Consider the following 288,358-nt stretch of genomic DNA (forward strand, 5'->3'; position numbering starts at 1 on the left):
AATTGCTTAAGGAACTTTTCTAAGCAGGAAACACAAGAGAGGGAAAAGACCTACAGAAACAAACCCAAAACAATTAAGAAAATGTTAATAGGAACATACATGTCAATAATCACCTTCAATGTAAAGGGATTAAATGCTCCAACCAAAAGACACAGACTGGCTGAATGGATACAAAAACAAGGCCCTTCTATATGCTGTCTACAAGAAACCCACTTCAGACCAAGGGACACATATAGACTGAAAGTAAAGGGATGGAAAAAGATATTCCATGCAAATGGAAGTCAAAAGAAAGCTGGAGTAGCAATACTCATATCAGACAAATTAGACTTTAAAGACTATTACAAGAGACAAGGAAGGACAATCCATAATGATCAAGGCATCCATCCAAGAAGAACATATAACAATTGTAAATATCTATGCACCCAACATAGGAGCACCTCAATACATAAGGCAAATGCTAACAGCCATAAAAGAAGACATCGACAGTAACACAATAATAGTAGCAGACTTTCACACTCCACTTACAACAATGGACAGATCATCCAAACAGAAAATAAATAAAGACACACAAGCTTTAAATGACACATTAGACCATCTCGACTTAATTGATATTTATAGGACATTCCATCCAAAAACTACAGAATACACTTTTTTCTCAAGTGCACATGGAACATTTTCCAGGATAGATCACATCTTGGGTCACAAATCAAGCCATGGTAAATTCAAAAAAACTGAAATCATATCAAGCATTTTCTCTGACCAAAATGCCATGAGACTAGATATCAATTACAGGAAAAAATCAGTAAAAAATACAACCACATGGAGACTAAACAATACACTATTAAACAACCAAGAAATCACTAAAGAAATCAAAGAGGAAATCAAAAAATATCTAGAAACATATGACAATGAAAACACAGCAACCCAAAACCTATGGGATGCAGCAAAAGCAGTCTTAAGAGTGAAGTTTATAGCAATACAATCCTATCTCAAGAAACAAGAAAAATATCAAATAAACAACCTAACCTTACACTTAAAATAATTAGAGAAAGAAGAACAAAAAAACCCCGTAAAGCAGAAGGAAAGAAATCATAAAGATCAGATCAGAAATAAATGAAAAAGAAATGAAGGAAACAATAGCAAAGATCAATAAAACTAAAAGCTGGTTCTTTGAGAAGATAAACAAAATTGATAAACCATCAGCCAAACTTATCAGAAAAAAAAGGGAGAAGATGCAAATCAACAGAATTAGAAATGAAAAAGGAGAAGAAACAACAGACACTGCAGAAATACAAAAGATCATGAGAGAATACTACAAGCAACTGTATGCCAATAAATATGATAACCTGGAAGAAATGGATACATTCTTAGAAAAGTACAATCTTCCAAAACTGAACCAGGAAGAAATAGAACATATGAACAGACCAATTACAAGTACGGATATTGAAACTGTGATTAAAAATCTCCCAATAAACAAAAGCCCAGGGCCAGATGGCTTCACAGGTGAATCCCATCAAACATTTAGAGACGAGCTAACACCTATCCTTCTCAAACTCTTCCAAATTATAGCAGAAGGAGGAACACTCCCAAACTCATTCTACAAGGCCACCATCGCCCTGATACCAAAACCAGGCAAAGATGTCACAAAAAAAGAAAATTACAAGCCAATATCCCTCATGAATATAGAAGCAAAAATCCTCAACAGAATACTAGCTAACAGAATCCAATAGCACATTAAAAAGATCATACACCATGATCAAGTGGGGTTTATCCCTGGGATGCAAGGATTCTTCAATATACACAAATCAATCAATGTGATACACCATATTAACAAATTGAAAGCTAAAAACCATACGATAATCTCAATACACGCAGAAAAAGCTTTTGACAAAATTCAACATCCATTTATGATAAAAAAATCTCCAGAAAATGGGCATAGAAGGAAATTACCTCAACATAATAAAAGCCATATATGACAAACCAAGAGCCAACATCCTTCTAAGTGGGGAAAAACTGAAAACATTCCCTCTAAGGTCAGGAACAAGACAGGGGTGTCCACTCTCACCATTGTTATTCAATATAGTTTTGGAAGTGTTAGCCACAGCAATCAGGGAAGAAAATGAAATAAAAGGAATCCACATTGGAAAAGAAGTAAAACTGTCACTTTTTGCAGATTACACGATATTATACATAGAAAACCCTAAAGACTCTACCAGAAAACTGCTAGCACTAATCGATGAATTTAGTAAAGTAGCAGGATACAAAATTAATGCACAGAAATCTCTTGCATTCCTATACACTAACAATGAAAGAACAGAAAGAGAAATTAAGGAAACTCTCCCATTTACCATTGCAACAAAAAGAATAAAATACCTAGGAATAAATCTGCCTAAGGAGTCAAAAGACCTGTATGCAGAAAACTATAAGACACTGATGAAAGAAATCAAAGACGATACAAACAGATGGAGGGACATACCATGTTCCTGGATTGGAAGAATCAATATTGTGAAAATGACTATCTTACCCAAAGCAATTTACAGATTCAATGCAATCCCTATGAAATTACCAATGGCATTTTTCACAGAACTAGAACAAGAAATCTTATGATTTGTATGGAAACACAAAAGACCCCGAATAGCCAAAGTAATCTTGAGAAGGAAAGATGGAGTTGGTGGAATTAGGCTTCCTGACTTCAAACTATGTTATAAGGCCATAGTGATCAAGACAGTATGGTACTGGCACAAAAATAGAAAGGAAGATCAATGGAACAGAATAGACAACTCAGAGATAAACCCAAGCACATATGGACAGCTTATCTTTGACAAAGCAGGCAAGAAGATACAATGGAAAAAAGACAGCCTCTTCAATAAGTGGTGCTGGGAAAATTGGACAGCAACATGTAAAAGAATGAAATTAGAACACTTCCTAACACCATACACAAAAATAAACTCCAAATGGATTAAAGACCTACATGGAAGGCCAGACACTATCAAACTCCTCGAGGAAAACATAGGCAGAACACTCTATGACATACATCAAAGCAAGATCCGTTGTGACCCACCTTTTAGAATAATGGAAATAAAATAAAAAATAAACAAATGGGACCTTATGAAACTTAAAAGCTTTTGCACAGTGAAAGAATCCATAAACAAGACAAGAAGACAACCCTCAGAATGGGAGAAAATACTTGCCAATGAAGCAACAGACAAAGGATTAATCTCCAAGATATACAAGCAGCTCATACAGCTTAATACCCAAAAAGCAAATAACCCAATCCCCAAATGGGCGGAAGACCTAAATAGACATTTCTCCAAAGAAGACATACAGAAGGCCAACAAACACATGAAAAGATTTTCAAGATCACTAATTATTAGAGAAATGCAGGTCAAAGCCACAATGAGGTATCACCTCACACTGGTCAGAATGGCCATCATCAAAAAATCTAGAAACAATAAATGTTGGAGAGGGTGTGGAAAAAAGGGAACTCTCCTGCACTGTTGGTGGGATTGTAAGCTGGTACAGCCACTATGGAAAACAGTTTGGAGGTTCCTTAAAAAACTACAAATAGAACTACCATATGATCCAGTAATCCCACTCCTGGGCATATACCCAGAGAAAACCATGATCCAAAAAGAAACAAGTAGCATAATGTTCATTGCAGCACTATTTACAATAGCCAGGACATGGAAACAACCTAGATGCCCATCAACAGATGAATGGATAAAGAAGATGTGGCACATATATACAATGGAATATTACTCAGCCATAAAAAAGGAATGAAATTGAACTATATGTCATGAGGTGGATAGACCTAGAGTCTGTCATACAGAGTGAAGTAAGCCAGAAAGAGAAAAACAAATACTGTATGCTAACACATATATATGGAATCTGAAGAAATGGTACTGATGAAACCAGTGACAGGCAAGAGTGGAGATACAGAAGTAGAGAATGGACTTGAGGACACGGGGCTGGGGTGAGGGGCAAAGGGGAAGTTGGGATGAGGTGAGAGAGTAGCATAAACATATTTACACTACCAGCTGTAAAACAGATAGCTAGTGCGAAGTTGCTGTATAACAAAAGGAAGTCAACTTCATGGGAGATGCCTTGGAGCGCCAGGATGGGGAGGGTGGGGGGGAGTCACGGGAGGGAGGGGATATGGGGATCTGTGTGTAGATGCAGCTGATTCACTTTGGTGTACCTCAGAGACGCGTACAAGAGTGTAAAGCAAATATATTCCAATAAAGAGTTTAAAAATAAATAAATAAATAAAAGAGACCTGTAAAAAAAAAAGAGAGAGAGATAATGGTCCTTATTCACCTTAATGAACAGATCCATGAGTGAGAATAGTGGAAGAGAAAACATGCTACAGGACCTCTGATGAAGGAAATCTTCCTTAGAAACAGCAGAGAACACTGCAAGCTCAGCGTGTGGGCAAGAAGAGCAGCACACAATAGTGTTAGCACCTTGAACTTCAGAACAGGGTTTGAAATCTGCTTCTGTTTTGAAATCTGCTTCTGTTTTGGTGGCAGCTGGTTGGGAGAGCTGGTTGGTCAAGTTACTTAATTTTTCTGAACTTTAGTTCTATATATAAATATAAAATGCTTAGCTCTTTCCCTTAAATAAAAGAATAAAGGCATTGCTTTTTGTCATTTTTTGATTAGAGGATTGGAAGGGGTATTAGATAATAATTTCTGAGACACTACATTTCACGCAATTTTGGGGGTATATTTGGCAGTATAAGTTAGAATATGAGAGTGTAGGGCTAGAGACACCTTTATTAAGGTTTGTATTGTTGAAGCCATGGTCCAACAGAGCAAAATACCTTGTTTCAATACCATTCAAGGTCACTACACTAAGGAGGAATCAATTGAGATGAGACAGAATGCTAATTTACTACTTTTAGGAGTATAGTTTGGTGTACTTGCCAAAAAATAATAAATCTACTAATAATCATCACTGTCATCTTTACACAAATACCATACAAATTTGCATCTTGTTTTCTTTCTCACACTTGATCTTCTCTTTCTTCTCTTATTTCCCAAGTTCAATTTTGAGGCAAATATTACTATCTAACCTAATTTTTATATGCAGTTTTCTGAGTGGCTTCTCTGACTCCATTACCTAAGACTTTTAGTCTTTTTTTTTTTTTTTTCACAGCAGAAGCAATGTTTAGGATTATGGTGGATCTTACAAAGATCAAAGAGAGTATATGCAAATCTGCATTTTTATTGTCCTCATTTTGAAACACAAAGAGCCTAAGGATACAAATACGGGAAAGTCATGGCAAATGAGAAGAAAATATTCAACATTAGATGCAAACGAAATTTAATTTGCATTAATTGTACATCTCTGGCTCAAAAGTTGTGAAATGTCATAGCTGCGGTCTCATTTAAAGGGGATATTAAGCTTTAAAAAACACATAGGGCAATTGCCAGAGAATGTGTGGTTTTTATCTTTAAGTCTAATTATATTTTTATAAAATTTAAACTGTTATTTAATTATGTTCTTTATGCAATGTCCCATAAGAACTAATTGAGGCCAGGCGTGGTAGAATTGACATTTATTTTTATCTTATCACTATTTTTATCACTATCATTACTCTTTTCCTATGGGAAGGCATTGGCTCTTCAGATCCTTCTGAGGACACGGACTTAAACAGCCAGCTAAATGGGAAGAGATCAGGTCTCACTTTAAGTGAATGCTGATGAATTATAAATGACTGCCCACGACCATGATTAGACTCAGGTTATCAATTTTTGGAAATCCAATTAAATTAATGATAACTTTAATGTTTACAACACACATTTGAGGAAACACCTGTTCTGAAAATTTGACTTAACAATGATAAATTCCCGCTTTGATGTTTACTGTTTTTTACAACTTTGCTCGCTACAAGAAAAAGTAGAATCTGGATTTGCTCAACCAAATAGATTCTTGCAGAATAATAACAATCACAGCAACAAATTTCTTTAACAGACACTGTGTTAATCTAAGTATTTTACTTGTAATGTTATTTCATTTTAACCACTATTAAGATTTTCAGTATATAAATAAGGAATATGTGGCTCAAAAAGCTTAAATAATTTACCTATGCACATTCAGTTAATAAATGCACTGTTCTGATACAAAACTAGTTATCTGTTCATTCCTTCAAACTTTGTGAGCCAGTGCCGCTGGTATCCATATTATCCAGATGTGAATATCTATGTCTAAAGAGTAAAGTAATTTGCTCAAAATCAACATGGAGTATCAATGGTTGAACTCAAAATAACATATCAAAATGGAAAATCAAAGAAGTAAACATCACTGAGTTAAGGGTTACGGAATAAAAGTCTAAAAATTTTTATGTGCAATATCAACATGATTGACAATGTGCATTAACTATTAACACATTCATTGGTTCATGTTTTTAAATAATTAGGTAACCAAATATTGGTTGACTCAGTTTTCAAAAGTCCAAAATGTTGCACTATTAAACGAACAAAGTGAAATAAAGAAAACGTATTTTGTAGCACTTAGGAGGTGGAGACACTCAACTGCAATATGTCTTACAAATAAAGGGTGTGATCCTAGTTGCAGGATGCATGAACTGAATCTACCTCTTCAGTTAACTCCTCTGTTACGTATATCATCAAATCTTGTCCCCCACTCGATACATGACCTACAAAAATGCTTAAGGCATCCCATTTAAAAAATTAAAAATCCCCGGGTTCTATAAATTCTAACTGCCACAAGAGCCAGCATAGCACTGCTGTTCCCATTAGGAAATTTAATTGATAACAAAAAACAAGATAGAATTTTGTTGGAGAAGATTCATTGCTGCCAATGTTCTAGAGATGACTGTAAACATTTGGTTCAGAAATCACAGAAGTATGCTATTTGTGCGCCTCATAAAATCTTGGTAAACTTTTCCTACAATCTTGTAATTTTGTAGGATCTTTTCAGACCAATTTGCTTAAAGAGCTAAGGTTGACGTCTAATGTTTTTAATCAAAGTGCTCCAACTCTTACAGAAATTATCACAAAACTTCCCTGAAGTGACATACACTTAGAACTGGTTATCTGAGATGATGCAAATGGTAGTGACATTCATATTACAGAATGGGAAAGTATGTGACAGAGACCTTTTTTTGCCTTAGGTCATCTGAGGTCATGAATTCACTGAGAACAGGGCACTAGAGATTGATGAGCTATAAAACTATGTATTGAGTTAGCATCAGAAAGCTAGAGAAAAAAAAAAAAGAAAGCTAGAGAAAAACAAATTCAATCTCTACATTATTTCCTTAGGTTATTAAAATACACACACACACATACACCCACATACACTTGAAATCTTTCTGTGACCATTCTGCAAGACTATAACTTCATTTGTAGCCAAGACTATATCATTAATTGTAACCTGAGGAAAATCAAAATTTTGGTTTAAAGTTGCTGAGTTATAATGGCAACAGAATTATAATGTCACCAGGTCTTGTACATGCAGTAGGTCACTTATAGGGGAAAAACTACAATCTCAAAATTCAGAAAGATGACACTTGGAAGTAACTAGAAGACCTAGAAATTCCAAAAGTCTTCTGAAATCCTCCTTCAGAAAACACTGCCTCAGGCATAGGAGAAAAATAACAACACCCTCACTCCCTACCCCTCATTATAACTAATCCAGAAATCAGGGATCAATCAAACAGAGATCAAAGTAGAAGGATAAAATAAATAAGAAAGACCAGTCTGTATCTGCCTTGTACAGTAGACCCTAGGTGAGCAGTTCAGATGAGAAACGTCACTCTTATGGAAGCTCCATCCCCTGGGCCTTTTGGTGGATTTCTTTCTGGTACAACTGACCAGAGGCCACTTAGTGACACACACCACGACTCCCACCACTGCAGCTGGTTCTAAGACCACCACAACTAATACTCATCATCTTCCTCCTCTACAATTCATTTATATTTTCCTTACTCTCAACCAGCATCTCTGCTGGCTTTGTGGGATCTCCCAGGCCCTCACTGCTGAGAGGTCTAAGCCCTGGTCATTATGCCATTATCATGCTGTGCTTCTTACTGTGATGTCCTTCTACTGTAAAAACTGAGCAAGCAAGTACCAAGTGAGGTCCCCCTGGATAACTGGGTACCAAACACACATTTCTCCATTGGTTAGCAGCAGCCCTACAATATCCTAGTGATCATGTCAAATTTCTTTCTTGTTTGTTATTCTCTGGGTTAACAATGAACTAAGTAAACAGATAGACCTTGAAACGTAATGAGATTTTTCTCTACCACCCCTATTAAAAGCATTTTTCCTCTGGAAGCCCTTTAAACTTGCAGAGTTCAGAGTAACACAAATTTATCCAAGTAAGCCTCTGGGAGTGACATTAAGTTGGGCCCTTTCCACTTACTCCTTTAAGTTCTCTTATCCAAGTATTCTATCCCTAAGTCCACAGACCATGTAAAATCAACAAAACAAAACAGGGATTGTTCATTTAGAGTATACACTTATTATGAGGGATGACACTCCATCATTGCAAAGGCAAAATCATAAGGACAGAGAACATTTCAGCAGCTGACAAGATTTAACTGGGGTGAAGATGGTTGGGCTACAAAGGGATGGACAATATGAGGGAGTTTCTTTATAATGATGGGTTAGGGTTAGGGTTACAGTTAGGGTTAAGGTATCTTGATTATGCTTCAGGTAACATGACTCTATGCATTTGTCAAAACACATAATACACATCAAAAAGAGTTAATTTGACTATCTCCAAGTTAGAAAGTAAAAATTAACAATGAACAAATAATTAAAATTTTAGGACATAGAGATGGATTCTTCTTTGTAAAGAGATAGAATCCCCCAAAAATCATGACACAGCTCATCACCTTAATGCTGATTACTGCTCCTATTTAAAGAAATAGAATTTTGAGCTATTAATAATATCAGCTTAGAGAATGTAAACACTTAAATCTCTTTTCTATTCAGCATTTTTTAAATTGGTGGATCATCAGTGAATAAAGCAAACTACTCACGCTGCTCTGTAATGATCCTTTTTTAATTACTTCGACTATTTTCTACATGGCACTATTTCCTAAAATCTAAAAGATCACCAATATTTTTTGAACTGGAGACACTAAAAAGGAGAATTATCTTTATAGCTCAGCTTTTATTCCTTTATGTTCATGCCTTCTTCCCAGAAATCGCTTAATACCTAGCCAATCTTCTACTTCTAATTAACCAATTATCACTACTTGTTTTTAAGGTAACTTCATGTTCTGCTAAAACAGCTAAATGTCTTTATAGACTATCTCTCTTCCTATTTTTAAGCTTTTGTTTTTTTAACTCTTTGTAAACTTTGAGGCAAGAAATAGGGACTATGTGTAGATTCCTCCCAAATCACTATCACAGATCACAGCACTTGAATTCTGACATTGCGCATCATTTCCTATCAGCCTCTGTGGTCTGATGATATGAAAAGTAATAGATATTAAAGAGCAAAGGCCAAGAAAAGGAAAAGATACTGGGAAGAGAACATGTGATAAATAATCAGCAGAGTTGTTTATTCCTGTTCAAGTCACTTAAGAAAGAATCAGGGACTGATTGGAGTTTGACTTTTGCTGCCAGAATTACTGATCTCTCCAAGGAATTTAATTTTAAAAAGTCATTTTATTCTTATTCTTCTCTAAGCAATGCCTGGGGAAAACATTTTATTTTCAGATATTGGCTTCACCACACAAACTGCTTATTTGTAAAATAAACATATTATACAAGACATCCTGTGCAGGTGAGCATCAAACACCAAGACTCATATATACAAGTGAGAAATGGAGGATTTGGAGGATTTGGATTTGTTTTCTGACATCCTCTGGCTTTAAGAACACAGCCATAAATAGTTTGCCAGTTTTTATCTACTGAATTCCGGGAGAAAGTTACTGAAGTAGTACCTTCAGCCGTGGTCTTCAGATCCATCCTACCAAGGGCCCAAACTAAACAGGCACTTTGACCACCTGTTGATTTTGGAAGAAAAGAGAGTGGGTGGGGAGAGAAGAGTCACAGAAGCAAAAAGAGGAAAGAAAAAGCCTGAAAAGCACTGCAGCAGAGTCTACACTGATAAAGAAAAGGACATTGACTGAGATGAAAATATGACACTTATTTTCATAAAACTTCATTTAAAAAATATATATTCACATTAATTATTTTATGTGATGCCTAGGGATTTTTCTAAAGCAAAGAGACAAAATAAAATTACTGGGTTTTGTTTACAATGCAACTGAGTCTCAGAGCAATATATCCACTTGGTTGGACAGATGCTACTGGAATCTATATTCCATCTTTTCAGCCCAGTTCTCTCTTCACAATACTCAGTTGCCTATAAACAAACATGAACTACAAATTCATTTATCATTTTCTATCCATATTTCAGTTGTTTCTCATTTCCTTCTTTATTCTTAAAATAATACCAGTGTTCTTAACAATATCAGCAAGTATGGTGTGAGGGGACTCCTTCAAGATCCTTTCTATGCTGCTGATCGCCTACAACAAAGGCTAAGGTATAACAGCTACTGTTACATATTCTCTCCTTCTCTTCATTTTTGCTATTCTTCTTCTTCCTAAGTCTTTATTGTTAAAATCCTCAGTCATTTTTATATCCTATCACATTCAGCAATTCTGTTTAAGATGAGGACTGATACGTATAATTATTCTTAATATTCTTCTTGAACCTTATTGGTAAAGTCAATATTGACTTTCTTTTCTGATGATGTAATGAGAGCTTAGTGGAATAAAACAATAATGATAAAATGCCTGAACTCCCCATTATGTTAGAAGAAATCAGCTCCTATTTTAAAATGAGTCATTATGGTTCACCATGAGCAGATTTCTCTGTAGTTAGTATTCCATTGGTTCAGTTTCATGAGGCCCTTTGCTGATGACTGGGTGGTCTTGATTCCTGGATGGCATGTCGGACCTTTATGTGAAATAATGAAAACGTAGTTCTGCTACCTGGGCGAATGAAAGTGTAAAGAGTTTCTCCATTGCATCATTCTTCTGAGGAACTATCACTATTGATTACTATGTAATCTGTCTTCAGAGAGCATTAAAAATGATGGATTGTTTTGCCTTGCTTGTACCCCAGAAATCTTGACATTACCAGTTCTAAATTGCAGAATTGGCTCAGTGATGCCATTTGCTTCAACAATTTTGAGCAAAATACACATAAAGGAAATATAAAAATAGAGGCTTTCTCATGATGTCCCTGGTTAGTTAGTCTTACTGCAGATAGTTTTAAAAAATCATGTGTATGTAATTTTTCTGTAACAAAAACTATTGCTAAACCAGGATATATTGGTATGTAAAGTGGCTTTTCCATAATTCAAAGCTCAGCGCAAGGAACAAATAGTTTAAACCTTTCTCCCTGGCTTCAGCTAGTGGCTCTCTGGTGTTTTTACCATAGCTCTTTGTATATATTTTTATTTGGGCACATATATATATATATTTGGGGACGGGCTAATAAAAAATATTTTTAAGTTATTTATATATTTTTATAAAAAATCATTCAAGGACTCTGAACTCCTGAGCATGCTATATTATTTTAGTAGTAATAGATAATATAGTACCTACTATGTACAGGCACATAATAAATTACTTTGAAAGAATTCATGAATGAATATAAATTATAAATAATTTGCCTGTAAAAAATTCAACAAATTTAAATTAGAATCAATAGGATCTTGTAAAAAGGTACTTTTCATAGATTATAGTATAAACGTCAGAGGTGACTATAAGTACAATAACTCTTAGTTTCAGAGCCCAGGACTCAAACCAAAGTATCTGTCTGCCTTCCTGTATGTCTATCAATCTAACTGTCGACATATATGCACCATACATACATAATACACACATATATTACACATTTGAAAAAACCAGGTAATGTTATGCTTTTCTTTTTTTTCTAACTAGTAATGAGATTCATCAAAACAATTGCTATAACTTGTACCTTTCTTACGTTTATAGCATGCATTTTAAAGCTAAATTTAGTCTAACTGTGGAAAATAAAAGGAATTAAAATATACACATTTCTATTTAAAGCTGTAATAATGTAAGTGAAAATACACTACTAGCAGTCACTTCTCACCACAGTTAGTAAATAAAAGCAAATGAGGAATAAGGATTTGATTTTTCTTGTAATAAATAGTTAATTTTTAAGTGAGTCTTTTTTTCCAAGTTTGATTCACACTTTATTCATGTGTTAAATGCATTTACACACTGTTCTCAATAAAATAATGCATATTGATTAATCCTTGGGCTTCTTTTAAAGTCCCCCCCCATCAGATGTCTATAGACACTAATGACACTCTTTTCTAATAATAGAAGAATAGGACCTTATAGAATAATTTAATTTCTTAATATCACAAGCCCAGATGTACTTTTTTCTATATCATTTCTTAAGTACAGTTTAAATTCTTCTTCTTAGATAGTAATTGCTTATATCAAAAGATGGAATCTGTATTTTAAGATAACAAAATGAAAACTGAAAAAAAAACCTATAATGTTCAGTTATACAGTATTTAATGTGACAACGTACCCACAGTGATTCTATGAATCACACTTCTAATGTGTGACCTTTAATACTAAAAGTAGGAATGAACTTTTAGTTACATTGTGAAATGTAGTAAAATTGCATAATGAATCAAAATCACTTTCTAACTGTGCTCACAAAAACCTCCAAAATTTATCCATGGTAGAGTTATATATCATAGCCACAAAACAAGCATAATATCATCTCATAAGAGATTCTTAAATAAGCCAGGAGGGTTTGTTTTAAACCTTGAAAACATATATATCATGCCCTAAATTTTTAAGTAATTATTTTTATATTAAAATGTATTAATGCTCAGATCTATAAAATGCAATATGCTGTGCACGTACTTATTTAACAAGACAGTTCGGCTTGTCAAGAACCTGGTACTTAAGCAGGAGGAGTTAGTTGCCCTCCTTCAGAAGCCTTCTCTCCCCAAACACAACCACTGGGATTTGGGACTAGGAGGCTACATGATGAGATATCTTTCTCTCCCCCATTAGAGGACTAAATGTAGAGTGAAATAAATTGATATTCAAACATGTCCTTACTTAAACTTGTCTGACACATTCTCAGTCAGATATAGAAAGGAATGATGAATAACAGTAGTTCCCAAGGGAAACTCGCCATATGGAAAATGGGTCTCTACAGGTAATCAATTTTAACTTCAGAGCCTAGGATACAGAAATTAAGTGTTGATTCTCTGATCAGCATGCGGTTGATGCAGGAAAAGATTCCCGTCCCCCAAACAAAGAAGAAGAAAAATCGCCTCTGAGTATTAGTGCCACAATGAGGACTTGAGGAAGGTTAACTGTAAAAAGCTGTATCACAAGGGACATTTCTGTGACGCTCACTAAACATTATACTGAAAAGAGCGTAATTCCTCATAGCAAAAGGATCCATCTTAATCTGCACAAATAAGCACAAAGAAGTGGCCGTCATGAGGAAACCATGATGGGCTTTCTTCGTCTGCCCTGAGAATGAGGCCAGAATGATGAAGAGATGTGAAACCAGCCTAATCAGGGCATGCGATTTCCTGGAAGGTTATCTCAGGTGAACATGGCAAGGACTGATTCAATGACAAGTATAAGTTACCCTGGAGTCCCTCAGGATTATATCTGGAATGAAATCTTAGAAAAAGACTGAATTCCATACTAATTTAATGGTTAGATTTTTATAGACATTCAATTAATAACAGTTATTATATGTAATCCTAGCAGTTAACTCTAATTATATGCCAGCTATTCTTTTTGAATTCTTTGCATTTAATGTGCCTTTCAATCCTCAAAGCCATTCCGTTTAATAGACGGGATAACTAGGGTCCTGAGATATCAAGTAATTGGCCCAAGTACACATATTCAGTAATAGGTAGAATCACTGTTAGAACCCAAGAAATCTGATTCCCAAATTTCCTTTTAAAATCACTGCTCTAACACTGGATATGTTAGGAAATGGAAATTTACTTTGGGGATGAGGCTAACAGGTCCTGGGATGTTTAGGTTTCAGTGGATCCCCTCTTATTTACTTATATGTTTGTTTCAAGATCATTTAACTTATGAGACATAACTTCTTGTATCTTCCCAACTAAAAGTTTAGTCGTTTCTACCAATGGAGCTTGAAAAACAAATCTATTTTTTGATGAATAACCATCTTGCTCTCAGCATCTAAAACTTATTACCAAAAACATACTTTTGGCCAGACAGACAAATGGTATTGTTTCTCATCCCAGTGCCTTAGGGTATGATAGGCATTTTGATTGTTATTATTTTTTATTGTGTTTATTTCTGGAATTTTCTGCTTCTTTGAGGTTAACATCCTTGTCATTAGCTAGAAGCTACAATATGAATTTTGCATTCAAATCTCTGTGCTTTTTCCTTTGCATGCAAATATTATACGGCTTTCAAATGATAATATAATCTGTTCACCTTTTTATTGGAAGGCCTCAAATTCTAACACTTTATTCTCTTTGAAGAGGGTGATCTAAGTTTTATAGAGTAAACATTTCAATTAAATTATTGGTTTGAGAGGAAATATCAGAATTGTGATGAAAGATACTTGACAACGCTATTGTCAGATTAACGAGAGCTTTGTTTCTCATTGCTTTTATTTTGATACATGGACACATAGCATTGCTTCGATTCATGGGTAAAGTATTTTTAAGAATAGAAGAACCTCTAAATTTCAGGTTTATATTTAAGATGAGTATAAATATGCTGAGATTATTTCAAGACAGTCACTATCTTTAAGTGAAGATTTGGATTTAAAAGTTGCTCTATTCTTTTTAATGCAACTAAAATTCAGAGTATGAGTGATTACATAGAAAACCTTTACAAAAAGCTAAAAAAAACCAACACGATACACAGAACAAAAACTTATGCTCACAGCACTTAATGAAAGTAAAACTGGCAATTCATAAGATATATAAAACCACCATTTGTAGAGCAGATGCAACCAATTACTACTGTAACAAAGAAAATTCACTCAACCCGGTTCAAGAGAATTAACCAAGATCTTTATAAACACTGCCTCCTCATTAACAAACCAGCTGAAAGATTATCAAATGTACTGACTGTTTTGGTGACATTTAAAATCTCCCACATTAATGGCTCAGGAATTACGAAGGGATTTTAAAAAACAAAATCTTTTGAAAATTTCTATAATGGGTGCCTCTGAAGTCTGACACCTGTATATGAATAGGATTTGTTTGATATTCTCCATATTCTCCACTGCCCTTTTAAGATTGGCTAAGAGGGGAACATATAGTATTAAATCAGACACTATCTCTTACATGATGTATTTTAGGATGGTCAAGAAAGGAACACTACTTTTGCTTACATTCCCCTTTACATTTCACAAATTTTGCCTCTCATCCTTAAGAGGCATTCATCAATAACAATAAGATTTTGTTTCAGTAAAAGGCTGTGATTTACACTAAACCTCCTGCTAAGAACAATTAAAAAAACTTAGGCACAAACACCTACTTGAAGGCACAAAAGAAATAATAAGATTGTGAAGAATAACTAGCCAGGATCTGTGGGAGGATGAAAACCTATGCAGAAGGAAGTGTAGAGTTTCTTTTAAGAATTTTCTGACTCAGGAGGAAGTAGCAGAGAGGCTGAAAACACTTTTGTCAGTTCTGCTATGCTAGGGGGCAGAAACTGGAGTTCAGAGATGGTAACCTGTTGAACTCATGCTGACTTGAGCTAATTATGATCGGTAAGTAGACAGAACTCACAAGAATTGAGGCTCAGATTTAAATCTACTCAATCCCTGAAATGTGATTAAGTTGATCCTGGATTGTTAGCATCTCAAAGTGCCTGGTAGAAACAAAAAGGTAGTATTTTGAGAGAGGATGACTTCATATAAGGCCATGGTATTTCTATAAACAATTTTGTTGATACAACGTGTAGCACACAATGTTAAAAAAAAAAGGAATATACCTGAGAGAAGACGATATAATACAATAATACAAATCAAAAGAATGAATAGACATAAATATAAACTCAGGGGTAAAGGTGTCATAGCAAATATAATAGATGACATCTTGCTAGATTTGAATTTCAGATAAACAGTGAATATCCCATGCAATATTTGGGACATACTTATACCAAAACATTTTTCATTGTTGACCTAAAATTCCATTTAATGTTTATCTGAAATTCAAATTCAGCTAGGCGTTCTGTGTTTTATCTGGCCACCCTACCCATTGGGAACCCAATGATTAGACTTCCCAGAACCAGATTTTAAAATAATTATGCCAACAATGTTCAAGGAGTTAAAATACAAGCAAGAGAAAAAGGACCCCATGGTCACCAGCTACAGGTTTTAGCATCAGTTGCCAGCAGGATATGCAATTATTGGGCAGGCAAGCTACACTATCACTGCAGAAGCCTATGCACAATGGCTTCAGTAGGTTCAAGGCACCCCTCCCTCACCACAAGAACCCAGGAAGAAATACTCTTCAGACACCTTGGTCCCATCTCTAAATGTGCTGAGCTTTTACTTAAAGTGAAGAAGTCATTAACCCTGTGTGGTTAATTTTAGAGTAGATTGAATATAGAAAGTGAAATGAGACCATTTAAAACAGAAGACATTTGCACAAATGGAAGTTTCCTTATTCCTCAGCAGGGTGGGAAACTGTGAGGAAGAATAATGAGCCATAGGTGTAATTATGTCTCCCAGATACACTTAAAACAAAAACATTGTTAGCTCCACTCTTATTTATCATAATTTTACTCTTGTTCCTTATCTTGTAATTCACCTCTGTGAAGATATTTCTTGCTTCCTCTACATTTTTGCAGTGGTGTATGTGAACTGATCTGTGAGCTACCATGCCTCTGTTTATAAACGATCAGTGGGACTTCCTACATGGTGTGGTAGTTAAGAATCTGCCTGCCAATGCAGGGGACACAGGTTCGAGCCCTGCTCTGGGAAGATTCCACATGCCACAGAGCAACTAAGCCCACGCACCACAACTACTGAGCCTGCACTCTAGAGCCCGCAAGCCACAACTATTGAGCCCGTTTGCCACAACTATTGAGCCTGTGTGCTGCAACAACTGACGCCCATGTGCCTAGAGCCTGTGCTCTGCAACAAGAGAAGCCACTACAATGAGGAGCCCGCGCACCACAATGAAGAGTAGCTCCCGCTCTTAGCAACTAGAGAAAGCCCCTGTGCAGCAACGAAGACCCAATGCAGCCAATAAATAGATAAAATAAATAAATTAATTAATTAAAAAAAAAGATTAGTGGAGTCTACTTTTTTTAATACTCTTATTTTTTTCTCCGTTAATCAGAATTAATATCTAAAATTAAGACTTACATTGAAGTCATCTCAAAAAAAATTCCAAATAATTTTCTTCAAATGAATATACTGGCACCTTTTTCTTGCCAAGATTTCCAGCAATCCTTATGAAAAAGGCAGATAGCCAATTCAGAAGCCCTGCCCAGAAAGAAAATTTCCTTTATTCAGAAATATCTGAATATTTTCTATTCTTCTCTCCCAGAGAACTTAGCTGAAGAATTAAGTAAAAGTTATATTTATTCAAAGAACCACCACTGACATTTCACATATAGTGTAAGACATTATCTACAAAATCTTTATAAGAAGCTACCAACAAGATTATAAATACACAAGAAAAGCATTATTTATCCTGTGTATTTTCCCTTTAAATAGTTCATTCTTTGGGGATCTTCTATTGACAACAATACAAGCCCCAAACATTTGTAAAGACAGTCAGAAAATCAATGAAATTTCATTAGAAATTAATGTATAAAGCATCATAAGAAATTAATATACAAATATGTAATATACAAAAAAGGTAATTTTCTTACAGAATTCTTCAGCAATTTTTACTCAGTTATGCATTTCAATCAGTTATCATTTACTAATCTAATAGTTTGTTTACAATCCCCACTACTCAGGAATAGATAAGAATTAAATATTTCAATTTAACAATAATTTATAATAATGATATTACATTTACTCAAGTGTAAGTCTATTTAATAAAAGCAACTTCACATTTACAAGTTTCTTTTACCCTAACAGTCCTTTAGGAAGTAGATAGGCATATATCACAATTGACATTTCACAGATAAGGAGACAGAAGCCAGAAGAGTTCAAGTTACTAGCTCAAAATCATAGTCAAATTTAGAACTGGGGGCAGGATTTAGACAGAAATCTTTTGAGATAAGCACAGTACTTTTTTTGGCACAGTACTCTTCTGACTTCTCTGAAAATTTTATATTTCATATGTTTGTAGTTCTCTGGTGTCATCTGAGAGTTGCATTTTGCTATGCTTTACATTTATTTTTTAAAAGGAAAGAAAATAAAATTGGAACATGCTTTGTTTATCAACAGCTTACAGTATTCCATAACTGTTTTAAGTGCTTTACACCCATTAACTCATTTAATGATCCCAAAATGCTACGAAGAGGACACTATTACTAAAACCCCTTTCCAGATCGAGATACTGAGACTTGCAAAGTTTCAGGGCCAGTAAGCAGAGGACTGACCAGACACTGAATATAGACTTACTTGGTCAGAACAACTGGTCTCCAACAGAGACCACATTCCTCAGGCTTATTTGCTCCATGCCCCCAGCTGCCATAGGATCCATCTCTGTGACAAATACCTATGGATCAAGGGACACATTTGGCTCCACTTCTAATCAAAGCACATTTATTCCTGGCTTCAGACGTATTCTGTAAAGTTCAAGTGGCCATGATTCTCCAAAAGAATACTGGAGAGGAAATTAATGATGCAGATCAACATGCTTGTCTTCCTTGGTCAGTGCTTAAAGAATAGGTCCCTGCCATGTGCTGTCATCATTGCAGGGCTCTGAGCTTCTTCGTCTTTGACTCACAGGTCAATATTTCGTTGCCCACAAAAATCTAAACACTGTGGCCTCTCTAATTTCCACATCATTATAAAGGGACCCCTGAACCCCATATATTGTCATGCCTCAGCATTATTTCTCAATATTCCTGAAACCTGAGTTTTCCTTAAAACACCATTTCCTATGCATCCATTTAAGTGAAATGGATATTTTCAGAAAATATACAACCCAGGGTCAACATTCTTGATCATCACCTCTACCCCTCTAAAATTAAGCATTCACGGCATTTTAAGAAATACTAATAGCTAACATTTAATGAGCACTTACCACGTGCCCAGTCTCTTTTAAGCAGTTTTTATGTATTTGCACATAAACTCTCAAAATACCTATGAGACAGGATTATTGCTATCATTGTCTAACAGATTTTACATCTTAAACCAAGAAGTGATCATTTTAACCCTGATCATTAACTTCTATGCTATACTGCTTCTCTGTGTTTACTCTCTTAAACAATACTTCAAAAAATCAACAATTTTTTTTGTTTCAATAATAATTTACTTCCTTATCCCCATTAAGTAAATACTTCATTATTTTCTCTTCTCTTCCTTCAGTTATTTTCTACCGTGCATTACTTGTGTTTTTAATGAAGAAGAATCTTCTTCATTCCCTGTCATTTATTTCTTTAAAGAGAGATTCAAATCAAATTTGGGTGAGTACAATGCTGTCATAACTTTTGATTTATATGGTTACTTAGTTTCTTTTTGCTGGATCTATTATACTTTTCTTACGAAGGAAATAAAATACAGATGATGGAATATAAGCCCTATTCTTAAAAACTTATATAAGAGCCTTAAAAGAGGAAGAAATTACCAGAAGTCCAGTTGTAACTAGTCCCCATCCTCTGATTGTAGTAAATATGGTGTGGCTGCTCACTAGGTCACGTGCATTAACCGATTTTGAAATCAAATCTACAGGCCATGCCATGACTCACTATGGCTGTAATAATTGCTGCATTTCAGATATTGAACCTACTTTTAATGTCAGAGATAATTTTTAACACACGTATGCTTAGGTTTTGCTCTTCTCTACAATACAAGCTACATAATTTGTGGAATGTGTTAGTATCTATCATCTACATAAGCAATGACTTTGTAGCTAGGTTGCAGAAACATAAGTTGTTATATCAATACACTACAAAATTATTTATGAAGAAATAACCATTGGAAATATGCACATAAACTTAGGGAAAGCATCTAGTAGGAAAGAACACTTGGGACTTTTCTTAAAAAGCTTGTTTATATTTTCAGTATAAAATATTAAGCACTTGCCACCAATTTCATGTACCAACACTGTTGACGGCAGTAAATATGACTGAACTTTTTTTTTAAGGCACATAACATAAAACAAGTGCCACAGACCCCACACAACATTTTCACTACATGCTATTGCATTCTCTCTCTCCTTTAAAACATACTATTTTCACTAGCAAAAAAACTTAGCTGAAAATCAAAGAAAGGCTTGAAAAGTCATTCATATTTTATGAAAATTATTGAAAGAAACTTTGAAATTGACATTGTGGAGTTCATATTCTGGAGATATTTGACATCCAACTTAGTAAGAAAATTAGATTGACCACTATGTAACACAACTTATAAGAAGCTTCATTGATTGAAAAATATGCTACAAGGGCTGATGTACTTGGTTCTTTTTTTTTTTTACTGTTGTTTACTTTTCTTTGCCTTTTGTTATTATAATTTTTACAAGATTTTTTCAAGTATCAGTAGTTTACACTGCTTATGTAATATTTGAAATCTTTTCACCCAATTTATCAGTATCGTTCCCTTCTTATTACTCTATTTCCACCTACTGGATAATTATTTATTGAAAACTTACTATGCGTGAGGCATGATTTTAGATTCTGGAAATTCATTTATGAACAAAATAGCCACCCATAGCTTATGTTGGTTTTTTTAAATTACTTACTTACTTACTTAATTAATTGGCTGTGTTGGGTCTTCATTGCTGCACATGGGCTTTCTCTAGTTGCTGTGAGTGGGGGCTACTCTTCATTATGGAGCGCGGGCTCCTCATTGTAGTGGCTTCTCTTGTTGGGGAGCACAGGCTCTAGGCATGTGGGCTTCAATAGCTGCGGCACACAGGCTCAACAGTTGTGGCTCATGGGCTCTAGAGCACAGGCTCAATAGTTGCAGTGCACAGGCTTCGTTGTTCCATGGCATGTGGAATCTTCCCAGAACAGGGCTCGAACCTGTGTCTCCTGCATTGGCAAGTGGATTCTTAACCACTGTGCCACCTAGGAAGTTTTAGCTTATTTTTTTTTAAGAACTTTTATTGAGATACAGTTAACAGACAATAAACAGCATATATTTAGAGTGTACAATTTGCTATCCCAATCACCCAGTTCATTCCCCCTCAACCCTCCCTGCTTTCCCCACTTGGTGTCCATATGTTTGTTCTCTACATCTGTTTCTCTATTTCTGCCTTGCATTTCCTCTTTCACAGCTGTTAGCATTTGCCTTATGTATTGAGGTGATTCTATATTGGGTGCATATGTATTTATAATTGTTATCTCCTCTTCTTGGATGGATCCCCTGATCTTTATGTAGTGTCCTTTCTGATCTCTTGTAACAGTTTTTATTTTAAAGTCTATTTTATCTGATATGAGTATTGCTACTCCAGCTTTCTTTTGATTTTCATTTGCATGGAATATCTTTTTCCATCCCCTCACTTTCCGTCTGCATGTGTCCCTAGGTCTGAAGTGGGTCTCTTGTAGGCAACATATATATGGGTCTTGTTTTTGTATCCATTCAGCCAGTCTGTGTCTTTTGGTTGGGGCATTTAGTCCATTTACATTCAAGGTCATTATCGAGATGTATGTTCCTATTACCATTTTCTGAATTGTTTTGTTTTTGTTTTTGTAGGTCCTTTTCTTTTCTTATGTTTCCCACTTAGAGAAGTTCCTTTAGCATTTGTTGTAGGGCTGGTTTGGTGGTGCTGAATTCTCTTAGCTGTTGCTTGTCTGGAAAGCTTTTGATTTCTCCCTCAAATCTGAATGAGATCCTTGCTGGGTAGAGTATTCTTGGTTGTAGGTTCTTCCCTGTCATCACTTGAAATATATCTTGCCACTCCCTTCTGGCTTGCAGAGTTTCTGCTGAGAAATCAGCTGTTAACCGTATGGGAGTTCCCTTGTATGTTATTTGTCGTTTTTCCCTTGTTGCTTTTAATAACATTTCTCTGTCTTTAATTTTTGTCAATTTGACTAATATATGTCTTGGCGTGTTTCTCCTTGGGTTTATCCTGCCTGGAACTCTCTGCGCCTCCTGGACTTGGGTAGCTGTTTCCTTTCCTATGTTAGGGAAGTTTTCCACTATAATCTCTTCCAATATTTTCTCGGGTCCTTTCTCTCTCTCTTCTCCTTCTGGGACCCCTATAATGCGAATGTTGGTGCATTTAACATTGTCCCAGAGGCCTCTTAGGCTGTCTTCAGTTCTTTTCCTTCTTTTTTCTTTATTCTTTTCCACATCAGTGATTATCACCATTCTGTCTTCTAGGTCACTTATTCACCCTTCTGCCTCAGTTAATCTGCTATGGGTTCCTTCTAGTGTATTTTTCATTTCAGTTATTGTGTTGTATATCTCTGTTTGTTTGCTCTTTAATTCTTCTAAGTCTTTGGTAAACTTTTTGATCTTTGCATCCAGTCTTTTTTCAAAGTCCTGGATCATCTTCACTATCATTATTCTGACTTCTTTTTCTGTAAGGTGCCTATCTCCTCTTCATTTAGTTGTTTTTCTGGGGTTTTATCCTGTCCCTTCATGTGGTACAAAGTCCTCTGCTTTTTCATTTTCTGTATCTTTCTGTGGCTGTGGTTTTCAGTTCCACAAGAGGAAATACTGCTGATACTGCTTGATACTGCTGTCTGCTCTCTTGTGGAGGAAGCTCCCTAGCTTATATTTTAATGAAGAGAGACTAGTAGTAAACAAACAGCAAATATAAAAATAAAATTAAAAAAAAGATTATAAATGCTATGCAGAAAATGAAAATGAGTGATGTATTAAAAACTAGCTGAATGGCAACTATATCTTTTGTTGTCAGAAATTTCTCTGAGAAAGTGACCTAATAGCCATTTCTCTGACACTTCCTCTCGCTTAAGAGAGCATTCATTGTATTCATCTACTCACTCTTGAAAATGATACTTGGATTAGTTGAAAGCCTCATCACCTTGAAAAGACAGTAAAGAGAATGAGCAGAGAAACTGACAAGTGCCTTGATATCCCTGTACTTCTTCATTAACTAGCCTTGTAACAGTCCTCCTTCCAGAATTCTTGTAAGTGAAATAATTAAACCCAGTATAAAATTACTCTTGGGTACATCTTTCATTTATTTCAGTATCAACATTCTAAAGGATATAAAAGTAGCATTTAAATTGAGGCACAAATGACAAAAAAAGAGCCCAGCTATAACAAGGTCAGAGAGAAGTATCTTCTAGAGAAAACAACTGGTTCAAAGACTGTATGGCTGGAATGAGCCTTCGAAAAAGAATGCCATGTGTCTGGGGCTTAATGGGAAGGATGAGAGTAAACAAAGATGAGGTCAGAGTTGTAGCAGGATCAAACTGAGTAGGGTTTTGTTAGTCAGGATAAGGTAGGTGTTTGATTCTAAAAGTACAGCAGCCATTCCAGTGTTCTAATGTAGGGAGCGGCATTCTCTGATTTACATTTTAAAGAAATCCCTCTAGTTCTTACCTGTGGGGATAGTAAAGAAGCAAAAGTTGAAAACAGGGCGACCCATTAATACAGAATTGCAGAAATCTAGGTAAGAGACAATGATGCTATGGATTTGATAACAACAGTGGAGAAGAACAGAAGTGAACAGATTTGATATTTATTCTGCTGGATCTGTGAGACCTAATAATGGATTGGATAGATGAGTGAATAAAGAATGACTCTTTAGCTGTTTGGTTGGCTTTTTATCTAACATGGGATCAAATATTGGGTTAGCCAAAAAGTTTGTTCATCGTTAAATAAAATAAAAGACACATTTTTCATTTTAACCAAGAATTTTATTGAACAATGTATTCCCTAATGGAACAAACTTTTTGGCCAACCCAATATTTATCTACAAGAAGAGTAAATAAATATTGCATAAAAATGTATATTTATCATGAAAGAAATTAAACCTCTTTTCATAGAATTCCAATCTTTTGCTCATATAAAGGAACTATTACTAAGTATCTACTATAAATTAGATTTGGTGCCACTGATTAGGGATTACAATATGTAAATTTTCATGTAAATAACTACCTTAAAACTTAACGAATGTTCTAAAAGGAGTATCTCTATGACTTTATAGGTACTCAACATAGTAACTGCATAACTGTAGGTGTCTTTTCCTCAACAAGTAGGTTGGAAACTTCCTTAGAGTAGGACATGTTTCTTTTATTCCTCTGTTGCCCCCATGGTACCAAGAATAGTGCAAGGAATATAATGAGTTCAAAATACACAGAAATCCAGAAGTTCAGATCCGTATAGCTAACCACCATGCATTTTCCAGTAGAGGTATAAAGGCAAATTCTGAGTAAAAACTCCTTTGGAAAAAAAATTTTATTCTTTTGCAAAGACCAAAATAAACACCTAGAGAAGAGTGCCCCTCTTTAGCAATAACCACCACGATACAGTACATGTAGTCAGACACAATTCCTCCATCAATAAAGCAAGGTAAATGTCTGATGATCAAAGACTATTAAGTTAAAGGTTTGTTTCAGGTATATGGGTAAAATAATGTTTATTTTAGCTCTTACACATCTGAATTATAACATTTTTCCTTGAAAGAGTTCTATATTCTAGTTTAACTCTTCGTTTAAAATGGGTTAAAGTAAAGCTGTTCAAGACAGAGCCTCTGCATCCCACTGAGATCAGAATCACCAGAGCATCTGTCCTTCAAAACAAGAATGGAGCCAAGTATGCAAATACCCTCTATGTGCTGAGGGAGGACAGTGCAAGTGACCTGATCCTCTGACCAACTGGCAATTGCCATGTTGGTGGGTTTAGTGACTGTTTTTTAAACTTTTGCTGGAAGGGAAGATAAGAATATCCTTGCTTGTTTGAAAAGATATTCTTGTTTTATATATATAAAACAAAATATATATTTTGCTGGGTAACTTGTTTGCTGATTTTAGTGAGAGAAAGGCCTAAAGTTAATCAGCTCTGCCCTCATTACTGCAGTCAGTGGAAATCATTACAGTTGGCTGCAGGGGACACAAGGATAATTTGTCCATCCAAGAAAAGAAATTAAATGTTGCAAAAACAAAAATCATAACACTGCAGTATGGTATGAAGAGGCCAACCTTCTTAAATTGCACACAAATATTTTATTTCTAAGCAAAAAATGCACAAAATAACATATTCCTAAATTAAATTATAAACTTTTTTGGTCTTTCAAAACTCGGGTTTGCTGTTTGTTAAGAATGATGTCATCTGTTATGAGATTAAATTTGTGGCTGTATTATTCTCCACATGCCTTTCCTTCTTTTGTCTTAACATCTTAACTCACCCTTTCATATATTACTATAAAAAACACTTACAAAACTCTTTGCAGGACTTTTATATAAGCTCAAACGCCAGAAGCACTGAACTCCATTTGGTAGATATATAATGGGATGTTTTAATTTCTAACCTGAAGCAGCTCACCCAAAGATTTAAAATGCCAAGGGGATCAATCTATTGTTGAAATGTGCTTTTCAGACAGACCCATTTAAAAATAGCCCTGACAAATAAATAAAAAGATTTTTGTTGGGTCAACTTGGTGAAGCAAAGTGCTATCTTTGCATTTGACCCAACTCTGGCTGAGAATCAGCATTAACCAAACTCCAGTCTTCCTCTACTTAAAATTATTCTTTCTCTACTTAAATATAACATTACCTGAGTGCCCTCAACAAATACATTTCTCTCAAATTCATCAGGGCCCCTAACAGAATAACATGAATGTAACCAAATAAATATGTTCTGCAATACTATCATGATAAAGAAATTAGATGGGAGCTATAAATATGAGTATCAAAATCATATATAGACTCTCATACATGAATCTTAGGTTAGGCCTATCTCAATGGACTTGGCGTTAAACCTTGGTTCTGTGTCTACTTAGTGTGATAACTTCAGCTAGTTGAGTTTCCTCTAAGCCTTGGTTTTCTCATTTTTATTTTCTTTCTTCTCTTTTCTCCTTCTTTCCCTCATTTACTCCCTCCCTTCTTCCCTACACATCTAGTGTAGATAGTTGGACAGTGAGACATATGACATATCTGATGATACAGTGCTTTGGAGAAAAAAAAGACAGCAGGGCAAGAGAATTGACAGTGCTGGGAAGGAACACTTGCTATTTTATACAGGGTGATCAAGGAGGTCTTATTAAAAAGGTGACAGTTGAGAAGACCTGAAGGTGTGGAGGAATGAGTCTTAATAGGCTCTCTGGCAAAAGGTCATTCGAAGAAAAAGGAACAGTACAAAAATCTTGGAGGTTAGAGGATGTTTGATGTGTTCAACATAGAGAAAGCAAGTCAGCGAGGTCAGAGCTGAGTAGGCTGGGGAAGAGGATGATGATGATGGGCAACAAGCAAAGGGATATAGAATCACGGAGTGTGCAATCATATCTGGTCTTGTAGGTTGCTGTGACAACTTTAGGCTACCCAACTCTGAGTTAAAATCCATAAAAGACTCTGCAAAAAGGAGCAACATGTTTTAAATGGATCACTCTGGCCTCCAAGGTGAAAAACGGTGATGATCTAGGCTAAGGTGGCAGCAGCAGAGGTGGTGAAAATTGATTGGGTCCTGTTTTTGTTCTGAAAGTATTTTTTTAATGAATAGATTTTATTTTTGGAACAATTTTATATTTTAAAAAAATTGAGCAGAAAATATAGTCAGAAATACTATAGCTATTACCACTTAGAGCTTAACTTCTACAACATTATGAACTAAATATCAAGAAAGTTGAACACAGTTACCATATAAAAATCAGATGCATCCGCCATCATATGTGACAGTCGATCGGGGCTTTGTGCACACAGCTCCTATCTCAGTGGTTTCCTGTGGACTCTAAATCTGACTCAGGGTGTAATAGTAGCTTTAAGAATCTGGGTTGTATAGTACTTCACTCATCATCCTCCAGAGCAGTGGACTGGATGCTGAGTTAAGTCAATCTTTGCTTCCTACCGCAAGTCAGAAGAAAGGTATGGCATCAAACACTATTCAGACTTTCAAAGTAAGTGCCACGAGATCATAGATTAATGACTGAAATAAGGTGGACTAAGAAATATCAAAATAATAATTTAAGATGCATTATCTCATTTATGTGCTCTGAAGTTTCCTAGGTTGTTGGTATAAACTCCACCTATGTATTTATTAAATTTGAATTCTTCTATTTCTATGTACTTACCAGCTCACCTAAAAGCCCTCACATCTGCAATGCTTTCCATGATATTTCTGGAAGTTTTTTCAGAGTTTAAAAAAACTTATGTCACTTATTGCTCCCATTTTCCTCAATCTGCCCTTCTGCTACTACCTTCTCCCTCCTGAAAAATGAAGATTGCTGACCCCAACCCATGGGTACATAATATTCCTGTGCCCCAAGAGCACAGCAGTCTCTTTCAAACTCAAAAGACTAGCTCTATCCCAGATGCTTTACACTCCAATTTTGGTCAGTTTTAATATTATTTCTGGAACTGTTAAAGTCTTGAAGAGATCTGTAAAATGATTTTTTAAAATGTAATCTGTTTCTCCTCGGAAATCACACATATCTGTGTGGGGATGAACTCAGAGAGAATTTTCTACTCCATTCTGAGGAGAGAGATGCTCCAGCTCAGTTAATGAATTCAGCTTATTTACTTCTAATTTCCTACTTTATAAAGAATTTCCTCCTGGACACATCAAACTCCTCTTCCAAGCTAGTGTCCATCAACTTCCTCCTGTTGCACCCACCACTCCCCCAGCCATAGCAGCCTACGCCTAAATCACAAATGCAGACACAGATAAGCTTTTACCAGCTGATTCCTTAGACGTCAGGTAAATACATTTCTTAAAAGAGGATCACCAGATGTGTTCTAATCTGGATTCTGACTCCGAAGTTTTCCTTATCTAAACTGGTTTTGGCCACATTCTTCCAATGGTTTCTGTCCTATACAGAGGTACTACAGATGAAAAAGATCTATTCATTTAAGCACTTAATAATATTAATTTAAGTAATTAATTAGTATTTACTGAGCATCTTGTATATGTCTAGCATACATTCCTATCACTTCAATTCAAAATGCAATCTCTAAATGCTCTGGATTGCTTCATTTTTCTTGTCATATTATTTTTCTGGCTCATTTCCTTTTTGAGACTAACCTAGTTAAAAACTAATACTAGTCCTAATAATACTTATGATCACTTTTTAGGTACCAAGCACTGGTCCGGTCTTAGGAGACCTATTGGGATTTGAAGGCAAACCTAGGAGGGATGAAAGAAAATTAGAACCTTGTTCAGTCAAAGGGAAAAAACAAAAACAAAAACAAACAGGAAGGAATAAATTGGTTTCCATAACTACTCAATGATAGACTATTTGAAAGGTATACTCAAAGGCCTGCATTACATTTGTTTTTAAAATAAATGATTGTTTTCTCTCTAGTTACAAAGACGAAATAGTGGTGTAATTTAATTCCTCAAAGTTTTCCAAAATCATTTATTCTTTCTTTACTTCCTTTCTGTATTATTTCCTGTGACTGGCTAATTTAAGAATCACCTTGTTGATGGTCTATAAAGTTGTCAGTAACAACAATGGTTGTTACCTTGAGTTATTTAACAGAAAAAAAAAGTTGAGGATTTCTTTTTTGCCATTTGTTTATTTTAAATACCTTCTAAAGATTTTCATTCAGCAGGTCTGGGTAGGGGCCAAGTATCGATATATTTTTTAACTTTCCATGGAAAATGCTGGTGCATGCACCCTCCTTCCAGTGATATCTACCAGCTTCTAGCAAATGGAAGGGGAAAAAAATAAAAGCATCCAGGGTCTTCTCAACGTACATAGTTTATGCACATTCTCTTACTATATTAAAACAGAAACACCCCATTACTTTTATTAAACTGAGAAGAAGCTATATTCCACAAATACTTTCTCAAATGAACATTAAATTCCTACTTAATTACTGTTTTTCAATAATAAGTATCTTGGCATCCCTCTTCTTTACTTTTGCTTAACTTTGCAATTCTTGAGTTTTTAAATGCCCTTCATTCCAGCTGTCCTTGAAGACAACAGGAAAAGCCAAATGAAGTGATCCATCTTAAGATGGGCACTGTCTTCAAAGACAAGCTGGTCTCTGGAACAGGAAAAAGCCCATGTGTTTTTTTATCTCTTTGTCCTTAGTTGTTTTAACTATTAATTATAGCTGAAATGTTCTCTTTGGGTATTTGAGATACACTAGAAGTGAGTTCTTCCAGCAACACTCTGTTAAGAATTACTCAAATAATAATTTTATAAATATTTAATGACTAAGTATTCTCTTCCTATTACTTTTGAGTTATCCATAGGCATATATGTAAGTCTATATATCACATAGACAGATGGATAGACTTTCACATTTTATTTATATATATATATATACATACACCTATCCATCTATATTTTCACAGGAGCATATGATAGGTGGCAGTACACATATATATACCACACAAATGAGTGTACACACACACACACATCTCTGTGTATCCACAGTGGATGCCAAGACACCAGACTCATAGAAGTGCTCAATTAACAGTTACTGAATAGATACATTAATAGATAAATTAATGGCTAAATTGTCTTAGAACGTGCTGAGTTCCAAAAGGACACACACACACACACACACACACACACACACACACACACACAGTGCCTGCTGTATCTGATATGCACATGCCCTATTTTAGGTCCCATCCCAGGCAACAACAAAGGGATAAGAAAAGACCTCATGTATATGTGCAGCTTCAGATCATAGTAACATTTGGGCCTTTGGGTTATTTTGTTTTGTTTCTAATTAATAGACTTTATTTTCTAGAAGAGTCTTAATTTTATAGACTATTGAGCAGACAGTACAGAGAGTTCTCATATGCCTCCTCACCCCCTCTCATAATTAACCCAATTATTAATATCTTGCATTAGTGTGATACATTAATTACAATCGCTGCTTAAATATTGAGTCATTATTATTAGCTAAAGCCCACAGTTTGCATTAGGGTTCACTCTTTGTGTTGTACATTCTATGAGTTTTGATGTATGTGTAATGACCTGTATCCATCATTACATTATCATTCAGATCAGTTTTACTGCCTTAAAAAAACCATGGTGCTTCACCTGTTCATCCCTTTCACCAACTAATCTTTTCATGGTTTCCATAGTTTTGCCTTTTCCAGAATGCAGTATAGTTGCAATCATATAGGATGCAGTCTTTTTTTTTCACTTTAGCTTCTTTCACAAATCAGTATGTACTTCAGGTCCCTCCATGTTTTTTCATGGCTGGAGAGCTCATTTCTTTTTATTGCTGAAAACTATCACATTGTATGGTTATACCATGGATTGTTTATCCATTCTTCCATCGAGGGACATATTTGTTGCTTTTAAATTTTAGCAATCATGAAAAAAGCTACTATAAACATTTGTGTTCAGGTTTCTGCATGGGCACAAATGTCTGAAAAGACATTCCACCAAAGCAGATATATAAATAGCAAGTAAGGGTATGGAAAGATGTTCCACCTCGAGTGTCATAAGCAAACTGCAAATTAAAACAACAAAAGGATATCACTACACAGCTATTAGAATAGCTACAATCCCAAACACAGTCAATATCAAATGCTGGCTGGGATGCAGAACAACAGGAACTCTCATCCATCACTGGTAGGAAAGCAAAATGGTACAGCTACTTTGGAAGGTGATTTGGTGATTTCTTACAAAATTAAATATAAGCCTTACCATATGACCCAGCAGTTGTGCTCTTTGGTATTTACCCAAATGAGCTGAAAACTTATGTCCATACAAAAACCTGCACACAGATGTTTATAGCAGATTTATTCATAATTGCCAAAACTTGGAAGCAACCAAGATGTCCTTCAGTAGGTGAATGAATAAGTAAACTGCAGTACATCCAGACAATAGAATTTATTCAGCAGTAAAAGGAAATGATCTATATAGATATAAAAAGACATAAAGGAACCTTAAATGCTATTACTAAGTGAAAGAAGCCAGTCTGAAAAAGCTACATGCTGTGTGATTCCAACTATATGACATTCTGGAAAAGCAAAAACTATGGAGGCAATAAAAAGAGCCCTGGTTGTTAGGGGTTGAGGGAGGAGGAAGGAAGAATAGGCAGAATGTAGAGGATTTTTAGGCAGTCAAAATACTCTGCATGATACTGTAATGAAGAATACATGTCATTATACATTCGTTGACACTCACCGAATTACACCACCAAGAGTGAACCATAATGTAAACTAAGCCCTTTGGGTGATTATGATGTGTCAATGTAGGTTCATCAATTATAAGAAATGTATCTCTCTGGTGAGGGACGTTGATAATGAGGGAGGTGATGCACATCTAGGGCAGAGGGTCTCTGGGAAATCTCTATGTTTTCTTTTTAATTTCACTGTGAACATAAAACTGCACCAAATAAAACTGTCTTTAAAAAGGGGAGGGGGGTAGGATCCAAGATGGTAATCACTACATAATAGAAGATTTGGATACAGCTGGGTAATTGTGTCACCAAAGAGTTACACCCAGAGAACAAGTTTAATGAGCTATAAGTGTACCAACCGGAAAGTGACAATTAGGAATTTGGAAGTCTAGGAAGAAAGAGAAAAATGAATTATATTCTGAGAAAATGACTTGCAAACCTGTATTCAAACAATTATTTCAAACCACCAGTGTGGTACAAAAAAACCTTAAGGAGAAAATTTAATCTAAAATGGCTTCAGGTTGGTTGGACCCCTTACGACTGGCATAAGCAAACTCAGATTATCTCTGGACAAATGTAAATTGAATCCAGGCCAGCAGGGTCTACAAAATGCCTTGGATTGTAAAAGGCCATTTCAGAGATGTTAAAATGTTTTAAAAAGCTACTTTTCAGAATTATGGAATTTGGTATATCTGTTTGTTACAACTCAGTCTTTGCTCCTCTGAGAGAGCTGTTTACGTATCTCTTAGATTAACATGCTAAGTATGTGTGCATTATTTTCCAAGAATGATCATCAGGTTACACAATGACAACCTGTTTGCCTAACTTAATGGATACTTCTCTAACGCTTCATCTTCACGTGGCATTTAAAATGTTTTCCATTCCATCTGTCTTAAAAGTCGTTTCCTTCTTTGGCTTCTTTAACATTCTTCTCTTGTGGATGCCCTCTATTTGCTTGACTACTTCTGATTTTCTTTAACTCAGAACCCTTCTCTATCAGCTGGTCTTTAAATATTCTTGTTCCTTAGAATTCTAGCCTTAGCCATTCTCACTCCCACTCCACATTAGTCAAACTCATTAGTTCAAATGTTAATAGAATTAATTGCTAATCATCAGGGAAATGCATATCAAAGGCACCATGAGCTATCCCCTCACACCTGTCAGAATGGCTATCATCAAAAAGAACACAAATATCAAATGTTGGCAAGAATGTGGAGAAAAGGGAACACTAGTACACTTCCGGTGGAAATGTAAATTGGTGCAAGCCACTATGGAAAACAGTATGCAGTTTCTCAAAAAACTAAAAACAGAACTACCATATAACCCAGCAACTCGACTCCTGGGTATGTATATGAAAAAACACCCCGGTGTTCAGAGCAGCATTATTTACAACTGCCAAGATATGAAAGCAACCTAAGTGCCCATCAACAGACAAACGGATAAAGAAGATGATATATATATACACACACACACATACATATATCACAGTGGAATACCACATAGCCATAAAAAAGAATGACATTTTGCCATTTGTAGTAACATGGATGGATTTGGGGGGCATTATGCTAAGTGACGTATGTCAGACGAAGAAAGACAAATATCGTATGATATCAATTATATGTAGACTCTAAAAAATAAAACAAACTAGCAAATATAACAAAAAGAAGCAAACTGACATATAGAGAACAAGCTAGTGGTTACCAGTGGGGAGAGGCAAAGGGGAAGGGGCAGCATAGGGGTAGGGGATTAAAAGGTATAAATTATTAGGTATGAAATAAGCTACAAGGATGTATTGTACAACACAGGGAATATAGCCAATATTTTATAATAATTATAAATGGAATATAACCTTTAAAAACTATGAATCTTTATATTGTACATCTGTAACATATGATATTGTATGTTAACTATACTTCAATATAATAAAAACACTTAAAAAAATTAATGGAACTCAAATCTCTGTCCACTCAAGACCTTTTTTTTCAAGTTTTCTTTTAAAACAACAAACTGAATATTTTAGAGTAACTTCAAATTCCAACACTTCTAAAACAACATCCATTCTTCCAGTTCAAGCTGTTTTTTTTTCTTGGATGTCTCACCTTTGTCACCTTTTCAACATTGAACTGAATGGATCAAATTAGAAATCCAGAAGTCATTTTTATTCTTCCTTTCCTTTGCCTCTCATACAGTTAACTTACTGAGAATCCTAATATTTTTTATTAAAATGTCTCTCATACATGGACCAACTTTTCCATTCTTAAATCTTGTGATATCATCACTCACTCCTAAACTAATTCAATTACTTCACTGCTTTTTTTGCCTCTAGTTTCAGTCCCTTACATCCATAATCCACAGTACAGCTGTATTAATTTCATGAAGATGCAAAAACAACATAAATTAATATTGTCTCATAGTTCTGGAGGCTGGAAGTTCAAAATTAAGGTGTCAGTAAGACTGATTTCCTTTCAAGGGCTGTGAGGGAATATCTGTCCCGTGAGTCTCTGATAGCCTCAGGCATTTCTTGGCTTGTAGATGGTATTCTCTTTGTATCTTCATATCATCTTCTCCTTGTATTGAATAAGTGTCTGTTTCTGCCCAAATTTCCCCTTTTTATAAGGACACCAGTCATACTGGATTTGGGTCTACCCTAAAGACTTCATCCTACCTTGATTATCTGCAAAGGCCCTATTTCCAAATAAGGTCATATTTATAGATACTGAGGATTAGAAACTTAATGTGTTTTTTTGGGGGAAACAATTCATTCCATAACAGTTGCTAAAACGTATCATTATAAAAGAGGCCACAGCATATTCATCCCTTTCTTAGTCCCTCACGACTATTTAATAAAGACTACTTAGGATAAATTAAGTAAGGCGGTTCCCATTCTACTCTCAGCATATGCCTATTCTTTGACTCTTGGGCTTTGCTGAAATCATACTCTACCTGAAATCTTTTTCCCTGCTGGTTGAAATTTTACTTAATTTTCATAACCCAAACTCAAATGATGTATTCGCTAAAGAGCCTCACTTATTCTCTGAGTCCCAATTAATCATCTGCTGTCCCCTTTCCCATGGCATTTATTTTAACCTCTTAGAATTAAGATTCACTAAGCCTGATTTCTTGAGTTCTCTTATGAGTCTTTTTTTCTCATTCTTAGATAGGTTCTATTGTATTCCTTTTAACACGCCAATGGCACGTGAACAATAGATATTCAAGAATATCTGGTTTAATCGATCTATGTTTAAAAGTAGATAAATCTGGGCCTCCTCAGACTTTCATACCTGACAGAATTGCATTGTCATTGATGACAATGGGAAAGCTAGAGCAGCCTCTTAGTCAAATTATTGGTTTGATTGATATTGGGTATCTGTTGAATATGTCATGGAAGAATTTATACCGTCTCTGTAAATGTCAGAGAGTCTAATTCATCATATAAAATCTCCAAGGGGAGAATATAAAGAGAGTAACTGGGACTACTCAGCTTTGGGAAACTCTATGTGGTAGAAGAAGAAATAATTGCCAAAACTAGATAAAGTGAATAAATGATGATCAAAAGAAAGCTAGGATATAAATTTGATAATTGTTTTATATCTTAGTTCTAGTCTATAGAACATAGATACCTCAACATTGGAAATATAGGCTAATATATTTACAAAGATAGGTAGATAACTTATTTGCATAGGAAATGTTCTAAAAGGTTTCAATGAAAATACATGTACAGATGTATTATCTTTTTAACTAAGGAACATTGTTTTTCCAACTCTCTGCCTTAGAAACTGAAGTAGTAACAAGGAGAGTATTCTCCTCACGATCTTGGCCTATTTTTTCATTTTGTCTATTTTAGTTCTCATGTTAAATCATAACATGTAGCTGAGTTTTAATGTTCACACTTAAGGTGAAAACTTAAAATGCACATTTAATGGGAATGAAATTCTTAAATCATACTACTTTATGATGCATGATTTAAAAGTTTCATTCCAATTAAGTATATGTATAAAGCTATAATTACTGCCACTCTGCCTTTCTATTTATACTTTTACCCATCCTCAAAAGGCTTAATGAGTTTATTGGATAATTTGGGGAGATGAAACCTAAATCTTACAGCTTCTTTATTTCATTTGAAATTCTAAATGCAATGTTTCACCTTTGGCATTTGGTTACATAACAGATAACACAGTTACTCCATCTTTCTCTGATGATAATTCTGGCCTTTACTTAAAAGATATCATAATTTAAATGCTATAAATCTAACCAGTAGATGATAAATTTTTCTACTAGGATTATGGCAAGGCAGCTTGAGAGTAACTGATGAGTTTCCATCATCATCTGCCAGGAGCAGAGGCGCATTCCTCTGTGGTTCTCTTCTTAATGGGAAAATGAGCACGTTTATGTACATCTCTGGCTAATTTGGGGCCAAATACATCTCTTAAGAATCTTTGCTTCCTTTTAGAGAGTGTTAATTCTGAGGCAATTATTGAATGACAGGTGGAAAGCACAAGTGAAACCACAGCTGCAGTCCCTTAAATGATGCCTATAAACAACTGGAAATAACCAAGGATATTTCCATGATCTCACAAGAAGAGGTTGTCGGCAAGTCACTGCTGCTGTATCCTAGTGGGAATGCCCTGAAGGCAGCAAGTGATGTTTTACATGTTGCCAAACTATAAAATGCACTGTGGTCTTGTTTGCTGTTCCCAATGACCTGCCAGTGTGGAATTCTCATTTGCTTCTTTTGGGAATTCTGGTCAGCAGTTTTACTTTTGAAATACGTCACCTTCTCTATTATGCACAGAATCTCATGATTCAGTGTATTTTAGAGAAAATAGTGTTCAAAAATTCAGAGAGGTATACAATTTGAAAATAAAAAATAAACATTACTTTAAAAGAGAAATAGTTCTTTATGATCTGATGAAAATAGATCACAAAATTCTGAAAAACATCAAAATTATATATCAGTCTGTAAATTATTAAACACATTTAATAGAGTTCTAAGTATCTTGTTTAATGACAAAGAGAAATATAAACTTGAAGATTAGAGAATCTCAAAATATTTGTGTTAACACTCGTATTTGAGATAAGAGAAAAATGACAGATTCTGTGAGTAATTCGAAAATCTGATTTGTCAGTTAAGGGATAAAGTCTTTAATATCTTGGTAAGTTATTCAAGAACCCATGGCCTTTTTGGATGTATAATAATATTTATCAATACAAGCAGTAGTTGAAATTCTCTGAAAGGATGGAAAGAAAACTGTTGCAATATGGCCATTAGAATCTTATGCTTGGTGTTAAACATTAATAATCCTCATTAATTACATTAATAAGATGCTAAACTTCTGTCCTGATTGTTTCTATATCCTGACTGTGAGTAACTTACTTATACCATATCCAAGATGAGGACTACGTACCAGACCACTCACCTGTCATCAAGTAATGAGCAACTCAAGTTAATGAGATGCAGCTACAAAGAGCTAGTCACATGTATGTAAAGGGACTGCAAGAGCAGTCATGCCAGTCACAGTGGGGTCTGTGACTAGTTAGATATAAAAGTTAAGACTTTTAGAGATACTGGTTTCCTCGATCTGAAGTAGTTTACACACTCTCAGGGAAGCCTATGTGAATTATGCATTTGATTGTAACTCATATTCCAAACCAGTGCTGCCAGTGGCACACAATACTTTAAGATACGACTTCTTATCTTAGAAAGAATTCCTCCACTTTACAAAAACTGTTCTGTTATGTAGTTATTAGAAATTAAAGATACAAAGATGAAAAACAGAATCCTTGCCCTCAAAATAATTTCTAGTGGACAGATAAGGGAATTAACTGCAGCTTAAAAAATGTGAATAATAGAAACAAGCAGAGCATATTTGGTGGCAATGCATTTGGGCTTCACGTATCATCAGAACGGGGAAAAGAGATGTGGTCGAATGCTGCTCCTCCCCAAAACTGCACTGACTCCAGGTGTTGAAGGAACAGGATACATCCAGGAGAAGCATGAAGATAGCTCTGCCGGTTGTGAGAATTAGACTGTTCAAAGCACTTAGGTACACATGCTTGGTTCAAAGAACTGCAATTGAGGATTAAGGAATTAAAAAGAAGAAGAATTAGGAGCTCTAGGCAGCTATATCTTGGAGGATATTTTCCACAAGTTACAGAAATTGCACACTGCCATGTAACCCATTGAGAGATATTAAATAACTTTAATTAGGTAACTCTGACATCATATCTGGAGAAGCTAGAGAAAAATAAAGAAAAAGCCACCTTTGTTATGAGGAATCCATGATAGGAAATCCCATTGTAAACCTACTGCATAGAAGAATTATTTTAAAACAGCTTTTATCAAACTAAAGAGCTATTTTACTAATTTCTAAACATCTAATATGACATGTTTGTGTAGGAAAATAATGATGGCAGTTTTAGAGCACACAAGATAAAATAAAAATTGTTATTTCTCAGAAATAATACTTTTTAACTTCTATACATAAATATGTTACATACCACTTCTATCTATAAATAGGTACCTTTTTTTGTTCCTAGTCATACCTTGCAGGATATTCATAACTCAAGAGGCACAGGAACAAAAAAGTTTGATGGTGCTCTGCTGTTTTGGAGACTTTAATTGTTCCTTTTACAAGAAATAGAACTCAAGTGTAAAAACAAAGAAAATTTGACAAAGTTTGAAAAACTATATAACACAGGAACACTAAGCAAAGTTGTTTAACTGTATGTATCAGACACAATTGACTTTAAGACAATAAGCATTATTTGAGATAAAATGGGACATTTAAAAATAAGAAGTATTTGCTCACCAAGAATATATAACAATTCTAAATTTGGAGACATTCATGTTAATTATCAGAACTAAAACAGGAGCTAGAAATACCCACAACAAGAGAAACTCAGAATTCTCAAGATGTCAAGGCATCTGATCAAACAAGATGTTTCTGTACGCTATCGGAAAATTGAACAAAATGATTAAGAAACATGATCTAATTGGCAAATATAGAACAACACAGTAACTTAAGAATATATACTATTCTCAAATCCATGTGGGAAATTACCAAAGTTAGCCATATACTGTGTCATAAGGCTAGTCTCAACAAATCTCAAGATTGAAATTAAGCCAAATCAATAATAAAAATCTGTCTAAAAATGTCACCAAATCTTTAGAAGGTAAGCAATACACTTCTAAATAATCCATGGATCCAAAACAAACAAAAAAAACCCACATTGATTTTAACTGACTGATAAAGTATGACATATCAAAACTTACAGGGTGTCACCTTACCCATAATTAGAAGGAAATGCTTCGCCTTAAATATATATATATGAAATGAGCAAAGACTAAATAAACATAAGTATCCATCTCAAAATGTTAGAAAAAGGAGAGCAAATGAAGCCCAAGAAAAATAGGATGAAATGGATAATAAAGATGAGAGCAGAAATTAATAACATTAAAAAATCAAATTGCAATAGAGACAATAAATTAAGCTAAAAGTTGTTTCTTCCAAAAGACCCAATATATTTTATTTTTGGAGGCCACTCTAACTTTGATACAAACACCAAACAAAGAATATTGCAAGATAAAAAAAAAAAAAAAAAACTAAGAAGAAAAATCCTCTCAAGAACATAAATGCAAATATCCTAAAAAATGTTTTGACAATTAAAATCCAGGGACTGTTATGACCAAGTTATGTTTATCTCAGGTATATATTGAGATCTGACATTTCAAAATCAATGTGTGAAATTCACAACACATGACAGAATAAGAAGAAAAATCACCTAATCTCATAAGCATTTCATAAAATTCAGCATCCTTTATTTATAAATAAATGTAAAAAAATTAATGGTGAGAGGAAAACTTCCTTAATCTTATAAAGTCCAACACTTTGTTTACTGTTAATGACCAGATAAGTAAAGAGCATGGAATTGTGGACACATCCTTCCTTATATGAAGTCAACAAAAGTTACCTTTCCTAAATGAGGTTGAAGTAGGCCACATGTGAATTTCTGTATTTTACTGAATGATTTATTGTTGAATAATAGGGTTGAAAGCTGCTAAATCAAGTGTTCTTTCATATACTGCCTGCAGTTGATTAATTGGCACAAACTTCAAGAAACCAGCGTGGTTATGTTCATTTTTTTCTTATGAGTTTATAAAGAAGAGACAACAAGAGATGTATAAATGGCTAAACGCACAAAGATGTTCACTATAAAAGTGTATAATGTAATATATATAAAAAATTAAATGTCCAACAATGGTAAATGAGTAAATAATTTATAGTAAATAACTATGAAGGAAAAGTTTATCATTGCTAAGATGACATTAACAAATTAGCTTTAATGGCATGGAGAGTGCAAACACTGCAATGTTAAGTGAAACCACACAATAAAAACGTCAGTTACAGTATGATGGTTACATTAATATAGATACATATTGTATATATACAGAGGGAAAAATATTGTTTTCAGTAAGTGAACAAAAATCAAAATAAAGATATTCAAATATTAGCTTTCATTTTCTTTGGGTAATAACTTTATAGAGAAGTACATGCATTCTTTATATTAAAAATTTTCATTAAGAAATATAATTTCCTAGTTTTAAAATCAGGAAAAATATTTTCAAACTACAAACAACATATAGATTTCTATTTATTATTTTCCGGTAAATATTTTAAAGTATAACTAACTATGTTTTAATATGGCACTCATTATTCAGAAGTCCCACTTGCTAGTAGCTCATACAGGCTACAGAACATGAGGGAGAATCCCCATGAAATCAAGTATAGTTATGTACTTTATAGAAGATCAGAGGACAGTCAGGACCTTGCAAATGCTGCCATGATGCATTTTTTAAAAGTATACCTCTAGACATACATTTTCTGAAATATAACAAATGCCCCAAATTATGCAATTTGAACAAAATAAGTGGGAATCAAAAATTGGACAATAAACTCCCCTGATACTGGGGGCAGATATCTGTAGAGACCATTTTCATGTAATGCAATGTAAAATCTGAGCATCTTATGTTTTGCTCTCTAGCACCTGCTGTTTCATTTCCTCCAGGGAGGCATCTTACAGCATGTACTCTTATAGCTCTTTCATCTACTGTAGATGAGACCTCAGCACAGAACTTAACATCGGGAAACATGACTTGGATTTGTGATGGTTTCTAAGATTAAGGACTCTATAAAACAAAAAATATAATATTACTTCTCCATTACTCATTTTGCGAGTGACGGACATTGTTAATATGGTTTATACGCTATTGTTTAAATGGAAGCCAATATTCTCACGTTTAAAAAGTCACAATACAGACCAGCTAAAATTTTACAACTAAACTGAGAAAAGTTAAAAATTCCTGCCAGGGGAAAACAGATTTGGTTTGTTTACTGAAGCAAAAGCAGATAGAATTTCTGTTTCCAGGATAATATTATTTAATAGCAAGACCCCGTATGTATCAGTTTATATGCCTTACATACACATATAAACCACCAATTTTTACTTTTATAGTTTACTGTCAGAATACATTCAAGTTGAAATGCATAGGGAAAAATAAAATATAACCAAAATTTTTGAAATGTAATGTCCATGGCCAAAATGCAATAGTAAAAATCATTAGCTACTCTCCTGTAATACTATTTTTGTTTTCTCTTTCATTTCTTACTTCTTGATTTCTTTGCACTAATTCAGTGCGCTTGATTCAGATACCTGAAGCACTGACCTGGAAGAGTAACTTAGAGACTGAGATTTTTTTTTAAGTGGAAAGTACTATAGACGCAATACGGGAGCAAATAATCAGAGGAAGTTCTAGGTCGCTAACATTTCTATGTATATAATCCCCTGGAGGAGGCTTAGAGAAGAACACTGGCACTCTAGAATGGCATAATACTCCTTACATGTTCTGCCTCCTAGCCATCTAGTCATATGTAACACCATATCTTTTTCATATCATGCTCCAGTCAAGGCAAAATTGTCCTTTTTCTACCAACACGCTACACATATTTCATCCTTACATTTTGATTAGACTCTACACAGAATGTTGCGCAACCTGTGTTGTTCCTTCCTTGGTTCACAGTTCGGTGTAGCGAACCCATTAAAATCAGCTCAGCCTTTGTTTGAAAGTATTGCATAACTACTACTGTAGCCAGTAGTTGAGGGGTCAGATCTTGGGAAACTAGGGAAGCATACTGGGGTAACGACAACTTATTGCATACCGCTTTGCCCTTGGGATGCCTCCCAAGCCTTGGGGTAAGGCAAGTGGCCAAGAAATGCTACGAAGGATTTCTGTTAACAGGTGGAAAATTCAGTGGAACTTGAAGCAGTCTCTGAGAAATTCACAAATACTGAGTTTGGGACAGCCAAGGTATCCAGAAATTGATGAACTGAGATCGCCAAGAAAGGGGTAACACAGAGAAGTGAAACAGACACTCTACACTGGTATTTCCTTTAAGACATTTCCCAAGTGTAAGGGGCTAAGAAACCAAACAGAAGTATCTGAAACACAGAGGAGCGATTTTTGGATAGCTCACTGTATTGGGAATATAAAATTTGGGGTCCAGAAATCACTAACTAGGAGAAAACCTGTACAAATTCGAGAGTGCACATTTGCAATTAATAGAGGGCTAAAAAACAGAAATGAGGCCAAATCCAAGGAGAGACAACAACAAAAAAAGAAACAAGAAAAGACAGAGAGAGAGAGAGACTAGAAGGGAGGGAGGGAGGGAGACAGAAAGTGAGAGAAAGAGGAGGAGAGGAGGAAGAAGTGAAGAAGGGAAGAAAAAGAGGAAAGAAGGAAGGAAAAAGGAAGAAAGGAAGAAAGGAAGAGAGAGATAGAAAGAGAAGAAAGAGAGGAAGGAAGAAAGGGGGGCAGGGGGGATGGAGAGAGAGAGAGAGTCCAAAACCAGCAATCAGCCAAATCTGTCTTTAACTGAACTGGGGTGATCTGCTCCTCTGAGTCTGGCAAATGATGATGTAAATTATCTTTGGAGAAAAACAGAAGAAACATACTGAAATATCTAATACAGTGTAGTGTCCTAGGCTGAAGAAGAGAGAGAAAGGGAAAGAAAAAATACTTGAAGAATTTATGGTCGAGAACTTTCTAAATGTACGAAAGGCATAAAGCCACAGATTAAGGAAATTCTACAAAACTCAAGTAAATAAATAAGAAAACTACACCAAAACACATCATAGCAAAATTGCTGCAAACCATGGACAAAGATAAAAATATCTTAAAAGCAGTCATAGGCAAGAAAATCATATGCTTTCTTCTAAGGTATGTAATTAAACTAGCAGCTGATAAAATAACATCTTTAAAATGTTGAAACTATTGCTAACCTAGATTTCTAGACCTAGTGAAAATTTCCTTCAAAGCTAAAGAAAATAATAAATCCTTTTTTCAAAATAAGATAAAGTAAGTAAAATAGTTTTTAGCCAATAGATCAATATTAACAAAATTTTAAGCATACAACACAGTGTTATTACCTATAAGCACAATGTTGTACAGCAGATTTCCAGAACATATTCACGCTTAACTGAAACTTTATACCCATTTATTACCAGCTCCCCACTTCCCCATCTCCCCAGCGCCAGAAATCACTCAGTATTAAGAAACTACTAAAATGAGTTCTCAAGCAAAAGAAAAATGATCGTAGAAAGCAAACACATGGAAATTCAGAAAAGAATAAGGTAATCAGAAAAGATAAATACTAGGGTAAATATATATGAATATTTACTGTACAAAATAATAACAGTAATTTTTGAGGGGTTAAATATATATAGCATATATATTCCACACACACAAAAACCTGTACACAATTGTTCACAGCACCCTCAATTTGCAAGTCAAAAACAAGATCAACCCAGATGTCTTTCAGCAGGTGAATGGTTAAAAAAAAAAGGTTGTTGTCTTTTTTAACTCAGAAATGGGTGAATTGTTTTTGTTTGTTTAAATAAGTTGAATATTTAAAAACCTGTCGTGCATCCATACCATGGAATACTATGCAGCAATAAAAAAAGAATGAACTACTGATATACGCAACAACCTGGTTGAATTTCTCAAATATTATACTGAGTGAAAAAAGCCAATAGCAGAAGGTTACATAATATATGATTTCATTTATATAATATTCTCTCAGGGAAAAATCTTAGAAACAGTGAGCTGATTCACATTTCCTGGAGTTAAAGTATGGGGAGAGGTGCAGGGACAGGGAGGAAAGTGGGTGCGTAACCTGGGAGATGCTTGTGGTGACAGACCTGTTCCTTATCTTGATTGTATCAATGTCAATATCTTGCTGTTAGATACTGTACTACAGTTTTGCCAAATGTCACCTTGGGGACCATTGGGTAAGGGATGCATGGGCTCTCTTGGTATTATTTCTTCCAATTGCTTCTGAATCTACAATTATCTTAAAATTAAAAGTTTAATTTAAAAGAGAAAAAGCATGTAGATTAAAAAAAACCTCCCTGAAGCCTGGAGAGATAGATGGAACAATAACTGGAGATCACACACAGGGCCAGAATAATTCCTGTTCTCATTAGCCAGTGTGTGAAAACGTGAGGCTTGAATAGAGCACTGAGTGTTTTGTGTCACTAGGGAGACAAAATTAGCCCTAAACTAAATGCTAACAAAGCTTAAAATCAAGACATAAAATTATCAAACTGTTCCCAAAAAACTTAACTGCCTCCCAGAACAAAGCTCAAGAATATTTTTAGGAATGCAGAATATCCAGCATTCAATAAGCTAAAATATCTCACATACAATCAAAAATCACCAGGCATTGGTTTCTTCTATTCTTTCAGCTTTTTGTCTTCCTCGAATTTTTTGATATCTTTAAGTTACTAATGACTTCCTCTGTCTTTCTTTTTTATCTTTTCTATACTTGCTTTAATGAGCTCTTTCTATTCAGATTAGCCCATTGAGGTAGAAATCCCCAAGGAAATACCTTCCCTGCTCCATACTGGTATATTTATTTTTGTCATCCAAGTAACATATCCTCCACCTTCTTCAACTTGTATGAATCACAAATGTGATCAGGTGATAGACTTGAGAAATTTAATTAGTAATGTATTAACTGGAGAATCAGTACAAATATAATTGACAAATAATATCAATTCTAATCTTTTTTAAACTGTGGCCCAGATGCTGCTCATAATTATTAACTGCACATTAAATTTTTGATCCATAGTTTATAACATTTACATTTTTTTGTTCTAACTCTAATCTCTGCAGTTGTAAGTTTCAAAATTGAGAGAGATTTGCACTTTTGAGAAGATAAACATCCTCTATATTGCTCATAGGTAGCACCCAAGAGTGAAAAATTTCTTAAATGAACACAGTTGGAAGGGTAAATAAATAGAGCCTGCCTAATAATGAAAACTTCCTAGTGAACAATATTAACTTTAACTTTATCCCAAAATTAATAAATAGACATTGGAAAGAGGTGATCAGATTTTCAGATTACTCTGAGGGGTATACAGGATATACATTGGATAACTGAAGATTCCAAGTAGGAGTGTTGGTGAAAAGGTTATTTGCAACTGGTATATAGTATTAGTATTATATACTATAGATATTACTACAATATAAGATAGTGGAAATGGGTATAAATAGAAGTAAAAAGAGTTGAGAAGTTTGTAGGATATAGAATCATATGAGTTTATATGAAGAAGAGAGATACTACCAATATATCTTGTCCAGGCTAAGGGGTGGCTTTGCAAGACAGAATTAAGAGAGAATATCACAGAGTGGATATTGAGATGGGCTTTGCAGATACTGATTTGAGATGCCTGTGAGACATCTAGGTGGAGATGGTTCCTGCATTTAAATGTCTATAGCATGTGTTATCAGGCTACTTATGAGAAAATCAAAGGAAACCCTGCAGCCCTGGACAGCATCATATACCCATCATTACTTCCTTGCCTTCTGTCTTCTGCCATCTGGATCACTGCTTTAACTTGCTTAACATTTCCCTGTACTTCTAGAAAACAATGTACAAACTTTGTCTTTAGAAAATCTTGCCCAAGCTCCTAGTGAACTTGCTCTGTTTTTAATGAATCTGCAGCTGGAAATGTTAACTCACATTCAAACATACATATATATATACACACACAGATAAAGACACAGTTATGAGTACTTATTGGGCAAAATCGTTTAGATAGTTCATAATTTTCCTGGACATAATTAAACTATTTTTGAAAAAATAAGTACAAATAATACTTTTCAGCTTTATTTGTATTTTGTTGAAATATTATTAAAATATTAAACTAATAAATTAGTTTGTAAATTAGTAAAATATTAAAATATTAAGCAGTTAAACAGTTAATGAAATTCATAACAGAGTTTAATGGCATCTCTACTAAAATGCTCCTTTTTTGTTGATGCTGACAGATAATTATACACATTTTTGGCACGTTTATTCCATTAGTTAGGAAGGCACCAGATTATACTAAATTCAGCACATATGTCTCAATTTTGCTTACAAGGATAGCATGAAATATTTGTTAAAAGCCTTGTTAGTATCCAAAAACATAATGTTGCTTCCATTACTGCATGTTGAATAACATTATTGAAAAGATAAAGAGAAATTTGAACTGAGTTGGTCTTATAGTATTTTTTATATATAACTTTAATAGAGCACATTGATTTGGGTCCTGTGAAGGTCTTCATCACACATTATTACTCTAAACCCACATTTTTATTCCAGAAACATACTTATATTTTAAACTGGTAACTAAAACTTTATTCTGGCTACTTTTGAAATGGGTACAGCAGAATCTAATTTTCAATTTTTCTAACATTAGAGTAATGGCGACAAAGAAAAACAGCAAAATGTACAATGCAAGTAAGTAATTTCCTACAATGTAAATAAAGGTTATAATAATGTAACTGAGTGAAGATATTGTATAAAGCATGAGACATAACAACAGGCTCCCTGCCAGAAAGGCAAACCCTCCTGGTCTTTAAGTCTCATGAAAGCATCACACTGTGAATGAAATCAGCCCATAGGGGTGAGGATTCCAAAGTCCTTTCTTTCCTCTCTACACTCTCCCCGTTTCATAGTTCCAAGATAAATAGCTCTAAGCCAAGCCCACTCTTCAGAGCTAAAACCTCTGCGCATCAAATGTGCCTAATTCAGATTTCTTCTTGGGAGTCGCGTAGTCATATATATTTTAAGTGTCCTAGAAAATAGCTTCCCATCCCTCCAAACCCCAATCTTTCACATATCAGTAAAAGCAACACCATTCTCACCCAATTGTTTAAGTTATTAACTCAAGAATCCTCTTTACATTCACCTTCCTCTCTAACTGTATGTGTGATTTATTACTCTCCATTTCTCTCCTTAAATCCCAGTCCAGTCCACCATCATCACTTACCCAGAACATGGCAACAGTGTCATTCTACTCACATTTCCCTCAGAAATATTACCTCACAGCAGCAAGAATATTATTCTTGAAAAATTTTACATCAATCTCTTCCTCATAACCCTTTAAAAAATAACCCAAGTTCTCTGATTGTCTTTAGAAAAAATATAATGCTGTCTCTTGTCCTAAGTTTTCTCTGTTATCTGTTTATTCCTACTCCATTTGATATCACTCAACAGCCAGAATGCTAGACCTCAAATCTAAGGAAGACTGTTCCATCCTCTTGTTTAAAATCATTGTTCTTAACTTTAGTATAATTTCCTCCCCAACACAGCACTTATAATTTTTGTTAGATGAAAGAACAAATCTATCTTAATTGTTGAGGGGATTAAACAAAATGAAATAAACATATTGCTTGGTATGATGCTTGGCCTATTGTAGATGATCAATGCTAGCTAGCAATTTTGTATATCCTATTATTATAAGCTCCATGACTGCTTTTTTTCTGTAAATATAAATATATGAGATGTTATACTTGCCCTCATAAAGATGGAAGTCAATGGTACTAGATACATTTTAAATAAATGATAATCTACAAAGAGTAAATGTTCTTTTAATTTACAAAAAAGTGTATTGATACACGCAGCATCTTAACCTCTTATAAATTGCAGAAAGTTGATATATTGAAGGAGATTTAAGGGGGAATCTCTTTAAGACTAAAAAAGCAAAACCCAGTAACAGTCTTCCTTTCCATGATATCCTAAATAGAGGGATGTGAATACTGATATAAAAATCAAATTAGACAAATGTTTCCAGGATTCTCAGTGTGTTCTTAGCTCATACATTAAACCTGGAAACGTATATCAGCTATCAAACAAGAAGCAAATATTGAACATTGCACAGTGATCAAAGGGAGAGAGAAAAAGAAGATACTCTAAGATAATTTATTATAATTAGAGATGTTTAAAAATCACTTTTCATAATTATTAAACACTTTCATATGACTGAGCTCTTTTCTATCTATACCCACTCTACTCTGAAACCAGCTGGAATAAAAGTGAATGAGAAGCAGAAAAAAAAATTATATTTTTAAGAGACTAGAAAATACCTGTAACCCTATGCGCCATGTGAAAAGGACAAGCCAGGGTACTAGGTGAACAGGGCCACCACAGAGCACACAGAACCAGCAGACCTTTCAGATCAGGTAGATCAAAGAGCCTCTAAAGTAGGGGCAAGACCAAAGATTTCATGCTTGGAATTCCAAGATTGTGCTGCATGAACTTGCTGTGATAGCATCCTTGAAACTTATTTAGCAGTACTGAGAGAGAGGTTGGCTGGGGGTATCTGTATAAACACATGCACAAACTACTTCTGTGAAAAGCAGACTGCTGAAGTTGTAAAGGGAAGAAGACACCGAGTAGCAAAATGCCCTGGACCTACCAATCTTTGTCATCTGAAAAGCATTAACAGCTAAATCAGACTAGAAAAAAGTCTAGACACAAACATGTAGACATGCACACACAGGCGAACACTCACTGCCCCTCCCCCCCAGCAAATGAACCACAACAGCTGTCACGGCTTCAGCGTGAACTATACAGACTTCCTACTTACAAGGAGCAGAAGAACCACATCTAAGAATAGAGGCTGGTGAGGATGCATTTTTTTAATGCTCTAAAAATTATCTACTAACTCTGGTTTTACAATATTAGCTACATGTTAGCATCACGAGGAATTTTATAAATAGTAATTCACAAGCTCTAACCTAGACAATCAGAATTTTGTTATATTTTAAAAGACCTTCCTCCCATCCTATCCTTGAAATTCTAATGTGAAGCCAGACTTAAATACTGTGATGAAAGAAATATAAAACACAACAGGTCCAACTAAAACTTGATGCAGGATGGGAAGGAGGAGAAAATCAGAAGGGAAACATGTAAGAAACACAAGACAAACACAATGCAAATCAAACAAAGATTTTAAAGGAAGATTAAAAGAAAGAAATATTGCAAAAGTAATGTAAAAAAAAGGTGAATATACACACATGTGTGCACCTGGACATGCACACACGTATACATACATGTTCATAATCAGCAGTTTAAAGGGAAAAAAACAACCATTTGTTAAACATGAGACAAAGCTAAAACTGAAACAAGAAGTCTGAAAGTAACAGTATGGTTAAACATATATCCAGAAAATGCAAACAAAAAGAAAATAAGAAGCATAATCTTATATCAACAGTTTGAACTTAAGGAGGAAAAATAAACTTTTCTCAAGAAAAAGAAGGGCACTCTAAAAACAAAGTGTAAACTGAATCATGAAAATCTATCATAAGTATTTTTCTTTCAAATATCCCAATAACAATATTAATACAAGCTAATTTGAAACAATTAGGGAAAACCTAAAAGTTGAGGTAGAATTATGATAGTTGTAATGAGGAAACTTGATTAATGACTTTAAAGTCAAACAGTAGAGCTTCAATATTCATAAATAAAACTACAAGAAATGTAAGAAGAAGCACAGAAAGAAAGTTTGATTAGAAGACATTAATTTATTTCCATCAGCACTAAAAAGCAAATTAAAAAAATTAAATATAAAAAAATCAAATTAATGTTTTTAGAATTCAGACTATAAAAATAGAAAGCAAACTTTCTTTTCAGGGGTACAAAAACCATCTTAATTAATTGACTACAAATGAAATTAAAATATTTTATAAAAAATGAAATTATATATTCTGATCATAGTGCAGTAAAACCAGAAATTCATAATAAAAATGGGAGCAAAACAATTGAAAATTTTAAAGCTAAGAAATAGCCTTAAAATTTTTAAATAAAAGAAATCAATACCACAATTTGGGAATATCTGGGAATATTGATACTGAAAATATTATGTACTAGAATCAATGGATTGCACTCTTGAAAGGGAAATATATAGCTTTAAATATTTACAATATAAACTAAGAAAAGATGCAAATTTATTGACCATTAAACCCAAGAAATTAGAAAAAAATACAGAAAAACAAAACAAAGAAAGCTGGAGGAAGAAACTAAGTAATATAAAAGCTGAAATTAATGAACTAGAAAACAGAAAATCAGAACTAATAAATCAATCAATCATGTTGTTCTTTGAAAATGCAAATGGGAAAAAATAAAATAGATAAACCACCAGCTAAGCTAATTCAGTGGAAATGAAGAAAATAAAGGAGAATGGAAAAATACATCTACAGACTATGTTAGAAAAAAATCATAAGGAATTATTTTGCTAAATATGATATAAATAAATTTTTAACCTTGGCATAAATGAAACTACCAACATAAACAGACTAGAAAACTTCAATACAATTTAATCCACTCCAAAGAGCAGAATGAGAATAAAGCTTCAAAATCTTTTTGCAAAGACAGCATGTTATTTTAAAAATCTGAGATAGAAACTACATTACACATAGACTAAAAATTTTTTTCATTATAAAAACATACCAAATACATTTACAATATGAATAACAATGGGTTAATTTTTATTGTAAAAAGACTATTATGAACCTCTAAGTAAATACTAACATGAGATGTTCAAATGATTGGGGGAGGAACTGCCTAGCTATAGGTTTTGTGTATTGTCATATTAATTAGATACTAGCAAATAGATATCTGAAGTGCTTATAATACTTTACCTGAAGAGTATGTGATTTACACATCGCTCCCTATATAAATGACTATTGGTATTGTCAGACTCAGTGTTTTCTAGTCTGGTACTTATGAAATAATATCTCATCGTGGCTTTAATTTTAACTCACTGATTTAACTGGAATTGTATACTTTGGTTGAGTTCCTTTTCAATGAATTACCAGTTTGTAATGTTTGCTCATGTTTTATTTTGTATTGTGTGTAGATTACTGTAAATCCCTTCTAAAAGTCTGGAACATATCTTTTCAATTTTTATAGCATTTTTTGATGCACACTGTTTCATTTATTATATTGAATTTCGTCAATCATTTTTTTAGGGACTGCAATTTTTGTATTTTATATAAGAAAATGTTAACTACCCTGAAACAATACAATAGTCTTTTATCTTCTAAAAATTTAAATTCTTAGTTTTCATATATTGATACTTAATCTACCTGGAATTGATTCTGTGTATTTTATATTTATGTTTTGTACTATGGATAACTTATAGCCTCAACATATTTCCAAAGAGTCCACTGATTTGACATGCTAGCTATTCTGTAGCCCAATTTTCCAAGTATGCATGGATGTGTTTCCAAGATACTTATTCTATCTAGTCCATCTTTTTGGCCTTGTTTCAATACAATACTGCATTTAATTTAATATACTCTTGTCATATTTTAGATTGCATAGGACACATTCTCCAACTTTATACTTCTTCAGGAGCGTCTGATGTATTTGGGCCTTGGTGCTTTCATATAAATTTTATAACTAGCCTTTCAAGTTTCATTAAAAACCTGGTTGGTATTTTGATCAGAATTACATAGAACATATAATTTAGGGAAAACTAACATATTTATCATATTGACTAATTATGTAAAAACATGTATATCTCTCCATGTATTTACGTTTTCTCAAATTGCTTAAAAAAAAGTTTAATATTTTTTCTCATGATTGTCTTACAGATTTATTTTCACTTCAGTATATTTTTATAGTTATTATTAGGGTAGTATGTATGTTTTATTGCATGGTAAATATTATTTTCAAAATTATATTTTCTGGTTTTGCTAGTACTCAAAATCATACAATTAATTATACTTTAAAACTTTTATTCTAAAATAATTACAGACTTCAGAACTTGTAAAAATAGTGCAGAAAGTTCCCATGTACCCATCATTTAGTGTTCCATAATGGTAACATCTTGTATTACTATCGTACGCACATTATCAAAACCAGGAAATTGACACTGATGAAATACAATTAATTACACTACAGACTTTATTCCACTTTCATCAGTTTTTGTACAAATTCCTCTTTTTGGTATGTCTTTGTGCATAGCTTTATGTATTTTTATTATGTTTAGATTCACATAACCACCATCCTAATCAAGATATAGAACTGTTCTGTCGCCATAAAGAAACCATTTTAAAGTCACACCCTCCTCCTTCCCTAACCACTGATCTGCCCTCCATTTCTTTAACTCTGTCTTTTCAAGAACGATGCATAAATTGAAATATATGTTATGTAACTTTTTGAGATTTTTTTTTCTCACTCACCATAATGCCCTGCGATCCATCCAAGTTATCACATGTATCAATAGTCTTTTTTTTTAATTTAATTTAATTTTTTACCTGAACAATATTCTATTGTAGGGACATACTGCAGTTTAACCATTTACTTGTTGAAGGACATATGGGCTGTTTCCAAATTTTGGTTATTACAATTAAAGATGCTATAAACATTGTGTATAGGTGGTTTTTTCAGCTTTGTTGAGCTATAATTGATATACAGAAAACTTCACCTATTTAATGTTTATAATCTGATGAGTTTGAATATACACAGACAGCCATGACACCATTATCATAATTGAGGTAATAAACGTATCCATCCACGTGAAAAACCTTTGGGTTTTTTCTGCTTGTTTTATTCAGTTTGGTTTTGTTTTGTTTTGTTCTGTTGTAAGACACAAAAGATCTACCCTTTTAACATATTTTTAAGTGTACAATGCTGTATTAACTATAGGCAAAATATCATACAACAGATCTCTAAAACTTACGCATCTTGTATAACTATAACTTTATACCCACAGAACAACAATCTTAACATCAACAAACTTTATTAACTGTCCTATTAATCTAAGAATTAATCTGAAGATTTCCTTGGATTTTCTTGGATTTTTCCTTAAAGGTTCATAACAAGGGTTTTGGGTTTTTTTTGCTATAGTCAATCTTCAATATTGTCAACTATCAAAATTAATCTTACTTTTTTAATCTAAAAAATGATAGTTCACTGAAAAAATAATAAGAAATCACAACATACCTTGGAAAGATCTCTTCAATTTGAACAGACTCAAATCTTTGAAGTTCTTTTTGATTTCCATCAGTTGCCAGCAAAGTCATCCCTTCACTGAGTCTTTAATATATTTATCCTTTGAATCCTCCTGAAAAGCAAGCATCTCAACTTGTAAATATTAAATCACCCACAGCAACTACAATAGTATGAGAATAAAAACTCAATTAGAAAATGTTTCAAAATATGGAAAAAAAGGTATACTCAGCCACCAACTAAAAAAAAACCTTTGCATGAAGAGTTCATTGCTATAGGAATTTCCCTCCCATCACAGACACTTAGAAAAATGGACAAATATCTAAAACAACTACATTTAGTCTTAGACAAAAGTCAGTGCAAGCATATGACAATGAGCTGAACCCACAACTGCTCCAGTGTACTGCCTAGATGCCACTTCCAAGGCCCTGCAGAGGGAGAGAAGCACAAATAAAGTCCAGTAGTCAACAAGCTAGGTAGACAGAGGCTGGCATATGGGAAAGGGGATCTGAATAGAGCCATGGAGCAGAATACCAGAGAAAAGAGAGTTGCATTGAGAGAGACAGAGCTCTGGAACTCTGCAAAGAAGGTACCCTTAAATGTTTGTCTAAGTGCCGATCTCGGCAAACTTGAAGTGAAACTCTGTAAGTTCCAAAAGGTACCACTGAAAAGAAGCAGACCAAGGAACTTTTGCGGAATACTTATGAATAGTTTGTTTTTCAGCAGCCAGAGTAGAGAGACCTTATAAATCATGGGACATTGGATAGAATATTCAGAAAAAAATTTTCTCAGAAGTGATACCTAATTAGCTCTAAACTAAAGGCTACTGGACAGAACTAACAAAGCTTAAAAATAAGTTTTCACTGGATCCAAACCATTTCAATACTTTAACTACCTGCGAGAACAAAGCCCAACACTCTTTAAGAAATACAGCAAAATCCAACAAAGTAAAATTTATAAGATACAGCATCCAATAATTAGTTATCAGGGGTGCAAAGCAATAGGAAAATAGGGTTCATTACCAGAGAAAAATTTGTGAATAGAAATAGATCCAGAAGTGATATAGATGATGAACTTAGTAGACAAAAGCTTTTAAAAATCTATTGTGAAAATGATATATATGATACTCAAGAATATACATAAAAACATAAATATGATGTGGATGGAAATGGGAAGTACTAAAAAGCCCGTCAATCAGAGATGAAAATTACAATATTTGAAATGACAACTATAGTAGATGGGATAAACAACATAATAGAGAGTGTAGAACAAGGGGTCAATTCAAGATAAAGAAATAGAAAGTTTCCAAACTGAAGCATAATTTTTTTAAAAGACTTAAACAGGCGGTATATTAATCTAAGCTGTCTAACATGTGTAGTTGGAATTCTTGAAAGAGGACAATGGAAAAAAATTGAAGTAAAAATATCCAAAAACTTTCCAAATTTGATAAAAACTATGAACCCATAGATCTAAGACTTCAGATTCAAGAATCTCAATGAAACTTAAGCCACATAAACATAAAGAGATCTGAACAAAGCACAACATAACTAATTGCTAAAAACCGGTGATGAGAAAGCCTTAAAAGGTGCCAGAGAAAAGAAGACACATCATGTGCACAGGAACACATATGAGAAAGACAATAGTCTTTTCCTAAGATATTTTGTGAGCCATAAATGTAGCATCATCTTTAAAATGTTGATGGGAAAAACAAAAAACCTGTCAATTTAGGATTAATAATCAGGGACTAGCTTTCAAAACTAAAGTAAGATTTCTATGCCTTCCAGTGCAGCACAAAGTTTTCCTGGGACAAGAAAGGAATTTAGAAAAGTTCCATTAGCTCAGTCAGGCTAAGGACACCCTCATTGCATCTCAAGTTTTGGCAGAAGCTCCAGGCTCTAAGGTGAGATGGAAAATTTTAAGGACACTCAGATGGGGGTAACGCTTTCTCCAACTTTTTCAGGAAGGCAAAAATGGTTCCTGGGCCCCCAAGTAGACTTAGAGACTTTTTTAAGTAGCTCTGGTGGTGCAAGACGCACTCTCTGGGTCTTCCAGCCCAGCACAGAAGTTGTTTGGGCCCTGGAAGGGACTTACTTGAAATTTTACCAGAAGCTTGGCCAGGTAGCTGGCATCATCACTGAGGCTCAATTTTCGGCAAAGTTGGTGCTGGGGTTCTGAGATAAGGCAGAAAATCCTGAAATCACTCAGAGAGAGGTAACTTTCCACTGCTTTCAGAAAGCAAAAGAGGTTCTGAGCTCTTGCATTGGCTCTGGCAGCCCAAAGAGCCCTCTCTGGGGCTTCCAAGTCAGCACAAGCATGTGCTGGGTCCCCTGAGGAAACTTACATGATTTTCTATGGGCTGAAGCGTGCTCAGAGCTTCACCTCTGTGACTGCCCTGCTAGCACAACTACTTCCAAGCTTCTGGAAAAGGATTTGGAACATTTCGGGATTCTCGAATGAACTCTTCCAAATTGAGTGTCTTAACTTCTTTTCAGTTCTCATGAGTGTGCAGGTGGGCTGGGTGTTTCTTTTGATCTTGTTGGGTTCGGGTGATCTCGCCCAGGCTCACTCATACAATTGCCCATCTGGTGGTGAGGATGAGGCCTAGCTGTTCTACAATGTCCTTGATAGATTTAGTTAGTTTCAGGGTGTTACAGAAACGGTCAGGAAATGAAAAAAGAGTGAAAAGAGAGAAAACACTTTCAGAGTCATACCACATTAAGGATTCAACTTAGGAAATCCTCTCTTTTTTTTTTTTAAGAATTTTTATTGAGATACAGTTGACATACATCTGCATATATTTAGTGTACAATTTGGTATTTTTATTATTAGTAGTAATGTATATATGGCAATCCCGATCTCCCAATTCATCCCCCCCCAGTCTTGACTGACCTCCCTATGATTTATATCTTCATCATTTCATTGTTATTTAAATATTCTTTTATTACAAGAGACGTCTAACAGCTATCTTATACGGATGTCTAAACCATTAGCTACCGGACTTCATTTTCTAAAAACAAACAAGAAGAAACAAAAATCATTCTTTTCAGAACCAGTGAGACATGAAATCTCCCTCTCTCTCTCTCCCTCTCTCTCTCTCACACACACACACACTTTTCATTTTTTGACCACTGTATGTTACTAGTAATTTTATAATCTAGTAGATTCATTTTTTCCTATTCATTGATAATCAGTTTCTAGCTAACAGTCTTAGACTAACAAATGTTCTAAATTACTGACTGGCTCAGGAATAGCATGTCACCTTCTTATTCGGGGGGACTGTTCCTCCCCTGACCCCAACTACATTGTTGTAGAGGGAATTACCAATCATTGTACCCAAGAACTCTAACACTATTTTTGGACACTTGAGCAAAATCAGACTAATAATTAATTTATCCCTCTACAACTTTAAAAATCTGAGGACTAGTGTATTTCAGCTGTGCCTTGCCCAGCACAACTGAAATACACTAGCCTGGGAGCTGCCACTGCCATGGAACATTAGCTCGTCAGCTGTAAAAAGCCTGAGTGATGAGAGAAAATACTGAGGTGACGATGCAGAGCATGAGGAACAGCTGATGTCTTTCAAATCCCTGCTCTCAGTCATTTCCAAGAATAGCGAATGCTTTGTGATTCTTAAAGTCTGTGTAGGTAACCCATAAATTCCACTCTCTGAGTAACTGTGTTCCAGTTGGATTTGGATTTCTGCCATGCGCAGCTGAATATTCTGATGAAGGCCCTATTTTTTTCTAGGACTGATTTTTCTCTCACCTGTGTACTAGATTCAGTAGCTGCATAGTCTGAGACTGGATTAATGCTCATCATAGAGAGAGAATGAGGTTTCAAAAGCAGAACTTGTCACCCTTCTAGATTTTAACAACTTCTTTTAGATTATAGAAAGAGTCAAACATATTCTCAGCCTCTATTGATGGGCTAATGTTTTGGTAACAAAAAGTATATAAATATGAATTATAAATCTAAATAAAAATTAAATCATTGCTCAGGAATTTAAATATATTCCTACTTGTCCAAAAAATAATGGTCTTTCTTTTTTACTAGTCCTTCATTTTTATTACATCAATACAGTCATTTGCACATTCATTCAGAAAATATTTGCTAAAAACCCAGTATGTTTCAGGTGCACAATAAGAATACACTATTATACAAACTTTATAATATGATAGAAAATCTGTGTTCATTACTGTGCTTTCAAGTTGAATTTGTTAGCCACATTTATTTTCCTTGGAAAATAAAATGTTCTAAAACACTAATAGTCTTTATGTGATGGTCAATTTTCTGTGTCAACTTGACTGAGCTAAGGGATGCCTAGATAGCTGGTAAACATTATTTCTAGATGTGTTTGTGAGGGTATTTCTGAAAGAGATTAGCATTTGAATCGGTAAACTGAGTGAAAAAGCGTGTCCTCACCAATGCCGGTGGGCATCATCCACTCCAAAGTGGGCCCAAACATAACAAAAAGGTGGCGGAAGAGTGAATTTACTTTCTGTTTGAGCTGAATGTCCATCTTCTCCAGCTCATGGACATCGGCAGACTTTTCAGCCACCATCATTTGCATGAGCCAATCCCTCATAATAAATCTCTTTCTCTGTGTGTGTGTGTGTGTGTGTGTGTGTGTGTGTGTGTGTGTGTGTGTGTATGTGTGTGTGGCCTATTAATTCTGTTTCTCTGGAGCGTCTTGACTAATACATCCTTTAGAATAGTTGAGTTCGTCAAAACTAGATGAATGAGGTCAGAATCAGCAAGTTACTTACCACAGATGTGGTGAGAAATGAGATTCATATGCCAAACAAAGCTTATCACTTTGAATGAACAGATTCCCATAATTCTAAAAGTTGTTCTTTCCTAAAACAAATATGTAAATCTCAAGGTTACAAGTTTATTGTCCTTAGAACTATTCAAATTTGTAAATATTATGGAAAAGATCTTTCCCTCTTTTTAGAAAAAATTATTCTTAACAAGCAAGATACAGAATAAGTATAGATTTCACTTAATTTTCTTGGTAACTGCCATGTAAATATTTGCTATTATCTTTCTTTGTAAATGAAAGTAATGGATAAATCTATCAGTTTGATCAAAAGGAACTGTGTGAACAGGTTCTTAAATATTATCATTAAAGTTTTATCACCAAATATTAGCTTGACATTTGTGGCCTCAGGAATCAACTCCAACTTTAATGAAAATTGGATGAAAAATGTCTGGGGCTTAGAACATATATTTAACCCACAAAAGAATCAGAGTTCAGAGTAGAGGCCACCAGACAAACGTCTAAAAATATTACAAAGTAATTAGTTTGGACAAAGAGTGTTTTAAAAATATAGTGAAAGTACAGGGGCCAGAGAAATGTAGTATCCATGTATTGGCTGAGTCCGAAAAGGCTCCAGAGAAGGAATGAAATTTGATCAGGATCTAAAATAAATGACATTTTTCAAGAGGAAAAAAAAAAGTAGGCAGCAGCTATTTATTCTCTCACAGTTTAGGTCTAGAGGTCCTAAATCAAGGTGTTGGCAGGACCATGCTCCCTCTGATGTCTCTAGGGGAAGATCCTTCCTTGCCTCCTCCAGATTCTGGTAGCCCCAGGAGTTCCTTGGTTTGTGACAGCATAACTCCAATCTCTGCCCTCATAGTCACAAGGCCACCTTCCCCCATGTCTCTTCTTCTCTTCCTATAAGGACACTTAGTCACACTGGACAAAAAGCCCATCCTCCTCCAGTATGACCTCATCTTAACTAATTATATTTGCAATGACTTATCCCAAATCAGGTCACTTTCTTAGGTATTGGGGGTTTGGACTTCAATATATATTTTTTTAATTATTTATTTTTATTGAAGTATAGTTGATCTATAAGGTTGTGTTAGTTTCAGGTGTACAGCAAAGTTATGCATACACATTATACATTCATATATTTTTTTTCAGATTCTTTTCCCTTACAGGTTATTACAAAATATTGAGTATAGTTCCTTGCGCTATACAGTAGGTCCTTGTGTGGTATATTTATACAGTGGAATATTAGCCATAAAAAAGAATGAAATAATGCCATTTGCAGCAACATGGATTGACTTAGAGATTATTATACGAAATGAAGTAAGCTAGACAGAAAGAGAAAATATCATATGATGTTGCTTTTATGTGAAATCTAAAAAAAAAATGACACAAATGAACTTACATACAAAACAGAAACAGATCCACAGACATAGAAAACAAACTTATGGTTACCAAAGAGGAAGAGGGGGAGGAATAAATTAGGAGTTTGGGATTAACATACACATACTACTATATATAAAATAGACAACTAACATATCCTTTTGAGGGAGACAATTTAGCCATCTAAGGGCACTCTAAGCAGAAGAAACAACTTGAAAAAAGCTCATAAATTTCACAATTAATCTTTAGATTTAAAGAAAATTTTTGTTTTCATCAACTTCTCTATATTGCTCCAAATTTCTAGCATACAATAATCTTTAGATAAGATTCAGTAAAAACCACTTTGCTATATTTCAAGCCTCTTACCTGGCTTATTTTTAATATTTTAAAACTTCCTTCAATATTAGTTGTTATTTTCAAAAAACTTGCTAAAAATGCTTTTATTGTACCATAAAGAAATAGCAGTTGTTCAAGACCGGCTTTTATGAGAAATGGAGCAGGTTTTCAAACTCAGTTAAGAGATGGAGGGAAGTTGGGTAAAATCAAGACTTCTTTAGTTAAGATTTCTTTCCCAGGATAATGCACTGTGATGCCTCTCTTTCTGTCATCCAATTCCTTTATCCACTTAGCAGAACATCCTGGTAATTATCATCAGTCCCTTTTGCTTAAAATATGCTGTCACTACCTTTCTATTTAATGGGAAATTTTTATACTCATAAAACTTTAAGGTTTAACATTGTTATGGATTTAGTTTTGTCCTCCGCTCCCCCCCCCCCAAAAAAAAGATACATTGAAGTTCTAACCCCCAGGTCCTCAGTGACCTTTTTTGGAGATAGGGTCTTGACAAAGATAATCAAGTTAAAATGATGTCATTAGGGAGGGCCCTAACCCGATATGACTGGTATCTCTATAGAAAGGGGAGATTTGGACAAAGAGACACACCCATCGGGAGAACACTAGATGAAGATGAAGCCAGAGACTGGGGTGATGCATCTATAGGCTAAAGAATGTCAGAGATTGCTAGCAGACCATCAGAAGCCAGAAGAGAGGCATGGAACAGAATTTCCCTTACAACACTCAGACAGAACCAACTCTGCTGACACCTTGATCTTGGACTTCTAACCTCTAGAACTGAGACAATAAATTGCAGTTTTTTAAGCTACCTAGTTTGTGGTACTTTGTTATGGCGGCCCTAGAAACTAATACAAACATGCAGGAAACACAAATACTAAGATGTTTTAGATATGAATTACAAGTAGTAAAGAATTTACACAAAAATAGCAGATAACGGAGATGAGGCAAATATCTCTTTATTGGGTCACGCTCCCACCTCTCCATGCTCATCTAGTTCTGCTCTCATCCTTGTCCCCAGATTTCTACGCTGCAGAAGAAGTGGCCTTATTTCACATTCTCTAATGTGCCATGGTCCCTGACTCCTCACACACTCTGTTCCTTCCAGTTGTGTAACCCTTTCCCCTATCATTCCTACAGCAACTAAATGTCACTTTCATTCAGCTGACTTCTAGACCCCCAAGAATAGGTTAAATCCCCAAAGCCCTATTTTTCTCTGCCACTGTTCAAGATAATATTTATAATTTTTATAAATAAAAATGTCTATCTAGGCATCCTGTTAGAGCAAAGACTAAATATGTTGGTAACTATTTTATTCCTAGAACCTGGTTGATTTCTTGGCACAAACCTGTGCACTCAAAACATTTTCCTGTTGACCATGTGATTATCCTACATCCTGACAACACATGATAATAATTAAAACAATGTTAGAAGCAGGGCTTGTTCAAAATGGCAATAACTGGCACCTAGCTGAAATTGTTCACATCTTTAGTTTCTATACTACTTAGTGAAAGAACATGGCAATGCTAAAATTTCTTGAGATTATCTGATCCAAACCAGTCTCTATTTCCCTTCTGCATTTCTCTAGGACCAAAAATACTATCACTACTCTTCAAGGAATTCTAGTAGAAACTCAAGTTTCTTACTAAAGTGCTTTGCACTGTAATGCAAAGATAGTCCTATGCATGTATGTTGCTGCAGCTATAGCTGTAGTAATTTAGGTTATACCTTACTTTCAAAAATAAAGTACTATTTTGTCAAAGACTTGATTGCTAGTTTAATGCTACTCAAACTCACATGTTCTTGAAATTAGGGTGGAAGTCTATTAAAAAGACATCTGACTAGTAATAGGCAGAATATTTTCCCAGTAGCCTGTTATAAATATTTAACCTTATAATCTACTATATACACTTTTTAGAACAACTGAACACAGTTGCATTTGAATATAGTCTATTCTCTAATATGAGCCAACCTATGTTTTAAATGTGTGTTTTAAGATACACAAACAAATTAGAAATTTCACTTGTATTCACCTGAGAGACTCTTAGGCTCTTTTTTTAAATTTATATATATATATATATGTATATATATATATATATATGTAGATAATATTTTGAAATTATTGAAATTATTTAATTATAAAAAGTGTACATACTTATATATATACATGCATACATATAAATGTTCACAAGAGTATAAAAAATAGACTGAATCTCCCTCCTTCCAAGATCCAACCTGCACTCAGTTTACTGTCAGCAATAGTTTATTTTCCTTCCAGAAACGGCAAATTACTGGATATATACACATATCTGCATTTATTTTATTGACAAATGGAAAAATTTATATGCACAATTTTGTATTTTACCACTTAAAAATGTACTTTAAATATCTTTACATAGTAGCAAATACAAAATTGTTTCAGGTTCATTAAAATCTGCATTATATCCCATTATAGAAATATATAACAATTTACTTAGCCTATCTCTCCATTATGGTCCTTAGGTTGTTTGTATATTTTTCTATTAAAATTGATGGTATAGAAAGCATTTGCTATATACAGCTATATACAGACATGAAAGTATATGTTTAGGATCAGTTGCTACTTGTATATTTTAAATTTTGCCAAATTTCCTTTCAAACATTTTGTATCAATTTATACTCCCACAAAGATATATAATAATACTCATTTCTTCAGACCCTAGTAAGTCCTGGGAATTACCTCTGTTTTTGGTTCATTTGTGATCTGATGATACGAATGAGAATACCAGTTAACCCATATATAGCACCTACTATGCACGAGAAACTATATACTAATGTATGTTTATGTGTGTATATATACACACACACACCTATATATGGACATTGAAAGACGGACAGAGAGTTATCTTAAAGGAAGTTGCTTTAGTCAACAAACAATGCACTGTTAAATTATTCCAGGCACGTGTCTATGTGCTGGAGTTTCGTCAGTGAACAAAACAGGTAAAATTTCCTGCTTTCAGGAAGCTTTTATTCTGGTGCAACCTGCATGAAGCTACCAATAGATTTAAATGTGGAATTACTATAATCAGATTTTCATTTCTGCAGCATGAATCTGGTTGAATGAAACACAGAGATACAGACCAAGCACAAGACCACTGCAATTACTGGCCCCCTAATTACCAGTCAATAAAAGATCGTATCGGGTGTCCTATGGATAGTTTCACCTAAATATGTATTCTTCCTCTCCTCTCTTATGTCATATTGGAATCAATTAAGTTAACTTAACTGGTGGTCAATTTTGTTATGAAACATTTCTTAAAGTGAAATATCTCCTGATTCCAGCTTTACATGGCACAAGGCACAAACCAGTTGATGAGGTTTTTGTTAGTGATTTGAATGCAGGTGATATGAGGGGAATATATAAAGGATTAAGATAAATAACTATACGTTATGTCCCCAATCCAATCTTTGCTCCCTGGGTGTCATTTGCCCAGGCCCTCTCCTGCTCTGTGTAATTTTGAAAGAAAGAATTTGATTTGTAAAACTTTGAGAGGGCCTGTGGTGAATGGTGAGGGGAGGTGGAACAGTTAAGGCACAGCTAAATGTACACACTGCAAGACCTTCAGAGTGTTATCTAGTGAGCAGGCTTTCTGCACAAAGAATAGAAGAAAGGGAAAAGAAAATAACAGAAAATAGTCGAGGAGGAAGAAAGCAATTTTTGTTGCATTCCTACCATATACAGGTAATTGAAATCTATCCCTATGTAACAAACATCACTTTCTTTAATCTTTGAAATGCCCTTAGACATTAGTCTCTCATTAGAGGAAACAGGAAGCTTAAATTAAAGTTCACATAGATAAAGTCACTGAATTCACATTTGCCTGATTACAAAGCTTTGAGCTCATGGAATTCTGGAATTCACAAGTAAGTAATATTTTAGTAACCCTTAGAGATCTGGAAACATGTTCAAGCTCTGATTTCACCTTAAAAAACAGACAAAAAACCCACAAACTTTTGTTAGTAAAAATAACATTGTTATTAATTTTCATTAAATATTGACATATTCTATTTTTAGAAAGGTTACTAAATCCTGTTCTTTATAGATATTAGTATGCTACTCTTGGAAAAAGTAAAATTGTATTCTACTTACAGAAAAAAGTGAAATAGACCCTATTTAAAGAGTATAATACTCTCTTAATATTTAATTCATCTTACAAACTACTGTACTTCTGTCATCTACTTATTAGAGAAATCAAATCCACACTAGGATATATCATGTATAATTTTATATATTTAACTTGAAAGGAAAGTTTGTATATATATTGCAGTTTTACAGTTTTATTTTGTATAAAATAGTCATGGTAAGTGATGAGCTGTTTTTAGAGTCAAAGAAATATTTAAGAGGTAAAAACATGCTGATATATATGAAGGCAATCATAAAGTCACAGTTAGGGCAGAGTGGGTACTACTTCCTGACATTTTTTTTTTCTTGTTTGAATTTCTTCTTTTCTGTTAATTGCCAATTCCTTTGCCCTGGCCCCAGTCCTCTTTGGCGTATCTGAGGAGAAAGAGTGCATGCAGGCAGGACAGCGGAAGAGGAGGCATCAACAATTAGTACTCCTTAGATACAAGAAGAGATGTCAGAATGGTAGGGGATCCACGGGGGTGGGACAGGGGATCTGGGGGAGAGTCTGTGTAGAATCTGGAGATCATATCACATCCCCTAAAACAGAAAAAATGCTCTTCTTGAAGAGGACCTCTAAGAATGATTATCAAGTCATCTGAGTCATCCTGTTACCCAAGGATTGCTTTCTTTTTTTTAAAGATTGATGCAGACTTGGTAAGACAATAGCTGGGGTTTTGGAGTCAGTTCAATTTGCAGCTCTGTCACATAAAAACAGAATTATTTCAGGTTATTAACCATTTGACAGCTTGGCTTCCCCATTTGAAACCGGGTGGACAATGCCCCATACGATGCTGTAAGTACTGAAATGCAGAGTGCACAATAAGCCTAGTGCAGTGACAAGCATGTGGCAAGAATGTTGTAAAGGCTACAATCTTTTCTTCAGCTAGATATTTTATGAGTGACTGGAAATGGTATTATTCTGGAGATATTTTTAAATTTAATTTATTCCTCCTATCAGAATTACGAACAAGAACTACGATTGCATATGAAAATATAAACAGCTGCAGTTATTGCCTGATTCAAACTGACAAAGTTAAGCTTAAAAAAATTAAGCCAAAGTCAACTAAAAGTTAGAATACTTTCCAGGAAATCAAAGAACACTGTTTGGTATTTTTGAAGAATCTTAAATGACATGGGAAAATGTCCATGACATAATTTTATACAAGAAAAAAAAAACTATATAACTTTACATAAACTAGGATTACAATATAATAGATATTAAGCAAACACAGAAAGTTTAGGACTAGATGGAAATGCATTTTAACATAATGTTTACTTGGAGGTGATGAGATTATGGGAGCTTTCCATTTCCTGTAATGTACGTGTCAACTCATGTATGTATAGGTAGGTGTGTTTGTGTGAGAGAGACAGAGGCAGAGGCAGAGACAGAGGGAAATATAGCTTCTCCAGAAATATTAGCTTGAACATAGGAAACTTGAAATATCTAACAGTTTTTAGAGAAAAACACAGACAATTATATTTGAATTTCAGTTAAATTACCAATAATACAATTATAAAACCTGACGTTCATATAGGACAGTGTTATAGGTGTAATGTGCAGTTATTTTATTTTTTTAATGAATTTTTCTCAATATGTGTTCTTCAATACTTGAATTGTAACATAATAAAGTTAAACGATGATGGGCACATTCAAAAAACAAAATGTAATGAAAAGAATTGTCTTACATCAGAAAGTCTCTAGATAGTAAAGCTTTCAGACATCTTGTCTATGTCCTTTAAAGAACATGAAATGAAGATTTGGGAGTCCTAAACAGATTTCTCCTAACAGTCAGTTTTTAGAATTTCCAGGACCAGAATCAGATTTAAAAAATTTCAAATTTTAAAAATATAGAGTGTATAACTGCACATATTTTTTTCAAACTTTACATCATATTATATATTCTAGAATTCATTGTTCCAAAAATTATACCATATAATATACATTACCCCCAAGAATACTTTGTGCACTTTTAGCACAGTTGGTCTCGTTAAAAGAAAGTTTGACTGAGACATATTTTGCAGCATAATTGACTTTTCCCATAAACATAATTGCTTTGCATATACTGGAAAATACACTACAGCTACATAAGAAGTGTTCCCCAGGGCAAATTTTAATTTGAATTGGTTTGGGTACTTTGAGTATAAAGATAAATAAGAGGTTTGATTTCTTCTACACATATAGAGAGAATTTAATAATACTAAGAACTCAAATATTTGAGCATTATAATATCCATTCTAACATATGAATAACATAAAAATGAGTGATGATAAACCTACCTTAGAGTTCCACTAAAAGATTGTGGAACAAGAGCATTTTTACTCTTCCTCTTTTTAAGACCTATAATAATCAGATCTCCAAAAAATACAATAGGGAAACAATCTGATCATCAAAATTTTCAAATGGCCACATCCACAGGCCATAAAATAGAGCATTTGGCAAATACACTGAAATTTGAATCAAATTGGAGAACACTGCCATGTTTTAATACATTCTTCTCCAAGATCCTTAGCAGTTTTCAGATTCTTGTAGGATTATGTGACGAGGTCTAAATAAGCCTAATGATGCTTGAGCTGATGAAATGACAAGGCTTGGGCAAGTCATGGAACAGTGGGAAACTCCTCTAAACTATTTATACTTACCATGCTGACTGGCACTGGAAGCAGATCTCGAAAAAAAGGGAATAAGTGCCATGGATCAGAATCAGTTGAAAAGAGGTAACTCTGGATCAGAAGTTGTGACACAAGAGACAAGAATATGAGTCATGGTGACATCGTATTCACTCTAAAAGTAAAGGGAAATACACCCCTTGAGTTGAGGAAAGAATGTAGTAAATTGCATGTAAACAAATTAGAGAACACCACTTTGGATGTGCAATAGCCAAAAGCCCCACATATGCCCTATTCTGTTGTCCCTTTCCAAGATTATTCTTGAGCAAGTAACTGCCCTGATTGAATTATCTCAAATCAAGCTGTGTAATGATTAGAGAAGAACCAGCTACAGAAAAATTGATAGACTGATGAAGAGCATACACCAAAATAATTACAATATGAAATTTCAGATATATAGCTCTCAAAACTCTTTTTCTGAGCCTAACGCAAAATCCAGAAGCCAATTAGAAAATTTTGTAAGACCAGTGTGAGATCAGTAAATGAATTTAGGCCATTAACTGTTAAGTGAAGGAGAAGGCATGAAGACTCAGAAAACAAACACAGAATAAGCCAAAATGAAGGAGACAGCTAACTGAAGTACAATAATATTAAAAACTATCTTTTGTTTTCTAGTCATCTTCTAAAATGAAAACATGGTGAAGTCATTTCCCAAAACAAAATATGTTGCTGGCTGTCTACTGTGCTTTGAGCAGTTTTAAATTTATTTTCTTGGCTTTTAATCTGGTTCCAACCTGCTTTTTCCTCTTTCATCTCTACTATCACATCTTGTCGACTTGTTCATAAATATGCCATCAACTTTTATGACTTTTATATTAACTTCATATTGGTCTTTCCATCACCTGACTTGAAAGCTCCTTCCTCAAACTTTTGTTATTGTTATTGTTGATATCCCTGAAGAACCAGATCAAATGTCACTTTCCATTGCCAGGCAAAAATAATTGCTCTTTCATTACTTTGTTTAGGCATCTATCAAAATATATGACACACTTAGAGCTACACTAATTAGTGGTATTTGCATAATCAATATTTTTTCAATTGAAATTAGAATTCCAAATAGAAGGTTAACAAATTTTGGATCAATGGTTATAGGAAAAGGGGAGAAAGGGATGGATTTGGTAGCTGCCATGGGACATTCCAAGGGACCCAGATATATCTGTGGAGGTTGGGGAGAATGAGCCATTAGTAGAAAACACAACCTAAAGGGCATGGCAAATAAGAATAAATAGCGAGAAGGAGTAGGTTGAAAACAGGGAAACCCAAGGACAGAAGTTACCCAGAAACCCACGCCAGCAGCCTCTATCAAAGAAGTTTATCTGCAGCCAACAGTGGCCATGCTGCCATACTGGCATCTAGAAATGGGAAAGTTTATAAGGAGGAAAGACAAAAGACAAAAGCAAAGCAAAGATCCACATATGGACTAAGCATTAAATGGATTACTAAGAGAGGAACTCAAACCAAGAAAAATATGAGAGAAGAATTGTGAGAATTGGAAATACCATGAGAATGTCAGACTCAGGACAAGAGAGGCTTGGTACCAAATCCCAATATTTGTGATAGAATATTAACTCTTTCCTACCTGAGTTAGTGATTCTCAAACCTGCATGATTATCAAAATTGCTGCTGTCTCTTAAATTACAAATCCCAAATCCCACTTCCCAAGATTTAGAATCAGTACATTTTATTTAAAAACAAATAAAAAACAAAGCATTCTAATGTACAGCCTGTTTGTTCTATACTAGAAACATGGCACAATCAGAGTCAACCCATGCTTGTCTCTATTTTCCTCTCTAACTAGAGCTTTTAATTTCATTTCATCTGTGTTTCTATTGAAAACTTCTCTCATTTGCAGGATTTCACCCCAATTCCTCTCAGTTTCATTCCTTGGATATCTTGCTGTGTGTGACGGCTTGCTTTATTTCTCTTTCAAGAAAAGAATCCAGGTGTCTAGAGATGTGTTTTCTCCCACTTTCCCCATAGTTCTCAACCTCAAATCCCTGTTTGTAAGTAAGCTAGTATCTTTGCTTTTACTTTCCTTGGCATCAACAAGACTCATCTTGACTTACGATGTCTAACCTCACATTTCTGTCAACAGATTCATCAAGAATCTTTGCAATTAATACATTTGTGCTGGTGTTAATGGTAAAATTGCAAACCTATAACTAACACATCAGTATATAATTAATACTAACATTTCAACCATGTATTACAGCTGAAAATTTCTGATTAAATGAACTGAATAAGTATTCAACAAACATTTATCTACCACTACTGTCTGAACTACAGTAATTAAATGAAGATTGTGGGACAATGACAAATCAATTTCAAAGGCAAGTCTGGAATCTCTTGAAAATGAAAAAAGAAAATCATAATGGAGACACATTTTGATTTTAATAATGGTGAAACACGAGCACATTATGTTATTGCATATTCAGACCATGTATAATGAGATGTTTTATCATATCCAACTGTATCTTAATGCAGGGGTTGAACTTTTTTTTCTATAAAGAAACATAATAAATGATTTCAGATTTGCAGGCCATACGGTCTCTGTTGCAGCTATTCAACTTTGCCATCATGATGTGAAAGCAGCCATAGACAATATAAAAGAACAGGTGTGGTTGTGTTCCAACAAACTTTACTTACACATGAGTGACTCTGACCCTGTTTATATTTTACCAGTTTACCATATTTTAGTTGATATGCTTTGATCCATGGTATATTATACATTGGTGCAATGAAATATGAATTTTTTTCTATTTCAAAATCCTTTGTATAATACATACTGAAGATATGATAAACTTTGCTTGTATAGAATGTAGCAAATTATTTTCATATTATAAAAATTCTAGGATTCAAGCCACCAAATATTTATCACATACTCTATGCTGCATGACGCAAGAGGAAAAGAAAGAGGAAAATACTGGTATAAAAGCCTTCCTAACAAGCTGTTAGGACCTTGTTAAATTAACATTGGTTAAATGGAGCACAGAGTGCTGGACGGTGAGCCGTGGTTCAACAACAGACCACAAAAAAAAAAAAAAAAATAACTGAAATAGGTAAGTTTATTGCTCATAGGTCCTGGAGGAAGTACACAGCATGCTTCAAAGGGCCAGAAGAGGAGGTCAAGGCAGAGTGCAGACAGAGAGATAGACAGGAGCTGGGTGGTGTACACGCTTTTATTAGGGTGTGTGGGTGGAATGCTTTGGGGTTCAAACGTAGGGCCAACTTCGTCAATTCAGATCAAAGGAGCAGGGTTTTGGCAAGCCCCACGGGGGTCTTAACTAAGGAGAGCATAAGGCATCCGGTGCTGGGAGGCAGGGGAGATTGTGGATCACAAGGGCTATCGGGGAAGTTATATCAGGAACTTACATTTGCTTGCAACTCTGCAGCATGTGCTTGCATGAGGTGGCTAGTGTCAGTTTAAGGTCCCTTCAGGTCACCTGACCAAAATGAATGCCAAGGCAACAATACCACGGAGTGGCTTAAACTCTCAGCACAAGCTTTGTTTCAAACTAGTTGTACTAATTTCCTAGGACTGCTATAACAAATTACCACAAATCAACTAAAACAGCAGTAATTTATTCTCTCACAATTCTAGTTGCTAGAAGACTGAAATCAAGGTATCAGCAGAGCCAAGTTCCCTTTGAAGGCCTTGGGGAAGAATCCTTCCTTGTTTCTCCTTATCTTCTTTTGGATCCAGCAATCCTTAGCACCTCTAGCTTTGTAGCTGCATCACTCCAATCATCTTCAAATGGTCTTCTTTCTGTGAGTCTCCGTATCCTCTCCTCTTCTACAAGAACACCAGTCATTAGACTTCGGACTCCCCCTAGATCCAGGATGAATTCTTCTGGAGATCCTTAACTATTAACATCTGCAAGGACTTTATTTCCAAGTTAGTTCACATTCTGAGGTTCTGGGTGAATATAATTTTGGAGGGATGCTATTCAATCCACTACATTAGTCATTAGTTGCTTGCTTAGTTTTTATTTAAGTCTGCTCTTATGACTCAGTCAGCTTCTTCCAAAAAACTATTTTGCTTTTAACTCCTCAAAGTTCAGAGTTCAAAGCCATTATCAATTTGGTTTTGTTGAGGAACACAGAACCACTACAAGTATTAGCATAACTATGGGTGTGTTACACAAATATGAAAGAGTATCAATTTCTGTAAGGCTGTAGCTGAAAAATACACTGGAATGACTGTAGAAGCAAAGACTCATATGGAGCAGCCTGAGATGCCACCACTTTTCTTCAGCGAAACTACAGTGAGAGCTAATGGGAGATGGCTGCAAATTGCATGTGTGTGCACCATGACTGCAAGTTGATTGCTCATGGAAGGTCTACAGAACTGCTACTTATGGTCATCCTATCCCTCTGAGAAAAACAGCTTCTATGTCACTTCCATCTCCAAATCTCACAGAATTTCCTTTCACTGACAAAGTCTAATCTAGAAGGGCATTTTGGAATGTATGCGTCTCAGCTTTGAAAGGCAGTGGTGGTGAAACACTGTCACCAGGCTATCAGGCATAGTCTGCTCCTTGGTTAGTTTGGTTTCCATAACCACCTTTTAAACTATATTTAATTACAGATAAAGTCCATAACCCTTAATAAGCAGGATCAAATTCTATATGGTGGATGCAAAATCATTATGCTGGTTGCATAATGATTCATTGGTATGAGGAGCCAAAATTGACCAGAGGACCATCTCAGCTTTTCTTGTTTTGTACTCTGGTACAAAGTAGTACAAATCACTGCTTTTCTTTTTTTTCTTTTTTTTTTTTTTTTGAGAATCAGATTACCAGTAGAGATTGCCTGCCTCAGATTCAGATGGTGGTCAGCAGTGTGGTGTGGTGTTGCACTGTATTGTGTTGTGTTGTGTTGTATTGTATGATGTCGTACCACAATAATTAGCATTAGCTCGGAGCTATTACCCAATAATCCACTCAATGCTGAGTATCATTTTTTCCAACATACAGTCACCAAAAATAGGTGATCATGGTTCACTTACGGAGAGTTAGAAAGGCAATGGCAGAATCAATTGCTGCCAGGGTAAGAAAGTCCTTCATTAACAGACCTAGATTTTCCTACTATAAAGGATTTTTGGGCCTGTGAACTAGCTCGAATCTGGGAGCTGTGTGCAGGGCCATGAATAATGTCAAACCTTGTTGTTTATATACATCTAGTAAACTTTAAGACAGCTAGCCATCTGTTTCAATCCTGAGGATATCATGATACACTAGCAAAGACTGACGAAGGGCTCTGAGGGCCAAACTATTCTTACTGTTTACTAATCCTGCTGCATATTATGCTGACCATACCAGGTTTGGTAACTAAGTTCTACCACTTGGCCCTGCCACTAAAGGATTCCATCATCTCATTAAACTCAGCAACACTATCTTCCACTGTCATTCTTTGTTTGCAGAGAACAGCCCCTACCATACCTTACAAAAACACGGTTGCTCCCCTCGCTGTATGGGCTGACTTTTGTCCACCAAAAGCATGTTGAAGACCTAACCCCTGGTACCTGTGAATGTGACTTATTTGGAAAGAAAGCTTTCATAGATAATGTCAAGTTAAGGTGAAGTCATACTAGATTAGAACGAGCCCTAAATCCAGTGACTGATGGTCTTATAAAGAGAGAGAATGATTCAGAGATACAGAGACCCAGAGGAAACAGGGAAGAAGGCAATGTGAAGACAGAGACAGAGACTGAAGTTCAGCTGCCAAAAAACAAGGAATGCCAAGAAGTGACGGTTAAGCTTCAGAAACTAGAAGAAGCGGGGGAGGATTCTTTCCTGGAGACTTCAGACACAGCATGGCCCTGCCGACAGATTAATTTTAGGTTTCTATTCTCCAAGACTGTGAAAGAATAAATTTATGTTGTTTTAAGCCATCATGTTTGTGGTAATTTGTTACAGCAGCTCTAGGGAAAAAATACATTCATAATATATCCCTCAAAGCTGCGCTGAAGGGATTGTTCACTGGATCTTCACAGGTGACCTAGTTAGGGGTGAGAAAACAGTTCACATACAAAAAATCCGCTCCACATTCCTACGTCCTTAAATCCTTAAGTCTGTCCTCAGGGAAGTACTTCCGGTGCCAAAAAGTTTATTAATCTTGGTGAACTAAAGGAGATAAGCCACTACAATTTTTCAGGGAAGCGTTTAATGAAGGAATGTAAGCTTAAACAAATATAGAGATGGAAAGATGGCGGCGAAGTAGAAGGATGTGGAATGCATTCTTCTCCACAGACGCATCAGGAATACACCAAAAGATGCAATAATTCTCACAGAGAATCAGCTGAACACCAGTAGACAACCTCGGACACCAGAAAGGTCTGCAAAGATCCCGACATAACTGGGTAGGACAGAGGGGGAAAAAAATAAAGGAGAAAGAGGAGGAGAAGAAAGGAAAGGGACGGGTCCCACACGCTGGGGCGGGGGGATCTGAAACAGAGGGGAGATTGCCGAATTCGGGGAAACATCCCTTATCTGACGGAGAAACCCCTTCTCCAATGGGGAATTTCCCTGGGTCAGAAGGGAGGCATTTGGGACTATTCAAAGAGGGTGAAGCGGCTGAGCTGTGGCAGACGGGAAAGAGTGAGAAACACACGGAGGGTCTGTACCGCAGCTCAGTGTGACCAGACTGAGATGTGGGTTTACAGCTGACCAGGAGGTCTGGGAGCTGGAACTGGTTCCGGGTGAGAAACATTGTTGGCAGTGGGGAGATGAACCGAGAGGACAGGAGGGAAGAAATCCGCAGCGGAAAATGCATACCTTGGAAAGCTGGGCGGCCATGGCGGCGGCTCACTCCTGCTGACTCACAAGCAGGGGGGGAGGAGCCACGGGGTAGTCTTTTTCTCCACACCTGCAATGGACAAAGGAAGGACCCCTATAGGCCTGGCTAAAGCACTCAAGGATAACAAAGGCCCACGGGCGGGGCTGGCCTAGAGTGCCTGCAGCCAAGAGCCAGAAGGCCACAGAGTGGCCCAGCTCTGGAGACACTGGCATCCCTCTGCAACAGGCACCACCTCAGCCGACTGAGCCGCCGGGACCCAGGCAGGATACCCCAATGGAGTTGTAGCAGGTGGGAGGAGCTGCGGTTGTAGTCGCTCTCTCTCGGCCTGAGCCACTGGTGTCCCTCTGCAACAGGCACTGCCCGAGCCACCTGAGCTGCTGTGACCCGGGCAGGGCGCCACTGCTCAGTCACTCCCAGGGGAAGGAGCCACTATTGTACCCTCTCTCTCCCCACACACCGACGCTTACAGACGAACAATAAGGGAAGCTCTGCTGGTCGCAGAATAATATAAAAAGCCCAAAGCGCGTAGAAGGACACTTACAGCTGAGACCCAAAGGAAACAGAAATATTAATATTAATTGATTTGGTCTATTCTGGGGTCAGTTCTAGCTTTTTTTTTTTTTAATTAATTACAATCTTTGTCCTAAGGGATCTCCACATTTTATAACATTTTCTATTCTATGTTTTATTCTATTTTTTAATCTATTTTTATTTTTAGCCTTTTGATATATTTCTATTTCTAGCTAAGTTTTTTGTAGTGCTGACTGTATCTCTCCTACTTTCTTTTCACCTCTATCTTTTACACATTTCTATTTTTTCTTTTTCTTTTCATGTTTCCAGTCACACTACGCTCTTCTGTGGCCCTGTCTTCTATCCTTATTTAGTTTCCTTTATCTTAATATACTTATAATCAGTATTATCGCTCGGCTCTGTTTCCTTGCTTTATTCTCCAGATGACACTCTACTTTGGTTTTTGTTATTAGGTTTGGTCTTTATCTTAGTTCTGATTATAACTCTCTGATTTTGTTTTGGGAATCTTCAGTCTGTCTGATTGTACACTCGCTCTTTATGATATTTGATCCTAGCTTTCAAAATTTCCCTGGATATGTGATTGTGTGTGTGTGGTTTTTTTGTTTTTAATTAATTACCATCTTAGTCCTAAGGGATCTACACATGTCATAACATAATTTTTTATTCTTTTATTCTATTTTTTTCTTCTATTTTTATATTTAAACGTTTTACATATTTCTATTTCTAGTTAAGTTTTTTGCAGTGCTAACTTATCTCTCCTACTTTCTTTCCTTCTCTATCTTTTATACGTTTCTATTTTTTTGCTATCTTTTCTTTTTCTTTACATATTTCCAGTCACACTGTGCTCTTCTGTTGCCCTGTCTTCTATTCTTTTTTAGTTTATTTTATCTTAATATATTTATAAGCAATGTTATCAGTCTGCTCTGTTTCCTTGCTTTATTCTCCAAATGACATACTGCTTTGGTTTTTATTATTAGGTTTTGTCTTTATCTTAGTTCTAAGTATAATTGTCTGATTTTGTTCTGAGACTCTTCAGTCTGTCTGCTGGTGCTCTTGCTCTTTATAATATTTGATACTAGCTTTCAAAATCTCCCTGGATTTGTGTTTGTGTGTGTGTGATATTTTGTGTGTGTGGGTGTGTGTGTGTGTGTGTGTATGTTTTGGTTTTGAATTTCTGTTGGCTTTCTCTTTGATTGTTTGATTGCATGCTGGGGTTCTTCTGTCAGGTCTCTCTAGTGCATTATGTTCTATTGGATTCAGTATTTGTGTGTCTTATACATGTATGTGTTTCCTTGACTTAGTATTTGTTTGACTCAATGCTCTGCCATTAGTCTGGGGCTTGGACAGTCTTCTTTAAACCCCTTTATTGCCAGAACAAGCAACCTCTGAAGTCTGGACTACTCCATCAGAAGTCAAGTAGGAGGCTCTGGGGGGAAGCACTGAATCCAGGATGCTAGACTACTAGGGAGTCCTCAGACACAGGGAAGATTAACTGCAGAGAACTCTCATGGAGCCCTGTATCAGAATCTAAGACCCAGCTTCGTCCAACAGCCTGCAACTGCCAGTGCTGGATACCTTACAGGAAACTACAAAAAGACAGGAACACAAACCCACCCATGAGCACACAGACTACCTAAAGCCATATTAACCTTACACATACCCTAAAACACACCACCTGACATGGCTCTGCTCATCAGAGAGAAAAGACACAGAGCCACACACGAGAAAGCAGACACTGGACCCTCCCACCAGGATGCCTAATCAAGACACTGGACAAACCACACCACAAAGGGCAGAGGGCAGAAACAAGAGGAATTGCTACTAGGCAGCACAGGGAAAGGAGACAGCAAATCCTATAAATTAGACAAAATGAGAAAACAAAGAAACACCATGCAGGCAAAGGAGCAGGAAAAAAACTCACAAGACCAAATAAATGAAGAGGAAAGAGGAAAATTGTCTGAAAAAGAATTCAGAGTAATGATAGTAAAGATGATCCAAAATCTTGACAACAAAATAGAGAAAATACAAGAAACAGTTAATAAGGACTCAGAAGAACTAAAGAGCAAACAAACAGTAATGGACAACAAAATAACTGAAATTAAAAATACTCTAGATGGTATAAACAGAATAACTGAGGCAGAAGAACAAATAAGTGAGTTGGAAGATACAATGGGGAAAATAACTGCCACAGAGCAGGAAAAAGAAAAAAGAATAAAAAAAATGGAAGACAGTCTCAGAGACCTCAGTGATAACATTAAGCATACCAATATTCGAATCATAGGCATCCCAGAAGAAGAAGAAAAAAAGAAGGGGTCTGAGAAAATATTTGAAGAGGTTCTAGTGGAAAACTTCCCCAACATGGGAAAGGAAATAATTAATCAAGTCCAAGAAGCACAGAGAGTCCCATACAGAATAAATCTAAGGAGAAACACACCAAGGCACATATTAATCAAACTAATGAAAATTAAACCCAAAGAAAAAATATTAAAAGCAGCAAGAGAAGAGCAATAAATAATATATAAGGGAAAACCCATAGGGATAACAGCTGATCTTTCTGCAAAAAATCTGCAGGCCAGAAGGGAATGGCAGGATATACTGAAAGTCCTGAGAGAGAAAAACCTACAGCCAAGAATACTCTAACCAGTAAGAATCTCATTCAGATTCAAGGGAGAAATCAAAAGCTTTCCAGACAAGCAAAAGTTAAGAGAATTCAGCACCACCAAACCAGCCTTACAACAACTGCTTAAGGAACTTTTCTAAGTAGAAAACACAAGAGAAGGAAAAGACCTACAAAAACAAACCCAAAACAATTAAGAAACTGGTAATCGGAACACACATGTCAATAATCACCTTCAATGTAAAGGGATTAAATGCTCCAACTAAAAGACACAGACTGGCTGAATGGATACAAAAACAAGACCCTTCTATATGCTGCCTACAAGAAACCCACTTCAGACCTAGGGAAACATGTAGACTGAAAGTAAAGGTATGGAAAAAGATATTCCATGCAAATGGAAGTCCAAAGAAAGCTGGAGTAGCAATACTCATATCAGACAAATTAGACTTTAAAGTAAAGACTATTAAAAGAGACAAGGAAGGACACTCCATAATGATCAAGGGATGCATCCAAGAAGAACATATAATGATTGTAAATATCTACACACCCAACATAGGAGCACCTCAGTACATAAGGCAAATGTTAACAGTCATAAAAGGGGACATCGACAGTAACACAATAGTAGTGGGAGACTTTAACACCCCACTTACATCAATGGACAGATCATCCAAACAGAAAATAAATAAAGACACACAAGCCTTAAATGACACATTAGACCATCTCAACTTAATTGATATTTATAGGACATTCCATCCAAAAATGACACAATACACTTTCTTCTCAAGTGCACATGGAACATTTTCCAAGATAGATCACATCTTGGGTCACAAATCAAACCTCAGCAAATTCAAGAAAATTGAAATCATATCCAGCATCTTCTCAGACCACAATGCCATGAGACTAGATATCAATTACAGGAAAAAAACTGTAAGAAATACAAACACATGAAGGCTAAACAATATGCTATTAAACAACCAAGAAATCACTAAAGAAATCAAAGAGGAAATCAAAAAATATCTAGAAACATATGACAATGAAAACACAAGAACCCAAAACCTATGGGACACAGCAAAAGCAGTTCTAAGAGGGAAGTTTATAGCAATACAGTCCTACCTCAAGAAACAAGAAAAAGATCGAATAAACAACCTAACTTTACACCTAAAACAATTAGAGAAAGAAGACCCAAAAAACCCCAAACTGAGCAGAAGGAAAGAAATCACAAAGAGCAGATCAGAAATAAACAAAAAAGAAATGAAGGAAACAATATCAAAGATCAATGAAACTAAAAGCTGGTTCTTTGAGAAGATTAACAAAATTGGTAAACCATTAGCCAGACTCATCAAGAAAAAAAGGGAGAAGATGCAAATCAACAGAATTAGAAATGAAAAAGGAGAAGTAACAACAGACACCTCAGAAATACAAAACATCATGAGAGACTACTACAAGCAGCTATATGCCAATCAATTGGAAAACCTGGAAGAAAAGGATAAATTCTTAGAAAAGTATAATCTTCCAAGACAGAACCAGAAAGAAATAGAAAATATGAACAGACCAATCACAAGTACGGAAATTGAGACTGTGATTGAAAATCCCCCAACAAACAAAAGCCCAGGGCCAGATGCCTTCACAGGCGAATTCTATCAAACATTTAGAGAAGAGCTAACACCTATCCTTCTCAAACTCTTCCAAAATATTGCAGAAGGAGGAACACTCCCAAACTCATTCTACAAGGCCACCATTGCCCTGATACCAAAACCAGGCAAAGATGTCACCAAAAAAGAAAATTACAGACCAATATCACCAATGAATATAGATGTAAAAATCCTCAACAAAATACTAGCTAACAGAATCCAACAGCACATTAAAAAAATCATACACCATGATCAAGTGGGGTTTATCCCTGAAATGCAAGGATTCTTCAACATATGCAGATCAATCAATATGATACATCATATCAACTAATTGAAGGATAAAAACCATATGCTTATCTCAATAGATGCAGAAAAAGCTTTTAATGAAATTCAACATCCATTTATGATAAAAACTCTCCAGAAATGGGCATAGAAGGAAATGACCTCAACATAATAAAAGCCACATATGAGAAACAAAAGCCAACATCGTTCTAAATGGTGAAAAACTGAAAGTATTCCCTCTAAGAACAGGAACAAGACAAGGGTGTCCACTCTTACCATTATTGTTCAACATAGTTTTGGAAGTTTTAGCCACAGCAATCAGAGAAGAAAATGAAAGAAAAGGAATCCACATTGGAAAAGAAGAAGTAAAATTGTCACTCTTTGCAGAAGACATGATATTATACATAGAAAACCCTAAAGATTCTACCAGAAAACTGCTAGCACTAATCGATGAATTTAATAAAGTAGTAGAATACAAAATTAATGCATTCCTATACACTAACAACAAAAGAACAGAAAGAGAAATTAAGGAAACTCTCCCATTTACCATGGCAACAAAAAGAATAAAATACCTAAGAATAAACCTGCCTAAAGAGGCAAAAGACCTGTATGCAGAAAACTATAAGACACTGATGAACAAAATCAAAGACGATACAAACAGATGGAGAGATATACCATGTTCTTGGATTGGAATAAGCAACATTGTGAAAATGACTATCCTACCCAAAGCAATTTACAGATTCAATGCAATCCCTATCAAATTACCAATGGCATTTTTCACAGAACTAGAACAAGAAATCTTACAATGTGTATGGAAATGCAAAAGACCCCGAACAGCCAAAGCAATCTTGAGAAAGGAAGACAGAGTTGGTGGAAGTAGTCTTCCTGACTTCAAACTATACTACAAGGTCACAGTGATCAAGATAGTAGGGTACTGGCACAAAAAGGGAAAGGAAGATCAATGCAACAGAATAGAGAACTCAGAGGTAAACCCAAGCACATATGGACAACTTATCTTTGACAAAGGAGGTAAGAATATACATGCAAAAAAGACAGCCTCTTCAATAAGTGGTGCTGGGAAAATTGGACAGCAACATGTAAAAGAATGAAATTAGAACACTTCCTAACACCAGACACAAAAATAAACTCAAAATGGATTAAAGACGTAAATGTAAGGCCAGACACTATAAAACTCCTAGAGGAAAGCATAGGCAGAACACTCTATGACATCCATCAAAGCAAGATCCTTTTTGACCCACCTCCTAGAATCATGGAAATAAAATCAAGAATAAACAAATGGCCCTACCAAGAGTTAAAAGCTTTTGTATAGCGAAAGAAACCATAAATAAGACAAGAAGACAGCCCTCAGAATGGGAGAAAATATTTGCCAACAAAGCAACTGACAAAGGATTAATCTCCAAAATATATAAGCAGCTCATGCAGCTTAATACCCAAAAAGCGAATAACCCAATCCACAAATGGGCGGAAGACCTAAATAGACATTTCTCCAAAGAAGACATACACATGGCCAACAAACACAGGAATAGATGCTCATTGTGACTAATCTTTAGAGAAATGCAAGTCAAAGCCACAATGAGGGGTCACCTCACACCTGTCAGAATGGCCATCATCAAAAAATCTAGAAACAATAAATGTTGGAGAGGGTGTGGGGAAAAGAGAACTCTCCTGCACTGCTGGTGGGAATGTAAGTTGGTACAGCCACTATGGAAAACAGTTTGGAGGTTCCTTAAAAAACTAAAAATGGAACTACCATATGATCCAGTAATCCCACTCCTGGGCATATACCCAGAGAAAACCATAATCCAAAAAGAAACATGTACCAAAATGTTCATTGAAGCACTATTTGCAATAGCCAGGACATGGAAGCAACCTAAATCCCCATCAACAGATGACTGGATAATGAAGATGTGGCACATATATACAATGGAATATTCCTCAGCCATAAAAAGGAATGAAATGGAGCTATATGTTATGAGGTGGACAGACCTAGAGTCTGTCATACAGAGTGAAGTAAGCCAGAAAGAGAAAAACAAATACTGTATGCTAACTCGTATATATGGAATCTTAAAAAGAAAAATGATAGTGATGAACCCAGTGACAGGGCAAGAATAAGGATGCAGATGCAGAGAATGGACTGGAGGACATGGGGTTGGGGGGGTGGGAGATGAAGGGGAAGCTGGGACAAAGTGAGAGAGTAGCATAGACAGATATACACTACCAACCGTAAAATAGATAGCTAGTGGGAAATCAAGTTGATGGTGGATGATGTCTTAGAGGGCTGGGACAGGGTGGGTGGGAGGGATTCACGGCGGGGGGGGGGTTGGGGATATACATATAAATACAGCTGATTCACTTTGGTGAACCTCAAAAGCTGGTACAAAAGTGTAAAGCAGTTATATTCCAATAAAGAACTTAAAAACAACAACAACAACAAAACAAACAAAAAAACAAATGTAGAAGTATATGCTGGAGAAAATGTCTGGAGGGCTGAGGTCTAAGAATTAGGGAAATTATTACTAATGACTTCAGCCTAGAGCAGGCTGAGAACTGTAGTGCTCATGCAGATGACAAAGAAGCTGCTACATTTGCTTTTCACTATCACAAAGAGGGAGCTTTTTTGGAAGGTGCCTTGGTTGTGATGTTTTGGCTCCCAAGAGTAATGGCTTCTAAGTTTCAACTAATCTCTTCTCATTAACAAACCCTAACCTAACACCATACATTCTAGGAAACCTAGTTCCCAATTTGGCAGTGATGCATTGAAGGTAAAGGTGACTGACACTGGACCCTCCCATTCCAGACTAAAAACAGCTCTCACATATTTCTCTGTAAATATTTCCACACGTGACTTCTTCCTCAAAAACTGAGATAAAACACTCTCTTAAAATATTACCTTAAATTGCAGTCCTATATTGGATGATATGGACTCAAGTAGTTTCTAAGTCTCAGTGCTTACAAACAGAGCAGGGAAATATAATTTTCTCTAGAGTTGAATTTTAGTATATAAAAGCAAATACAAGAATTTTTAGCAGTCATCTTGATGAGGTTTCAATGAAACCACCTACATCACTGAAACATCTAACTTAAAACACTGTGACAAAAATCAGGAATATGTTCCAACCTCCAATCGAGACCTCTCATACTTCAAGGAAACTGACTAGTTCATAATCAACTAACAGTATCATGTGAGAGGCTGTTTCATGTTTAAGTGCAGGTTCCACTGTGAATTGTAGCTACTTATGTTTCTAATGATAAATTGGACCTCGCAATAAAGTAACAAGGTGATGTTGTATTTTTTACTTATACCTATAAAAAGGCAATATATTGCTTAGTCATTCTCATATTTCCAAGAAAACAATGTGATGGCCTAAGGAACTGATTGATGATTCCAAAATACTCCCTAAGCCTGCCTGCTGTCTTCCTTTCTTCCTTCCTTCATTTATTTATTTCTCTTTTCCCTGGTTTATTGAGATATAATTGACATGTAACATTGTAAAAGTTTAAGGTGTACAATGTGTTGATTTGATACATTTACATATTGCAAAAGGATTACCACCATAACATTAACTTACATCCCCAGCCCCTCACATAAGTACAGTTACTTTTTGTGGTGAGAACAATTAAGATCTACTCTCTAGGCAACTTTCAAATATATAATACAGTATTATTAGCTATAATCACCATGCTATACATTAGAACCCCAGAATTTGTTAATCTTATAACTGAAAGTTTTTATCCTTTGACCAATATCTCCCTATTTCCACTACCTCCTAGCTCTCAGTAACCACTTTTCTACTCTCTGTTAGGTTCCATATATTAAATGATATCTTAAGGTATAGGTCTTTATCTGTCTGACTTATTTAGTATAACGCTTTCATGGCTCATCAGAGTTGTCACAAAAGGCAGGACATCTCATGACTGAATACTACTCCCTTTTTCATATACATAAATATGAAATCTGTGGATGGACATTTAGGTTTCTGAATAGGTTGAATAGTACTCTAATGGACATGGGGGTACAGATACCTCTCAGGGATCTTGTTTTCATCTCTTTTGGACATATACCCAGCAGTGGGAGGGCTGGATCATATGGTAGTTCTATTTTTAATTTTTTGAGGAACCTCCACACTGTTTTTCACAGCAGCTCTACCAATTTACATTCCCAACAACAGTGCACAAGAGTTCCCTTTTCTCCACACCCTCAACAATACCTCTTATTTGCTGTCTTTTTGATAACAGCCATGCTAACAGGTGTGAGATATTTAGTTGTGGTTTTGATTTGCATTTTTGTGATAATTAGTGATGTAGAGCCTCTTGTCGTGTACCTGTTGACCATTTGTGTGTGTCTCCTTTGGAAAACTGTCTATTTAGTTGCTCTGCCCATTTTTTAATCACACTTTTTTTTTTTGCTGTTGATTTATATGAGTTCTTTATATATATATATAGGATATTGATCCTTTATCAGATATATAATTTGCAAATATTTTCTCCCATTCTTCAGGTTGCCTTTACATCTTGTTGATTGTTTTCGTTGCTGTCATTTTAGTTTGATGTATCTCACTTGCTTGTTTTTGATTTTGTTAACTGTACTTTTCATATCCAGGAAATCACTGCCAAGGCCATTGTCAAGAAGATTTTTTCCCTTTGTTTTGTCCTAGGAGTTTTACAGGTTTAGGTCTTTTGTTTAAGTTTTTAATCCAGGTCTTTAATCCAATCACTCCTGCTGCAAGTCTGCTAATCTGTGTTTTTCTTACTTGTTTCTAGCCAGCTCTATATAGCTCAGCTTTGCCAGACTAGGTGGGATGAAACTTAAGCAAGATCTTCGTGCAGTGTCCCCAGTAAGCTGGAAAAGGTGGTTGCTCACTCTGTCCTTCCTTTCCTGGTGAGAGAAGCTCTTTGTACCTGGTAAATTCCTTCTTGGCACTGAAGAGTACCGGCTTGGGGATAGGATGATGCAGGCAAACTGAAGTTGTCTTCCTTCTCCTCTGTGTGATTATTCCAGTTTTCTCTCACTGCGTTGCTAAAACTTCCTAAGTGGACTCTAGTGGTCTTCCAGAGCTGTTTTTTATTTGTGGCCAGCTATCCAATCATTGATCTTTGTCGGGGGACAAGGACGTTGGGTTCTCCTAAGTCACCATTTTTTTCTGCAGTCCCACCATTAATTTTTAGGTAAATGAAATTATTTCATAAAGCAATGTTGTTTAATATTTCTAAATTATCAGCTCATCATTTTTTTCCTTCATCACCATTATAACAAATATAAACCTGTATTCCTGATTATACAACAAAATTTCAAAGAGTGAAATTCAGTTTACTCAAATATTTATAAACTAATTGTTCATCTTTCTATTTCCCTCAAAGAAGATAAATAAACAGAAGACAAATAAACCTGGAAGTTTGACTACAAGGAGTAATGTGGTCTCAGAGGAAAGAAACTCATATATTGAAAAGAAATGGGAGACCCAAATCAAACTGAAGGGACTTTAATCCTATGTCTGGAGAAAACTGTAAATTTGGTAGATACATATCCAGTCTCTTCTGATGACCTGTAGGGTTACTACCAGGTCTTCCGTAACATATACTTTGTCTCCACTGTTGCAGACAAAATTCAGAATTAAGAAATCAGGAGAAAATATTCTCTAAAATTTGCAAATTTTTAGTATATTTTGAGGGTAACTAAAGCTGTGTCTGAAGCTAGAATTCAGCTTTCATAGGTGAAAAATTTTCACATCCAGTCATTCAGCAATTATTATTTTTTGGAATATATACTATTCAGGATACTCTATTAAAAACAAATAGATAATAGTCAAACTTAAGTGTTATAATGATTTAAAGAGGAATAAATATCTTCCATGACATTATACTCAAGTATATTTGGAGAACTTTGGTCTGAAATGTTGTTTTCAACACATCAGCTTTTAGAAGTATCTCTTAAAGATAAAAAACCACAAGTAATTACAGCTGAATTTTATCAAATTTGGAGTTGTCAGGTCACTGAAGAGTAGAGATGTAGAGTTTCCATGTATGTGTGCACCCCTTATAATGAGATTTCCCAGTAGAAGCTGACAAAGTAGGCCTGTGAAGCTAAAAGGAACATAATTCCAGAATAATATCTTGCAATAAAGAGCACAAGGTCTAGAGTTAGACAACTCAATTGGAAGCAATTTCTAATAGTCCTTAAAAATTCCTGTCAGTGGGAACTTTGAGAAGTTATTTCATTCCACTGTGCTTGAATTTCCTTTTTGTAAAAATGATGGTAATAATAGTTCCAATCTCAAACATAAAATCTGTAAACATTTAAAGGCATGTCAAGCATGTAGTAGATGTGCAGCAGGGTAATTACTGCTTGTTAAAAATTTCAAATTTATTTTGTCCAGCTAAATAGAAACATGGCATATACATTTTGGCCTTTAGATATCTAGGTTCCCTCGAATGCAGAGTCAACTGCCATATGATTCAGCTTTAGATGTTCCTGCAGTTATAACCTAGATGTGCCACAGTTCTTCAGTGTTTAAGAGGAAAGCTTCCTAGTTATACCTTACCACAGGAAGTACAGTTTGGGTTCTCTTTTGCCTTTTTTCTCTCCTTTCTTTCTTCTTCCTGTCTTACCTTCCTCTTTTTCTTTCTTTTTCCTATTCCTTCCTCCCTCCCTCGCTCCCTTCTTTCCTTTTCTTTCTTTTTATTTCTACTGCATTTACTACCAATATAAAAAATGTTAAAATGAAAAAAAATTCTTAGTTCTCCAGTGGTGTTCATTCCTCCCTCTTCCCCACACAACTCCTGACCTGTTTCCTCGGGGTCAGTGCAAAACTGGACCTGTTCACTGGTGTTTTCACAGAAAACAACCGATGCCAAGGATGCAGAGGCAGACAGTAGGAAGAGGGCGACAGTACTCTCCAGGTTCTTCCAAAGGCAGGCTAGGTGGAGAGTCACAGAATTCAAACAAAAGGGCTGATGGCCTCACAATGACATAGTCTAATTAAAAAGACTGGAGAGGAGCCACAGAAGGCCACTCAGAAGCTTTATAAAACATTTCCGGGGCCTATGCTATACCCAGAATAACCCACTCCAGGAGAAGGACGAGGAGGATCAGGGAGGGAGTCTTGCGGAAAGCTTCACAATTCTCCCATGTCGGGAGGTGGGAAAAGTCTAGAAGGCACCAGGAGCCTCACTCGCCTTGACAGAAAAACTTACTCTGGTGTTGGGAAGTCACAAAATGCCCAGGACCCTGAGAAAAGCTATGAGGGACGCACAGCCTCACAAAACGCAGCGCTCACAGACCACAGCGGCGGGGATCACGCTGCGGATGCAGAAACCACGGAATCCAAAAGCAGGGAGAGCGGCCTCTCAGAAAGTGACTCTGGTGAGGGAGGAGACCAGGAAGCAGCTGAAAGGAGCAAAGATGGGGTCCTGAAGCCAAGGCTCTGGAGGCTGGGTCAGAAATTGCACACTGCGCCAGTGATGAAGCACAGCTCCGGGGGTGGGTGTCACTGGCTGAGGTGGGGAGTGGAATAGCCTCACAGTAGCCATCACCAGGCACAGGGAAATAAACGGCCACTGGTCATAGAGGGCTCCTTCCAGCCTGGGCACAGTCTCACAGAGGTCCACTGATGCCTGGGTGCAGAAGGCACAGGGGTTTTCATATCAACAAGGGCTCTTTTTGGCAGTGTTGGCAGAGAAGGCAGTGGGATCTGTTCCACAACCTGGGGTCCACCCTTGGACCAGCAGGCATTCTTGATAAGGGCCCACTTTTGAGTGTTCAAAGGTTTCTCTGTTCTTTGTAAAAGCCACTCCTGGAAGGGCCTCTTTGGCCTGGTCCAGGAAAAGGAGGTTCAGCACTGACTCCCCGCCCACGAACCATGATCATATGAGCCATACCAGGGACCTAAGCCTCCTTGAATTGGACCTCTACCCTGAGGAGGAACGAGAGACTCCTCACTGGTAGAATCACAGGTCCCCTTGGTCCTAGAGGGCCTGTGTGAAGAGCAGTGAGCCTCCCATCCTGTTTTGGGTCTCTTCCCCTCTGAGGATGGGGGCTGCACAGAGGCCACAGCTGCTCCTGCTGGTTCTGCTTCTTTCCTTTCAGCATCGTGCTTGTGACAATGGCTGCAGAGGGATTTCCCTTTTTTTCTTTTGAAACCAGGTTTACTTACCCAAGCATTTCTGGAAATTCTCAGGAAAAGTAACATATTTCTTTCTCTAACCTCTACAGCTGATTTCAGACCAGACCTTCACTCTTTGAAGTTCTCCAAGGTGATGGTTACTGAAAGCATTCTCACATTAATTCATTCTAACTGTAGGCATAAGCCCCTCCCTGAGAGGAGACAACTATCTTTAGGAAAAACATCACTGTAACCAAAGAAAAGGTAAAAGTAAATTCTATATACTGCAGGCTTAGAGTCAAAGCAGATATATCTTCCCTGCCTCCACCTTTCTAGCCTCCCAAAGTTTCTGTAAAATTGTAAAACAAACAAACAGAAAGTCTTCTGCAGTGCACACTTGCTGTGAAATGCCCAGCACTCAGAGATCAAGAAGGCACTTCTTCCCTTTGTGAACACATTCCTGGGCTTAGGGCATTTTTCTTTCACTTTGGTCATTCTCAAAAATCATATTTATTGTTTAAGGGATAACCTATTCCTGAAGATATCAATCTTGAAATTTCAAGCATCAATTTCGCACTGGAAAGATAACAACGTAATAGGTAAAAGTAGACATGCTTACTTAAGAATCTCTATTAAATCACCAAAATTGATGTTTTGTTTTAAATTTTTGAAATCAAACATTATGACATCAAATGTTTAAAATATCTTATTGACAGGTTTTGGTAGTTGAAACCCCATTTTAAATTGAATAACACTTTAGAAAAATTAGGTAAACTAGAAATGAGATAAACACATTGAGTAAAAGCAAAAATGCCCACGTTTCAATTTGATGACACACAGGTATAACTAACCTATTCTGAGGGAAGCAGGGTATACCAGATGCCTATATGATGATGTTTGAGGTTGCCCACAGTGGTGAAGGTGGTTTGACCCCTATATATCAGTATATAGGTTTTTCATATATATACACATACACATATATACACATACACATATATACATACATATATATATACACACACACACATATATATGTATATACTTACTTATTCATTTAAATTTCAGGACCATGAAATTAAATAAATTTTATTTCTTAGCATAGGATATGTGACCTTCATTATCAGATTCTACCCTTAATTTATTTGCTTACGTTTTCTCCTTCACCTTTTACCATCACTGCCACTCCTTTCCTCACATAAGCACACAATCTTAAGATTTTGATAAATTTTGTTTATGTAGTATCCTTCTCTCCCTGAGAGGATATCTAGAAAAAGATTCTAAAATAAAAATGACATGCAGTGACTTTTATTGAACTTTACAAAAGCCCCTTGTCTTTAGTGCTGTCCCTTAAAGTAAGAATAATAATAATGAAGTAAGCAAACTAAAAACATTATACCTTTCAAATGTTTTGCATTTATTATCTTAGGGCAACAGAAAAATGCTTCAACTGTAAATTCTGTTTTCTAGCAATAATTGTGTTTAAAATGGATTTTTCCCACAAGGTCTACATTAACTGGTTGAGATTTCTTCCCAACCTTCAGAGTCATAAATTTTTATTTGTTTAAATGCCAATATAGATGTGCAGAACCTGTCTTTACTGTACATGAGCTGTAAAGGATTTGAGTCATAATTACATGACTTTAAGAGGCACAGAAAACATTACTGCTACTGATTTACTATAGCCTCCTCCATATGCCTCAATTTTTAATACAACAGCAATTACACAGAAGGTGGAGAGGGATATAGAGTGAGAAATAAGGATCCTCTTCAATATTATTATAAATTAATGGTGCAAAAACAATAGAGACCTCATTTTTCTAATAGAACATGATGGTGTCAGCTTTCTTAGATGGCAGAGGATGGGTGGGGAGAAGGGGGCTGGGACTCCTATACACACGAATATTTACTACAAATCACTGCCTTAAAATCAGATGACCAATGAGACTTATGGCAACTTTACATGGAATCAGTCCTCTGAATGTAATAAACACAGCATATTGACTAAATTTTTAAATTAAATTCTGTTTTTGTTTTTAAAATTTTCCCACATTTTTTTACAAAAGTAAATTCTAGTATTTTTGTTGATGTTGATGTCAGTAGTGTTTTGAAATAAGTAATACTGTAACTCTGAGGGAATAGTGGGGTGAAAGAATTGAACTCGTTATTCCAACTTCTTGAAAGCAAGCATCATTCCTTGAACTTGATTTATATTGAAGATGGCCCTTTGCAAGACACGAGGCAAATTGAAGAACAGGAAACCTCTATTATGTAATTGTTGATAATAAGATCAATTTATATGCTTTACATTAGAATCAACTTTCTCTTTTGTATTCATAAACTCATGTGTATAACTCATAGTTATAGGATAACTTGATGAGAATTAGAGCCTGGCCCTAATAAAATTCAGTTTTCACCAGGGAGCAGTAAAGACGGCAGACATTAAAACTATACTGTACTGATCACTATGGCCTTGTAGTATAGTTTGAAGTCAGGAAGCCTGATTCCACCAACTCCATTTTTCCTTCTCAAGATTGCTTTGGCTATTCGGGGTCTTTTGCGTTTCCATACAAATCGTAAGATTTCTTGCTCTAGTTCTGTGAAAAATGCCATTGGTAATTTGATCGGGATTGCATTGAATCTGTAAATTGCTTTGGGTAGTACAGTTATTTTCACTATGTTGATTCTTCCAATCCAGGAACATGGTATATCCCTCCATCTGTTTGTGTCGTCTTTGATTTCTTTCATCAATGTCTTAAAGTTTTCTGCATACAGATCTTTTGCCTCCTTAGGCAGGTTTATTCCTAGGTATTTTATTCTTTTTGTTGCAATGGTAAATGGGACATTTACTGGCACAAAAATAGAAAGGAAGACCAATGGAATAGAATAGAGAACTCAGAAGTAAGCCCAAACACATATGGGCACCTTATCTTTGACAAAGGAGGCACGAATATACAATGGAAAAAAGACAGCCTCGTCAATAAGTGGTGCTGGGAAAATTGGACAGCAACATGTAAAAGAATGAAATTAGAACACTTCCTAACACCATACACAAAAATAAACTTCAAATGGATTAAAGACCTACATGTAAGGCCAGACACTATAAAACTCCTCGAGGAAAACATAGGCAGAACACTCTATGGCATACATCAAAGCAAGATCCTTTTGGACCCACCTCCTAGAATCATGGAAATAAAATCAAGAATAAACAAATGGGACCTCATGAAACTTAAAAGCTTTTGCACAGCAAAAGAAACCATAAACAAGACTAGAAGGCAACCCTCAGAATGGGAAAAAATAGTTGCCTACGAAACAACGGACAAAGGATTAATCTCCAAAATATACAAGCAGCTCATGCAGCTTAATACCCAAAAAGCAAACAACCCAATCCACAAATGGGCGGAAGACCTAAATAGACATTTCTCCAAAGAAGACATACAGATGGCCAACAAACACATGAAAAGATGCTCAACATCACTAATCATCAGAGAAATGCAAGTCAAAGCCACAATGCGGTATCACCTCACACTGAACAGAATGGCCATCATCACAAAATCTGGAAACAATAAATGTTGAAGAGGGTGTGGAGAAAAGGGAACTCTCCTGCACTGTTGGTGGAAATGTAAGTTGGTACAGCCACTATGCAGAACAGTTTGGAGGTTCCTTAAGAAACTACAAATAGAACTACCATATGATCCAGTAATCCCACTTCTGGGCATATACCCAGAGAAAACCATAATCCAAAAAGAAACATGTACCATAATGTTTATTGCAGCACTATTTACAATAGGCAGGACATGGAAGCAACCTAAATGCCCATCAACAGATGAATGGATAAAGAAGATGTGGCATATATATACACTGGAATATTACTCAGCTATAAAAAGGGATGAGATGGAGCTATATGTCATGAGGTGGATAGACCTAGAGTCTGTCATACAGAGTGAAGTAAGTCAGAAAGAGAAAGACAAATATTGTATGCTAACTCACATATACGGAATCTAAAAATGGTACTGATGAACTCAGTGACAAGACAAGAACAAGGATGCAGATGCAGAGAATGGACTGGAGAACTCGAGGTTTGGTGGGGGCGGGGGGTGAAGGGGAAGCTGAGACGAAGTGAGAGAGTAGCATAGACATATATATACTACCAAGTGTAAAATAGATAGCCAGTGGGAAGTTGTTGTATAACAAAGGGAGTTCCACTCGAGGATGGAAGATGCCTTAGAGGAGTGGGACGGGCAGGGTGGCAGGGACTCGAGGGAGGGTGGGGGGGAGTCAAGGGAGGGAGGGGATATGGGGATATGTGTATAAAAACAGATGATTGAACTTGGTGTACCCCCCAAAAAAATAAATAAATTAAAAAAAAAAAACTATATTGTACTGAAATACAGGGCACCAAAGTGAAAAATAAAAGTAAGAAGACGTAGAAAGTGAAAGTATAATCTAAATTTATAAGTATTTGCAGCCAGAGTTGCCCAAGGCCTAATGAGAAAGGCAGTAACTGGATATTTATCTAGTAACGTAGGGAGTCCACAAGTCAGGAAAAAATGTGTGGCAATGAGGAAGAAAAAGCAAAAAAAAAAAAAAAAAAAAATGTTACAAGTTGAATAAAAAAATCAGTGCAGATTTTATAAGACCATTACAAAGATGACATTTCAAAATGGAAGGAGTAGTCTATTAAAGTTAAAAGAACAAAAGAATTTTGTATAGATGTAGTGTTATCAGATATTTATAACACTGAGCAGCATCATCATTACCAACCTCACCATCATACTTAAAAATCATTGAGTACCTACCATGAAACAAACACGATACCAGTGTCTATCAATTGCTCCTGGTAGCTACAACTTGCAGGTAAGTAAATTAAGGCTGTAAGAATTCCCACAGCCTTACTAGAAGATCAGATAATTTGCCATGAGTCTGATGGAACTACTCTTAAATCCCAGTTTTTCTACCTCATCCATCAGTAGAATCACCTTAGTTAAATATTTTAACCTTTAACCTCTTGCTTAACTGAGATTTATTTTATTAAATTGGTTTTGTTGTTAAAAAATTGCACTTTATTTAGTAGCTTATTTGCGTCATTGATGCACTATTTTAAACTCTTAAAGAACACTGGGTTTGCTTATAAAAATTTAAATATAATGTCCTTTTATTGAGTTCATTCTTTTTAGACATTTTCTTTACAAGAATAGCTCCACATTTAGGGTTTACATGCAAAAATAGTTTTCCATTATTTCCTAGACATTAAATATTCTACCTCAAATTCAAACTCAAATGAATACATCAATTCTACGAAGACATGTCTACAAACCAACCAACTGGCTTAGGTGTAGGATACAGTTTCGGGTTTTCTATAGGATGATTTCTAAAAATATTTTGTTGGTATATCAATAATTTGGTTATCTGACAAATGGTATAACTTGTCAAAAGCAAAACACGATATAATTTTATTTGTTCCTGCTAAAGACTGAAGTCCAGCACAACTACAGCAATGAAAAAAATACAGAAAATACATATCCTGTTTCTCCATAGCCTTACATTTCATTCCTAACATTACACTTAAGTATATATTTTGATAAAATACTCTCAGATTTTATAAGTTTTTCTAATAAAGAGGATAGTGGTATGGACACTTCTAAATCACAAACAATTTTTTAATTAATTAATTTTTTAATGGTTTTTTTTTTTTAAGCTCTTTATTGGAATGTAATTGCTTTACACTCGTGTACCAGCTTTTGAGGTACACCAAAGTGAATCAGCTGTATTTATACATATATCCCCATATCCCCTCCCTCCAGCGACTCCCTCCCACACTCCCTGTCCCAGCCCTCTAAGGCACCGATCATCAAGTTGATCTCCCTTTGCTATACAGCAACTTCCCACCAGCTACCTATTTTACAGTTGGTGGTGTATATCTGTCTATGCTACTCTCTCACTTCATCCCAGCTTCCCCTTCACCCCCCACCCCCCAACCCTGTGTCCTCCAGTCCATTCCCTGCATCTGCATCCTTATTCTTGCTCTGTCACTGGGTTCATCAGTACCCTTTTTTTTTAGATTTTGTATATACGAGTTAGCATACAGTATTTGTTTTTCTCTTTCTGGCTTACTTCACTCTGTATCACAGACTCTAGGTCTGTCCACCTCATCACATATAGGTCCATTTCATTCCTTTTTATGGCTGAGTAACATTCCATTGTATATATATGCCACATCTTCTTTATCCATTCATCTGTTGATGGACATTTAGGTTGCTTCCATGTCCTGGCTATTGTAAATAGTGCTTCAATGAACATTTTGATATATGTTTCTTTTTGGATTATGGTTTTCTCTGGGTATATGCCCAGGAGTGGGATTGCTGGGTCATATGGTAGTTATTTTTTAGTTTTTTAAGGAACCTCCAAACTGTTTTCCATAGTGGCTGTACCAATTTACATTCCCACCAGCAGTGCAGGAGTGTTCCCTTTTCTCCACACCCTCCCCAACATTTATTATTTTTAGATTACAAACAATTTTTAATTTTTTATTGGGCTATAAAATTATAAATAATTTTATTTCAAAGCAGATATATCTTCTGAAGTGTCATAGGCTAAAGTTTTCTTCAAATATTTTAATATATGATCAATTATATAAGTTGGGTTCTGGGATGATCTAAAAATGCATAAAAACAGAAAAATAATCCTACTCTACCACCCCATGGGGTAGAATTGGAACCAAAGAAAAGTCCTTAAAATCTGGTCAGATATTAACAATGGAACACTTTGGAGATAGGGTTTGGATTCAGTTATCCATTTTGAAAACTGACTCTTACCTAAAGCAGGTACTTTTCTTAACATTGACATTCCTTCCATTCATTACTGCCTTCCTTTACAGATCAAGGAACTGATGCATGGATGCAAACAAGTTCCCTTGCTCCATTAGCTGTGAACAGTTTGATATTCTCCTTGGCAGCGTTTACAATGAGGGAAAGAGGAGATGGCAAATTAGATCTCTCAATCAGTGATATTTCTTTTTAGTAATCTTTCTAGTTTTTTAGGAAGTCTCTCCTTTGATTCAGCTTCAAAAGTATATGTTAATCCCTAATTTTGAATCTTGGTTCTTTGTTATTCTGATGAATAGAAAAGGACATATTAAAGCTGTCACCTGGGAACGAGTCTATAGTCTACAGACCGTGGGCAAGTCGGCCAAAGAGTTTTTTTCTACCAAATTACAATCCCAGCAGGAGTAGATATAGACACTCTAACAAACTCTGGGCATGGTGACATGTGTATCTGTGAGAAGGGATTGATTTGCATACCATCTGGCACCAGAGAGTTGAGCTACTTGAAGTCATATTGGAGACATTTTTGGCTTTGGCAATCAGGGTTACAGATATGTGGTGAGTTAAATGCTCCAGCAGAGCTACTGACAGGAGTATTACAGCCCTGAAAAAAACAAACTGGGTGGTATCATTGGACTGGCTAGAACTATTATAACAAAAGGAAGACATCTAAGTTGGGAATTTCTCTTCTTGTGGAAAATTCAGAGGGCTTATATGTCACATTAATTCACAGTATTAAAATTCAGCCTTCAAAAATGTTAGTTTTTTAAATAAAGACATTAGCCTTGAGACTCAATTTAAAAAGGATAAGAATGTTCTTTCCAAGGTGCAGCATACTGTGTCTGTAAGTAACAGCTTGAGAGAAAATTACAGTCATTAGGGTGCAATGCGAAAGAGTTTTTATTTCTATTTAATTCAAATTAAATCTGATTCAAAATACATGGGGAACGGGGTGGTTATTGCCAGGAATGCTATTAAAGCTTCTGTTCAGCATTGCTGTTGACTCTTTAGTAAAACAAGACTGACAGTATCATCTCTGCCATTGCCCTTCTGTCTGCTCTCCCCTCCTGACTTCCCTACATGCAACTGCTTCTGGTGGGAAACAGAATCAGGGCATGGAGGTAGAAGAGTGGGAGGCATGGTGGAAAGAGCTACACACTGTAGCTTAGGAGTGAATAAGTTTTAAAAATTTTACCCACCATTTCCAAGATCGGATTTATAAAAAGAAAATCTGTACTTGGTTTGTGATACTTGCATTTTTAAAATAAATTACAGTATTGATTTAGTTTTTTTTTCTTACAATACCTTGCTCGTGATAAAGTAATTTTCATAAAAACTTTGACCAACTTCCAAGAAGAAAATATTTAATGTACTTGTTTTAAATTTTGTTCCCAACAATGGATGTTTTATTTTCTGCCCACTATAATTTGTGATGATTAATTCTGTTTACTCTGTTATTTGTTCTTATTCATACTAACCACAAAGGTGTTACTTGTAGTAAAACATCCCTTGTTCCTTCATTCCTTTGTTCTTTCCTTTATTTTTATCTTTTTTTCCCATTATCTATCATTCCGGGAAGTAGATTTTATCAGTCTCCTATGGCAGTTGCACCCACAAACTTAGTGGTTTAAAATAACCCATTTAAAATAACAGAATCCGACCTACAGTTCTGGAAGTCAGAGGTCTTGAAAGCAGTGTATCTGTAGGGCTATGTTCCTGTTGGAGGAGCTAAGGGAGAATCCATTCCTTTCCATTACTAAGAGAGCTGTCCACATCTCTTGGCTCATGGCCGCCCCTCCGCAATGGCACCACTATGCCCTCTCTTCCATTATCTCTTTCTTATCAGGACCCTTGTGATTACAATGCACCCACCTGGAAAAGCCAGAATAATCTCTCCATCCTAAAATCCGTAATATAAGTACATCTGCAGAGTCCCTTAGCCAGGGAAGGTAACATATCCACAGGTTCTGGGATTTAGTCATGGACAACTTTGTAAGAATACTGTTTCACCTACCATATACAGAGAAGGCACCAAGTTCCACCAGTGTTAACTGCCATCTTATTGTGACAGATGGTGTAATGGTGTTACATTCATCAGCAATGTTCTCTTGGATGGAAGGAAAAGGAAGTCACTCACCTGCCTCTAGAGAGTCCTTGATTCACTGATGCATGAGTCTTATTGAACAATACCCTGAAGCAATGGAGGAAGTCATCTCTTCACAAGAAGCTTAAAATCTACTATAAGTAAAAAGGTATAAAAATAAGTAATTATAAGAGAAGGCAATGTAGTAAGTGCCCTAGGAATTGAATCAAGTGCATCAGGAAATAGGGGACAAAGAGAGCACTTCCAATCAGGGTTATCAATGAAAGCTATATTTTTATTTAATTAATTAATTAATTTAGTAAATACTTACTCAGTTCTTAATTTGTACCAGATATCAATCTACATATTTTCAAAAATTATTCATTCAATTCTTATAACTCTCTGTAAAACTTTTATTACTATTATTATTATTATTATTATTATTATCTCAATTCCACAAATGAGGAAGATGAGGCACAAACAGGTTAAAAAGTTGAATAAAGTCATAACAAGAAAAGGGTCTGAGCCCATGCAGTCTGGCTCCAGGTTTTCTTTCTTAACCGCTACCCTAAGCTGCCTCCTAGAGAGAGCCACTAGAGCCAGACTCTTTCAAGGACTATATTAAAAGGTTTGTGAGTGGAAAAGACAAGGAACATTCTGGGTGATAAAAAGTGGTTTATCTGAGGGAGGGAAATCAAAGAGGGACACAGTTGTTCAGATGAATATCATAGTTCAGTTATCTTGAAGAGTAAGAAGATGCATAGCTGTATGTAATTTGCACCCACACATTTATAGATGACAAGACTTCAAATCATTGGACCATGGCACCTACCCCAGGGCATCTTAAACTTTCAAGTCATCTTAATCTGAATCTTGAGCATAAATATGAAGTGCATAAAATCTTGGTTTGAGGAATTTCAGTTTACTAGCAATTATCTATCAGAGTTTTTAGATTATTTCAGGTCTGGGAATTCCTCTCTCTGGGTTCTTGGAATATGTTTTTCTCATCATAAGAATTATTAAACCATATATAGCTTCATGATACCAAAGGACAGAACAGTAAAGTGGTAAAGAGCTTCAGCATCAAACATACCTGGATGTGAATCACAGCTCTGCTAGTTGCTAGTTGTGTGCAACATATTTGCCTCCTTTAGGCTAAGTTACTTCAACTGTAAAATGGGGGTAAAAGCAATTACCTACTTCTTCAAATGGTAGTTATAAATATTAGAGAGTGCATATTGAAACACATAATACAGACTATTAGTTATTCAGTAAATGTTAGCCACTATTACTATCACCAACTGATCATCTGATTTTTATGACATAACATGGTAGGAATTGAATTGTGAAGTATTCATAACACAGCAAACTGAAAATTTCAATGTGTAAGAAAGCTTATTTTTGAACAATGATTAAAAAAAAGGCAGCAAGCTATAGCAGTTAGAAAAATAGATTTTGGAATAAGACAGACTGGGTTGAAATTCTAGTTCAGATACTTACAGCTATCTGATCTGAGTGTGTTAACTAGCTTTCTGAATCTATTCTTGCCATCTGAATAAAATAATATGAATAACATCGTATACTCAATGCACTGCACATTTAAAGAAACCAATACACTTTCAGAAACATAGTAGCTACTCAATAAATATCGACTTTGTTTAACAATTCTAAATGGATTCCTATTACTCCCTTCTAAATGTTATTTATGATAAAAGCTTCAAAAGTGATAACAAAAGTAGAATAGCACCTTATTGGCATATCAATGTTAGATTAGCAATTTCCTAATGGTTTAAAGATAACATATCATTTAGTTATTTTACATTGGGCCACAATAGTTTTTTGACAAAAAACTTATATTGCATTTTTTTTAATTACATAGGTTTGTGCCTGAATTCACCTATTTGGTTTTGATGAAAGCAGTCAAATTGATCACTGTTTGGGAACATTGTTTTTCCCAAAAATACAAACTGAAAATAATACAGTATCCAATTTTCATTTTTTTAAAAAAAAGAATGAAATAATGCCATTTGAGGTAACATGGATGGACCTAGAGATTGTCATACTGAGTGAAGTAAGTCAGACAGAGAAAGACAGATATCATATGATATTGTTTATATGTGGAAACTATAAAATGGTGTAAATTAACTTACTTACAAAACAGAAATAGACTCACAGATATAGAAAGCAAACTTATGGTTACCAAACGGGAAAGGAGCAGGGATAAATTGGGAGACTGGAATTGACATATACGCACTACTCTATATAAAATAGATAACTAATAAGGACTTACTGTACAGCACAGGGAACTTTACTCAATACTTTGTAATGACCTATACAGGAAAAGAATCAAAAAAAGAGTGGATATATGTATATGTGTAATTGGTTCACTTTGCTGTACAGCAAAAACTAACACAACATTGTAAATCAACTATACTCCAATTAAAAAATTAATTAAAAAAAGAAATTGGAGTTTTAGAAATTATTTACATAGTCTAATTAATAATTGCTGATTGAATCAAAGAAATAAGTTTGGAAAATTTTGTACATTTCCTGGCATCTGTTCTTGGGTCATTATTTACTAAGGCTGCACTTTCACAGCAAGAGGGTAAATTATTATAAAGTTAATTGATAAACTAAGCCTTTCTACCAGAAGGAAAGAGCTGATTTTACAACTGCAAATGGGTCCTAAAAATTTAAAGCACATATTCAGGCAGTCCCAGATTTATATGTACAATCTCCCTGATACCAATAATTTTAGCTAGCATTTATTGAGAATTTTTAGTGCCAAGCGCTTTAAAAGAAGTACCACATTTAACTGACAGATTAAAACCTATAGGTAGATAGTTATCTCGCCCACCCCCATTTTCCAGATGAGTAAACTGAGGTTTATATGAGTTAAAAAAGTTTTGCTCAAGTCATATTATTAGTAAGTGGCAGATGTGGGACTTGAATTCAGGTCTGGCCAATTCTAATATCATATTTTTAACTATTCTATTTTTAATATCTTTACAGATAATCACAGAAAATATCTGTTCTTGAATGCTTTTCATAAATATTACTTTTATCTTTTAAAGCACATCATATGATGTTCCTTACTTCTATCCCTGCCACCCTTCTCTATCACCAGGATGCCCTCACCATTGCTGTAGGCTGGGCTCTTCTACTCCTCCCAGCTCCCCAGTGTCTCAATCATGGCACTCATCCCATTCATCCTTTTACCTGACTCCTTTTACTCTTTCGCTGCTCTACTGAATGTCTGGAGGAAGGTATCCTGGGAGACAAGAGCAAAGTAGGTAATTTCTACTTTCTCCACTGCAAGCCCCAACACACTAATTTTGGATGCTACACAGCAACTTTGATAAAATGACTAGTATGTACAGCCTAGGATTTTCTCTGAAAAAATAGATTTTTAAAATTTCATTTCATACATTTACAAACTCAAAAAATTCTCTGGCTTTTAATCAATTTTTCATCATTTTTTAATTTAATTCCAAGAGATAACTATAGTAGAACCAAAGGAAGGAGACTTTTAAATTCTATCTTTTTCTTTGTAGCTTTTAACAAAACCCATTAAGAGAGAAAGAGAAAAAAATGACGAATAAGTAGTCTTCATTGGTGACTAGAGAATGGACCAAATGCTTTAAGATTCATTTCCTGTAGAAGGTCTAGGGTGATAAGGAGAAAAAGAAGAAGGAAGACAACTCTTAGAGTGAGAATACAGGTTAAACAAAAATGTTAGAGAGCAATGGAGAAAGGAAAATGGAAAATATGAAAGATTTGAAAGCAGAAAATATACAATATTTTAAAATATAGAGGAAACATATAAAAAATATGGGAGACTTAAAAGCAGTACATGACTTCCAAAGAAATAGTATAATATACCATTCCACAGACATTGGATACATCTATTATCACTATCCACCAGACCCCAATTTCAAATCTCAGCTCTTCCCTTTATAGGCTTCCCAGCCTGCAAGTTGTGAATCTTTCTGGGACTCAGCTTCATGCTTTAGAAAGTTACAGTAAAGATCAAATGAGACAACATTTTGGTTACATGCCAGGAGGTTCCAAAAGCAACAAGATAAATATGATATGTCCACTGAGTGACAATTTATTTAAAATTGTTTGTCTGTTAAAAAAGACATCCATATTTGGAAGTAGCAAGCAAAATTCCACTTTATTTTCAGATTACACAAATAACTTTAAAAAAGTTAATGCATATGAAGTAGTCCAAATAGTGCTTGACCTAATAAGCGCTATTTATTACCTTAGAGAAAATTAAATGTCTTATAAGTTTTTAAAAAGCAGTAGAGGTTTCATGGTGAAATACATTTCAGAAACATGGTATGTTATATCTAACAATGCATATTAATGCACATCAGCATTAAAGGCATTGAAGAATCCTACAGTAAGAAAAGTTGTTTAATTCGTTCAACTCCAGCATTAATCAATATATTTATTCATGAAATTCTACTTTTCTTTGGAATACCTATTAATAACTCTGTGAACGCTAATGGTCTGAGGGAAAACTTTTAGTGAGCTGTTCTGAGACCTTTGCTCACCAGCTACCATAAATACTCCTCTTTCTCTGGGAACACACAACTGGAATTCTCAATAAATATACAAAACTTTTTGAACATAACTCACATGTAAGGTAAGAACTATTTTGATGTGATATGATTTTTCTAAGAGTTGGACCCTTTCAAAACATAATCTATGACCATAATGGGAAAAAGACAGCTCTGTATCCATTTCCTATATGGAAGCTGACATACAAAAAGATTAAATAGCTTCAATTTTATGTGTAATGTATAATTTTCCTCACAAATTACAGCAAACATTGTTTGAAAAATTAAGTGCCTCATTTGGATCCTGAATTATTATACAAGGATCATTGTATAATAATTTATAAAATGTCATTTACACAGTATCATTATACAAAGTCATTTTTAAAACTATTAAAATGAATCCTGTTATTCAAATACAATGTATGTAATTTTGTTATTTCTCTGGAAACATTAACCAACAAAATTCTAGCGTCTATAAAGTTCCTATCATTTTACTTTTTTTAAATTTTTATTGGAGTATAGTTGATTTACAATGTTGTGTTAACTTTGGGTGTGCAGCAAAGTGAGTCAGTTATACATATACATATATCCACTCTTTTTAAAATTATTTTCCCATATGGTCATTACAGAGCACTGAGTAGAGTTCCCTGTGCTATACAGTAGCACAGGGTCCTTATTAGTTATCGATTTTATACATAGTAATGTGTATAGGTCAATCCCAGTCTCCCAATTTATCCCTCCCCCACCTTTTCCGCCTGGTAACCATAAGTTTGTTTTCTACATCTGTGACTCCTATCACTTTAACAGTCACTGCTTATGTAAGGACGAGTAGAGGACAAGAAAAGTGTACTGAGATGAGTTTACAGGGCATTCACATAAACTATCTGACTAAATGAGAGAAAAAACTGTGAATTATTTAAATTCTTACCTCATCAACTCATCAAAATCATACTCTATTAACATAAATGGGACTTCTAAGTTTCTACAGAATATCAAAATTGCAAATGCTGAATCTTCCATTGCAAAAGTTATACTCTCTTACATTAAAAAAATGTTTTCATTAATAATGCCAAGTGAGAGTTTGAGTACATAAATTAACAGGTTGGTTCATTTTTTTAAAAAATGTTCAGATCTTTCATACTTGAATAATACCAGTTTGCATGAAAAAATATCAGTCCCAACAGTCTTATAATCAATTATATAAATAAAGAGATCTTTATGTTTTGTATGTTCATCACCTTGAATAACATCAAAACAAAGTTTTCCATGTAAGCTTTAAGCTTTATAGTTAGATAACAATTTAAATATCAGTGCAAAAGGCTGCAATTTTACAATCTCCTGAGATACTGGCTATTGATTACTTTCTCTGATTGCAATGAAAACAATCATTCAGGCAATGCTGATTTAAAATATTTGGTAATTCAGGTGTTGAAGCTTAAATTTCCTCTATGAAAAAATGATGTTAATTCAATGGAATTAGATTCCACATATAAGTGAGATCATGCAGTTTTTTTTTTTTTCTTTTTGTCTGGCTTATTTCACTTAGCATAATGCCCTCCAGGTTCATCCAATTTGTTGCAAATGGGAGGATCTCCCTTGTTTTTTTAAGACTGAATAATATTCCTCTGTGTGTGTGTGTGTTTGTGTGTGTATAACAATCTCTTTATCCATTCATCCATTAAGGGACACTTTGTTTCTGTATCTTGGTTATTGTGAGCAATGCTGCAGTGAACATGGGAGTGCAAATAACTCTTTGTGGTACTGATTTCATTTTCTTGGGTATATACCCAGAAGTTGGATTACTGAAATATGTAGAAGCAGAGAACAGAATGAAGGTTACCCGCGGAGATGTTGGTTAAAGAGCACAAAGTTGCAATAATATATAAGATGAAGAGGTCCAATGTACAGTATGATAACTAAAGTTAATAACAATGTATTGAATACCAGAAATTTATTTGCTTAAATTTCAAATGCTCTCATCACCCACAAAAAAAATGGTAACTACATGAGGAGATATGTTAATTAGCTTGGCTGCAGTAATCATTTCACTATATGTATGTATATCAAACCACCATGCTGTATACCTTAAATATATACAATTTTTTACTAAAAAATAAAATATACTAAAAGATGGCAGGTTTTTGGATTCAGTCCTCCAGTAATAACATATATTTAAAATCATCACTACATGATTGGAATCAAATAAAGCATAACTTTAGAAAAAAAGACTTCAGTGGTTTTAGGAAAACAAATTGTTTTAAAGACATTTGAAGGATACATTCATACTCAGTCATTTGAAGTCCTAATCATTCTTCTTACATCCTTCCACCTGCGTTATAAGTTAGTTTCCAATCTGTCAACATTGATGTGGTCAAATTGGAAGGAGTTACAGATTTAATTAAATAAATTAACTTTCTAATTCTAAAATTCAGGCTTCGTAACAACTCAGATTTTCATTCCTCTTCATTATTTCCACATAAGAAGAACTTGGCACATGTGTTCCTTATATTAAATATATATTATTTGTTACTTTAATTATTATTATTCCTAAGAAAGTCTTCAAAACACAGTATTATGTACTTCAAACAATGACTGAAGTATTAGTTTCTTACATACAGCATTAAAATCTATCAGGAGAGATCACAGAATCTTATGAAGAACTAGCTATTTTGAGACCTCAGTCAGAAATGCTGGAAATAAAGTAGTTCATAATAAAATGTTATAATACTCTAACAATAGTGATTGACATTAAATATATTAAATTACATGCCTCATGTCTGAGAATATATTTCAGAAAATGTAGAATAAGGAAAATTCCTATAATAAATCTTGTCTCTCTACTTAAACCTAAGATTTTTCTGAAAATATTATTACTAAGATTAATCTCAAAAGTACATTAGCTCTAAAAATAAAAAAATTAAACATTTTAATCACATTTTTGATTGTAGTAAGAATATGTAACATGAAATCTACCCTTCTAACACACTTTCAAGTGTACAACACAGCACTGTTAACTATAGGCACAGCGCTCTTGAGAACTGAATCATCTTGCATAACTGAAACGTCATATCCATCGATGAGCAACTTCACACAGACTGCATGATTCCATTTATATGAGGTATCTAAAATGGTCAAACACACAAAAGCAGAGAGTAGGCTGGTGATTGCCAGGGGTTGGGGATAAGAGGATACAGGGAGATGAACTACCTATTTTTAAAGTACAAGTTGAATCCATAATAGTCAATTAGTGTCTTTAACAAAGATGAAATTGTTGAGATAATAATAGACTGGTGATTTCTTTCCAGCTGTCATTAGAATTGAAGGAGTAGGGAAATGTAAATAATTGTGAGGTATCAGGTATTATAAGTATATATTCAAAAAAATCGATTTAGTTAAGAAAACAGAAATCCAAGTTTTGTGTTACAGCAGAAAAAAATATTAAAAATACCTTTTTGATAAAACTAATGCATCTAAAATTATTCCTTGTAGACAATACCTATTACAAAATATATTTATTTAGGTACATTCTATAAATGATATCAACCGCACAGAGTGATGCCTCAGACTTAGTAAGAAAACTGGATCTAAAAAAGGCAAGTTATTTAAATAGAACTACAAGCATCTGAATGAATAGATTTGAAATATATGACACCACATTTTGAAAATTATGTATATAAAAAAGTCTCTGTTTCTTCAGTTCATCATCAGATTTCAAATTAACTCGAGTTAACTTCCACTAAAGTAGTCTTTTAAAGATGATTGTTAAAGATAAGCCAATTATTTTTATTTTCCCACATGAAAAATAACGTGAGATTTTTCACTGAGATGTTCTAATAGGTAGAATAGGCTAAGTTATGCTTCAGTTACAAAAAAAAAAAAAAAAAGTTAAACCACAAGACATCTCCTGCCTACTGTTGATACTTCACATCCACTAGACGCGAGCTGGGGCTCTGCTGCTACCCACCCTTGTGTGTGTTCATAGCATCGCACCACTGACTACTGTGGATTCAACTTGTACTTTAAAAATAGGTGGTTCAACTCCCTGTATCCTCTTATCCCCAACCCCTGGCAATCACCAGCCTACTCTCTGCTTTTGTGTGTTTGATCATTTTAGATACCTCATATAAATGGAATCATTCAGTCTGTGTGAAGTTGTTCATCAATGGATATAATGTTTCAGTTATGCAAGATGATTAAGTTCATAGCATCGTGTCCTCTTTATCCAGGGGAAAGGTTCCAAGACCCCCCCGCATGAAGGCCTGAAACTGCGGATTGTACTGAGCCCTATACCTACTATGGTATTTTCTATACATGCATACATACTTATAATAAACTTTAATTTATAAATTAGGCATAGGAAAAGATTAACAATAACTAGTAATAAAAAGAACAATTAAAAAGATACTGTAAAAAAACTTACATGAATGTGGTCTCTCTCTCTCCAAATATCTTATTGTACTATACTCACCCTTTTTCTTGCGATGATGGGAGATGCCCACATGGTTAGATGAAGTGGACTACTATTGACCTTCTGATCACACGTCAAAAGGAGGATCATCTGCTTCTGGTGATTCTGGATCATTGAGCCTTGATGATGCTGTTGGCTGTATGTCCAGAAACAGACAGTGTTGATGTTTGGGGAATCCTAGGCAGGATGGAACAAGACAGTGCTACTTTCAGCAAGCTGCTCAGAATGGTGCAACATTTAAAACGTATGAATTCTATATTTCTGGAATTTACATTTAATATTTTTGGACTGAGGTCGACCTTGGTAACTGAAACCATGGAAAATGAAATGCAGACAAGAGAGAACTCCTGTCATTTGATCTGTGCAATAAGGCTGAGTTTCAAATAGCCTCAAATTGTTTTTAGTATTTTATTTTATATTATTTTCAAATATCTTATTTGCAATGTTTTCATATGGAAATAATAGTCAATATTCAATAACATTCTCAGTATTGTTTCAATTGTTTAAAAATATGTATATATTATTTTTATTTTACTTTATTTACTTTGTAATTGAGAAGCAAGTGCCTGTTCCAACCCTATAAAATCCTAATTTTGTGGGCTCTCTCTATCCGTTTCGTCACTACTGCAAACTGGTCAATTATTTTCTTATTTCACCTCTTTCTTGTAATACATTGACAAATGTACCCAACAGCAACCAATACACACACCTAACACTGTATATTCCAAATTCTTCCCATAGGGCTGCAAGGTCTTTAGGTATTGACCTGCATTCCAAGTTATCTCAGCAACAACGTACAACAGTTTCACGACTACATAGATAGATTCCGTGTTTTCCAACATCCAGTAATCATTTATTTGCTATCTGCCAGTCAGACCCTTAAAAATGCTACATATTTAACTGTTTCTCCCTCATAGCAGCATTTTTTTTTATATCAGTCAGTTTCCTAGGTTAAGACACAGAACAAACTATTTCAAACTACTTAATGACTTAAAGGTTAATTTTTCACTCACATTATATGTCCTTTGCAGGCCAACAGGAGTCTATGCTCTGAGTCATTCTCATTCTGGGACCTAGACTGGCAAGGAAGCCATTTCCTGGAATACTGCTGGTCCCTGTGGCAGAGAGAAGATAAAGTGTAGTGGATCACATGCTGTCTCAGTCCAGAAATGATTCAGTCCAGAAATGACACAAGTCAATTCTGCTCGTATTTCATTGTCCCAAGCAGTCCACATAGCCATTCTCCAATGCAAGGTGGCAGGGAAGGAGAACCAGGCATAACTGATGAATAGCACTTATGACTTCTACCGGCATTATTTGAAACAAAGTTGTGATATAGTTGAAATGAGAAGCAGACTTTCTAAGAGAACCTTTAGGTATAAATTATAAGTGCATACCACCAGTATTGCAGGTATTCCAGTGTATGATGTCCTGAAATACAGAGCATAGCAACAGAGAGCTTCCTTGCACTAAAAGACACAGAATTTTAATGATAAGTTCATTATTCTATCCACACTCGAATTCCTTTTATATTACAGCTAGTCTCATACACCAAGAATTTTAGAGGAAGTCATTAAAGCATCGTTTTTATACATTACAGTATTTATATAGAACGGCACTGTTTATCACACAATATTGTTAACGCCTTAGCAAATGAGAGTGTAAACTACAGTTTTACTTCATTTGATTATATCTGTATGAAAAGATTCTTGACTATCACATAAGGAGATCATACTCATATACAAATAACTTGCATAATAACTGACTTGTATGTGAAAGCCAGGGCAATGAGATTCCTTTTCAGCAAGCGAAAAAGAAACATGAAGGTGCATTCAGGACATGAGTATTTTGTAATTTCTATTTTAGGGTCAGTATTATAGTGTCCCAAGGCCTTGTTGGAGCCACTGTATCATGCATGGTCTGTGCTACTGAGGGACAGAGATGGAGAGTTCCATTTTATTTATTTTTTTAGTACTGAAGTAGAGCTGATTTACAATATTATGTTAGTTTCAGATGTACAATGCAGTGATTCAGTATTTTTATAGATACTCATTTAAAGTTATAAAATATTAGCAACATTCTCTGTGCTTCAAAATAGATCCTTGTAGCTTATTTTATACATAGTAGTTTGTAGCTTTTTTTCTTTTTAATTTTGTACGTGCTAGGTCTTTGTTGTGACACACAGGCTTCTCTAGTTGCCGCGTGTGGACCTCTCTAGTTGTGCTGCATGGGCTCCAGAGAGTGTGGGCTCAGTAGATGCGATGCATAGGCTCTCTAGCTGTGGCATGCAGGCTTAGTTGCCCTGCAGCATGTGGGATCTTAGTTCCCCAACCAGGGATTGAACCCAGGTCTCCTGCATTGGAAGGCAGATTCTTAACCACTGGACTTATCAGCGAAGTCCCCTGGTTTGTAGCTCTTAATCCCCTACTTCTACCTTGACCCTCCCACCTCCCCTTACCATGCTGGTAACCACTAGTTTGTTCTCTATATCTATGAGTCTGTTTCTGTTTGTTATATTCATTAGTTTGTTTCATTTTCTTAGATTCCACATATAAGTGAATATATATACAATATTTGTCTTTGTCTGACTTACTTCACTACCTATAATACCCTCCAGGTCCAGCTATGTAGTTGCACACAGTAAAATTTCACTCATTTTTTTTTATGGCTGAGTAATATTCCATTGTGTATGTGGTGTGTGTGCATGTGTGTGTGTGTGTGTGTGTGTGTGTGTGTGTGTACCACTCATCTTTCATGAACACTTACGTTGCTTCCATATATTAGTTATTGTACATAATGCTGCTATGAACATTTCAATTCAGTGTTTTCATTTTCTTTGGATATAAACTCAGCAGTGGAATTGCTGGATCATATGGTAGTTCTAGTTTTAGTTTTTTGAGGAACCTTCATACTATTTTCCATAGCGTCTGCACCAATTTACATTCCCGCCAACAGTATACTAGGGTTCCTTTTTCTCCACATCCTCACCACCATTTGTTCCTTGTATCTTTTTGGTCTTTTATTACTAATGCTTTGAAATCTTTATCTGGTAAATTATTTATCTCTGTTTCATTAGTTGTTGTTTTTTTCAGGGTTTTTTCCCTTGTTCCTTCATTTGAAACATCCTCTATGCTCTAATTTTGTTGGAGGATAGAGGTGCAACAGTTGCCTATCCTGGTCCCAAAGGGGTATCCCTATGTGGGAGTATCCCTATGCAGTTGACACGTGTCCAGTGGTTTCTGTGGGAGACCTGGATCTAAAGTGAACATGTGTTACTTCTTCCCCCAGGGTATGCTGGCAGCTGTCACCTTGGTGAGAGACAGAGGAGCTAGAGCCAGAACCAGGTATGAGCTAGGGCTTCTCCTATGCTCAGTGTCTTCCACCACCCTACCATGGGCTAGATTGGGCCCCAAAGTACTAAAACAGAAGCCTTGAGGTTCAGATCCAAGCTGGTTCCATTCCTACTAAGTGTGTGTTCTCCCTCCTTCCAGCAACAGTACCTTTGTCCCAGAGGGAAGCAGTGCTGGAGGAAGAGGGACCAGATTGGGTGACCAGTGTGGGCAGGGGCATGTTCTGGGCATTTCTGGGTCAACAGTCAGAGGTTGAGACAGCTCCCAATCCACTGCCTCCTCGAGCATCAGTAATGGCTGCCCTCACCCCATTCAGATTAATTGCAGGATCCTAGCCAGTTCTGTCCCCCTAACCTTAGACTCTCCTTGGCAATAGCAGCCTTCACCCTAGTGGGGAGCTGCTCCAGAGCAAGAGGGGCCAGAGCAAGTCCTCAGCATGGCCCAGAGCACAGCGTGGGGTGATTGTATGAAACTGGCCAAGTCTCAGGCAGTTTCAATCTGCTTCCTCTCCTTTCTCCCAGGAGTAAGCAACTGTGTATGTTTGCTCTTTACAAAAGAAGTCTAGATTTCTTATAGACCTTCTGTTAGTCCCACCGGTTTTCATAAGACCTCAGGGGATTAGTCTCAGACCCCAGGGCTAGCATGCCCAACATGTAGTTCAAACCAATCACTCCCCAGGGAGGATCTCCAAGGCAAAGTAATCCCCCTCCTTCCTTTTCTGTGTTCCCTCCTAGGGGCACAAGTCCTGAACTAATCGCTTCTCTTTCCTTCCTACCCAACTCCATGTGGATCTTTCTTTACAGCCTTGGTTATATAAGAGTCTTTCTGGCAGTCCCCAGTTGGTTTTCAGTGAGAATTGCTCCTTGTGTAGATGTATTTTCTTTTTCTTTTTTTTTTGGATGTAGATGTATTTTTGATGTGTTCATGGGGGGAGGCAAGCTCAGTGTCCTCCGTCATCTTGATCTCCTCTTCCAAAAGCTCCATTTTAGAGAGTGTCCACACTGGTGTACTATTGGAAGTACCTGAAGAAACTTTACAGCATGGGCCTATCAATGACATGTTCAGATTTCATTGGGGTTCAACTATTGAACTACATAATATACCTAACACTGGAAATTAGAAAATGATAAAGAAGAGAAAGTAAGCAAGGGATCACAGAAATGATAAAGAATACATATTATCATTAGTTTACATTCTGCATTAAATTGTCAAGTTTATAGCATCTTTCAAGCCATTTTATAGGAGTTCTTGTAGGAAAAAGAACTTATTTTGTAAACAACAAGCTGTCAGAATCAAAAAGGAAACAAACCTGAGATAACCACAGAGCACAAGACTTATTAAAAATCCATGATTCTATAAAGCCTGTGAGAGAGAGGGTAATAAATGAACTAATGACAAGAACCTGTGGTGAGCTATTACTCGTGTAACGATGCCTTAGTGACCCTCTAATAAATGCTTAATTTGTTTCTTGGCAGGAGAACCCTGTTGGAAGGCCTAAGGTGATATGGTCAAAGCAATATGAACAAAAAATTGCTTTTTAATAGCTACATAATGAAGCTCGCATGACTTTAACACACTGAAATAAACTTTACTATTTCATATTGGTGTTTCCCTATTTTGAGTTCCAAAACTAAAATAACAGTGCTACTTTCATAACCTTGTCATCTACATTAAAAAAAAATTCTTTTATCTTAACTCTTTACACTTAATCAAATGTGTGAATAACTTTAAGATACACTACTTAATAGGCCTTAATATGCCTGAACATAATGGCAAATTTTACTAAATTAACAATTCATGAGTATTGGTTTTAGATGAAGCACTTAATATTTCTGGATGCATACATTAGTTATCTTTTATATTCATCATGTTTTACCATTCTTTGTCTACTTAGGATATACCTTCAAAGAATGTGGACGCTTAAGGGAACATAACTCTTACTTTTTTCTTTAATACTTATTAAGGAAACTGCAAAGAAAGCTATATACTTTTGTATAATTTTGATAGTTTGTCCTATGATTTTACTTACATTCATTTCTTTTAACTGTTGTTGCTTCTGAAAAATTCAAACATCAAGCACGTTTGAATTAAGCCCAATATTAGGGCTTGATGTATATGTTAGAAGGGTCAGTATTTAACTGAATTATTTTCAAAGCCAATCTTATGTCTTCTCCTATGGTCTATGGATAAGAGCCCAAGTGTCCTACAAGAGGCTACCTTTGTCAGAGAATCTCAGTGAATCAGTTTCATATGCACTCGTGATACTTTCTGACCAATCTCACTAAACATTATTGCAAATCCTTTGTAGTTGTATCTAAGTAAACTTTTGATTTTTACCAGGTGCTTCTTTAATTTGGCTTTGTCACTTCTGAAAGTCTATGTTGGTGTGCGAGCCTATAGCTGTCTGTCTGCTATTAGTTTCTCTTTACTTCAAGATCCACATACCCTACTGTCGACAAAAAAATTACAGATCCATATACCCTACTGTCGACAAAAAAATTAATCACTAGTCAATCTAAGAAAGAAGAAATGGAAATTTTTATTCAAGCCACCCTGAGAATTATAACCCAGAAGAGAGCCTTTTAGAAAGCTCTGAGGATTCTTCTGCTCATTAGAGGGCAAAGCACAGTTATATATGTTTTTGAGACAAAGGGTTATGCATCAAATGACATATTGACAGTTTACACAGTGCAGATCTGCACGCACAAAGTGAGTAGCGACTCATCATGACCGCTTACAAGAGGAAGAAGAAAGGTGATCTCCTAAAGTGGTTAATGGAGATGTACGATACACACTAAAGGGGAGGGAAGAGGCCCAAATATGCAGAGAAAAATTTTATGTTTACATTTTCCTTGTCTTGTCATAAAATATGAATTTTATTTCATCACTACTCATAACTAACTCTGGTTTCTGGGCTTCAGCTCAGGCCAGAGGCACTCCTATTCCTGAGAATGGTGTTCAGGCAAGAAGGTAAAGAAACCCAGGCTGATTCAACCAGTACCCGCTGCTACTGAAATGATGAAACAAAAAGGAATAAATTGTAGACATGACAACTTCAGAATCCCATGCAGGGAACAGGATGTCTGACATGGGAACTCAATAACCTAGACAAGCTTTTCCAGAGCACTGGCATCTAACACAGAAATCAGCAAGACTGTCCACCTAGATTTCGAGAGTTAAGAGATAAACTTGCAAAAATTCATAAATTATAGCTCTGTCAGAGGAAGATCATGCATAAATAAAAGAGAAGGAAAAAGGTGAGGAATAGTTATAAAGCAATTTATAATTAATTCAAAGATGGGAAGGTCATGAAATGCTGACCAGGGATTATGAGTAAGTTTCCCTTTGTAACTGAATCAACAGCATAGCACATTCCCAAAGAAACCATAACAAAGACCAAATCGAAATTCATCTTTGGTTGAAGGTCCAATACAATCTTAAACCCATAACCATTCAAATATATTTAAGTATCACATAAAAAAAGCTTAATGTTATTTTCACTTAATTAATTGTACTCTTACTTAAATAAGAAAATATTATAATGAGAAAATAAAGAGTTCAGCCCATGAATATTCCTTAATGTCCTCCAAGAAATAAAACATTTAACGTCAATAGTAATCCCAAATATAAATCACCTCTTTACAGAGGTGGGTCCTAAATTTGGAACTGTGTCTTATTTTTTCTGAAAGTACAATTCAATCATTTACAGTCAGTCATGGTTGTATCAAAAAATTAAAAAAAAAAACCCATATCATAAGTATTTCTTTTGTCCCTAAGAACTTACCTAACTAAAGGACAGAAAAATAATTCTACTCTGCCTAAGAGTTTTTTCAATGACACAAGGACCACTAAAAAAGTTGAGGGCAAGCAATAAGAGATAATATAATTTCTTTCTTTTTGTGAATTAACTCTGCATCCAGAACAATAAAAATGGTGAATGAAGATCATAGTACAAACTATAGAGTACAGAGATTTTCAACTCGATATTTATTTTCTCTCTTCAACTACCATGGTATTGATAGTGATTTGTGTGAAAGAAATAGTGTTAGTTGGAACTTGGGACTTGTAACTACTTATTAGGCATCAACCTCTTTTTGACTGCACATTTCAAAACTTATGTCAAACAAATATACATTGTAATCTTTTAGGAGTAAAAGGAGGGTATTTTAGTGTGTAACATTTTTAAAACAACATTTTCTTCACAAATACTTTCAGATTTATCTAAGAGTTGCAAAGATAATACAAAGAGTTTCAGCAAACCCTTCACTTATCTAACCCTAATGTTAACATTTTACGTAACTATCTCCATATAAACAAGCAAATATATAGTAAAAAGGAGCTTATAAACATTGGCATACTGAGTATAAATGCAGCAGCCTGCCTGGAGGCTTTAAAAAAGGAGTCTTCTAGACTAAAGAACGGATTATACGAGTAAAATTTCATTAACAAGAGAAAGCATTTTAGGACCCATTAAGGTTTTCATTAGAGTATAAAAAGTTATTTAGAAACTAGAAAAACCACTTCTGCATCTCATTTACCTAACTGATGAGAGATAAATGAGCTAAGCATTTAAAGTACAGCCTTGAGGTACTTTTTTTTTTTTGCACATGAACCTAAGTCTAACTCTCTTAAAACACAAGAGTATCATTAGCTTTCTGCTACCACCATTCCAGCAGCAGTCACTAACCTTTCCTACCATAGTTTCAGAAATAGGAATAGAACAATTATAAATCATGATTCTCATGGCTGATTTAGTACATTTTTGTAAATCTAAACTAGAAACTCCATAAATGGTAATACTTTATTATGTGTAAACAGGATATTATTATTTATTAAAAATGCCATTAAATCTCACTGCGGTAGTGTGAAAGTAACTCATACTGCCTCACGGGAGGTCTTCTTTATGAAGCAAGCTTAGAGATAAATATTCTGTAGATTGCTTTAAAAACAGATGAAAATTTCATTTGCTGAGAAGGGTGAACATCACCACCGCTTGGGCAATGTTAAAATCAAACCTGAGGCTACTGGCAAGACCAGAATCTCCCTTGCTTATACGAAAGCTGGTGATAAAATGTCTACTTTTAAAATGAGATAGAATTAATATTAATATGAGAATCCATTCCAATACTAAGAGTATGATTGCTGTGTTGTATGGTAAGTCTGTGTTCAGCTTTGTAACAAACTTCCAAACTGTCTTCCAAACGTCTGTACTATTTTTCATTTTCAGCATTGATAGATGAGTTCTTGTTGCTTTATGGCCTCACCAGCAATTAGTACATCCTTTATTGTTTTTAATTTTAGCTATTCTAATAGGTGTATAGTAATATCTCAGTTTTTAAAATTTGCAGTTCCCCAATAACATGTGATATTGAGCACTATTCCTATGCCTATTTGGTAAGGTGTCTCCTTTTGTGCATCTTCTTATATTGGGTTGTTTTCTTGTTGAATTTTAGGAGTTCTTTGCATATTTTGGATACAAATCTTTTATCAGATATGTTTTATAAGTATTTTCTCCATTTGTGGTTTATCTTTTCAACCTCTTAACACTGTCATTTTCAGAGCAGAAGTTTTTAATTTTAATAAAATTCAACTTATAATCTTCTTTCATTCAAGGATCATGATTTCTACGAACCTATGATTACTTCTATGTAGATCTATGATTATTCTAAGAACTTATCACTGAACTCCAGGTGTCCTAAACTTTATCCTATATTTTCTTCTAGAAGTTATATAGTTTTGCATTTTACATTTAGGTTGATGATCCATTTTGAGCTAATTTTTGTAAAATAGGTAAGTTCTTTGTCTAGATTCACTTTTTGCAAATGGATTTTCAATTGGTCCAGCATTATTTGTTGAAGATACAAGTTTTCTCTATTGAATTACCTTGCTCCTTTGTCAAAGATCAGTTGACTAAACGTGTATTTCTGGATTCAATTCTGTTCCATTGATCTATGTGTTTAACCTTTTATCAAAAACTATGCTGTTTTATACTGTCTTGAAATTGAGTAGTGTGAGTCTTCCAACTTTCTTCTTCAGTATTTTGTTGACTGTTCTAGGTCTACTGCCTTTCCATATAAACTTTAGAATCCATTTGTTGATATCTGATAAATAGCTTCCTAGTATTTTGATTGAGATCACATTGAATATATAGAGCAAGTTGGGAAGAACTGACATCTTAACAATATTGAGTCTTCTAATTCATGAACACAAACTCTCTCTCCACTTACCTAGATCTTCTTTGATTTCTTCACCAGAATTTTTTTTTAGTTTTTCCCATATAGATACCACCCATATTTTCTTGTGTTTATATCTAAGTATTTCCTTTTTTACACTATTATAAATGTATTTTTCCTAACTTCAAATTCCTATTGTTCATTGCTAGTATATAGGAAATGTTAACCTTGAACGTTAACCTTGCATCCTGCGACCTTGAAGTAGTCATTTATTAGTCCAAGGATTTTTTTTGTCAGTTTTTTGCAATTTTATACATAGTTAACTATGTTATCTGCAAATAAAGATGGTTTTATTTCTCCTTTTCCAATTTCTATGCCGTTTATGTCTTTTCTTGTTGCACTAACTACAACAATCAATATAATGTTGGATAGGAGTGGTGTAAGAGGATACCCTTGCCTTTTTCTGGGTCTTAGGGAAAAAGTGTTCATTCTTTCACAGTTAAGATGATGTCAGTTGTAGGTCTTTTGTATATATTTGTTATCATCTTGAGGACTTCCCCCTCTATTCCTAGTTTTCTGGTATTTTTATCATGAATACACATTGGATGTTAAAAGCTTTTTCTGCATCAATTAATATGATCATATAATCTTTCTTCTTTAGCCTGTTAATGTCATGGATTACAACATCTTTTAAATGTTGAATCAACCTTGAATATCTGGTATAATTCTTTTAATACGTTATGGAAATTGATTTGCTAATATTTTGTTGAGGATTTCTGCATCTGTGTTCATGAGAGATATTGCTCAGTACTTTTTGTTTCTTGCAATATCTTTATCTGGTTTGGGTATGATGGCAATGGTGGTCTTATTGAATATGTTAGGAACTGCTTCCTCTGCTATAATTTTCTGGAAGAGATTATGAAAATGTGGTATTATTCCACATTTTCATAATCTCTTCCTCAAAATCTACAATTCAACAATGGAATTATCTGGGCCTGGTGCATTCTTTTTTGGAAGGTTATTAATTATTGATGCAATTTCTTTTAATAGTAATAGAGCTATTTAGTTTCTCTATCTCTCCTTGTGTCAGTTTCATTACATTGCCTTTAAAAAAATGTTTCTTCACTAAACTATCAGATTTGGGGGCATAGAATTGAGTCCAGAAATACACCTGTAGTCAACTGATCTTTGACAAAGGAGCAAAGGTAATTCAATAGAGAAAACTTGTATCTTCAACAAATAATGCTGGACCAATTGAGCATCCATGTGCAATGTCTATGGGATCTATCCATCTTTTAATATCTATGGGATCAGTAGTGATAGCCCCTCTTTCATTCCTGATACTGGCAGTTTGTATCTTCTCTCTTGTTTCTTTTGGTTAGTCTGGTTACAGGTTTATTAATGGTATTTATCTATTCAAAGAAACAGTTTTTGCTGTTGATTTTACCTATTTTCTTGGCATGCCTTGTAACATTTGCTGAAAGCCAGACATGCTGTATAAGGTTCTGGGAACATTTTGTGGCTTCAACAGCTTCTGCTCCAGATAAGCAGGTCACAACTATGACTTTTTAAATAGACCTGTCGCTTCGGATTTGAGGATGGTGGTTTGCTCTGAAACCTCAGTTCTCTGATGGGCCCCAGAAAAGTCATTGGGTTTCAGTTTGTCAAGCTTTTTCTTATTGTAAGGACAGGAGTAATAACATCTAAGCTCTTTTCATGTTGAAGCAGAAACAGGAAATGCCCTATTTTTTAATGAAAAAATTCTTAGAAAATTTCTTCTATAATATTTTAAGGAGATCAATGATTATTTCTAAAATGCAGCTATTCATTTATTAAAATATCCATTGACAAAATCCATTGATCAATGTCTAAATCATTCCATTGATGAAACATATCTTTATAAATAAGGGAGGTTGATAACTAGAAAATCTGACAATATAAGTGCCTTGTTCATAGTAGGAAATTAATAATTTAGTTATTATTAATATTTTTTATTTTGGGTTATTAACAAAAAAGTAAGAACTAACACCAAAATCATTATCTATAAAAGAAAAAAATTGGTAAGTAGAACTTCATGAAAATTTAAAACTTTTGCTCCACAAAAGATTCTATAGAATGGATAAAAAACAAGCCACAGACTGGGAAAGATAGTTTCAAAATATACATCTGACAAGGGACTTGTATTCAAAATACTCAGAGAACTTCTAATACTCAACACTAAGAAAATAAACAACCCAATTTAAAAACGGACAGAAGATCTGCATCGATAGCTCAACAAAGAAGATATACAGATGGCAAATAAACATATGAAAAGATGCTCAATATCATATGTTATTAAGGAATTGCAAATTAAAACAATGAGATGCTACTATACACTAAAACCCAAAACACCGACGAAACCAAAAGCTGATGAGAATGTGGAGCAACCAGGATGTTTACCCATTGATGACAGGAACCGATAATGATATAGCCACTTTGAAAGACAGTTGCGTAGTTTCTTACAAAGCTAAACATCACCTTATTTGTACTGTATGTTATGGCAAATTAATCCTGTCTGCAGCTTGGTACATGTCCTTTCACTTCTTCTAGTTATAGTAATGGAAACTCCTCCCTCCATTCCTTCCCTTTAATCTTAAACAAAACTCACAGGTGACAATAAATAGTTCAGTAACTGGGTACATCCCTTATGATTCATGTCTCTGAACTAAAGAGAGAAGGTTGAACTCAAGCACTGCTTCTTATAGCTCTTAATCTGATGTCAAATGGAAGCTTCACTCAGCTAGCATCCCGGAAAATAGTCTAATTTTCTGAAAGTGATTTTCTTCTTTCTTAGCTCCTGATGTGTTATTTGACAACCTGATGCAATGATAACCAAATGATTTTTCAATCTTTATCAATAAGTGTTCTTCAAGATCTAAGGGCACGTATTCAAGTCCTACACAAAATTAGATTAGGTAGCCTACTTCTACCATCACTTAAGACTTTCCTTGCCTTTGCTAGATGATTCTGAACCCCCAAACATAGACCACAAACCCATGAAGTCCCTCTTTACTCACATGTTTGGATGCTGAAATGCATTTTTCTGGCAGAAATTCCCCGATCTGATTCTCTCAGGTCATAAAAATGAGAACATTTCCTTGCAATGATAATCGGATTCCAGAGATACCCGATGGGATGGCGTGCTGTCCAATCCAAAGAGAATTCTGGCTTATGCCAAGGCCTAAGGCTATTTAAGAGCAAAAATCTTATAATATAATTGGCAGTCCATAAAATTGAGTATGATAACTCAAATTACATAATTCTGAAAGTAAAATGACACTGTGCAATTAAAGGTAAAGTTCTAACTCTAAAGTTCTTTTTTTTTAATTCAAAGGGAAAAACAAAATTTTGATTTCAGAACAATTTTTCCAATATAGGTGACTCAGAATTAAATTTTGCAAGCCTTTAGCCCTGATATAAAATTTAGTTGTCTTTGGTTGAAATCACTGAATAGACGTCCTTTTTGAGCATGTCTGTGAGTGAGTACATGAGTAAAAAATACTCTCCTCCAATGTGAGGAAACTAATTTTTCTCAGTAGCTATAACTTTTTTCTTTTTCCTCTTAGCTCCAAAGTTTAAACTTTCTATTGCCAAGGTTACTTTTTCTCGGTTTTTGCTGCTACTTGATTCCCTTTCTGACAAGTATCTTTACTGCTTCTAATACTTCTCATTCATGTGTATCTCTTTTTTGTCAGTGCTCATTCTTTGTTCTTTCAACAGATGTACCTTCTTAAAAATCCTTTTCCCAGCATCGGTTTCTAAAGTCAAGCAATTTATTTACATGAATCATTATAATTTTTAATTCCTTTTACACACATTGAGGTATTTGAGGATGCTGCTGTGGACAGTATTATTATCTGTCTGAGAGTAGCTTAAAACTTCACATTAAATGTACCTGAAAGTATTTTGGTTGAGACTAGCCAAAGCTAGATTTCTTTAGAGCAGGCTATCACTGTGAGGTTTCCAGGAGCTAAAGAAATGAATCTTTACCCCCAAATATTTCTTATATCAATATAATATTTCTGCCATGGATTTTTTATTATACTTCAAACATATGACTTTCTGAATTCCTATTACAACATATTCGCTTCTTTTGATAAAGCATTTATATTTGAAATGGCTTTTTATTTGAAATCCCAGGGAAATTTGAAAATTCCCCTGGGATGTCATCACTTCTTCATCTCCTTACAGTTTGATCAGTGATATTCACCACCTGAAAGGTTAATGTCTTCCCAGCTCTTGAGCCAACAAATTTTTGCAAACTTAAACATGTAAATCATCCTCAAAATATAGCTCAGAGGTTAAAACATAAGGTCTGGGGTTGGAATGCATGGGATTCAAACCTCAGATTGCATTCATGATCTGTAAGACCATGAGCAGGCTATTCAGCCTCTTTGTGTCTGTTCCCTTTCTGAAGATTGGAAAGGATTAACATAGTGTTTTGATGAAAGTTAAATAATTTGGTAAATATAAACTTCTTAGGGACTTTCCTGGTGGTGCAGGGGTTAAGAATCCACCTGCCAATGCAGGGGACACGGGCTTGATCCCTGGTCCAGGAAGATCCCACATGCCGCAGAGCAACTAAGTCCGTGTGCCACAACTACTGAGCCCATGTGCCACAACTACTGAAGCCTGCACACTCAAAAGCCCGTGCTCTGCAACAAGAGAAGCTACCACAATGAGAAGCCCGTGCAACGCAATGAGAAGCCTGTGCAACGCAATGAAGAGTAGCCCCTGCTCATCTCAACTAGAGAAAGCCCATGTGCAGCAACAAAGACGCAATGCAGCCAAATAAATAAATAAATAAATAAACTTAAAAAAATATAAATAAATTAAGGGAGATTTGACACTGCCCTAATTCAAAAAAAATAAAAATAAATAAAAATAAGGTTCTTAGAATAATGCCTAATACAAAATAAGCACTAATTCAAGATTATTTATTACTGTCTGCTCATGTAGTCAGTACTTGTAAGCTACCTTATTTCTCTTTCAAGTTCTTAGTATGAACCCAAGCCCACCATCAAGCGAACGTCTTGAGTTAGTTTTCTCCAGTTCACTCACTGCAACTCCATCACTTTCCGTCTGTCTTAGGTTACTCTATAAGAATGAGAATACTACCTTTATATTTTATTCAATTCAATATGTGCTTTATATTTTATTCAGTTAGGCTCCCTATTAACCCAGACACCCTGAAAGGCCATGGCCCTGGGGCCTAGTCACTTGAATGATTCCTCGTGGTTTACCTCATTTAAAAAGATTGCTTTCCTTCAGATAATCTGGTACTAGCCTATTATATGTTTGCAGCCTGGTAAATTTTTATAACCAATCCTCTGCCCTGATTTTAGATTATTTTGCCAACCTCTCACTTCTTATCTTGCTTATTCTAAGTATCTTTATTCCTAAACCATAATGCAAGAGCTATAGTGACAATCCTTGACTATTACATGTATTTATATTGAGGTATTAAAAGGGTTATGATTTAAGCAGCAAATAACAGAAAACTGAAGTCAAATTTGTTAACTAAACCAGAATATATTCCCTCAAATACAAGAAACATCAAGTATAGTGTTTCCAGGCTTGGCTAATTCAGTTGAACAGCAGTGTTAAGGACCCAGGTCCCTTCTCTTTTCATTCTGTCACCTTTACTATGCTGATTTCTAAAGATATCTGATGGAAGAAAATGTTCTTTTGTTATATGCGTAATTCCTTTCCAAGAGCCCACAGCCGATTGCCCCATATCTTACTGGCCATAAGCAAGTCACTCGTAAGCCATGCTTATTCTTAAACCAAGTCAGAGAATGAGAAAACTTCAATTTACTTAGACAAAACAGCATTTACTCTCAATATAGAGTAGTAGAGTGGAGGTATGAACAAAATCTGTGCTTTGACAGTGTTCCTGTTACTACAGAAACACAATAAATCATACCAAATTTATGTGTTTAAAGAAACTATTTTTTTTCACCTCTTACCTTTACTATAGGTCAGGAATTTGGCATCAGCTGGACACTTTTGGCTCAGATTATATGTGATTGTAGTCAGACTAAGTTCACTGAAAGCTCAACAAACATCTCTCTCTCTCCTTATAATCTCAGGGCCTCTTCCAGTGGTCTCTCTACATGGTTAGTCTACATAGACTACTTTGGGCTTCCTCAAAACATGGCAGCCTAGGCAGCTAGATTGCACACATCAAAGCTTAGGACTCTGAAAGTGAGTGCCTCAGGTAATAAGATGGATGCTGCACCCTTTTAAGGCCAGCCTTTAAATTAACATAGCAGAATTTTTGCCACACTCCTGGATGCATGTAATTCACAAAGACTGCTGTTCAGAATTAGGAGGGGAATTAACTTCTGCCTGTTGATCTGGGTGTGGCAAGGTTTTAGAAATGCACATGAGATGAGAGGTACCATGTAGCCACAGACAAAAATAGAAGGAGAAACCCCTGTTGGGTATTCTGCTACACACACAAAAAGTTATTCTGTTTATTCTATGTGAATGGAAAGTAGAGTGTATTAGTTTGGGCAAAAATCAAGATCAGGAAATGTCTAGGTGAACCATTCATAGGAAGGGTCCCTGGGCAAGTTACAAGCTCCTAGGTTGAAAGATGTTATGCATATTTGTTGAAGGAGAGAGAAAAGAAGAGGGGAAATAACAGAGAAAGAAGAGGAAAGTTTTAGAAATGACAATGGAAGTGATGATGATGCCAAGTAACTAATTTCTTTTTTTCCATAGTGTTGCTAGTGGTTAGCCCTTTGTGAGCCACTGTCAGCGCTTGTCAAATGTTTATGACCATGCCTCTGGAGTGCCACAGATTCAGCTAGCCTCTTTCCACTGTCTGTGATCAAGTCATCTGCCCATTAGAGCTTTTTTCCAGCATTTACAGCTTTGGAACACTGCCTAAAACTGTGTTGTTGTGTGCCTTTAGAGAGTTTCCTTTTGATGAAGATAGTGGTACTCTCAGCTCTGCATACCATTTTAAAAATGAGCTAATGTAGTTAAAAATGAGACATGGCTTGGTAATTGAATGAAAGGATTTTGTAAAGGACTTACATATCATCCATTTCTTTCTAAGATTTAAAATAAGCGTTAAAGAATGGAACGCCATGCCCAAGTCTGCAAAAAAAGGATGAGTCAGAGAGTAAGAGAAATCCAAGAAGGTTCAGTTCAGTGAGTTGAAGTAACTGACAGGATTGGGAAAGGAAATCTGAGCTGATAGAGCTATGGAGGAGGGGAGAGGAATTTCCATAGTTAACATGGGAAGATTCAATGAGTGACCTGATAGCTACAACATATGGGCTGAAGGAAGGCCCATCAAGGATATTTGAGTTTTCAAGTATGGATACTTCCATTAATAACAACTTCATTGGTTCCGTTTAAGGAAATAGTAAACACAAGAGACTTTAGAGATTAATTGTCTTTTTCAATTGGTGTTAATATCGCATATAAAATCGTGTCTAATGGGTCAAATGTCAAGGGTGGAACCATGGAATTTACCAACAGTTAGGGATAGAGCTGGAGAAATCCAGAAAGAGAATAATTAGCGAGCTGAAGGGGGGAAACAGAAATAACATATAAGAGTGAAGAATATGATAGTGAAAAAAAGTATGATCAATATTATTATGCTATAGAGCAGCCAAATTAAGTAGAAGACAGTCACTGGATTTGATAACTACAAGTGTATTTTCTCTCTTATTAAAATAGTCAGATCAAAGTGAGTTTAGTAGCAAATTGGACATGAAAGAACTAGCCATTTTTGTAGACTCTTTAATGAAGTTTGTTTATAGAAAGGAGAAAAAGAGTGCATCTGCAATGTAGCATTGATAAAGTGTATGTGATGGAGTGTTTTGAGGACATGTTTGTAAATTGTACCTAAGAAATATATTCTTAGAACAGGTGGAAAAGGTGAACTTGAACTAAAGAAGTAAAGAAGGGTCAGTTCCTCCTGTGAGAGGAAAGAGATAGGGAGTGATAAAGATTGCTGCAGAAGACAGATGGATGCAAGCAGTTTGACGAGTATGACTGGCATGCAGGGTTTAAGAAATATGAAAAGAATGTAACATATCCACGGGATGATGTATAATTTAAACAAAAACTAAGCCCCACACGACCAGTCAAGCCATGGAGTTGCTGTGAAAAAAATATAACCTAACAACTGAAAGTAATGAAAAGAAATCACTATATACTGGAATTTCTCGAGTAATGTCAGAGGGCAAGAAACATTTTAATTGTGCTGAAAATCTTTAAAACATTTTCATTTTTGTCATTATCAGTATCCTACCCTTGAGTTACGACTGATTTCCTCAAAATCTCCCACCCACACTGTAACTCTGAACCTCTACTTCTTTTTCTTTAAGACACTATTGTTCCTATTCTCCCCTGAGTAGACAAAGCCCTTCCCAGGGTCAGTAAATTTATGTATCTTTCTCTCTATTTGCCCTAAATTTATGATGCTCTATTTGTTACCTTAAAACTATATCACAAAACCTAAAGTGACAGCTGACACAAAGGGGATACGCATTAGATATGGCTGGGGTGAAAAATCCCAATGGAAAACAATCACAATTTTCCTGAACATATGAGGGAGAAAGAAAACTGAAAATGCAGATGTTTTACCCTGTCACAGATGGGAAAGAAAGCCAAAGTTGCAAATAATCTGTTCATAATTTTCTGCTAGAGTTGCTAAAATATTGATGATTCTTCAAGGGTAATTCAAAGATTAAACTGCTCAAAATGTGAGCATATATGTTCCTAGAATCAATTATGAAAGTATTATATCATATTAAATTCTCATATATCGCCTCATAAGTCCCACCACTTACCATCAGTATGTGTGGATGATGGAATTTTTAACCTCTTGAAGGTGGTTGTAAAATTATATTAGCCCCCAAGTAATAATAGCTTCATAAGTGTGTGATGTGTGCCAGATTCTTCTACACATAATCCTCCCAACAACTCTAGGTGGTGTGTATGACTTCTATCACTTTTCACAGATGAGAAAATGAAAGCATACGGTAAATTGCAAGAAATCAAGAACAAGTAAAAATGATCTAAATTGATGGTGCAGGAGTGTGGTAAGAAGCCTCCTGCTCAAAGATGCTCCCGCCCTAATCCCCAAAACCTGTGAATGTGTCACTTACCATGTTACAAGGGACTTTGCATATGTGATCAAGTTTAAGGGTCTTGAGACGGGCAGGTTGTTCTGGATTTTCCAGGTGAGCTCAGTGTAATCACAAGAATCCTTATAAGAGGGAGACAGGAGAGTCAGAGACACAGAAGGAGATGTGATTATTGAGGCAGAGGTGAAAGCAATGCTACCACAGCTTAGCAGTTCCTAGTAGCTAGAAAGGGCAAGGAATAGATTCTCCCTTCGAGTCTCAGGAAGGAATGCAGCTCTGCTGACAACACTTTGATTCCAGTCCGTAAGACCCATTTCATATGTCTGACCTCTAGGACTGTAAGATAATAAATCTGTGTTGTTTTAAGCCACTAAGTTCTTAGTAATTTGTTACAGCAGCAGTAGAAAACTAATACAAGAAAAGACAGGAATAGTGAAAAGAGTGAAGTTTGAGCAGCTGTGAGGGAAGAAGCACCAGACTCAGGGGATTGGCTTTTTTATTTGTCTTGGCGAAAGATATTTTTTATCTTTGATCCCCATTAAATATATATATTTTTATATATAATAAATATTATATATATATATATTTATAACATAATAATATTGGTGCAATAATAAATATTGGTGCTCAATAAATATTGGTGATTTATAAAAGGCTAGAAATGTCCCTCAAATAATAGACCATCCCTTTCTACACTGTGAAAAACTATTATATTTCTAAGACATGATGCTGAGTTGTCTACTCACAGTAATTTGCCTATCCTATGCCTTTTAAAACCTTGTTTCTACCCATATCATCTTTGAAAAAACTAAAATATTTGTGAAAATAGGGTGGAGGGAGATATAAATAAGTTACCAAAAGGAGAGAAGGGCACCATCTACATGCCAGAGATATCAAGTAAATTCTGAAACTTACAGGGCTGAGAACAGCAGAGGGAGGAGGAGGCCAGCCAATCTGGAATTTGTCTTAAATGCAAGAAGACTGTCTCTGGTCAGCACGTGGAACGGTCACCAGGAGAAAGCATTACTTATCTTGTCTCTTTGGGGCAAAGCAGGGTAGGGTTGCATACAGAGATCCTGCCGGAGTTTCCTGACTATGTAAAGACCATCTAGAGAAGGAACCTACAGATGGCACTGCTATACATGAGGAAAGACAGTATTTTATGATCCTCTTATGATAGCTATCATGCCAGCCAAGTCATGGTAGCCCTTCCCATCTAACTTGGTGATGGCATAATAACAAGTAAAGACAACTTTGACACAGATAATAAGAGTCTCACTATTAGCAGGCACCAGGGACACCTTACCTTTATTTTCTTTTGTCTGTTGTTTGAAGCGTGGGTGGTTGAAGTAAGTCCAGAACACATGTTGCATGAGCTTTCTTGTCTTCTCTCTCTAGGTAGGAAAAAAACACTCATTATATATTTGTACAGGGACAAACGTTACAAAACTTTTTCTCTTTCCATATTTCATAATGAGCAGTTCAGCTGATCTTTGTAAAACCTCATCATGATGTTTCTGTGTTGAAAGCACTTAAAAGACTTCTTGCCCTTATGATATGCTGTGTAACATGGAGCCCTCCTTATCTGGCTTCTGCCTACTTCCCCAGCATCAAAAGTCCCTGACACGTTTTGCACTAGTAGTAACATGGAATAACTTTTCTTTCTCCTAAAGTTCAGTGTTCTCTCATCTCAGGACCTTTATGCATATAATAGCTCTCTCTGTTTGAGATTCTCTGTCTCTCCCACCCTCCAGGTCTCCAACCTCATAAATCTAGTGTGGACACATTTCAGGCCTCAGCTGAGAAGTCAAATCCTCCTGAAAGTCTTCTTTGACCTACCACAAAGGAAAATGTGGTTGTGTCCCAGCATGATCCCATCACTGTGCTCTGTTTCACGTTTTAGAAGAGCAGAAAAACAGGAGTACCAAAATTCCTATTTGGGAGAGCACTATTTGGGGGCAAATAAATACATCGATTAAGCTATGGGGGGTGGTTCCCAAGAAATTAAAATTATCACTAAATTGTTATACAGGAGTTTATGGGGGAAACTTATATTTTGTTTCTGAGAAAGAGAAGAGAGAAAAAAGCAAGTAAAAGAGGAGAGCTAAACAGGGAGTGCAGTTAGATGACCGCAACCGTCACACAGCTACTTGTCTGTGCCTTAACATATGCCAACATGCCTGCGATAATTAGCTCTGAGGTTATTATCAGGGACTTATAGTCGTATATTCTTCTTTATATTTTTGAAGATTTCTAAAATAAGCATTTTTAGTTTAGAAATTGAAAAAGTACTGGTTTGTTTACTCATTCAGCATATGTGCTGGACATTTACTAAGTGCCAGGTACTTTGCAAAGCACTGGAATAAAATACTGAACAAGAAACAGAAGGCCCCTGCTTTCAAAGAGCTTGAATTCCAGTAGGAAGTGTAGAAATATCAACTAAAATTAAGTAAAGCAATATCACATAGTAAGAAGTAATACGTAATACAATAAGAGGATATACTGGGAAGTGAGTAAATGGTCAGAGAAGCCCCTTTTCAGTGACAAGACAGTATGGTTCATGTGAAGCTGTCAGGAAGGGCCTTCCAGGCAGTGGGAAGAGATAATGCAAAGCCCTGATAGTGGAAAAGTCTTGGAATGTTAGGGAAATGGAATAATGACCAACATGGATGAAGCAGGATAACGGAGGGAGATAGGTGTTTAAGATGGAAAGTGCAGTTGTGTAGAAGGCCATGATGATGCAGAACCTTAGAGTCCAAGATAACACATCTAGACTTTATTCTTCATGTAGTACTGATAGTAAGTGTATTATAAGCCTTTTCTAATTTTACTAAGTATTCTTCTAAGATACCATTTTAATGGCTTCACACTATTCTGTCATATGGATGTGCTAAGATTCAATTAATCATTCCCTTATTATTGGACATTTAGGTTATAAGCCTTGGCCAAAACCCAACTTGAATCAATTACTGAAACAGGATGAATCCACCTCTTTACTGCTTCAATCAAATGCCAGTTAGTAGCAATTAGTATTCTCTGAAATTGATATATGACACCGGAAATTATAATCAAGTAAGAAATGTGCATTATTTTCCCTGATATAACTTATTTTGACACGTGTGGAATAAACAGTAGATGCTTAAATTAATATCACGGCATGTCTTCAACTATCTCTGGAGAGCTCTTACAAATCTAATAAGTGGATATGCTAGCATAAATAATGAAAAATTTAAAAGCTTTTTAATTGAAGTAAATATTTCACAAAATATATTCAAGAGGTAGCAAAGTAAACATGGCACATAGATTATTTGAAAGAATAATATAGAAGACTATATATTTATAGTGGGACCAACCATCATCTTAAAGGAAGAATTATGTTAATATGACATGTCCACCATGGTCAGGGATCCCATCCTACCGACCTCTCCTAGATCTGTGAGGTTTGAAATGCACCTGCAGCATCTGCCAGTTCCTTTTCCTGCTTTCACCAGAATCCCATGGAGCACACGCCTAAGCCTATTTCATGCCATAGTCCCTTGAGAGTTGGATCAAGCTGAGGTATGGATCCTTCTGGGAATATTGATTTTAGCTGAACAAAATCAAATGCATAGGATTGTAAAGGAAACCAATTATACTCAAATGTAGTTCCATCCATAGTTTTGGAACTCAAATGAAGGCCTAGATTCTCAGCTCTTCATGGATGATTTCTAAATTGTACTATAAGACCTCGACTATCCTTAGCTTAGGTAAATACATGTGCAATGTAGAGCACGTTTATGATAGTGATGTGTGTGTGTGTGTGTTTATAAAAACTGGTCCCTCAGGCTACAAGAGCCTGGATATATATTCAGTGTTCAAACAAATTTTAAAAATCCTTATTTTGTATATAAGGCTGACCCCAGGAATACCAGCCCTCCACAGCGATTCCTTTACTTTAGTTCAGTGCCTGATGGTGTAGGGCAGAGAGAGTGCCTACATTTTCTTAAAAGCTGTCATCCTCTGGGTCCAATATGAATTGGGAGGTAGCATTCAATGGGCTGTCAATGTTAGCCTTCCAAAGATGCTATTGGTTATTGGGAGGGCTAATTTCTGTTTTGGTCGCTGAGTGCTGAATTTCTATAGCAGTAATTTCTTCACCGGCCTGAAGCTGGCCAACCCCGAGTCCTGCTGGGATGGAGCTGCTAGGGTGGTTCATACATCATTCCTTAAACAGAGGAGCTACGCCCTTACTCACATTTCCCTTCTCAAAGAAATAACTTTGCTTAGACACAGGCCTCAAATCAGGCTGTAGACTTGAGCCTTTTCTGTTGCTGTTTGCTTGGTTTTGTTTTCTGGGATTTTGTTGTTGTTTTTCACTTCTGGCACATTCTTAGACCAGGAAGCAATGTCTGTTCTTCTACCAAACTCTCCACAGAACTCCTCCATACTTTCTCCCAGAAACTAGTTTTTATTCCTACTTCCTTCAGTTACTGATCAGCTACTTCTCTCAGAGTTCAGACAACAAACTAGATTCAAAGTTAATTTTCTCCACATAGCCTTAACGGCCAAGGTTGAGCTGTATAATTTTCTTTGAACTTTTATTAGACATGTGATCAAATTTTGCTTTATATGCCAGTTCTACTCACTCCTTGATTTCTAATATGCCTATGCGTGTTAAGTACATTAGTGAATAGAGGAACGCCTATTTGTATCTCTAGGTAAGCATTTGCTATTGGAGTTTAAACACTGGAAGAAATATGTGTTTGTAAAGAGGATATTTTTTCCTTTGTTGCTATATGGAGGATTATAAGGAGGAAGACATGCACATCTTTTTCTGGATAATTATATTTCTCCAAGAGTTCCTCTGGGCATGCTCATGGGACCCACGTATAAATGTCCTTTAAAAATGTTCTGATTGGGAAGTAAAGAGAGTAGACTGAAAGAGGAACAAAGATTCTGACACAGAATAATACAAAGAAAGCAGAAAGGCCAGTGGAGTCAGGTCATCCAGAGATCTCCTTTATCTGCTGCCTGCTGTGTAACCTCAATCCGTCACTCAGAGCTTCGATTTTCTCATCTTAAACAAAGAAAACATATGATTATTTGAGGATTAAATGCCTGGCACAGCTTAGGAGATCAATATTTGTGATCAATAAATGGAAGGTTCCATCCCCTACCTCAGTCAGCAAGTGTTGCTTCTAAGACTTTTAATGCTTAGTGATCAAATTTGCATAGGTCCATAAAAATAACAAATAGCAACTTTTTATTAAGTATTTAATATACAGGAGGTGCTCTTCTTGGAGCATTAAATCTTTTGCATCATTTAAATCTATGGGATAGGTATTTCTGTTATTTGCACTTTACAAGTGAGTAATCTGAGGCACAGAGATGCTAACATGCTTCCAGTCACAGAACTCACAGGCAGAGGAACTGGGATTTGAGTCCCAGCAGCGTGGCTCCAAAGCCCATGCACTCTTACCCTATATGCCACAATACCTCTTATAAACTAGGTAGAATTGAGATGGTTGGACATGATGCAGACTGCAGATGCAGTCTTGGGAATGAGGAAGGAATAAAGTGGTCTTTTCTCAAAGAAGAATAGGTAGTGAGTCAGAATCATATAAGAATCAGTGCTGCCTGTAAAACATCCTGGGTGTTCAATGCTTGGACAACAAAATAGCTGGGTCTCAGGGCACTCCCTTACTGTCCCAGCTAGAACAGGAACTAAATTCAGCCTTCTATAGGATTAGCAATTCCCTCTGCCTGCCACGTAACATCCACTGGCTTTGTTTCCCAGCTGTTCCCAGTCAACGGGTGCAGAGAACCTGGCTTTCCCAGATGCTTCTGGAAGCAAGCGGTACCCTCGCATAGAGACTGTCTATGCCAAACAGACTGCTTATTTTCCCCTGAGCAGAGCCCTTCTTCAAACTTACCCTGTATATGGAGACTCACAGGTGGAAGGGCATTTTCTCTAACAATGGAATGGATCTCACAATCCGTAGGATGATGTGAAACTAATTTCTGTCCGAATTCTCTGCCTGGTTAAATCTGACCACACAGGTTATCTCTTAGACCACACCATGCCACATTGTGGAATTTGTCCCAACTCCATGCATTGGAAGATGACAGCCCTGAAAACATCTACCAGGTGTGCGAGTTTGAGAGCAATTTAAGGTGATAGGAGACTGTTCTTTCCAGCCACTGAGTGGCTTATGTCGGCAGAATAATGATGATGATGATGACAACGGTGATAAGACCTCACCTGTGTACATCAATTTACAGCTTCCAAAGTACTTTTTCATCTATTATCACATCTTATCTTCAGGAAAGAATATAAATCATCTGCATATGACAGCTGAGGAAATTGAGACATTGAGAAATAGAGACTTTTCCAAGTGTGACTGCTAATAAATCCAAGAACCAGTACTACAGCTCAAGCCTTCTGATAGTTTTAAACATGATGCTTGAAAAATATCAGGTAATTAATTCAAAACTATTGCCCCTAAATAGCAGTTTAGAGATATTCCCAGACAAGTGGGAATCTTGTATGCAATGGATTATAATATTAACTAAATATAACTAAGTTACATATAGATTATAACTAGTCTGGGTACCTTGACAGTTTATTGTTTGTTTCCTCTGTGCAGGCAGCAAATATGCAGGGTCAGGTGAGCTGAGAAACCTTTCTTTAGAATGTATTTAGATACCACTTAGCATAATTCTGCTATCAGTATGCTTCTTCTTTCCTGGAGGATTGGCTATACTATTCTTTATTTGTCAAGATCTGAGAATCATCCAATTAAGTGAAAGGAATAAGGACAATCCTATTTTACCTCCGAAAGTTAATGTTCTTTTATTTTTTGTAGTAATTGTAAAATTGTTGTCTCTAAGTGGACTTTTTACCGGTACGTATCTTCTCAGCCCAGCTCCCATCTTGGCACAAAAAGACACTGCGTACATGAATTGAACATAAGGCTAATGTCAATGATGTGGACAACAGTCTCAAAAGGACTTAAGTAGCTGACAGGGCCCTTGCTCTTTGGGTCATTTCCTTTACTATGCATAGTCTTTTTGTCAGTACTGAAATCATTGCCAAAAAATTCTAAAACCCAGGTATGAGAAATATTGATCTCTTACACATTAACTTTTTTGCTGGGCATCAGTGAAGACCATTGTCTTTTTTAAGATCCATCACAAAGAATTACGTATGATATCATTTAACTTTTATGCTTTCACAACATATAAATGATACCTATTCTGAGGGGGCAGAGTCAAGATGGCAGCATGGGAAGACACGGGGATCGCATCTCTCCACAAATAGATCAGTTGCTGGAGGCCGGCGGGGGACCTGAGGCCCAAGCAGACCGCAGGAACCCCGGAGCAACTGGGTAGGACCTGGGGGAAGTCAGGGGGCAGCGAAGGGGAAGCCAGACGGGACTGGCACGCCTGGGGGGTGGCTGGGTGTGGGGGGAGGTTCCTGCCCGGAGGGACCGTTGGGGGCTGGGGAGATCAGGAAACAATTGGGTTTCTCCCGCCCAGGAGGCCAGGAGGCCTGCTGAGCTCCCCGGCTTGGGGGCCTGCTGGGCTCCCCAGTAGGGTCCTCCACCCTCCAAGGCCCCCTCCGGGCTGCCTGGGTCCTGGGGGTGTGGGAAGGAGGGAGGAGGGGCGAGGAGGTGGAGAGGTGAACAGGTGGGGGTGGGGGCTTTGAGATTGGGGGACGGGGAGGTGAGAGGGCGTTTTGCCTGCTCTCTTGGCCAGGGAGGCCGACTGGGCTCCCGGGCCTGGTCCTTCACTCTCCGGGCCCTCTTCCCACACGAGGATCCTGGGGGCCGTGGTGGGGAGGGGGAAAGGAGAGAGGCAGACAGTGGGGGTGCGAAGGGATCTCTCCAGGTCAGAAGAGGGGAGGCGCCTCCAGGTAGTTCTTCCACATGGATCCTCCACCTTCCAAGGCTCCTCCCGGCCATTGGTCCTAGAAGTACAGGAGGGAAGCAGTGAAAAGAAGAGAGGCAGAAGGGGGTAGGGGCCCTCTGGGATCAGAGGATCGGGGGAGGAGTGGAAAGCATTTCTGGTGCCCACTGGCCTAGGAAGCCTGCTGGGCTCCCGGGCCTGGTCTTCAACTCTCCAGGGTCCCCTCCCAGACGCGTTGGTCCCGGGGACATTGGAGCATGGCAGGGGAAGAGAAAGACAGGCAGACTGGTGGTGGGATGTTCCAGGAGCAGAGGACCAGGGGATGTGTGGAGGACCTTTCCCCTGCCCACTTGGGCCTGGTGGGCCTGCTGGGCTCCTGAGTCTGGTCCCTCAGTCTCTCCAGCTGAGTGGGTCATACAGGCGTGGGAAGGAGGGAGGAGAGGAGAAGAGGACGAGAGGCAGACAGCAGTGGCGGGGAACTTGCAGGACCAGAGGATCAGGGGAGACGCTGCGGGAAATCTCCCTACCCACTTGGCACCGGGAGGCCTGTTGTACCCCCAGGCCTGGTCTTCGGTCTTCCAGGGGCCCCTCTAGGTCTCACTGGTCCTAGGGGTGTGGAAGGAAAGCAGGGGAAAGGAGGAGAGGTGAGCAGGGGAAGGGGCCTTCTGGGATTGGAGGATCAAGGGAGGTGGAGAAGGTATTTCCCCTGCCCACTAGCTCTGGGAAGCCTGCTAGGCTCATGGACCTGGTCTTTCACACTCCAGGGCCCCTTCCAGCTGCTTGGGACCTAGGAGAGTGGGGGGCGGAGGAGAGGAAGAGAGGCAGACAGGGACCCTATGAGACTGGGAGATCTTGGGAAGTGCCGCAGGCATTACCCTAGCCCAGTTGGCCCTGGGAAGCCTGTTAGGCATCAGAGTCTGGTCTCCTGCCTTCCAGTGCCCCCTGCAGCTATGAGGGTCTTAGGGGAATAGGAGAGAGGGGATAAAGAAGAAGAGAACCCAAGGGGGAGCGACCCTCTGAGATTGGAGGACTAGGGGAGGTGCCTAGCATTTCTCCCACCAACTCGGGCCCAGGGAGCCTGCTGGGTACCTTGACCTAGTCCTCTGCCCCCAGGACCAGAGGCATTCCTGGGCCCTTCTGTCTCACTGGGCCTAAGCCACATTCCCCCCCACCACCAGGGCCTTTCCTAAGTATAGGCCCTACCCATTGCCTAACATTCTCACCCACCACCCCACCCATGCCCTTATTTAAGCCCCGCCCCCACAGCCAAGGCCTTTTCTGGCTTTTTTTTTCTTTTTTTTTTCTTTTTTTTTCTTCCCACCTCCTCACTTATGCTATTGCAGTTGGTTTACCTTCCAGTTGTTGCTCCATTTTTTTTTAACTTTTTCTAACAAACCTGTTAGTTTCCTATTATCATATTTTTAATCTTGCTATTGTTCTGCTGTTCTCCTACTTCTTTTTTTTTTTTTTTTAATAATTTTTTTCATTTTCCTGCTCCACACAGCTTGTGGGTTCTGGATTCACAAGCTCAGGGCCAGGCCTGAACTCCTGAGTTGGGAGCTCTGAGTCCAAAACGTTGGACTAACAGGGAAGCCTAATAACCAGGGAATATTCATCACAGTGAGGTCTCCCAGAGGTTCTCACCTCAACATCAAGACCCAGCTATACTCAACAGCCTACAAACTCCAGTGCTTGAAACCTCAGGCCAAACACCCAGTGGGACAGGAACACAATGCCACCCATCCAAAGTGGGGGGAAATGAGACAACCAAAAAATATGTCACAGATGAAGAAACAAGGTAAAAATACACAAGACCAAATAAATGAAGACGAAATAGGAAAAATGCCTGAAAAAGAATTCAGCGTAATGATTCTAAAGATGATCCAAACTCTCAATAACGAAATAGAGAAAATACAAGAAACAGCTAATGAGGAATCAGAAGTACTAAAGAGCAAACAAACAGTAATAGATAACAAAATAACCAAAATTAAAAATACTCTAGATAGTATAAACAGCAGAATAACAGAGGCAGAAGAACAAATAAATGAGTTGGAAGATACAATGGGGAAAATAACTGCCACAGAGTAGGAAAGAGAAAAAGGAATAAAAAGAATAGAAGACAGTCTTAGAGACCTTGGTGACAACATTAAGCATACCAACATTTGAATCATAGGCATCCCAGAAGAAGAAAACAAGAAAGGGTCTGAGAAAATATTTGAAGAGGTTATAGTGGAAAACTTCCCCAACATGGAAAAGGAAATAATTAATCAAGTTCAAGAAGTGCAGAGAGTCCCATACAAATAAACCTAAGGAGAAATACACTGAGGCACATATTAACCAAACTAATGAAAATTAAACACAAAGAAAAACTAATAAAAGCAGCAAGAAAAAAGCAACAAATAACATATAAGGGAAAACCCATAGGGATAACAGCTGATCTTTCTGCAGAAACTCTGCAGGCCAGAAGGGAATGGCAGGATATACTGAAAGTCCTGAAAGAGAAAAACCTACAGCCAAGAATACTCTACCTAGTAAGAATCTCATTCAGATTTGACAGAGAAGTCAAAAGCTTTCCAGACAAGCAAAAGTTAAGAGAATTCAGCACCACCAAACCAGCCTTACAACAAGTGCTAAAGGAACTTTTCTAAGCAGAAAATACAAGAGAAGAAAAACCTACAAAACAAACCCAAAACCATTAAGAAATGGTAATCAGAACACACATGTCAATAATCACCTTAAATGTAAATGGATTAAATGCTCCAACCAAAAGACACAGATTGGCTGAATGGATACAAAAACAAAACCATTCTATATGCTGCCTACAAGAAACCCACTTCAGACCAAGGGACACATACAGACTGAAAGTAAGGGGATGTAAAAAGATATTCCATGAAAATGGAAGTCAAAAGAAGCTGGAGTAGCAATACTCATATCAGACAAATTAGACTTGAAAGTAAAGACTATTAAAAGAGACAAGGAAGGACACTCCATAATGATCAAGGGATCCATCCAAGAAGAACATATCACAATGGTAAATATCTATGCCCCCAACATAGGAGCACCTCAATACATAAGGCAAATGCTAAAATCTATAAAAGGGGAAATAGACAGTAACACAATAGTAGTGGGAGACTTGAACACCCCACTTACATCAATGGACAGATCATCCAAACAGAAAATAAATAAGGACACATAAGCTTTAAATGACACATTAGACCATCTCGACTTAATTGATATTTATAGGACATTCCATCCAAAAACTACAGAATACACTTTCTTCTCAAGTGCACACGGAACATTTTCCAGGATAGATCACATCTTGGGTCACAAATCAAGCCTCAGTAAATTCAAGAAAATTGAAATCATATCAAGCATTTTATCTGACCACAATGCCATGAGACTAGATGTCAATTGCCTAAAAAAACTGCAAAAAATACAAACACATGGATAAGCCATATATGACAAACCAACAGCCAACATCCTTCTAAATGGTGAAAAACTGAAAGCATTCCCTCTAAGAACAGGAACAAGACAAGGGTGTCCACTCTCACCATTATCATTCAACATAGTTTTGGAAGTTTTACCCACAGCAATCAGAGAAGAAAATGAAAGAAAAGGAATCCAAATTGGAAAAGAAGAAGTAAAATTGTCACTCTTTGCAGATGACATGATATTATACATAGAAAACCCTAAAGACTCTACCAGAAAACTGCTTGCACTAATCAATGAATTTAGTAAAGTAGCAGGATACAAAATTAATGCACAGAAATCTCTTGCATTCCTATACACGAACAACGAAAGAGCAGAAAGAGGAATTAAGGAAACTTCCATTTACCATTGCAACAAAAAGAATCAAATACCTAGGAATAAACCTGCCTAAGGAGGCAAAAGATCTGTATGCAGAAAACTTTAAGACACTGATGAATGAAATCAAAGACAATACAAACAGATGGAGAGACATACCATATTCTTGGATTGGAATAAGCAACATTGTGAAAATAATTATCCTACCCAAAGCAATTTACAGATTCAATGCAATCCCGATCAAATTACCAATGGCATTTTTCACAGAACTAGAGCAAGAAATCTTACGATTTGTATGGAAACGCAAGAGACCCTGAATAGCCAAAGCAATCTTGAGAATGGAAGACAGAGTTGGTGGAATCAGGCTTCCTGACTTCAAACTATACTACAAGGCCACAGTGATCAAGACAGTATGGTACTGGCACAAAAATAGAAAAGAAGATCGACTGAACAAAATAGAGAACCCAGAGGTAAACCCAAGCACATATGGGTACCTTATCTTTGACAAAGGAGGCAAGAATATACAATGGGAAAAAGACAGCCTCTTCAATAAGTGGTGCTGGGAAAATTGGACAGCTACATGTAAAAGAATGAAATTAGAACACTTCCTAACACCATACACAAAAGTAAACTCCAAATGGATTAAAGACCTACATGTAAGGCCAGACACTGTAAAACTCCTAGAGGAAAACACAGGCAGAACACTCTATGGCATACATCAAAGCAAGATCCTTTTTGACCCACCTCCTAGAATCATGGAAATAAAATGAGGAATAAACACATTGGACCTAATGAAACTTAAAACCTTTTGCACAGCAAAGGAAACCGTAAACAAGACAAAAAGACAACCCTTAGAATGGGAGAACATACTTGCCAACGAAACAACAGACAAAGGATTAATCTCCAAAATATACAAGCAGCTCATGCAGCTTCATACCAAAAAAGCAAATAACCCAATCCACAAATGGGCAGAAGACCTAAATAGACATTTCTCCAAAGAAGACATGCAGATGGCCAACAAGCACATGAAAAGATGCTCCACATTACTAATCATTAGAGAAATGCAAGTCAAAGCCACAATGAGGGATCACCTCACACTGGTCAGAATGGCCATCATCAAAACATCTAGAAACAATCAATGTTGGAGAGGGTGTGGAGAAAAGGGAACTCTCCTGCACTGTTAGTGGGAATGTAAGTTGGTACAGCCACTATGGAAAACAGCTTGGAGATTCCTTAAAAAACTAAAAATAGAACTACCATATGATCCAGTAATCCCACTTCTGGGCATATACCCAGAGAAAACCATAATCCAAAAAGAAACATGCACCATAATGTTCATTGCAGCAGTATATACAATAGCCAGGACATGGAAACAACCTAAATGCCCATCAACAGATGAATGGATAAAGAAGATGCGGCACATATATACAATGGAATATTACTCAGCCATAAAAAGGAATGAAATGGAGCTATATGTAATGAGGTCGAGAGACCTAGAGTCTGTCATACAGAGTGAAATAAGCCAGAAAGAGAAAAACAAATATTGTATGCTAACTCATATATATGGTATCTTAAAAAAAAAAAAAAATGGTTCTGATGAACCCAGTGACAGGGCAAGAATAAGGATGCAGATGCAGAGAATGGACTGGAGGACACGGGGTTGGGGGGGTAGGGGGCAGAGGGGAAGCTGGAACAATGTGGCAGGATAGCATAGACATATTTACACTACTAACTGTAAAATAGATAGCTAGTGGGAAGTTGCTGCATAACAAAGGGAGATCAACTAGATGATGGGTGACGCCTTAAATGGCCAGGACAGGGAGAGCAGGAGGGAATCTCCGGATCAAGGGGATATGGGAATATATGTATAAATACAGTTGATTCACTTTGGTCTACCTCAAAACCTGGTACAAGTGTGTAAAGCAATTATATTCCAATAAAGAGCTTAAAGAAAAGAAACAATTTGTTCCTTAAGCATCATTAAATTGGGTCTCTGCATCTAACAACAGGATAAACTGAATCTGGATTCTCTTATGAGCAGGATCTGAAAAAACACACTCTAAATACATGCAATTTTAAGAAAATTACATTATGTCAGTTAAATATGTAATAATATATCATTAGTCTGCAGACTTATGATCTTCCTATCAATGATTCAGGGAGAATTTTAACCAGGTTTAAGGAGGCTGAAAAAAACAAAAAACCAAACAAACTCTGAAGTCACAAATCAGCTTACAACATAGTTCTTTATTCTCTCCTAATAACACTTATGTTCTTCTGGCTCCTGAACATGTTCTTGGTTTTAAACTACACATATTCTTTTGCTCTGTAGCTTTTACCGCATATTTCTATTTTCACTGTCTTCTTTTGGAAATGTAGGTGGGAGATAAACTCTAAATCTGGTTCATATCCATGACTTTGCCTTGCCTTAAATTTGGATTCAATTCCTTTCTCCATAGCTTAAGTAGTTACAGTCCCAATATCACTCAGCCTTTGCTTTGGGTCTAGGCAATTTTCAGATTCTTTACCCCATGAATATCGCTAAAGTAATTGAAGTGGTAAAAGGATGATGAAATATATTGCACTATAAACCACTAATGAACAATAATGTTTGAAACATGGGACATTTTCAGGAAATATTAAAAGCATATCAGGTTCTATAAATATCTCAGTAGAAAGAAAGATATAGATATCACATGGGGATTACAAAGTACTTTAGAGGGAGATTCATTTATAATAAATGCATGAATAGGGGTTGTACCTGTTCTAACAAAATATCAATGCTATTAAATTCAATTTAACATGAGAAATTAGAGCTGCTATTTATTCCCACTTCTTTATCCTTGAAATTCTGTGTCTTGTGCATAACAGGAAAGTTTCACAGTTCCAAACACTGTATTGTGCAATAAGTAAGATAAAGAGTGTCTAAACGCCAGAAGAAATGGGTACTATGTTGGTGAAAACATTATTATATTGATTTTAATCTTAAAAAATTTTAAGCAAATAGGAACCTTCACTGTGAAAAGCAGAGTAATTTTAGAAATAGAGTAGATTAAGATAATAAAGAAAAGTATCTTTTTCTAGGATTGACTTGTCTTTATAGATAGAAAAGTAGAGGATTTATAGTGTGATATCCTATATACAAGTGGCATTACACTTGAATACACATTAGTTTGAGGAAATTCTCAAGGAAAAGATTCCAAAGTTAGAACATAAGGTATTGTTTTCATAAAAGCAATATGAAAATTCACAAATTAAGCAACAGTTGAGGGGAAGTACTCTTAAAACTTACTATTTGTTAAATGGGCAGAATTTAGATTCATAGACAATATTTCAAATGAGATTAAGAAAATGTGACTCACTAATGCTGAAACTAGTTGGCTTTTGAGAAACATACAAAGAGCAATGTCTAGATACAATGAACCATTCGTTGATAACAACTGATATAGAGCACAAAGAATAAGTTCTTAGAAACTCTTTATCGTGGTAATAACCCTTGATCATATGATTTCTTTGGTATAGAGAGCAGGTAATGGAAATGGAAAACTCACTTGCTTTGCATAAAAATTGTGATTTATTTGAACAGGGAAACATGAGATGAAATTAGAAGTATGTAGGTGAACTTTTAAGTTGGTGAAATGATTAAGGTATGATTTTAAAGTCTGACTGATTTATAGAATCAATCTCGTTCATTCCTTGAATACCTGAGTATTTTCCATGAACAAGACACTTTGCAAAGTGGATTATACCAAGTATATAAGTATGATTTTTGCTCTAAAATGCAATAGTGTAGGAAGTAAAGAAGTAAGCATCCTTTGAATTACATTGAACAGTAGAGCTGGGAAAGCCTGACATATTGGCAATGATGATAGATAAGATGGAGCAGAACATGGGCCTGTTTGCCACCAGATCTTACTCCTTTTGGCTCTGTAAAGTTGGTAATCTGATCCCATAAACTGTGTTTTCAAGATCTTTCATCAGTTGGCTTTCTGTTGGGCTCCATAAAAAGGAAGACAGAAGGGTGAAAGAAGAGAGGAAACAGACGATTTGTTGTCTGTCTCAGCCTTAGGCATGATCTCATCCTGATCATCAGGCCGTGTCTATGTCTTTCAAGGCACAAGCTTCCAATTGCTTGACTCTGGCCCCTGAGTTCTCATAACATGACCTTACCCCTCTGTGCCCAGTGTCCAGAGATGGTAGCAACATCCTGCTTTGCTCTTGCTTATCCTGTTATTGCCTGTTGGGGACTGTCTCACCACAGTTTTCTATTCATTTTTTCTGCTTTTCCATCATCGCTGTAATGACTTATGTACACTAATTTCTATTTTAAATATTTTGGGAGTTTTCTGTTTTTCTGGTTAGATTCTGAGGATAAAAAACACCACCAGGGGACTTCCCAGGTGGCCCAATGGTTAAGAATCTGCCTGCCAATACAGGGGATATGGGTTAGCTCCCTGCTCCTGGAATATCCCACATGCCACAGAGCAACTAAGCATGTGTGCCACAACTATTGAACCTGTGCTGTAGAGCCTGTGAACCACAACTATTGAACCCATGTGCTGCAACTACTGAAGCCCATGTGCCTAGAGCTGGTGTTCCACAGCAAGAGAAGCCACCTCAATGAGAAGCCTGCGCACCACAATGAAGAGTAGTCCCCACTCGCTGCAATTAGAGAAAGCACGCATGCAGCAACGAAAAGCCAACACAGCCAATAAATAAATAAGTTAATTGAAAAAAAAAAAAAACACCAGCAGGGGCTCACTAGGTGCCAGGCATCATGAAAATGTTTTACATATGATATTGTATATATTCCTTATAATAATGACAAGGAGCCAATGATATTAGTAATATCATTTGGCAGAGGAGGAAACAAAGTGGCTTAAATATTTTCACAAAGTCACACAACTATAAGTAGAAGAGCTAGAATTTAAATCCAGGTAATGTGACTCTAAAATTAATGCTCTAAACCACTAAAATACTAGGTCAAATCAACCTCATTACTGCCATGTAGGAAACATCCAATAGGGATGAGTCTAATCTGTCCAAATCACCAAAAGATGAATCTGGTTCAAACAGATATTAATATCCAAGGGATTAGGGCAAGATATCATGGCTGCAATTCATTCATATATCATGTACCAAGAAATTAATGTTCTTGGTGCTGGGAAACAGCAGATTAACAACAACCAAATAGATGAAAACCCTGACTTCATGGAGCATACAAACTATTAAAGGGTGAAAGATAATAGATGAATGAATGATATTTGCTAGCAATAACTACTATGGTAAGAAAATAAAGAAAAGAAGATGTATGAGAAATCTCAGGATAAGTTTTGGAATTTTAAATAGGGAAGTTCTGTATTTTCTTAGATGCTTCCAAATATCTCCTTTTCCTCTCTTTTGGTCCACACCCCACCTTTCAGGACCACCTCTCTTCTTTTAGACTTGGGTGAAATACAGTACTATACTACAGGGGATGGGACACAGCTTAATGAATGGCCATCCAGGGGCTGGCCACCATGACATGGAAGTTCAAGAGATCCCCTTGAAGTTTCCCCATCATGTGTTCCCCATTACGTGATCTCATAGGAAGCAGGAGGCCCTCTATTATCTCTTCAATGAACTACTTTGATGTAAAGTTCCTACTTTCAGTGTTTCAAAAATATTTTATGTGCCTATTGTATCTCCTTGTTTCTCTTGATAAACAGGTACCCAGTAGTAATGCACAACATTATCTTGTTTGGCATCTCTCCTTGCTTCATTTCCATGTCTCTCTCATCCTCATCTGGGTGTGTTCCTCTCAATAAAGTATCAGCCTCTAAATTCTTTCCAAAGACTCTGCTTAAAGAAACTAAGATTATTTTATTTTATAATTAGAAATTTGGAGGGAGGCAGCTAATAAGCAATAGATTTGTGCCTTAGATATATCAGACACCATCTCTGATTCTATCTCAGCCTTTTACTTGGTCCAAGTGAAGGCTGCTGAAGCTCCTCTCACTGCAATTTGATTTGTGGCAGAAAGAAGGGAGGGAAAAGGAGAAACACTAGCTGAGTCTCCCTTTTCATCATACAAGAGTTTCCCCAGAAATGCCAACACCACAATTTCATTTAACAACTCATTGGGTCAAGAGAGAGTTGGAAAGTGAGTATTTAGCCGCTCTCGTCTTTTCAGTGTAAGTGTATAAGGAGGAAGGGATCTAGGAATGGTGTGGACTGGTCAGGCAGTAGAGTTTATCATTCATTAAGAGGAGTTCCGACAGGAGAGAACAAAGGGAATGCCACTGAAGCAATATTCGAAAAACATAATGCCTGAGATCAACCAGAATTTAATATAGACATGATTTATCATATTGAAACCGGCCACTTATTTCCAAGCAAACTGAATGAGAAATTCACATCTTGTTAAAAGTTAAAATAAAACACAAAGTGTCGAAAGCAACCATCAACAAAAGATGAGCTACCTACCAAAGGAACAATTAGACTGACAGTTTTCAACAGCAATGAAAGAGCCTCAAAGACAATGAAAACTTATCTTAAAAGGCTAAGAGAAAACAAATGTCACCTAAGAATCTTGTAACTAGTTCAATTATCATTCAAGAATATGTATGATATAAAGGCATTTTCTTTCAAAATTTTATTACTCACACGTACTTGGTTAAAGAATTAGAGTCTATACCTCAGTAAAAAGGAAATCAAAATCAGTGGGAAGGAGTAGAATGCCAGGAGTGGTGGTATGGTCTGAAACCAAATGACCAAATCTTGGCTGAAGATAACTGCAAAGAATTGCAAAAATATACTGCTGGGGTGATCATATAATTTACTGTTCCAAACTGGGAGATTTTTGACAGTAAAGGGGGTTACTACAAATAATTTTTAAATACAGTTTTATAAAATATTTTTGAGTATCTATTGGTTCTATTAAGTTGGCAGGCCTTTATTATGAGTTATCCTTTTAAATGATTTTTAAAATTAATATTATTTTTACAAAATTAAGAAATATATGCATCCATACACCTAAAAGCAAAAATTTGTCTCATTATTAATTTTCTGAACTATTAAAAATAATAAAACAAGTTAGTCTTGGCATTTATTCACATACTTTAATCAGCTTCTTAGTTGTATCTGTTTCTAAAACTATGCCAATAGACTTTTCTATAAAATGTGTTTTTTAAAACATGCTCTTATTGTTTTTCATTTTGTAAATAAAGTTGCATACAATTATTCTCAAAATTGTATTTCATAGTCAATGAATTTGAAATTGTCAACAAATTCTATTGAAAATTCTCTCCATGTATATTTTTTTAATATGAAAATATTCACTCTAGATGAAGTCCCTTGTAAACTCAAAATAAACTCTACTAAACACAGGATATTTTCAATTCCTGTCTTTTGGCCTTGAATCAGAGTTTATTTAATAAATATCTTCAAAAGACAAAACTCATAAAATTTGTTGTTCTTATCTAAGATTATTTTGAATATTTCAATAAATTTCAATTTTAAAATTATCATTAAAGATAGGCATTAAAGATATAGTAAGAAGGAACAGACTATCAATTCATCCAATTAAAAGTAGGAGCATCAAAAGAGTCTTTCTGCAATTTGAGATATTCTAAAGCACAACTATAGAATTTCTGAATTAAATATTATAAATCACTTGAAATCATTTAATTTGTTCAATTCTTGTCCTTATAGGGATAAATTTTAGTGTCTACTTGTTTGTAAGCTTTGTTTTTATCTGTTGCAATTCACTAAAATCTTCAAAACTGAGATTTTCTTAAAGTTCAATCTTTTGATTAAAAATGTCATTTATTTTTAACATAAAGTGACAAATTCAGTAGAAGTATTTACAAAAAATCAGTGATATTTTAGTGCACTTAGGTGGACAATATTTACAGCTCAAACATTTCTGAAATTCAGAGTAACACAGAAAATAAAGAGAGAAGGCTACATATTACATTTATGCTGGGCTTTTTTTTGCATGTGTTTATTCAACACTGGTTTTGCCGTAAAATTTTTAGTTAATTTACCCCAGATGTATATGGGCAAAAATTACAAATTTTGATATCTTCAAGCCTCTACTTCCATTGGTAGAAACATACATCTTATTTGGCTGTAATTACAGTTTATGTGTGCTCCCAAACTAAGTCCCTTTCTGCTGTGTAGATTTCTTAATTCAGTGTGAATATTGTTTTCATCATAAAGCTTTGCTCCACCAAAATTGGTTAAAATAGTTGTATCATTCATGTTGGATTTTAACTGAAATTCCAACAAAATGGTTGATGTTTTACTTTTAACAAATTAAACTTCCAGGGTTGTATTTTCTCTCAATTAATGGGCAACAAAAAGAAGCATTTGATGACAGTAATTTTTTTAACTGAAAAAATGTAACTATTTTCAAAGTTCTCATACAAATAGACACAAGACATTAGCATCTATCACTTCACTCTTCACCTATCTAAGAAAACTAGAATTGTCAGTACGTCAATTAATATAGAAGAATCATTTGATTTATATGGAAAGCCATGCTTTACAGAAAAGATATATAAATACATAAATGCACCCTCTGCAGCTCTGAGTGTCATCTTCTTAAATAACCAAAATTTTGAGGTAGATTTTGAGACTGTGATAGCAACTGGAAACAAAATACTTTTTGAATTTCACCACACCTGCACTATTTACAAATATAACTATTTATAAAAATACTTAGTTAAAAAGTGAAAAATCTGGGACAAGTGCTAAACCAGATGGATGTCAGGACAATAAACTAGAAATGTCCCAGGCAAACCAGAAAGTGAACTTACCCATATTAAACATCACATTGTACTTGGTCATTTATGTATGGTATGGTGGCATTTGGAGTAGTATGCTTTCAAAATCTGAATTTAATTTTGTAAAATGTGTTGCTAACATTATAGACTTAACCTAAAAGGTTTAGGATATTTTACATGAAGTGTTGAAGAGAATTTTACAAGGCTTAAAAACTATGATTAAAAACTACATTGAAAAATGGAATATTCGATGCTTTTATTCAATAAAATAAAGCATATTACAAAAGTTTGTGAATTTTGTGAATCTACAGTTGTCACAATATTTCATTTTATGTTTCTTTTCCTTGAATAAAATGACAAAGTGCTATTGTTAAATATTGGTCTTCACATAGCTATCTCATTCTCCCTCAAGGTAAAAATGATGAACTATCATTTTTTCCCGTTGATTTCCTTTCATATAAAAGTCAGTGCATAATTATTTCTCAATATAGAAACTATAATTTAAGCTCTGAAACATCATAAAAAGTCTTGCCATGTAAATAATATCTCTTCCTGATCTTTACCTGCTGTGCACCAGGATTCAGGATGAATTTTTATAATGTATGACATGGCTTAAGGATATACTTTACTGAGAAAACTTACATGGAGCCAAGGTCAGCAAGTGATTTTTTTTTTAGGAGCAACTGATCCTCCCATCATTCCACAGAGACATGCACAGAAGCATTGAGCCTGTTGAAGCATTAAGCCCTCCTTACTATGAGTCTCCTTTTTTATACAACAAACATGAGAAAACAGCTTTGCCACTGAGGGAGTAAATGAACTGCTGGATTTGGGGGCCATCTATTTACAAAGTTGTTCCAGAAATACTAGCATTTCAACACTTGGAGAGGAGGAATCCCCTTGTTGGAGGAGGAAGCCCAAGTCCTATGGGAAGGTGAACTCGGTTGAAAGAAATCCCTGGTCACAGCCAGCTAAGGTACAGGCAACACAAAGTAAACATCCAGGCTCAGTTTCAGCAATTGTTTGTGGCACCACAGGTCTTATAAAAACTCATGGTGGAAAATATCTTTATCTATCTATCTATCTATCTATCTATCTATCTATCTATCTATCATCTGTTCACATACCACAACCATGATAATATTATCTTACACAAATGGTCATTTATGATTAACAAGTGGTATTTCATGCATGGCAAACTTCCCTGGACTCTATAAAGATGACACAATTTTTAAGCTTCATGTTTTACGAATAATTAAGTCACCTACTGCCAAACAATTTTAACTATCATAATCATTCCTGGACTTAGTATGATGGATCTGAATGAAGACAGATTCAAAGTCCATACTTCCATTCTGCAAGCAAGATATATATATATATAGATGTGATCACTTTAAAACCCAAACAAAAACTACCAATATTTATATTTAAAAAGTTACAGTTTTTCACTTCTGGGACATATAGTATTGGAGTCTTACTATCTATCCTTCTTGAGCAATTAAACATTAAATTTTGTGAAATCAAAATATGCTAATAATAGAATTGATTTTGATTCTAAAAGACTAAATTAGAAATCACTGAAATTGTATCAAGATGGATAATTCAGCTTTGCAGTACACATAGAATGTTATCAGATTGTTAATTCTTTTAGAGTCTATGAATTATTACTGCTCAATATGTTATTCATTTTCTATTCTATGTCACCAAAAGTCATCACATTCTCCACAGTATGGGAAGTGCTATTCTGGGAGAATGTGGGGTGGGGGTGCAAATAAACCACCAGAAGCACAATATGCTTCTTTTCTGGTTTCCCTGAAACATTCTTTGCTTTAAGATAAAGTGAAACTCTCTTATTCATAGGAGTCAAAAATGTAGGAGGATAGTTAGTGAAGATTTCAAAATGCCAGAAAAGCAAGATACCATAGCACAAAAAGCATAGACTAGTGCTATTCCCACTGATTCTATTTCTACCACTTACACAAATATAAGGCAATCAAGGACAGGTAACATAACTTACCTAGTCTCAGTTTTTATACCTGTAAAATGGGGATGAGGAGATTATATCCAGCAGAGAACTAATAGAATTTATTATGCCTTATCACAGTAATTTTAAAAGGGTCTCCCTGAATTCAAAGTTGATCAATACACTATTTACCACTGGCTTTATAAAATAGATTTGATGTTTATTTGGCTCAACGTCCTTTACAGTTAACAAATTTAAAAGTCCCATAATTAAATAATTGAGGAAAAGCTTAGTTAAATTTGAACATGATTATTTTTGACATGCTTTCATAATATGCTGCTGTTAAAGTCAAAGAGGGTAAAACCAGTCTCACTGTGAAACATAAAGCCACCTCTTTTATTTTAAAGTGAACTCTCTAGGACTAGTTTCTCGTAACATTCTTTGGGAAGCACTAATCTAATTATGGTTAAAGGAATTCCATTTTTATTGCTAAGTAAATCTTGTAAAATCATTTAGAAAAACAATACTTTATTTCCACTCATTAATTCCCATCTAATGTTTAGCTAAGTTACAGAAAATACAGTTATACTTTGTTGTGTTTTTAAAAATTACTTTTAAGTTGATATTTTTTTCAAATAGGGAAAGACTACTTGTTTGTTTTTCAGAGAACATGAATCCATCTGAAACAAAAGAAACAACATGAATCCATCTGAAACAATAAAGATTTTATTTGGCTTCTAGATTGTCAAATTTGGGGAAGGTTGTCAGTGTATGGGAAAGGTTAATTGTTGCCCACAAAGGATGTGGTTCTACTTAACTGAAGTAAAAATATCCAACAACCAGGAACAAAGACATCTCCTGGTACTGTTGGGTATCCACTGAGCATCACATTAAGGGACATGGAAACACTGCCTGAGCTTAGACTTGTTATGCAAAAAATGGAAAATAACGTTTAAATCTCCACATACCTGAAAGCACTTCAGGAAAATTACAACAAAGATAAGGGATAGTCTTTAGATAGTGCCCAACAGTGGCCATAAAACAGACTATATTAGTTTCCTATTGCTCTTGTAACAAATTACCACCAATTTAGTGACCTAAAACAGTGCAAAAATAGGATTTCACATTTTAGAAGTCTTAAATACGTTTTGCAGTGCTAAAATCAAGGTGTTAGCAGAGCTGAATTCCTCTGGAGGCTCTAGGGGAGATACAGTATCCCTACCTTTTCAAGCTTCTGGAGGCTACCTCCATTCCTTGGCTCATGGTCCCCTTCCATCTTCAGTAAAAATCTGCAAATAAATCACTCTGACCTCTGCTGCTGTCTTCACATCTCCTTCTCTGGCTATGCCTCTCCTGCATCCCTTTCTAAGGTCCCTTATGAATATATTGGGCCCACCCAGAAAAATAAGATGTCCATCTCAAGATCCTTAACTTAATCATATCTGTAAAGTATCTTTGGCCACATAAGGTAACATATTAACAGGTTCCAGGATTAGGACCTGGACATCTTTGGAGAGACATTTTTCTACCTACCACAATACTCCCCTTTTGTTCACATTCAAAGAAATACAACTGAAATCTCTGAGTTAGCAATCATACTTCTCAATTTCCTGAATATCAACAGTAATGATACAGACTTTTAGAGTACTGAGAGAAGACTTTCTTGCCAGATGACTGAAAAATATAAATAGCACCAGCAATTGAATTTAAGAAATAGAGAACATTATTTTAGAGTTTTTATATTATACAGCTTACACAGACAAAGAATGATTTTGTCTCACAGCTACTATATCCATCAACTCAATTTTATCACTTTATTTTTCTAAACAAGAAAATGTTTTATAAATCATAGACGTCTGTCATCTTATTTGTTGCTGTACAAGGCATCGTATGTTAAGAATAAGTGTTTAGAATTCAAAGTGATGTAGTCTCTCTTTTTAATAACTTGTCTCTGCTTGGTATTTTCTCACCTTGCAGCAAAATTTTAGAGGTTGCTGTGTTCTCTGAAGACCTATTATAAATCCAAAGAGACTTACTATATCTGAAAAAAAAAAGCATGTGTTTGATAATTCACTGAGGCCATTCTTCACATCAGATAAATGCTATTTGACCATTTGAGATCTAATAAAAGCCAATGCCAACTCCGCTAAGTTCCTCCTCTGCTGCTTCTGTGCATGGGTCATCACATGCTTTCAGCACATCATGTGTGCTGAACACTGTAGCTAGACCCAGTTCATCTAAAGCAATTTGTAATGTATGTAGTTCAGTTATGGATTTTCGCTGGTAATTCTTCATAATATGACAAGTATTTAGTTATTCAACAAAGATAAAAAATGTAACTCTACTCCAACCTAGAACAACTGCTTTTCTTTTTGACCTCATTAGAGTGTTGAGTCTCGCTTTGCTTATATTCTGGATTCATATCAGTTCACATAAATCACAGATATAGATACTTTGAGGCTCTCTCACCATCAGTGTAATCAGCAAACTTGTACTGCAGCAGAAGAGTGGACACTCTAATACAGTACCCTGAGTAATCTGTTTGGGGACAACAATATGGGAGAAACACATGAAAATTATTTTGACATTTCGGTAATTAAATTCACTTTGTGAGTGTCTAGATCACTCTGACTTACTCTGAATTCCACCCTAGAATGAGTTTTAAAACATGATTTCATTGTATTCAGATATCTGAATGGGACCTTTCAGAACTCCAAGGAAAATAACTCATTTGGTAACTGTTCTTTCAGGGACTGTTTGTTGTACAGACTAGTCTAGAGAATGTGAAAGCAACGTGTTTCTGGAGGAAATGTCATTTTAACTTGTTCAGGTATGGTTTCAGATATACTATGTCATAGGTGATATTGTACTTCCCAGTGAACTAGAACTGGGCGAACATCCACTCCGTGAACAAAGAACAAGAACTAACTTGGTGCTCTAGTGAGAGCCAGCAAAAGGCTCATGTTCCCTGAGGGCAGACAGCTCAAACATCACAGCAGTACAGGGAGCGGTTCTGTCCTCCTCTGATAGTCCGATGCCATGCGGTGCACAAAGCCATCTCTAGTGTGTGGGAAGCTGGGCAGAAGACTGGGCGAAAGACCACTCCTTTAAATTTGACTAATGAAGGAGGTGGCTGAAGACTCTTTTCTAATAGGGGCTCATTTGGAAAGGATACTAAAAAAGATCATCCAGAGGGAGAAAAAGTAAAACACAAAGGAAGGAGGGAAAACATGAAGGTAAAGGGACTTCCAGCTGGTGCAGTGGTTAAGAATCCAGCTGCCAAAGCAGGGGACACAGCTTCAATCCCTGCTCCAGGAAGATCCCACATGCTTCAGAGCAACTAAGCCCATGAGCCACAACTATTTAGCCTGTGCTTTAGAGCCCATGAGTCACAACTACTGAAGCCCACGTGCCTAGAGCCCATGTTCTGCAACAAGAGAAGCCACCAAAATGAGGAGCCCGCGCACCACAGTGAAGAGTAGCTCCTGCTTGCCGCAACTAGAGAAAGCCCGCGTGCAGCAACGAAGACCCAATGCAGCCAATAAACAAACACATAAATTTATTAAAAAATAAATAAAAATAAATTTAAAAAATGAAGGTAAAGACAAGTCCTTGTTTTGAGTTAGAATAATTAATGTATAATAAATAGCCTTATTCAGTTAGGATTTATAGACAAATCAACTATACAATTTTACATAGAATAAAACTTTTGGAAGAAGGGGGCAGGCAATGGACATTAGTTGTCCAAGATTACCAGCCACTCAAGAAACTGAAAGACAGTGCTGGATTGCCAGCTAGTACTGTCCTATCATTCTTAACCCCACCTTGCCAGAAGCTATTTCTCCCTATTCTCTTCCTTTGGAACATGTTCCTACATTATCTTCTGTTGGTCGCTGGTACGACTCTTAGTTTCCATCCTCTGATTCAGTATTTCCTGGCTCTTCTCATCTCATCCTCTCAAATTCGGACAATTTAGGTCCCCTCTTGGTCTCAGGCCTCTACAACTATTTTCTGCTCTTGGTTGACAGTACACCATACAAACCACCTGTACCTCCCCAGCTCAAATCACCCTTGATATCATCATGTTTTCAGTGTTACCTATGAACCCCTGCATCAAAAGGTCTGTGTGTGTGTGTGTGTGTGTGTGTGTGTGTGTGTGTGTGTTAACATGCAGACTCCTAAGCCCCACTTTGAGAATACAGCAAGGTTCTTTTATAACAAGCATTCCCATTTGACTAGTCTGCACAATATATTTTGATAAACACTGTGTTAAGTCTTTAAATTACTAGAAAGGAACAAACCTCTGCCGTTTCTTTTCCCTACCCCCACCTGCTTAATTGAATCTTTTAGGTAAGTTGGCTCATCAGATTAGAGAAATTTAGAGGACAGAAGTATTATGAGCAGCCACTTTGCAAAGTAAAAATTAAGAATCAGAATTAAATTTTATATGCATAGACATATAACATTATTAAATATTTAATGATAGTCATGAGACTAATCCAGTATACTGCTGAAGACAGCAGATGCCATGCTGTGTTACTCATCATTAAAGTACAAATTAATTATGTGTAAATCAGAAAATAGATTCCCAGGGTCACTTTCTGTGCTAAAAAATCACCCACCCCCAACCTAAGTTTGCTTCATATTAGTAGAAGGTAAGTGACACTCTTTCAGAATGTCTCATAGGCATTTTAGGTGCCTATGATACATACATATGGCTGCAATGGAATAGCAAATAAATTTTGTACTATGTAGAAATTTCTCATTATCGGTGATCTTATCAAACTATTAGTCAATACATAACAAAGCATGTCTATTAAGCAGGAGTTTTTTCCTTTACAGAGTTTTACTGTGTTTCGTAAGAATCTGATTTTCTTCACTGTCCCTTTCCAAAAAAAAGTTACAATATCAGATAAAGGGTTCATATCAACTTTTTTTTTTTCTTTTCATGTCAACTTTTAACGGAGAGATAAGGATCCTGGCTGAGGTATGAGGTACTGCGAATTAACTTTAGTCTTTCCAAACAAGATGCTAAAGTTATTGTTTGTGAGTGGAAACAGAGAAGTGGTTTGATAAATTGCTATAGCTTTTGAACACAGGCACAAACAGAATCGCTGACAAAACTTAACAGTTTTAAGTATTTGTGTAGACTACATGATTAAGACCCATGCCAGCCATTTTTCTGCTCAAACGAATGACTTTTTAAAAAACTTGGCACCTTCTCAATATATGCAAACTATTCAAATGTGACATTGTATTTTCTCAAGAACATTTGTTAACAATTAGGAGACAAAGATGATAAAACCTTTATTCTCATGGGATTGAGTGACCTGAAATCTGAATGACCCTCGAGTGACCATGCTGTTGCCTCAGGATTATAAAATGAACAAGAAAGAAGAATAGGAAATGACAAGATAATTCTTCATGCCTTAGATGTCAATGCAAGGAGAACCTGCAGCCATAGGGCTGTCTTAAGACAAAAAGTCTACACCAGAAATCTCGGTGTTTCAAGACAGATAATCAGAGAAGGCCCCAAAACTCTTACATTTCATGTTACAGAGAATTTGTAAGTGGCAATATAGTAGAGAGGTGAATATTTTGGGAAAAATTCCCTTTAACCTCATAGCAAGGCATTCGTACTTCACGTAATATTATTTAAATATTTATTGAGAACTTTCTTGGCTCACACATTCCAACTATAAACTTTAATCGTTTAGTCATCACAGTAAGCCCATAGGGAAGGTTCTACTGTGACTCAAATTCCATAAATGAAGCAAAAGAGAGGGTAAAAAAGAACAAAGCTAGAACTCTACCTCAGATGATTACAGCACAGTCTGCATATTTCAACACCATGCTCTTCTACCTGGTAAATTATGGATTATGTGTAATTGTATAGGGAAGATACTTTGAATGTAGGATAGAGCTATTCTCAAATTCTTCCAAGAGGACAACTGCCTAAATGTATGGTCTCTAAAATTGATACTGTCATTAAATGAGAGCATTATCACATTGTCCACTGCATATAATAAATTTTTAAAAGATATATAGGGGACTTTTGTTTCTTACTCATATCTGTCTCAGATTTTTAGAATTTTGAGTCACAATAAAATTACAAATATAGTAAGGGCTTTAACTATGACAATATTTCTCTGAAATGATTCAATATGAATCAATTCTTCAATATGAAGATTTTTATATTTATAAATGTTTATTAATTTTTTAAAATTTTTTAAATTAATTAATTAATTAATTAATTTAATTGGCTTGTTGGGTCTTTTTTTTTTTTGCTGTGCGCGGGCTTTCTTTTTAATTGCAGTGAGTGGGGGCTACTCTTCGTTGTGGTGCGCAGCCTCCTCATTGCCGTGGCCTGTCCTGTTGTGGAGTATGGGCTCTAGACACGTGGCCCTCAGTAGTTGCAGCACATGGGCTCAACAGTTGTGGCTCACGGGCTCTAAAGCGCAGGCTCAATAGTAGTGGTGCACGGGCTTAGTTGCTCCGTGGCACGTGGGATCTTCCTGGATCAGGGATCGAACCCGTGTACCCTGCATTGGCAGGCAGATTCTCAACCACTGCGCCACCTAGGAAGCCCTATTAATTTTTAAGAGTTACATTTTGAGTTTTGAGAAATAAAACCCAATAGATAAATCTATCTATCTATCTACCTATCTATCTATCTATCTACCTATTTATCATCTTTGAATTGGCACATGTGATCACAGGGGCTAAGTCCCATGATCTGCTGTCTGTAAGCTGGAGACCCAGGAAAGCCAGTGATACAATTCCAGTAACAGTCCAAAGTCTTAGGAATCAGGCGAGCCAGGGGTGTAAATCCCAGTCCAAGGGAAGGACAACGTCCCAGTCTGACAGACAGGCAGAGATGGGGCAAACCCTCCCTCCCCTTTTCATTCTAATCAGGCCCTCTTAATGGATTTTACTGAGCCCACAGATTCAAACGCTAATTTCATCTAGAAACACACTCACAGATACAGTCAGAAATAATGTTTAATCTGGGGAATCCATTGTCCAGTCAAGTTGACACATAAAATTGACCATCGCACACACATTTCATTATTTGATATAGCATTTGACTTCCAGTGGCATAAACCAGTTTTAAGTCATTTTGCACATACAGAAAACTAATGCATTCTTTTGAGCCCCACATAGTATCCAAACCATACAAGGAAAAAGTACATGACACTCTAAGTCTTAAAAGATTTAACATCTCACTAAGGGAAGGACTCCTTTAATTCGTTCCCCTAGAGTGAATTAGATGTTTTATGAAAAGGAAGGAAGGAAGAAAGGGAAGAAGGAAGGAAAGGAGGAAGGAAGGAAGGAAGGAAAGGAGGGAAGAAGGAGGGAGGGAGGTAACTGAAAAGATTAGGACAACAGCAATCTACTGATATCTGCACAACATCAAACAGCCTTATTTCGTCTAAGTCTTGAAAAAATAAAAACATTTGTTTTGGTTTCATGAAGATATATTTCATTGAAGTTGCTCTATTTTTAAAAAAGGGATATAGGATTATGTAAATGTGATTATTATCCTGAGTTATGCATCTAGACTCTACAATTTAGAATGACGGGAGGAGAGACTATTGATACTATGTTCTATTCAAATAGACATATAGTCAAATACACATTTTCCTGCCCTTGAAAATACATTTCATAATCTCACCTATGTGCCTGACAATGGAACTTCGGAAGTTTTACAACAACTGCATAGGTCTCAGTAAAAAACAAACAAACAAAAAACCCTTTGATTTTGTCTCCTACAATGACTTCTTATATTCTAGATGTTGTAGTTTTGTTTGTTCATGTCTTTTTGCCCCAAGGAAAGTAGTTTTCCTTGTATACAGGGTATCATGGTCAAGGTCTTTAGCTTGCCTTCTCCATTGATCACAGCCATCTTATACCCGAAGTGGTGTTAGAGCTTTTTAATTGCCTTGTGCAGGCTATTAAAATGAAGCAATCAGGGAGAGCTGGTTGCAAGTCCAAGAGAAGTGGTAAAAATCATATGCAACTAATCCTTTTGCTACTTGAAATGACTATAGAAAATAATAGATATGTCAGCAGACAATTAGATCAGCAGTGCAAAGAGGAGAAAATGCAATACAGGCAAGAACTTCAATACAAAGAAACTGTTAAAAAGAAAAAAATCCCCTCACAGTTGGTTCTTTGGAAACATCCCCCTACACATCCAAGTTTGACTTGAATATATTCCTTTTCAAATTCTGTCAAACTGGTGATTAAATTCACAAGTATACAAATTATGTTTTAAAATCTAGGGCCATTTGATAAAGAAGCCGCCTAGAAGCAGTTGAGCCTCAAGGTGATAGGAACTGCTTACATAATTAAAATATTCTACCTTTACCCAGGATATTATTCCAGAATTTATATAAACTCATTTTATTTATCTGTGTGCTTTGGAAATCCCTGCTGCAAAATTGAATATAGAAGTAGTTACAAATAACAAAGAGGAAACAAGAGAGACTGCTTCTCTGGCAATATCTCAACTTCAATATCTTAAAAGCTGAGGGAATCTGGTCTTAGCCACCTTTACATTAAAAGAAAACAAAAAGACAGTTAACGGTTAAAAATCATCATTTCATAGAAACCATGAACAGACCAATCACAAGTACAGAAATTGAGGCAGTGATTAAAAATCTCCCAACACACAAAAGCCCAGGACCAGATGGATTTACAGGCGAATTCTATCAAACATTTCGAGAAGAGTTAACACCTATCCTTCTCAAACTCTTCCAAAATATTGAAGAAGGAGGAGCACTCCCAAACTCATTCTACAAGGCTACCATCACCCTGATACCAAAACCAGGCAAAGATGTCACAAAGAAAGAAAACTACAGACCAATATCACTGATGAATATAGATGCAAAAATCCTCAACAAAATACTAGCTAACAGACTGCAACAGCACATTAAAAAAATCATACACCACGACCAAGTGGGGTTTATCCCTGGGATGCAAGGATTCTTCAATATACACAAATCAATCAACGTGATACATCATATCAACAAATTGAAGGATAAAAACCATATGATCATTTCAATAGATGCAGAAAAAGCTTTTGACAAAGTTCAACATCCATTTATGATAAAAGCTCTCCAGAAAATGGGCATAGAAGGAAATTACCTCAACATAATAAAAGCCATATATGACAAACCAAAAGCCAACATTGTTCTCAATGGAGAAAAACTGGAAGAATTCCCTCTAAGAACAGGAACAAGACAAGGGTGTCCACTCTCACCACTGTTATTCAACATAGTTTTGGAAGTGTTAGCCACAGAAATCAGAGAAGAAAAAGAAATTAAAGGAATCCAAATTGGAAAAGAAGAAGTAAAATTGTCACTCTTTGCAGATGACATGATATTATATATAGAAAACCCTAAAGACTCTACCAGAAAACTGCTAGCACTAATTGATGAGTTTAGTAAAGTAGCAGGATACAAAATTAATGCACAGAAATCTCTTGCATTCCTATACACCAACAACGGAAGAGCAGAAAGAGAAATTAAGGAAACTCTCCCATTCACCATTGCAACAAAAAGAATAAAATACCTAGGAATAAACCTGCCTAAGGAGGCAAAAGATCTGTATGCAGAAAACTTTAAGACATTGATGAAAGAAATCAAAGATGACACAAACAGATGGAGGGACATACCATGTTCCTGGATTGGAAGAATCAACATCGTGAAAATGACTGTACTACCCAAAGCAATTTACAGATTCAATGCAATCCCGATCAAATTACCAATGGCATTTTTCACAGAACTAGAGCAAGAAATCTTACGATTTGTATGGAAATGCAAAAGACCCCGGATAGCCAAAGCCATCTTGAGAAGGAAAAATGGAGTTGGTGGAATCAGGCTTCCTGACTTCAAACTGTACTACAAGGCCATAGTGATCAAGACAGTATGGTACTGGCACAAAAATAGAAAGGAAGATCAATGGAATAGAATAGAGAACTCAGAAGTAAGCCCAAACACATATGGGCACCTTATCTTTGACAAAGGAGGCACGAGTATACAATGGAAAAAAGACAGCCTCTTCAATAAGTGGTGCTGGGAAAATTGGACAGCAACATGTAAAAGAATGAAATTAGAACACTTCCTAATACCAGACACAAAAATAAACTCCAAATGGATTAAAGACCTACATGTAAGGCCAGACACTATCAAACTCCTAGAGGAAAACATAGGCAGAACACTCTTTGACATCCATCAAAGCAACATCCTTTTTGACCCACCTCCTAGAATCATGGAAATAAAATCAAGAATAAATGAATGGGACCTCATGAAACTTCAAAGCTTTTGCACAGCAAAAGAAACCATAAACAAGACTAAAAGGCAACCCTCAGAATGGGAAAAAATAATTGCCTATGAAACAATGGACAAAGGATTAACCTCCAAAATATACAAGCAGCTCATGCAGCTTCATACCAAAAAAGCAAATAACCCAATCCACAAATGGGCAGAAGACCTAAATAGACATTTCTCCAAAGAAGACATACAGATGGCCAACACACACATGAAAAGATGCTCAACATCACTCATCATTAGAGAAATGCAAGTCAAAGCCACAATGAGGTATCACCTCACACCAATCAGAATGGCCATCATCACAAAGTCTGGAAACAACAAATGTTGGAGAGGGTGTGGAGAAAAGAGAACTCTCCTGCACTGTTGGTGGGACTGTAAGTTGGTACAGCCACTATGGAAAACAATTTGGAGGTTCCTTAAAAAACTACAAATAGAACTACCATATGATCCAGTAATCCCACTCCTGGGCATCTACCCAAAGAAAACCATAATCCCAAAAGAAACTTGTACCATAATGTTTATTGCAGCACTCTTTACAATAGCCAGGACATGGAAGCAACCTAAATGCCCATCAACAAATGAATGGATACAGAAGATGTGGCATATATATACAATGGAATATTACTCAGCTATAAAAAGGGACGAGATGGAGCTATATGTAATGAGGTGGATAGAACTACAATCTGTCATACATAGTGAAGTAAGTCAGAAAGAGAAGGACAAATATTGTATGCTAACTCACATATACGGAATCTAAAAATGGTACTGATGAACTCAGTGACAAGAACAAGGAAGCAGATACAGAGAATGGACTGGAGAACTCGAGGTATGGGAGGGGGCGGGGGGTGAAGGGGAAACTGAGAAGAAGCAAGAGAGTAGCACAGACATATATATACTACCAACTGTAAAATAGTCAGTGGGAAGTTGTTGTATAACAAAGGGAGCCCAACTCAAGGATGGAAGATGCCTTAGAGGACTGGGGCAGGGAGGGTGGGGGGGACTCGAGGGGGGGGGTGTCAAGGAAGGGAGGGAATATGGGGATATGTGTATAAAAACAGTTGATTGAACCTGGTGTACCCCCAAAAATAAAAAAAAAAAATATATAAAAGCAAAAAAATAAATAAATAAATAAAATCATCATTTCAGAGCTTTTTGATTCCAAAGAGCGATTTCTATGTTTACCCTCTGCTTGCTCAGCACTCTACTGTCTGTCCCCACACGTGTCTACAATTCCCTTGCACTAAATAAGGCTATATTTAACAACGTGAAGAATTTAGTTTCACACACTGCTAAGTATGAAAATAGTGTTCCATAAACAAACTGCAGCGCTAGCGTACGTTTCCTGAATGAAAGAGTAAATGATTGATGATGAAATGAACTAACAATTTGAAAGTAAGTGTGTATAGTGGAGAGAATCTGGTACATGCCTGTGTTTCTAACCAATGCGTAACTGCCTGGGGATAATACAGAAATTGCCTTTTGCTTGATAGTATAAATTTTAAATCAATCTCTTTCAGTTAATCAGAAGAAGAGAGGCTGGTCTGGTTCCTGCCACAGCCTTTATGTTTGTTATTAACTTTGCTCAAATAATTTATGATTTATTTATTTTTTAATAACCAGCTCACACAGCATATGCTGATGGATCAGCTACGATTTAAGTTTCAGGAGATTTGCAGCCTGTATTTTATACAGAATTACATACCCTTTAGAAATGTCACATTATTTTCAGTCATCCACAAACGTTATGTAAAACAATTAACCACATTTAGAAAATAGGAATAAAAAAACCAAGTTGTGATAATATCCACCTTTGGGCAGAAAAATATATCAAACAGAAACCAAAAGCTGTGTAATTTATACAATAAGAGTATAATACGAGGGGTTTCTACATTGTACACTTACCTAAATTCTCCTTCTTCTGCCAGGTACATTATTTCATTTTCCTGGGTAAACTTCCTTGACAAACTCAGAGTCAGACCTTCCCTCTGTAGACCTCCACCAAAAGGGGTCAGTCCAGAGACCCCATAGACTTCTCTGCTTTGGTTTCTAGAACTCACTAGATTCTCTAATTTGTCTCTGAGTATTTGCATCACTCTGAGCAGGCTTCCACACAGCTCATTCAATTGGTGTTGGTCTCCTTACCTCCTCTAACCGCTGACCTGGAGATGTGGTAGATATTCTTCTTGTACTAATTGCCACGTTCAACATATTCTCTTCTCTTCCTCTCTGAAGACCCTCAGTCTAAATGACCCAAGTCATTTTTTTTAAGCTCTTTATTGGAGTATAATTGGTTTACACTGTTATGCCAATTTCTGCTGTACAACAAAGTGAATCAGTTGTATTTATACATATATCCCCATACCCCCTCCCTCCCATGACTCCTCCCCACCCTCCCTATCCCACCCCTCTAAGTCATCACCAATCATGGAGTTGAAGAATAAAGATGCAGATGTAGAGAACAGACTTGAGGACATGGGGTAGGGGAGCGAAGGGGAAGCTGGGACGAAGTGAGAGAGTAGCACTGACATGTATACATTACCGAGTCACTTTTTTCCATTCTCTAAAGATTTGATACTTGAGTCACGATTACTCTTTAAAACTCCCCCACTTTAATTTTTAGTGATGTTAAATCCACTATAAAAAGCTGCATAAAGAGCAAGGAGATTACTAGGGGCCCTCCCCACTCCTTTCCACCAGGAAATTACTCTCACACACACTAGCATTAAAGAGGATGTTTATTCCCTGGAGAAGTTTAATCCAAAAGGCTCTGGACTTAGAAATAAATGGAATAGCTGGAGGCAGAGTGTTGTAACTTGGGTCTTTGCTACTCAAAGTATGGTCCATGCAGTAGCAGAATTTTTATCACCTGAGATCTTGTTAGAAATTCAGAAACTGAAATGTTACACTAGAACTATGGAATCACAATGTGTATTTTACTATGTATTTGCAGGCCTATCAAAGTTTAAGAAGCAATGACTTATCGTATTAGTTAAAAGAATGTGGCAATCCAGTTTATAATCACTAAGCAAGCCCCATAACAAAGATCTACAGATGCTGATGTTTCAGGGTGGTTTTCAGAGGCAGAAATAGCTAGCTGCCATCAAAATTAATACTCCCTCTCCCACAGCCCAGAGTTGTCATTGGAAAGTAGTAGCCTGGCCTGAGACAATATTTCCCAGCACATTTTGCATTGAACAAGTTCTGGCCACTCTAGTTTGAGCAGATATGATGTGTGTCACTTACAGGATACAGATTTAAAAAGCAATGTGTCCTCTCTAAAGTTCATTTTCACTTTCTGCCATATGGGTACTATAAGACCCTGTGACAAGTAGGAGCACAAGATAAAGAGAGTCTGTATTTCTAAATCTCTACAGAGAGCAAAATCACCTGTTAACCAGAAAAAGTAAATGCTAAAAAATTTCCATTGTGTTTGAGCCTTTATACAGCCCTTATTTTAGGGCCTATTTATTACAGAAGCCAGCTATGCTTTATCCAATACAAATTCCCAACCAAATATATGGGTGTACATCTGATCAACTTACGATCATGAAACAGTGCCCCAAAGGGTTAACAGAGAGTGACTCGCAAAAATTCTTGAGCCTGTTTTACTGAACAACAGATAAGGGAACAGCTTGTTAAAAGCCCTCCACTTGTAAACTGCCTTCACTGATTAAGCTCACTTTAGATATTATTTTTTTTCTTCCTTTAAATGCACACCATCCAAGCCTCATGTAGGCTAGATAATACATCACAAGACTCCTTAACCAGCCCTATAGGTGACACCTCTGATGTATGGGTCTCTATAGTAATAGCAATGGGGGTTAAATTGTTTTTCAGGAGCTTGGAGTCAGCTCTTGTTCAGTTCAGGCTGGCTAAGACTGGTTGGGACCACTGACCCCAAAACTGGGCCTATGCAGGTGTCTGACGAGTGATCTTTTGACGTCAGAGGGCCAAAAACTCCACCCTCAGATCACACTAAGCACCTCCATTTTTTAACATGCATCCTATGAAGAAGGATATAACCCCAAACAGACCTGTACAGAACATCAATTATCTGACCTTTTCCCTACAAATCATCTTAGGCACCCTTTGCCTAAGACTATCTGGCTTCTTTATCCCGTAAATATCTCAAGCGCCTCACCTTTGGGGGTGGTGGATCTGAGACTTGTTCTCCATTTCCTCTCTTGGCTGCCTCGTGAATAAACTCTTTCTCTGCTACAAACCTCAGCATCTCACCATTTGGCTTGCTGCCAGGCAGGCAAACAAACCTAGTTTGATAAAAGTAAAGCTCAGCAAATCAGTAAGGCCAAGTTCTGTACAAAGTTTCCCATTACTATGTTAGTGCCTCACTCTTAAATATGAATGGACAGCAAATGTCACCAAATATCTGAGAAAAACCTCTAAAGGACAAATAGACATATAGACAAAGAGGGGAAAAAGTCATCAACACCAGGAAAAGCAAAGAATTATACAAGAAAGAAGAGAAAATCAGAGTATATTACAGGATTTATGGGACCAATATCTATAAAGTCACAATAACATAAGCAGGAAACACTGGTTTGACAAATAATTTTAATATAACTATGTTGGGAGACAGAAGGAAAGAGAGCATACAGGGAGGTGGGGATATATAAGACAGAGAAGTCCTCATCTTCCAACCAAAACTGTATATTGTCTACACTTGAAAAATCAAAACACACCAGTATACATATTTTATTTATGTGTATGGAAGTGAAACAAGAACATATGGTTAAAGAGTTGAAAACATTAAGCTCTACAGAGCAGAAACCTGGGGTGAGGAGAGAGAGGCACACGGTGAACACAACTTTGTGATTCTAAGGCTTATAGAGCATTTTAACTCTTTAAATTATACACAGTATAAATGAGAAAAATAAAAATTATATTAAAAGTTAAAAACAATTTGAGAGTTATTTTATTTTTTCCTTACTTAACTCTACCAATAGCATAATACTTTATTTGAATTAGTTAATTCTGCAATCCCATTTTATGTCGCCATCCCATTATACCTATCACTAAATTTTGTCACTTTGCTCAATTTAAAGATGAACATCTGTGTTTCACTGGAATGTGTGTATGTTAAATTTGCATGTAAACAGTCACACTGAAGACAGACAAAGAAAGAAGGACGTGCCATTTATTCCACTGAAAGTATTATTTTACCATAAGTACGTGTAGGTTAACTCTAAAAGAATGCATTTGATTTTCCAGTTAAATTATTAAAAATTTCAAATAATGGAATTGTTTTTGTTAATAAACCGTGATGCTTAGAGAAGGTGTTGAGGCAGAAGAAATTTTCCTCTATGATTCTAGGTTCTTTTGGCTGGTCTAAGAATAAACTGACATGAGATAAACAAGAGAAGACCAAAAAAAATTGAATAACATGTATACCTGGGAGATACCCAGGAAAACTGAATAACTTGCCAAAATGGCCAAAGTGAAGCCCTCACATTAAATACCATCCCCAGCTAAAGACAAAAGAGGATGTTGAGGGTGGGGAGAGTCAGTTATGAGAAGTTTACCAGGAAAAGTACAGAAAACAAGGGAGATTGTGATATAGATTTAAGTCACTGCCTACCCCATTGATGAAAGTTTCTAGAGTTTGGTCATCCTCCTCTTCTAGGTATAGAGAGGGAGACAACCTTACAAATGGAGACTTCTCTTACAAATGTAAATGTTTCTTACAAAAGAGTTACTTGGCTTTCAGAGCCCTTCCCAGATCTACTCTTTCTCAGAAAATAACCAGCTTAAAACAATTAAAATGCCAAAGGGACAAATTTTAGGGTGACAAATTCTGCTCCCCACAAAAGAAGATAAGAAATGAAATAAGAATAAAATGTTACCATACCAAATCCTGATCAATGCACTTCAACAGCCTTTAAGTCATATATGCCATTTTGAACCACTGCAAAGAAACTCCAATGGTGGTGCTCCAAACCGAAATTAAAATATAGTAATTACATAAACTAGGAAGTAAAAAACACCAATGGTCTCTCTGTCAGATTCCTCTTGAAGGTCATTGTTCAATTCCTTACATAATACAAACTTCTTCTGTCCGCAAATACTAGGCCAAAGCTACATTCTTAGGGGAACCACTGAAACTGTCCGCCCTGGGTGGACAGAATAGTGAGCACTTGCAAGAGTTATCTTGTAACAGGGAAGAGCTAAACCCAGACTCCCTGTTAGATCTGTTACTTTGACTTTAACCTTTGCTTTTCCCTGCTATTGTTATTATAATCATATATGATGGCCTGCCTCAGAGAACACTGCCTCTCTGCCTGAATGTTGAACTAAAGTGCCTCTGTTCAGCTTATAGGCAGACAATCTGCCCTGCCCACCTCTGTGAATAGCTGAAATTAACATATCCCCTCAAGGAGGCTGGTCATTCTGGAGATATTTTGCAAGACTGATGGCCCTTTCACTTTACTTCCTCACAGCCTCTCCCTCGCTGATTCTATAAAACAAACTGGCATCTAGATCCCAATAAGATGGTTTTTCAGAGACACTAGTCTGCCATCTTCTCAGTCGGCCAGCTTTCCAAATAAAGTTGTATTCCTTGCCTCAACACCTCGTCTCCCATTCATTGGCCTGTTGTGTGTGAGAGTGATCCTGGCCTTGGTAACAATCTCACAATAGGAGGTCCTGGTAAGGACTGCAGAACTAACAAACTACCACCTACTGGAAGAATTTGGGAAAGGTCACAAGGAGAGAGGAAACTTCAGTCCATATGTCCTACCAACCTCTCAGAATCCTTCTCACTGGAATTCATCTTGGCTGAGTGATGCACGTGGCACCAGGAAGGACCCTGAGTCAGAATGATTGGCCAGAGACAACCTGGAAACTAAGACCATTACCATAAAACCTGAGACTGCAAGCCAAGTGGCAGAGCAGTTCTCCTGGGTTCCCTTACCCTACTGCTCTCTGCCCGGGCAACCCCTTCCCAATGAAGTCTCTTGCTTTGTCAGCACGTGTGTCTCCTCAGACAATTCATGTCTGAATGTTACACAAGAGCCCCTTCTCAGGCCCTGGAAGGGGTCCCCCTTCCTGCAACAACAGGACAGGAATAGTTAAGTTAGTGACAAGACAGGCTGAGCCAGAAGACTCCAGTCCTAAAAAAGTTTGAAGTTAGAATACTGAACATTATAATCGACAGGTTTGTTATTGAATAGCCAAAAAGTATTTTTAAAAAAATTGCTGTCATCATTTCACATTTATGATCATGTTTTTTCACCAAAGTTAACAGCAACATAGCAAATGCTCCTGCTAGTATACAGGTTTACTGCCACATCTTGATATTTTTCTGTTGTTGCTGTTAATGTGATTCCTACTTTACATCATATAAAGGAAGATTATTTTCCAACTTCGGTTTGATCACAGAGGCTAAAGTCAAATATAGGAGCAGAGATAGGAAGCAAACTGAGAGTGATTCACTTCACCCTTCTATTTCTAAAGACTGCTGCTTCAAAACACAAAGACCTCCTATGCAGTCATTATATTTTGTCACTTTATATAATAATATAGTTTACAGTCACTTCTGTTTTCTAAAGCACCTGGAGGTTGCAAATTGTTCTTGCAATTTTCTGATTTTCTACCTAACTGGGACAGAGTTTCTCAAACTGTGAGGCTGATCACCCTGGGGTGACTTCAATCTTTTCATGGGGATGTGAAAGCCAGCCCAAGGAGAAGGGTGGTGTATTTCCCTGCTCACTAATTATTTTCACTAATGGCTGAGAAAGCATTTAATAAGGAATTTCTTGGTACATTTTATTTCTGTTGGATGAAGTATATCATTTCTCTTTGACATTGTGTCATCAAAAGATATTTATGTGTTTCATTAGCATTCATACATTGAGTAACAGATGTAATTTATTTTGTTCATCAGATTAATAATTATCTTCTATTTGCATCTCAGAGTAGGAAAAAATATAAAGATTTCAAAAACTCTTAAAAAAATAAGGGTTCTCTCTGCTTTATAACATACCCTATATATACTCAACGAAAATGTTGATAACTGTGTCATTTCTGAGATGTTAAAATAATGCAATTTCTTTTTGACTTACGAAGTCCTTGTCTATCCCTCTAATTTATTACATGCTCCCTCACAAACGAGGAGTATTAAAACACAGCAGAATATTTTGCATGTCAATAATTTTAGAATGAGAATGAAGAGGAGCAGAATACACCACCACAAAATATGCCTCTTTGGCATAAGGATTATTTTGAGCTGGTTATTTTTAAGAAATAGCAGACACAGGAGATGCTCTAAAAACCTAGTTACCCTTTTGTAAAGGACATTTACATTTATAAAAGAAATCTCCTTTTGTTCACAGTGCTTTTCCTGATACTCTCATAACTGGTTGACCCCACCCCCACCTCAGCATCCTCTTTTGTCTTTAACTAGAACTGGTATTTAAGGTGATAGCGTGGGTCATTTGGGGGAGTTACTCTGTTTTCCTGGGTCTCTTCTATTTTCCTCCTGTTAATCTGTCTTTTTATTACAGGGGCTGTCTCAGCCAAGAATCTAGAAAGAGAGAGGGAAATTATTTTTCCTCCCTTGCCAAATCACAGAGAAACTACTTGTTGACTGTATTCTAGCCCCCCTGATGAAACAGGGTGCAGAATCAGAGGTAATGGTGCCACTGAAGAATGGGTTTTCTGCAAAGCCATGCTCTGTAGAAGTAAGAAATCCTCACAGCTCAATAGCAGACCTGTTCCCCAGAATGGGCATAAACAACATTTACTATTTGCAGGTGGAACAGATACGTGTTATGGCTTATTTCTACTCCGTTTAGTTAACCACAAGCCTAACTGTTTTATTCTTTTTGAGTTATTATTTTAAAGAATTCTTCTGTTGATACTACCTCCATTCTATATTTTTCTGGAATAAATATTTTGGTATTTATTTATGCAAAATGATCTTTATTAACTCTACATGGTCTCAGAAGATAATAATAAAAGTGTAGAAATAATAATGTAACCATTGTTGACATTTAAATATACTTACTAACAATAATTTTGTTTATATTTTTTGAAAAGAAACTAATTATATCTCCAATTTTGTATTCTGTTTCTTGTTCTGCTTAACATTATTTTTTATTAATTTTCCATATGTGTGTAATTCAAAAACAAATCATTAAGGAGATGTACAAAAGTCTTTAGAGTCATGCTGGGAGGATGTTAAACAGTTAGTGCAATTGTCTCACCCAGTTCAAAGATGCGTTAACTAAAAACACTCCAAATTAAGAGACAGAAGAGTTCTGCTTATATTATGCATTAGTCTAATGGAATACATTTGTTTCTTTAGAAGAGTAAAGAAATCGGAGACACTAAAGTGATATCACATTGAAATGCCAGAGTTTAGTGAACTAAAGCAAATTCAAATGAATTCTTGAACCAGCTACAGAATATTAATGAATGAATGAAACACATCCCACTTAATACAATGGCAGTTGGTGAGAACTGTGGAACATTGGAGAATATTCACCTTGCTTATAGCCAATAAAATTTAATTTCTCATGCCAAACAATATCTTTCTGACAATCTGTCAGCAGGTTGTAACCTTCAGATATCTAATAATGTCCTACCTGTACTTGAGGAGAATTCCAGAACATCAGACCTCATTGTGTAAAATCATAATGATACTGTCCATAGACAAATATAAAAGACTTTAAATCATTTAATTTTTTTGAATGCCTGTGACCATCATTTTGATAAATTCTCTCCTATGGCAACTTTTACCCATCAAGACTTGTTTATTTAGACATCTGTTATATACATTCAATAACCACCATATACTAGAAAATTCTATGCAACTGCAAATGTTCTTTATGTTTTTCTCCTAACCGTGGAGCCCTGTAAGACTTAGTTTCATCCTGCACATCACTTGAATGCCATGTGCTAGGGCTATGCACTGTCTACACGTCATTCACTTGGTTCTTACTATTCAAAGGCCGTGCTATAAACTATTCTTCACCCAGAAACACACCAAGACTTGGAAAACTAGCCAAGAACTGTTTCAGAGGAAACTCTGTACACTATTTGGAAATTAGACCAACCAAAATCTCTCAATAAACAAAGGAAATAGGACTGTGAGTGTGCCTGTTAAAATGACCAATGACAATCTGAATTTCAACTTTTTAATGTATCTTTCAGTTTGAATTCCAGAATATTGTAACCTGCTTAAGAATATGTTTTTCTATTAGAATTTATTAGCATGAGTGTGTTTGGTGATATCTATGAGAGAACGTCATAAATGGTATTACATAAAAATCATGAACTTTGGTATGAAATAGACTTTGATTAAAATCCAATTCAACTAGTTAAATGACCTCAGAAACTCTCTGGCATCAACTATAAAATGAGAGAAATAATTCCCACCAGAATGAATTGTTTTAAGTATTTGAAATTAGTAACTAGTCTAATAGGCTCATTCCAGCACCTCCTTTGCTTTAAAAGGGGTCCCCTACTCACATACTATGTTTTCATTCCATGTCTCTGTAACAGATATTCCATATGCCTCTAGATAATGGTAGTGCTCTGGCAGGAAAGGTGAACACATAACTATAATAGGTATCTATCCCTGAAAGGATGAACCACTGGTTCTTCAAGTATGAAAGGAGATTATGTAGTCAACTTGCCACTAAGTGGTTGGTTAGTCTCCCTCCAAAATAATATCATATTGAGGTATTAGTGTTGGATTCCATTACTATAAATTGTATATTCAGAGGCAGAAGCAGCTAGATTGCCATTAGTACATAGGAGACCATCTTATCAGGCCCATACATAATCTCCATCACGGAGGCCCTAGCCACTTCATTCATGTACCTATTGTGCTATGTCTGAAATGACTGACGCTAAAGCCTGAGTCATCTTGTCTACTTGGTTGTTCAGTGCCTCTTTCATGGAGAATCTTTTTGATGGGCTTAATATGTGATACAAATTCTTCCCAGTTTAGCCCTACTCCATTACGTCCATCCATGTCACATGCCTTTGCCCCCAGAATTACTTATCTCCAATCTTACAGTCCTTTATCTTCCAGGTCCCTGAATAGACAGACAGGCCACTGGCCAATTCCAGAAGGCATATTTCCCTCTACATTGTCTTTCATGGTTAATCCTGGAAGTGTTATTAATGTAACTGCTATCCATTTCTTTGGCTTGCACCTATATACCAAGCGAATCCATCCATAAAACAGGCTCAAGCTTTTCCCTCCTCTTTCAACTGGTCCTACAGAACCCTCCATGTACTGATATAGCTGCAGGTTGAGAAGGGGACCTGACGCAAGAGGTGTAAGAGACATGAAGGTTTGAGCTACCTGCTCAAAGGCTTACTCATCCCTCTGGTTCTGTTTGGGCTTGCTCCTAGATACACCATTATCACCTTAAAAAGGACACTTACAAGGTTTGTACAATATGATTTAAAAGACTGACAGAACCTATCTCATAATAGGCATAATGAGTTGATGTCAAGTGATCAAATTTTCTATCTCTATCAGGACCCAGTAACACACTAAAAGCTATTTCAGAAAGCATGTATAATTATCTACTGCAGATAGTGTGGCTTTGCTACAGAATCCAAAGTGCTATATTGTCATTTTTCTACTGCGGCTTGCCATATACTTCAATTTCATCTTTTCCCACCACTGACACTTCCAATACTATATGTCTGCCTGATGGTGAGACTCAAGTGGTAGGGCAGATTACATCCTGACCTGGATCTGATGCAGAAAACTCTGACTCTGGTCACCACTCAAAGCTGGTGGCCCTCTATGACACTCAATAAATGGGTTGGGGCAGTATTCTCAGGTGTGGAATGTGTTGCCTTCCACGCCTGAGAATACTGAACCCAAAGGGGCCGATGACATGCTGGGCTTCCCTTTTTGTACTGTGGGATGTAAGATGCAGCCACTACTTGACCTCTGTTACCATCTGTTGCACAGATGAAAATAAAATGAGGTTTGTAGCTACCTATTCAGCCATCCTTCCCAGGCAGCTTGTGGAGGATAGCTAACACTGAACTTAGTTATGTTGGTACCTCTATCACCACCATATTTCTGATGATCTTGGTAAATGGTGTGGCCTCTAAGAACTCTCATGGAACATAATCTTATTGTGGGTCATTGGGTCATCTGATTGAGTGTAATATATCAATTCAACAATGCTTATTTCCTTCAGCCTCTTTATTCTTTCCTCTAACATCTGCCAGGGTAATCATACACACATACACAACACACACACACACGCACACACATATCTTCATTGAGATGCATGTTTGTGTGTATACATATGTAACACAGTTATTGAGGTAAAATCCACATACCAAAAGATTCACCTTTTTAAAGTGTACCTATGTTATGAGTATATATAAACACATAGATATTTTATATGTATATGCCCATCAATGATAAATGGATATATATTAGCATTTTTTCCACTTCTGACTACTGTGAATAATGGTGTGATGAACATTTGTATATAAGTCTGTACAAAAATGTGTTTTCATTTCTCTTAGGTGTATACCTAGAAGTGAAATTTCTAGGTCATATTGTAACTGTATGTTTAACTTTTTGAAGAACTGCTCGACTGTTTTACCATTTTACTTCTCCACCAGCAAAGTAGAGGGTTCCAGTTTCTCCACACCCTTGTGAACAATAGTTATTGTGTGTCTTTTTGATTACAGTGAACCTAGTAATATGTGGTATCTTCTTGTGGTTTTCATTTGCATTTCTCTAATGGCTAATAATGTTGAGTATCCTTTCATATATTTATTGGCCACTTGGCCAACAAATCTCTTGCCCAATTTTTAATTCAGTTATTTGTCTTCTCATTGCTGAGTTAAAAGAGTACTTTACATATTCTGGATACAAGTACCTTGTCAGATATATGAATGGCAAAATTTTCCCCATCTGTGGGCTTTTTCACTTTCTTGATGGTGTCCTCTGAAGCATGAGTCTAATTTTGATAAAGTCCAACTTACCAAATTTTTTTATTTTGTTGTTTGTGCTCATGGTGATATATATCAGAAACCACTGCCTCACCCAATGTCATGACGATTTACTTTGTTTTTTCCTGAGTTTTATTATTTTCATTTTTTTTTCTATTTTAAGCTTCTAATCAATCAGAAACCAAAGGTATGGCAAATAGTTGAAGCCAAATGATATTTGCAGCATACACACATGCTATTTTTTAAAAAGCGAAAATTAATTCATTATTCTAGCACATGTAACACCTTAAATGCTAAAGCAGAGAAAAATTTTCTCTTAACTTGTAAAAGAAGGCATGCATACTGAAGCAAGAATCATATTAATATCAATGTGAAAAAACATAAAATCATGCCTAGAAACCAGGATAACAGCATATAAAAATAATACAAATATGTTTCCTGTTTCCTAGGCTACAATCTAAAATAGTGACAAAAAAGGGAGAAAGGTACTGGTATGTATATATGTCAGGATTTTTTTTATATGTTTATTGGAGTATAATTACTTTACAATGTTGTGTTAGTTTCTGTTGTACAACAAAGTAAATCAGCTATATTTATACATATATCCCCATATCCCCTCTGTCTTGAGCCTCCCTCCCACTCTCCCCATCCAACCTCTTCTAGTTTGTCATAAAGCACCAAGCTGATCCCCCTGTGCTAAAATTTATGTCTATGATCTATTTTGAGTTAATCTTTTTATATGGTGTAAAGTAGGAGCTTAACTACATTTTTCAGGTAACTATCCACTGTCCTAGCACCATTTGTTGAAAACCAATTTCTTGATAAATGGTCTTGGCACTTTTGGTGAAAATAAGTTAACCAAAGATATGTGGGTTTATTTCTGGAATCATATTTCTATTCCATTATATATGTCTATCTTTATGGCAGTACCACACTGCCTTGATTACTGTTGCTTTGTAGTATATTTTAAACTTGGGAAGTGTGAGTTTTTCAACTACATTCTTTTTCAAAATTGTTTTGATTTTTCTGGGTCTATCAGGCTGTTTTGAGTATTTCACATCCTATTGCCCAACGACCTATACAAGTACATGATAAATATTTGTTAAATAAATGGAATAACTAGGAATGAACAAGGTCGGTTAGCCTAGGAAAAGCAATTGCAAAACCATTAAAGACTCTCATCCTTTTGTTAAATGCCTAAATGAAATATTTCAAAGTGTAATAATAAAATAATGCTGTTCTAGTCTTCAGATGTGAAGAAAGTGACCTGATATTTTTAATATCTGTAAGCTAAATATTCCTAAATCTATTGTATTAGGATTAGCAATAACCACATACCATAAAAACAATAGATATGCTGCTTCTCTGATTAGTCTTCCTGGCATCTGTCATTTGTAGTTATAGTATGTTTATTTTTTTCATTCTATTTTATTTGGATGAATAAAATTATTAGCAAGCTTGTATAATATAATTAAACCTTAAGTGATATAGGATAATTCTTCTTAGTAATCAAAATTTCCAAAATCAGATGCAAATGACTACTTTGTTTTAAACGGAGTGAAATCAGCAAATTTTGGAAATTTTTCAAAGGTCAGAGAGAATGGTACCCACTGAGTTTATGTCAGTCATCTGAGTTTATAAAGTTTTGATTACACCACAGACTTTAAGAGACTAAATATGCTGTATTTTAACACTCTCCAAATTTTCTCTGGAAAATAAGTGACAGGGTATCATTTTTTACACCGTTAACCCTTTTTGGGTAAAAATGTACATACAGTAATAAGATCTAAACTTTGCCAGAATTTTAATCTACAAGTGGACAGTGTGGATTTGCAAAGAGGAAAGAAATTAATTTTGAAAGATTAGTTCCATCATGCTAATACAGCCTCTAGAGGTTCATGAGTATTTGCAGACCAATCATGAATATTTGTTAATCATCCCTGAACTATATCTTGAGGTTTTTAAGAGCAGGAAGACTTGGTCTTCTTTGGCAATATGTCAAAGTAGGGAAATCACATATTTTATGGTTAGATTTATCTGTTATTTAAACTAACTTTGGCAAGTCAGTTAAATTCTCTGACAATCATCCCATTTTTGTGTGGATTCCAATTAAATGTGAAAATTTATGAAAAATACCAACAGAGTGTGTAATACAGGATAAGTGTTGAACCCCAAAGCTTCCAAATCAATTTTATTTTGAAACTTTATCTGGTAAACAGTTTACCACAAAGTTGTGCCTCAGGGCTTTTCTAGGTCACTTTCCTTCAATTTTCACCTTCTTGGTCAGTCATCCTCTGCTGTGGATTGGCCCTGGCTGGGTCAGTAAGAGCGTCCTTGATTCTGCCCACATCTGAGTCCAAATCCAGCATGTATCTGTTGGATCCCACCTAGCCTGTTTCCTTTTCTCCATAATACTGCCTAGGCCCTGATGCCTTAACATTGATATCAAGCCATATAAAATTATAATTGAGCTCTACTGTACTGTCTACACCAGAAGGGGCACAGAGTGACTCTGCCTTAAACCTTATCTGAATAGATTTAATTTTTGAAGCTAAAAGTTCATTTTATCTATAAGCCAATTTTATAGGGAAAGGCCTCCAATATAAAGTTAAATTATTCATGAAAAATTTTCAATGAAAATATTCCTACCTGATATAAGAAATGGTATATTTAATCAAGGCCTTCATATGTTTTTCAAATTACTTACTGGACAAAATGAGACATATTTATAACATAAGCTATATGAATGATGATTGCTAGAGTTGTGTAGTACACAGTCTACACAACTGTACCTATTGGTTCTCTGTTTCCAGAATGCTCTGAGGCCCTGACAAAATTAATATTAACTGCTTACTTTGATTTATCCATGAAAATAACTTTGCTCTATCTCCAACTAATGGTTTTCTTCTAGTAATTTTTCCCAGATTATGTTTTTCTGAAAATTATACGAAAATATTTAGAAATGCACTCTTTTGATCCCAATACTTGCTTTTTTGTCAAAATATTTCTCAACATTATCTACTCAAATTAGCCTAAATACATCTTCCTTCCACCACCTTTGCTTTTGATCCTATTTAAACTCTTCACTTCAGGATTAGAATTTACAGAGAATTCAGAATTCATGCTGCAGACTACAGAAAGAAGAGAGTCCCAGTGACAAAAAAAAAAGTAGTTTCACTTATAAGAGAATGCAATGCTTCTCAAACTTTAGTCATTTACAGATCTTAATGAAATAAAAAAAATAAGTATAAAATATAAAGGATATACCAATAATTGATGGAAATTATTTTATAACTGCTTTTTACACATATCAATGCATATGAATTCAATATGAAATTGCTTATAGCTCTTATGCAAAAATGAACCTAAAACTGACCTACAAATTCAGTGCAAATAAAACTATAATATTATTAAATTTCAAACAAATGTGATGACTGGCCACTCTTCACTAACTATTCATTTCATACACTCTTGAGTTTCTCTTGGGATTGTTGTTTTCAATCACCCCCACTCATGCTCCCAGAATTTATCTCTAACTGAACTCTTGTTGAAATTTTATTCATAAATCTCCATCTAGCTATTTGGCTTTCACTTGTCCAAAATTCATCCTTTATATCTTTTTCATACTAAAAGAATGGACACTACTGTTTCATGGAGAACTGAGGATATAAATGGTAATATTTAAATATGGTTATAATTGCCAAATTGTTATCTTCCTAAAATAGTGAGAACAGTCAGACTAAGAAGAAAACAATGATAAATACACACAAACTTGCTAAGATTCTGTGTATTTTCAGACCAGTTTTTCTTCAGTTACAATGAGAAAACTGTGTCTTTTAGCAGGTTTATTCATGACTATAATAAAATTGTGCTGATAATTTTCCTGAAACCATATTCATCTAGCTCCCCCTTAACCAAACAAAATGACCATGAGTCTTCTCTAGCATCACTTCACATACAGGAGTACCTTCGTCAGCTACTGTTCATCTAAAACTCACTCATTTTCTTATAATTTGATCAAAATATTCTTCCAGCAAATTCTCTTTTCTCAAAAAAAAAAAATCCTTTGATTTCAGCTGGAAAAAAAATTATGGAAAGAAATGTGGATTTCAGCCTGATTTTTTTATTGGCTCCCATTCACTATTTGATTGCTGTTAAATTAAACACAATTTCTTTTAGAACCACACAATACGGACTTGAAATGCATATTCATAATATATATGATACCTACACATAATCAGTTGGAAGATTAATGTAATTTGGTGATAGAAATAAACATTGCCCATTCCTGAATTATCATTGTTTATTAAGTAGAGAACAGGTATACTTCAGAAATTTAACATTCTCATTTTATCCCCAATTAATTCCCCATGTCTAATCCACTGATGTTTATAACTATATAACAACTTCTGCTTCTATGTAAAGCTTTATTTCTAGTTTTCCAGCTCTTTAAATTTTTTGAGAACTGGATTAGAAATATATTACAGTTGCAGTGTCTCTAAATGTATACACTAGAAAAAGCTAATGCTTTAAAAATGAGAATATTTTCTTTAATTTGCCTTTTTACTTTATGAAAATAGATAACAAGTACTCTAATCACAACACATTTACACTTTCAAATATTACATTTAATTATACCCTTCTGCTTAAAAAAAGAGACAACTGAAGGTAGTTAGAAGTATTTTCCATAATGGGTTTCTACTATAAAATGAGCTAACCCTCTAAATGGTGTGCATTAGTGTTTATGAATTATAATACTGCAAGTCTATTAATTCTGCCTCAGGGAAATGGAGTTCATAAAACTGTTTTAATAGTAAAATCTGAATTTTTATCAGAATAATGACAAATGCTCAATCATAAAAACTCATCTATTGAAATGGTATCTATTCATATATGAATGTATGAACATAACTAAAGGGTGTACCAAAGCTTATCTGTTTCCTAGTATGAAGATCACAGGAAGTAAAATTTGGTGGTAAATGACCTTAGCAGGCCAATGCACTGCGGATGAGACAGTCATGAAGGCTACTATGATAATCATTTTGTCTGGCAAATTTACTTGAATTACCCTTCATTTCAGTTAAATAGCCATTTTCACTGATGTTTTCACATGAGTTGGACAGCCAGCTCATATACTTGTTCTGGACTAGACAATATAAATTAACTAGATAACAAGCATAAATTGGTAAGTTTATCTAGCTGTCCTTTAGAAACATCTTTTCCATTTGGCAAGAGTCATTTATTTAAGAATGAAGGTACACTGGGAAAGTTAAAATATGAAAGGCCTGTAGAATATAAGTTTAAATTTTAAAAGGGTGAAATAAAACATTAAGACTGTGGAGTCTGGATAACTCCTCTATTTAAAAATTCCCATATCATCATAAAAATGACTCTAAACATTAAACACCTCAATGAAACTCAAATTTCTGAAAGACAAAAACTCAAAATCTTCCTTATTCCTAAACACTAGTAGTCAGACCACTTTCCACACCAATTGTGCCAAGCCCCAGTAATATGATCACTCCAATTTAGATATCAAGCTGTGAACATAATCTTTCCTTAAAGCTCATTTAAATGCCCCACATAATACAACACCAAATGATGGAGAGAAACACATCCCTTTGATCTCTTCCTAAACTTGTCAACCATGTACTCTTCTTCCCAGCTTTGTCCAAAAGATTTTAATAATAAAATGGATTCCTGGTATCCATTTTCTTGTATGCAATTCTGTACTTTTTTACTAAGTCAGATGGGGTTTATAACAACTAAAAATTAAAATTGAAAAAAAAATCAAACCTCAGGTACATTAGTCATATACTTTCTATACCTGTTTAAGCAGAATTTAAAAAAAGTTTGCTTTGATCTCCCATTTGCAATCACAGAGCAAATAACAGAAGAGTTGCTTTCATATCACACTTTTGTAATTTTTCAAATTTTCCATGGTTAAGATATGTGGTTGGAAATAAGTAGAAAAAATGCTGAAAAAAGGAAATTGCTCACATAATCATAAAAGGCCCAAGAGTGTTTTGGTTTTTTTTTTAAAGAGATACTTTCTTTGGATTTGATACTAGAGATAATAGAACGACATGGTTCTAGGCATAGTTCATCATCTATATTTACTCTGAAAAAAAAGTAACTACTTTTACTTTAATACCAGCTATATAAATAAATAATCGTAAAGTGTAGCAATCTAAGTGAGAAATTCTCTCTGATTCAAAACCAATAAAGAAAATTGAAAGAATATTATCAGTATTAAAATAAAGCTAGCACTCTTTATAAGCGCTTTCTTTGAGTCAGAAGACCAAATGCTTTCTGACACTCAGGGCACAATTTTTAAAGGATAAAGTTAAAGAACTTTCAGGTGTCTTCTCCCCATAGTTCAAGAGTAACCATGAACATCACTAAGTATATATGGTATATTACAAGTGAAACAAAACCTTAAAGAGACTTTTTTTTTCTTTTTAGAGACTATCTAGACCAAAGCTTCATCATCAGATTCAAGAGCTTCAGGCAGCACAATCGTATGTAATTTGTGGGATCCAGTACACTATGAAAATGTGAAGCCACTTGTCTCAGAATTATGAATTTCAAGATAGTGACAGTAGGTCAGTAAAGCAAGTGCGTGGGACTGGCAGATCCCATGCCATGAACATAGTCTGGTTATTTATAGCTGAAATTCTTTATGTATTTGATGATCTACAGCTTCTATCACCTCCTTAAAAGGGGTCTGTGCCAAAAAAAAAAAAAAAAAGAAAGAAAGAAAAGAAAAGAAAAAGAAAAAAGGTGGAGGGGGAATGCTAAAATCCCTGAGTTATCTGCTCTCTTTAGCTGAGATCCTTAAGACCCATGGAAGTTAATATCAAATTATCACTAGTACCAAGGCCTCTAGCCTCTACTATATCATTAGTAGTAGGTTTTAGTTTGTTGTTATTTATTTGTTATTTTTAATATACCATGCTATTTTTTTTAACAGATGTCGGGAATAGTTCTTTTAAGGCAAAAATAATCTGAAACATCATAAAAAAGTTTATCCCTAATAATATTAAAAACATGAAAATATTTTGGAATATAATATAAAGTACATAGATTGGAAGTATTGTTTGTTTTATCTCAGAGCTCAGTGCAGACCTTTTACAAGTCTGGCCTTTCTTCCAAATCATGAAGGAGAGAAATATCAGTACCAAATGATAATTGTGTTTTTAAAACAACACAAAATAACAAATGAAAACAGAGGAAGTGAAAAAAAGATCAAGATCCAGCTTTAAATAAATTCCAGTTTTGCTAACTAAATAAAAAAGGTGAAAATATTTCTTTTCTGGCAACCAGACATCTTATTAGATTTTTCCTATGGATCGCTAGGGACTTGACTAAATAGTAAAATTAATTTCTATTTCAGATAATAACATAACTCTTTTAAAAAGAACTTGGAAAAATTGGGTGCATAAGACCAATAAATCTTAATATAAGTTCAAAGTATATTAATCATGTAGAAATCAATACAGGGACTTAATATATAAAATGATATAGCTTTTTTCAGGAGCAATTTGTCTGAGATTTAAAGATATATATTGTTTTAATAAAAAAGCATTAATATCTTCAGAAAATACAAGTAAAATTTTAAAAATTTAATGAGTTTTCTTAAACTCTGGATCATGTGACTGAAATGATCTTCAGTAGGTCAAAGGTCCTGTCCATAACCATATATTCAAGGTCACTTTAGAATCTTAGCTATCAATGGGTACCTTTCCTTTCAGATTTGTCCAGCTCTTTGGCCTCTACTTTCTCTGCAGAGTCCCAATAGGATCTATCCTAGTAATGAATCATCTGCATATTCTGGACAACTTCTAAGTTCTTCTGACCTCTAGGAATATTTTAACTATTTTAACCTACTGCAGGTACTGGAGGAATTCCTACTTTCTAAAATTTGCTAGCTTGTCAAAGGCTCTAATTCATGAAAATGTTATAGTGAAAACTCTTACTTTCCTCCCTAGTAATGTATATTTTACTAGGATATTTCTGAAATAATTCATTAACCAAAATATTGTTTTAGTGGAATATCAGTTACAAATGAGGCTGGCAAAAGATTTGTTTGAGCAAGACACTTACTAGCCTCTCTAATATCACCAAATTCTAGCCATGACTACTTAAGGTGCCATTTTCAAGGAATTTTTTTTTAAACTTTGTAGTTAACACAACAGGCAAATATTTGGGGAAAGGGACCTATCTCCATGATAAAACAGTTCACTTAGTCATCTTTCAGACCTAAGCTCTGAAAGATGCTTAGTGAGAGCTTGCATTATAGTTTTAATGGAGAAATTACACAATATAGGTAAACAAAATGGAAAATCATAATCCACCAACCAACATTTAATGTATATATGTGTATATGTGTATACATTTATGTCACACACAAAACTGTGATGTAATGCTAAACTGCTTTTCATTGACAATAAATTATGAATGCTATATCCAGTGCTCCTTAAACTATGGGCTACAGAACTATGAGAATCAAATAAAGGCTACCAACCCCGTGATCCTATCCCTCTCCAAATACATATATGTATACTATACATACACACAAACTCAAAATAATCTATCATGGGATTAGCAAATCCTTTGAATCCCATCCAGGGACTCTTAGGGAAAGTAGAATAAATATCTCTGATTTATAGCATCATTTTTATTTGCTGCATAATATTCTCTGTGTGGATGAGTATAATATTACATAACCTCATGTAGTTGTTCATTAGGTTGACCTAAACTCTAAAAAACATTTTTAAAATGCTGTGGTGTTCATTTTTGTACATGTATCTTTGCTTATAGATCCAATTATACATTTTGGATATGATATTAGAAGTGAAATTGCTTAATTAAAGGGTAAGCACATTTTTAGGTTTTGGTATTTATTGTCAAATGGTGATCCAAGGTTTAATTAATCTCATATAAGCAATGAAACAAAGTATCCATTTTGTTTCTTATTAGATATCTTCATTTCTTTTAAACCAAATGGATATTATAGACAAAAAGTTTTTCACTTTTTGCATTTTTAATTTAGCAAAGTTAAGCACCTTTTATATCTTTATTGGCCATTTCTATTTCTTCTTTCTTTGAAATTCTTCCACATGTTTTCTGCCTGTTTAAACTGGTGTTTCTGATTTTAAATGATATAAAAATGCTCCTGGCGTGTTAATATCAACCTTTTGTTATATGTGTTTAAAATATTTTCTAGCTTGTCATTTACCTTTTAGTTTGGTTTATAATAAAAAAAAATTTAATGCTGTAATTATAACTATTATATTTTCACTTATTTGAATAATAGTCAGGTCAAGAAAGACTTTTTCCACTACAATATTATACATATATCTGCTTATTTTCCTTTAAAATTTTTGATTGTTTCTCTATGATTTACTGAAAATAAATTTATATCTTATTTTAAAATAATACATGTTTATTGTAATACTTCACAAATTACAGAAAAGTATAAAGAAGAAAGAAAAAAAACACTTACAACCTAACTACCTGGAGGTTATCAGAAATAACACATTGGATATCAATCTTTAAAATCTGCTACTATGCCCCCCCCCACACATGTGTGTGTGCACTGCTTTGTAATTTATTTTTTTCATTCAAACAATATGCTATGGGCTATTATCATTCTGAAAGCAGCATTACACTGATTTGACTACTACCATGTTAATGTATATTTTAATATCTGGTAGGCAAGAAACTCTTTGTTTTCTTTTCTTCAAATGCTTGTGGTCATTTTCATTCATTTTTTTCTTCATTAGAAAATTCATGAATCTTTTGCCAAATTAAAAAAAAGAAGCCAAGGAAGTTTTATTTACAATTGACTTTCATAAATTATTTTGTGGGGGTAATTAACTTACAGATTTACAGTATCTTATTGCCATCAAGAAACATGAAATGTCTCTTTAGCCCATTCTTTCACAATTGCATACCCTCTGCTGCCTACTGCAGTTGTCTCCGAATGTACATTTCCACATGATGGACAGGGCTGAGATCTGCCCCTACGCACAGCCCCCCAGACAGCCCTCATCTACAGCTCCTGCAATAGTGTGTTCAGGAGGTGTTTATGTCACTTCAGTTACCTGTGGAAAGTGGAGACAAAGTTCTTGTAAGAAACAGCCTCTAGGCAGGGATCTTCAGAACCATGCCAAATAAGTTCTTCCTGGCATTAGGCATGGCAGAATGATTTCAGCTGAGATTCTGCCTTCCAGCTCTAACCAGCTCATCTTCCTTTAGTGTGAACTCCCAGCAGTAGTGTCTCTCCTTTCAAATCAAATATAGTATTTCAACAGCCAGTGACTAAATTCTGTTGGTGAGGGTTTTATTGTGCATGAATATGCATTAACATAACTACTGGTCAAAAGTTGCAGCCCATTGGAAATCAGAGAATATTATGTCAGACTTGAAGTTTGGAAACTTTTCTTTGTACTAAATACAGATGTATCATTTACTACTGAGTCTTAGGTGAGTCATTTAACCCTCTGGGCCTCAGTTTTGATATTCAAAAATGAGCAACACTATCTTTCAAGGTTTTGCTCAAACCTTCACCTCTTTCTCCAAAGATTTTGTAAACTATCTCTACTTCTAGTAATCTATCACGTAACCGTCACACTGTTATTGCATATTTGACACTTGTCATAACAGTCAGATTTCATCTTACAGAGTGTGTGGTCTGTTTCCCTAGATTAAATAATATTTCCTCAGAAATAACAGCTGTGCCTTCTTTTCCTCCTACATTCCTAGCTCAGCACTTTGCACATAGAATGATCTAAGTAAATATTTGTTAGATTGAATGAGCTCCTACATTTCCTTATCTTTCCATGCAGTTAAATTTTAAGATTTGTGAGCATCCACAAAAACAATTGACTTATGGCATATTAATGGGACAAAAGTCTTTTTGTTTTATTTTCATTTGCTAAAATATTCTGTACTTTTTCATGTAATTTTACATTTCCAGCTGACTTTTACAGAAGCCCCTTGCTTTGTTCACCTCTAGGCATAAGGAACAAAATAGTGAAATTAAAAGTATACTTTTGGAGAGGCTAGTTTACAAAAAGATGAAGATTAAACTAAATACACAGTAACAATTCATTTTTCAGAGTAATGATAGTAAAGATGGTCCCAGATATCAGAAACATTATGAAGGCACAGATGGAGAAAATAAAAGAAACATTTAACAAGGAGCTAGAAGAACTAAAGAGCAAACAAACAGTGATGAACAGCACAATAACTGAAGTTAAAAATACTCTAGAAGGACTCAATAGCAGAATAACTGAGACAGAAGAATGGATAAGTGACCTGGAAGACAGAGTGGTGGAAATAACTGCCATGGAGCAGAAAAAAGAAAAAAGAATGAAAAGAATTGAGGACAGTCTCAGAGACCTCTAGGACAACATTAAACACACCAACATTAAAATTATAGGGGTCCCAGAAGAAGACAAAAAGAAAGGGTCTGAGAAAATATTTGAAGAGATTACAGTAGAAAACTTCCCTAACATGGGAAAAAAAATAGTCAATCAAGTCCAGGAAGTGCAGAGAGTCCCATACAGAATAAACCCAAGGAGAAACAAACTGAGACACATATTAATCAAACTATCAATAATTAAATACAAAGAAAATATATTAAAAGTAGCAAGGGAAAAACAACAAATAACATACAAGGTAACCCCAATAATGTTAACAGCTGATCTTTCAGCAGAAATTCTACAGGGCAGAAGGGAGTGGCAGGATATATTCAAAGTGATGAAAGGGAAAAACCTACAGACAAGCAAAAACTAAGAGAATTCAGCACTACTAGACCAGCTTTACAACAAATGCTAAAGGAACATCTCTAGGCAGGAAACACAAGAGAAGGAAAAGACCCTTGGAAATTTTGGAAATTTTCTTAACTCATTTATTACTTCTAATAGTATTTTGGGGGGTGTCGGATTCCTTAGAATTTTCTGTGTTAAAGGTCATGTCATCTGTGAATATAGTTTTACTTTTTCCTTTTCAATCTGGATGTTTTCTATTTCTTTTTCTTACTTTTCCCCCCCTAATTTTTCTGGCTAGAACCTCCAGTACAATGTTGAATAAAAGTGGAGACAGTAGACATACTTGTTTTGGTCCTAATCTTAGGGGAAAACACCCAGTCTTTCTTTAGGCATGGTAAGAATGATTCCTAAGGCAGGCAAAGAAGCTATAAAATTATTTTGGCGTGGGGGACTATATTGATATTTTAACATTACGGGTACTTTGTTAAATCTAACCTATAAAAATCATTGCCCAGAGTTAGTTGGGTTCATTTTAACAAATCAGAATGGCTTCCTAGGAAGAAGGTAGGATTTTTATATGAACTTTTCATTGTAAGGCATATAATAGTTCAAGTATTTTGGAGACTTTAGGCAAATTAGCTATTTCTATACAGTGAGTAAAAAGATTTTAAACATCAATACCATAAAAGTTTTATCACACACGTGCCAACAACCTATATCTGATTTCTATATTCTTTCTGTAGAATTTCTACAAAATTTCTATAAAATTTACAAAAATGAAAAAAAAATTCATTTCTTTTGTCTCCCTTAAAGAAAATCTTTCTTATGTTATAATATGCTAGAGTACAATGCAAACATTCTTTCTGAGTGCACAAGGAGTACTGAAGAATATATGATGATTTAAACTCTGCATTTTTTCTTGGAAAAAACATATAATCAAGCCTGCCTTAAATAGTCTTTTCTTTCTCCCCATCCACACCTCCTCTATGATATTTTCATTCCCCCCACAAGAATCTGTTAAAAGATAACAATCATTAAGTCACTGATCTGTATAGATCTTGTTCTTGGAAATTCAAATGATTCTCTAACTCAGAGGCCAATAAGCAAACACAGATGGCCTCTGGGTGCCCCCTTCCCCCAACACCAGTTCCTAAAAACTCCACTTGAGCTTACACTGTGCTGTGACTTCTCTAACCCATTGCAACAGAAAGTCTTCTTTGCTTAACTTGGGTGCAAATTTTGCTTTGACAATATTTTTTAATAATGATTATTATGATCAACACTTTATTAATATTTATGTTTGAAACAAAAAATTTATTCAGGGAACTATTATCTCAAATAATTTTTTATCTAAATCATTGTTAGAATGTTTTCTCAAGCTACATTTTCTCTAATTTTTCTCAGGTGCATGTGCCAAAAACATTAAAAAAAGATTTCAGAGCATTAGATAAATATAAATAACTACATGAATTAATGTGATTAATTAACTAATGCCCTCAAAGCACAATTTTTTAAACACAATTGTTGAACACAAAAGCAGCTGAATAATTTATAGGTGAAAATGAAGAGCAATCCAATCATTACAAACAAATTATCATCCTTGCACATAAATATACCAATCTGCACTTCTTTCCTGGCATAATAAAGATATGAGCTATCCAATGATAATATTTTTCATCCTTGCCCCTACTGATCACAGCCTACTGATCCCCTATGACAAAGAGTATCCCTATGTTCCATATAGGTGTGTAGGCAGACGTGGATTTCTGAACTCAGGCAAGGATATTTTTATTCATTTTTGCAAAGATTTTTTTTTGATGTGGATCATTTTTAAAGTCTTTATTGTATTCGTTACAATATTTCTTCTGTTTTGTGTTTTGTTTTTTTGGCCCCTAGGCATGTAGTATCTTAGCTCCCCCACCAGGGACTGAACCCGCACCCCCTGCATTAGAAGGCAAAGTCTTAACCACTGGACCATCAGAGAAGTCCCTGAGATCACATTTTAAATGATACAAGAGAATCTCTCTTAAAAAATATACTTGTAATGTGAAAAAATCACCACTTGGTTTGTCTGTTAAATTGTATTTGTAAATAATTGGTTTTTAAAGAGGCACTAACCTGTATTAAAGAGCTTTGCAAATCTACTCAAATTAGCTGAGCCTCAGTATTGATTTGAGACAGTAGTACATAGTGGTTAAAACCACTATAGTCCAGGGATTCTGGACTACAACTGACTGGGTTCATGTTCCAAGTCTACCCCTCACTAGTTCTGTGAGGTTGGGCAAATTATCTACACTCTGTACATTCAATGTATCACATGTAAAATGAAGATTCTTAGTATCTACTTACAGAGCTTTGAAGATTGTTTATATGCAAATTTGATTTGAAAATGTCTATAATATACTAAATGTTGCACAAATGGCTGCAGTTTTTATATTGATGAAAATTTTTGTTCATTGAAAATAATTCTTTTTCATGTTTTAACCTTAGTGTACCACGTGGCCACTTAAAATGTTTATGTGAATTAGGTTATTTAAAGTAAAGTAAATGTAGCTATTAATGCATCTCCAAAAAGTACTCCAGTACTTTAAAATGTACTTCATAAAGATCTTGTATTTGTTTTAAAAACCTTTTAAGGAGTAGATAAAACTAGAACACAGTAAAAAGCTTTTCTTCTTGTCATTTTTATATTAGTCAGGGTGACTAATCAATCACCCACATTTCAGTCAGGAAAGTTCTGGTAATGCGGTAGTAACAAATAGTTCCCTCTTATTTCTTGTTTCCCAATCTCCTCTGTGGACCTGGGCAGCAATTACCTTCTGTGTGGCCATTTAGCAATATTGGTTGATGAAGAATCTGAACATATAGCTCTTTGGTCAAAGGAGGAGAAAAATAAAGGATTATACCTGACTATGAGATCAGTTTCCCAGTGACATAGATCACATCTGCTCTCAGCTCATGGTAATAACATTATTCCTATGGCCCTGTCTGACTGCAAAGAAGATAAGTAACGAGAAAAAGAAATGGTTTATTGGGTGGCCATTGTATCTCTGCCTTAGTCTGTCCTTCTGTCCTCCAAATATCCCTTTCACATGAATCTCTCCTCAAGAGAGATAACATAAAGTTCCATCCCATCAGTGCATCCAGTTCAAAGGCTCATCTTTGAGTGATCAGTAGTGGTATCTACATCAGGTCAAGGTATGGCTTTGCTTGGTTTAGATGTCTCTGAACTAAAAATACTTAACTCCGTTTCACATCCTAATATATAGTAAAGCTTGTATGGAATAACTGAAAAAATTCACTACCCTTTAGAAGAAGAAAGAACAGGTAACACACAGTCATGTAGTCTGTTTGACTTGTTGAGAAATTGCGAACATAATACTGTGAGAGATAGTAATGCTCATTAACTATTCCATTTGTTCCTTTACATTTCCACACACACTGGGATGTCTGCCAGATATCTATCTGCAACCCCACTGGAAAGGCATGGCAAGGGACCTCATGCCATGAGATTAGAAAATGTTCCAGAATTGGTCTTTGACTGTGATCTATGGAAGGAACAACCACCAATGTACCATTGGTATCAACTACCAAGGTTCTCTGTGGACCTTGTGTCTGTCTTTATTCTCCTTTTCCATGTCTGAAGTGGACATCTGGGGACTATGTGCGCTTGATGGCTGAGGAGGTATCTCAGTTCATTTCCTTAATCTAAAATGCTTGTGAGACAAAGTGATTTTGAGCCTTAGACTCAAACTTTTTGCTCTAAGATGTAATACCTCCCCCAAACTAAGCTTCTTATGTATTTGATTCCACTTAGTTCATAGGTACAATCTTAGTCTTTCTAACATAAGTTTCAGACTCACTATAATTTCTGCTTTCTTGTCCCCATATCTCTCTATGAGTTTAGAGGCTTTGTGCTTTCCTAGACTCCAATCAGATTTTTGCCTCAAGTCATTTTATTCAGTTGGAAGTATTTACTGGCTCCATATTCTTGGTCTGATTTTTTTTCTCCCTGAGGCAATTAAATTAATTTAAAGATCTTGCTGGATTTTCATAGTTTTTACTGGTGGGAATCCAGAAACAGTGGACTTTCTTAGTCCTGAGAAGCCCAGATTTTGTGTATTATACTTACTGTCCTCCATTTTTGCTTAGAAACCAGCCAACTTTTATCTGAAATCATCACCTCCATGTAATATCTTGCCAAACAAAACCATTTACAAACTTTACTCAAAATTCTAAATTTTTCAACCTCTCTTTTCCTAAAAGCCACACATTTTTTGTCACTGTTACTGGTTGGTGGTATTTTTATTTTGCTTTATTTTGAGGTCTATGATCTGCCTCCTTAAACCTGAAGGAGTGCATTTTTGCCAAATATTTTACTATTGTAAAAATCACCATCTTTTTTAGGTTTTGATATCAGTTTCATGCTGCCCCATATTTTAGGTTTTTGTTACTCAGAAGTTCTCCAACTTTGTTTCCAATAACAGTATTTGTCAGGATGGGCTTGGTTATTCTGCACTAACAAACCCCAATGTTATCGGCTTGTAACAACAAAAGTTTATTTCCCTCTCACACAAAATTTGGTGTCTCTCTAAGCAACTCTACAGTAAAACTGTCCACCAGAAGTCCACTCAGGCTAGCAGAAGTTCCACTATTTTAGTTGCACTATATGGAACTGCACAGGACCCTTCTCTTCTGTCCATAGCCCATTGACCACTACCACTAATAGTGTCCTGCCTAATTTCCGGGGCTAGGAGATGTAAAGGAACAAATGAAATAATCAATAGTGGGTGAGCATACTGCCGCTGGTCAGTATTACTTTCTAGATTTCTCAGTAAATTAAATACACCACATAATGCCATCTCTGCCTGCTCAACAATATCCTTTATCAGCAACAGAGTGTTTTCTATACCTTCAGGTGGTGTTGGTAGCTATGGTTTAGCGCTTTTCTCTCTGTAGAAAGACATCTCCAGCAACTGAACATGTGACATTAGTTTCATAAGTGTTATGCTTTACTGTCATTGAAATTATATTAGGGAAATAAGTATGGAATCTAAGGCTGTTGTGTTCAGTAAAACTGACAAAAGAACTTAAGAGGGATTTGCATAAGAATTTAAACACTGTATAGTTTAATACTATGTAGCCCTCAAGCTTAAAATCTATCTTGTGTATATGAATCTTAACAGAAATGATCAAAGGATAGTTAACATGAACATTGAAGAAATACTATAAGAAAATCCATGAATAAAATTTAAAGACTATTTCCATTTTGAAAGTCAAAAATATTTAGATTAAGTAAGACTCTGTGAGTCAACAAGTGATATGATAATAGTGTGTTGACTTAGCCTAAGGACAGATTACAAAAATGTAGTGTGCAAAAAGAATTACAATATTATCTTAGGTATTAAAATATTTCAATTTACTGTTTTTCCTTACTGACAATAAACAAATTCATATGCAATTTAAGTATGCATATATTTTCAGAGAAACACAATTATAAAGCTTATGACATTGAAAATGTCATTCAGCTATCAATAAATTAATTAGAAAATTTCTCTTTTCTGCTTTGAAGCCCATCTTATAAAACAGTTCTCAACTAGAAATTGTGTGTAATCAGAGTCTACTTTCAGAGTGCTTTAGTGCACAGAAAAAATGAAAAATAGATTCATCAGCAATATTACTCTACAATAAGCCTTAACATATCACACAGGTCCATCTGAATGAAAGAAAAAGCCTTCAATATTAGAATATATTTTAAGCTATGTCATCTGATCCATTAGACACTAGTTTGGTAATGTACTTCTCCATTTGCAGTTAACTGCATAAAATCCTTTTTTTTTTTCTTAAAAACATTCACACTCATTAACAGTAATGTGAAAAAAAAAGAAATGAAATTTTAAAAGATACTATTTTAAATATTCGCTACTTGATGTTTTACTAGCAATCTGAACACTGGAAACAATCATTATCTCTGATAAAGGGAATTATACTTCTTAAAGGTAAAAATTAAAGTGAGTCTGCAAAATGAATTGAGCATAATCCCTTATTGCATGTACTGAAATTGCTTCTTATAATGAAGTTGAACATTATTTTGGTCACTGGAATAGAATTTTTGAATAATGTTAGGATTCTTTATAGGAAAAAAAAGGAATTTCACATCTAAGTACACCACAGGAAAATATATAGAAGAAAAATAAATTTAGAATTTGGTTGTGGAGTAAATCCATGTTTTTAAAAACGCATCATGAAAGCACAAGATAAATCCCCTGACCACAGTTAGCTTGTGAAGCAGAATAACAAATGGACATACCACCTGGGGCTCATTACTAGCTTTGCTTTTGGCTCTGAGATGTGGTTCCAAGGGCAGAGTTTTCCATTAAATCTGTAGTCAGACAATTCAATCTTAGGTGGCCTGGGGCAAGGGAGGGAGCAGGTGCCTGGTGGACAGGAGGGAATACAGAGTTCTGACCCACGATTTCTCCCCCACTAGATGCTTAATGTTGGGCCAGGAAATAGGCCAACTTGTGATCCTACTGGGCAGAAACTTCTGCCAGCTCTTCTTGGAATTTCATGTCTAATGAGTGCCAGGGCTCATTAAAGGTTCATTACTAGTCTCAGTCTCCTGGTTCTTTGGGTTCAGTAGAACAGTTGAAATACTGCACTAGATTTGGAGAAGACTGACTACACCTCTATATGTTTGCTTCATTAGCCTGAGTTCCCTCAAAGGCAGAGCCATAGACAAAGACGTGCAAGACAACTAAAGTGACCTCAGGAAATTGGGGGCAAGGAGGATTTAACAGGAAAACAAGGAAAGCAAATTAAAATATGCAATATTTCATTACCGACCAGACTGGGATGCCAGTATTTGATCTTGCAGGACATTCTGAAAAGGCTTATGAAATGCATATATGAATGTGCAGCCCAGAAGACAACTGAGGAGGGTATTTATCCATTAACTCCTGCCCCATTTCAAGGGCAGCCCCATAGACACTGACTCTCCAATCCCAGTTGTCCACCCATGAGCATCCATAAGATGCCTCCTAGAACCCCAAGCTGTGTCCTCAAAAATCCATGGAATAGGAAGCTAGAGGAAGCCTTTGTGCAAAGTGAAACATGATCAAATTGCCCCTGTGTGAGGCTGAGGAACATCCTCAAGGAACCAGGCACTACCTCAGTGGCTGTAGTAAGAGGTATATCTAAGAGAATGAGGAATGATGCACAAGAGGTCTCACATATTGGTTTAAATTAAACACCAGACCAGAATTAAAGTAGTGGAAATAGGAATGAGAAGGAAAGGGGGAAAGAGAGGTTACAGGACTGTTTCCTAAATACAACTGAATTACTCTGCCACCAACTCTTGACTTTCTTCCTTCACACATGGTAAGCAGTGCCTCAGAGGGTTGGCCTGGGAGGATACTTACCTAACACTATAAAACATTCAGTATATTCAAAGATAATATCTTAATAAGATGTCCTTTAAATGAAAGTTAACATTTACAAAAAAAAAACATCATTACTAAACAACATTATTATTGTATGAAACATTCTGAATAATTTCGTATGCTGGCTAATTGAAAACAAAAACCATATGCTATGAAATACCCAGGGGTGGTAATTCTCCCTCCTGATGTAGTAGAAAGAGCTCTGAACTTGGACTAAGAAGGTGTGGGTCTGAATTTTAGGCCTGACAGCCTTTTATTGTATAAATTTGGAAGTCTCTTAACATCTTTGAGTCTTTGTATGTAAAGCTGAAGTAATAAAACTTGCTCCCAAATGTAACTGCTTGAGTATAGGATTAAACAAGATGATGTGCTAGAAGTTAACTGTCCACCTGGACCATTGTTTACCTTCATCACTATGAGCTCCCATGGTTCAGAAATTTCAGAGATCATCCTAGATTGGCCCTTAGTCTAAGACTAAGTAAGGAAGCCAGCTTCAGTCCTTCTCCATCCCTGCCACCTCTGAAGAGCCTATAGGCAACGTTAGTAATCTTCCCATACTCATAAAATTCTGCATCCATGTTGGTCATTCTGAGTTACATTCAAAACAACTTGGTCTTTCAATTCTGCAATTGTGCCTCTCGACATAGATTGTTTTTAGCACACACATTTCAATGGTTATCCCTGCTTATTTTTCTTTCCCTAAAGTAGAATCTTCCAATGTCAGAGTTTTCCTCTAGCTCTTTAAAATAACCATGCCATCATTTTTACTCCAGTGCCCTTTTTAGAATTTGGCTGCTGATAACCCTCTCAACACACTAAGTACAGAAATTTAAGATTTTTGAACCAGAATCTACCTAGTATTGGTTATGATATAATTTATTTCCTCTCTTTCAGTTCTTAAAATATTAACTTAAGGGCACCTATTTATATTTAAAACAAAACAAAGCAGAACAAAACAAAACACCTCAACATGTGAGTACCTCTCAGCTAACCATACTCAGCCCATACTCAGAGCATATCATACTTTCCCGTACCCTAGAATGGAGAGCTCTCCATAGGGCCAACCTAAATACTTCTTGAAGGATTCTTCTTAGAAGTCAAAAACCTAATAATTTCATTGTAGTACAATATCAGAAACTTTCTGAAAATTTATTTTAGGTAGTTATACTGTATATTTGATCTAAAAATTATTTAGTTTTAGGAATATAGAACTTTTGCAATCAAGAATTTTTAATCCTCAATTGGTCTATCAATTTCAGTAACAACGTACTTTCAGAGACTTCATAAAAAAAATGTGCAGTGAAAGTGGTCTCCAATGACTTTTTTTTTCAAACAGAAGCCAGAGGGAAAAACAGTCTTTCCCCAAAATTTCACAAAGGCAGAAAAACAGAAATCTTCAGAGTCTCTGAGAAATATATTTCAGAAACAAACTCTAATTAAAAATATTAAGAAGCTAGAGGTGATTATAAATGACAATGGGACACCTAATATGAGAATCGAACTTAGTACAGTAGTAGCTCAAGGTGAAAATATAAAGTTTACTTTATACCAAAAGTATATAAACTTATAGGCTGGAGTAGAAAGCAGAAAGTTCCTGAAGTTTTTAAGTTAAGCAACTGTTTTAATTACATTCACATATACTGCATATTCATTAAACTATTATACTTGCTATGGCACTAGCATAATAAATAGATTATTCACCCATGATGACTCCATGCAGAGAGGAAGTGGTCTCGGCTCCCTTATTCCTCCTTTATTCTCGTTCCCCACTCTTCCGCAAGAGACGGTAATGCTAATCGATTATAGAACATTAACTGGGCTGTGCTAAAACTGAAGCCATTCTTTATTTAAAAGTAAGGTGCATATGTTCTGGGCCCATTTACTCCTCCTGGCTAGCGGACAAAGCAGGATACGCCACCACCTGTCATCATACTTAGTCGTCTTCCTTCCTTATCACACATATAACTAGCCGGGGGTAGTAAGACTCGTCATATGGATTTGATCTCATAGGCAGAAAGATGCACATCCTTCCAAGTTTTAGCAGAATAATGTATTGAGTATTTCGCACTAATCCGCAAACAAAATACTTTCATTTTGTACCTTTCTGCTATTGCTTCTAGTGTTTGTAACATGAATGTCTATTCCTTATCATACCTTCTCTCTTGAAAAGTTGTAAGCTTTTTTGAAAGTTCTAAGAATATAATACATTTGCATACTCTCCACTTACATTCACCAATTAATATTTTACCTCATTTGTTTTTGCTCCTTTCTCTGTAACTTTTTGTCTCTATCTGTGTTTCTAGATAGTTAGATACATGGATGGACACACACACACACATTTTTCCTGAATCATTTCAGAGTTAAATGTTAACATTATAATACCTTAGCCTAAATACTTCAGTATTTATCTTATGAGTGAAAGACAATTCCATGAGAGTAGCAAGAGATGAATGAAATGTTACATATTTAAAGATGAAAGTGAATCTCTTCAGAGGTCATTATACCCAACTCTTTTATTTTGCCTATTAAAAAACTGAGGCATAGAAAGGTGATTTGGTTTGCTTAAAGTAACACCGTCAGTTTGTGCCACAGTGAGATCTATTAATCCCTGAATCGGTGCTCTGTTAACTTCACCTAATTATGACTATGTAACAGGTTGAAAAAAATATCAATTAACTCTTTGGCTATCAACAAGCTGAAACCTAGTACTGATTAAAATATTGTGACATGGAGCTACCTTCTTAATGATAAACTATCAGGCAACTAGCCAGCCAAATCATACCAAATAACTCACTCTTTCCTGCAATAAGAACATGACTCTAGAACTTGGATACATTAAAAGCACTCCCATCCTGAAATCGTATTACTTCTATTCTTCCCATGGATGGCTTTGCTTTAGAAGTTTATAAGGTGTGTATTACTGGTAAACTTCTTCAAATAGCACCAGAATTTCTTAAAAAGCAGAAAGGTTCTTAAAAAGCAGAGACCCACTGCTCTTCTGTGTTTTCTATCTTTTCTACATGGTGAATATCTTCTTAAGAAGTTTGCTATGTGGGGAGAAGATGTATTGAACATTTTAACACTTAATACAATAAAGATGAGAAGTATTTTTGGCTTTCACTGAGTCACCATTAACCAGGGTAACATAGAGACGTATATACTTGTAGAAGCCCAGGAAGAGATGACAACTTTATAAAATTTTGATTCACTAAACTAGTTCCCCAAAATCCAATACTCACATGATATTTAGATATAATTTTCTTCAAAATTTACTTCTCATTCAAGTCATTTTACGTGTGTTTGATTTTCTTGTGTTTATGCCTAGGTATGAAATTCTCCAAGGAGGTTTAACTAAAAATTATCCTTAGCTGTCTCAGGAAGGATTGCCCCTGCTATGATCTCCTTCACACATGCAAGTCACTCTATACAGAAAGAGGATGTGACCTGGGATGCCAGCTCCTCCATCGCTGAATTATTATTTACAATGAAACTGAAAGGACTTTGCTGCCCAAAGGACCCTAGATAGCAAACAAACGGATGACGATGCATACATCTGCCTTCAACTGCGGGCATAGATCCACATTGACAGGAAAAGGGACTGGTTGGAAACGTACTAGTGGGGAATAAGCATACATTTCTCTTTGCCAAAAGGTTCTGTCAATATTACATATTTTAAAAATAACTATGCCAGATTAGCAGAGTAGAGAATGAAAAATAAATTTATCTGGTTCAATCTCTTTTATGGAGAATGATGGTTACTAACTTTCTGGGATTCATTACTTATCTAGTTGCCAAGTGTCCTGGTCCCCCTACTTCATCCTCAAAGCATACCCTAACTTTTTCTGGAAATGTTAACCTCCACTTCTCTTAACCCTCTAATATTTGCTTTAATAGTCATATATTGCATGTGCCTGTAAAAGGTATTTTTCAAAGCTCTATTTGTGATTATTTAAATTTGTGGCTTCATATTAAAAAGTGAAGCAGGTCCATTCCTGTGTTCTGAGCTTTTTTCCTCTATAGATTATTTTTCACCCTTAAATAAAGGCAGATTACTTATTAATGTTCAGAATATTAATATTAATATTAAGGATTGAGGGCTATTTTCGCTCCAAATATATCACTAAATAAAAAATATTTTACAGTTTTCAGACTGATTCAATAAAAGGAATGATCTGATTTACTGAACTTGATCTGTAAGGAGAACAGTAGAGCTAATAGTAATACTGGTTATTTTCTTCTACCTGGACCTACATTCTTTCCTTCCTTCCTACCTGCCTGCCTTGCCTTGTTTTGCCTTTCTTACAAAAAAACAGCACCCACTCTTTCATAGTTAGCGGAATGGGGTTATAACAAAACAAACAAACAAGACAACAAACAGACAACAAAGACAAAAAGAGGACAGCATGTCTGCACTCACGGAACTTACATACTATTGTAGGATACAGACAATAAGCAAGTAAATAAATATAGATATGTGATATAATTATGGGTTATGAAAAATTCTGTGAAAGAAATAAGGAAGTGAAATGACGTAATGGAGAATCACTGGTAGAGCTCAACCTTGGTTAGGGTGATCAGATATGGCCTATCTGAACAAGTAATATTTGAGATGTCTGAAGGATAAGAAGGAGCCACTCTAGAAAGCTGGAAACAAAGCAGTAGAGCCAGAATGAGCAGGAAAGACACTGAGAATGGAAAGGGCTCTTGTATTCCACAAACAATAGTACCAGTGTGTCTGGAGCATAGTGAACAAGAGGGAAAATGGGACAGAAATCTGAGTGTGAAGAGAGCATGCAGACTTTGGAAGGCCATGGTAAATATTTCTGGTCTTATTCTTGATAATGAGAAGCCCTTAAAAGATTTCAACTACAGAAATTACATGACATGCTTTACATCTTAGAAAGATCACTCGGGCTATTGTGTGGAGAATGGAAACTAAAGGAAGAAGGAAGATGAGTGAGTAAGCTATTGGAGTAACCAGAGAACAATGGTGGTCTTAGCAGGAAAAAGCCAGAGATGAGCCCTCCCAGCCAAAGTAACACCTGTAGAAAGAAGGATCAATATGAATCTGCTTTTCCTTTGCTGGCAAGAGTAAGGGCTAATATGGCATGGTAATAATAATAAATGTTGAACAAACAGCTCTCTGGAAAAAACAGTAATACACAAACAGACACACATACATAAACATTCACTATAAATTTCACTGGCATAAAGGATGTGTGGCAAACAATTTACAAATAATAAAATATATAATACTGTTTATTATAGTCTAGAGATCCAACTGATTCTAATAGAATTCTTTCACTGATTTTTTTTAAGGAAATCTTATACCTGTAACCAATCCATGATTGCAACTGTTGAACAAGCATAGTTCCAACATGAATGGTGATGGATATTTTCATTTATGTGACCAATTAAAATGAAAATGAAACAGCACAAATGACTGTCAGAACTTCACCCACTCATCAATGACATGAGCCACTTCTTCGATGAATCAGCTTAACAGTTTTCAAGTAATGGAAGAATATTTCCTCAATGTTTTGTGCTATGCCCAAAGAGCTACAACCATAACACAATTTCAATTTAATCTCCATTATTAACATTTTCTCCATCGCCTTAAGTCCAGACAATCAACAAAATGATAAAACTACTGCTGATCCTTAATGTTTGCTAATTTATGTGGTATAAATACTTCCACTGTGGACAATTTCCAGTTATTAATATTACATCACTGAAAATGGAATACACAATTATGTAGTACTTCCACTATACCGATACAGTAAACATAACCTGAAGCACATAGATAATACTACAGTGTGGCAAAAAAATAATTAGGATGTGGTAACATCTGAGGATTTAGTATCTTTGTTTTATTATAATTTAATTGTAACTTTATTTAATTTACATTTTAGTAATGGCTTTATTTAACAGCCAGCTCACAAAATTCCTGAAAATTTAACAAACATCCCATAAGCCAGTGTTAGCTGGTGTGAGCCAGTTCTGGCATGTCACTAAATTAGGGCCATATGACAGATATAAGATTTGGGACTGCAGCTGGTATTACCTCTCTCCCTGTTAGGACTCTCTCCCGAGACCCAAACTTGCTGCCTTACCCTAACCCCACCTTACCCTGGGACAGGAAAAGAAGATACCTGTGCAGCTGAGCCATAGTCCGGAGGAAGCCACTGAAATCACTTCATCTCCAAGAGAAGAACATCAGTATCCAAGAGAGTGTTTCTCCAGGATCAATGATCAGAAAACAGTTCACTGAGTAACTGGCACAATTTCTACATCTCATCTTGGTACAGATTCCCAACTTCCTGAAGTTAAACAGTGCTTCCTGTGAGTAAATCACATAAGTGGGTTGCAAATAAATTAGACTCTGCATCTATTTCGTAGTTCTAAAAGTAGTTCAAAAGTTTCTAAAGGTCAGAGATTTGTTGCTACAGTACTTAGTGCAGAACTAAATAATCTAGCTTGGCATTATGTACATAAAAGGTAATCAATACAACCTAATAAAGGAAGTAGAAAGGTCTTGGGCAATTTCAAGCTGCTCTCCCTTCACTGCAGATCTTTGCTTCTCCCCTTATATCATAAATTCTCCTGTTGATGCATATGCAATTTTTTGGTAGTTAAAAGACCCTGTGTTTCTCTCAAGTCAAGGAAAAACAACTGCTTTCAGGCACATCCACTGGTGGTACTAATCCTCAGAATTAATTTTTTAGGATCCTGAGGTTTAATGCATCAATATGGCTCCTAGGCTAATAAAAATTATAACAGCTTCACCCCTTTTAATATAAATACGTATTTGCATACTGTAGATTGTTCTGCTCTAGAAATAATAGCAAGATATTTTAAAGATTAAATCTTTCTAAAATATGGATAAGTAAATATGTTTAAATTTAGCTTTGCTTGTTCTCAAACTACACATATTTTATATTCTGATAATGTATTCATGAATCTACTTATTCTAGCATTTATTATAGAACTTCTAGCTGTTTCATTTACATATATGCAAAATATATTTTATATAAAGACAGAAACTTGTAATCTTTTTAAGTTCTTGTGGTATACAGTGTGCACACTAGATGCTGGGTAAATGCTTATGGAATGATTGTGTTGTCTAAGTTCCAATCCCAAACCCTGCATACAAAATTGTTTGTGGATAATAGATCTTTAATCAACCTGCACTATTTCACTCATGATGAAACATACAAAATGTGTTAGTTTCAGAAAAATTAAACAAGAAAATGCTATTCCCAGTCTATGTAAAACACATGTTCAAACAGCACATTATTCAGTTAGTCAGTCATGTACTACAGATCTGCTATTGCTGCTAGGGAAGAATATTTGCTTTACATTTTTTCTGGTTTTAAGATTCTCCACAACTTTTAAAATCTGTTTGATAAGTATTCCACAGATTTGTTTTTAATTACGCTATCACTTTTAATTTGCAAATGGGTATGAAAATAACTGGTTATTCCAATGGCTTATTTAAAGTATTATAATTCAGAAACTTCTTTCATTCCATTCATTTTTAAGCTAACCTTTCACAGACAATTAGTTTATAATGTATATGAAGTTCTTTAAAGATTTAGGGATTTTCTTAAGGTTTTAATGGTTATTATTAATAATTGAAAATTGGTAAAAATGTGTATGCAGCCAATTTTTCAAAACACTTTTAATAGAGATGTAACATCATGACAGGCTCAATTTATTCATCTTTTTGGTGAGTCATCTCAAATTAGTCATATTTCATCTAGTGATAATTATGAGCTTTGGAAATTGCTTAGCTATATTTTTATGATTAACTATAGTAAGCTATCAATATGTTGAATATAGGAAAAGCTAGTAAATATGAATAAAATATCTATGTTTTTCACATTCTTACAACATTGGATTTCATACCTTAACAAATAAAACAAAATAAAAATAAACTTATATAGAATGTTTATGTTTGTATAGACAAATAAAATATAAGTATATGCATCTGCTTGTCACTGTTGAACACAAAATCTTAAAATTACAAAAAAAGTAATTTTTCTAGTTTTTATGTTTAAATGACAATCACTTTTAGGAGCAAAATATTATTTTTATGGTGGACCCTTCTTGTATAGCAAAAAAATTCTAAACAAAGCTTCCCTATGCCTTGATTAGTTAATATTAATGGAATATGTAGGATAAGGGTGATAGCAAAAGTGTTTCCCTTATATGATAAAAAGTCTCTTTAAAAATGAGTGGGTTTAAATACCACTTAAATTTTAATGACTATACATCTATATTAATATCATCTTAATACAGGTTTAATTACTAAATCAAACCTGGAAAATCAAACAATTAAACAATAAAAAACAATTTACTTGAAATTACTACAAAATTGTAGTGTCAGTGGTGAAATAGAATCAAATGTAGACAATGTGAGGAAATTCATTGACCACAATAACACTGATACTAGTGATGTTTATTTGCATTCAACTGTTCAGGTTTAAAATAGTTCTATATAAGAAACGTTATACCTAGTATCCTTCAAACCTATATTTGGGAGATAGACTGGTACTATGGAAAGAGTCCTTAGATTTTAGGATGAAGAAATGGTCTGATGATAACACTTATTTTTTAAAAGACACTGTTGTATGACAAATCACTATTTCAGGAAAATATTAGTGAAGTGCTGATAAGTATAAAAAGGTCTACCTCTAAATATAAAATATGTATCATTTTTATTTAAATCACTAGGAATGTCTTCCTATTTATTATCACCATATTTACCAAAATGTACTGAATTTTCATCAATGTAACACATTTGGTTTACAACAGAAGCTCCTTTATATCTAACTCTGTTGGTTCCTGAAGTAGTTTAGGTTCTTAGCGAAGAGCCTCAGGAGTAATTGCCCACATCACAAAACCATTATTCCATTCAGTAAGTTTAACAAGACACATGGCTAGAATATCAGTGATGCACAAAATCGGTGTTGAGATCTATTAGGGAAACCAGCTTAGCAACTTTCCCCATAATGCACGTCTCTAGACAGCACTATCTACATAAGTAGCAAATACTTGTACCTTACTTATATTTACAGTAATAAACATTGGAGTCTCTGATTTCATTTTGTTTTCTGGAGTATATATATATTAGATAAATCAACTTTAAAATGACACGTGGCCAGTCATGAGTGAAAATAACAAAATTAGAGGCAGTAACACTTTGTAACAACTTAAAAATCACCTTCCAATGTAGCAGTGATTTTCCTTGCTTGTATTTTCAAGACCTCCTTCTACTCCTGTTTTAAGCTATTTTCTTTAGGACTTCATTATGTTCCTTGGGAGACTATTTCACACTCTATTAGTTACAGTCAATTTCATCGCATTACTAGAAGTATAAACACCCACAGTTCTTTGCACCTCTTGAAAGCACATTTCTTCCTTCTTGGTATTTAATAACCTGTAGCCTGGCACTTGAATTAAGGGATAATTTTAACCCTTCTGGCAATATGGTTTTAAGTGGGGAAAATCATTTCCCAATTTCAAATTGTATATTATATGAAGACAAGTTGCATATCTATTTTGTACCAGAAAAACTGCCTCAAACTTGGAAATAAGGCAAATAATTTGGGATATTCATCCTTTCAATATTATACTTTGGCAAAAGCTACCAAAGGACTGTCTAAGAGAGTGTGCTTTGTTCATTTCATTATTTATTACTAATTAAAGGCCCCAGATTTAATGAAGTTACTTGTTAATGTGTAGGTTTTGTTTGATAAAGGACAGTGATTTCTGTCTGCTAGAACAGATGACTCCAAAGATCTGTGATCTATTGGACATTAAAAAGTACTATATGCATTGCGATCTTATCGTAGTCCTTTTTTTCTGGCCATGTTCATTCTTTTGTTTTGTTTTACTTTTAATTTTTAATTTTATATTGGAGTATAGATGATTAACAACATTGTGTTAGTTTTAGGTGATTCAGTTATACATATACATTTATCTATTCTTTTTCAAATTCTTTTTCCATTTAGGATGTTACATAATATTCAGTTATACATATACATTTATCTATTCTTTTTCAAATTCTTTTTCCATTTAGGATGTTACATAATATTGAGCAGAGTTCCGTATGCTTTACAGTAGGTCCTGTCTTTTTGATAAATTTCCTATAAATACCTTAACTTCTTAAGTGCTCTTTGCAGCAGTCATAACACCTCACTGGTCCCTTCAGAAACTAATGAGTTAAATAAAATCTTTGACATATGTTGATTTTACATTTGCCTGAGTCACGATTTCACTTTTTTAAAGTTATGCTTAATCTATGCAATGATCAAAGTCCCTCCAAGTAATATGAGTAGTAAGCTAAAGAACCTATCCAGATTCATGCTAAGAAATTCAAACACTGGGCCAAGACTTTTGTTTTTACTAGTGTTGCAACAGGAAGAGCCTGATTGAATTTGTCTGTAACGTACATCTTACTCTTCCTTAGTCACTCTCCTTCAAGTAGTTTACAGTTTGACAATGTCAAATCAATGACTAAAAAAAACCCAAAAACTATTATTTCAGGAAAGTGATAAAATGTAACATCATTCAATGCATTTACATTCCTAAGACCTGATCGAAAATCATTTCCACAATATGTATATTTTATTTCAATGTGTATTACATACCAATACTGACTTACGTATTAGTTAATAAAACCTCCATATGCAACATTCAAGAATTTGTCAAATCCACATCCTCAGATAGACATAGACATTTACAAGCATATATATCTAGATAGTTTTCAGTTTTTAAATTAAGAATAGTAACATTGCTGTCACAGAGTGAAGTGAGTTAGAAAGACAAAAACAAATATCGTGTATGAACACATATATGCCGAATATAGAAAAATGGTACAAATCAACCCATTTGCAAGGCAAAAATAGAGACACAGATGTAGAGAACAAACATATGGACACCAAGTGGGGAAAGCAGGGAGGGTTGGGAAGGAATGAATTGGAAGATTGGGATTGCCATATATACATTACTAATAAGAAAAAAAAATCAAATTGTACACTTTAAATATATGCAGTTTATTGTATATCAACTGTATCTCAATGAAAGTTCTTAAAAAAAAAGATTCATCCCATTGAAACAGAATACTATTAACATGCAGTCAAATGCAGCTGAATTGGATCTCAATTCCCCTCCAAAAAAAGAATAGTACATTGTACCCCACTTCTACAAAAGATGTGATTGTTTTATACTAGCTTCATTGCATGTCACTATATTTGCCTGTTCAGAAATATCACTTTCTGTGGCAAAGAACACAGAAAGTAAAGAAAAATATAAAGTATGCATTAGCAGGTGGAATGAATGAGCTAAAGGGTGAAACATAAAGTGGCAAAAAGTGGGACTACACAAACTATACTGAGTTAATAATTACTTCTGATACTTACCACAAAATAGCAAATACAAAATTGTACTTAGGCTTAGAAGTAAATGAGAAGTGTTGAAAGAAACTTAAAAGTATCACTTACCCTGAACTCATCAAAGTAAAATTAGAAACCTCTACCCATATCATGGGGAATGTATACCAATATATCTTACTTTGCCTAGAAATAGTTGCTTCAGGTATTCAAATTTATCTGTATATTAATTGATGACAAATATTGTCTTTAGGCTCCCTCAATAAACTTTGTGCATTTGGATCATTTACTTGAGATAGGAAATTAAAGAAAGACCATTTATTTGATTTTTGCCTGGGTGCTGCTTCGCAGAAATCATTTCCAGATGCCTAGAGATATAAAATACACTAAAGAATATTATCTTAATCCCATTTCAGAGATAGATGGATCAGAAGTAAATAAAAGTCATTTCCTTCAGCCACTTTCCCAATACTAACTTAGTCAGCCACCTCCACAAGAATGAGCCTCATAATTAATAAAGCTTTTAGAAATAAGGCTACAAATAAGGCTCTCAACTCGCTTTCAAATCTCCAAGTATATTGGATTCCTGTGACTGAAAAAACTAGCAAGCTGGTTTAATTGCATTCTAGGATTTCAATTATCTCATGTAGATGATTTAGTATAGAAATGATGATGTTCTTCCCTGAGCAACATAAATGCACTTAAACAAAAATTTTCCCAAGGATGCTTGAAAATCTACATTCTTCTGTGTGCTACAAACAGATGCCAAGAATCGGATGACAGTAACAAATGTTAGCAACAGGGTTAATTTTATATAAAGTGTGTTTATAAAAAAGGTAAAGAGAAATCAAACACTGAAAATTGTGTAAAACAAGAAAAGGTTTTAAGCCTAAGATTTTATGAGCGGTCTAGGAAAATAATACCCAAGTCCTCTTTTCTTGATAAGCCTTATGTTTTAATAATTTTTAAAAATAAAAGTAGCATATACACAGAATTATATTCAGATCATATGTGCAGAGTTCAAAGAGTTATCACAAAATATACAAATGTGATTACCACCAAAGTCAAGGAAAACACCACTGATACCATACCAGAAGTTCCCCTCACACCATTTTACAATGGCTACCCTACCTTCCTCCCCAAAGATAACCATGACCCTGAGTTCTAAAAGTCTTGATTAATTTTCTTGTCTTTGAACTTCAAATAAATTGATGCATACAATATGTAATTTGGGGCTAGCTTCTTTCACTCAACATAGGTTTGTGGAATTCACCTATGCTTGCTACTTTAGCAGTAATTATTTCATATTTATTTATATGTAATATCCTAAGATGTGAATATACCACACTTTATCCATTTTACTATTAATGGGCATTTGGGAGATTTTCTCTTTGGGGCTATTAAAAACAATGCTGCTTTGAATAACTTTGTACATGAACTCTGGTGCACATAAACACACATTTCTGTTGAGAACACACTCAGGAATAAATTCTTAGGTTATAGTGTATATCTATATTAACTTCAGAAGACACTGCTAAGCAGTTTTCCAAACTGATTGAACAATGTATAGTCCTATTAGAAATGGGATTTCTCCACATCATTGTTAAGATCTTGGTATTAGCATTGTTTTAATATTTAGCCATTACAATGTGTAGAATATTACATTGAGGTTGCGTTTCCCTGATGAATATTGAGGCTGAGCATCTTCTAGTATTTTTATTGGCCATTTGGATATTTTCTTTTGTGAAGAGCTTACTCAATCCTCTCATGAATTTTTTTGTTGGACTGTCTCATTTTTATTTGTTTGTAGAATGTTTTTGCATATATTGGATAAAAAACTTTTAACCATTAGTTGTGTTGAAAATATATTTACCTACTCAATAGCTTGACTTTTCACTCTCTTAATAGTGTCTTTTGATACACAGAATTTCTTAATTTTAGTGAAATATTACTGATAGTTTTTTAGTGATGTTTATATCCAATTCTAAAATATTAAAAATCTCTATTATTAACTTCAAAGATAATAGGATAATTTTACCCTTCATATTTAGACATATAATCCAACTGGAACTGAATTTTGTCCATTGTGTCTCACAATGATTGAAAATTCCCGCCCCCGCCCTCCCATTTTTTTTTGTATATACGGTTCACCCAGCACTATTTACTGAGGTAAACTATCCTTTCCTCACTATTTTGCAGTTACACCTTTATCATAAAGCAAGAGTCACTGTACCTGTGTATATCTACCCTTTGACTCTATTCGATTAGACTATTTGTCTATCATTGTGCCAACTGAGCATTTAGCTTGAAAATAAACACTGAAATCCAAATCTGTTCTATTTTAGGATGATTCTAGCTATTCTTTCAAAATTTTAATATAAACTTAGACAATGTGTAAATTTTCATAAGCATACCTGGTAGAATTTTGGTTGATATCACACTAAACCTGTATGTTTTTCCACCAAACCAGATGACATATGAATTTACTGGAGAAAGAGTCAGAAAGTTTAAAGGAGTATATATTGCTATTCCAATACCTTATTCAAAGGATGAATTCCAATAACAGGTAGTAAGTGTCAAAAAGAGATATCACCTCAGACCCTTTGGTTCCCTTACTCTCTGGTAAAAAAAATAAATATTCATATCCATCACCTTGATCTGTTCCCCATCCTTCCTTAGTGAATAATAAAACGTTGACATAGTTCAAAGAGCACCATCAGATGCACCAGATCCAGCTTCTGGGCCCAAATTTGTCATTCTGAGGTGTATAAATTAGCAATTCATTGAATCTCACTGGATTTCATGTCTCTCAATAATGAAATTAACAAGGTCAATTCCATCTTTCCTAAAACCATTTACTTCTGTAAAAAAAAAAAAAATTCTATTCTTTTAAAAGGATTTCTTGATTTGTTTTAAAGATTTAGTGTTTAGAAGTTGCTGAATAGGTAGTTCCACTTCTCCTTAGGATATAGAAACACACAAAGAACAACGCTCCCATTCTGATAAAAAATAAAAGGTGGATAATCTACAACATACAGGCGGTCAGGAAGCAAGCGAGTCTGGCTGGGGAACAGGCTCAAGTCATTGAGAAAACAAAACACCAAAACAATTTGTCAGTGAATGGCAGTTAGAGATATAGGGCCATCATTTACTCTTGCCTCTTCATAACTTTTTAACTTGCTAACTAGAAACCACATCCAATCAATCTCAACTGAAGGCATCCACATCTGAAAAACAAGGATAAAAGATGGCAGTCTCCTAGAGGCATATGGAAACACATATGTGTAGAAAAAGTCTAACAAGTATTTAAGGAAAAGAAATTAACATCCAAATGTATTTTTAAGAAATGTGTTTAAATATATATTAAGTAACTGAAGGATATGTACAAAATTGGAACTAAATGTTTTTAGAAATGTGTAAGTCATTTATTTCTGTGACTGAGAGTGATCTTATGTTTCAGAGGGCATCATTTTGACAAGACTATATGAAAACTTGGATACAAACATTTTAAAAATCGCATGGAGAGTACTTATTCACTGAAATTATTGATCACATTTATTGTGGCTTTAATGTTCTTTTTGTAAAACTGTATCTGTTACCATCTCTGAGACTATTCATAAGGCTTTGATGAAGTGCATACTAAATATGCTGTAGTAATTGTTTGAAGCTTCTGTCAGATACAACTGTGCTTAGTAAATCATGCATCACCAATGTTATGATTTGCAGTAATAAAGTTATGCTATGGTAATTTTTTTGGAACATTGCAGCATATGGTGCCAGATGCCAAGGGCATACTAATTAATGAGAAAATTACCACAAAGATACTAGATCACTGGAATGCATCTGCAGCCAAGGCTTAAGGTATAACTCAGAAAGCAATTTGAAATTTTAAGGTTAATATTACATAAAACTTCATATCCTTAATGGCAGTATACAAACAAAATACTTATGGTCTTCGGAACACCAAGAATATAGAAAGTGTTCTATTGATCTAATTATTCTTTCTCTTTCAGATAGGAATTATGCTGAGAAAGGCAGTATCTAACATACTTTGATCAAACATCTTCATCAAAAGTATCTTTTACATCCCACTGGATACTCTCAAGAATAAGAACATGTTTCAGGGTAGAATCATCAATAAGTTGAGCAGGCACTAGTCCAATCTTTTTACCTCAGATCTCCTTAAGTGAGGAATAGAAACTGGGTTAAACAGCCAAAAGGCCTCCCAATTGAAGGTCTTCCTGCCTCTATCAAGCAGTTTCAGTAATTAACTGATTTACAGTTACACAGTTCAAGTTTTTAAAAACACTATCACTTTAAACTGCTGTAGGCTTTAAAGTTTTACAAATTACTTTGCAATATATAAGTTAAAAGCCTGAGTTCTGGAGACAAACTAGACAAATTCCCAAGGACAAACTTCAACTCTAAGACTTGCGGTCTTGGGAATGTTACCTGAACTCTGTTAGTCACAGCTTTTTCCCCTTGCAGTGGAAATTACTGCAGTATCCACTTCAAAGGGGCTGTTGAGAAAATTGAGATACTCCATGTAAAGTAGTTATAACAATGCCTGGAACATTAAAAAATTCAACAAATGTAATAAATTATTCTAATTATTCTCTCTGCAGCTCAATGATGTAGTTATCACATTCACAATTATTACAGATGAAGAAATGAACAACAAAGGATTTAAATTGCTTTCCAAAGGTGATAAGCTGCAGAGTTGGAACTTGAATCCAGGACCCAGAGCTCCATCTAGAGTTTCTCACTGTTCTCCCACTGCTTGACATAGAGATGGATAAAAATGACTTTTATTTGATGGACTGTGTCAATTCAAGGGACTATTTTACACTTAGTGACTATTTTCAGCCTCAATTTGACTCTATATAAGCATAACTAGCCCATCATGTTAAGGATAAACATCTCAGAATTCTGATTTGCCCCCAGATTGTAAACTCAGATGTGTATTTGACAACCTGCATTGCTGATAACAGCTGTTGAAAAATTACTGCATGAAGCTGAGGAAAGGCAGCTTCAGCTCCATGCCCTTCCTTGTGGTAAATGTTCAAGTCATGACACAATACTTAAGGAAACTTAAGTAAACAAGTTTGGAGTAAATAAACTGTGTTACAAAATGCAAACCATTCAAAATAAAACTAAACACCACAACGTGCACTTTAACCTATAATTCTTCAGCTTTATAGGCCAGTTCTTTGCAACAGAGAAACACAAAACTTTCCCCACTCTGAAAACTGGGAACAAAAAACAAGCTGCAAGAAAACATAAGTCTATCTATATTAGTTCTTTAGGAGGACTCCCCTCCTGTAGCTTGCAGGTAGCCTTGAACCTTGCTGACTTTCCCAGCTGTCAACCTCAAGTCTCATTTTATATACTTGTTCTATTTCCTTTCAAAGATTTCAAACCTATAATTCCAGGAAAATAAAAGGCATTTCCATGAGAATGCTGAAATCACCAACACTGCCCACCAGAGAACAAAAAAAAGTTCTCAGAAAATTGCTTGCTGAGGCAGGTTCAGAAAGATTATTCTGAGAACTGCCTTGCAAATTGAAAGGATGAAGCCTAAGCAACCTACATTGAATGGGATATTAAAATATGTTTAACATACAAATCCAAATGCATGACCACTAATAGAAATAGAACCACGTCATCCTTGTTAAAAACATGAAAATCATTAGCAGATTCCATTGACTCCTCAATGACCCTATAAAAACAGTTTGAACCTAAAGAACCAAATCTAATTTTGAACAGGCATTACCACTGATAAAATTGACTCCTTTCTGAATGTATATTTATTATCTCAAGTGCACAGAAAATTTTTCTTTTGCTACCTCCCTCCTCTGTGTTTTATTTCTCTCTCAGACTTTGTGTAAAGTCCAATAGGTTATTTTATAAAATTTCTTAAATGCCAACAAATGCATCAGCTGACCAGTCTGGTTTAATGATAAAAAAATTATATATTCAGAGTGCAGTTTTATTACTTTTCAGTACAGAAAAATCTATTTAACTTCAAACTACAACAACAACAACAAGATCTACACAAGCAAAAGTCTTTCTGAATGCTCTGTGAGGAGAGGTATTTAGGAAAATCTGGCTGCAATTCTGGTCTCTTTGAATAAAAGGAAATAAGACACTTGTAACCATGAGCCAAACTCATGTTGCTTCCATTCAGTCCCCAAGATTCAACATATGTTCAGTGAAATTGCATAGTAACTTTTGATGCCATCACCTTAAAAAATGTATTAGTCTTTCTTTCAGTCTTTAGGGGTTACACAATGTTTCTTATATTTCTTATAGTTAAAGAAACTCTCATTACATAGTTTTACTCATTTTTTTCCTATATTAGAGACTCCTGATATTTTATGTTTCTACATAGCAGTCCTCAAACTAAGAAATTTGGATAGGGTCTGAGAACAGTGCTAGAAATGCTGGTTGCCAGTAAATTTATGATAAAGTAAGATTTAAAGAACTAAAAGTAATCATTCTAAGAAATATACATTTGATTTAGAATATCTTTAACCATATGGTGGATGTATTAGCCAAAAATTACATCCGACTGATAATAAAAGAGACCTCTCAATATAGCAGTGTAAACATGACCGTGTTATTCTTTCGCAAAAAATAATTCTCCATCCTTTGTCATTGGCTTCTGTCCTCAAGTTTACCTTATAGTTACAAGATTGTTTTCTGGAGCTCCAATCATCACATCCACAGCCCGAGTAGGAGGAAGAACAAAGTGAGCTTTCTTAGATGACCTATGAGACTTTTTTCCCAGCTTTCTTCAGATATAACTGACATCTAATAATGCATTAATTTTAGGTGTACAACATAATGATTTGATATATGTATACACTGTGAAGTGATTAGCACAATGTTTTATTTACATAGCCATCACCTCACATAGTTACAATTTTATTGTTCCACCATTAAGACCTTTTAAGACCTATTCTCTTTAGCAACTTTGAAATATGCAGTGCAATATTGTTAACTATAGTCACCAAGCTGTACATTACATCACTAAAATTTATTTATCATATAACTGGAAGTCATCACTCTTTTGCTTACATCTCATGCAGACCCTATTTATGAAAGAGGAACTGAGAGCTGTAGTTGTTATTTACTGGAGGCACTGCCATCCCAAACAATACAGAGGTTCTGTTACTAAGGAAGAAGAGAATGGATGGTTAGTACACAGCTAGTGACCTCTTTCACAGGCTCATACTAAACAGCCACCAATCGTTACTGAGCTTCCTTGTGAACAAGATAAGTGGATAATCAGAAGTATTAGATATTTCATTTACTTTAAGGGAATCTTTAGGATTTCCTTTCTGAAGGCCTTAAAAAAAGGAAAGTTTTTAGTAGATATGAAATTTCTTTAAATTTATTTCCCCAGACATTTAGTACAGTGTTAAATGAATATATTACACATACAAAATAATTAATTCTCTACTTGGTAAGACAGTAAATAGCATATTACAAGGCAGAATGGAGCAAGCCTAAATAGCAGTAAGCAATTGTCTTTGATGGATCAAAGGAAAAAGTCTGTTCTGCCTAAGGGAGTTAGGCAGAACTCAAAAAAAAAGCTTTACAATGAAAATGGACTTGGAGCTAGATATTTACACATAAATTTAATAAATATCTTTGGAGTATATCTTCTTGGATGGGAAGCTGACCCATGAGATGATTTTAGTCTATTTTGAATGTCTCTTTTTAACTCCTGATCATTCCTCAATCTAATGTGGTTAGCTTTCTACTCTCACCAACCTATTCACAGTGATCTCGCTAGTTCAGTTCATTTCAACATACACTTATTGAAACACTTGAGGATCACCTAAATAAAAAATCCAAAGGATACTTCTCTTTACATATATTCTCTCTCTTCAGCGTATGGTAATATTAATTATCCTGCATTTTCTTTCATTCTATAACTATTTGCGAATGTGTGAAAATTGCCGGGTCTCAGTAATAAGAAACCACGGTACTCCCCAAACCACCCACTTTATTATCCAAGAATAAATAACCAAATATAGCATTTCTATCATCCTGAATTTTTACAACTACCCTTTTTGAATCTTAGTGAAACTATTTTTCATTTGGCTTCTGTAGTTTTGTAATGGCTAGTCAATGGGATTGCCTGTGTAAACTCTTAGATAACGCTTATATCTCAGGGTTCGATAAAGAAGAAGAGCTCTTAAATTAGAACGAACAGAGTTTTCACTAAAGTGAAAAGGAAATATTTTCAAGAAGAATGGGATGTTCAGAACTAACTAGATTGATTACTGCAAATAAGTAATTAAGTTTGGCACCTGTGGCACTTTGTGATCTTTGGAACAGCAGCACAAGCAAACTCAAATATTTAAAAAAATTAAGATCAGATCTCTATGGATGAGAAACTAAAGAACTATGAAATAACAAAAATAAGCTAGTGCATAAAAGTCAAGGCAATGCAGTGAATAAAGTCAAGTATCTATTGGACACTTCACTTATATAGCAATATATAATAATGTAATCTATTACTAGCTACCATTTTGCTTTCATGGTACTCAGTGAGTCACAGACTCAAATTCATGCCTGATTTGGGGCAAGACTGACACTGGGTTTTTCTTTTTCTATATCGTTACATCCAGAAGATGTGTTTGAAGTTATTAATGATAATCAATGTGATATTCCACATTAACAAAAGGAAGGATAACAATCACATGGCCATCTCAACATATGTGGGAAAAGCATTTGACAAAATTCAAAATCAATCCATGGTGAAAACTCTTAGCAAAGTTGGTATACAGGGAACAAATTTCAACATAATAAAGTTTATTTATGGCAAACCCAAAGCTAACATCATACTCAATGGTGAAAAGCTGGAAGCTTTTCCTCTAAAATCAGGAAAAAACAAGGATGCCCACTTTCACCACTTTTATTTAACATAATATTGGAAGTCCTAGTAACAGCAATCAGACAAAAAAAGAAATAAAAGGCATCCAAATTGGAAAGAAAGAAATAAAACTGTCCCTATTTGCAGATGAAATGATACTGTATGTAGAAAACCATAAAGCCTCCACCAAAAAAAGCTATTAGAACTAATAAATGAATTCAATAAGGTTGCAGGAAACAAGATTAATATATGAAAACCTGTTGCTTTTCTATACATTAATAATGAACTATCAGAAAGAGAAAGCAAAAAATCAATCTTGTTTATTACCATATCAAAAAAGAACAAAATACCTAGGAATAAACTTAACCAAGGAGGAAGAAGAAAGACCTATACTCTGAGAACTATAAAACACTTCAAGGAAACTGAAGATGATTCAATATTTTTTATTGAATTTTAAGTTTTAGGATTAGTTTTGTCCTATTGCCTGGGTTCATACAGTAGGAATCATTTTATGGTTTAAGTTCTCCTGATCTTTTTCCATCACCTATGCTCATTAATACTTTTTTCCCAATTATTTTTAAATGTTTCATATTCCATTTTGTATCTGTCTTAAGGCATTGTCCAAGGTATTTGTATACTCCTTTTTGAATTATAGTTCAACCTTATTTCACAGATGATTTTATATGTTATTTTTAATTCTTTCATGAGTTATTTCTAATTACTTCAGAAATCTTCCTTTCCTCCAAACAGCTCTTTTATCTGTTAATCTAAATCTGATTGATTTATTCTTTTACAGATTTCATTGCCTTATTTTCACTCATATTAAAAGACTATTTGTGTCATTATTTGTACAAATCTTTATTCTGACCATTATTATCTTTCAAATTTTTAGGTGTGATTTTATTGTAATCTGTTTACATTGCTTATATTTTAGCAAGATAGGTTTCCTATACTAATAATAGAGGAAGCTGGGACAGAATAGCTTTCCAATATTTATGATTTTAGACTCTCCTATTGGCACAGTAAGAGATTAAAAAATACACTCGGGTATTTTGGGAATCTGCCTCCTTTGCTCCCTTGCCCCATCTTTTTCTTTCCTTTATTCCTATCCTTCTCAGGTCAGATTCCAGTCTCAGCAGTATTTTCACATTGTAGGCCCTGGTACTGGGAAAAAGCATCAGTTGGTTAGTTTGAAAGTTCACTTGTCCAGCGTGACCCATAATAACTAACCTTTCAGTAGTCCTTTTATCATTTATATTTGTTCCTGAATGGAAACGTTGGAACTCGCTTCTAGAATTTGGCCCATTGAACTCCTCATGCTAACTGGGATTCTGGCCTGCATTTCATGTTGTTGATTAGATGCATAGGTTTTCCTGCTGTAAAGGTCATTAGAAGTCACCTTCATTTCCTCTGCTTCCTTCCATACAGTTATTAATACCAAATGTGGCAATGCTCTTGGTGTTGGCTGACATATTGATATTTTGGATTCTTCGGATTGTAACATAATTTTTTTGTGGATACTGAATATGTGTTTTTAAAATTCTTTTAGCCTAGTCCTGTGTTTTTAGTTTTGTTTTAAATTTCGGGGAGGGGTGTTAAGTTTTTACCAGTGCTGATAGATTTTCTTCAGAATGCTCTCAGTTTTTTCTTTGTCTGTATATCTGTATATAGTTTAATCACATTAACATGCCCATCTCGTTTTTTACTCTTCTTTAAAAACCTTCATAATTTTCTTCTCACCAACATCTGAGTTTATGTTAATGTTATTAGTATTGGAGAAAGGTAAACAGGAATAAAAAGGGAAGTCATCACTTTGGTATCTATATTCACATCTTACCCATTTATTCCACAGTATATATCATGCACAAAAGAGAAAGTATACAAGTGTATTTCCCCCTGAAAGACAGAAAATATGGCATTGCAAGAAAATGCTATTTTTACTCAACATCTAAGAGCACATTAGTTAAACTATTAAGGATACACCTGTGTCTTTGGATCCCCAATATCCCTTATTGCTTTTGTGAATCACCTGGCAGGCAGGACAACTTGTGACTGTTAACACAAACTGTACTCTTAAAATGTCCATTATAATACAGTATATGTTTTAAATACAGTATATGCTTGCATTTTATTTTGTGTTAAAATTTCACCTGAAGGAGCCAGTTACAAAACATTAAATATTTCATCATACTACTAAAAATAACACAATTGCTACTACTAATCTCCCTAACATTTTACAATGCAATGTTATATTCATAATCTCCAGAGCCAGGTGAGAGAGGAGCAAATTCTTTGATTTAAAAAGCCTGGGAAACAAATTCCATTCAACACGGTTCATAAGCAGATGTGACATTTCCATTGTGGAAGATATTTTCTTGAATTATTATGAATGAGGGTCACAAAAACACTTATTTTTACAGACACCCTTGCAGGAAAGGTTAAGGCTTGTATAAAACAGTTCAGAATGCCCTTAGTGTGAGGAAAGGAAAACATGTTTCACACAGTGATACCTTTGTCATCTCTCTGAACTGTGTTTCTCCCCTGCTCATTATTTATGTTTTGCATGTTCTACAAGCTGACCTCATCTCCTTTGCTGTTATTCCCTCCTTACAGGCAGTGGAGCATCTCTGAGGAGCTGAGGCTTGTCATCTAATCAGATTAATAAGTATGATGTTAGTGGGTTTTACTTTTATTATTAAAACAAATGATTGGGAAATCTATTACACTTAGGCATAAAACTACGAGCAAGTTGTTGGTCAGTAACCTAGCTATAGTTCATCCAGATCAGATAACAAAACACATCTGAGATTCTATACTGCATACTATTTTGGTGTTTCTATTTGTGATTTCCCATGTTGGTTTAGAAAATAAGATGATTGGATGTTTCCCATCTTTAATGGGAAAAGAATGAAGACTCTGAATTTTCATAAAATATAGGAATAGAAATACTTCAATGGTCCCTTTAAGTGTTGCCCTGCAATTCGTTGGTCAGTATCAGCCTTAAACAAGAAGTACAATAAAAACATGATGACCGTACTCAGTAATAACCCACCAACATAGCTACACCTGAATTAAAAATCAAAGACAGAATTTATGAATTAGATAACTTCCTTTGACTTATATAATACTTCCAAAACACTTCCAATCAATTACTGTATCAAAACAAACTTGCAAGGAAATGGAAAGATTTAGTACCCATAGCACACAGATGTGGAAAAGGAGGCACCGCAGAGTCACTTTGTGACCTTCAAAATAATCAGCTTAGTGAAAATGCAGCCCCAGTTTGTCCCCTCCACCATGCTGCTAACTGACGTAAGTAATCACTGGGATCCACACACACTGAGGAGAAAAGGCATGTACCTTGGGCTTTTAGCACTCAGCAGGGGTCTGTGCCTTTCTGCCCATCTGGATGAAATCTGCTGCTTTTGTCTCTTTTTAATACTATCCATGAATCCCTCATGTTTTTCGATTGCATCCCGATGGGTCACTAAATGAGACAGCCCATTCTCCTTTTCTTTTCCTCAGACCAACATTTTTTGAGTCTAGAGAATTAGAAAGCATTTTGCAACTGAATGTTTTGGCAGACACAAGAGTGGAAATAGAGTAAATTGCCTAATCAGAGGAACAGAGGCTTGCAGGCTCAACACTAAAGTTTTAATGACAGGGTCTCACTGGGGTCACCGATCTGATTATAGGCAGTTTTCCTAACCCACTGCCCAACTTACCTTTAATTCTGAATAAGTGATACTGAGAATCATGTTCTGACAGATTCTTTTGTTAGCTTCTTTTCCAGCTGCCCAAATAACAAGACCTAAAATAGAAGATATTCTTATGCCACTCGGTTCAGAAATCTGTAAGCAAAATAACAGGGCCAGGACAAGTCACATGTTTCATGGGCATAAGCATGAGCTTTTCTTCTTTTTTAGTTTTTATTTTATATTGGAGTATAGTTGATTAACAAGGTTGTGTTAGTTTCAGGTGTACAGCAAAGTGATTCAGTTAGACATACACATGTATCTATTCTTTTTCAGATTCTTTTCCCATTTAGGTTGTTACAGAATATTGAGCAGAGTGAAGATCACCTCTTCTACCTTTCCATTTAGACATTTATCAAAACTCCACCAGCACTGAAGCATATAAATGAAAGTAACAAAATTTCTGTTACCAGTTGTTTTCATTTGCAGAAGATTCAGAAAAGGGTCAACTCTGTGAAAAGATCTGAGAGAAAAGGTTATGTGATATGACTGTGAAGTGACATAGGAATAGCATTTCTATTTGTTGCTTCTGGTGAAGTTAAGGTTTTAGCTGATAAAAAGGCAGGATGATCACCTTGGTCCACCCACATACTTAGAAATATGAAGGTATTCTTTCTTTTTTCAATGCTTTAAGTTAGAAGCCAAATAGCATTAAGCCATAGGAGGCTGCACATAACAGAGTGTACATACTTTCTAATTATAGCAGACTGATCAGCCCTGGAGATAAAGCTATGAGCATGGGGCAGGGAGGTAAAATCAGCCTATTTTAAGAGCAGAAAATTGATCAAAATAAAATTTTAAAATTAATAGAGATGAAGTTTTGCACTTTCATTTTTCCTTAGTTGCATTTTCTTTCATCTTTTTTATTTTCAAGAATACCCTTAGGTTACAATTAAAATGTAATTAAGAGAGACTTCACTGGGCATTGCATAGGCTGTAAAATTTGGAACTTGGTGTTACACATATACTGTATAGTAGGTTATGGCATAAAATTTCCTAGTTCAGTATTGGTTTCCAAGGCCCCACTACAGATTCCATTTAATCCCTTCTTTTAAAGACTGTGCCAAGGAGAGTTTCATCAAGGTGTGATGGTATTATAATCATGAATTACCTTCCTCTCAACCACTATTTCTGCTCCTTCTATTAAAATTTACCTACCATGCCCCAGAATTAGTCTCTCCAAAGTGATAACAGGCTACTCTGAGAACCAATTCTGTCATAATAGACTAAAAAAGGAAAGACTTTGGCTGACATTTTAATTTGTCTCAGGCATTATTTCACCTCTTAGGTCAATAATGTTCAGTCTAGGCCGTGCAAAGCCCTGGAATGCATGAAGACTTGTATGCAGCCAGGCAAAATTTTAAGTGATTCAAATTCAGGTTCTATTTCCTAAAACTAATATGTATAAAGAAGACCCTGAAGTTAGGCTTCATGCCATTTCTACTTTTTAACTTTTCTTTTATAATGGTCCTTCCTCCACTGTACAGAAAGAAAAAAAAAGTAAAAAGAGGACAGGGAAAGAGGGAGAGGGAGAAGGCGGGGGGAGAGAGAAAGAGAGGGAGGAAACAAAGCATCTTCTAATTTTATATTCAAAATTTTTCTACACATACCCATTCATTTCCTCCCATGATATTACAAAACATAACACACAGTAGAACATGTGAGTACTTGAACTTCTGGGTTAGACATGGGTTCTAATCTCTCTCATTCACTTATAAATTGTGTGACTTTATGTAAGTCACACAACCTAGAAGTGTGCAAACAACATCACCTGAAAGATCACCAAGAAGTAAAAGATTATAATAGTTTTACGATAATTAATCTTCAGATTGCCAAGTTCATGCTCTTTTCTAAAACCATCTGCCTCCTAAATAGACATTTCTCCAAAGAATACATACAGATGGCCAACAAACACATGAAAAGATGCTCAACATGACTAATCATTAGAGAAATGTAAATCAAAATTCCAATGACATATCACCTCACACCAGTCAGAATGGCCATCATCAAAAAAATCTAGACACAATAAATGCTGGAGAGGGTGTGGAGAAAAGGGAACTCTCTTGCACTACTGGTGGGAATGTAAATTGATCCAGCCACTATAGAGAACAGCATGGAGATTCTTTTAAAAGCTAAAAACAGAGTTACCATAGACCCAGCAACCCCACTACTAGGCATATACCCTGAGAAAACCATAATTCAAGAAGATACTTGTACTACAATGTTCTTTGCAGCACTATTTACAATAGCCAGGACATGGAAGTAATCAAAATGTCCATCAACAGATGAATGGACAAAGAAGATGTGGCATATATATACAATGGAATATTACTCAGCCATAAAAAGGAATTAAAATGGGCCATTTGTAGAGATGTGGATGGACCTAGAGTCTGTCATACAGAGTGAAGTAAGTCAGAGAGAGAAAAATAAATACTGTGTGCTAATGCATATATATGGAATCTAGAAAAATGGTACTGATGAACCTAGTGGCAGGGCAGGAATAAAGACGCAGACACAGAGAACAGACCTGAGGACACGGTGGGTTGGGAAGGGGAGGGACACAGTGAGAGAGTAGCACTGACATATATACACTATCAAATGTGAAACAGGTAGCTAGTGGAAAGCTGCTACATGGCACAGGGAGATCAGTTTGGTGCTTTGTGAAAACCTAGAGGGCTGGGATAGGGAGGGTGGGAGGGAGACTCAAAAGGGAGGGGATATGGGGATATATGTATACATATAGCTGATTCACTTTGTTGTACAGCAAAAACTAACACAACATTATGAAGCAATTATAATCCAATAAAGATGTATTAAAAATAATTAAAAAAAAATAAAAAGTTAAAACAGATCTGCCTGAGAAAACACTAAAATCAGGATGTCATTCAATTTCTTCTTTCTAACTTTTCACATGCATTTCTCCTGAAGGAGAACCCTGTGTATGAAAAACAGATGGATATTGGTAAAAAACATTAAGAGCAATGGAGGTTTATATCATCTGGGGTATAACATTCTCAAGACAAAGTTTGGGTCTTATATACCCACTCATCTTAGAATTAGAATTCAAAAGTTATTGAAAAATGAAGTCAAATGTTTTCTTGTAAAAAATAATTCTAATTTGCTGTAGTTTGAAAATGAGGATTGGTTTTCCCATCAGGATCTATGATGGATGTCTCCCATAAATTGAATGAATTAAATCATCAACTGCAACTTTTCTGAGTATGTCTGATTAAACAAGTTGCCTCTAGGTTAAGGAGTAAAATTTAAATTAAGATGCTGATCCCCAATGCTCACAGCAGCACTATTTACAACAGCCAAAACATGGAAGCAACCTAGATGTCCACTGACAGATGAATGGATAAAGATGTGGTACATATATACAATGGAATACTATTCAGCCAAAACAAATGAAATAATGCCATTTGCAGCAACATGGATGCCCCTAGAGATGATCATACTAAGTGAAGTAAGTCAGAAAGAGAAAGACAAATACATTTGACATTGCTTACATGTGGAATCTAAAATACAACACAAACATTGACAAAACAGAAGCCAACTCACAGACACAGAAAACAAACTTACTGTTACCAAAGGAAAAACAGGGTGGGGGAGGGATAAATTAGGAGTTTGGAATTAGCAAATACAAGTTACTATATATAAAAGAGATAAACAACAAGGTCCTACTGTATAGCACAGGGAACTATATTCAATATCTTATAATAAACCACAATGGAAAAAGAGTATGAAAAAGAATATGTATATATACGTATAACTGAATCACTTTGCTGTACATCAGAAACTAACACAATGTTGTGCATCAACTATACTTCAATTTAAAAAAATAATTAATTAAGATGCTGATGATTTTTAGTGAAGTATTTTGATACACTTTCCAGAAATTGAGGAAATAGATGATTCTACTTAATAGGGTATCATTTGAAAGTCAGATGGTCTTTTAGTCTTTGCTTTCATCAAATATACAAGCCATAAATGAATCATCAGCTGATAGAGCATCAAAAATAATGATAAAGTACAATGATCTTTAGTTTTAAATTTAGAAATTTAAGAAAAAGTGTGACATGTCTATAATAAAATTCCCAATATGTAGAAAATATATCTCACTATTAACATCAATGAAAAATAGGAGTAGAATTGATTTTAAGCCATGTGTTATTATAACAGTGAGAATCATTTTTTTGGACACACGAATTATGTGAAAAATACAGCCCCTTTTTTCATAAATAGGAGCATTTACAATAAAAACTTTTCTTTATGTTTAGTAATTACTTGTCAAATGTTTTATATATTTCTGTTGCTTTGATCAATTGTCTACTATTTACAAATATAACCTGGTCCCAGAGAAAACTTTTTAACATTTAGAATCTTAGAGTCATGGAAAATAAAAATGTTTAATTTATAAATACAGTTTGCTCACAGAGAAGTATGAATACATTAGTATTTAACTAGTAAAAGAGACATGAGTCAATAAATATATTACTTGAGTATAAAATTCCCAGAGCAAATGAAATGTAAATAAGGTTAAAGATTAAATGATATGATATAAAATTTCTTAGGATTAAAGAAAAGCTTGCTAATGTAATTACTAAATAGCTGGTGTGCATATTAAAGTGCTATAGTATTTAGAGTCTACTGAAATTTTATGTAAGATTTATATAATTTTTATGAATAAAAATTACACTACTTCCTTTTAAAGAAAAAGAATATTTAAAAAGAATGTATATATGTATAACTGAATCACTTTGCTGTACATCTGAAACTAACACAGCATTGTCAATTAACTATACCTCAATAAAAAAAACATATAATGAAATTTTTTATTTTCAAATGTATAAAGGGGCCCACATTTGTTTTTAAAATATTTATTGGTAGTACATAAGCAAAAATTCGAAGACCACTGGTCTAAGTATGTGTATTTTCATAAAGGCCTTCTGATCTTCTAAAGAGTTAACTCTTTCAACTAGTCTATCTTACTGATCTTTTTAATCCTTAGCATCTAATAGAATGTCTACCAAAATATTTTCCAAGAGAATGAATAATATTACAAATATGAGATAGTTCTAAGCAAAACTGAGATTTTAGCAAATTATTTTCTGAAGCATCTTTATATAATTTATATATAACTTTCTTGTTCAATGGTGGCTTCTAAGATATTGCCTGCCTGGACATATACAGTTTTAGTTTAACATGGCTTAATGTGTTGTTCATCTCAGGGACAGTTGCCTTTTACAAAGAGAATACTGAATTTCAATTCCAATTCAATTCACTGAATAATTCTTAAGCTTTTCCTATACACTACTCATTTTGTTAGGAGCGGATGATATGACAGTGAACAAGACAGTCATGGCCTTGCTTTCATGGAAATGACATTTTTGCAGAGAGGGCAGATGTTAAACCAGTAATGACAAGTGTGATAATGGTCGCAAAGGGAACATACCAGTGAGTATGGAAGCATAGAGCAAAGAAGTATAACAGACTATGAGACCAGAGATACTCATGCCACTGGAGAAACGTGTCACAGAATTCTATTTTGATTGCTTAAAGAGTAGAAATATACATATATGTATATAAATACATTATTAAATAATGAAAATAACATATGCAAATGTATGTGTGTGAAGGTAGTAGTTGGTTCACCCCAAAAATCAAATGAACTATTGAGCACTTAAAATGTTCAAAACCATGAACTTGACCCTTCTGGAAATAAAAAGTCAAATATATTTGAAAACAACTTTTGTGTAACAAGCTGCAATAAATCTGAGAGCTGAATTACAATTTCTATATTGTATGTCTTAGTGAGACATATACCCACAGCTTTTGAGATTCTAAAATATTCCCACATTGCCTGGAGTATATAAATATAACTTCAGTGACTATAAATACTTATTAAAATTGTGAAGCATACCAAGCTTACCTTTAATTGAGCAATTTTTTCTCTTTACCCTCCAATAGCCACTCCATATTTTCTAACCATGTTCAATGGCAAAATAGGCCCACGGTCCAGGGCATTGTAATCAAATGGACCCAGCTTTGAGTTCCTGTTCTACCAGTTCTGACTCTCCATGATCTTAGAAAAGTTACATAACTTCTCATCATAATATCATCAGAGCAAAATAAGATAATAATGTCTAATTTACAGAGTTATTTTACATCTTACGGGAAATAATGAATGTAAACATGTCTGTCATGCAGTTGTCACTAAACATATGTGAAATCCATTACCCTTTGGATCTCTCTTAATATTGACTATTTTATACCCTTACCTGAACCTAAGTCAATATGGTTTTACATTTTAATCTTGAAGTTTAAGGGTAGAATTAAAAGCCCTGCCATATGTTAAAAAGGTGTCAGAACTCAGGATATAAGCAGGTAGAGGAAATCTGAAAAAGGGCAGGAGTGTCTTACCGAGGACTTCTAAACTCAAATCATAAAGATCATTGTTTATTCTGCCATTTTTGGAAACCATATTTATGTATATGATAGAGGTTATTCATATTGTTTCCCTCCTAGTGCATGTATGCACATGCACACACACACATTCATACTTAGACAACACTGAGAGTGGACAGGGTTCAAACCTTTGTTTTCAATCCCATTGGCCAGTTTTCTGATATTCCCCTAATTTCTCTACAGCCTTGAATAATTGAGGTAGTTGTATTTTCTTTCCTGGTTTATTAGTCATGTTTTATCTCCTGAAATAGCTCTGGGAAAAAAAATGAGAGGGAGAACCTTATTTCTGGTAGTATAGCTTCTTTCTAACTAAAATAAAACCTATTGTTCAAATCCCAGAGATTGCACAAACACAGAAACTTAATTTCCTGAGGTGACTCAATGTAGCCACTAATTCATTTTCAGACCTGTGACGGTACAGTGTAAAAAACCTCTCCAGAAACTTAAAGTGACCCTCAAAAGAGTCAGCACGTTTAATGTGAAAAAAGTACTGCCTTTTTTTTTATGAGATTTCAGTTACTTCTACTGTATGCTTTTTATTCATACAATTACTTGGAGGAAAGAAATGGTAGGGCAATTTTTAATCATGGCAAAACATAGCAGTAGTTTTAAAAAGAAGATGTTTGTTTGTTTTTTTTCCTGAAATGGTAAGGTGGCTGGATTTATGGAGAAATAGCTGGAGGATGAAGATATTATTTTTCTAAAGTATCAGCTGAAGCCCATCTGTGCACCACTGTCTGGTGACGTCTTAATTCGCAACCTTATTATCGAAGGCTCTCAGCAAAGGTCATCAAACAAACAAACAAAGCCATTTGTTAGAGACAGAGATTTGTTAGAGAAAAAACATGAGTCACAGCTTTGCACTCTCCATCCAGAGTAGAATATATAAATTCTTCTAAAAATTGTTCTGTATTAAAGCAATAAAGTCACTCATCCCAGAAAATGTTTTACTTCCTTTTCCCAACCTCTATTAAGCTTTTTCATCTCTTACTGAGTATTTTGTTTTCAAAGTAAAAAAGGCCCCTGCAAAGAAATGGCAAAATGATAAAGATCTTTTTTTTTTTTAATGAAAAGGGGAAAACCATTCAGATTTCTTGTTTTCATTTTCCAAGCATTGTTGTTTTTGTTTTTATTTGGTTTTGTTTTTAGTAAATGTAAATACTGAATAAAAAATCACATAGAAGGAGAAGCATTTAAAAGAGAAGCTTCAGTAATTGTGGGCACACATGTTCTTAGGTAAACCATGTTCTTTTGTTTAGCATGATTTAACACTCTTTTATGCCTAATTCAGGAATTAGTCTCCTGAGGAGAACAGCAGGCTCTTGGCTCTTACAGAGTACCAGCCTTCGGGGTACATTGACAAATGGTCCCTGCTGGGTAAGGAGCTAAGAGATAAGATTCCCTGAGATTTCTAATGTCAGAAAATTTGTGATATTAAAGCCCTAAAATTAAAGAAAACACAAAGAAGGAAAGTACTTATTTTTGTCCATAGGAGAGCGGGCTATTGAGAATCTGATGAAGTGTTCCTACCACAACAATTAATACTGCATATGTGAATAAGAAACAATTATTTTTAAGAAAGTAAAAAAAACTGAAGTCTCCAAATACAGCTCACAGAACCATAAAGGCTAATATGCTAAGCCCTTTCTGCAAAGGATAATGACATTTATTCATTCATTCAATCTTTCATTAATTTATTCATCAGTTCATCAATTTATTGTGTAGTATATCAGTGTCCAGCATTACTCCAGGGACTGGAATTCATCAGCGAAAAAAGCAGGCAAACTTCTTGCCCCTAATGTACCTTATATATTCTTAGAGTATAAGGAGAATGAAATAGATAATGCAAAAGTATCGATAGATAAGTGGACAAGATAATTTTACACAGTTATAAATCTTGTGACGACTATTAAAAATAATAAGAAAAGAGAGAGAGAATGAAAGGGTCTGAGAGTAGTTTCTGAGAAGGTGATATCTGAGCCTGAAACATGAGTACTCACAAGCAGCATGACACAGGAAGATGGTGAATGAAAGAAATTCAGACAGAGGAAACAGCAGCTAGTGTGTTTGAGAAAAAGAAAGAGTTTGTATGACTGGAGTATAGAAGGTAAACAGATTAAACAGGAGATGAGGTTGGAGAGGTAAGTAGGATACAAATGGTCAGAGACTTGAAGATCATAAGGAAATTAGATTTTAAATCCAGTCTGACATAATCATAGAATCATAAGCAGGAGACCAGCATGATTTGATTTATACTTTAAAAAAGAGTATCTGGCTAGAGAATGGAAATTGTATTATAGACAAGCAAGGAAACAATGAAAGCATTTGTGAGGAACCATACCAATCCAGGTGAGAAATGATGGTGGCTATAGTAGAGTAAAAGCAGTAGACATGGTCAGAAGCATGGGATTCATGGAGACCTGCATGTGGACTGGAAGATGATGTGGGGAAGTAAAAAACTCGATCAATGAATCATACCTATGTTTTGCGTTTGAGTAAATGGATGGGTGGTAGAGCCGTTGACTGACATGGAAAAAACTACGAAGAAAAAAATATGTATTGGAAATAGGAATCAGAGATTTTCTTTGTCAATATTAACTTTAAGATGTCTCTTAAACATTCAAAGATTACAAGTAAGAATTGGCTACACCAGTCTAGAGCTCAAAGAAAGTTATGAACTAGATATAAATGTGAAAGTCACAGACAAAGACCTGCTATTTAACCATGGGACTGAATAGTGATGTGAGAAAAGACAGCAGAGGACCAAGCCCAAGGATACTCCAACATTCACAGGTCTATCAGGAAAGGAAGACAGAGCAAAGAAGCTGAGAAGGAATACCAGTGAGACAGGAGAAACACTAGAGAAGGATGGTGTCATGAAAGTCAAGAGGACAATGGTTCAAAAAGAAGGGAGTAGATACCTGGGTTGAATACTGAGACATCAAGAAAGACGAGGTCAGAAGTGACATAGAGGCAATGATGAGTTTGACGAGCTATACTGGTGAGTTTGTGAGTTTATGTATTAGTGAAAGAAGGTTAGGATATGATGTGGTAACAAACAAACCCTCAAATACCAGTAGTTTAACTCAATAAAGCCTTACTTGTTAAACATGCAATGCCCAGGGGTCAGTCACTGAACTCTTTTAGAGTTTGGCAACCCTCATTCATCTTGTAAAATGCCACTTTAAGCAAATGGCTTGCAAGGTTGCCACAGCAGAGGAGGGGAGATGGCATGGTGCATTTTTTAAAAACCTGGCCTGGAAATTGTTTACATAACTTGCATACACATTAGCTAAAATACAATTACATGGCACGGGAAGTTGGGAAATGTAGACGAGAACATGAGTATCTGGTGAGCACAGTGTCTACCATGGGATAAAAACCTGAATTACTGCACTGAAGAGACGATGAGAGGTGACAAATTAGAGAATGAATAAGGACAATGCAAATACTCTCCATCTCATAAAAGCCTTCCTTGATCCCACCTCCTCCTTAAGCTACAAGCCCATTTCTTGGCTCTTTTTTGTACATAATTCTTTGAATTACCAACCAACATCTTAATAAAAGTCTTAATAAAACTTTTGCTCTGTCATGGGTCAATGACATAAGATTTGAATAAAACTAGCAAAAATATCTGCATACCATGTAGATTATTTTAAAAATTAATTGAAAGTAAAGTATTTAATAGTGATACTATTAAATTATATAGTTTGGAATTGTCACATAGTGAGCATTCATAGGCCAAAAACAGACAAGAAATTTTTCACCCTTGTATAATCAATGGCCCCCAAACAGGAACTCCATTAAAGAAAACAAAAGTATAGCACAAATTTTGAGTGAGGCATTTTCTTCCAGTAAAACTGAAGACGAATAAATGGAGAGAGAATCAGTATTTATGTTTTTTTTCTATTTGTCAGGCATGTTAATACATTGTTATATAAACTAAATAGTAACATTAATTATTTGGTATTAGAATCCCATCTGACAGGTGAAATTTAGGCTCTAAGATGAAACGCTAGTAAGCGACATGTTTGTAGTCTAAATTCAGTTGATTTTGATTCCAAAGTCCATGTTCCTTCCACCCCGTGATGAGTTCTGTTCAAAGCTCCAGTAAATTATGGTGTATATCCAATAGAAGACCTAAATAGACACTTCTCCAAAGAAGACATACAGAAGGCCAACAAACACATGAAAAGATGCTCAACATCGCTAATTATTAGAGAAATGCAGGTCAAAGCCACAATGAGGTATCACTTCACACTGGTCAGAATGGCCATCATCAAAAAATCTAGAGACAATAAATGTTGGAGAGGGAGTGGAAAAAAGGGAACTCTCCTGCACTGTTGGTGGGATTGTAAGCTGGTACAGCCACTATGGAAAACAGTTTGGAGGTTCCTTAAAAAACTAAAAATAGAACTACCATATGACCCAGTAATCCCACTACTGGGTATATACCCAGAGAAAACCATGATCCAAAAAGAAACAAGTAGCATAATGTTCATTGCAGCACTATTTACAATAGCCAGGACATGGAAACAACCTAGATGCCCATCAACAGATGAATGGATAAAGAAGATGTAGCACATATATACAATGGAATATTACTCAGCCATAAAAAGGAATTAAATTGAACTATATGTCATGAGGTGGATAGACCTAGAGTCTGTCATACAGAGTGAAGTAAGCCAGAAAGAGAAAAACAAATACTGTATGCTAACACGTATATATAGAATCTGAAGAAATGGTACTGATGAAACCAGTGACAGGCAAGAGTGGAGATACAGATGTAGAGAATGGACTTGAGGACACGGGGCTGGGGTGAGGGGCAAAGGCGAAGTTGGGACGAGGTGAGAGAGTAGCATAGACATACTTACACTACCAGCTGTAAAATAGATAGCTAGTGGGAAGTTGCTGTATAACAAAAGGAGATCAACTTCATGGGAGATGCCTTGGAGCGCCAGGATAGGGAGGGTAGGGGGGAGTCGCGGGAGGGAGGGGATATGGGGATCTGTGTTTAGATGCAGCTGATTCACTTTGGTGTACCTCAGAGATGGGTACAAGAGTGTAAAGCAAATATATCCCAATAAAGAGTTAAAAATAAAATAAAATAATAAAATAAAATAAAATAAAATAAAATCAAGCTTCTACAAAATTGCTTCTGAAAAAAAATCTTGTATTAAAACTATACTTTAATTCTAATAATTGCTTCTAACTTAAATTTCAGTCTTCTATCAAGTAGCTGCTTACAGAATATCTCCACTTTGATATCTCACGTGACATCAAACTCAACATGCCCCAAACTTGATTTCCCTCTTAAAAGCTACTCTCTCCCCAAGATTCTCTTTTTACCATGGCATCACTCTTCCAGTTACCTAACAATTCAATCTATTGACCTATCACCAAGTTGTTCATTATTCTTACATATGTATTTTCTCTGCTAGTTTAAAGTTCCTTAAAGAAAGGACCCCATGTCTTATCTTTTTATGTCCATTATCTTTGTCATTACTTTGTTTATAAAAGGTGTACAATATGTTTGTTGATGCCATTAATGACAAAATATAACTTGAATTCACTTTCTTTTCTATTTTCACTGCCTTCACTACCAAAATCTAAGGTCTCATAAGCTGGTTACTATGACAGCTCCAGAATTGACCTCCTGGCTCCCACTAGGTCCCCTTATAAGTAATCTTGTAGACTATATACTACAGCCAAGAAAAAAAATTATAAAATACTACCTGGTCACATAAGTTCTCTTTTCCAAATTCTACAATGGAATTCTATTGATTATTAATTTAGTTGCAACCTCTTGACACACAAATTCCCCCTAACCTAACTCATCTTTGTCTCCCAACCAATGAACAGGTATAATTTTAAACATAGGGGATGGCACAGTAGGTATACATTTCCATATTCCTCCTACTAAATATGACTAAAAACCCTGGAAATGACATATAAAACAAACATAAGAAGACTGAAAAGTTGAGAAAAGAAAGCAAAATAGCTAGGGACCTCAGGACTCAAGGAACAACATGGTGATGAGATCTCTGGGTTTCTTTTTGCCTCATATAACCTAGACTTAGAGCTGAAGAACTCAGAAACCTCAAAACACCTACAGTCATAAGAAAAAAAAATCCCCAAGAAAAGCCTGATTGAAAGAGTCAAACTATGAAAGCAGAAAATGTTTTAGACAATAACTACACTTTCCCAGCCAAATACCACAGAAAAAATTTGTGGCCCCATTCTCTCCCACGGCAGCAAAGCCTGAGCGAAGAGATTAGACTTCCAAATTCAAAACTATAGTAAAGCACCTCAGCATTCCTGCCAGGATGATATCAGAGGAGGCTAAGCTGAAAAGCAGGACCTTCACCACCACCCAGCAATAACAAAGCCACACATCTTAATGAGGCCACTGGAGACCAACTGGAGAGCTAAACTCTCACCCACAAATAGCAATAACGAGGAGGCCAAACTGCAGATGTTAAAGCCCTAATGACAAGCCTGGACTTCTTTACCCACCAGGATATAAAAAGACAGCAAAATGGTGTCAGAAAAAATAAGCTATAATAGAAGGTTTTGTAATTTTGTTGATATTAACAAATTAATTCTAAAGTATTAAAGGGCAAAACATTCAGAATAGCCAACACAATATTAAAGAATAATTTTTAAAAAATCAATGAAAACGGACTAACAATATTTTCTATAAAGGTACAGTATAATATTGGTGGCAGTGTGGTACTGGTGAAAGAATAGACAGAGATCAATGGAACAGAACAGATAGCTCAGAAACAGATCCCCACAAATACAGACAATTGATCTTCAACAAATGAACAAAAGCAATACAATGGAGCATATTTCTTTTCAACAAATGGTGCAGGAACAAGTGGACATCCACACGTCAAAAAAAAAAAAAAAAAGAATCTAGACACAGACCTATATATTAAACTGAATTCAAATAAAAATACAACATATAATTTGTGTGATACAGTTAAAGCAGTACTAAGAGGAAATTTATAGCACTAAATGTACTCATTAGAAAAAATAGTCTCAACTCAGTAATCTCACCTTCCACTCCAAGAATCTAGAAAAAGAAGAGCAAAATAACCCCAACATGTAGAAAGAAGGAAATAATAAAGAGTAGAAATTAATGAAATTGAAAACAGAATAGTAGAGAAAAATCAATGGGACAAAGTTCTGATTCTTCCAAAATGCAAATAAAATTGACAAACATAACAAAATGAAAGAAAAAAATTCGCTGAGAGATAGGGCACATGGGCCAATGGGTATGAGACCCACAATCCATGAATCAACCCACATAAGTAGGCCCAATTGATTTTGGACAAAATTCATATGCAATTCAGTGGAGTCTTATAAATAATGGTGTTACAGCAATTGGACAATTGGATATTCATAAGCAAAAAAATAAAAATAAAAAAACCTTGTAGAAAAACATATTATCTTCATGAACTAGGGGTAGGCAAAGAGTTCTTAAACTTCACATCAAAACTATGACCCATAAAAGGAGATATTGATAAAGACTGCACTTCACCAAAATAAATAGTTTTTACTCTGTGAAAGACCATGTTAAAAGGATGCAAACACAAGCTAGAGTGAGAGAAAATATCAAATCACAACTAGCAACTAGAAAGATAAAGAACTCTCAAAACTCAATAATAAAAAAAAGCCAATAATCCAATTAGAAAATATACAAAAAGATACACAGAGACGTTTCACCAAAGAGGATATGCAAGTGGCAAATAAGCATATGAAATCTTTACATAAAATATCACTATACAACAGACAGAATGGCTAAAGTAAAAAACAAAGACAAGTCCAAATACTGGTAAGGATGTGGAGGAAATGCATTACAAATACTTTTCTATTGAAAACGTAAAATGGTACAGCCACTCTGGAAAACCATTTGGCAGTTTCTTAATAAAACTAAACACTGAACTGCCATATGACACAGCAATTACACTCCTGAGGATATATCCCAGAGATATTGAGGCTTAAAATGAAGACACAAAACCTGAACATGAATGTTTATATTGCTTTATTAATAATGGTTCCAAACCTGAAACAACTTAGATGTATTTCAATAAGTGAATGCTTAAAAAAATTGAAATTGTGGTACATTGATACCTTAATTGATACATGCAACAACCTAGATGAAGTAAGCTCCAGATGATTATGCTGAGTGAAAATTACATACATACTCCATGATTCTAACTATATAACATTGACGAAATGGCAAAAGTATAAAAATGTAAAACAGATTAGTGGTTATAAGGGGTTAAGGTAGGGGTAGGAGCAGAAGGGAAGTGAACCTGGCTATAAATGGACAACTTAAGGACTCCCGTGGTGATGGAAATGTTCTTTGTCTTGACTTTATCAGTGTCAATATCCTGGTTGTTATACTGTACTGCAGTTTTGCAAGATGTTACCATTGGGGGAAACTGGGTAAAGAGTACAGGAGATCTCTATTATTTCTCACTGTTGCATGTTAATCTATAATTATTTCAAAGTAAAAAATTTTAATTAAAAATTAAACATATGAGGGAACAGACACCATTTTCATTTACTTTTCAGATACAGGACTCAAATTAAGAAACAATGAATGACTCAGAATCATAGTAATTCTATGATTCTGAGTCATTCATTGTATAGAATCACCTGATTTCTTCCTAAACAGCCTCTTTTAGAATGACCCATTAGAAGCATGCCAATACCCTATTTCTAATCTTTGCTATCAAATTTACAAAATTACTGTTGATGGTAAAAGGCTTCCATGATACAGGAGTGAGATGAAAATATCCCACGTGTGGCCTGCCCTCCTATTGTTTATGACTCTTTTTCTGACTCTTCAGCTTTGTAATATATTTGTTTGGAGGGCCCTGTAATCCTTCTGTGTCTGTCATTCCCAAGAAATAAGTGGGAATGTCATCCAGAGACGAGTGGTGATATACTTCATGATATTTTTGTCATCTATTTTATTCTGCTCAATTGCTTACAGTTGCCTGTCTTTACTTTGCCATGTCAATAGCTTTCAGACTACCCTTCTGTCTTACATGGATCTTTTCTATTTGACTTTTCATATGTTCAGCTTGGTAGAACTAGGCCACTCTGAATACAGCTTCAGTGCCCAGCAATTCTGCTTCAGAACTTTTTTGGATCATATGAAATACTCAAGTTAGAAACTCAAATAAGACCAGAATAAGTAAATCTAACTTTCCAAATTGGATTGTGTATGTAGGTAAAGTGGCTCCCCAAATGGTGACACCTTCAAGGCACTCAAACCCATTTTAAAAAGTAAAAATCAAGACAAATATGTGTAGAGTGCTATATATGTACCCATCTCTGTATGGCATTGTAAAGAATTCCAAAGAAAATTCGAACATGGAGACACCAGCTTGATTGGGGCAGAGGCACACAGCATCAATAACTGGGAAACATAATTAGCATTAAAGAAATACATTTCACGATCTCTAACAGTTTTAGAAAACATTTTATTAAAACTAGCTTTTCAATGATAAATGGCAAATAATATATTTACATAATTTTACAAATTTTCATGGAATCTTTACTGTATGAGTCTAATGCTCTTCTAAGCACTGTGGATGATAACTGGAGACACCAAAGACAGGGCCCCCAACTTTGGATAGCTTGCACTTTAGTTGGAAAAGATGCATTTCATCATGGGAATATTTATAAGTAATACATGATAATATAATAGAGAATAAAAATATGTTTAACAAGAAAAACACTTCTGAGAGGCCAGTAACCAAAAAGGATCAAAATGTAGGGGAGACATTTTTATAGAAGGGATGTGACTAGAGATAGGACTTACAAATAAATACTGGAGTGTGACAGAATTGGCAGACAGTCACATGAGAGTTTAAATCCCAAAGATTCTATTTTTCCACCCACATTTCCACAGCTTTGATCTCTTTCCTTAGGCATCTTCTCAGTAAATAGCATTTTGAGCTCAGAATCTTCCTTTCTTCCTGGTAAGTCTTCACCTGTTCTCGGCACTCAGAGGCCTGCAACTTCAGTCCCTGGCTAGATCCCTTTTATCCACTCTTAAATATTCTCAACTTGGCTGCCTGCCTAACTTCCTGAGATCTCCACCTCCCTTTCCTGGATACTCCCTGAAAGGAATCTCTTGCCTGGACAGAATCTGTCACCTGCGTGACTGGAGTATCTGCAGCCAGGATTCTCCTCAAGTGTGGTCCCCACCTCAGGACAGCAGTTCCCAGGTAGCATCTTCTGCTACGTGCCTTCCAAGTTCCTATTCTTTTGTCATTATGTTTTATGCATCCATGACTCTAACTTAATGAACAAATGTATTTAAACCATTGAATCAGATACTTGGGAAGTCTATTTGAATCTTTCTTATGCACTATCTATTTAACAGTAAACTGCTCATTGAAATCTTTAAAAAGCCTGAGAGGTGATATAATGAATGACCATGGAAGAAATCAGCAGATAGTATTCCTCAGAGCTGTGATACAACTGGACGTGATGACTAAGTATACTGTTGTAAAACCGGCCCACAATTTTAACAATGAATGCTATAAATTTCATAGGTATATAGGCTGACCAAACTGGCACAATTCCTCTCACTGTAAGAATGTAAATATAACTGCTTATTTAATGGGCTTTTCTATCCTGCTGTCCCACTATTTTGTGGTTGCTAAGCAACCTTAGTAATATTATGGCATGTGCACTTAAAAATAAAGGCACCAAAATGTATTTGTTGATTTATTTATTTGAATGGAAATGATCCAGGTCCAAAATAAAATCTTTTCAATGTGACAGCTGGCACTGGGTGGGTAACAACTTGCAACTTCACAGTAATCACAGGAAGATAATTTTTTTTCTCCAAAAAGGTAAATAGACCCTTAGATACTCCCTTATCCCAAATGCATATTTGTTTCATCATTTTTGGTGGGGATTGCTTTTGAATGTCTGAAGATAGATTTTGGCTTTGGAAGTTCATGTGGAAAAGTATATGTGTAGTGGAGCCCAGGGCCAGGACGTTTGTAGGACGATATGAAGTATGAATTATTGCAACTGTACTACCCAGTGAACAAACTAACCCATCAAGCTATATAAGTTGTCACAAAATGTACTGAGGCATTCCGTTCCACTCAGGTGAGATAGGACGAAGGGCAGAAAGAAGGAGTCTGAGTCATAAAATCCTCGCTGCCTCAGGGTGATGGTAACTTATTTCGCTGTATTTGTAGGTCACTAATGGTAAGTGAACCGAAAGAAGTGGTGGCATCGAATTGTCCTTGGCCTCTTGTCAAAAAGAAAGAAATCATCTATGAATACAGTCAAGGACCAAAAAAAAAAAAAAAAACAAAACAAAAACTCCACAATAAATAACAACACTAATAGCATAAATACAGGAATAATAATATGTCACTTATTCAATCTATCTTCAATGTTTTTTCTAATGGAATTGTTGAAACTCTAGTACATACAGAGAATATTTATCACACAGAGGAAAATAAAGTATACTAGTATACTACTACTCAAACTTACAAGAGACTAAAATTGCTATATTCACTTTGACTGTTGGTGGGTGAACAGAATAATACAATCATCCCCCTTTTCTCCCCCTATTTCTACCTTCCAGGTTAGATGGTTTTGTCAGGTGAAGCTGGGATACTGGAAAATAATTTCATCTCTTTCCTGTACTCTGTATCTCAGAGCAACACACACACTTTTTTCTAGTTCTTAATTTTTATCCTTTCATTCTGTTCCTGAGCTGCCCTTTCCTGTGATAACTTGTGTTAAAGAAAATTGTATTATTCAGTGATACTGCTCATGGCTACCATTTACTGAGTACTTTGATATGTGACCAGAGTTGATACCATTCTAGATTATTCTTTGCTTGTTTTGCCGATGTAATCAAATCCATTAAATAATACAGAATCTTTATTTCAGGGAAAAATGGACATGAAACTTGTCAAAACCCATTTTTTTCCTATGATAAGCAACACAGTAAAGCAATACAATGAAATGGGGTAACTATTTTATTCCTAAAACATAAATTATGATTTCACTCACTCATCTGTTATTCTGCTGAAATACTTTTCAATAGTGTCTTACCCAAGCATAATCTCTGCTGAGAATCTTCAGGTATGCATATGCTATAAAGCAGTCTTATACTTCTTGTTTTCATAAACTTTATGGCTAAGATCTTTTAAGCAACCCTGTATCATCTAGTCTCTATATTATATTGTTAATTTTCACAAACGTGGTATAACACTCTTACCTACCAATTTAGGGTTTAGAAATTCATATGGAAACTCTCAAATGATTTAGGGTCACAGAATTCATTGATGAATTTCAATTTTATCCAATGCCTGTTTTAAAGTATACTTATAACTAAGTTTGTGTCTGAGAACAATTAATCTGTTTGACTGATAACTGAATCAGCTAACTCTTTGACTGAATATGTCAAACTGCCAAGTCTGATCATATATTAACACAAAATCGTTCTTAAATTTTTTAGGAGGAGAAAAGATGGCGGCGAAGTAGAGGGACGTGGAGTGCATCCCTCTCCACAGATGCATTGGGAATGCACGGAAGGACACAGTAATTCCCACAGAGAACCAACTGAACACCAGCAGACGGCTTTGGACACCAGATAGGACCGCAAGGAACCCGACATAACCGGTAGGGAGGCATCTACGAGGGCTCAAAGAGGGTGAAGCAGCAGAGCTGTGGCAGACGGGAGGGAGTGAGAAACATACGGAGGGTCCGCAGCGCAGCTCAGCGTTCCCGGAACGAGACGTTGATCCGCAGCTGAACGGAGGGTCCGGGAGTGGGAGCGTGGGAACCGGAGAGCTGGTTCAGGGGGAGAAACATTGTTGCCGGTAGGGTGACGGACCGAGAGGACAGGAGGGAGGAGGTCCGCGGTGAGGAGTGCCCGTCCCTGAGAGCTGCCCGGCCATGATGGCGGCTGGAGGCTGCAGGCTCACGGGCGGGGGAGAGGAGCCACGCGCATAGCCTCTCTCTCTCTTTCCGCGCCTCTGCAACAGGCAGTGGAGAGACGCCCTGCAGGCCACCTAAGGCGCTCAGGGATAACAAGTACCCTCAGGCACTCGGGCGGGGCTAGATTAAAACCCCTTGCAATGCCAGCAGCAGGGAGGCTGCCGAGAGAAAAAAAAAAACAACAACATAAGCAACAATAACAACAAAAAACAACAGTGCGCCACTGCTCACTCCCTCCCAGGAGAAGGAGCCACTATTGTACCCTCTCCCTCCCCACACACCGACGCTTACAGATGAACAATAAAGGAACCTCTGCTGGTCACAGAATAATGCAAAAAAACCCAGGGCAAGGAGAAGGACACTTACAGCTGAGATACTAAGGAAACAGAAATAGTAGTATCAATTCCTATTGAACTGGTCCATTCTGGGATCAGTTCTGGATTTTTTTTTTTTCTTTTTCTCTCTCTCTCTTTTTTTTTTTCTTTATTAAATACGATCTTAGCCCTAAGGAATCTACAAGTTGTAGAATATAATTTTTTAATGATATTTTTTATTCTTTTTATTTTTTTTTGCCTTTTTATATACTTCTATATCTAGCTAAGTTTTTGGTAGTATGGACAATATATCTCTCATACTTTCCTTTCATCCCTATCTTTTATACATTTCTATTCCTTTCTTTTTATTTGCATATTTCCAACCACATTACGCTCTTCTGTTCCCCTTTCTTCCACCCACTTTAAGTTTATTTTATCTTAACATACTTATAAGCAACACTATCGGTCTGCTCAGACTCCTTGCTCTATTCTCCAGATGACCCACTGCCTTGGTATTTAATATTAGGCTTTTGTCTTTATCTTAGTTCTTAGTACAGTTGTCTAATTACATTCTGAGAATCTCCATTCTCTTTGGTGGTACTCTGGCTCTTTTCTATATTTGATCCTAGCTTACAAAATCTCCCTGGATTAATGTTTGTATGTGTAAGGTGTTATTTGTTTGCTTGTTTGCTTTTGCTTTTGTCTCTGATTTGTTCTGTTTCAGTTGTCAATTTCTGTTGGGTTTCTCTTTGAATATCTGATAGCACACTGGGGTTCTGTCTGGTCTTTCTAGAGCCTTATGTCCTAATGGATTCAGTAATTGTGTGTCTTATACATGTATGTGTTTCCTAGACTTAATATTTGTTTAATCCAATACTTGGACATTAGTCTGAGGCATGGACAGTCTTCTATAAACACCTCTATCACCAGGACAAGCAACCCCAAAAGTTTGGACAACCATGAGGAAACAAAGAAACACCATGCAGGCAAAGGAGCAGGAAAAAAACCCACAAGACCAAATAAATGAGGAGGAAATAGGAAAAATGCCTGAAAAAGAATTTAGAGTAATGATAGTAAAAATGATACAAAATCTCAATAACAAAATAGAGAAAGTACAAGAAACAGTTCATAAGAACTCAGAAAAACAAACAGCAATGGATAACAAAATAACTGAAATTAAAATTACTCTAGATGCTATAACCAGCAGAATGACTGAGGCAGAAGAACGAATAAGTGAGTTGGAAGATAGAATGGGGGAAATAAATGCCACAGAGCAGGAAAAAGAAAAAAGAAAAAAAAGATTAGAAGACGGTCTCAGAGACCTCAGTGATAACATTAAGCGTACCAACATTCAAATTATAGGCATCCCAGAAGAAGAAGAAAACAAGAAAGGGTCTGAGAAAATATTTGAAGAGGTTATAGTGGAAAACTTCCCCAACATGGGAAAGGAAATAATTAACCAAATCCAAGAAGCACAGAGAGTCCCATACAGAATAAACCCAAGGAGAAATACACCAAGACACATATTAATCAAACTAGCGACAATTAAACACAAAGAAAAAATATTAAAAGCAGCAAGAGAAAAGCCACAAACAACATATAAGGGAAAACCCATAAGGATAACAGCTGATCTTTCTACAGAAACTCTGCAGGCCAGAAGGGAATGGCAGGATATACTGAAAGTCCTCAAAGAGAGAAACCTACAGCCAAGAATACTCTACCCAGCAAGAATCTCATTCAGATTTGAGGGAGAAATCAAAAGCTTTCCAGACAAGCAAAAGTTAAGAGAATTCAGCACCACCAAACCAGCCTTACAACAAGTGCTAAAGGAACTTCTCTAAGTAGGAAACACAAGAACAGGAAAACACCTACAAATACAAACCCAAAACAATTCAGAAAATGGTAATTGGAACACACATGTCAATAATCACTTTAAATGTAAATGGATTAAATGCTCCAACCAAAAGACATAGACTGGCTGAATGGATACAAAAACAAGACCCTTCTATATGCTGCCTACAAGAAACCCACTTCAGACCAAGGGATACATATAGACTGAAAGTAAAGGAATGGAAAAAGATATTCCATGCAAATGGAAGTCAAAAGAAAGCTGGAGTAGCAATACTCATATCAGACAAATTAGACTTGAAAGTAAAGACGATTAAAAGAGACAAGGAAGGACACTCCATAATGATCAAGGGATCCATTCAAGGAGAACATATCACAATGGTAAATATCTATGCCCCCAATATAGGAGCACCTCAATACATAAGGCAAATGCTAACAGCTATAAAAGGGGACATCGACAGTAACACAATAATAGTGGCAGACTTGAACACCCCAATTACATCAATGGACAGATCATCCAAACAGAAAATCAATAAAGACACACAAGCTTTAAATGACACATTAGACCATCTCGACTTCATTGATATTTATAGGACATTCCATCCAAAAATGACAGACTACACTTTCTTCTCAAGTGCACACGGAACATTTTCCAGGATAGATCACATCCTGGGTCACAAATCAAACCTCAGCAAATTCAAGAAAATTGAAATCATATCAAGCATCTTCTCAGACCACAACGCCATGAGACTAGATATCAATTACAGGAAAAAAACTGCAAAAAAGACAAACACATGGAGGCTAAACAATTCACTCTTAAACAACCAAGGAATCACTACAGAAATCAAAGAGGAAATCAAAAAATATCTAGAAACAAATGACAATGAAAACACAACAACCCAAAACCTATGGGATGTAGCAAAAGCAGTTCTAAGAGGGAAGTTTATAGCAATACAGTCCTACCTTAAGAAACAAGAAAATGATTGAATAAACAACCTAACCTTACACCTAAAACAACTAGAGAAAGAAGAACAAAGAAACCCCAAAGTGAGCAGAAGGAAAGAAATCATAAAGATCAGAGCAGAAATAAATGAAAAAGAAAGGAAAGAAACCATAAGAAAAATAAATACTTCTAAAAGCTGGTTCTTTGAGAAGATTAACAAAATTGATAAACCATTAGCCAGACTCATCAAGAAAAAAAGAAGATGCAAATCAACAGAATTAGAAATGAAAAAGGAGAAGTCACAACGGACACCTCAGAAATACAAAAGATCATGAGAGACTACTACAAGCAACTATATGCCAATCAATTGGATAACCTGGAAGAAATGGATACATTCTTAGAAAAATACAATCTGCCAAGACTGAACCAGGAAGAAATAGAAACCATGAACAGACCAATCACAAGTATGGAAATTGAGGCAGTGATTAAAAATCTCCCAACACACAAAAGCCCAGGACCAGTTGGGTTCACGGGCGAATTCTATCAAACATTTCGAGAAGAGTTAACACCTATCCTTCTCAAACTCTTCCAAAATATTGCAGAAGGCGGAGCACTCCCAAACTCATTCTACAAGGCTACCATCACCCTGATACCAAAACCAGGCAAAGATGTCACAAAAAAAGAAAACTACAGACCAATATCACTGATGAATATAGATGCAAAAATCCTCAACAAAATACTAGCTAACAGACTCCAACAGCACATTAAAAAAATCGTACACCATGATCAAGTGGGGTTTATCCCTTGGATGCAAGGATTCTTCAATATATGCAAATCAATCAACGTGATACATCATATCAACAAATTGAAGGATAAAAACCATATGATCATCTCAATAGATGCAGAAAAAGCTTTTGACAAAGTTCAACATCCATTTATGATAAAAGCTCTCCAGAAAATGGGCATAGGAGGAAATTACCTCAACATAATAAAAGCCATATATGAAAAACCAAAAGCCAACATCGTTCTCAATGGGGAAAAACTGGAAGAATTCCCTCTAAGAACAGGAACAAGACAAGGGTGTCCACTCTCACCACTATTATTCAACATAGTTTTGGAAGTTTTAGCCACAGCAATCAGAGAAGAAAAAGAAATCAAAGGAATCCAAATTGGAAAAGAAGAAGTAAAATTGTCACTCTTTGCAGATGACATGATATTATAGATAGAAAACCCTAAAGACTCTACCAGAAAACTGCTAGCACTCATTGATGAGTTTAGTAAAGTAGCAGGATACAAAATTAATGCTCAGAAATCTCTTGCATTCGTATACACTAACAACGGAAGAGCAGAAAGAGAAATTAAGGAAACTCTCCCATTCACCATTGCAACCAAAAGAATAAAATACCTAGGAATAAACCTGCCTAAGGAGGCAAAAGATCTGTATGCAGAAAACTTTAAGACATTGATGAAAGAAATCAAAGATGATACAAGCAGATGGAGGGACATACCATGTTCCTAGATTGGAAGAATCAACATCGTGAAAATGACTGTACTACCCAAAGCAATTTACAGATTCAATGCAATCCCGATCAAATTACCAATGGCATTTTTCACAGAACTAGAGCAAGAAATCTTACAATTTGTATGGAAACGCAGAAGACCCCGAATAGCCAAAGCAATCTTGAGAAGGAAAAATGGAGTTGGTGGAATCAGGCTTCCTGACTTCAAACTCTACTACAAGGCCATAGTGATCAAGACAGTATGGTGCTGGCACAAAAATAGAAAGGAAGATCAATGGAATAGAATAGAGAACTCAGAAGTAAGCCCAAACACATATGGGCATCTTATCTTTGACAAAGGAGGCACGAGTATACAATGGAAAAAAAGACAGCCTCTTCAATAAGTGGTGCTGGGAAAATTGGACAGCAACATGTAAAAGAATGAAATTAGAACACTTCCTAACACCATACACAAAAATAAACTCCAAGTGGATTAAAGACCTACATGTAAGGCCAGACACTATAAAACTCCTAGAGGAAAACATAGGCAGAACACTCTATGACATACATCAAAGCAACATCCTTTTGGACCCACCTCCTAGAATCAGGGAAATAACATCAAGAATAAACAAATGGGACCTCATGAAACTTAAAAGCTTTTGCACAGCGAAAGAAACCATAAACAAGACTAAAAGGTAACCCTCAGAATGGGAAAAAATAATTGCCTATGAAACAACGGACAAAGGATTAATCTCCAAAATATACAAGCAGCTCATGCAGCTTCATACCAAAAAAGCAAATAACCCAATCCACAAATGGGCAGAAGACCTAAATAGACATTTCTCCAAAGAAGACATACAGATGGCCAACAAACACATGAAAAGATGCTCCACATCAGTAATCATCAGAGAAATGCAAGTCAAAGCCACAATGAGGTATCAGCTCACACCGATCAGAATGGCCATCATCACAAAGTCTGGAAACCACAAATGTTGGAGAGGGTGTGGAGAAAAGGGAATTCTCCTGCACTGTTGGTGGGACTGTAAGTTGGTACAGCCACTATGGAAAACAATTTGGAGGTTCCTTAAGAAACTACAAATAGAACTACCATATGATCCAGTAATCCCACTCCTGGGCATATACCCAAAGAAAACCATAATCCCAAAAGAAACTTGTACCATAATGTTTATTGCAGCACTATTTACAATAGCCAGGACATGGAAGCAACCTAAATGCCCATCAACAAATGAATGGATAAAGAAGATGTGGCATATATACACAATGGAATATTACTCAGCTATAAAAAGGGATGAGATGGAGCTATATGTAATGAGGTGGATAGAACTACAGTCTGTCATACAGAGTGAAGTAAGTCAGAAAGCGAAGGACAAATATTGTATGCTAACTCACATATACGGAATCTAAAAATGGTACTGATGAACTCAGTGACAAGAACAAGAACGCAGATACAGAGAATGGACTGGAGAACTCGAGGTATGGGATGGGGCAGGGGGTGAAGGGGAAACTGAGACGAAGTGAGAGAGTAGCACAGACATATATATACTACCAACTGTAAAATAGATAGCCAGTGGGAAGTTGTATAACAAAGGGAGTCCAACTCGAGGATGGAAGATGCCTTAGAGGACTGGGGCGGGGAGGGTGGGTGGGGACCCGAGGGGGGGGAGTCAAGGAAGGGAGGGAATACGGGGATATGTGTATAAAAACAGATGATTCAACTTGGTGTACCCCCAAAAAAATAAAAACATAAAAAATAAATTTTAAATTTATTTAAATCAATGTCTGCATTATATTAGTTGACCACTTTGCTTAATATATTGGTTGAGTTCCTAGAAAGTTAAATTCAAATCAAATTTCAGTAAATGTTATTATCTTAAACATAATAGGAAAACAAGTTATTTGAAGGCATACCATTCTTAATGCTATACAAAGTAAACAATCATTTCCATTATTGTTTTGTTTTTGTGATCTATTTCTCCTTAAAAGACGTAGCTTAAATTGTAAAAATATTTGGAACTTTATTAAGCAAATCATGTAATAAACTTAAATCCTAGCTTATAAACAAATATATTCATTACTGACTAAAAAAATAGTTTTTAAAATTAGACTTCTCTATCCCAGAACTCAATTTAGTTTTACTTTGACTTGTTATGCCACGTAGCTTCAAATTGTGTTTTTAATGGGCAGAAAGACAATATTTCACCTGACTCAAGAGTGTCTGATTTTGCATTCACAACACAGTAAACATTTTTATGGCATAAAACTGCTTAACTCAAATGAATGGCACCCACACTGGGCTTCCTAAGTTGCACTTACACATCTCATATTGCAGTGCTCTTACATAAATCTCCCTCTTCTGGAAAGCATGCTTCCCTTGAGAGGCTTACCTGAAATGCCAGATCAACTAGAGCATGAAGATCTGGCCTAGTGAACATTCCAACAGCCTGAAAACGTTCAGATCTGAGTTAAAATGAGTACTTTCTTATTTACAAGAAGCGTAAAGCATAAATCTGCTTATTAGCACCTATCTAGGTATTACTTTAAACTTCTAAACATAAATCAATTCACATTTTGTGTTTCTGTCCATAAGGGAAGGAGAAAAAAAAGAAACAGCAGAAAAAATGAGATTTCCACATGCTTAGGATGCCAATTACTCTGGAATAAAGTATTTTATGGCTAAAAATTACTAACAGTCAAATGTTTAAAATAAATATTATTGCACCCAAATATCTAAAAAGTAGCATATCTGTAATGTGATAATCATTTAATCAATCATTTAATCATAGCTCAGTGTTAACTTCATCACATCTAAAGAGAATCTGAATTTATAAATTCTTACACTTGTTATTTTATAAATAAGGTTCACCGGAAGGTAAAAATTATCATCATCTTACAAGTTAAAGCAATCTTTGATTTGGGGAAACAGTCCTCAACAAGAAGTTAAATAAAACTCAGTTCTTTCCTGAACACTTCAATATACTTTAGGGTAGTAAGTAAACTATACAGGCTAATCCTATGTGCTAGAGATTCTCACTTCTAACATCCTTTTCAAAATCCTCTTTAAGTTTTGCTGCTCTGAACAGCAACAGATGAGATGTTCTCTTATCTATGTCTATTTTTCTCTTTATTGCAGACTGTGATGTTGAGAGGGGAACAATTAAATAAGGCTACAGCAGACAGTATATGGCAGAGTTGTTTCCTAAGAGCCCTTAGGAATGATTTTAGGATGTAAATGTCCAATTGTCACCCAAAAATCCTAGACCAAAAAACAAAACCAAAAAAACGTACTGTCAGAGTTGTACTTGATGCTGCTTTCCTGAAACTAGGGTCCTTACTTTTTAGTCACAATCTTTGACTTCCTCTACAATTCCTATTCTACAGGTGATCAAATAGATGATTGAATGTCATGTAGTAACAAAAAATGGTCTGCAAAAAATTCTTTGGAATTTTTCTCCCTAATTAAAATTTGGTTCTTTGGAAAATTCTCCCTAATTAAAGTCTCTATCCTCATAAATAGTCAAAATTCTCTATCTTGGTAACATTGTTTTTAGTGGCTGAAGCACAATGATGTTCATTTAATAAAATTCAAACTTGTTTGGAACAGTCTTGTAAAACTATTTTATTGGACTATTTAACGCAATATATATATATATATATATATATTCATTGAACACAAAATGTTTTATGTTTTCAAACATATTCACCTTTCTTTTTAGGTTTTTAAATGCAATAAATACTTAGAGTGAGAAAAAAATTTTTCTTCTTCTATGATATCATTTTCATTATATATTTCAGAGAATTTCCTATCATGGATTCACTATTAGTGAGTAAGGAACTAAAATTTGGACTGTGAAAATAAAGGTCAAATAAATAACAGTAGCAAACCAGGAGGCCAAAGTGTCTTTCCCTGCTCTCATGTACTCCTTATCCTCCACCTTCCAAATTTTGTGAGAGTGCCTCTATTGGCACATTACAACTCATAGTGTATTGCCAGTATGGTTCTGGCACAAAAATCAATGGTACTGAATAGAGAGCCCAGAAATAAACCCATGCACACATGGTCAATCAATAAGTGGTGCTGGGAAAACTAGAGGCTATATGTAAAAGAAACTAGAACATTTTTTTTTCATTCCATATACAAAAATAAACTCACAATGGATTAAAGACTTAAATGTAAAATATAAAAACCATAAAACTCCTGGAAGAAAACATAGGCAGTAACCTCTTTGACATTAGTCTTAGCAATATTTTTTCAGATGTTTCCTCGGGCAAAGATGACAAAAACAAAAAGAAACAAATGAGACCAAAGCAAACTTAAAAGCTTTTGCACAGTGAAGGAAACCACCAAAAAAAAATAAATAAAAATAAAAAGGCAACCTACTGAATGGGAGAAAATAATCTGCAAATATCTGCAAATATCCGATAAGGGGTTAATATCCAAAATATACAAAAAACTCATACAATTCAATACCATAAAACCAAACAACCCAATTAAAAAATGGGCAGAGGATTTGAATAGTCATTTTTCCAGAGAAGAAATAAACACGTCCAATAGGCACATGAAAAGATGCTCAACAATAATCATCAGGGAAATGCAAATAAAAATTACAATGAGCTCTCACCTTTCACCTGTGGGAATGACTCATCAAAAAGACAACAAATAAGTATTGGTGAGAATGTAGAGAAAAAGTAACCCTCAAGCATTGTTAATGGAATGTAAATTGGTACAGCCACTATGGAAAATAGTATGAAAATTCCTCAAAAAATTAAAAATAGAACTACCATACAATCCAGAAATTTCACTCCTGGATATTTATCCAAAGAAAACGAAAACACTAATCAGAGAGACATCGCACCCCTATGTTCATTGCAGCATTATTTACAATAGCCAAGATATGAAAGCATCCTAAGTGTCCAATGACAAATGAATGGATAAAGAAGATGTGGCATATACATACAGTGGATTACTCAGCCATAAAAAGAATGAAATCTTGCCATTTGCAACATGGATGGACCTAGAGGGTATTGTGCTAGGTGAAATAAGTCAGACAAAGATAGAGTATGTTTCCACTTGCATGTGGAATCTAACAACAATAACAGAATAAAAATAACAAATAGAAAACAGACCCACAGATACAGGGAACAAACTAGTGGTTTCCAAAGGGGAGGGTGATGAGGGGATGGGGAAATAGGTGAAGGGGATTAAGAGGTACAAAGTACCAATTATAAAATAAATAAGTCACAGGGATGTAATGTACAGCACAGGGAATACAGTCAATAATATTGTAATAACTTTGTGTGGTACGTAAGATAGAAAATATTTTTAAATTAGTTTTTATTGGAGTAGAGTTGATTTACAATATTGTGTTAGTTTCTGCTGTACAGCAAGGTGAATCAATTATACATATACATATATCCACTCTGTTTTAGATTCTATTCCCATATAGGTCATTACAGAGTATTGAGTAGCAATCAACCCATCATTCATCACCAAGACAGGTTAATATGGCTATGTCTACAGAGCTAGTGATGAATGAGGAAGAAGAAAGGGCTTCAGTGACAAGTATTCAGGAACAATTCTTATTGGTCCAGTGTAGATACAGAGTATAGCTACTTCCACTCATCCCCTGGCCTCATCACTGCATCTGTCCTTTTACCTTTAATAGAACTAAAGAGTCTTATCTAAGGTATTCAGCTACCTCCTATCTCTAGTTTTTCCAGCCAAGGCTTACTTTTTTATTTTGGCTCATCTGCTCACAGCTGCAGAATCTCATATGCAACATTAAGGGATTGGATCTCGCTGGGGCCAAAAAGTCCCCTCTTTCCTTGGTGCCTAAGTATCTTTTTTCTTTTTATTTATTTACTTTTTTATTTATTTACTTTTTTTTTTGGTGCCTAAGTATTTGCATAATATATTTTAAAGCACTCCTTTAAACACTCTCTCTAGCTTTTACATATTTTCCCACAGTAAAGAGGGTCACATAAGCAACCTCTGCCTTCCAGATTCTCCATACTTCTGGCTTTATCCATGCTATTTCTCACACTTCACTCCTAACATTGCCTTAAGGAATTTCAAAAGGAAATAATACTTTTTTGTTATTGTCTAAAAATGTATTTAAATATTATGCTCTTCAAGAAATATTGTCCATTTAGTAAATAATAATTTACCTAAGAAATATTTGAAGTACTAATCTCTAAAATTAATTCATCCATTTATAAGGTCAAGTTCCATGTAACTAAGCAAAACAGTTTGGTGTGAGCCTCGTTTCAAAGATAATGTTCTTAATGGCTGCATACATACTTGGTCAAGATGAAATTATCTTCTCTACATATATGTAAGTGAATATAGTTGAATGTTGAATGAGTGTACTCAAATGAAAATGTTGATAATGAGGGTTTACCCTAGCAAAAACTTTTATATGAAAAGCCCTTCTTTGCAATGGCAGCTACTTAAGGCCTCATCCAAGGATTTCCAGAGCATCTTCACATATTTGAAGGCCCACAGTATGCCTTGCCCCAGCTCCAGGAATGTCAGCAGATTCTCTTTTCAGATTTACCCTCCTTACTCTACTCATGCATGATATCTTCTCCCTTTTTGCTTTTGACTCTGACTCTCTGACTCTTTTCCTAACTATCCCTGCTGCCACCACCATATTCAACGATGTTTTTTTCTAACCAAGCTCCCTAGATGCTTAATGCAGGACTTACAATATAGCTGGCATTACTCTAGTGTATAGGTTCTATTTTCAATGGAAACCACTATTCCTTCACATTTTTAGAATATATTGGATGTATGCATATGCCTCCTACATTGTTTGTATGTTTGGTGACAAAATTACTAATCATCTATACAAGATTACAGCTTATTGTAGAGTAGGGATTGTTCATATTTGTGTCAGTTATAAGAAATAAGTGAAAATCTTTTTCTCAGTAAGTTTAGTTCAGTTTCTGGTAAGAAAACTTTATCTGAGAGCTATATTATAAAAGAGAGGCCAGTGATTAACTCCTGCAATAAACTTCTATTGCCTCTAGCAGTATGTAAGAATTAAGGGGAGAATGGATTCCTCAAATATAGAATGTATTCAGAAAGAAGGAAATGATATAAAAGATAATGGGAAGAACAGAGCCCTCTTCTCTTTAATGATTATTTCTTACTGAAAGAGTCAGGAAATAGTCACAGTAACAAGAGCCATTTCCTCTCATTTGGGGATCAAAAGCCATGCAGCCTATATCCAAAGATACATGAAGCCAAACCTTCCATAGAAGGTAATGAGGAGCGAGGGAGTGAAGAAGAATTTTAACAGGCTAGAAGAATATCTAGGAAGGAAAGGAAGGCAGAGTTCTCTGCACGACCCGCCTAAGATGACCAGCCCCTGTCCTAGGAGCTTCTGCCTCAAGAAAAGTTCCCAAGACACACGCTCAAAAAACCCAGTTTCAATTGATGATCAAGGGATCTCCTTTTCACTTTGTTCATTTCACAATACCACAAGAGTAGTGTTTGGTTTTAAATTAGGATTTAATTTAAGATTGAGATGGAAGAGAATACTAGCACTGAATTTAGAAATTTAGATGTATTATTATCCTTGGAAATCTGACTTTATGGAGCAATGAGTAATAGTCATTAGACTTCTGAGTTCTATTTTATATTGATTGTAGCCCAGTCAATATAATTCTTAAAAATTACCTGTCTTCCATGGTAATGCAGGTTCATGATCTGTTATTTTCTTTATGGTAGTCTTAATTTCTGGCCTTGATCTTAAAAAATGAGCAATTAGTAATTAAGTGTAAGAATACAATACCACTAAGCTTCAACTTATTGCCTGAAGCTTAGAGCCAGTGAGTAACTACGAGTATTTAACAGAGTAACAACTTTACTATAGCTTAGGAAAGTATCAAGAATTTAATCAGAATTGTATACTGGCTTTCATTATTGCTTATACACATAGAAATAAGAGAAGGTAAATACAAATATCAAGTGAACAAATTGTTTTGTCTTTTGTTCTTTCACTATAAGAAATTTGCCTTAAAAGCTACATTGTTTGTAAATTTCAGAGTTATACTTTAACAAATGAATTTAATACTGCTTTCTCTACAATATCTAACACTTCACTACTCTACACACACATCTTGCGATGCCTTGCTCAGACCTGTTACATAATCTTTTAAATCAGACAAATTATCAGATTTGGCAAAATAATTAAACCTATATAAATGTTAGCAAATGACAAAAATTGTTTTCCTATCCTGATTTACCAACTGTTTACAGTGATCAGTTAGTACTTAGGGCTACTATGTATATGCACAGAATTTTAGAGCTCAGACAATGAAATAGAGATCCCAAGATATGAAATCACTTTGCTCAAAATTCCATTTCCGCTTTTTTTAAAAAAATGCCCCATTCCCATTTGTAACTTGTAATAAAATATTCCTTAGCAAAGTTTTCCACCATCCTACAAAAAAAGTTTAAATTTTAATATCACTGTTTATATGCTTACTAAATAACTTAATTTTGCCTTGAGATTTAAGGCAAAGAATACAGGCCCAAACATCTTTTGCTCAAATGCACAGAACTAAGCGTCTTTAAGGAAGACACAAAGTTTTGTTCTGAATGATTATGTATTTTTTAATGCTTTACTGATTTATTAGTCACTCCAATTCTACTATAATATATTAATGTTGAAAATTTTATCCAGGAAAAAATGCCATTCATTACTTCTTAATTTTTTTTACTGATACTGCATTTTTAAGTATTAGAAAACCTGTGCAGTACCACATGTGAAGTTTTCATTCAAAATAATTCAGGTTTTAAAAATTATTAGATTGGCTCATTAATAATAATCAGAAAGTTCTTTTCTCATAAATCTTTATATCAAGCCCAATAAAAACACATTTTCCTTATTTAAAGACTACCAGAATTTATTTAAAATGGCAAAGAAAAATTAGTAAATCTTCATTTGCTATTAAACTGTCTACTAGTGACCTTTCTAAAGACCCCCTTTTCAATATTTTACATTATTGATATCTGGAAAAATTATCAGGGTTATAAAAATTCAAATCTTTTTAAAAATTTTTTTTCTTCATTTTTAATTTTATTTATTTATTTATTTCCCTGCAGGTTACTTTACTTATTTCTTCATTCATTTTTAAAATAAATTTATTTATTCCTTTATTTATTGGTTGTGTTGGGTCTTCGTTGCTGCACACGGGCTTTCTCTAGTTGCAGCAAGCGTGGGCTCCTCATTGCAGTGGCTTCTCTTTTTGAGGAGCACAGGCTCTAGGCGTGTGGGCTTCAGTAGTTGTGGCACATGGACTCAATAGTTGTGGCTCACAGGCTCTAGAGTGCAGGCTCAGTAGTTGTGGTGCACGGGCTTAGTTGCTCCACGGCATGTGAGATCTTCCTGGAACCGCATTGGCAGATGGATTCTTAACCACTGTGCCATCTAGGAAGTCCCCAGAATTCAAGTCTTATTATCTGTGTTTTCAGATTCTTTAAAACTTGTTCTCAATTATATGAAGTGCCCTCATGTAACACTATAAGACCGGAGGTTTAATATAATTTCATTTAATTCTATAGCCTCAAATTCATAATGATTGTGAAAAATAATATGTATCATGTGATTTATAAAATAAAAATATTCATTATTCTATTTGACCCTGCTAAAGAGCACCAAATAACAAAATACTGATATTTTAATAGTTCATAATAGTCCCAAAATCTAGAACTGATAGTGAGTTGTAGAGTACACACCAGTTCAGCATAGTGACTGGCCTCCATTCTCACAGGTCAGTTAACTATCTTATTGGTTTGTGCCCATGTGTATTATTTTGAATATCACCCATAAATATAACTGTACTTCCTCTAAGCCAATCTCAGCACAGTGTTGGTTTAAGAACAAACAGAAAGACAAACAAGCTTAAACTCACAAATCTGACAACCGAAACGCATTAAAAAGTCATCTTAACTGCAATCTGCAGTGATGTTATTAGTTATCTCTCAAAGCATTTACTCATTAGATAAGCTGCTCCCAAATCCTTATGTTACTGTCTCCCTAACTTTCCTGCCACACATATATCCTCACTCTTCTTTGTCCATGCATGTATTTTCACTCTCCACTGCATCAACTTGCAGAGAATCTCTTCTTAACATCCATCAATGGAGTCTTTTTTTTTTTTTTTTTAAGGTATTTATATATTTGTTGCGCAGAGGCTTTCTCTAGTTGAGGTGAGTAGGGGCTAGTCTTCCTTGTGGTGCGTGGGTTTCTCATTGCAGTGGCTTCTCTTGTTGCGGAGCATGGGCTCTAGGCTCTCAGGCTTCAGGAGTTGCAGCACGCAGGCTCAGTAGTTGTGGCATGAGGGCTATAGAGCACAGGATCAGTAGTTGTGGTGCACGGGCTTAGTTGCTCTACGGCATGTGCGAATCTTCCCAGACTAGGGATTGAACCCGTGTCCCCTGCATTGTCAGGCAGATTTTTAGCCACTGCACCACCAGGGAAGTCCCCATCAATGGAGTCTTCTGAGGCTTAGATTCTGTGCCAACATTTTTCCACCGCCCTTGAAAGGCCCACTTGGTTACTTGTCATTTGCTTATCTGTGTTGTTCAGATATAATCATGTTGTCTCCTCTTATCCATTATCTAAGCCAACAACAAAACTCAAGGAGTCAAGGAGGCAAATACAGAAATCTTCCTGAGTGAGGAGGATGAAAGTTTTAAATACTTACATACTATATTTTGCTGCTCTCACTCAAACATAAATTGCTACTTACCATAGTAGTTCATTCATACAGCTTGCATAAGACCATTAACAGTGTATTATTAAATATTTGGCTTTTTTAAAATAGTTCCATTTACCCTTTTCAGAACAAAGCTTACTTCCACTTTATTTTTTCCCTTGAGATATCAAATACACAGTTTAGTGGATTTTTTTTCCCTGTCAGTATTTGCTACGCATTTGTTTATGATTTTTATATGATACCCCTACCCTTTTGGCATGAAGCAAGTGGCCTATTCTGCCTTTTCTCCTTTCTTCAGACTATCTTGGGCATTGGGAGAGTGGAGGAAGAGGATGAAGTGTAAATGCTGCCTTACTGACTGAATCGTAAACAGCATTCTCCTGACAGTTTCAGTTTGAATATCCCCCACTTCTAGAACTTCAGGGGATGATCACCCTGCACAGGAAAATCAAGTCTCCCATGATGTATAATAATCTCAAGTACAACAGACCAAAAGTAAGAATCATCACTAAGGCAGCATTTCCACTGGTATGGCACTCTCTGAACATCTGGCCAGAAGGCTGGTTCAGAATTGACTCAAAGGTAATCCTGTTGTTGAATTATTTCTTAAAATAGCTATTGTGCAGTAGGTGCTCCTCAGAGACATCACCAAATACTGACCCAGTCTGTTCCTGCTTAGCTTAGTCTGACAGGTTCAGTATTTTAGTTACACTGCCTTAGCCAGGAAGAAAATGATGCTTGCTTTCTCTTAACTTATTAAGAGTGTGGAAATAGACTCCTGTCAACCTCTTCTTCTCAGCAGTTCAAGATGAAGTTATTCTTTCAACAAGTTAGTGTTGACTGGTTGGCTTTTGTCGGGCTTTAGTTGCCAATCATAAAAGGAAAACTTTCCAAGTGGATATTTATTCTTTCTTACTCCATTTGAGATAATGGGGTCAATGGTCTTACTTTCAATTTAATTGCGCATACCATGCATATAAAGCCTTTACTACTTTGTGACTCATTCCTTCTGGAAGTTTCCTTCTCATCTCCTTTCCTTATGATCCTCTGTCACAATCTATAGTCACTTCCTTACATCTTACCACTTACACATGAAACATCCAACATCCCAGCCCCTCAGTTTCTTTGTTTTCCTTCAGTTTGAAGAAAACATATCATGAATGAAATAATGTTTAAACCATTTCTTTTCATTAAGAATAATATGATGAACACCCATGTACTTAACCTCCAGGTTAGCAGCAATTTAAAGCCCACTGTGTACCTGTTCCCATCACATTCCCAGAAGCACCCCACCACCACCCTCGTACCTATGATTCCGATTCATTTTTTTGTTATACCATTTTTGAGAACTGTATACACATGAAACTACACTACATGCTTTCTTCTGTGAATATGGCTTTTATATAAGAAACTTAAGGGATAGTTCCAGGTTAAAATCTCAAAATATTCACATGGTGGCTGTGTTGTCTTTTTTCCACTCATTTCGTTACCATATAGTACTCAACTGTATGATTACACCATAATTTAATAATCCATTCTATTTTTAGTGTAGGAATGGTCAAAGGAAAAATCCCAAACAACTTAAAACAAAAAGTTTTTTTAAAAGTATAATATTCCCAACTAATTTTAAAAGTCATGATTGAAGAAAAATGATATTTAAGAAAGAGGGAGGGGATATAGGTATACATGTGACTGATTGAAGAAAAATAATATTTAAGAAAGAGGGAGGGGATATGGGTATACATGTGACTGATTCACTTCACTGTACAGCAGAAACTAACACAACATTGTAAAGCAACTATTCTCCAACAGGAAACGTATTTGAGATACAGTTAAAGAAATCTTTGATAACTTGGGGAAAAGAAAGATGGCAAATAGATCAGTTCAGGACATGCAACATCTGTATAAGTATAGTTTCAGAAAGCAGGAATAGGAAAAATAAGAGGAGTATAATATTAAGAAAACAATTCCAAAAAGATTTTAGAAGGATATATGAAGGATATGAGATTTCTGATTAGAAAACTCACCAAGCGCCCAGTAAAAGAGATGAAAAAAGATTCATGGCAAAGCATATTGTTATGAAAGTTCAAGAGAGAAATGCCATGGAATTCTTCAGTAGCCACACTAGAAGCAAGACAATGGAGCACACTTTCAATCATTTAAAGAACATAATTTTCAACTTAGCACTCTATGCTGAACCATGCTCTCAATCTAGTGAGGGTAAAATATATAAATTTTTAAACGTGTATTTTCCATGTTTTCAAAATATGTACTTTCTCTGTGCTTAGGAAGTTCTTAAAGGATACATTTCAACGAAATGAAGAAATAAACCAAAAAAAGATCCAGAACATGAGGGATGCCACATGGGAGAGAAGAAAACAAAATCCCAAGATGACAAGGAAGGGAGGCTTCAAGGACATAACCTGAGAGTTAAAACATCTTTAGAAGAAATTATAGTTCTGGGAAGGAGTTCAGACATGACTATGTGATATCCCTATTGAAAATTATTCAAAGCAAAAGGAGACAATTACTGAACTCAAGGAAAACAAAAAGCTATGCAAGGATGCAACAATTCAGGAGCTCTGATGTGACTACTCCTATGTACATAAATTCTACCTACTTGCTGCCCTCATCCAACTCTAATTTCTTAACTACATCTGTGCTTCTGGCCTGTGTATGGCTTCTCCAAATGAAGAAGACTGAAAAGACAGTGTAAAAAATCTTAAACTCCAGTGGCATCTCATTCTATGCTAGACTCTGCCTTCAAGATAAATTTTCACAAACTCTATTTTTCCACATAGTCTAATAAACTGCATCTATCTGACATGTGTATAAGATGTCAATATCAGAATCTTTCTATCCTCATTATATAATGATGGGGAAAACTTAAAAAAAAGTGTTGGCAATAAGACAGATGAGACTCAGTCAATTCCGTACAATTTATCCTTTGCTAAACTAATATCATGTTCATACTTCTTATCAAGTTGTTTTTCTTTCCTGTTTGACCTACTTCATAAAGCTTCACATAAAATGAGATTGATATAATGCTATAAATAACGGTGTTGTTTTAATATGCTCTGAATGAAATATAGGAAGAAAAATTCCTTTTGATGTCTTTGAGTATTAGAAGTAGACAATTACAGGTAATAGGTAATCATTGCTGGTACCAATCTGTAATATATGAGAAGGCAAAACTCCTTGATTTTATAAATTGAGATGACAAGCAAACTGCTGAGGACTAGAGAAAAAATATTACAACAAGCAGCCAATATGACATGGATGTCAAGGGAAAACAGTGCCCAACAGAAAGTGTATATCTGTACAACTGATCTACTTCATATAAAATAAAATTAAGTTACTGCAAGAGAGGAGTGTCAGGCAATATGAAATGCCTATTTATCCCATGCAACCTACTTTTGCTTTGAGCTTGCTTCTCTGAGTGATTTCTTACTAGAGAAACTAGCGTACATAGTCACACTCATTTAAATACATATGCTATACAAAGAATATGTATAATTTTTATTGTGATATTTAAGCTCTGCATTTTTGCACTAAAGCTGATATTTAAAAGGCAAAATGTGAAAGAGTCATTTCTAAGTAGTTTTTCATGTTTTAACAACTGCGAATGGTGTGAATCTTTATTTTTCTTCATCAGCTTAATCACAGAAATTCCAGATTAGCATTTGGTTGTAGACGGTTTATCCTTTCCCTTTATTAAAAAGTAACTTTCCTATTTGCTTCTGTAATTTTGTTACTATAATCTATGGGTTTCCTATATGATTATTCTAATGACCTTACTGAACTATTTAAATTATACCTGGTAAATGGAACATACCTATCTCATGCCTCTATCACTCTGGTCATGATCTTTCCACTGCCAGGAATGCCTCATACCACATTTCTGTGGTTCCAAATCCCAACCACCTATGCCTTACTAAAATGTCAGTTTCTCTAGAAAATCACCTCTGCTGGCTCAGCTGGAAGGAATCCCCTCCAGTCCCTAAACTCCCATGGCATTTTAGCTATACCACTGCAAGGCAGCACTCATCACTTCCTGTCCTATACTGAAGAGTCACTTGTCTGTCTCAGAACTCCTCTTTGAAGAAGCCTTAGTTATTTGTATATTTAAGCAAAAAGTATTGATTGTATGGATAAATTAATAACATTTGCTTAAGAAAATCTCTAGGAAAAAATGAACCTGAGAAAAACTCTCTGCATTTGTATCCTGACTATGAAAAGCAGTGGCCAAAAATAAATAAGAATGTTTTGTTTCAACATATTTCTTAAATTAAGCAGTCAATCGTAAAACCTTAGATAATTTAAACAAAGTCGACCAATCTCAGACATCTGTCACACCTAAGGCCAAACAAATATTGCAGAATCACCCTCTGTATAATACCCTGGACATGAAATGGGAGTAAAAGCATAAAGGTGGCAGGCAACTTCTCTATATGCAATCGATACGCTGACTTTAGAGACTGGTTTCTCTCAGATCTATCCAACTCTCATAATGCAATCAATTAATTATATAATCCCAAGAAACTAAATCTAGATCCTCCTAACAAAATGGTTAGAGACTTCAATTTCAGGTACTTCTTAAAGGTGAGACAGAGAGAGAGACAGAGAGAGATTGACTGATTCTAAAAGTTTCCAAAAGCTTTATTGTTTTAGCTTTCATACTAAATCTACAATCTATCTTGAACTGACTTCTTGTGTGTATGGTATAAGAGAGGAATCATAGTTTATTTTTATTTTCATTCAGCTTTTTAACCTAGCACCATGTGTTAAAATAACCATCCATTTCCCTCCACGCTATTGTGTCACCTGTGTCATAAATCAGGCGATCACACATGTGATTGCTTTCTGAAAATTCTGTTTCATTGCTCTAGTTGTGTATCCTTCTGTTAATACCTTGGTCTTCACTACTATTGTTAAGTAATAAAGTTTGTATCTGGTATATAAATCTTCCAGCTTTGCTCTTGTTCAAGATTGCCTTGTTTATTTACAGCCTTTGATTTTCCATAAAAACATTAGAAATAGCTTGTTAATTTCCTCCAGAAAAACCTGCTAGAATTTTGACTGAAGTCTATTAGGGAAAATACACTTCTTTAAAATACTGATTCTTCAATTCCATTGACATATAATTCCATGATCAAATTAAATTTATTATTTAGGCCTAGATTGTGGCCAATACTCCCTCTCAACCTCCTTGTTTGACTCTAACCGTAAAGGTTTGGAAATATAATTTCCCAGTGTACTTTAGATCTGGAAACACCAAGTGACATAGGTCTGGCTTATGAGACACAGCAGAAGACGAAGGAGGCTACTTTCTAAAGTAATTACTTTTCTGTTGAAGTATAGTTAATGTACAATATCATATAAGTTACAGGTGTACAATATACTGATTCACAATTTTTAAAGGTTGTACTCCATTTATAGATATTATGAAATATTGCCTATGTTCCCCATGTTGTACAGTATATCCTCATAGCTTATTTTATACCTAGTAGTTTTTACCTCTTAATCCTCTACCCCTATATTGCCCCTCCCCACTCCCCCTCCCCACTGGTAAATACTAGTCTGTTCCCTATATGTATGAGTCTGTTTCTTTTTTGTTATATTCACTAGTTTGTTGCATTTTTCAGATTCCACGTATAAGTGATGTCATACAGTATTTGTCTTTCTTTGTCTGACTTATTTCACTTAGCATAATACCAAGTCCATCCATGTTGTTGCAAATGGCAAAATTTCATTCTTTTTCATGGCTGAATAGTATTCCATTGTATGTACATCTTCTTTATCCATTCATTTGTTTATGGATGAGGAGGCTTTTATATTCTTAATAAAGGGGGGAAATGTGACTGGCACTATATTTTCCTCTTTTTTATGCCTTAAATACAGAAGTGCTCCATCACTATCCAAAGAAATCACCAAATGAAACAAACTAAGGCCAGTTGCTGCCTGCTTTCAAGCTATTTTACGTGAAAAAAACCCACCTCATTTATTTAAGCTACTATTAGCTAAGGTTTCAGTTTCTCATAGGAGAACCTGTTGCTAAGCAAAATTATGATTTTTTTATAAAGGAAAAAACACTAGATTAGAATACTGTGCCTTCTTCCCATGAAGGAAGTCTCTGATAACTGGAAATGCTAATCAAAATCATGTGACCGATGAGATTAGTCTCCAAAATTTACAAACAGCTCATGCAGCTCAATATCCAAAAAGTGAACAATCCAATAAAAAATGAGCATAAGACATTTTGAAGAAATAGGCATTTCTCCAAAGAAGACATACAGATGGCCAAGAGGCACATGAAAATTGCTCAACATCGCTAATCAAGAAATGCAAATCAAAACTTCAATGAGATATCACCTCATACCAGTCAGAATGGCCATAATCAAAAAATTTACAAACAATGAATGTTGGAGAGGGTGTGGAGAAAAGGGAACCCTCCTATACTGTTGGTGGGAATGGCAATTGTTATAGCCACTGTGGAGAACAGCATGGAGGTTCCTTAAAAAACTAAAAATAGAGCTACCATATGATCAGCAATCCCACTCCTGGGCATATATCCAGATAAAAACATGGTTTGGAAGGATACATGCACCTCAATGTTCACTTCAGCACTGTTTACAATAATCAGGACACGGAAGCTACCTAAATGCCCATCAACAGATGAACAGATAAAGAAGATGCAGTATATATATACAATGGAATATTACTCATCCCATTAAAAAGAATGAAATAATGCCATTTGCAGCAACACAGATGGACCTAGAGATTGTCATACTGAGTGAAGTAAGTCAGACAAAGAGAAATATCATATGATACTGCTTATATGTGGAATCTAAAAATAAATGATATAAATGAGCTTATTTACAAAACAGAAACAGAGTCACAGACTTAGAGAATGAATTTATGGTTACCAGGGGGGAAAGGTGATAGGGAGGGATAAATTGGGAGTTTGGGAATGACGTGTACACACTGCTATATTTAAAATAGATAACCAACAAGGACCTACTAGAAAGAAAGAAAGAAAGAAAGAAAGAAAGAAAGAAAGAAAGAAAGAAAGAAAGAAAGAAAGAAAGAAAGAAAGAAAGAAAGGAGGAAGGAAGGAAGGAAGGAAGGAAGGAAGGAAGGAAGGAAGGAAGGAAAGAGGAGGCGGGAGGGAGGGAGGAAAGAAGGAAGGAAGGGGAAAATGAGCAAGGGAAATTACCAACTGCATGAAGACTTGCCATAAATGGCTAATAAGAGAGATTCCACCTCATTAATTATTAAACAAATAAAAATTAAAATAAAAAATTAATCAGAACAGCAGAAATTAACACATTGTAGATCAATTGTACTTCAATCAAAAATTAATTAGAAAGCTTTCAGTCTATTATTAAATTAGTCTACTATTTAAATTAGAAATATTAAATAACTCAGCTAAACAATAATATTATTTTTCTTGGTAATGTATAAAATTTGTATGAATTAAAAATTTTAAAAGCATCAGTTCCTAACGTAGAATAATGTCTTGCTTGACTCCCAAAAAAAAACTGCAATATTTCCTTCTCCCCACTAAAAGTTTCACGGGTTATTTCCAACGTCTGTGTTTGATTTTTTTAAAAACAAATAAAGCAAAAACCCTAATGGTTGGTAAATAGTGTTCTGATTTTAAGTATTTACTCATTTACGGTAAATGAGTTAATGATTTACCAACTATGAATGCCTAACTTTGCCTTAAAATGCTTTTAAGATATTAGTATTTTGAAAATTTTCAAAATATCTTTCATTTGCTTAAATGTCATAACTAGATGCAAATAACAACTGTTTTTGAAAATATTCCAAATAGCACCAGATATGGGTCCCTTTATTAGAGCAGGATAGCATGTGTGAAACAAAAAGTAAAATATATACAAGGACTGATGAGTAGTTTATAGATAAAAACTTATATTTATTTCTAAAGTTGCACCAGAGTCACCTCTCCTAGACATGGAATTATTTTCTCAGAATTCTTTGATTCATAAAAAAAAATAGATTTTGAAAATTTTCTCTAAATACCATTTTCATGCTTATTTGGAACCACTTTGTCAATTTGAGTCAATGAAAATTTAACTGTTTAATGTAATCTGAAAGGTGGTTTTCCAGGGGAGCACTAATAAAAAATTAAAAATTAAACCAAACTATAGATGATAATCTCAGGCTACTACTCTGTACTGCACTATACCCACTCCAATACAAATACCTGTGGTTAGTTTCAAAAGACTCCTATAAATAAAGTATTCTATTTAAGCACAATTTTCCACAATGGGCATATAAAATAAAGTAGATCACCTATTGCTGGTGGTAATTTACACCATATTCATCAGTAGTTCGAGAATATACATTCATACCATAAAACCTCCACTATAAATTTTCAGAAAGAAATGCATTTTCCTTGAGTGACACACAAGAACTGACCCACAGTTTCTATTTTTGATAAAGATGAAGACCCTCTAAACTGTCTCTTGTCCACAGCTTACTTCATCAGATCTTTTCAATATTATGATTACAGCCCAGAAATAATCCCTGTATGCTGTCTTGGCTCTTCTACTACAAGTTTAAAAACAAGAGTTATTGAAAAGCTCAAAAGATTTCCTAATAAGCTAATTAACATGCTAAAGAGCTATAATAATACCTAATACCCAAGTCCATTGCATTGAAGAAAATAATAAATCATTCTCTCTTTTCCTCTCACCAAGTGCCCTTCGCCACTAAGGCTTCTCTATTTATTCCTAATTTTCAGAGCTTAGAATTCATTCCTTAAAGTTAATTGAGCTTTTGATTAAGCATTATATTTACTTATGTATGAGATGTTCAAATTAAAATGATTATAGAGACTAGGTAGGTAATGTAATGGAAATTTAAAAAAAAATAGGTCAGGTGTGATAAAATAGAGAGCACATGTCCAGCTAAAGAGGGCAATAGCCAGTGAATTATTCTTTTGGGAAATGAGGCATAGTTTTGTTAGAGCTTGATTTTTCAGAACTCATAATCAATATAATTCAATGAAATAATTCCAATTTTAAATGCTTGTGACTAATTCAAATTTATTAAGGAACAGACAACATACAGTATGAAGGATCATACTTGTTGGATTAAACACTATACATTTGTTAATATATTTAGTATTAAGTTTCTTATTTGTGTTCTATATAGACATAACCAGTGGAATGTATACAATTATATCACTCTTTGTCTCTTTCCACCTATTAAAATGCTTGTTTTCCCAGGGAATAAGAAGAACTCTACAGTATCTTTTCCTTTTTTTATAAATCTATTTATTTATTTAATTATTTATTGCTGGTGTTGGGTCTTCATTGCTACACACGGGCTTTCTCTAGTTGCTGCGAGGGGGCTACTCTTCGTTGTGGTGTGCAGGCTCCTCATTGCTGTGGCTTCTCCTGTAGCAGAGCACAGGCTCTAGGTGCGTGGGCTTCAGTAGTTGCAGCACATGGGCTCAATAGTTGTGGCTCACGGGCTCTAGAGCACAGGCTCAATAGCTGTGGTGCACGGGCTTAGTTACTCTGCGGCATGTGGGATCTCCCTGAAGCAGGGATCAAACCTGTGTTCCCTGCCTTGGCAGGCAGATTCTTAACCACTGCGCCACCTAGGAAGTCCCTACAGTTTCTTCTTGTCAATAAGGAAATTTTAAATTTATATAATTTTACTTTATAGCACCAGTTCTCAACTGGGAGCCATTTTGACCCCTTGGGGATATTTCGTAATATCTTTGGACTGTTTTGGTTGTCACAATAGGGGAATGGGTGTGCTACTGGATCTAGTGAGTAGAAGCATCTAGAGATCCTGCTAATTATCCTACTATGCACAGGACAGCCCCATAACAAAGACTTACCTGGCCCTAAATGTCACTGGTACTAAGGTACTGAGAAATTCTGATTATAATATCCCCACATTCTTAATATTTCCTAAAATTCTTATGAAAGTTTAATGTATGAGATATGGGATTGTAAAGAACTCAATAAAAAGGTATGAGAGGAATTAAAAGGTGCTGGATATGAGATGAATCGTTCCCCATTTGTGGAGTGTTTTAATTTATTCCACTTCTCAACTGGTGAAAAACAACCTGGAACAGAGTTCTTCATTTGATTTCAATTTTATTGAAAAGGAAAAGAAGGAAAATCATTCCTATTTATTTTTCTCTACTTTAATCCTACATGTTTATTTTAAAGTCTGATTCTTCCATCATGTTGTAGGGCTCATGTGGTTCTATTTAAATGTTCAATTTACTATTATTATTAATACCAAAATCCCAAGTAATAGTCTAGCATTTCAGACATTTATGAATACTTGTGATATACAATAAATACCCAATAAATATTATTATTAGTATTGTTCAGTCCTAAACAGTTGCATTTTCAGTGATTTTAATGGTAATTCAGTCTTTATTTTTCTTTCTCTTAGACTTATCCATTTTTATTTATTTTCATATGTTTTAACTGAAAAGTTGGAGGTTTATTCCAATAGGTTTGAGCATGTTAACATAAACAATCACATACTAAAACTGAAATATCATTGCAGCAGGAAATGAATTCATTTGGATGTATTTTTCCATCTTCTGTGTTATCAGATAATTACTAGGGAACTTAAGTTCTCCTAATGAAAATATATTTAAAAGCAAATTTCCAGATGAATCAGCTATCTCTATATATAACTAGTATTGATATGTATAGACCCAGGAGTTTTGCTCCTTTCTTGAACTCAGGAATCCTTTAATGATTTAATGATTCAGTTCCCTTTCTTAAAAAGATTTTGCATTTTCTAATTCATAATCACTATAAATTATTTGCTTACATTGTCCATAAAAATTATATTGCATACTTCAGGGATACTGGGTATAGCTGTTGTAATATTTTTTAAGGTTTCAAGAGACCACTAGAGTCAGTCAGGTTTCCTTAACAGCTTCTGACAAGCATCAAATTCATTTAGACTGAGGAGTTAGTCACCTTGAAAATTTCAGTTCATCTTAATCTATGGCCAAACACACCACCAATTTCATTCAATTTATTCTCTTAAAAGTAGGGTTGAGGAGTTTTAACTTATTTGAAATATCTACTGGTGACTAGCTATACTTTTGTTTCTCTTGTGTTGCTTTGGGTCTCCTAACAGTATTTACTTGGATTAGCTGAAATTTTCACTTTTGCCAGTTTGTTTAGTCATTATATAGATGCAGGATTTATGTGATTTCAGATTATCTGAATGTTAACTACAAACCCAAAAAACTCTCTACTTCAAAGTTTAAAGATTTCAGATTCCTTCACCTCTCTAATATTGAAAGATTTTAGATTAGAAGAGAGAATTTTTATATTTTAGTCATGAATAAAAGTTATGGAAAATGCTTTCCTCCTCTGCAGCATGTAATCTATGCTAAATTTAAGGAAGTGGTTAGAAAATCAAGAGTTTTGTAAAATTATCTCATTAACATTAAAAAGTAATTATGCCAGTATATACAGACATATGGACGCAGTGTAAAGAGTTATGAATAGTTCCAGATGATTGCAGCCCCTTGAAACTTCTGAAAATATAGAACTCATGGACAGTATAATCACATATTTGTTGAACATATTCAGGAATACTAGCACTTATTTTCCTGTTCTTTCAAGCCCAAGGAGACTTATTTAGGACAAGTAAATGAAGATACTACTTTATGCCATACAACTTTCGTGGCTAACATGAAGGGAAAACATTTCTTCACACATAACATCCCTTGGCATTCTTTCTTCCCTTCCCTTCACATGATATGTCACTAATTGAAAAAGTTTCAAGTAAATTCTTAAATTATTATGAGTACTTAAATACAGTGACATGGAACACTTAAAATTATCATGAATATTTCATTAATTCATCTTGGATTATCTCCACTTAACAAAATTATTCCATTCAACTACTCTGAAAGTTCAGATGTCCTGGCATTTTAACTCAAGGACTGAGCCAGATCTGGACAAGTGGGGCATCTGCGCTACACCCTGCAATGCAGAGAATGCACACCTTCCTTAAAATCTTCTAAGTCACCCCTCAGTACCAGGGATAGAGCCAGCAGTGCCATCTGGGCATAGTCGCTTAGACTAGAGCAGCCCTCACATGAGCTGTAGTGGCTATTTTTCTACTGGGGGCATTCTCTAACCCTCTATCCAGTATATAGGCTCAACCAGATGCCCCAAGGAGCTCTAGGTTAATGTAGTCTTCCCTGGTCTCCATGGTTGACCTCCAGGTCTGGGAAGACAGCCTAGTGAGAAGATTGCTCCAGGTGCTCAGAGAGGTATTTCTTCTGCAGGATTTCACAAAATTGAGCTACCAGAATTATGCAGACACATGGACCTGGGTGACTTTCACTCACATTGGAAACAGGGCGAGACCAGAGTTGTGGGCTGCTGATGGACCAACACTGACCCTTGGTGATATGAGTTGCACGTGTGGACCCATGCATTAGCTCCTGCCCTTGTTCCAACTGTAGGGCTACCTCTAGTCTACAGCACACAATGGTGCTGAGGTGGTGGCAAGTGACTTTTACCACATGTGCCCTTGCTGCTGACACCCAGAGAGGTTACCACTCCCCTTGGCAGGCTTTGTGCCACCTGACAGGCATTAAAGTCCATGAAGCTTCAGAAAGTCTTGCTCACAACACCTATTCTTCTAATTAGCCTTGTTTTTCTAATCAATGGGGTAATGTTATAATCTCTTGGAACAGTCTTTTTTTTTTTCCTTTTAAAAAGAGTTTTATTTTTCCATAGTGGCTGTACCAACTTACATTCCCACCAACAGTTCAGGAGGGTTCCCTTTTATATGGAACTACCATATGACCCAGCAATCCCACTACCGGGCATATGCCCTGAGAAAACCATAATCCAAAAAGAAACATGTACCACAATGTTCACTGCAGCACTATTTACAATAGCCAGGACATGGAAGCAACCTAAATGCCCATCAACAGATGAATGGATAAAGAAGATGTGGCACATATATACACTGGAATATTACTCAGCCATAAAAAGGAATGAAATTGAGTTATTTGCAGTGAGGTGGATGGACCTAGAGACCGTCATACAGAGTGAAGTAAGCCAGAAAGAGAAAAACAAATACCATATGCTAACTTATATGTATGGAATCTAAAAAAATGGTACTGATGAACCCAGTGACAGGGCAAGAATAAAGATGCAGATATAGAGAATGGACTTGAAGACATGGGGGAGGTAAAGGGGGAGCTGGGACAAAGTGAGAGAGTAGCATTGACACATATACACTACCAAATGCAAAACGGATAGCTAGTGAGAAGTTGCTGCATAACATAGGGAGATCAACTTGATGATGGGTGAAGACTTAGAGGGCTGGGATAGAGAGGGTGGGAGGGAGCCACGGGAGAGAGGGGATATGGGGATATATGTATAAACATAGCTGATTCACTTTGGTGTGCAGGAAAAATTGGCACAACAGTGTAAAGCAATTATATTCCAATAAAGAGCTTAAAAATAGAGTTTTATTGAGTTATAATTGACATACAATAAACTGAAACATATTTAAAGTGTAAAATTTGATATTTTTTCTTACTAGTCATCTGTTTTATACATATTAATGTATATATGTCAATCTCAATCTCTCCAGGACTATTCTAAAGCTTTGCCAGATGGGGACAGTTAACAGCATTGTTAACTTTATTATCAGGGTATGGAAGAAGATATGAAATTGTGCATGAATCTTACTTTGGAAAATAAAAATTTAAAAAAAATGGTGCCTGGAGTTGAACCAGAGATTGTGTAATTAGACAGTTAACAAATACATAAGTATTTCTCTATCCATAATTCTAATCCATCATCAATAAATCACTGTACCTCACAAGGGCCTATGAATTTTGTAACACATTCTTTCACTCAAGTTGTTTCTGTAGATGAGGGCTCAACACATCCTAGGGGGTGCCCTGGACTAGTCACTTCTATCATAGGAATTTGATAGATATTACTGTCTAATTTAAAATGCTTTAGCTAGAGAAAAGAAAAAAAATAAGACCACAAGGCAAGAAATAGAGACAAAATTAAACCTAAAAAGAGAACATTTTAAAGATAAACCTTACCAATTCCAAATCCATCTTTTATGTGGTTTATTAATAAAAGATCTAAATTACTAATGCACTCTTTTTTGTTAACTTTTTCTATGTCTTTATATCTGTAGCTTTCTTTTTTTTTTTTACTAACAAGCACAGATCTTGAAAATAACATAGTCTGGCCATGAAAGTGTTACTGGTGCCAGACTAGCCCTCTAGCCAAAAACAACTGAAAAAAGTTTATAAAATATATATGGCAACTCTTTTAAGAGAACAGCATGCAGGGAATAGAATAACAGGTAGGAAAATACATAGGTAAGCTGAGCAATCACCCTGGCTTTGTTCCTGGGGACACTTTCCAGATTATGGTACGGACAGCTAGAACCCAAACAAGAGCACAGGGGTCCTGCTGAGCTGGGAAGGCAAGGATCACAGTTCCAGTCTGCTAAGCTGGCTGGTGTCTGTAAGACAGAGTACTATAGGAGAAGAGGAGCTACAGAAATTTTGTATGGGCTCCTTCAGTATTTAATCATATACTAAGCTGTGCATACCCAGGATAAACTCCATGAGGCTCAGCAGAGAGCATCTGATGGGGAACATGATAATCTCACATCCCAGCCAACACTTGGCCTCCAACAATATGTTAAATTTTTAACTGATTCTTCTTATCTGCTTGTGTGGTAGCACCCCTTTCTCCCACCCCTTTCTCTGCCAGAAATAAGCTATTCTGTATGTGCTGTTACTCCCAGGAAGAACCATTTCTGCTTTGTATTCCACGTTACTTAGTTGCCCTGCTGCTTCAGTTTTTTGATAGTCTCAAGAAATTATGATTTTTATAGTTTATCCAGCCATGTATAGTTGTTAGAATGAACAAGGCTCTTTCCAGTTCTATATATGCTAGGCAGAAGCAGAAATATCATTCAGTTGATTTTCAACAAAGCTGCCAAAGTAATTAAACTGGGTAAAGGAATGTCTTTTCAGAAGATGATTCTGGCATAATTGAATATTCATATAGAAAAAAGGGAACATCAACCACCATTTCATATCATATAGAAAAATTAACTGAAAGTGAATCATAAACTTAAATGTAAAAGTTAAAGTTCTAAAGCTTCCTGAAGAAAACACAGAAGAATATCTTCATGGCTTCGCTTTAAACATTGACTTCTTAGACTGGGCACAGAAAACAAAGCAGTCCCCCTAATCTTTAAATGTTAAATTCTATTTCATTAAAATTAAAAATTTATGTTCATCAAAAAGACACCATGAACAAAAGGGACAGACCAACCACACTGGGAGATTTTTCACTAGGAGAATTCTCACTGGGAGAAAATATTTGCAAAACACATAACCAACAAAGGCTTGTGTTATGGTATATAAACAACTCCTACAGCTCAGAAATAAAAAAAAATAAAAATAAAAATGGGAAAAAGACTTGAAGGGACACTTAAAAAAGAAGAACTATGATGACCAATAAGCACATGAAAAGCTGTTCAATCAGTTTTTAGGGAAATACAAATTAAAACCACAGTGAGTTATTTACAGATATCTAATATAACTAGAATTAAAACCATGATAATAACAAATATGGGCAAAGATGTAGAGATACTGAAATTTTCATAAACTCTTAAAAGGGGTATGAAACAGTACAAATACTTTGGGAAAGGTCTTGCAGTTTCTTACAAAGTTAAATGTAAATCTGTACTATGATTCAGCAATTCTATTCCTAGGTATTTCCTAAGGGAAATAAAAAAAAAAATCAGCCCACAGAAAAACTTGAACAGGAGTGTTCATAGCAGGTTTTCTCATAATTGCCAAAAAAAATAACCCAACCCAAACACTCACTACCATAAGAATAAATAAATAAACAACCTGTGGTATACCAGTGAAATACCACTTAGCAGTAAAAATGGCAAAACCACTTATGCAATAAGATAAATGAATCTCACAAACATTTTGCTGTGCAAAACATGATGGACAAATTAGTGTAAGTACTCTTTGATTTCATTATTATTGAGAAAATTTTGAATATAGGCTATGGATTAGACAACCGTTTTGTCTCAATGCTGACTTTGAAAGTATAATGTGTTCTGGAAAAAAATGTCCATCTTTTTAGAAAAACACACTAAAATATTTAGAGGTACAGAAGGGCTATATTTGAATATACTCAGCAAAGTTTAAGAAAAATTAGTGTGTGTGTGAGAGAGAGAGAGAGAGAGCGTGAGAGTAGATAATACATAATTAAGCAAATGGAGAAAAAGGTGAGTACTTAGAAACTGCATAATGGGTATACAGAAATTCCTATTCTTACAACTTTCTTGCTAAGTTGGAAATTATATGAAACATTAGCATGCTCTACTTTATATAATTAAAGTATATACAAATGTCCTTTAATACCAAAGTATTGTTTAATGCTCAAGGGAATTCAATAAAGTAAAGTATCTTTAAGGTTTTAAGCAGATTTTTTTCAAATTCAGATGGACATTTCATAAAATTACTTTGATAAATTTGAGGACTGCAAATTATTGGCAGGAAAAGGAACTAGAAATTTGTCACCACAATCTAAGAGTGAGGAAAAAAAGGATGTAGATACAATATGGATACTAACTGTATCTGTAAAATATTAAAAGGGTGGAAGCAGCACAAAAATTTGTTATTGATTCAGTGTGGTGGTGAGGAAGAGGAAGAAGTGAAACATTTATTTTGCAAGACAGAGACTATAACAGCAAGAACAGATCTGAGAAAATGATTAGCTCTACTACTGATTTATTGAGTTTCAGATCTCCATGTAATGACCAAGTTGAAATGATCAGCAAAGATTTGGAGTTCAAGAAGGTGATCTGAGGTAGAGATATTTCTGAGGAAGGCATCAGTACATAGTTCTATCCTCTGGCTGTGAAATATTGGGCAAATAACTCTTTAGGTATAAAAGGTTTTAATTTGACATGAATTTTGCTGTTATATGTCAGGTGGTGTTATGATCTTCCATTGTCTATTATCAAATAAATTGAATAAAAATCATAAAACCCAGATGAACCACTAGAAATTGTAAATATCCATTACAGTTTCTTTGAAAGAAATTTCCCTTTCTTTTGATACTTTCTTCTAATTTCAAGCAAATTTTGTTCTCCTGAATGTTAACAATAACAATGCTGGTTGTCAAATGAGAAAAATGTCTGTAGGCCAATTTTCAAGTGGCTGATGCTGTAATTAGCCAAGTTATGTTATGTTTCTTGACAGGCTCCTTGTTAACAGTATATGACATGTAAAGTTTTCTCCAAATATAAGATCCCTTCAAATATTTTCAACAAGACATTTGAACCTATCCAGAAAAGCAGAGGAAAGGTAATGTAATCCTAATACATTTGAGATTCTTGATGGTATTAAAATTTTCTAGCCAAAATATATGCAAATCCCCGACATAGAAGTACTCCAAGTGTTCAGCAAAGCCTTTTTGATGAAAATATTAATAAACCCAAGATGAAAATTGGGACAAAAAATGTTATTCACCCACCCTACCATCAGAGAATAACCTGGAAGTGTGTGTGTGTGTGTGTGTGTGTGTACGTGTGTATAGATATGTATATGTATATAGATATAGATACAGATATATGAACACCAGGAGGAACTTGGAAAGAAAGCAGTAGAAAGAAAAGTTGGCCAATGTTTCGGAACTGTCTCAATTACTGATAAGATCAAAGTAGAACCCTCCAAAGAAGTGGAACATCCTTTTGCCTCTTGTTTTGGCCTTTTAGGTAGATCTTAAACCCCTGTTTTCTTAAGTTGACTACTGGTTTAAAAAAAACCTTTTGGCTCTCAGAAACTTTGGCCTGGCATAATCCATCCATTCTTTCCCTGTTTGGTACAGTCATTTTTACCCTATCTATAACAATGGTAACCATTCTGCCAATATTAATCATGGAAACATAAGCTTATTTATTTGTTTATAATAAAATGATACTCTAAAAGTATTTCCCAACTTGCTACATTTTTTTAAACTTTTCACTTACAAATTAAGATTATCAGTGTTGAAAAAAATGTCATGACTGTTGGCAATCTGAATACATTGTAAATTTGCTTATAGTAGACTACTAAGGTATGTTAAAAATAACATGCCCTACAATAATTAGTGAATTGGACTTCCAGGAGTTCTGAATGTTTCCTGCTATTCTTAAAAGATTTAAAACCATGGCCTTGGTGGATTACTTAAAGAAAATAACATGCTTCTTTATTAAATTTAACTGAACATTATCCAAAACATCACTTTTCCAAGGAGAGTAATCTGAGATTTCCTCACTGACATTTAAATAATGCTTTACCACATAACTAGAGTTGAGAAAATAATAAATTATGCCATATGTTCTTATCTAGTTCATGCCCCCAAAGGCCTAGAGAATGGGCATGGTTTTATAAATCTAAACAAATTAAATAAATGTTTTGCACTTGTAACTTTGTTACCTTTTAGCAAAAAAATGAATTACTGCCAGGGGAGCCACAGAATTAAGAGACCCTGTAAACAAAAGAACAGAAGGCTGTCTGCATCTTCACACCAAATTAACAGAATACCAGACAAGTTACAATAGATTATTCAGTTTATCAAAACAGACAGCTAAGTCACTGTAGTTTATCTGCATGGACTATGTATACAAATATTTATAAATGTAATCTTACTTTGATTATTAATAGGAAAATACCCAAAACCCTTCAATTCTAAAGAAATTGAATATATTTTTTAGAGCAAGATGTAAAAATCTTGAACATTCCCTTCTAGACCTATTTGATTCTGCTTGTGCCTACAAACCCAAATACTCATGTTACATCTCCTGGTAATCATCTCACTATATACCAGCACGTGTATCTAAGCCCCAGCTACGTGTCCCACACTTTTGGGAATTATAATTTTGTTCCTCACAAGCTACACCAGTTTTGTTTTGTTTTTTAACTTTTTCACATACAGAATCAGTCAAGTTTTCTAATTTATATACCATGACAAATCAGTACAATATTAGGAGCATAGATTTTGTTTTGCCTATTTACTTGTTAATTTTGTTCTTTTTTCTGCTTCCTCTGATGAATCTGTGCACTAAGTAGATTATAATTCTTAGGAGAGTTACAATCCCCAAATCAGGACCAGTATTCTGTTGATTCGATTATGTTTCTTCTTTACTTAAACCATATATGCTCAAGTGTTGTGATTTATTACTGGCCACCCATTACAAGCCGTTTAGGGGATCACATCCCCTCTTTTACTAATCATGGACCTTGAAGGAAGTTTATTTCCAGAGCTAGTGGCATTAATGTGCACTTAATTCTTTTAAACATTCATAACTTTTACCCAAATTATTTCATAGCCCAAAGAAAACATCATAGGAAAGAAACAGAAATTTCCACTTTAAAGGTACTTAATAACTTTCTTTTGGATCCTTAACAGTTCTATGATTTCATTTAAACCACATTTTTAAATCCCTAAGCAATAAAGTCACACTCAACAGGAAGCTCAAACCCATGTTAACAGGATCAAATCAAAGGTTAGGACACTCTCGATCAGGACTTTTTAATGATAAGCTACTCTGCTCATTAAAGTTTCAGTCATTCAGATGACTTCCCTGGCGGTTCAGTGGCTAAGACTCCACCCTTCCACTGCAGGGGGTGTGGATTCAATGCCTGGTTGGGGAACTAAGATCTGTATACTGCGCAGGCAAGGCCAAAAAATAAAAATTAAAAAAAAAAAAAAGACATTAAAAAATACTTCAGTCATTCAATCCATTCAATAAATTTTGAAAGCAGATATTACACCAAGGCTGTGGGCTAGTTGCGTTCGTACATTATCTACAACTCTCAATTCTCTCCTTTTAGTGGTATAATATTGTGCATAGCAACATACAACATCCCTAAAGGAAAGGTTCTGTTGTCCAATCCTGAAACAGAGGCAGTTAGAAAGGAGGGGAATGAGAACAAGAAACCAAATTCTCTCACCTTTCCATAAATTCTTAAAATGTTCTCTCCCTCTAAAAAAACAAACAAAAACAAACAAACAAACAAACAAAACAACCCTCAATATTCAGGCCAGAAACGTAAGTGTGGAAGAACTGTAACTCAATCTTCTTAGAACCCCCTAATGGACAGTTATCAGTGTCTGTGCCCTTCTCTTTCCTCCACCAGAACTTCTCAATGGATTATGAGAGCACACCTGCACTGTAAATGGGTTCCAGGTGTGATAAGATTTTGACCTTCTCATTCTTTGAAATAGCTGGCTATGGCCTGGTATATGATGCCCACAATGAGGTGCCTAAACAAATATCATAATTTTTTTATGAATGCCATGACTTGTAAAAGGCTTGGAAGTACCATTATATCCAACTGTCTGTATCTTCCTGGGCCAGTTAAAACAAACTGACTCTGATCTCTTGTTCTTCAAAATTATTTTCTAATAGCAGAAGCTTAATTCCCTGTGTCCTCTGAGGCTTTATTTAGTAATTCTAAAGCTAAAAATTAACCCTTCTGTCATCTGCTTTTATAAGGCAATGATTGTTGCTGACTGAATGGGAAAAGGCCTTGAAGAAACTACCAGGACCAAATTCAGGTTAGTTAGCATATTACAATAATATCTTCCTATCTTTATGCAGTGTTTTAATCAATAATCAATAATGGTTGAAAATTAACTGAAATATTTTCAAATTAGCTTCAGCAGAAAAAAAGGGGAGGTGGCCCTCTAACCTATCATCCATGAATACAAGAATCAGACAGAATAAACAGGATTTATGGAAAAGAGACCTATTCAAGGACAAGAGAAATAATTGAGCATTCTGTGGGACTAGAACCAAGGTCACCCTTCCCCATCTCTCTATACCACTTGCTCTTCTTTCTATATTTCAGATTCATTCTTCCTTCACTCTTCCTTTGGGCGCAAGATTATTTTCCTAATTAACTCACTCTTGCATACTTCCAAAAGACAATTTCACACCTCTTCTCTCCTGATATCTCTAACACTCCTTTCACACATCTCTCAACTAAAAACCTTCTTCATACTCACTGAAAAGAAGTAATCAGAGAAGAACTCATACACTCCCCCTACTGTCATACCTACCAAATGACCTGTGTTTGTCCCTATACACTCTGACTTCATTCTTGTCACAATAAACGAATTGTTCCTTCTCTATGGTCAACCCCTTTATTAGTGGACTAGATCACATCCTCCTCTTACCTGAGCAAGAACATCAGTCCTGTAATTATCCCCTCTCACTTCTGTCATTTTTCCACTCCACAAGATCATTCCAGTAGTCATACAAACATTCAAGTTATATTTTAAATTATCTATCTCCATTTTAAAAAACTCCCTTGATCTACAATCCCTTTATAGCTTGTACCCTATTTCTCATTCATTTCTCAAAACTCATTGTGACAACTATCTTTACTTCTTTGTTTCTTATATTCTCTTGAACTTACCTCATACATCTTTTTGTCCCCACTAATCCAGTAAAACTGCCCTAGTCAATCAACCTTCTCAACTCTAGACACATATCCTAGCATCTACTCAATGTACTGACTTCAATGTCTAATAGGCATCCTGTATTTAACATACCCAAAGCGAAACTCTTGATTCTGTTGCTGCTTTAACCCCAAACTAACTTGCTTCACCTCAGGTGTCACCATTTCCATAAACGATAACACATTCACCTAAGCAGATTCATCCATTAAAACTGCTCTTATCTAAACCCCTCACATCCAAACCAACAGCAAATCTTCTCAGCTCTACTCTCAAAATATATCTTGAATCTAACTATCAGCACATCCACCACTACTGTGTTACTCTTTGACCAGCATAACACTTTAATTGGCTTCCCTGTCTCCACTTTTTGTCACCCAGAATGATCTTCTGACAACATGTATCACTCTGTCCCTCAAAACTTTTTAAAAGGTTTAACAGCATCTATACACTAACAATGAAAGATCAGAAAGAGAAATTAAGGGAACAATCCCATTCACCATTGGAACAAAAAGAATAAAATACCTAGGAATACACCTAACCAAGCAGGTAAAAGACCAGTACTCAGAAAACTATAAGACATTAATGAAAGAAATCAAAGATGACACAACAGATGGAGAGATATATCATGTTCTTGGACTGGAAGAATCAACATTGTGAAAATGAGTATACTACCCAAAGCAATCTACGTATTCAATGCAGTCCCTATCAAATGACCAATGGCATTCTTTACAGAACGAGCACGAAATATCCTAAAATTTGTGTGGATACACAAAAGACCCCGAATAGCCAAAGCAATCTTGAGGGAAAAAAATGGAGCAGGAGGAATCAGACTCTCTGACTTCAGACTATCCTACAAAGCCACAGTAATCAAGACAATATGGTACTGGCACAAAAACAGAAATACAGATCAATGTAACAGGATCAAAAGCCCAGAGATAAACTATGGACAACTAATCTATGACGAAGGAGGCAAGGATATACAATGGAGAAAAGACAGCCTCTTCAATAAGTGGTGCTGGGAAAACTGGACAGCTACATTTAAAAGAATGAAATTAGAACACTCTTTAACACCATACACAAAAATAAACTCAAAATGGATTAAAGACATAAATGTAAGGCCAGACACTATAAAACTCCTAGAGGAAAACACAGGAAGAACACTCTTTGACATCAATCACAGCAAGATCTTTTTTGATCCCCCCCTAGAGTAATGGAAATAAAAACAAAAATAAATAAGTGGGATCTAATGAAACTTCAAAGCTTCTGCACAGCAAAGGAAACTATAAGCAAGACGAAAAGACAACCCTCAGAATGGGAAAAAATATTTGCAAATGAATCAACAGACAAAGGATTAATCTCCAAAACATATAAACAGTTCATCCAGCTCGATATCAAACACACAAACAACCCAATCCACAAATGGGCAGAAGACCTAAGTAGGCATTTCTCCAAAGAAGACATACAGATGGCCAAGAGGCACATGAAAAGCTGCTCAACATCACTAATTATTAGAGAAATGCAAATCAAAACTACAATGAGGTATCACCTCACACTGGTCAGAATGGGCATCATCAGAAAATCTACAAACAGTAAATGCTGGAGAGGGTGTGGAGAAAAGGGAACGCTCTTGTACTGCTGGTGGGAATGTAAACTGATACAGCCACTATGGAGAACAATATGGAGATTCCTTGCAAAACTAAAAATAGAGTTACCACATGACCCAGCAATCCCACTACTGGGCATATACCCAGAGAACACCATCATTCAAAAAGACACATGCACTCCAATGTTCATTGCAGCACTATTTACAACAGCCAGGACAAAGAAGCAACCTAAATGTTCATCAACAGATGAATGGATAAAGAAGATGTGGTACATATATACAATGGAATATTACTCAGCTGTAAAATGGATTGCAATTGGGACAGTTGTAGACACATGGATGGACCTAGAGACTGTCATACAGAGTGAAGTGAGTCAGAAAGAGAAAAACAAATATCGTATATTAACATATATATGCAGAATATAGAAAAATGGTACAAATCAACCAGTTTGCAAGGCAGAAATAGAGACACAGATATAGAGAACAAACATATGGATACCAAGTGGGGAAAGAGAGGTGGGGGGTGGGAGGGAATGAATTGTGAGATTGGGATTGCCATATATACATTACTAATAAAAAAAATATCAAATTTTACACTTTAGATGTATGCAGTTTATTGTATGTCAATTGTATATCAATAAAAGTTCTTAAAGGAAAAAAATAAATTCATAAGGAAAGGCAAAGAAACTAAAAAAAAAAAAAAAAAAAGGCTTAACAGCACCATTTGAAAAGATTCTATAGTCCTTACCTTGGCCCTCCAATCCCAAGGGATTTGGTTCATAAGTGTATCTCCAGTCTCATCTCCTAGCATCATCTACCTTGTTCACTGTACTCCAGCCAAACTGGTTTCTTGCTTTTGAGCTCTTATGCTTGCTCTTTTCTTTGCCTGGATCATTATTCTCCAAGTGATCCACACAATTTGCTCCTCTCATCATTCAAGTCTCTTATCCAATGTTACCAGCTCAGAGAGTTAGTCCCTGACTACCTTGTTTAAAATAATACCTCTGTTTGCTATCTATCAATTTGCCCTGCTTTATTTTTCTTCTTAACACTAATTTCTTAGCATTATGTATGTAATTATTTTAATAATCTATACATCCCAGTAAATGTAAGCATAAGAGCATGCTTTATTGACTGAGGCATTTCTCCCACCTAAGAGACAGTAAGTAGGTGGACAATCACTACTTTCCCATTGAAAAATGCACAGAAAATAGCCAGCCTAAGTTCAAATGCTGAAACAGTTCCATGTTTTCATGAAGTCTCCATGTCCCAATTCCATATTTCCAGGGCAAAGAAGTAATTGGCCCAATTTATCCTGGTCCCATCAGTTTTACATCCCATTAGCCATGGTGAAAGGGTGGTAGGCAAATACAGGCACCACTGTACATACTGTTAGGGATATGGGAGCATAATTTAAGAAAAAGTGATATGAATAGGCAGGAAAATTAAATAACTTGTCTTCACTTTCATCTATTCAACAAATATTTATTGAGTACTGAAAGTGTACCAAGAATTCTAGAAAGTGGAATACAGCAGAAACTTGGCAAACAAGAACCTTTCTCTTATAAATCTGTCATTCAGTGAAGGGAATTCCAAGTATATATGACACTCTAACCTATGGCCCATGAATAAAAGAATCAGATAGAGTAAATAAATTGAGTTATTTTGTTGTACGAATAACTTACTTGCTGCAAATATTTAAATGTATTAAGTATAATAGGAAGACTTAGAAATTATCATACCACTCCTTCATGAAGTGAATATTGAATCATTTTCACACTAGCCTTGATTATAATTTCATAGGTACATTCTTATTAAATTTTTTCTTACATATTACTTATTCATAATTTATAAATATGAATATTTATTTCAAAGAGAATACAACTTTTTAAATATGTGATAAACATGCATTTGACTCTTTCTCATAACCACTACCACAATGTAACCACTACTACATTTATTCACTGTTTGATCTTCAGCACCTTGTTCAGCCTCTCAACTTTATTTTCTTATCTATAAAATGAACAGGCTGGATTAGATGTTCAGAAAGTTTTTATATGAGCTTTACAGATTTCTCAATTCAGTAAGAAAACCAATGGAAACAGATCACTCCATTCTATGAAATGTGCATACGTGGTCCACCATTCTCCTTTGATGAGAAGGTCCCATTGACTCGAAATGCTTTGAATTGTTAAGACTGCTGTTTAGAGGGCATACAATTAGGGAGGGCAAAGCGGATAACCACACAGAAGTGTTTTCTAAATAGTTCAATTACGACCAATTAAAATTTTGAGCATTCTAGAAATTAAAGGTGTCAAAACCCCTTGAAACCTGCAGACATAAATTGATGTACCATGGGTTAACTTCTTCCCTCACATGTGACATATGTGCTTTATTTTGGTCAGCTCAGTTTGTTGACCTTGGATTTGAATGCTTTAGGACTTACAGTCTCTAGTTCACAAAAGTCCATAACTCCCCATGATTCTACAATGGTTGTTTGCAAACTTGAGCATAAATCACAATCACCTGCAGAGCTTGTTAAAACACATATTGCTAGTCTCATCCCAAGTTTTTGAACTGCTAGGTCTTCATTGGGGCCTTATAATTTGCATTATTTAAAAGTTCCCTTGCGATGCTGATGCTATTGGTCCCAGGACTGCATTTTAATAATTATTGCCCTGTACTACTTCTGCACTTTGTATTATTTGCCAAGCCTCTAAAGACATCTAAATTCATCTAAATTCATGACTCGTATCATATATGTCAAAAACAATTTGCTGTAATCCCAAGACTGTTTTTTAACCCTTAATGAGTAGACACCAAAAAGAATTGAACTGAGCTGGTCAATCTCCACCAGCCCTAGCTGTGATTAACACACATGGTGTTCTTTAAAATTGTTTGACCAAACAATAAACTATCAGAAAGAGAAATTAAGAAAATAATCCCTTTTATACTTGCATAAAAAAGAATAAAATACCTAATATTGTTAAAGTGACCATACCACCCAAGGCAATCTACAGATTTAATGAAATCTTTATCAAAATACCAGTGGCATTTTTCACAGAACTAGAACAAATAATTCTAAATGTGTATGGAAATACAAAAGACCCTGAATAGCCAAAACAATCTTGAGAAGGAAGAACAAAGCTGGAGACATCACACTCCCTGATTGTAAAACTATACCACAAAGCTACAGTAATTAAAACAGTATGGTACTGTCACAAAAACAGACACATAGATCAATGGAACAGAATAGAGAGCCCAGAAATAAACTCATACTTATATGGGCAATTAACCTATGACAAAGGAGGCAAGGATATACAATAGGGAAAAAGTCTCTTCAGCAAATGGTGTTGGGAAAACTGGACAGCTACAGGCAAAAGAATAAACCCGGACTACTTTCTCACACTATATACAAAAGTAATTCAAAATGGATTAAAGACTTAAATGTAAGACCTGAAACCATAAAAATTCTAGAAGAAAACATAGGTAGTATGCTCTTTGATGTTGGTCTCAGCAATATTTTTTTGGATATGTCTCCTCAGGCATGGGAAACAAAAGCAAAAATAAACAAATGGGACCACATCAAACTAAAAAACTTTTGCACAGTGAAGGAAACGATCAATAAAATGAAAAAGCCAGCTACTGAATGGAAAAATATATTTGTAAACCATATATCCATTCAGGGGTTAATATCCAAAGTATAAAGAACTCATACAATTCAATATCAAAAAAAAATCCAATTAAAATATGGGGAAAGAATCTGAATAGACATTTTCCAACAAAGACATACAGATGTCCAATAGGCAGGTGAAAAGATGCTCAACATCACTAATCATCAGGGAAATGCAAATCAAAACCACAATGGTATATCATCTCAGATCTGTCAGAATGGCTATCATCAAAAAGACAACAAATAACAAGTGTTGACAAGGATGTGGAGAAAAGGTAGCTCTTGAACACTGTTGGCAAGAATGTAAATTGGTACAGCCACTATGAAAAACAGTAAGGTGTTTCCTCAAAAAAAAAAAAAAAGATAGAACTACCATATGATTCAGCAATTCCACTGCTGGGTATTAATCCAAAGAAAACAGAGACACTAATTCAAAAAGGTATGTGCACCCCATGTTCACTGCAGCATTATTTTAAATAGCCAATATATGGACACAACCTAAGTGCCCATCAATAGGTAAATGAATAAAGATGTGGTGTACACACACACACACACACACACACACACTCTCAAATATTAGCCACAAAAAAAGAATGAAATCTTGCTATTTGCAACAACATGCACGGACCTAGAGAGTATTGTGCTAAGTGAAATATGTCAAAGACAAATACCATATGATTTCATTTATATGTGGAATCTATAAAACAAACAAATATAACAAAACAGAAACAGAGTCATAGATATAGAGCACAGACAGTTGGTTACTAGAGAGGAAGGAACTGAGGGGAAAAGTGAAATAGGTGAGGGAAGTTAAGAGATACAAACTTTCAGTTGCAAAATAAATGAGTTCAGGGTATGAAATGTATAGTCTGGGGAATACAGTCAATAATTATATCTTTGTATGGTGACAGATCATCACTAGACTTATGTGGTAATCATTTAGAAATGTGCAGAAATATTGAACTACTTTGTTGTGTAACAGAAACTAACCAGTGTTGTAGTTCAATTATATTTCAAAAACAAACAACTCACAGAAAGAAATCTGATTAGTGGTTTCCAAAGATGGGGGTGTGAGCAGGGGGAATTGGGTGAAGGCAGTCAAAAGGTAAAACTTTCCAACTATAAGATAAGTAAGTACTATGGATACCATGTACAATATGATTAATATAATTAACACTGGTATATTACATATGAAAGTTAAGAGAGTAAATCCTAAGAGTTCTCATGACAAGGAAAAAATACTTGTTTTTCCCATTTTTTTAATGTTTTATCTATATGAGATGATGGATATTCACTAAACTTATTGTGGCAATCATTTCATGATGTATGTAAATCAAGTCATTATGCTGTACACCTTAAACTTATACAGTAGTGTACATCAATTATATCTCAATAAAACTGGAAAAAAATAGATAGATGATAGATAAAAATTTTTTTTTTTTTAAAAAAAGATTGTTTGACCAGGACTTTTATGTGACTGTCTTGTTAGGACCACACAACTAAACCACACACCAAAATCTGGTGTGTGGATTCTCCCGAAAGAAATAGATATTCTCATAGTCTTAGAGAAATACTATATATTGGCGTACAAAAATTGTGGTTACCACTCTTATCTTTAGACCTTGTTAGTGAGTTCATCTTCAAGTAGTGAGAGCATAGATAGTATCATAATGTTTCATGTTATTTCTCACTATAATTATATACATACATAAAACTATATATGTAATTGTACACATATATGTATGTTTATCATTGTAGTGGACAGACAGATGTTTACATATATAGTGTGTGTATACATACATATATACACATATATATTCATCTATCTGTCCACTAGAGTGATTCCCACAGTAGACACATTATATTTTCTTATTTTTTTCCTTTACCCTCCTTAACTTGCCTAAAGAATCACTACTGATTCCTCTTTTTCCAAAATCTACCTGTTCTTCAAAACTCTGAAATGCACTACCTCCTGACTTGGACCCTGGGAGAATCTTACCTGCAGTTGTGACACAGAACTGTATTGCAGATATGACATGAGAGAATAACTACTATCAAAATCCATTATTTGTCTGGATGGTCATATCATTTCAGAATAGAAAAGGTATTTGACAGGTAAAGCGAATTACATTGATAGAGAATTAATTACTGTGGCCATGAGACCTGTAACTTTTTTCTTTATGCTCTCTATACAAAACGTGTTTGTTTATTCAAAGAAATTGATACGTTGAAAATGTCAAAACAATATCAAGTATCCAAATTTTGTGTTAATCATGATATTACTGATAAATATCTAAATTCCATATAGGTTAAATGGATCTTTGCTTCAGAAGTTTGTCTTTTATAGTACATCACATAATTGAATCGTTAGAAATAATCAGCATCGTATTACAGGGATTTAAATGTTTTAAGATTGTTACCTACAGAAGCTAGCAAATTGCATTTTTATTTCTTTACTTAATAAATCACTTGGTTGATTTTGTTTGTTTGGTTTATTTTGTTTTATCCATCATGTCCCTCAGTCTTATGGCATAGACTCAGGGACTAAGCTGAGAGCTGGTGCCCTGTGTGTGAGATGTAGAGGGAATGGGACATCACCGTGGTCCCTGCTTTTAACTCTCAGAGAGCATGAAGTGGAGGTGTCTTGTGAAGACACACATTCCTCAAGAGAACTTTGCCCTTTCTGTTGCCTTTGCCTAGAGCATATTCACCATTCCCCTTTCATTGCCTGGGTAACGTCTATACATTCTTTTTCTCTCCATTCAGTCATCTTAGCCCCTACTTAAGTCAACTCTGCAATTATACCATTCCATAGCACCACTAAGCTCCCCTTTATTGAACTTATCCTAGTTGTATACCATATGTTCATCATTATATTATTTAATTAATGCCTCACTCACCCCAGACAGTCAGCTTCCTACAGGTGATGGTGCTTTTGCCCAGAAATAGTGTGTTTTTGTTCACCAACATATTCCTGATAGTAACAACAGGTCTGACATCCAATAGGTATAAAATCTATATACGTATGTCTACATATGTGTACAGGTGTTAAATGAACAAATGTATGAAAATATCTTTCCTCTTGGTCTACAATTTGAATCAAAATCTCCAAAAGTATAATCATTAATTATTATACAAATGAAATAAGGACTTTGTCTATTTAATCCCAGATAAAATGAGAAATATTATCTAGAAGACTTTTCATATTTACATAGGCAACATATTAGGTCCTATAGATATGGGTAGCTCATTAGATTAAATTTTAATTGAATGACAGGTGAAAGAGTAGGGCAGTACCCATCAAAGTATATTGAAATGTGACCTGGACTTCCCTGGTGGCACAGTGGTTAAGAATCTGCCTGCCAACGCAGGCGCCTTGGGTTCAAGCCCTGGTCCAGCAACTAAGTCCATGAGCCACAACTACTAACCCTGTGCTCTAGAACCCGCAAGCCACAATTACTGAGCCCATGTGCTGCAACTACCGAGCCCATGTGCCGCAACTACTGAAGCCCAAGTGCCTAGAGCCCGTGTTCCGCAACAAGAGAAGTCACCACACTGAGAAGCCCTCGCACCACAATGAGGAGTAGCCCCTGCTAGCCACAAATTAGAGAAAGCCCACATGTGGCAACAAAGACCCAACAGAGCCAATAAATAAATAAATAAAATAAAATAACAAATCTTAAAAAAAAAAGAAAGAAAAAAAGAAATGTGGCTCAGGACAGCAAGCATGGGCAGTGAAGGGAAAAGTTGACTAATCTGGTAGAGAGAGCTCTGAAATAACTGAGAGGGCTCCCTGCCATAGAGTTTTGTTTAAGCCCCACTCTACTAGATGTTTGTTCTACTAGATATTTTGTTCTTGTTGCTAGCAGAATGCTAAGTGTTAAACACTAATATAATAACTTAAAAAGGAAAATGAATGTGATAGGACTTTTGATCCCCATTATAAAATTGTTAGCAATTTATATCATTTGATTAGAATCCGCTGCAGTTTTTAACTCCATTAAATAGCCACTCATCCAGATAGAGAAGAAACTGAAGTTCAAGATTTCCTTTTTCAACAAACTATAGAATAGTTTGGCCTTGAGAAGTTTTGGGCCTTTGGTAAGTCAGATTATCTAGAGAGCTATGTTCACTTACAATGTAATTTTTAAAAGTCTATATTTTAAACATGTTTTACTGTAAAGCCTGCTTAAACACCGATAATTATTTTCCTGTGTAATGAGTTTCAATGTTTTCAAAAAACTTACAGAAAAATTAGACTATATTTTTCAATATATTTAGAATATATTTTCTTCTTTTGTCTTAGTACTTAAAAATTTTTTAAAAATAAGTCAACTAACCCAGCATTCTATGTGTTTAGCACAACTTTATGTATGATAGCTTTGTTGTGCTAAGTTAACCAGGGATTAAGAGATGATACCAGAAATTAATAAAGTTACTTAAGAAAAGCAACAAATTATGATTTTGACTTCAATGATGATAATGAACATTAGCTCAATTATATCTGGATTTAATCTGCTTAAACGTTTGCTTCTGTTAATTTGAATTCCCTATTTTTAAAAAATCTGCTCAAAAGAGTAATTTAAATAAGATAGATTTTCAAAGGAATACAGGCCTGGCTCTCAAATCCATTTGAAAATATTCTAATATCAAGGCATCATCAATAGCTGCAGCTTCCATGGCTTTGCATATCCAATAGTTATCTCGAAACTTTCTTAACTGTCTCTTGAAAAGTCAATAACGCTGAGCAGCATCCTCAGCTAAGCAGCCCTCTCTTGCTGCCTCCAAGCCTCACATTGTGAGCTCCAGATTTCTCTTATAAACCTCCGAAGCAGTGCTATGAGTGTGCACTCCCTGCAAGACCACACTGGAGCTTGTTTCAAAGCCTGATACATCTATAGATGAAACAATGATCATAACCTGATAAAATTATACAGCTTCCCTGGAGGCATGGAAGATGCTGCTGAATGTAATGTGCTGTGAATGACTGGAATTATTCTGGGAATTTCACCTGTATGAATATTTTAATAGCATAAACACAGTGATTTAAAAAAACCTCTCATTAAATTAATAAATATAAAACATTTCTATCCAGCTTTATAATTTTAAGCTTACTGACATACTTTTGTAAACATTCATATATCACCACCTGCATAAATGTATCCTGATAAGGTAATCCCCTAAAACCTCCAAACTCATCCAGTTTAAAGCTACTCAGGTTTAAGACTGGGAAGAAATCTGAGAGTAAGAAAATCGACTTTTCAGATATTGATGGGAGATGTGGGAGGTTAGCTGAGAAGCCCTCAGCAGCCTGATGAGAACTCCCTTTGCAGTCTTTCTTTCCTCCTGATATCCTTGGTGTCCTCTGTGGAGAATTTCCATCCTAATGTTACTACTTAAAAAAATGCTATGTGTTAATGCTACTACTTAAATGTATTGTATAAATAATTAGTGACATTGTCATTCAAATAATTAGTAGTGACATATAGATATATTTTAAAATAATACTATTCTCCATAAAAATGATCCCTAGATAAGCACAAACAAGAAGAAAAATTTTCCTATTCATTAATAAGAGCAAATATAAAATATTAGTCAAATTATAAAAAAATAAAATGTACAGGTTTCTTCTGATTGCAAAAGCAAATATTAAAAATATTTTGAAATACAAAAACACAAAGAAGGAAATAAATATCCTTAATTATCTCACCCTCACTGATAAATGCTAAGAGAATTTTTGTGTATAGCCTTCCAGGATACTTCATATATATACACATACCTTTGAATTTTTATAAAAACGCAGTTGTTTAATTTGTTCTGTTATATTCATAACAAAATGTTATGATTATTTCTCCCATGTCATTAAATATTCTAAGCATAAGTTTTAATGGCTGCTCACTGCATTTCCACACTAGTACTTGTTTAAACAATTCCATGTTGCTTTATATTTAACCTATTTCCCCAAATTTTACTATTGTTCACAATTCTGTTATAAATATCCTTCTTTGTACATATTTAGAAATATCTTCAATTATTGGCAGAATAAATCATTAGAAGTAGAATGTTAGGTCAAAAGATACAGATACTTTTAAGCTTTAAATATATATCACCAACCCAAACTCTAACATTTTATAATAAAATCACCAGCAACATAGGAAATGGTAATAAAGTTGAGCTCCCCAGACCCTTATAGGATAGTTGGGAATTCTCTTTGAAAATCATAGGAAATATATATCTCCACCTATTCTTAGCAATGCCAACTATAAATATTTTTATATTTGTCAATTTATCAATGAAAATTTTTATCTCATTTCATATTACACTTCTTTATTTGTGAGCTTGAGCATTTTTCACATATAAAAACCATTTACACATCGTCTTTGTTATCATGATTTTTCATCTGCTGTTTCTTCTTTTCTAAGAAATTAAGCCCACTGGGGCTCTGCTCAGTAAGAATGGGAGGGAAATTCCACATACAACTCTCCTGTACTAAAATCAGATGGGAAGAATCTACGAGTGAACCACTGTAAGCCAATGATGAAGGGGACCTGGTCACATAAAAGCACAGTACCATCCAGCATCATTTTGTACCAGCCTCCTACATCTTCCCTGTTGTCTTCAAAGAGAGTTCCTAACTCTTCACTGAGGTTTTGAGGCGCTCAGCTTTTGTATCATCTGCCTAGTGCCTCCATAGCTGACTTATCCTAGATTACCACATGAGTCCTGCACAGAACTACATTTTCTGGCACTCGCCCTCCAAATGTGAGCTCATTTCCCTGGATTTAGTCTCCAGCTTACCTGACTTACAGTAGCCATCTAATCCCTCCTATACACCTGATCAGAATTATGTCAGGCCATTCTTCCCTTTCCTAGCTAACCTCCCCAACCCCGTCCTAGTGTCACCTAAAGATGATTGGAGTGAGATAGACATTTTTCCATTACACATGTAGACCTCTCCAAGGCATCTAATAATCTGAGAGAAAATGCTAGAAAGATGAGACAATCAATAATAAGAGTACTTAAGGCCATGTTAAAATGAAGAGATCGGGAATATTTATCTTGAAATGTTAACTGGAACCAGTGTGGATGAAACAGGTACTGAAGACAAGAAAAATCTGTTGGAAGTTTGCTTCTCATTCTAAAAGAAAGATAATGAGTCAGGACCAAACAGAGGGACCATGGAGCAGAAGGAAAAAGAAAGTGATTTCATACATAGATTAACAAGCATGTACTGAGAAATCGTAGATTTCTCACAAAGGAGGTAGAGGTAGGAGTGATGGAAGTAAAAGGAAGAGAGAAACCAAGGATGATTCTGAGGTTTCTAAGGGACCTCAGGTCCCTCAGGATAACATTTATCCTGTCAATTTACATACTTCATATGCGTCCAAGCCAATTATTTTTATTCTGTGTGAAGGTTATTTCATGTACTAGAAAACCTTTCAAAAAATGTCTCAGTGACTCAGTTGATATTAGACATCAGAACATCTAATAAAACTAGGAAAATACTAAGAACACAATTTTGAGGATAGCAATCACTTCAATCTTCTAATTAGGAACATGGCCTAGAGTGTCTTGCTTTAAATGGACCCCATTTATTACTGTATGCCTTTAGGTGAATCCTGTTTTAGTCCTGACATTTTAGCAAGAAGCTGAATGGTTAGTTAATTGGTTCATTCTGTTACGGGAGCATGCTTACCAATTAGAATATAGGCTCTGAAAGTGTAAGCTCAGCTATACTGCAGGTAGAAAAGGGACCCCCAAGGTATTTTCTAGCTTATATCTTATAATAATTATATATAAAATAGCTATGTCTCAAAACCATAGTTTCTGGCATGAATTAATTTATTTGCTTTTAGTCTGTGTTAAATTGTTAATTTGTATTAAGTAAATCTTAATTTGTATTAAGTAAAAATCACCTAACTGGTCAGTGTTCCTTTCCTTCTTTCTCTTTCTTTCTTTCTTCCTCCCTCCCTCCCTCTCTCTCTTTCACTTCTTTCCTTCCTTCCTTCCTCTCTCTCTCTCCCCCTCCCTCCGTCTGTCCGTCTGTCTGGCTTTGTTTTGGCTGACACATGCAGGGGTCAATAAACAGTACTAGCGGAAGAGTAGAGAAAGGCAGTACTGCCTAGCAGATTCTGTATTCCAACCATCCTGGATTCAAATCCTAGCTGTGCTGCTTCCCAATTACTTATTTCTCTCAGACTCATTATTTTCTAAAATAGAGACGACGGTAATAATAATGACATCTATTTTGAAAGGTGGCTGTAAAATTTGAATAAGAAAACAAATGTAAAATGCCAACATGCCTAGCACATAGTATATAGTCAATAATGATTAGCTATTATCAATCTTATTACAAATAGTAACTTGCACTGACATTAGATATGAAGGTAAAAATCATGAGAACCTGAAAGTAACCGATGCAAAAAGGGTCAAAAACAGATTAGCATCTTTTTGGAGAAGTCTCTTTATCTTAGCTACCTCATCTTTACAGTTAATCATAAAAAAGGCCCCAATTTGCCACCTTTTGCTAAATCCACAGCCTTTACCCCATGACTTTGCAGCTTCTTCCTTCTGGAGGTATAGACTTTGGCAACAAGAGTCAAGCAGAAGTGACAGAATGCCAGTTCCAAGCCTGAGCCTCAATAACCTTGCACACTTCCTCACGCTGTTTCTTGGAAAGGTACCAGTCCCGGCTGGTTGTGCTGGAGGATGAGAGATCATGTGGATCAGAGAGCAGATGGCCAGCTGAGATAGCAGATGAGCCAGCCCCCAGCTGATCTGCAGCGGCCACTGACGGGGTTCAGGGCAGGCTGCCCCAAGAAGTGCCACTCTGGCATTCAGATCATATCGAGCTGAAAACAAGCGAGGCCCAAAAGACTCAGGAAGAATCCTTGAACTTCCCCTAACTGACTACAAGAATTAAAGATGGAAGGCCTGTTCCAAGGAGTTATTACCACAGGTAACTATAGTAAAGAATGAAGTAGGTGTGGTAGACAGGGAGGAACCCAGCAAAGCCCCATTCATCAAAGTCTTCTTTGGGTCCCATTGTCTCTAGCTGACCCAGCAAACATGTGTTTATGAAACATTAACTTTTTTCATCTTCCTGTGAATTTCCTTACTTCTCTTTGAAGTCCCAGGCCCCTAACTCTTTTTCCTTAGTCCAAAATGACATATATACCTCATCCTGCCTTACCGTCTTTGGGAATCCTTCATGCTTATGTGAATTCCCCATAGGTACATAATAAATTTTCTCTTGTTAATCTGCCTTATGTCATTTTACTATTTGACCAGCCAAAAGAACTTCAAGGGGAATGGGTAGGAGTAGGGGAAATATTCCCTTCTCCCACACCACAGACACAGTAGAGGTCGGCCCAGTCTGGCCCAGATGAGTAGAAACACCAAACCATGAACCTATAAGCAAAAATAAATGTTTGCATTGTATATTACTGAGGATTTTACTTGTTTGTTATAAAGCATTTTTGTGACAATAGATTATTAGTCATTCTCTGTGTATATAAGAAACTGAACACACCTTTGATGAAAGAAGTGGAGGAAAATGTCTGGTTTGTGAATAAAGACTTAGAAATCATCATACAAAAAGAAAAAGGCGAAACATAGTAATTTAGTTACCACTTGAGCACTTACTAACTGCCAGATAGTGTGCTAAATAATATATGTACATATAAATATATAACATATATACATATACACATATGTAATTTCATTTAATTCTTATGAGAAGCTTTTGAAGAAACTGATCAGAAGAAACCAAAGCTGAAGGAATTTAAGTAACTTACCCAAGCTCTGTGATTTCTGACTCCAAAAATGTATTTCAACTCTTCTGTGATACTGTCTTCCAGTATAGATCTATTCATAACTCACAAGGCCTCTGCATTTGTTGACTAGAGCTTGATTAATACACAGTTTTATCAATGACTTATAGATGCAATTTCTATGGTAATCATGAATTATTACCCTAAACTGTTTTTGGCTCCATTTACTAGAAATGAAGAACCAAAATCAGTAATCCAGACAAGTGCATATAAGGCAAAACACTTTCTAGTAAATACACCCTTTTTTTATAGTTAGCAAAGTAATAAATTATAAAGAATTTCAAAGCACATATACAATCTAAGAAAAACTGAGAACTAGTCTGTTCAGTAGATTTACGGGCACTGAGACAAATCAATTGAAGGAATACTTCATTGTTCTGCCTTCAGAGATCAACTTCTCTTTACTAAACACCTACATATAAATACATAAGATAATTTTGAGAAAATTATTAGAAGAGAAGCAAACAATGTAAAGAGCTGAAAAAAGAGAACGCACTCCCCTTTGGAAGGGATGATCTTGAAATTTTACGAATATGGGAATATTACTGTAGAGTGATTCTGGAAGAATTGGAGTATTCAACTTAAAGAAAAATTGTCGGGGCTTCCTAGGTGGCGCAGTGGTTAAGAATTCGCCTGCCGATGCAGAGGTCACGGGTTCGATCCCAGCTCCAGGAAGATCCCACATGCCGCGGAGCAACTAAGCCCGTGTGCCCAAAAAAAAAAAAAAAAGAAAAAGAAAAATTGTCATCGGCTTTACTGAATGAAATGTCCTCACGCTGCTTACTCCTCAAAGGAAAGGAAAAATCTGTTGTTATGTTCTAGAAGCTGCCAGTCATGCAGCAGTGAACACGAGCCATCATATAAGTTGCTTTTCTTTTAGCTATAATCCCTTTTCACAGTGACAAATGAATCACAGAAATCGATCTCAACTCTGACTCTGAAAAATCTTCAGTGGGGATTTTTATTTGAAAAGAGTAAAGACGGGCAACTTAAATTTCAATTTGGAGGCAGACAAAATGAGAGTGAGCCTAAGCGGGTGCAGGTGGGCACGGAAAAGGTTTCAGAGCTCTGTTTGACATGTTGGAGAGCATTCAGGCTCTGGGATAAAACAGGTGAGTCCACATCCTGTTCCACAGCCTATCAGCTGAGTGAGTGGCTAAACTAGTCAACCGCTGCAAGACTTGGTTTCTTCATTCATCAAAGAGAGAAGATAATAATACCTACATAGTAAGATTGTAATGAGTGTTGAACAGCACATTGAGGCTTTTTTTCCCCACATTCCACTAAAAGCACTGATCAATCCCACCATCATTTTACACTATATTACTTACTGCCATAAATTTTTTTTTTGCTTTTTTTTGCTATTTTTTGCATTAATATGTTTATTCCTTCTCCCTAATTAAACGGCTATTTTGAAAAGCATTGCTTTCTATTTCTTTAATGTACCCTTCTGTTCTGAATACTTCAAAGACCCTATCTCTGTCCATAGGAGGAACTCAATAAACGTGGTGGCTAACTATTGAGCTACATGTTACAAAGAAAACAGTGAGATGTTGCTGATCATGGTTTCATATGGATTCAGAAGGCACTGTAGGAATCATACCCAAAACAAAACAAAACAAAACATGTACCAATGTTATTTCTGCTCATTAGTAAAGTTTTATATTATCCCCATGGTTCCTTCTCCTGAACCAGTGCCTTGTGGACAATCCCAAGGCATACAGTTTGTTTCCCAGTCATTAGTAAGAATTAGTGAGGTAATATGGGATACCTCAAAGGAACTTCTGCTGAACACTCTGGTCTGTCTACTTATTAGACAAAATTACTGTCAGGTTAAGAAACCTCTTAGTGGTTGCTGAGCTCATGTTGCTACTCATTAGAAAATTTTGGAGCCATGAGCAATACAAAGGAAAGGGGTTTATTAAGGTTCATTTTTTATGCTTAACAAAAGTTCCGTTATTAGCACACATTGAGGCATTTCAGTTTATACCAAATTAGATATCTTTTAAAAAGACACCCATGTTTAATGGCATTAAATGAAAGCAGTGGTTGAAGGGATCCTTGCTCTGCTACAAAACCTCTGATGAATGACTTTGTCTTGCTATAAATAAAACACAATGTAAACATACCCCAAAGTTGAATTTTAGTTGACCACTGTTAAATGTACATAATTTAAGTACAGGAGCTACTATTTTGTGGCTAGTCCCATACAATTACCGCAATTTTAAACTCTGGCTTTGGTTTCTTTTATTCCATTTTTTCAGTCTTAGCACAGGAGTGTGTGTGTGTGTGTTGTGAGCACACAACTATCAAATGATTCCAGATATGCTACATATCTTTAGTTTAAAAACCCACTAATTAGCAGCCTTTTTATACTCAAGATGTTCTTATAATGTGAAAAGGAAGAAAGGGAAAACATGAGAAAAAAAGTTATACTGCGTAAAACATTTTTAAGCCCTCCCCCTCCAGATGCATAGAAAACTTCTCATTTTAATATATAGGCATTAAAGATAAGATGAGCATATCATTAGAGTTATCTGCCAAGCCCTAAGAATTGTTTTTAATACTTGGACAATATTTATCTGCATTTCCTAAAATACAGAGATCTTAGTTTATTAATATAGCGCCATCTTCTGGTAAGTATTATGAAAGGCAGTTGGTTTCACACCAAAATAATAGTATTGAAATCATTTAAAGAATTTAATGAAAAATTGATCCATTGTAACAAATGTCCAGAATTGCACTCTACAGGGCTTTCTCAACATTTTAGAGTTATATTAATTTGCTACTTGTTAACCTCGACTTTTAACCTTTTCCAAGAAGTTTAAAGTTATTGTCAAATTGCTACAACGTGGCATAAATTCAATTAATTCAAACTGTAAGATGATGTTATATATGTATGTCTTTTATATATAACTTTATAAATTTATTTCATATGTAATATAAGATACATGCCTATATAAAAACCAAAATGTACTTGGATAATCAAAAAAAAGAGCTATTTATTCCACTGTATAATGGAATATAATATACACACACACAATTCTGCATATATAAGACCCAAAATATAGGAACTGGCCAGCATTAATAGAAAAGCAACACATCAAAAATGGACTGTGTTTCTAAATAACCCTATCAAAAATTAAAAATTAAAATGCAAACATAAAACTGAACAAAATTTCTTAGTATGTATGAAAGAAAAAGGGCCAATAACTCTAAAATATAATCATCATTAAAATTATCATCAATAACAAATGCTAACCTCCTTAATATGTTAATAATTCTAATGAACCAATTAAAAAAAGGCAGTGACCACACAGAAAAATGAGATTAATAAAATTTTATAAGGAAATAAAAACTTAACAAAGAATAAGTTTAATAAATAAACCAAAAAATATTTTTATCCTCACATACAATGAACCACAAGCTACCAAATAAAACATCAGTTTTCAACTATAATTTGAGAAAAAAATTAAAACTATAAATTCATTACTTTAGGAGTATAAATATGTACCATATTTCTGAAGTTGGCAATATGCACCAAAAGTTCATTGTAATGTATATATTCTCAGATTATAACCAAATGTGTGAGAAACATGTAAAAAAGAAAATTTAAAACTTTTAGTTTTGGCAGTTCCCTGGCCGTCCAGTGGTTAGGACTCTGTGCTCCCACCGCTGGGGACAATGGGTTCTATCCCTGATCTGAGAACTAAGGTCCCCCATGGTGCGCGGCACAGCCAAAACAAAAACAAAAACAAATAAAAGTTTTAGTTTTGCTTGGTTTGTTTTATACATAGGGAATATTTGGAAACAATCTAGGTATCTTAAGATAGAGCATTATTTATATTAACTGCAGTACCTTTACACGATAGAAACATACACACTATTGACAGAATGATGTTCACAACATATGGTTCAGGAAAAGAAAAAAGAACAAAGCAATATGTACATTATGATAGATGGAAAATGATCAATGGACTATATCAGTTACTCACAGGTCATCTCTGGGTATTAAAATTACAGATAAATTTATCTTTATACTAATCCCTACTTTCTATATTCTAAATAGTAACTTATTTAGAACAAAAGAACTTTTTAAAATATTTGTCATAATTCTTTAATTTTCAAGCACATAGAAAATGACATAAATCAGTAAATACTTATTAAGAGCCTGTATTCCGTGGAGTTACACAAAGTATAAAGTATGCGTAATACAACAGGAATTAAGATTACAAATCAATAACATAGCAGGGTAGATGAAAAGTGCTATATGAGTGAATATATCAGTCAGGATATTTTGGCTTTAAGACTTTAAGAAACTGAAACTTTGTTGAACGTGCTTAAGCAAAAACAAACAAACAACCTCCCCCCAAAAAAAAACCCATGGGGTGGGGGGGCAAATTATTTGTTTACACAACTGGGAAAAGCGAAAGTTGAGCTGACCTTAAAGATGACTGAAAAGAAGGACTTAAGTGCAGGCAGATCTGGGCTCTGTTTCTGTCCATGTGACATCTTCAGTGTCTAATGTCAGCTTCTCCATATGGTGGTAGCAGGGAAAGGTCCTGAGCAGCTTGAGGCTGATACCCATGAAACTCCATTAAGAGGACTGCAGTTAAAAACTCTTTTGACTGGTTGAGCTTGTGTTAAATCCAGACCCTATAGCCCAGGGTGTAAGTTAACATGATTGGCACTCCCCATTTTTAAAAAATAATACTCGACACTTGTTAAAATGGTAAGGAAGACTTCATCCAGGACTATTGTGATAGATATCAAGGATATCATAATAGAGAAGAGAAATCAGCCTCAACTCCAAATACAAGACAAGACAACTGGGGATTTATAGTCAATGATCAGAGTGAGGGGTCACTGGATGAAAATTACAAATAGAGACATCAAAGGTAGGGGAATTCTTACTAAACCCACTTAACAGGATTCTTGCTGAAGGCAGGCCTGGGTGATAGATATCAAGGGTGGAAGGATTCTTAATAAGCAGATTTAGCAGGATTCTTGCTGCAACCGAACTAGGTAGGCTACAGACAGGGCCCAAGGACAAGGCCTAGTCAAAAAGTCAGCTCTGAGGAGTCTGACTAAAGTTTGGTCAAGGAGACGGTCTTTGTTACCACTAAAATCAATTTTTTGAAAGAGGAAGCAGGGTATAGGAACAAAGTTCTGTTCAAAACAAAGAATAAGCATTTAAATATCATAGTGCAACTCATTGGATGCTTATAAGAAATTAGTCGTG

The sequence above is a fragment of the Hippopotamus amphibius genome, chromosome 4 (genome assembly GCF_030028045.1).
Source record: "Hippopotamus amphibius kiboko isolate mHipAmp2 chromosome 4, mHipAmp2.hap2, whole genome shotgun sequence".
NCBI lineage: Eukaryota > Metazoa > Chordata > Mammalia > Artiodactyla > Hippopotamidae > Hippopotamus > Hippopotamus amphibius.